Below are 243,793 nucleotides of genomic sequence, written 5' to 3' on the forward strand. Positions count from 1 at the left end.
AGATACAGCAGGATATAGAGTTCTATTCAAATGTTATTTCATTTAAAGTAGTGTTATGCATGTTCATGAACTTCATTTAAAATGCTGTTGTCGATGGAATACAGAGGGGTATGGCCACAGACCATTTTCAACCATACTGTTTTTGAAAAGCATTACTGTCATGAAAATTCCAGATTGTCTGCATAATCAAAAACATTCAGCTCAGACACCCATACATACCCTATACATACCCCATACATACCCCATACATACCCCATACACACCCTATACATACCCTATACATACCCCATACATACCCTATACATACCCTATACATACCCCATACATAGCCCATACATGCCACCAGTCACTTCACAGTCCCCAAATCCAAAACTAATTCCCGGGCAACGCACATTATTATACAGAGCCATGATCACATGAAACTCCCTTCCATCTCCATTACTCAAGCAAACATCAAAATGACCTTTAAGAAAAAGGGGACTGTGAGGACACACACACACACACACACACACACACACACACACACACACACACACACACACACACACACACACACACACACACACACACACACACACACACACACACACACACACACTCTAACACATATATATGGTTTGTACTATTATTTGTGTTGTTGTTGTTGTATTGTTTGTATAGTGTTGTTTTCTACATTTGTGTGACCATCCTTGCCTATCAGTGTTTTGTTATTTATCTTTGTTGCCCCATGAAGATTAGCTACTGCTTCTGCAAAAGCTAATGGGGATCCGAATAAACCAATAACCCATTCACACATGCTCTCCGCTGGCTGACAGTCTGTTATGTTTATTTCTAACATATTGCTTTAGGCACTGACACCCAGATAAAATGTATACAGACTTTAAAAATTAGTATTGTTATGATAAATGTTGTGGAATATATTTTTTTTTCTCCAAAAATGGCAAACAAATGAAGTGCCCAGTTAGTCTATCAATGTCAAAGTTAGAGCTAAGGTTTTACCCCTGTCCATAAACACTCCAACTGTAATCTGTACTCCAACTGTAATCTGTACTCCAACTGTAATCTGTACTCCAACTGTAATCTGTACTCCAACTGTAATCTGTACTCCAACTGTAATCTGTACTCCAACTGTAATCTGTACTCCAACTGTAATCTGTACTCCAACTGTAAAATAAGGCAAATACCTGCATATGCTTCTACAACTGTTGTATTTACAGAAACAAAGCTGCACTTGTCCAAACCTTGCATAAACCCTCAAAGGGAAAAACTTACTAGAAAGGCAGGAATTTAGGAAGAAACCTAGAGAGGAACCCACTGAAAAACGGCTTCTATCTCCAAGCCATCAGACTGTTAAATAGTCATCACTAGCCGGCCCCCACCCAGTACTCTGCCCTGGACTTAGTCACTGTTACTAGCCAGCTATCACCCGGTACTCTACCCTGCACCTTAGAGACTGCTGCCCTATGTATAGTACATACAGTATATATATATATTTATATTCCGGACTCTGACATTGCTCGTTATGATATTTTTTTATTTGGGGGATTTGTGTGTATTGTTAGGTATCCTGCACTGTTAGAGCTAGAAGCATAACCATTTTGCTGCACCTGAGATAACATCCACAAAATATGTGTACGCGACCAATAAATGCTGATTTGATTTTGACAAATGTGAAAATCAGCAGTGACGTGTTTCATTTTGAGCCTTTCTTGCTGTCTGTCATTTAAAATTCAACTGTTTTTGCTAGGGCTCGTTCAGCTGAGGAAAAACTAATGAAAAATCAACACGCACTGAGAAACAGCCAGAATGGGTTCATTTGAGTAATCCAAATCACAGAAGCCTCTGTATACAGTTTATTTCCCTAGGCAGTGACAGATTAATTAGCCCTAGAACTGTGGATTTGAGTACCAAGTGAAACTTTGTGGTAAGAATATGACACGCATTTTATGCCACACAGTTGTTTGATAGGTTTATAGCTTGGGACCTCCCTCATTGGAATTGTAGAAAGGTTTCATTACGTGACATTAAATCCATAAAGAGATATGGGCATGGACAACTTACAGGAATATCATAAGAAGAAGTTCATTAAAAGTTTGTTCCGCACAGATACACTACCGTTCAAAAATTTGGGGTCACTTGGAAATGTCCTATTTTTTAAAAGAAATGCACATATTTTTGCTCATTAAAATAACATCAAATTGATCAGAAACACAATGTAGACATTGTTAATGTTGTAAATGACTATTCTAGCTGGAAACGGCTGATTTTTAATGGAATATCTACATAGGCGTACAGAGGCCCATTATCAGCAACCATCACTCCTGTGTTCCATGACACATTGTGTTAGCTAATCCAAGTTTATAATTTTAAAACGCTAATTGATCATAGGAAAACTCTTTTGCAATTATGTTAGCACAGCTGAAAACTGTTGTTCTGATTAAAGAAGCAATACAACTGGCCTTCTTTAGACTAGTTGAGTATCTGTAGAATCATCATTTGTGGGTTCGATGACAGGCTGAAAATGTCCAGAAACAAAGTACTTTCTTCTGAAACTCATCAGTCTATTCTTGTTCTGAGAAATGAAGGCTATTACATGTGAGAAATTGGCAGCTTCATTAAATAGTACTCGCAAAACACTAGTCTCAACATCAACAGTGAAGAGGCAACTACGGGATGCTGGCATTCTAGGCTGGCATTCGAGTTACAAAGAAAAAGCCATATCTCAGCTTGGCCAATAAAAATAAAAGATTAAGATGGGCAAAAGAACACAGACACCGAACAGAGGAACTCTTCCTAGAAAGGCTAGCATCCCGGAGTCACCTCTTCACTGTTGATGTTGAGACTGGTGTTTTGCGGGTACTATTTAATGAAGCTGCCAGTTGAGGACTTGTGAGGCGTCTGTTTCTCAAACTAGACACTCTAATGTACTTGTTCTCTTGCTCAGTTGTGCACCGGGGCCTCCAGCTCCTCTTTCTATTCTGGTTAGAGCCAGATTGTGCTGTTCTGTGAAGGGAGTAGGACACAGCATTGTATGAGATCTTCAGTTTCTTGGCAATTTCTCACATGGAATAGCCTTCATTTCACAGAACAAGAATAGACTGACGAGTTTCAGAGGAAAGGTCTTTGTTTCTAACCATTTTGAGCCTGTAATTGAACCCACAAATGCTGATGCTCCAGATAATCAGCTAGTCTAAAGAAGGCCAGTTTTATTTGTCTGCGTTGTCCTGTGGATTTCTGAACATAACGCGCCAAACAAACGGAGGTATATTGGATATAAAAATAATCTTTATGGAATGAAATGAACATTTATTGTGTAACTGGGAGTCTTATGAGTGAAAATATCTGAAGATCATCAAAGGTAAACTATTAATTTGATTGCTTTTCTGATTTTCGTGACCAAGCTACTTGATGCTAGGTGTTCATAATGTTTTGTCGAGCGATCGATAAACTTACACAAATGCTTGGATTGCTTTCGCTGTAAAGTAGATTTTCAAAATCTGACACGACAGGTGAATTAACAAAAGGCTAAGCTGTGTTTTGTTATATTTTGCACTCCTGATTTAATGAATATAAATATTTTTAGTAATATTATTTGAATGTGCAATTTAGCGGTTGTTGATGACAATTATCCCGCTAAAGGGATGGGTAGCGTCAAGAAGCTAATGATCGATTAGCCTTTTAAAATTATAAACGTGGCCTTCAACTGCTTTTAAATGCTAGTAAAACTAAGTGCATGCTACTCTGGATGGTTCTAACCTAGAATATGTGGACAACTACAAATACCCAGGTGTCTGGTTAGACTGTAAACTCTCCTTCCAGACTCACATTAAGCATCTCCAATCCAAAATTAAATCTAGAATCGGCTTCCTATTTCACAACAAAGCCTCCTTCACTCATGCCGCCAAACATACCCTCGTAAAACTGACTATCCTATCGATCCTTGACTTCTGCGATGTCATTTACAAAATAGCCCCCAACACTCTACTCAGCAAATTGGATGTAGTCTATCACAGTGCCATCTGTTTTATCACCAAAGCCCCATACACTACCCACCACTGCAACATGTATGCTCTCGTTGGCTGGCCCTCACTACATATCCGTCGCCAAACCCACTGGCTCCAGGTCATATATAAGTCTTTGCTAGGTAAAGCCCCACCTTATCTCAGCTCACTGGTCACCATAGCAACACCCACCCGTAGCATGCGCTCCAGCAGGTATATTGCACTGGTTATGCCCAAAGCCAACACTTCATTTGGCCGTCTTTCCTTCCAGTTCTCTGCTGCCAATGATCGGAACGAATTGCAAAAATCTCTGAAGCTGGAGTCTTATATCTCCCTCTCTAACTTTAAGCATCAGCTGTCAGAGCAGCTTACCGATCACTGTACCTGTACACAGACAATCTGTAAATAGCATACCCGACTACCTCATCCCCATATTATTATTTACCCTCTTGATCTTTTGCACCCCAGTATCTCTACTTGCACATTCATCATCTGCATCTATCACTCCAGTATTAATGCTAAATTGTAATTATTTTCACCGCTAGGGCCTATTTATTGCCTACCTCCCTAATCTTCTACATTTGCACACACAATACAGATTTTTCTGTTTTTCTTTTCTTTTTAGTTATTGACTGTACATTTGTTCATGTGTAACTCTGTGTTGTTGTTTTTGTCGCACTGCTTTGCTTTATCTTGGCCAGGTCGCAGTTGTAAATGAGAACTTGTTCTCAATTGACCTACCTGGTTAAATTAAATTAAGGTGAAATATATATATATTTTTTAAATAAAAGCAATTTGCTAACACAACGTGCCATTGGAACACAGGAGTCACGGTTGCTGATAATGAGCCTCTGTACGTCTATGTAGATGGACGCCTATGTAGATATAGGGTCTCCATCCATCTGTTTCCAGCTACAATAGTCATTTGCAACAAGAACAATGTGTGCACTGTATTTCTGATCAATTTTATGTTATTTTAATAGACAAAAAATAGCTTTTCTTTAAAAAACAAGAAAAGTGACCCCAAACTTTTGAATGGTAGTGTCAAGCCTTAGTTATCTTTGTTTTCTTTATTATTTTGGTTAGGTCAGGGTGTGACAAGGGGTGGTTTGTTGTGTTTTTGTCCTATCTAGGGTTTTTGTATGTTTATGGGGTTGTCACTAGTCTAGGTGTTTTGTATGTCCATGGTCACCTAGATTGGTTCTCAATTAGAGGCAGCTGTTTATCGTTGTCTCTGATTGGGAACCATATTTAGGCAGGCATATTCCTTGGGTAATTTGTGGGTGAGTGTCTATGTATTAGCTGCATGTGTCTGCACTTATTTGATATAGCTTCACGTTCGTTTTGTAAGTTTGTTGAAGTGTTCTACGTTTCATTAAAATAGATATATTCACATTACGCTGCGCCTTGGTCTCATCCATACAAAGAACGTGACAGGTAGTGTAAGTGCTTTGTAACATAAAACATGTATTTGTGTCAGGAGTGCAACTTTCACTGCATCAGATGACCTGGCCTCCACAACCTCAGCCAAATTGCGATGGTTTGGGAAGAGTCGGATCGCAGAGTGAAGGAAAAGCAGCCAACAAGTGCTCAGCATGTGTGGGAAGTCCTTCAAGACTGTTGGAAAAGCATTCCAGGTGAAGCTGGTTGAGAGAATGCCAAGAGTGTGCAAAGCTGTCATCAAGGCAAACGGTGGCTATTTGAAGAAACTCAAATATAAAATATGTTTTTATTTAACACTTTTTTGGTTACTACATGATTCCATATGTGCTATGTCATTGTTTTGATGTCTTCACTATTATTCTACAATGTAGAAAACAGTAAAAATAAAGAAAAACCCTTGAATGAGTAGGTGTTCTAAAACTCTGGACCGGTAGTGTAGGTAAAAGTGACTAGGCAATCAGGATAGATAATAAACAGAGTAGCAGCAGCATATGTGAAGAGTGTCAAAGTGTGTGTGTGGCGTCAATATATACATGTCAATATGCATGTTTGTGTGTGTTTTGTGTGTTTGAGAGTATGTAGTATGTGTGTTGGAGTGTCATTGTAAGTATGTGTGTGTGTGTGGGGGGGGGGGGGGGGTAGAGTCCAGTGAGTCAGTGTAAAACATTTTTTTTTTAAAGGATCAATGTAAATAGTCCGGGTAGCCATTTGATTAACTGTTCAGCAGTTGGCTTGAGGGTAGAAGCTGTTCAGGAGACTTTTGGTCCCAGACTATGCTCTCCGGTACCACTTTCTGTGCAGTTGGAGGGCAGGGAGCTTGACCCCAGTGATTCACTCCAGTGGCTAGCCGTGTTTGTAACCTCCATTATTCAGTTCACTTCAGCTGTACTATTGATTAAGAGGGTGGGAAGCTGAGTACAGCTGCATGCCTTTAATTGTTTTCATTGCCTGTGTGTTTCTCGCCGTACCCTGACACTTCTTTCATATTGATCGCCATCTCTGTCTCAAATGGATGTCGGACAGTGAAGCTGACCTTTCCGTGCCAGCTCCTAGTAGCTCAGCAGACAGTGTATTTAGTTCTAGCCTTTCCAGGGCCACTTAAGGTTAAAGGGGACATGGCTGTTGTGTGTGTTTCAAGGAACGTGTAATGAGGAAATATAGCAGAATATATGATAGTCTGCTACTGTACTTTTCAGGGCCCCATTGTATAACCAGTTCAGTACAGTAATGGATGTTATAGGGTACATTGTTGTAGGGGCAATCTGGGACTCCAACAACAACAAAGCGGCCACCCCACCACTTGTTTTAGTAGAGCAATGGTTGCTTATAAAACATTTTTGGGGTTTGGATTTTTTAACAGTGCACAATTTAAACAATCTGCCTCTGAACATATGTAGTTGTATATTTAGTTGTGTGTACATCGTGTAACATGTTATTCTTGGGAACAAGGACTGATATGTGGTTTAGCAAATAAACACAACATTTCTGCACTCTCATCCAGCACTTTGATTCACTCATCAGTCCCTCTGGCTAGGATTGATAAAGCCTGTATTTCGACTATTTTAATAGCATTAATAGCTCTGTTTCTTGGGGGAAAGTGACATAGAAATTCTCAGACTTGTTCTTGTGAAGTATAGTATTATTGTTTGAGTTCATAGTCTTCTATTGATTTCCAGGTTCTCATCTAATGAACAATTATTGCGCTGCCGCATGCTTTTGTAGAAATCTCAAAACGCTTGTTAGAGTGTTTCTCTCAGGAAATGGGTTCTTACATTTTTCACATTTCAATTTCGCTGTTTCTGTGTACATGGTAACCTAACTTTTAAATAAGAATTGAGACCAGGGTGTGTTTTCTTGATCGATTAAATCTTCTGGATACCTTTGTATAAGCAGTATTCATCACCTCAATAACAATTCCAACCATATATATATATATATATATATATTATCTGTACATTTTAAAATATGGTTAACACTTCATTTGAAGAACTTTAAAACACATTCATAATCCATTCACAATGCATTCATAAGCAGTACATAATCATTTCATAAACGCTTCTTTCACTGACTACAAAACAAGTGTTTTCGTTCAAGGGGAACCTAGCTGCAGCTATGAGTTGATCAATAAAACATACTTACCAACAACTTATTCTGCAGAGTGCTAAACGTTTGCAACACTTGTAAGTTGACGAGCGCAAGAGCACCAAGTCCTTGGAGCAGCCCACAGTGGCATTATAATGCAGGTCCTTGAGGACTGTGTGGGGCTAGTCCATCATGATAGGAATAGTGTGCTCTGCCTACAGGGCTGAAGTGGGACCAAGGGAAATTGCATTGGCGCTTTTTACAGCCTGCTACGATAGTTCAATTTGCCCCATCACCTGCTGTGGGGGAATGAATTCCGTTGGGATAACAAGTTCTGAAAAGAGCCATTTAGGTTGGAGTTTATTTTATTTGGCTCTCCCAAAGAAACCACGCACCTTGAAGAGACCTTGATAAAGCTCTCTCTCTCTCTCTCTTTTTTCTCTCTCTCTCTCTCTCTCTCTCTCTCGCTCAGAACTGATAAGGAATCCAAATACCAACTGATCTTCTCTTCTTTTAGGCAAAAGATGAAACAGACTGTAGGGTTGGGCAAAAGCTCAATGCCGGGGTTTGTTTGAGGTGTGGTTTGCATATTGAATTTCCATTTTTGCATTCTTGGTGTACACTTTGAATCACAGATGCCAGATCTCAAAAGTGATATTTTTTTTAGCTTGTTGTCTAAGAAAGGGGATGGGCAGTGTGTGCAAAGACATGGAGGAGGAGTAACCAAATGATTCATAGTGAGAGCTTGTCAGTGAATAATGCATCTTGTCCTACTGCACACCCGAGAGGAAATATATATTAACAGTACACAACATGAATGTCCATCTTAAAGCCACAATCTGTAATTCCAACAGCCTGACCCTACACCACCTTGTTTGGCAAGATGAGGAATGGGGATGGGAAAATGTAACTATGTGTAACGTGTCTGCTGGGAATTGGAAAGCAAGTACAAGGAGTGCAAATTTGATAATAAATAGAACATAGTACAAAACAAGAAACACGATAAGTGTACAGACATGAAACAGAAACAGAGTCAATAACTCCTTAGGAATGAACCAAGGAGAGTGACATATATAGGGGAGGTAATCAGGAAGGTGATGGAGTCCAGGTGAGTGTCATGAGGCGCAGGTGCGTGTAATGATTGTGTCAGGTGTGCGTAATTATGAAACAACTGGCGGTGTCGAGCGCCGGAGAGCGGGAGCGTGAGTATACATGACACTATGAGATTGGGGAAAAATGGTCTACAGAAGTATAGAGCTGGCCAGGGGTCTATTTCTGTGTGAGCACTCTTCTGAAAACACGTACTGCTGGTTCCAGCCTCGAACCCACCACCTTCATCTTTCAACTCACATACTTGATGAGTCAAGACTAAAGCTGATGGTGTGAGCTTGTATGCTGTTAAACAATAAAACCCACCATAGAAATAAAGAAAAATGACCAGCAACATTTCCAAATAAATGGGGGAACCAAACGTAAATATCCATGTCAAATTATGTGGACATTTCTTTAGAAAATCTATTTAATATGTAAAAGCACAAGGTCAGGAACTCAGGATGATAAGCAACCTTGCAGTAGACTTATTTATCTCTATCTGTAATGATAATGTCTTTGATTTCAGTTCGTTCTCCATTTGGCTGTAAGGGCTCTAAGGGCCTACTTGGTTGTTAGTTGCCAAAACAGAGAGGGTGATAACATCGATGGACTGGAACTTAATCGGGTGAACTGCACATGGAATGGCAGGGGATGTGAAGATGACTGTATGAATCAGAAGTATTAGAATACCAGTGTCATATAATGCTACATGTATAAAGCTACATCTTATATAATGCTACCTGTTGTCACGTTCTGACCTTTATTTCCTTTGTTTTGTCTTTATTTAGTATGGTCAGGGCGTGAGTTGGGATGGGCAGTCTATGTGTGTTTTTCTATGTTGGGGTTTTGAGTTCAGCCTAGTATGGTTCTCAATCAGAGGCAGGTGTCGTTAGTTGTCTCTGATTGAGAATCATACTTAGGTAGCCTGGGTTTCACTTTTGAGTTGTGGGTGTTTGTTTCCGCGTGAGTGTTTGGGCCACACGGTACTGTTTCGGTTTTGTATAGTTCATCGCTTAATGTTTTGTATTTCAGTGTTCAGTTCGTTTTGAATAAATCATCATGAACACTTCCCACGCTGCGCTTTGGTCCTCCGATCCTTCTCGCTACTCCTCCTCAGAGGAGGAAGAATGCCGTTACACAGGTATAATGCTACATTTAATATAATGCTACATGTATAATGTACAGTAACAGTCAAAAGATTGGACACACCTACCCATTCATGAGTTTTTCTTTATATTTTACTATTTTCTAGATTGTAGAATAATAGTGAATACATCAAAACTATGAAATAATGCATGAAATCATGTAGTAACCAAAATTAATTAAAATATATTTTAGATTTTAGATTCTTCAAAGTAGCCACACTTTGCATTGATGACAGCTTTGCACACTATTGGCATTCTCTCAACCAGCTTCACCTGGAATGCTTCTCCAACAGTCTTGAAGGAATCCCAAACCATCTTGATTGGGTTAACGTCAGGTGATTGTGGAGGCCAGGTCATCTCATGCAGCACTCCATCACTCTCCTTCTTGGTCAAATAGCCCCTACACAGCCTGGAGGTGTGTTGGAACATTTTCCTGTTGAAAAACAAATGATAGTCCCACGAAGATGGGATGGCGTATCACTGCATAATGCTGTGGTAGCCATGCTGGTTAAGTGTGCCTTGAATTCTAAATAAATCACAGACAGTGTCACCATTAAAGCACCCCCACACCATCATACCTCCTTCCCCACACATGTGGAGATCATCCGTTCACCTACTTTGAGTCTCACAAACACATAGCGGTTGGAACCAAAAATCTCAAAGTTAGACTCATCAGACCAAAGGACAGATTTCCACCGGTCTAATGTCCATTGCTCATGTTTCTTGACCCAAGCAAGACTCTTCTTCTTATTGGTGTCCTTTAGTAGTTGTTTCTTTGCAGCAATACGACCATGAAGGCGTGATTCACGCAGTCTCCTCTGAACAGTTGATGTTGAGATGTGTCTGTTAAACTCTGTGAAGCATTTATTTGGGCTGCATTCTGAGGCTGGTAACTCTAATGAACTTGTGCAGCAGAGGTAACTCTGGTTCTTCCTTTCCTGTGGTGGTCCTCATTTGAGACAGTTTCATCAACGCGCTGGATGGCTTTGAAGACTGCACCTGAAGCAACTTTGAAAGTTCTTGAAGTTTTCCGGATTGACTGACCTTCATGTCTTAAAGTAATGATGGACTGTCGTTTCTCTTTGCTTATTTGAGATGCTCTTGCCATAATATGGACTTGGTCTTTTACCAAATAGGGCTACCTTCTGTATACCACCCCTACCTTGTCACAACACAACTGATTGGCTCAAACGCATTAAGAAGGAAAGAAATTCACTTTTAACAAGGCACACCTGTTAATTAAAATGCATTCCATTCCTCACGAAGCTGGTTGAGAGAATGCCAAGAGTGTGCAAAGCTGTCATCAAGGCAAAGGGTGGCTACTTTGAACCATCTCAAATATAAAATATATTGAACACTTTTTTGCTTACTAACTGATTCAATATGTGTTATTTCATAGTTTTGATGTCTTCACTATTATTCTACAATGTAGAAAATTGTAAAATAAAGAAAATCCCTGGAATGAGTAGGTGTGTCCAAACTTTTGTCTGGTACTGTACATCTGAAACTCATATCAGACGCGTCTTCAGGTTGATGATCATTAGCCACATTAGCGCACCCATCATAATGTTTCAGGTGTCGAGTTGTTCTACTGATGTGGGTCACAGTAAGAAACTACATTAGCTCTACATTATGTTACCTCCACAGTGAGTTCTTCAAAGCTTGTAATTACATACCTCAAAGGTCTAACTGCTTTGTCTTTCTGTGGTAACTAAAGGTGACATGCAAATTACATTTCTCAATTCTTGCACTCGGTCTCAATTATGTTGAACGCTCTCAAGTCCCACGGCATGGTTTATATAAGATATATCCTACTACTGTATGTAAACCCTGCACAAAACACCCATCAATATGGCTATAACATGGTTATACTGTAAGAAATTAATGGGAATCTCAACATTGTTATTGAAATGTTGATGTTGTATGCATTATTCCCCATTTGATAGTTAACAAATAACTTAATATGAGCTGACAACATTTTTTATAATAATAATGTCAGCCAAAAAGATCAGATCTTTTAACTTTAGTGCGATTTACAATTAGTGCATTCATCTTAATTAAGATAGCTGGATGCGACAACCACATATTACAGCCGTAGAAAGTACAGTGCCTTGCGAAAGTATCCGGCCCCCTTGAACTTTGCGACCTTTTGCATCATTTCAGGCTTCAAACATAAAGATATAAAACTGTATTTTTTTGTGAAGAATCAACAACAAGTGGGACACAGTCATGAAGTGGAACGACATTTATTGGATATTTCAAACTTTTTTAACAAATCAAAAACTGAAAAATTGGGCGTGCAAAATTATTCAGCCCCTTTACTTTCAGTGCAGCAAACTCTCTCCAGAAGTTCAGTGAGGATCTCTGAATGATCCAATGTTGACCTAAATGACTAATGATGATAAATACAATCCACCTGTGTGTAATCAAGTCTCCGTATAAATGCACCTGCACTGTGATAGTCTCAGAGGTCCGTTAAAAGCGCAGAGAGCATCATGAAGAACAAGGAACACACCAGGCAGGTCCGAGATACTGTTGTGAAGAAGTTTAAAGCCGGATTTGGATACAAAATATTTCCCAAGCTTTAAACACCCCAAGGAGCACTGTGCAAGCAATAATATTGAAATGGAAGGAGTATCAGACCACTGCAAATGTACCAAGACCTGGCCGTCCCTCTAAACTTTCAGCTCATACAAGGAGAAGACTGATCAGAGATGCAGCCAAGAGGCCCATGATCACTCTGGATGAACTGCAGAGATCTACAGCTGAGGTGGGAGACTCTGTCCATAGGACAACAATCAGTCGTATATTGCACAAATCTGGCCTTTATGGAAGAGTGGCAAGAAGAAAGCCATTTCTTAAAGATATCCATAAAAAGTGTCGGTTAAAGTTTGCCACAAGCCACCTGGGAGACACACTAAACATGTGGATGAAGGTGCTCTGGTCAGATGAAACCAAAATGGAACTTTTTGGCAACAATGCAAAACGTTACGTTTGGCGTAAAAACAACACAGCTCATCACCCTGAACACAACATCCCCACTGTTAAACATGGTGGTGGCAGCATCATGGTTTGGGCCTGCTTTTCTTCAGCAGGGACAGGGAAGATGGTTAAAATTGATGGGAAGATGGATGGAGCCAAATACAGGACCATTCTGGAAGAAAACCTGATAGAGTCTGCAAAAGACCTGAGACTGGGACGGAGATTTGTCTTCCAACAAGACAATGATCCAAAACATAAAGCAAAATCTACGATGGAATGGTTCAAAAATAAACATATCCAGGTGTTAGAATGGCCAAGTCAAAGTCCAGACCTGAATCCAATCGAGAATCTGTGGAAAGAACTGAAAACTGCTGTTCACAAATGCTCTCCATCCAACCTCACTGAGCTCGAGCTGTTTTGCAAGGAGGAATGGGAAAAAATGTCAGTCTCTCGATGTGCAAAACTGATAGAGACATACCCCAAGCGACTTACAGCTGTAATCGCAGCAAATGGTGGCGCTACAAAGTATTAACTTAATGGGGGCTGAATAATTTTTCAGTTTTTGAATTGTTAAAAAAGTTTGAAATATCCAATAAATGTCGTTCCACTTCATGATTGTGTCCCAAGGGTGTTGATTCTTCACAAAAAATACAGTTTTATATCTTTATGTTTGAAGCCTGAAATGTGGCAAAAGGTCGCAAAGTTCAAGGTGGCCGAATACTTTCGCAAGGCACTGTACATTTTCCCTCAATAAAGTAGTTATCAGCAACGAAGATACCATTTAAGGAATCATTTAAGATACTCTTTGAAGAGGTAGGTTTTCAGATGTTTTCGGAAGATGGGCAGGGACTCTGCTGTCCTAGCTTCAGGGGGAAGCTGGTTCCACCATTGGGGTGCCAGGACAGAGAAGAGCTTTGACTGGGTTGAGCGGGAGGTGGCAGAATGGAGTGCTGGTGTTGGGGTGTAGGGTTTGAGCATAGCCTGAAGGTAGGTAGGGGCAGTTCCCCTTGCTATTTTGACTGCAATCACCATGGTCTTGTAATGGATGTGAGCTTCGACTGGAAGACAAGCAGGGAGCCTAGCATGTGGTCCAGACGGGAGATGACAAGTGCCTAGATTAGGGCCTGCGCCGCTTCCTGTGTGAGGAAGAGTCGCACTCTACGGATGTTGTAGAGCGTGACCCTGAAGGAGCGTGTCACTGCTTTGATGTTTGCAGAGAATTACAGCGTGTTGTCCGAGGTCACGGCAATAGTCTTTGCACTCTGGGAGGGGGACACCGTAGACTTGTCAACTGTGATGAAGAGATCTTAGAGCGGGCAGGCTTCCCCGGGAGGAAAAGCAGCTCTGTCTTGTCGAGGTTGAGCTTGAGGTGGTGGGCCGACATCTAAGCTTAGATGTCTGCCATGCATGCAGAATTGTGGGTCACCACCTGCGTGTCCGAAGAGGTGGGGAAGGAGAAAAGTAGCAAAAGTCCTAAAAGGAAAAAAGGGGGAGATGGTCTTGATTCAATCGTCAGGATTCAAAGGGCAGTCACTCAGTGACATCAGTATGATACCTGGGTGATATGAAAACCCCTTGTCCAAATCAAGCCAAATGTTTTACTGAGCTGTGAGCATCTATTATTCATGGTCTCATAATCAGCTTCACCAAATGTGCCTGATGACCTGCATATCGATGAGGAAGGATGCATTTAAGGAGCCCACTCATCAATTCCTCTATAAGTCTTCCCTTGCTTACAAATTTCCAATCTATTCCAAATGGACACTTGGCGTCTGTTCATGTTTTATTCATTTAAAGTATTTATTCTACCTTTACCAGGCGAGTTGATCGAGAGCCTTCTCATTTAGAGCAACCAAGGGACGGTTGAGGCTGGTCAGGGGAGATTTGATGGGTTGCCTGAGACAGTTTGAGGCAGGGTATGATTAGTTGAACATGATAGCTTGACGGGGCAGGTGGGGAATGGCCCAGATCAACGAGGTTAACACCACTACTGTTATGTTGCTGTGGAAGGTGCCATGGGAGCTTATTAAATGACCATAAAGAGTCAGAACCTCTGATTAGTCTCATCAGAAGGATGGCACCCTGTGCTCCTATCATTACCCAGGGGCATGAGGATTATCTAGAGATGTTCACACTACGGATGTTCAGGAAAGATGTTCACACTACTGACAGCACAAGTCCTCTAACACCAACCGGATTCTACCCAGAAAGTTTTTAGTCGAACACCTACCATGTCTGACCCTCCTCAGCTTCAAGAGCTAGCCAACGTTAATGCCACAGATCGGAAAAAAACATCCACTGTATTTGGCTTTAGCTTATTTCTCCAACAACACAATGATACATGGCAGGTACCTCTATAGGCACGGTGTGTCAATGCAGTAGTATAAAACCCAGTGAGGCAAACACAATAACCAACATTTCTAGAACATAGTGGTTGAGGTTAGTCTCATGTTCATATGTCTAAGCCTCAATGGGTCTCGCTGTCATTTGATCTTTACAAAAACAGACTACATTTGTTCTCGCTGACAACTAGGACAAGTTAACGGCGTTCATGTTGAGGGCACAAGTCTTTTTCATCTAACGCTATGAGAAGTAATGCACCCTCCTTCTGTTAAAATGTTAAACCTATATCTTACCTTGATGTCTTGTTTACCTTTGTCTTCATTGTATCGTCTTTCTAGCTATTTCATTATCAGAGTTATTACTGTCTTTTACCAGATACTGTATGAATTTATTTAATATTCATTAACCTCCATGTAGAAGAGATCTTATGGTGTGTCCTACTACATCATAATATGTGATGTGTGATTTCCTGGAGCAGCCAGATTCATAACGCCTCGTCTTGTTCATGGAAATGTACTCCTGCAACCTCTCTGAAAGGCTAAAATAAGTAGGCAGTGAAAATAGACCCGGACCGTTCCCTCGGTGCCCATCTCAGCCAAGGCCTCTAAATTATACACAACCGAAGTGAACATTTAATTTAAGTATTTTATCTTTTTTTGCTGAATGGGGAGTGAGAATCTGGCAATGTTCCAGTCTGTGCATAACCTTATTCACAACGTACTGTAAAAAATTACATTTACATCCAGTCATTCTCATAGGATAATAAAAGACTAAACCACAGCAGGTTGTGTCATTATATGAAAACAATGACCAATCAGAATGAATTATTCCATAAAGCCATGTACACAAAAACATAGATTTGTATTTCAAGAACTTCTGTGATGTTATCAGTTACACAAATAAAGCATGTGGAAAAACATTGGAGGCATGCCCAGTCATATTAGGTATGGGAATAAGAGGCTTACAAAATATATCACACCAGCCCTGGGTTCAAATATTATTTGAAATAATTTCAAATACTTTATCTGGGCAGTGAACCAATAGAATTGCACATTTGTAATCTCTGTCCATCTGGCATTCCAGGCAATCTAAAGCAAATGCAAAAAGTAAGGTCTGTGTCACACCACCCTAGCTGTGCTATGTGCCCATCTGTCTCCATGCCACATGGGGAACCATACATTCCCGATTGATAATCCTGCGCCTGTAGGTACCACCCTGTCATCTGGCCTGTCTGTCTCACACAGGCTAGAGAGAGAGAGAGAGATCCAACAGTGTCAGTGGGGTTTCAGGTGGCTTGATCAGCTTTTCTCAGAAAGCAGAAGGCCATGTATTAAAAAAATAGAAAAGTGGATGAGAGTACAGAGAAGAAATGGCTAGCAAAGAAATAATAGGCATCCATTGGCAGTTGGAGGAATGGCCAAAGCAATGGATTAAATGAGTGTTTTTGTCCTTCTTTTAGGGACATTTAGGTAAGTAGTTAGGTAGGCAGTTAGGCAGGTAGGTAGGTAGAATGTTTCCGACCCCCAAACAGTACAGCCGCAGAGATTTCTGGAGTGACACTGTTTCAATTAACTGCCAAACAGTTTGCTGCAACAAAGCTGCCTATTGCTGAGGACATCTCACAGTACCACATGGACAATTAATGGTTTAAATGACATAGCATTCAGGGACAGACAACACTTTTCTGCCATTCAATGTCACTTCATTCAATCAAACTCTCGCTGAGACCTTAAAACATTTTACTGCAGTGGGCTAAATCATGGTCACACAGAGTGTTTCTTGGTAGTCTTAAACAAATCTACTTTGAAACAATGTCATTTTTTTCAAATGTAAGAATTTTTCAACCTTGAGATTAAAAGTATTTTGTGTAGATCATTGACAAAAAAAATCACTGTGTGCAATAATTGTGTTTAACATGATTTTTGAATGACTACCTCATCTCTGTACCCCACACATACAATTATCTGTAAGGCCCCTTAGTCGAGCAGTGAATTTTAAACACAGATTCAACCACAAAGACCAAGGTTTTCCAATGTCTCGCAAAGAAGGTCATTGGTATTCAAAAAAAGCAGACACTCAATATTTCTTTGAGCATGCTGAAGTTATTAACTACACTTTCAATGGTGTAAATACACCCAGCCACTACAAACATACAGGTGTCATTCACCATGAGGCCAAAGGTGCAGAGGAATGCTCCTGCCATGTAGCCTTCCTCTGCACAATCGTTTGTTGAACCGGACCAAGGCGCAGCGAATGTTGAGTTCCACATAATTTATTAATAGTGAAAATTAGCATAAACTAACAACAAACCGTGACTACAGTGGTGCTACATACACTAACTCAAAATACAAAATTCAATATCCCACAAAATACAGGTGGAAAAAGGCTAGCTAACTATGATCCCCAATTAGAAACAACGATTACCAGCTACCTCTAATCGGGAACTATATGAGAACACCACATAGAAATGATAAACTAGAACACCACATAGAAATAATCAACTAGAACACCCCAGTCACACCCTAACCTACCACACCATAGAGAAACAATGGCTCTCTATGGTCAGGGCTTGACAGAGTTACGGAGATTAAAATGGCTGTGATAGTAGAAAACTGAGGATGGATCAACAACATTATTCCACAATACTAACCTAATACTAGTTCTTTTGGACACATATTTAACCCCTTATTTTAGTAGGCACAAAACTACCTCCAGACATCCATTGACTGTATTTGTATGGGTTTATTTCAGACGAGTCCCGTGACACTTGTTAAGAACAAAACTGAGAACACCATCGTGTTCGTGAGAGTCTCACCTTTCCACAGGGTTATTAGTTTGTAGCCCAAACGTTTTGGACGCTACAGATGTTTTCGTTAGAAGACCGATTTTCGGGATGTCTCACAGACCGACAAAAATCATGGTAGCTCGAACACCTTCCACAATCGAACACCTGCCACTATAGACGCAGGAAGATGTTTGAGGTGGCGGATGCTGTGATATATCGGTTTACTATAAAAGACTAGTAAAGGCCCAGTGCACTAATTTTGTGAGATATTTTGTATTTTAATTGTATTAACACAATAATCATTTTGACTGCTCTTGATAAAAACCATTTTATTACTCTGCCATTTTTTAAGTCATGCCCATCTGTCCTTGACTTTTCCTAAATAAGTCTATATAACATTCTAACTATTGTTAGAATCTTAATATCACAAACAGAACCAGTTTTAGGAAGGCATGTCATTTTTAGTATTTTTTTATTTTCCCCCATTGCCCCTCCTTCTTAAATCAAATCAAATCAAATTTTATTTGTCACATGCACATGATTAGCATGTTCACTAATGCGAGTGTAGCGAAATGCTTGTGCTTCTAGTTCCGACAATGCAGTAATAACCAACAAGTAATCTAGCTAACAATTCCAAAACGACTACCTTACAAGTGTAAGGGGATAAAGAATATGTACATAAAGATGTATGAATGAGTGATGGTACAGAGCGGCATAGGCAAGATACAGTAGATGGTATTGAGTACAGTATATACATATGAGATGAGTATGTAAACAAAGTGGCATAGTTAAAGTGGCTAGTGATACATGTATTACATAAAGATGCAGTAGATGATATTGAGTACAGTATATACGTATACATATGATATGAATAATGTAGGGTATGTAAACATTATATTAGGTAGCATTGTTTAAAGTGGCTAGTGATATATTTTACATACTTTCCCATCAATTCCCATTATTAAAGTGGCTGGAGTTAGTGTGTTGGCAGCAGCCACTCAATGTTAGTGGTGGCTGTTTAACAGTCTGATGGTCTTGAGATAGAAGCTGTTTTTCAGTCTCTCGGTCCCAGCTTTGATGCACCTGTACTGACCTCGCCTTCTGGATGATAGCGGGGTGAACAGGCAGTGGCTCGGGTGGTTGTTGTCCTTGATGATCTTTATGGCCTTCCTGTGACATCGGGTGGTGTAGATGTCCTGGAGGGCAGGTAGTTTGCCCCCGGTGATGCGTTGTGCAGACCTCACTACCCTCTGGAGAGCCTTATGGTTGTGGGCAGAGCAGTTGCCGTACCAGGCGGTGATACAGCCCGACAGGATGCTCCCGATTGTGCATCTGTAGAAGTTTGTGAGTGCTTTTGGTGACAAACCAAATTTCTTCAGCCTCCTGAGGTTGAAGAGGCGCTGCTGCGCCTTCTTCACGATGCTGTCTGTGTGGGTGGACCAATTCAGTTTGTCTGTGATGTGTACGCCGAGGAACTTAAAACTTACTACCCTCTCCACTACTGTTCCATCGATGTGGATAGGGGGGTGTTCCCTCTGCTGTTTCCTGAAGTCCACAATCATCTCCTTAGTTTTGTTGACGTTGAGTGTGAGGTTATTTTCCTGACACCACACTCCGAGGGCCCTCACCTCCTCCCTGTAGGCCGTCTCATCGTTGTTGGTAATCAAGCCTACCACTGTTGTGTCGTCCGCAAACTTGATTATTGAGTTGGAGGCGTGCGTGGCCACACAGTCGTGGGTGAACAGGGAGTACAGGAGAGGGCTCAGAACGCACCCTTGTGGGGCCCCAGTGTTGAGGATCAGCGGGGTGGAGATGTTGTTGCCTACCCTCACCACCTGGGGGCGGCCCGTCAGGAAGTCCAGTACCCAGTTGCACAGGGCGGGGTCGAGACCCAGGGTCTCGAGCTTGATGACGAGCTTGGAGGGCACTATGGTGTTAAATGCCGAGCTATAGTCGATGAACAGCATTCTCACATAGGTATTCCTCTTGTCCAGATGGGTTAGGGCAGTGTGCAGTGTGGTTGAGATTGCATCGTCTGTGGACCTATTTGGGCGGTAAGCAAATTGGAGTGGGTCTATGGTGTCAGGTAGGGTGGAGGTGATATGGTCCTTGACTAGTCTCTCAAAGCACTTTATGATGACGGGGCGGTAGTCATTTAGCTCAGTTACCTTAGCTTTCTTGGGAACAGGAACAATGGTGGCCCTCTTGAAGCATGTGGGAACAACAGACTGGGATAGGGATTGATTGAATATGTCCGTAAACACACCAGCCAGCTGGTCTGCGCATGCTCTGAGGGCGCGGCTGGGGATGCCGTCTGGGCCTGCAGCCTTGCGAGGGTTAACGCGTTTAAATGTTTTCCTCACGTCGGCTGCAGTGAAGGAGAGTCTGCATGTTTTGGTTGCAGGCCGTGTCAGTGGCACTGTATTGTCCTCAAAGCGGGCAAAAAAGTTATTTAGTCTGCCTGGGAGCAAGACATCCTGGTCCGTGACGGGGCTGGTTTTCTTTTTGTAATCCGTGATTGACTGTAGACCCTGCCACATACCTCTTGTGTCTGAGCCGTTGAATTGAGATTCTACTTTGTCTCTATACTGACTCTTAGCTTGTTTGATTGCCTTGCGGAGGGAATAGCTACACTGTTTGTATTCGGTCATGTTTCCGGTCACCTTGCCCTGATTAAAAGCAGTGGTTCGCGCTTTCAGTTTCACGCGAATGCTGCCATCAATCCACGGTTTCTGGTTTGGGAATGTTTTAATCGTTGCTATGGGAATGACATCTTCAACGCACGTTCTAATGAACTCGCTCACCGAATCAGCGTATTCGTCAATGTTGTTGTTTGATGCAATACGAAACATATCCCAGTCCACGTGATGGAAGCAGTCTTGGAGTGTGGAATCAGATTGGTCGGACCAGCGTTGAACAGACCTCAGCGCGGGAGCTTCTTGTTTTAGTTTCTGTTTGTAGGCAGGGATCAACAAAATGGAGTCGTGGTCAGCTTTTCCGAAAGGAAAGCGGGGCAGGGCCTTATATGCGTCGCAGAAGTTAGAATAGCAATGATCCAAGGTTTTTCCAGCCCTGGTTGCGCAATCGATATGCTGATACAATTTAGGGAGTCTTGTTTTCAGATTAGCCTTGTTAAAATCCCCAGCTACAATGAATGCAGCCACAGGAGATATGGATTCCAGTTTGCAAAGAGTCAAATAAAGTTAGTTCAGAGCCATCGATGTGTCTGCTTGGGGGGGAATATATACGGCTGTGATTATAATCGAAGAGAATTCCCTTGGTAGATAATGCGGTCGACATTTGATTGTGAGGAATTCTAAATCAGGTGAACAGAAGGACTTGAGTTCCTGTATGTTCTTGTGGCCACACCACGTCTCGTTAACCATGAAGCATACGCCCCCGCCCCTCTTCTACCAGAAAGATGTTTGTTTCTGTCGGCGCGATGCGTGGAGAAACCAGCTGGCTGCACCGACTCCGATAGCGTCTCTCCAGTGAGCCATGTTTCCGTGAAGCAAAGAACGTTACAGTCTCTGATGTCCCTCTGGAATGCTACCCTTGCTCGGATTTCATCAACCTTGTTGTCAAGAGACTGGACATTGGTGAGTAGAATGCTAGGGAGTGGCGCGCGATGTGCCCGTCTCCGAAGCCTGACCAGAAGACCGCTTAGTTTCCCCCTTTTACGAAGTCGTTATTTTTCGGTCGCCGGCTGGGATCCATTCCGTTGTCCTGGGTGAAAGGCAGAACACAGGATCCGCTTCGCGAAAGTCATATTCTTGGTCGTACTGATGGTGAGTTGACGCTGCTCTTATATTCAGTAGTTCTTCTCGACTGTATGTAATGAAACCTAAGATGACCTGGGGTACCAATGTAAGAAATTACACGTAAAAAAAACAACAAACTGCATAGTTTCTTGGAACGCGAAGCGAGGCGGCCATCTCTGTCGGCGCTACAACAGTAGGGCCTGCTCCGCACCTTCTTCAGACAGCTGAAAATGCAGTGCCCGGCTGATAATCATCCCGACAATTGCCTCGAAACTGAACCTAAACTATACCGAAACTAATTTCTCACATACTATAACAATAGATTAAATTAATCAAGTAAAGTATGATGGGGTGAAAGGGGGAGAACGGATGAATTGATGAGCGAGGAGAAGCGAACGATGCCTAATTATGTAATCACCAATTGTAAATGAAGGACAGGGCGGGCCATTCTATTGTATTGATCCAGTCTAATTGTAATCTTAAAATGGTACAGTATGAACCCTATATCAGTCCACCTACTGTAATCAAATCAGTCTTATCAGTCTACCCTGGCCTACTTGGAGTAAGCTACACAGCGAGTGTGTGTAATTGTACATGCTGAACGGCTTTCAATATCTGGTAAAATAGCCACATTGGGCAGCAGGTGCGAGTGTTGGAGAATGTGGTGATGAGACTTGAGGAACCTTACGTTGGCAAGGGGAGAAATGTCATCATGGACAATTTCTTCACTTCACTGTCATTGACGAACAAGTTGCTTGCAAAGAAAACAAGTCTGAAAAATTGTGTCAACTGTTAGGACAAGGATAACAGCTAAATGAAATCCAACTGATGCCATTGCGTGAAGATCAACACAACCACGAGCTGACAATAGTTTATTATTTTTGACTGCTATCATACAGCATCTACAAGTACTGTATATTCATTATAAGAGTTTCACTATTTATCAAGGCCACTTGGTGCTTCTTTTTTTTTAAATACATTTTTTTTAACCTTTATTTAGACTACTGATGTTTTCATCATTTGACTGCAAGTCTTTGAACTGTGTGTCTTGGTGTTTGGGGTATTTTTAAAATTTAGTTGTTAGAAATAAGCTATTACCATGTTCCAAAGCATACTTGAATTTTGCAGTTTTTTATGTTTTTACATTTAGCCTAAACTAATGAAAATGCTATTGTATTACTTGACATAAAATACAAATCTAATTGTATTCAAATGTTACTCAAGGCCTCCATAAACACATCCAAATGATTATTGTTGCAATAGCATATATGAAGTATATTAATTACACTGTTAAAATGTTGCTGCTCTTTAGCTCGAAGGGGGTGGGGGGGGGGGGGGGGGGGTCCATCGAGGCTCAGCTGTTCTAGTATTAATATATATTTTTATTTCCTTTTTTCAGGGGCTGCTGCAGCACCCTCAGCACCCATACTTCCTGTGGCTATGTCTTCCACCTCAGATGTGGAAGGCCGATATAGGCGGATGAAGCCCATGCAGATCACTATAGCTTAAATTGACAGCATCTTTATTATGTTACTTAGATTGCCTCACGGGTGTGTCGATAGATCTTTGTGATGTCAAAATGGGAAAGTGACTCACACATCCCAAAGGGATACCCTGTACAACCATTTAAAACCTATCTCCAAACCATGCCCCTCGATGTTCAACCTATTAGAATCCTAATTAAACTCGGTAATTAGGATTTTAAATGGGTTCACCTTTAATCCGAATTGTACACTTCTGAATCGGAAAATCCCTAATCCACTCATTACAACGTCAGCAGATAATACGCTAAATCCTAATTTCCTCACATCTTTACTATTCCTATTGAGGGTCTCTTTGAGGACGGAGAATGAACAGGACATTTCGCTTGGACAAAAGGACCTTTCTGGCTACTGTTGTAAGGTTCACATGATTATACGGACATTGCACCAACGCTTCGTATGAATGCTTTACATTCAACAGGTTCTCTGTAGGACAGGAGAATCAAATGTCTCTCAAAAATGTGACATTCGTCGATCAGCAATAAAATCTAACTCACATACAAACTAATACTTGATTGCTGGCTTTGCATAAGCATGAGTTCTTCAATCTCCTATTACTAAATCTCCACTGCATGGATGGTGAGTGGTATACCCATCTGGTTCAGTGGGTGCACAGATTGGGGTCACTGGCTGCAATGAAAGCAATGCCCACACACTAGGTCAGCCTCTTCTATCAGTGTGGGTGGCTTTGATAAAATGTACAAATATTCCATTCACATACTATTTTCAGATAGCTTTGAATGGGCAGCTGATCTGTACTATTGGTGTATAACTCATAAACTTGGGCAAAATATTAAAAGTGTCAAAAGGTCCTAAGCTCAGTGTAATTGAGTTTAAACATCTGCTGAGATTTGATCAGTAGTTCAAATCAAATGTAATTTGTCACACGCTTCGTAAACAACATGTGTAGACTGACAGTGAAAAGCTTACTGACGGGTCCTTTCCCAACAATGCAGAGAGACAAATAGAAACATAATAGAAAGATAACAACACAAGGAATGAAAACACAATGAGTAACGATAACTTTGCTATATACACAGTGTACTAGTAGTGATTCAATGTCCAGCAGTACGAGGTGATTGAGGTAGATATGTACATATAGGTATGGATAAAGTTACTAGGCAAATGGATTAATAATAAACAGTAGCAGCAGGCAGCGTATGTGATGAGTCAAAATAGTTAGTGCAGTAAGGGTCAATGCAGATAGTCTGGAGGGCTTTTTGGTTAACTATTTAAATAACTATTTAGCAGTCTTATGGCTTGGGGGTAGAAGCTGTTCAGGGTCCTGTTGGTTCCAGTCTTGGTGCAACGTACCACTTGCTGTGTAGTAGCAGTCTGACTTGGGTGGCTGGAGTCTTTGACCATTTTTATGGCCTTCCTCTCACACCGCCTTGTATAGAGGTCCTGGATGGCAGCGAACTCGGCCCCAGTGATGTACTGGGCCGGACGCACGACCCTCTGTAGCGCCTTGCGGTTGGATGCCAAGCAGTTGCCATACCAATCGGAGATGCAGCCATTCAGGATGCTGTCAATGGTGTAGCTGTATAGCTTTTTGAGGATCTGAGAGCCCATGCAGAATCTTTTCAAACTCCTGGGGGGTGGAAGAGGCATTGTTTTTACATTTACAATTTAGTCATTTAGCAAACGCTCTTATCCAGAGCGACTTACAGTAGTGAGTGCATACATTTTCATACTTTTTATTTCATTGTTGTGCCTTCTTCATGACTGTGTTGGTGTGTGTGGGCCATGTTAATTCCTTATACTACTGACCACTGCGACCTGTATGATCTCGTTGGCTGGCCCTCGCTTCATACTCGTCGCCAAACCCACTGGATCCAGGTCATCTACAAGTCTCTGCTAGGTAAAGCCCCACCCTATCTCAGCTCACTGGTCACCATCGCAGCACCAACCTGTAGCACGCGCTCCAGCAGGTATATCTCACTGGTCACCCCCAAAGCCAATTCTTCCTTTGGCCACCTCTCCTTCCAGTTCTCTGCTGCCAATGACTGGAACGAACTGCAAAAATCTCTGAAGCTGGAGACTCTTACCTCCCTCACTAGCTTTAAGCACCAGCTGTCAGAGCAGCTCACAGATCACTGCACCTGTACATAGCTCATATGTAAATAGCCCATCCATTCTACCTCATCCCCATACTGTATTTATTTATTTATTTATCTTGCTCCTTTGCATCCCAGTATCTCAACTTACACATTCATCTTCTGCACATCCTACCATTCAAGTGTTTAACTGCTATATTGTAATTACTTTGCTACCATGGCGTATGTATTGCCTTACCTCTCTTATCCTACCTTTGCACATGCTGTATATAGATTTTCCTACTGTATTATTGATTGTATGTTTGTTTATTCCATGTGTAACTCCATGTGTGTTGTTGTATGTGTCGAACTGCTTTGCTGTATCTGGGCCAGGTCGCAGTTGCAAATGAGAACTTGTTCTCAAATAGCCTACCTGGTTAAATAAAGGGGAAAAAAGGGAGATGTAGACACCGAGGACCTTGAAGCTCTCGATCCACCACTACAGCCCGAACGTCGGTGCTCGGCCCTCAGTTTCCTATAGTCCACGATCAACACCTTTGTCTTGCTAACACTGAGGCAAAGCTTGTTGGCACCACACTACCAGGTCACTGGCCTCTTCCCTATAGGCTGTCCTATCGTCATCGGTGATCAGGTCTACCACCTTTCGTGTCGTCAAAAAACGTAATGATGGTGTTGGAGTCATGCACGGCCACGCAGTCATGGGTGAACAGAGTACAGGAGGGGATTAAGCACGCACCCCAGAGGGGCCCCCGTGTTGAGGGTCAGCGTGTTATTGTGTTATTGTCTAACCTTACCACCTGGGGACGGCCTGTCAGAAACTCCAGGATCCAGTTGCAGAAGGAGGGGTTCAGTCCCAGGGTCTTGCGCTTAGTGATGAGCTTTGAGGGTACTATGGTGTTGAAAGCTGAGCTGTAGTCAGTGAACAACATTCTCACATTGGTGTTCCTCTTATCCAGGTGGAAAAGGCCAGTGTGGAGTACAATAGATTGTGTCATCTGTGAATCTGCTGGAGTGGTATGCAAGGTCCAAGGTGTCTGGGATGATGGTGTTGATGTGTGTCATGACCAGCCTTTCAAAGAATTTCATGGCAACAGTTATGAATGCTACAGGTTACCTTGGCATCCTTGGGCACAGGGACTATGTACTGAAACATGTACTGTAGGTATTACAGTAGAGTAAACCGACTTAAAGTCTCAGTTCAATCATGTGTTTTTACCAATGTAGTGTTTGTTGAAGTGTTAACATTTGTATTCATGGTTACTTTGATGGTTAATTACTTGTTTTTCCTGATAAACAGAAGTCTACTTGTCCTGTCATCCTTCACGCAGTAGTAAATGTCCACATGGTAACCTAGCAATACAGGTAAATGTCTGGCATGTCAGGGACTTAATTAGTGCAGTCAAGGATAATACCCATGTTCTAATTGTTTATCTTGTAAACCAGTGTCAAAGCTGCCACTGCGATGTGTGTCAGTCCACATAAATACCTGCTGAAGACCTCTTCTCTTGTCTTCAAGCCATGTCATAAAGAAGAGACTCCATTAGTGGTTCACTTAAAAATAGATATAAAAATAAAAACCAAAAATTTCAATAGCAACTCCATTCAGGTCTGGGATGACATTAAAGTCAATGAGCTATCAGGGAAAAGCTTTCTCTGAATAAAAGAAGGGGGGGAAATAGGAAAAAGGCCTTCTTTACCCTCTAATCACAGTCTGCAAATGACCTCATCCTGCCTCCACTTTCCAGATCAATCTCCATTCTCCCTTGTATTATCTCTGCTTCTCTTGGACAATGAGCCCTGTCACTCTGCCAGTCAAGCCGTACCTTGGTATTACGGTGGGTACCTATCTTTTTAATGGATCCCATCAGGAGCCAAATGGTGCTGATAAATAAAAAATAAAAAGCCCAGACACAGTGTAGAGATGGAGAACTGCTCTAGATCTATACTCTTATATTATTGTCCGACCTGATTGCTACAGTCATCCATTGACCATTACAACCATGGCATCAGTCTCTTCATATCATTTGAACAGTGATGTCTGAGCAGATCTGACAATAGTGGCCCATTAGCGTAGAAAGTCATAAGAGCAATTGAAGTAATTGAGGTCTGATATGTTTTACTTTGCAATATTTTCTATACAATTATGTGGCCCTGATCTGTGGTCTTTATCTGATGAATACACTTTAAATGAAACATAACGTCTCAAGCTTAATGAAGGATCACAAACCCTTTATAAAGCCCATATATTTCCTATATCATTAATAAGCAAATGTCATGCTACTGTATATAAAGAGGGGTAAAACAAAGGTTATGCCACATCTTTTATAACACCCTTTATGTTGTATGACTTCACAAATAAAGTATTTATGAAGTATCTATCTAAGGTGATACACTTGAAGACTTAATGAATGCTTCAAAGTTGTTAGTATCAGTTGGGGCCATTGTATCGAAAACAATAGAACATCTGGGTGATAAATGGCAAGTACTGCCTATTGACTAACTTGTTAGAATGTACATACAGTGGGGCAAAAAAGTATTTAGTCAGCCACCAATTGTGCATGTTCTCCCACTTAAAAAGATGAGAGAGGCCTGTAATGTTCACCATAGGTACACTTCAACTATGACGGACAAAATGAGAAAAAAAATCCTGAAAATCACATTGTAGGATTTTTAATGAATTTATTTGCAAATTATGGTGGAAAATAAGTATTTGGTCACCTACAAACAAGAAATATTTCTGGCTCTCACAGACCTGTAACTTCTTCTTTAAGAGGCTCCTCTGTCCTCCACTCGTTACCTGTATTAATGGCACCTGTTTGAACTTCTTATCAATATAAAAGACACCTGTCCACAACCTCAAACAGTCACACTCCAAATTCCACTATGGCCAAGACCAAAGAGCTGTCAAAGGACACCAGAAACAAAATTGTAGACCTGCACCAAGCTGGGAAGACTGAATCTGCAATAGGTAAGCAGCTTGGTTTGAAGAAATCAACTGTGGGAGCAATTATTAGGAAATGGAAGACATTCAAGACCACTGATAATCTCCCTCGATCTGGGGCTCCTCGCAAGATCTCACCCTGTGGGGTCAAAATGATCACAAGAACGGTGAGCAAAAATCCCAGAACCAAACGGGGGGACCTAGTGAATGACCTGCAGAGAGCTGGGACCAAAGTAACAAAGCCTACCATCAGTAACACACTACGCCGCCAGGGACTCAAATCCTGCAGTGCCAGACGTGTCCCCCTGCTTAAGCCAGTACATGTCCAGGCCCGTCTGAAGTTTGCTAGAGAGCATTTGAATGATCCAGAAGAAGATTGGGAGAATGTCATATGGTCAGATGAAACCAAAATATAACTTTTTGGTAAAAACTCAACTCGTTGTGTTTGGAGGACAAAGAATGCTGAGTTGCATCCAAAGAATGCCATGCCTACTGTGAAGCATGGGGGTGGAAACATCATGCTTTGGGGCTGTTTTTCTGCAAAGGGACCAGGACGACTGATCCGTGTAAAGGAAACAATGAATGGGGCCATGTATTGTGAGATATTGAGTGAAAACCTCCATCCATCAGCAAGGGCATTGAAGACGTGGCTGGGTCTTGGCTGGGTCTTTCAGCATGACAATGATCCCAAACACACCACCCGGGCAACGAAGGAGTGGCTTCGTAAGAAGCATTTCAAGGTCCTGGAGTGGCCTAGATCTCAACCACATAGAAAATCTTTGGAGGGAGTTGAAAGTCCGTGTTTCCCAGCAACAGCCCCAAAACATCACTGCTCTAGAGGAGATCTGCATGGAGGAATGGGCCAAAATACCAGCAACAGTGTGTGCAAACCTTGTGAAGACTTACAGAAAACGTTTGACCTCTGTCATTGCCAACAAAGGGTATATAACAAAGTATTGAGATAAACTTTTGTTATTGACCAAATACTTATTTTCCACCATAATTTGCAAATAAATTCATTAAAAATCCTACAATGTGATTTTCTGGATTTTCTTTTCTCATTTTGTCTGTCATAGTTGAAGTGTACCTATGATGAAGATTACAGGCCTCTCTCATCTTTTTAAGTGGGAGAACATGCACAATTGGTGGCTGACAAATACTTTTTTGCCCCACTGTCCATGTAGTTACTTTAGTAGGCCTAACTTACAATGAAGTTCCTGTAGTAAGTCATATGTAATCTGTATGATGAGCCTGTATTACTGCCTACTCATCACTCAGATTAAGAACTCTATGTTGTGTGAAGGTCATTGGGAAAATGTGAACTCACTCTAAAATGGAAGATTTTATGAGTAGTGAGCCTACATACTCAGCTCCATAAGCACTCAGTCACATCCTTGCTTTAATTCAGCGAGGATTCCTTCCTTTCATCGGAGAGAATGCAGATCGTTGCCATAGGACATGGCGTCTGATGGTACTGGAGAAGTATTCTGACAGAACCATATGAAAAACAGAAGGAGCAGGGAAAGGCAGAGAACAGAGACTGGTGAAGAGGTGGAAGATAATTGCTGCCATGGGTACAGACAGCCAGTGTGTGTGTGTGTCTGTCTGTCTGTCTGTTCCAGTCTGCCCTTCTGCACACACATTCAATCCATTTTGTACAAAGCAGTGATTTGCTCTTTTGTCAAAATAACTTAACTACAGGTCAGGGTGAAGGCATGATTGAAAGAGGAGGAGAGGATCGTCCATGAGGTCACTGTCCATCACTGCTGTTAATCAGACCCAATTATTGCCATTGGTGGCTATGGTTCCAATAGGGAAGAAAATAATATGTTGGATAGAGGCCATCAATAATCTTAGTTTAAAGGGATAGTTTACCCAAATTACAAATATATATTTAGAGAGCTTGGGCATATAAGGTTCTATCTGCAAAAAAATGACTGTGAGATAATTGGCTTCAAAGTTCCAAACCTTCATTAGTTTTAATGGTTATCAGCAATGTTTATCTTGTATTATTTTGCACTGGGGTATTTTGAGTACTATATAGGTAGATAACATTAAATACAACAACACTATGTCAATAACTCAATCTTTAAAGAGAGTCGCACACTGTATTAATCAACTCCTAACCAATTGTGCTAGTATGTGTGTTTAATGGTGTTATTTGTAACTTATTTTGTACATAATGTTTCTGCCACACTGTTTTATGACCAAAAAGAGCTTCTAGATATCAGGACAGCGATTACTCACCTTGCACTGAACGAAGATGTTTTCTTTAACGAGTTGAACATGAAGGATTTACTTCAGACACCCGACAAGGCCCAAATCCCTGTGATTCGCATGAGAAAGAGACGGAGATATCGGGGACGTAGGTAGGGTGTCTTTCATCTGCCTCTACCATGAGTCCTATTAGCCAACGTACAATCATTGGATAGCAAAATAGACAAACTACGATCACGAATATCATACCAACGGGACATTAAAAACTGTAAAATCTTATGTTTCACAGTCGTGGCTGAACGACAACATGAATAACATACAGCTGGTGGGGTTTACACTGCATTGGCAAGATAGAACAGCTGCCTCCGGTAAGATAAGGGGTGGCGGCCTGTGTATATTTGTAAACAACAGCTGGTGCACAAAATCTAATAGTAAGGAAGTCTTGAGGTTTTGCTCGCCTGAGGTAGACTATCTCATGATAAGCTGTAGAACACATTATTTACCAAGAGAGTTTTAATCAAAATTTCTCATAGCTGTCTATTTACCACCACAAACCAATGCGGCACTAAGACCGCAGTCAATGAGCTGTATACGTCCATAAGCAGAAAGCTGCCGCTTTCAAGGAGCGGGTCTCTAACCCGGAAGCTTATAAGAAATCCTGCTATGCCCTCCGACAAACCATCAAAAAGGAAAAGCGTCAATACAAGACTAAGATTGACTCGTACTACACCGGCTCCGATGCTCGTCGAATGTGGCAGGGCTTGCAAACTATTACAGACTGCAAAGGGACACTAGCCTACCAGACAAGCTACTTTGATGCTCGCTTCAAGGCAAGCAACACTGAAGCATGCATGAGAGCACCAGCTGTTCCGTGTGATCACGCTCTCCGCAGCCGATGTAAGTAAGACCTTTAAACAGGTCAACATTCCCAAGGCCGCAGGGCCAGACAGATTACCAGGACGTGTACTCTGAGCATGCGCTAACCAACTGGCAAGTGTCTTCACTGACATTTTCAACCTGTCCCTGACTGAGTCTGTAACACCAACATGTTTCAAGCAGACCACAATAGATCTTGTCCTCCAGAACACTAAGGTAATCTGCCTAAATGACTACCGACCCGTAGCACTCACTCACTAAAGCAATGAAGTGCTTTTAAAGGCTGGTCATCAACACCATTATCCCAGAAACCCTAGACCCACTCCAATTTGAAAACCGCCCCAACTGATCCACAGAGGATGCAATCTCTATTGTATTCAACACTGCCCTTTCACAACTGGAACACCTAACACCTAAGGAACACCTATGGGAGAAAGCAACAACACAACTGTGGTAGACCTGATCACCGACAACGATGAGACAGCCTATAGTGAGGAGGTCAGAGACCTGGCTGTGTGGTGCCAGGATAACAACCTCTCCCTCAACATGATCAAGACAAAGGAGAGAATTGTGGACTATAGGAAAAGGAGGACCGAGCACGCCCCCATTCTCATTGATGGGGATGTAGTGGAGCAGGTCGAGAGCGTCAAGTTCCTTGGTGTCCACATCACCAACAAATGTTCTACAGCTGCACCATTGAGAGCATGGTTGCATCACTGCCTGATATGGCAACTGCTTGGCCTCTGACAGCAAGGCACGACAGAGGGCAGTGTGTACAACCCAGTACATCACTGGGGCCAAGCTTCCTGCCATCCAGGAACTCTATAACAGGCAGTGTCAGAGGAAGGCCCTAAAAATTGTCAAAGACTCCAGCTACCCAAGTCATAGACTGTTCTCTCTGCTACCACATGGCAAGCAGTACCGGAGCACCAAGTCTTGGTCCAAAAGGCTTCTTAACAGCTTTTACCCCCAAGCCATAAAACTCCTGGACAGCTAATCAAATGGCTACCCAGACTATTTGCACCCCCCTCCCCCTTTTACACAGCTGCTACTCTCTGTTTATTATCTGTGCATAGTTACTTTAACTCTACCTACATGCACATATTACCTCAATTACCTCGACTAACCGGGGCCCCAGCACATTGACTCTGTACCGGTAGCCCCTGTTGTTATTCTTCTGCTGCTCTTTAATTAGTTGTTATTTTTTGCTTATCTATTTTTTACTTAACACTTATTTTTCTTAAAACTGCATTGTTGGTTAAGGGCTTGTAAGTAAGCATTTCACTGTATGGTCTACACCTGTTGTATTCAGCGCACGTGACAAATACATTTGATATTATTTGATTTGATTCAGGCACCCTGAAGAAGGCACAGTGATGCCGAAACGTTGGTGGCTTACCCAATAAATTACTGGGAGTTTATACACAGAGTGTGCGACTCTCTTTGTTTTTATAGCTTACAGTTTATTCACCATTACTCAGAACCTCTACACTAAATAAATGTATTTAGTTGTGCGCAAGCTCATGCATTTTAATAACTATATCTTGACAGAAATGCAGGGGTGACAAGTGGCCTAGCTGTTAAGAGTGTTGGGCCAGTAACCTTAAGGTTGCTGGTTAGAATCCGAGAGCCGACTAGATGAAAAACCTGTTGATGTGCCTTTGAGCAAGGCTCTTAACCCTAATTGCTACTGTAAGTTGCTCTGCATAAGAGTGTCCGCTAACTGACCCAACAAATGTAGATAGAACCTTACAGTACCAAGCTTTAAATTTGTCCTATTGTCTGATTTCAGGGTACGCAAACAAATTAGGACACTGAACAATGCTCATAATTTGGTGGAATTACAGTAGCCTGTCAAACTGGGTGAACGTTTACAGTAAGACAAAGTACCTTTCCTGTGATCTTTAACCTTTTATGACAGAGGCCAATGCCCTCCATATCGCCTTTCATTCTGAAAAAGTATTTTTGTTTGATGGTGAATGGACAGAAATGTGTAGAGAGAAGTGGAAAAAATGAAATGTTTCTCTGATGATGAACACATACAACATGTTTGGAGCAGTGCCTACTGCATACTCATAATTATTACATACTCCTTTTGTTCAAGAGTGCACTCTTTAACAATCCTTCATAGACCCATCAGATTCCAATTGACGGGTTAGCTACACGTGTTCATTTCACAGAGAAACAGGCATTATATTACTTGAATTACTGCTCTTCAGAGAGTTGATATCAGTTGAATTTGCATTTAGTCTACTGTTGTTATCGAGCGGGTACTTACACGCATGCTGTGACTGTGATGTTAGCACCCACTTGTTACACAACACCAAGATGTATGTCAATGTGAGTCAGCCCACAACGCTGGTTCAAAGAAGTTGATGAAAATCAGTTCCAGAGAGAACAAATAGGGCTTTTTATCGAGAAAGAAATAACGGCCCACACATTGCGAAAGTAGGATGTGTTGCATAATTGTCTAGCGTGCATCGCTTCTGCAAATTGCTCCATTTCATATTCTAATCATTCCATGTGAAGATGGAATTGGCAATCAGTGAGATGTCAGGTATTGAAGTTTATTTTGGAAAACACTTCATCTCAGACTATTCCAAGAGAAAAAATGTTTTCCTGTGTCCTGCCTGCTATGATACCGGAGAGTTGTGTAAAAAATGCATAGGGTATCATCATAAAAACCAAGCCTGAATTATTCATTTTAAGAAGGCAGTGTTTCAGCCTGTGGGGAATGAGACACAACATAAATGAGCCTTTACTGTCAGCCCACAGAACAGTCCTGTTTCAGCCAGAGACAGAAGCTCAATTTCTATTCCTAATTGTTCTGTCAGATAAATGGGTTTTAGTAGTGTCCCTTGGTTACTGACCCATTTCTTGTCCATTTGATCAGCACAAAAGCTCCCAGATTTTTCCTGTGCGGCTACGAGACAAATTGGACAGTAAACTAAGCAGGATTGGGATATGATGGACAAGCTTAATTTTTTCCCTTCCATTCTCTATCGTGTCAGAGAGATGAGCTCAGATCCTCTGAGTCATTTCTGGAGATAAGGCCGCAGGCCAGGGCCAGGCTTATACAGTGAGCCTGAATCTCTCAAGCCCCGTGTTCACCTTCCCACACTGCCACAGTGTAATCACTCTTTTAAAACAATACCGTTCATGAACCTGTGAATTGGATACTCAGTAATCCCACCTCAATGTCAATGGATGCATACAGTAAACCCAAGTGTGCGCCTGAATACATATAACTTTTGTTGAAATGTTACTTTTTTTAGATACCTACAGATGTAGGATCTTAATTTGACCTGTATTGTTGCAGCAAATTAGTTGGTCAAATTGAGGCTGCATGAAAAGTGTAATACTGTTTATATAACCTTGCATTAGTGCAGGTTTTCAGTGAATGTATGTAAATCACGAAGCTCATCTGCATTTCTCAGCAACAAAAGAGCGATCAAATTAAGATCCCACACCTGTAAATGCATTCTGTAAACAAGAATTTTACAAAGTCAAAGTACACAGAATATACTGTATATCCTGAATAAGTGAGCCCTCCAATTATTTATGATCATAGAATGTCATAGTTTCAGTAGTTGGCAGCAATAAAAAAAACAAAGTTCACTCTGCAGAAACCCTTAAAAATAGGCAATCAGTGCTCCACAGAGGGTGGTGCGGTCAGCCCAAAGCATCACTGGGGGCACACTGCCTGACCGCCAGAACATCTACAGCACCAGGTATCAAGGGAAGGCCAAGAAGATCATCAAGGAACTCAGCCACCTGAGCCACCGACTGTTCACTCGGTTAACATTGGACAGACGGAGACAGTACAGCTGCATCAAAGCCAAGACAGAGAGACTAGACCATCATACTGTTGAACAGCTTCTATTACCAGACCATCATACTGTTGAACAGCTTCTATTACCAGGCCATCATACTGTTGAACAGCTTCTATTACCAGGCCATCATACTGTTGAACAGCTTCTATTACCATCAGACTGTTGAACAGCTTCTATTATCATCATACTGTTGAACAGCTTCTATAACCATCACACTGCTGAACAGTTTCTATCACCATCAGACTGTTGAACAGCTTCTATCACCACCAGACTGTTGAACAGCTTCTATCACCATCAGACTGTTGAACAGCTTCTATTACAATCAGACTGTTGAACAGCTTCTATTACCAGACCATCAGACTGTTGAACAGTTTCGATTACCATCAGACTGTTGAGCAGCTTCTATCACCATCAGACTGTTGAGCGGCTTCTATCACCATCAGACTGTTGAACAGCTTCTATCACCATCAGACTGTTGAACAGCTTCTATTACCTGTCACACCCTGACCATAGTTTGCTTTGTATGTTTCTATGTTTTGTTTGGTCAGGTTGTGATCTGAGTGGGCATTCTATGTCTAGTTTGTCTATTTCTATGTTTGGCCTGATATGGTTCTCAATCAGAGGCAGGTGTTAGTCATTGTCTCTGATTGGGAACCATATTTAGGTAGCCTGGTTTGTATTGGGTTTCGTGGGTGGTTGTCTCCTGTGTCAGTGTTTGTACTACACGGGACTGTTTCGGGTTTTCACGGTTCTAGTTTTTGTAGTTTATTCATGTATGGTTCCATTATTAAAGAACCTTGAATTATAACCACGCTGCATTTTGGTCCGCCTCTCCTTCACCAGAAGAAAACCGTTACATTACCAGACCATCAGACTGTTGACCAGCTTCTATTACCATCAGACTGTTGACCAGCTTCTATTACCATCTGACTGTTGACCAGCTTCTATTACCATCAGACTGTTGACCAGCTTCTATTACCATCAGGCTGTTGAACAGCTTCTATTACCATCAGACTGTTGACCAGCTTCTATTACCATCAGACTGTTGAACAGCTTCTATTACCATCAGACTGTTGAACAGCTTCTATTACCAGGCAATCAGAATGCCAAGAGTGTGCAAAGCTGCTACTTGTAAGAATCTAAAATCTAAACATAGTTTTGATGTCTTCGCCATTATTATACAATTTAGAAAATAGTAAAAATAAAGAAAAACCTTTGAAATAGTAGGTGTGTCCAAACTTTTGACTGGTACTGTACCTCATACTCACAAACACAAACACAAGCACACACGCACACACACACACGCGCACACACACACAAGAACAAGCACACACGCACACACACACACGCGCGCACACACACACAAGAACAAGCACACACGCATGCATACACACACACACACACACACACACAAGCACAAATTGTATTGGTCACATACATGTGTTTTGCAGATGTTATTGCGGGAGTAGCGAAATGCTTAGATGTTGGAACATTGCTGCGGGGTCTTGTTTTCATTCAGCCACAAGAGCATTCGTGAGGTCAGGCACTGATGTTGGGAGATTAGGCCTGGCTCGCAGTCGGCATTCCAATTCATCCCAAATTTGTTCGATGGCGTTGAGGTCAGGGCTCTGGGCAGGCCAGTCAAGTTCTTCTACACCGATCTTGACATTTCTGTATGGACCTCGCTTTGTGCACGGGGCATTGTCATGCTGAAACAGGAACGGGCCTTCCCCAAACTGTTGCCACAAAGTTGGAAGCACAGAATCATCTGTCAATGTATGCTGTAGCGTTAAGATTTCCCTTCACTGGAACTAAGGGGCATTGGCCGAACCCTGAAAAACATCCCCAGACTATAGTTCCTCCTCCACCAACATGTACAGTTGGAACTGTGCATTCGGGGAGGTAGCATTCTCCTGGCATCCGCCAAACCCATATTCATCCGTCAGACTGCCAGATAGTGAAGCGTGATACATCACTCCAGAGAACGCGTTTCCACTGTTCCAGAGTCCAATGGCTGCGAGCTTTACAACACTCCAGCCGATGCTTGGTAATCTTAGGCTTGTGTGGCTGCTCGGCCATGGAAACCCATTTCATGAAGCTCCCAACGAGCAGTTTTTGTGCTGACATTGCTTCCAGAGGCATTTTGGAACTCAGTAATGAGTGTTGTAACTGAGGACAGACGATTTTTACACGCTACGCTCTTCAGCACTCAGTGATCCCATTCTGTGAGCTTGTGTGGCCTACCAGTTCGCAGCTGAGCCGTTGTTGCTCCAAGACATTTCCATTTCACAATAACAGCACTTACAATTTAAGGGAGCAGCTTTAGCAGGGCAGAAATTTGACAAACTCACTTGTTGGAAAGGTGAGATCCTATGATGGTGCCAGGTTGAAAGTCATTGAGCTCTTCAGTAAGGCCACTGTACTGCCAATGTTTGTCTATGGAGATTGCATGGCTGTGTGCTCGATTGTATACACATCAGCAATGGGTGTGGCTGAAATAGATGAATCCAGTCATTTGAAGGGGTGTCCACATACTTTGGTATATATACAGTATTGTACCTTATTCTAATAGTTCTACTACTGTGCATTGTATTTTAGTTACATTGTTTATACACACTGCATATTTATTTATATACTGAACTCGTCAGACAGAGTCAGGGTATATGCAACAGTTTGGGCCGCCTGGTTCATTGCGAATTAATTTGCCAGAATGTTAAGTAATTATGACATAACATTGAAGGTTGTGCAATGTAATTTAGATTTAAAATAAGCGCCGGAGAGAAGGGCGACTCTGGCAGCTCCGGAGTGAAGGGCGGCTCTGGCAGCTCCGGAGTGACGGGTGGCTCTGGCAGCTCCGGAGTGACGGGTGGCTCTGGCAGCTCCGGAGTGACGGGCGGCTCTGACCACTCCTGACTGACGGGTGGCTCTGGCAGCTCTTGACTGACGGGCGCTCTGGCAGCTCCTGACTGACGGGCGGCTCTGGCAGCTCCTGACTGACGTGCAGCTCTGGCAGCTCCTGACTGACGGGCGGCTCTGGCAGCTCCGGACAGGAGGGCGGCTCTGGCAGCTCGGACAGGAGGGCGGCTCTGGCAGCTCCAGACAGGAGGGCGGCCCTGGCAGCTCCGGACAGGCGGGAGAACCTGGAGGGAGAAGACGGAGAGACAGCCTGGTGCGTGGGGCTGCCACAGTACCCACCAGGCTGGGGAGACCTACAGGAGGCCTGGTGCGTGGCGGAGGCACTGGATGGGCTGTGGAGGAGCACTGGAGCTCTGGTGCGCAGCCTTGGCACCACTCCTCCAGGCTGGATGACCACTTTAGCCCGGACCCTCCAGAGTGCAGGCACAGGTTGAACCGGGCTGTGGGTGAGCACTGGAGATCTGGTGCATACCACTCACACCTCTCCCTTAGGCTCAATGCCCACATTCACCCAGCACGAGCGGAGCTCAGGCATAGGGTGCACTGCACCCTCCCAGCGCCCCGGAGACACAGCACACAGAGCCGGCGCAGAATACCCTGGGCCGAAACGGCTTACCAGAGACCAAACACGCTGAGCCTGGCACAATACGCCCTGCCATTCTCGCATGGCACTTGCGGGGTGCTGGCCTATAGCTCACCGGGCTATGAGCGCGTACTGGCTAAACCGTGCACTTGACAGCATAACACGGTGCCTGACCAGTACTGCGCTTCTTCCGGTAAGCACAGGGAGTTGGCTCAGGTCGCCTGACAATCTCCCCGTGTGCCGCCCCCCAAAATGTTTTGGGGATGCCTCTCATGCCTGTTGCGCTGCCGTACTTCATATCGCCGCCGCTCAGCTTTCGCTGCCTCCAGTTCTTCCTTGGGGCGGCGATTTTCCCCAGCCTGTGCACAGGGTCCCTTGCCGTCCAATATCTCCTCCCAAGTCCAGGAGTCCAGAACCCTCTGCTCCTGGTTACCACGCTGCTTGGTCCATTTGTGGTGGGTAGTTCTGTAACGGTTTTCTTCCTCTTCTGACGAGGAGTATGAAGGATCGGACCAATGCGCAGCGTGGTAAGTGTTGATGTTATTTATTAGGAACAGAAACACTAATCAAAATAAAAGGTATGTAAAATACACATGATATAGAGAGAAATAGTCCTATAATAACTACAACCTAAAACTTCTTACCTGGGAATATTGAAGACTCATGTTAAAAGGAACCACCAGCTTTCATATGTTCTCATGTTCTGAGCAAGGAACTTAAACGTTAGCTTTTTTACATGGCACATATTGCACTTTTACTTTCTTCTCCAACACTTTGTTTTTGCATTGTTTAAACCAAATTGAGCATGTTTCATTATTTATTTGAGACTAGATGTATTTTATTGATGTATTATATTAAGTTAAAATAAGTGTTCATTGTTAATTCAGTATTGTTGTAATTGTCATTATTACAAATATATATATAAAAATCGGCAGATTAATCGTTATCGGCTTTTTTGGTCCTCCAATAATCGGTATCAGTATCGGCGTTGAAAAATCATAATCGGTAGACCTCTACTATATTGTAATTACTTTGCCACCATGGTGTATTTATTGCCTTACCTCTCTTATCCTACCTCATTTGCACATGCTGTATATAGATACTTCTACTGTATTATTGATTGTATGTTTGTTTATTCCATGTGTAACTCTGTGTTGTTGTATGTGTCGAACTGCTTTGCTTTATCTTGGCCAGGTCGCAAATGAGAACTTGTTCTCAACTAGCCTACCTGGTTAAATAAAGGTGAAATAAAACAAAAAATAAAATAAATAAATATGTATAGATTGCATTTTGATACTGCTACAGTGCTATTTGGGTTGTTAATTGGATTTGTCCCGCCATTCTTGATTTCTTGCTATTTGACATTTGACTGCATTGTTAGGAGCTAGTGTCATGACGTTGGCCTCTTTGGGTATAGCAAGCCCATCCTCCTCTCCCTGCCTCCCCCTTGCCTCCTTCAACTAGGCTGCTGTGGTCAGAGGTCGTAAATTCCTGAGAAGACCTCATAGACACACAGTTATAGAGGGTAAACTTTCATAGAGGACAAAGGAAATCCTTCCACCTCACAGAACTTGAGGTACGAACAAATTTCATGTTCCGGTGAAAGTGTAAAAGATCGGTGAAGAATCCAGCTACAAACTGGTCCGTTTGTCACAACTTGGGAAGCTCATGGGAGACGGTGTGGCCAAATTACCATAACGCTGTTTATATAATAGCCTCAGATATGAGGTTTACATCTAATTGTTGTATAAGATGAATGAGTGAGTATGATACTGTTTACACAATTTTACAATGTGATTTTGGACTGTTTAATGAAGGAAAACTCAAAAAGGGAATTGGATTTGAACTAAATCAGAGGACCGCCCCTGAGCCCAGTTAGGGTCAGACATCCTGGGACAGCCCTTTTCTGCCATTCCGAATAAAACCAAACTTTGAGAAATTATCACCACACCGAGCTTACCTAAATTACGAGATGGCTAAAGGTTGTAGAATCTTTTAACCATACCATGTGGTTAAACTCTTAGACTATCGATACCGACAGAATGAGAACAAGTCTTTGATATTAATTACTAGTCTACAGCTAGGAATTCGGTATCATTGAACGCGAAGAACGACAACCACAGAAACATCCATTCTATAACGAATGTCACTTTGAACTATCCCCTCTAACCAAGACAGAGAGAGAGAGATGGAGAGAGACGGACAATTCTACAAAAGAAAGACTTTTCACCAGCGATCAAGACGACACACTGAGCGTAAATATATATATTGATTGCAATTGTTCCTGAATGAGTGAGCGTTCATGTGTAAAGGATTAGCATTTCAATTGTTAGAATTATTAACTCTGTAGTGACTCTGTTAGTCGACCCCCACTTCTCCTTTGTCTAACAATCCGCCATGCCGGTTTAGCCCACTTGGGCACATCCTCCTATCACTACATTTACCTTTGTTTGTTTGTTTATGCATTTCTGTTAATTACTTAGTTAGTAATAAATAAATGATTTAAGACAATTGATGTATGGATGACTCATATTGAAGACTGGGTTCGTGCAGATAACCAACAATTTACGATGTTTGGAATGAGACTAACGTGAGGTAAAATAAATAAATCATTAATCAGAAGACTATTGATAAGATATGAAAATATCTGAAAGGTTATATTGGGAAATTATAACTTTGTAATCTGAATACTTTCCTTGGTGCCCCAACTTCCTAGTTAATTACAGTTACATGATTATTCAGTTTAATCGCGTAATACTAATTACAGGAATCTTTGATAAAAACTAAGTCTTCAATTTAATGATAGTAAAGACACGACACTAGTAACAAAAGCATTTTGCTTTTAGCCGTGCTAATGTCCCGGACGTTTGGAAGCAGACCAAAGTGCAGCGTGGTGAGCGTACATTTCTCTTTTTATTTAATATGTCGCCAACAAAACAAGAAACGAAAAACAACCGTGAAGCTAACATGGCTATAGTGCCACTAACAAAGATAACTACCCAACATGAAGGAGGGAAAAAGGGCTACCTACGTATGATTCCCAATCAGAGACAACGATAGACAGCTGTCCCTGATTGAGAACCATACCCTGCCAAAACATAGAAATAAAGAAACATAGAAAACAAAACATAGAATGCCCACCCCACATCACACCCTGACCTAAACAAATAGAGAAATAAAACGGCTCTCTAAGGTCAGGCCGTGACAGCTAAACTGTGTATGCAACCAATAAGCTTTGATTTGAATCAGAACCAACATCCAGTTTTTTGGGGGGGATATGTCAAAAAGCCATTTATTTAATTAATGCACTCTCAAAGCGTGGGAAGCCTTATTAGTTCCGTTTTGGATTGAATTGGGCCCTAAAGTCCCTATGTGTAATCTGAATCAGGGCTCTGTGCTTAGTCTACAGCTACTGTAGCCCACTGTGGCCAGAATCCCATGTGAGACACATTCATAGTTTGCTTCTCTATACCTTTGTTCATATTCCTGGCACATCATAAGACTATCGATTTGGTAGGCAACAGACACAGGGTTTGCTGAGACAAAGGGGGAAGAAACGTTCCTTTTGCGCTCAATCATTCCTTTTCCATTTGGCAACACTCAGGATGCCTTGATTGCCTTTAAATGCCAGCGTCAGAGTGAGGCCCATGGTCATTAGATCTGTATTGATCAGAAGTGCTGACGCAGGCGTGTTGATCCATCGCCACAAATATTACTGGGGCCTTTACAGAGCAACACAACGCGGCTCCATCTTATGACAAACTGTCTAGAAAATTAGAATGTTGTGCTCTACATACCGTATGTATAGTTTTAAATGCCAAACGCATGGAAAATGTAGCCATAATTTGTGCTCTAGTTTGACCTCTGTTTTTGCTGTTGAAAGAACTTACATTTCCATTGCCTCTTTCAAATCATTTTTTTCTTGAATGTCAATGTCTACGCAAACAATTCAATGACTGTGTAAACACAATCAAAATACTCATCTTTCCATATCGCAAGTCACCCACATGACTCATGCTTACACATTTCAGTTTGAAAGATTCCTACTGTATACATTGTGGAGCCGTTGTGAACCCATTATTGTGTCCAGTGCTTATGTAAGGCACTTTCACAGTGTTAATCACAATCGATATGTGGAGGTATCAGCTAGTCATTGTTAGCCAAAGAACATCTCATGTTTGATTCACAGATAGCTGTCCTTATTAAAACAAATGTTCTTATTGAGCACAACGTTGATAGCAATGCAATGTATCTTATCAATACATTATACATCTGCTTTTTTTTTTACCATCTTTGAATACATTGGGAAACATTTAAGTATTGCAGATGGACACTAGTATGTTCATATCAAATGTGCAAGAAGAAAGATGGTTAACAGAATTGAATTTGGTCAGCTGTATTGGTGATGTCTGACAAACCAAGTTGGTCAACTCCCTACATCTTTAGTTAGCCATGTAATTAGCCTCTGTATACCCTCAGTATACCAGCAGCTTGATGTTATCTAAAGATACAGGAAAAAATATCCCAGTTAGTAAGATCCCCCATGCTCACTAGTTTGATACATTTCAGTTTCAGGTAGAGTAGCCCTAACATGTTCCTTCATCAAGACTAGAAGATAGTCCTTTGTTGTTTTTGTTCAATTGGCTGACAAGCCCCCCACTAAAGCTCAGGAATGGCTGCTTACCGGCATCTGTCTGAAATGTGTCTTTCGCATTTAACCCAACAACTCTGAATCAGAGAGTTGCAGAGGGGCTGCCTTGATGACATCATCGGCGTCCGGGGGACAGTGGGTTAACAGATTTTTACCTTCTCAGCACGGGGATTCGATCCAGCAACCTTTCAGGTACTGTCACATCGCTCCTACCCTCCAGGCTCCTACCCTCCAACTGTAACTCAGTAAATTCATTGAAATTGTTGCATGTTGCATTTCTATTGTTGTTCAGTATATTTATTTGACAATGGCTCTTTTCAAAGGCATTTCTTACAGAATAATCAATAACATTAACCTTGCTCGTATGCATTGGGTGTTTTGTTTGTCAAATATTTAAGCAACTTGACATTTAACATGGAAACCCAGACGGTTGGAATCGCTATGTTTGTCGAGAAGGGAGACTAAAAATATTTGTCTCTTCAGACCCAAAGTATACACCAGCCTCATCCATGTATGCAGCTCACACCTCCATTACAATGTCAACATATTAGCCACTGCCACTTTACCTATCGTCAAGATGAAAGTGAATTTCTCTGCAAAATCAATGGTATTATATTACCATCTCCATGGTCTGTGTGTATGTATGTAGAATAGAAGTAACATTTTGTAGTGAGCGAGATGCTCTTGATTTTTAACCCTATGTTGAGAGAGGTGAAAAGCTTCAAGTTCCTAGCCGTACACATCACTGACTATCTGAAATGGTCCACCCACACAGACCGCGTGTTGAAGAAAGCTCAGCAGCGCCTCTTCAACCTCAGGAGGCTGGAGAAATGTGGCTTTGCTCCTAAGACGCTCACAAACTTTTACAGATGAACCATTGAGAGCATCCTGTCAGGCTGTATCACCACCTGGTATGGCAACTGCACCGTCCGCAACTGCAGGGCTCTCCAAAGAGGGATGCTGTCTGCCCAACGCATCACTGGGATCACACTGCCTGCCTGCCTTTCAGGACATCTACAGCACCCGGTGTCACAGGAAGGCCAAGAAGATCATCATGGACCTTTGACACCCAAGCCACGGCCTGTTCACCCCGCTATCATCCAGAAGACGAGGTCAGTACAGGTGCATCAAAGCTGGGACAGAGAGACTGAAAAACAGCTTCTATCTCAAGGCCATCATAATGTTGAACATCCATCAATAGCTGGCCTACACCCAGCACCCTGCCCTGAACTTAGTCACTGTCACTAGCCAGCTACCACCCGGTTACTCAATCCTGCACCTTAGAAGCTGCTGCCCTATGTGCATAGACATGGAACAATGATCACTATAATAATGTTTACATACTGTTTTACCCATTTACTGTTTTCTAGTCAAGGCCATCCTGTTCAACTATTGCTATACATATGCTATTCTATCCTACGTATTCTTCAGATATACTATCTATTCAATACACATAGTGTCCATAATGTCTCGACATCCCATCACATGTATGGGGCAGATCATGGACTACAGGAAAAGGCATAATGGAGTGGGTCGAGAGTTTCAAGTTCCTCATCACCAATGAACTATAATGATCCAAACACAACAAGACAGTTGTGGAGAGGACACGACAACACCTTTTCTCCCTCAGCAGACTGAAAAGATTTGGCATGGGACTCCAGATCCTCAAAATGTTCTACAGCTGCACCATCGAGAGCATCCTGACCGGTTGCATCACCGCCGTATGGCAACTGCTCGGCATCTTACCGTAAGGCGCTACAGAGGGTAGGTCCAATACATCACTGGGGCCAAGCTTCCTGCCACCCAGGACCTATATAATAGGCGGTGTCAGAGGAAAGCCCATAAAATTGTCAAGGACTCCAGTAACCCAAGTCATAGACTGTTTTCTCTACTACTGCATGGCAAGCAGTACCGGAACACCAAGTCTAGGACCAAAAGTCTCTATAACAGCTTCTACCCCCAAGCCATAAGACTGCTGAATAATTAGTCAAATGGCCATCGGACTATTACATTGACCCCTCCCCCATTTGTTTTGTACACTGCTGCTACTCGCTGTTTATTATCTGTGCATAGTCACTTCACCCTACCTACATGTACAAATTACCTCAACTAACCTGTACCCCCGCACACTGACTCGGTACCGGTACCCCCTGTATATAGCCTCATTACTAACCTGTACCCCCACACACTGACTCGGTACCGGTACCCCCTGTATATAGCCTCATTACTAACCTGTACCCCCGCACACTGACTCGGTACTGGTACTCCCTGTATATAGCCTCGTTACTAACCTGTACCCCCACACACTGACTCGGTACCGGTACCCCCTGTATATAGCCTCATTACTAACCTGTACCCCCGCACACTGACTCGGTACCGGTACCCCCTGTATATAGCCTCATTACTAACCTGTACCCCCGCACACTGACTCGGTACCGGTACCCCCTGTATATAGCCTCATTACTAACCTGTACCCCCGCACACTGACTCGGTACCGGTACCCCCTGTATATAGCCTCAATACTAACCTGTACCCCCACACACTGACTCGGTACCGGTACCCCCTGTATATAGCCTCATTACTAACCTGTACCCCCGCACACTGACTTGGTACTGGTACTCCCTGTATATAGCCTCATTACTAACCTGTACCCCCACACACTGACTCGGTACCGGTACCCCCTGTATATAGCCTCGTTATTGTTATATTATTGTGTTACTTTTTATTACTATTATTACTTGAGTTTATTTGGTAAATATCTTCTTAAGTCTTCTTGAACTGCACTGTTGGTTAAGGGCTTGTAAGTAAGCATTTCACGGTAAGGGCTACACTTGTTGTATTTGGCTCATGTGACAAATAAAGTTGATTTGATGATATCTATACTCCGGACTCCGGCATTGCTCTTCCTAATATTTATATATTTCTTAATAAAAAAAAAAAACTTTTAGATGTGTGTGTATTGTTGTCTATGGTTAGATATAAGTGCACTGTTGGAGCTAGGCAATGGCCGATTTAGATATGGACAAAGGGGCAGCTGCCCAACGCCCGCCCCAAAAAATTGGAATGGTGATATTTGCTCGATCAGTTTTCTATCTATCATTCATTTGCACATCAGGTCAATGATATCATGTCACCGTGTGGGACTATGGGTCAATTAACTTTGTCAGAGTGGAACCCCTGATGCTAGTTTGTGAGCTAGGCAGGCTACTGCCTGGGAAGGTCTCGCACGCAGAAGTACGAGGTGGGGAGGGGTGCGGGGGTAGGTTGACCTCAGGTCTCCCCACTGGATGCCTGATGTAGTGGGAGTGGGGGGAATCTATCAAATAGTGCACCTCTAACTTTGTAAAGAACTAATGCAATTAGTAAAATCAGTCACACTACGAAATGCTACCAAATAAACCACCATTTATTCATAATACTGTGAATATATGGTTTCACAGACATATTGTTGCATTTTTTTCTGGTTTGTGCTAAATCGTTAAGAATAACATTAAACCAGTCTGCACACCATCAAGGTGAATTGGTTTAGTCCTGACTCTTGGCTGACAGTGTTGGGGGATGGGTAATGTATTGATGCTCGAGTGCCAAATCAACACAACTGGATAAGAAAAGGTCTAGGTTCCCAGTTTAGGGGGAAAAAAAGAAAAAAAGAGGAAAGAAGAAGAGGAGAAACGCGCAGGTATGCAGGTATATCATCTCTTTATGAGTATAATATTATGCATGTAATGAAATAGGCTAGTATAACACTTATGTTTGCTAGCCCATGTTGCTATGTTGCTTGATTTGGTTAATACACATAGGGCGACAATATTCCGTTTCCTGTCCAACTAGCTTACATAACATTGGATATCATTTCACAAAGTTTCATCATGATAATGTGTGTAGCCTGCAGCAAAACGATTACAACCTAACTAGCACATTATTGATTTGGTTCACTTTCACTGAGGTGACATCATAAAGGTTTTCTGTGATTGTGTTGACGTCTATATTATGATGATATTTGTATCTTGGTGATATATTGAGTCTTTTGGGGTGTCATATGCCTAGAATTAGCCAAGGAGGTTGTATCGTTAATTTGGTTCCTATTCTGAAAGTTTGATCAATTGTGCATAATGACATGTATATTTAATTGCGCAACAAATGTATTTAGGGTGTCAGACTCATGTCTTGTATTTCAATGCAAATTCAGGGGCACTTCTGAAATATTTTGGAGCACACTCTGGCACTGGTCAGGATGAGGAGCCATCTATCTCCTCAGCCACACAGGCCTCTTCAGAAATGATCTCGGAGCCTCAGGATGAAGAGCCATCCACCTCCTCAGCCACACAGGTGTCTTCACAAATGTTGTCTGAGCCTGAGGATGAAGAACCATTTGCTTCCACTTTTCCACAGCAGAATTCTTCAGGTGTGTTTGTGCGCACGTGCACACATGTGTGTGTGTGTGTGTGTACATGCACATGTTGTTTATGTGTGGATCCCTGCACAACATAAACAAAATAAATAATTTCCCTTTTGCAAAGTTTAAAGTTTCCATATTGTAGGTAACAATGATGATTTTATTATTACTGGGTAGGTATGTGGGATGTTCCACTTTTCATACGAAAAAGAAGATTTTGCCCTTCAAGAAAGATTTTCCACATTGGAAAATGTGGAGTGCTGTCAACCTTCCAAAGACTCTCAAATGAGGAGCTGACAGAACAATGTGAGGCCCTTAGTATGACACCACTTACCACGTTCATCTGTACAAACGCAAGTATAAACACCATGGGACCACACAGCCGTCATACCGCTCAGGATGGAGACGTGTTCTGTCTCCTAGAGATGAACGTACGAAAAGTGCAAATCAATCAACACAATCCCAACCATGAAACACGGGGGTGGCAGCATCATGTTGTGGGGGTGCTTTTCTGCAGGAAAGACTGGTGCACTTCACAAAATAGATGGCATCATGAGGTAGGAAAATTATGTGGATATATTGAAGCAACTTCTCAAGACATCAGTCAGGAAGTTAAAGCTTGGTCACAAATGGGTCTTCCAAATAGACAATGATCCCAAGCATACTTCCATAGTTGTGGCAGATGGCTTATGGACAACAAAGTCAAGGTATTGGAGTGGCCATCACAAAGCCCTGACCTCAACCCTATAGAAAATGTGTGGGCGGAACAGAAAAAGCATGTGCGAGCATGGAGGCCAACAAACCTGACTGAGTTACACCAGCTCTGTAAGGAGGAATGGGCCAAAATTCACCCAACTTATTGTGGGAAGCTAGTGGAAGGCTACCCAAAACGTTTGACTCAAGTTCAACAATTTAAAGGCAATGCAACCAAATACTAATTTAAGGTATGTAAACTTCTGACCCACTGGGAATGTGGTGAAAGAAATAAAAGCTGAAGCCAATAATTCTCTCTTCTATAATTCTGACATTTCACATTCTTAAAATAAAGTGGTGATCCTGACAGACCTAAGACAGGGAATTTCTACTAGGATTAAATGTCAGGATTTGTGAAAAACGGAGTTTAAATGTACTTGTCTAAGGTGTATGTAAACTTCAGACTTCAACTGTAGATGTAGGAATGTTCAGTATGAATTTTTTAACCATATTGTTCACGTTATTTGTGCCTGTTAAATTATTTTTCATTATTTGGTTAACTGTAGTGATATACAGCATGTTTGCATCAGGTCGTTACTGTGCATTCAGTTATTCTGCAGCACAGTTATGCTGTATTGATGACATTTGATTGCAGCTACTGTCTGGTAAAATTGCCCTGCAATGTAAATATGACCAATAACCAATAACATTAAATCTAAGCCCTAACAAGTTAAACTCATAGATGCCCTAACAAGTTAAACTCATAGTTGTAATTGTATTGAAAGTAGCATAGTGTTAATGTGATTGTGCATGGACTATTGCACATTTTTTGGATGGTTCCTCTGCCTAATTTAATTTAGAGATGTAATTACTAAACTGCATGGTTGTCAGGCATCCCAAATGTCTCTACTTGCTTGTTCAGTGCTGAACTCCACTCGATAAATACATCACAACAATAAAATACATTTTATGTTAATAATATGGGCAAAAATGTCTTCAAACTGGTAGTGTAGTAAAAATGGTCATCTCTTTGTAAGGCCAATGGTTAACGTTTCTTCTTCTTCTGTTTAGGTTTAACCAGACCAGATTAGGAAGATTTGACACTTTGCATCAGCGTCACTTGAGAACATGATTGTTCTCTCAAATATCTGTTTAACTTCAATCATAAACATGTTTTCCTGTGGGGCAATGTCAAGTAATTTACATAAATGTAGGCTTCTATTTTCTACATTACAATTTGCTAACATATTCAAAAGAACCTGACAACAAACTGATCTTTCATATAACAGTTTCTTCTTCTCGTTATAGATGTTTCATACAACACAGTTTCTTCTTCTCGTTTTAGATCCTTCATACAACACAGTTTCTTCTTCTCGTTATAGATCCTTCATACAACACAGTTTCTTCTTCTCGTTATAGATGTTTCATACAACACAGTTTCTTCTTCTCATTATAGATGTTTCATACAACACAGTTTCTTCTTCTCATTATAGATGTTTCATACAACACAGTTTCTTCTTCTCGTTATAGATCCTTCATACAACACAGTTTCTTCTTCTCGTTATAGATCCTTCATACAACACAGTTTCTTCTTCTCATTATATATGTTTCATACAACACAGTTTCTTCTTCTCATTATAGATGTTTCATACAACACAGTTTCTTCTTCTCTTTATAGATCCTTCATACAACACAGTTTCTTCTTCTCGTTATAGATCCTTCATACAACACAGTTTCTTCTTCTCGTTATAGATCCTTCATACAACACAGTTTCTTCTTCTCGTTATAGATCCTTCATACAACACAGTTTCTTCTTGTCGTTATAGATCCTTTATACAACACAGTTTCTTCTTGTCGTTATAGATCCTTCATGCAACACAGTTTCTTCTTCTCGTTATAGATCCTTCATACAACACAGTTTCTTCTTCTCGTTATAGATCCTTCATGCAACACAGTTTCTTCTTCTCATTATATATGTTTCATACAACACAGTTTCTTCTTCTCATTATAGATGTTTCATACAACACAGTTTCTTCTTCTCGTTATAGATCCTTTATACAACACAGTTTCTTCTTGTCGTTATAGATCCTTCATACAACACAGTTTCTTCTTCTCGTTATAGATCCTTCATGCAACACAGTTTCTTCTTCTCATTATATATGTTTCATACAACACAGTTTCTTCTTCTCATTATAGATGTTTCATACAACACAGTTTCTTCTTCTCGTTATAGATCCTTCATACAACACAGTTTCTTCTTCTCGTTATAGATCCTTCATGCAACACAGTTTCTTCTTGTCGTTATAGATCCTTCATACAACACAGTTTCTTCTTCTCGTTATAGATCCTTCATGCAACACAGTTTCTTCTTCTCGTTATAGATCCTTCATACAACACAGTTTCTTCTTCTCGTTATAGATCCTTCATGCAACACAGTTTCTTCTTGTCGTTATAGATCCTTCATACAACACAGTTTCTTCTTCTCGTTATAGATCCTTCATGCAACACAGTTTCTTCTTCTCGTTATAGATCCTTCATACAACACAGTTTCTTCTTCTCATTATAGATCTTTCATCAAACTTGAAAAGGATACATCTTTCATGGCACTGCATTTTTTTATATTTCAATCTTGGCACATCCACCAAACCCCCTGATCATCACCTCGTTTTCTTTTCTTCATATTTATCATGAACCAGAGTTCCTTCTCCTTTTCCACCTTTACTTTCCTACATCTTTTCATGAAAAAACGTGTTTTTTCTCTCGTCTTCATCACGTTGTTCTGAGTCGTTCTCATTAAGGACGCAGTGGGGAACCAGCGGGAGGGGAGCGGCCGAACATTAAACGCATGATCAAACCGGAGAGGAGTTAATGGGGAAGAGCAGAATCGTCCTGCGGCTTTTCCCATGGGGGGGCCGTGGAACGGAAAGAGCCTGAGCGCCAGCCCTTCCACACACACACACACACCACTCCAAGGTTACTGCTGTCACCTCACCCGGAGCCAAGGCAGATGGGACAAAGCGTTCCTAGCGTTCCGAAGCCACAGACAGCCATCTGCTTTCCCACTGTGGAGACATTTTACACGCCTTTCATCCCCTTTGAGCGGACTGTCAATCCCTATCCCAGTATTAATCTGTAGCCTCTGGATGGAGGAACGCCACAAGGTTGACCGTTTGCCTCTTTCACTTTTATTAAACCCTTCTCATCACCTAACATGCCTTGGATACATGTTGGATTAGTTGTACATTCATGGCAGGCCTAAGTAATGCATATCATCTTAGATCACAGTGGATATGGGACAAAAATGGGACTTTAATGGCCATATTGCTGAACTCTAAAAAGAGTGTTTTGACACTCCACAGAGTTCAACAAGTTCAACTAATTTCAGCTTTTTAGGCAGGTAAGTATGACAGGGAAATGACGGATGGTCGTCCTTCATCTACCTCATCAATCAACACATGAGCCCCATAGTGAAAGCATTGCCTCAATTCGGTTTTTTGACAGATACTGTACGAACCATCACAAACCATCACAAGTCTAGAAGTTGTGTAACATCAATATTTTAGAGGGTCCGACCCAAGTGCCCCTGAAGCATCTCTATTCAGTAAAGGCAGTGAGAATGGAGACATGTGCAATACACAGAGTGCAGTAGATGAACAGACTAGTAGCAGGCTCCTTAACAGGTAGAGGAATATTGTCTCTGTATTCTGATACCGTGTGTGCCCCTTCCCTTTAGGAAATAAAATCTCCCATGGAAAAAAACTCCTGTTCCTCAATCAATCCATACATCGAGAAAATCATTGAGTATCGACCCACCACCTGGAAGCACTTATGAAGATAGATGTAACACGTAGGCCAGCATGCAGGAAAATAAAGGCACAGACACTCCCAAACCCATCAGCAGTAATGTTGACTGATGGTGAGGGCCCAGTCGGCTCCATGCACAGAACTGCTTGGCAACTGCTTGGCACTCGTGTCAGGGAGTTTCATTCCATGTGTCATGATTTAATATGACTGTTATCAATGGAGGGAGCGGAAGAAGGCAGATCTGCATATGTTGGAGAGAGAGAGAGAGAGAGAGAGAGAGAGAGAGAGAGAGAGAGAGAGAGAGAGAGACAGAGCAGTGGTAATAATAGCCTTAATGAGCCACCAGGGTTGGGTAGGTTACTTTAGAAATGTAATCCATTACAGTTAGTATTTACCTGTCCAAAATTGTAACCACTTGCGTAACTTTTGGATTACCTAAACTCAGTAACGTAATCTGACTACATTCCATTACTTTTAGATTACTTTCACCTTAAGAGGCATTAGTAGGAGACTAAAATGTATGTTACCAATTGAGAAACATCTATTGCAGTGGCGTGTCTTTGGCTATGCCGGATTAAGTGATATGACATGCAATTCTATAAAATAATTTCTCTGTAATTCATATTACCTGATTTAAGCTAATCAGGTGAATGTAATTAACTAGAAAGTTGGGGCACCACGAGAGAACGTTTATAGAGCTGTTATCTTCCGAATTGTGACGGTTTTCCTACTCTTCTGAGGAGGAGTAGGAAAGATCGGACCAATGCGCAGCGTGGTAAGTGTCCATATTTTAATGAAATAACCAAACACTGAATGCAAAAGAACAAGAGAAATAAATGAAAACCGAAACAGTTCTGTATGGTAGAACACAGACACAGAAAACAACTACCCACAATCATAGTGGGAAAACAGGCTGCCTAAGTATGGTTCTCAATCAGAGACAACGATCGACAGCTGCCTCTGATTGGGAACCATACCAGGCCAAACACAGAAATACAAAACCTAGAATATACAACATAGAATGTCCACCCCAACTCACGCCCTGACCAAACTAAAATAGAGACATAAAAAAGGAACTAAGGTCAGGACGTTACATGAATAAACTCTTAAAGACCTAGTAATATTTTACATCAATAGCAGTCAATATTTAATTGTCACCTTGTTTAGTCTCATCTGAGAGTTGTAAAGTCTTCACAAACCCTGGTTAACAAATTGAATCAGAAATACAACATTTTGTTTAGAAATTTGCATTTCTTTAGTGAATAAGAGATCAAAGTTCATACCAAGTTCCACCTCCACTGTGAACGCCAAAGAGGGATCCGGATGGGCCAACATGGGAGCCGAGGTAAACAGAGCCCTCAGGTGACTAAAAGCCCTGTCGTCCTCAGCTGACCACTGCAAGCGCACCAGGCCCCCCTTTAGCAGTGAGGTAATGGGAACCACTACCTGACCAAAACCCCAAATAAACCTCCGGTAGTAGTTGGCAAACCCTAAGAACCGCTGCACCTCCTTTACCGTGGTGGGAGTCTGCCAATTACGCAAAGCTGCAATGCGGTCACTCTCCATCTCCACCCCTGAAGTGGAAATGCAATACCCTAGGAAGGACATGGACTGTTGGAAGAACAGGCATTTCTCACCCTTGACATACAGGTCATGCTCCAACAGGCGACCAAGCACTCTGCGCACCAGGGACACATGCGCAGTGCGTGTAGCGGAGTATATCAAAATGTCATCAATATACTCCACTACACCCTGCACGTGCCGGTCCCTGATAATCTCATCTACAAAGGCTTGGAAGAGTGTGGATTCATCAACCCATACGGCATGATGAGGTACTCATAGTGCCCAGAGGTGGTGCTGAAAGCCGTCTTACACTCGTCTCCCTCCCGGATACGCACCAGGTTGTATGAGCTCCTGAGATCTAGTTTGGTGAAGAAGCGCCCCGTGCATTGACTCTATCGCTTTGGCTATGAGCGGTAGCAGGTCACAGTGATCTGATTCAGACCCCGATAGTCAATACACGGGCGCAGACCTCCCTCCTTCTCCTTCACAAAAAAAAACTTGAGGAGGCGGGTGAAGTGGAGGACCGAATGTACCCCTGACGCAGGGATTTGGAGACATATGTTTTCATAGCCTCCGTCTCCGCCTGTGAGAGGGGATACAGGTGACTCCTGGGAAGTGCAGCATCTACCAGGAGATCTATCGCACAATCGCCCTGTCGATGAGGTGGTAATTGAGTCACCTTTTTTTTTTTAGAAGGCGAGATTCAAATCGGCATATTAAGGGGAATGCACATGGTGGAGACCTGGTCTGGACTCTCCACCGTAGTAGCACCAACGGAAACCCCTAAACACCTACCTGAGCACTCTCGCGACCACCCCGTGAGAGCCCTCTGTGGCCAAGAAACAGTGGGGTTATGACAACCTAACCAGGGTAGGCCCAGCACCACGGGAAATGCAGGAGAGTCAATAAGGAAGAAACTAATTCTCTCCGTATGACCTCCCTAATCAACCCTGACCCTAATGGTTGACTATCTAAGGCGTGAACGTGTAAGGGTACATCCACGGGAACGATGGGGTCCCTAAACTATGGGCTAAGGCTCTATCAATGAAATTCCCAGCCGCGCCTGAATCGACGAGCGCCTTATGCTGGGAATGCGGGGAAAACTCAGGGAACGTGACAAACACAAACATCTGTGCAACAGAGGACTCTGGGTGAGAATGGTGCCGGCTCACCTGGGGTGACGCCAGAGCGCACTCCCTGCTGCCTCGATTCCCAGTGGAAACAACCCGGCACAAACCGGCAGTGTGACCTCTGCGGCCACAGATGGTGCACGAGCGGGAACCCCCACCGGTCTCCCTGCTCACCGCCCTTCCCAGCTCCATGGGTATCGGAGAGGGGGTTCGGAAGGATGGAACCACCAGACCCCGATCTGAACATCCGCGTGTAGCCAGCAGGTTGTCCAGCCGGATAGACAGGTCCACCAGCTGGTCAAACGTGAGGGTGGTGTCTCTACAGGCCAGCTCCCGACGGACGTCCTCGCGCAGACTGCAGCGGTAATGGTCGATCAGGGCCTTGTTGTTCCATCCTGTGCCCGCACCTAGGGTCCTAAACTCCAGGGCAAACTCCTGGGCGCTCCTCGTCTCCTGTCTAAGATGGTAGAGGCGCTCACCCGCTGCTCTACCCTCGGGCGGGTGGTCGAAGACTGCCCAGAAACGGCGGGTGAACTCGTCAAACTGGTCCAATACCGCATCTCCCACTCTCCACACGGCGTTGGCCAACTCCAGGGCTCTCCCGGTGAGGCATGAGATGAGGGCGGACACCCTCTCACGGTCCGATGGAGCCGGGTGGACGGTGGCCAGATAGAGGTCTAATTGTAATAAGAACACCTGGCAGTTCGCAGCCCTCCCGTCGTACTCCTGGGGCAAGGAGAGACGGATCCCACTGGGTTCAGGCCGGAAAGGGGCGCTCAAGAGAGACTCGGGTTGTGCTGGTGGCGGCGCTGGAAGAACTCCCTGTCTCTCCCAGCAGTCCATTGTCTGGACAATGCGATCCATGGCGGTGCTACGATGGTGAAGTATTACAGCATGCTCCTGGACGCGCTACTCCACCTCAATGGCCAGGGTACCTTCTCCTGCTGACTTCATAGTTATGGTCGGTGATTCTGTAATGGGTGCGTCCTTGTGGCAGGGAAGTCAGGCGCAGAAGAGTGAACTTGGTATAAACGGAGCAGTTTAATGAATATACAAAAACTCCAAAAACCAAAATATACAAAATAAAATAAGAGGGTGCAAAACCCGTCGCACACCAGAACATAACTTGCACCAATACATACAACAAACAATCACTGACAAGGACATGAGGGGAAACAGAGGGTTAAATACACAACATGTAATTGATGGGATTGGAACCAGGTGTGATGGAAGACAAGACAGAACCAATGGAAAATAAAAAATGGATCAGTAATGGCTAGAAGGTCGGCGACGTCGACCGCCGAACACCGCCCGAACACCGCCCGAACAAGGAGAGGGAACAACTTTGGCGGAAGTCGTGACAGTACCCCTCCCCGACGTGCGGCTCTAGCAGTGCGTCGACACCGACCTCGGGGATGACCCGGAGGGCGAGGCGCAGGGCGATCCGGATGGAGACAGTGGAACTCTTGCAGCATTGAAGGATCCAACACGTCCTCCACCGGAACCCAGCATCTCTCCTCCGGACCATACCCCTCCCAGTCCACGAGGTACTGAAGGCCCCTCGCCCGGCATCTCGAATTCAGTATGGAACGAAGGAGTACACCGGGGCCCCATCGATGTCTAGAGGGGGCGGAGGAACCTCCCGCACCTCAGACTCCTGGAGCGGGCCAGCCACCACTGGCCTGAGGAGAGACACATGGAACGAGGGGTTAATGCGGTAATCGGGGGGAAGCTGTAACCTGTAACGAACCTCGTTCACTCTCCTCAGGACTTTAAATGGCCCCACAAACCGCGGACCCAGCTTCCGACAGGGCAGGGTTCGGGTCGAGAGCCAGACCAGGTTCCCCGGTGCGAACACCGGGGCCTCACTGCGGTGACGGTCTGCGCCAACTTTCTGGCGCAGCATGGCGCGCTAAAGGTGGACATGGGCGGCGACCGCCGCACACCGCCCGAACAAGGAGCTGGACCGACTTCGACGGAAGTCGTGACACCGTGTTTCATAGTTTACAAACACTGTCTGTTCACATGGGCGGAGCCAATGACTTGACAGAGTTTACTCTATGACAAACCGTTCTCTCATTAAGAAGCTAAATTACTTTTAATTTTTTCACAAATAGTTTCATATTTAAACATTTAAATTGCACAACAATTCCATGTGAATCTGATAACTATAATGTGTAGACTTTCCAAGATACAGTTTGTCATCCTATAATCAGTAATCATGTCTCATATTCATTAAGTCCCAATGCATATTTTCAACTGGTTGGATTACCAAAATATGGTTCCGTTTCCCATCTTTTGATGTGACCAGAATCTCTATGTTAACAAAGGGCTTTTTCAAGAGTCAACTCTATAGAGTAAAGAGAGAGAAACAGTGGGGGGGAGGTATTTATGGGGGTCATAAACCTCCCCCATCAAGCCGACGTCATGACAGCAGGATAAATCAATGTTTGAAGTTGACATAGCTGGCCATATATGGATGTTAAGTTTTACTTTATGGGTTGGTTATGTAGGCTTCTTCTAACCCATGGCTTTCTACTACATATATAAAAATACTATTAAATTCCGTCTTTACATTAAAAACCAAAGTCTGTCAGAATTCCAGTCATTCCAAGAAATGTTATACCCCTTGATCTTCAAGGAAAGGACTTGGAAATATGGAAGTATAGATTAGCCAAATTGTTTAACCTGAGCATAACCCCAAAAGTAAGGATTTATCAGCCAGCCCTCCTTTGTTGTTTATGATTTTGTTGTCATGGAGGACTGATTGGGCGTATTGTTTTGAAAAATAAATGCTGCACTCATGGAATGGCATGCTTTGAGCACTACTGAAAAGTGCTATTTACATGTGAAAAATGAATGCCATACGCTGCATTTGATATATGCCTATTGTTGACCTTTTTGTTGTTGACACTTGGATATCTTGATAATATGCAGCTTTCTAAAGGGCAAATCCACAGATGAAACATTAACAAAACGGCTGCCCAGCCTCTGTTTTGGGTAAAAAGCTGAGGGAGGGGCCTGGAGAAATGTAACCACTCTCAGATTAATAGACAGAGCTATGGATGCAAGGACTGACCATCCATAATATCAAAATTATAGTTTTAACCATGTTATGAGGCTATGAAATAACACATAAGGAATCATGAAGTAACCAAAAAAGTGTACTCTTGTATTCTTCAAAATTTGACTTGATATCAGCTTTGCACAATCTTGGCATTCTCTCAACCAGCTTTATGAGGAATGCTTTTCCAACAGTCTTGATGGAGTTCCCACATATGCTGAGCACTTGTTGGCAGCTTTTCCTTCACTCTGAGGTCCAACTCATCCCAAATCATCTCAATTGGGTTGTGGAGGCCAGGTCATCTGATGCAGCATTCCATCACTCTCCTTCTTGGTCAAATAGCCCTTACACAGCCTAAAGGTGTGTTCTGGGTCATTGTCCAGTTGAAAAACAAATGATATTCCCACTAAGCGCAAACCAGATGCGATGGCGTATCGCTGTGGTAGCCATTCTGGATAAGTGTGCCTTGAATTCTAAATACATCACTGACAATGTCACCAGCAAAGCACCCTCACACCACCATACCTCCTCCTCCATGCTTCACATGCGGAGATCACCCGTTCACCTACTCTGCATCTCACAATGACAGTGGTTTGAAATCTCAAATTTGGACTCATCAGACCAAAGGACAGATTTCCAGCACTCTAATGTCCATGACTGATTCACGCAGTCTCCTCTTAACAGTTGATGTTCAGATGTGCCTGTTACTTGAACTCTGTGAAGCATTTATTTGGGCTGCAATTTCTGAGGCTGGGAACTCTAATGAACGTATCCTCTGCATCAGAGGTAACTCTGGGTCTTCATTTCCATTGGCGTTCCTAGTGAGAGCCAGTTTCATCAAAGCAAGTGTCGGTTTTTGAGACTGCTCTTGAAGAAACTTTTAAAGTTTTTGAAATTTTCCATATTGACTGACCTTCATGTCTTAAAGTAATGATGGACTGTCGTTTCTTTATGATTATTTGATCTGTTCTTGCCATAATATGGACTTGGTATTTTACCAAATAGGGCTATCTTCTGTATACCATCACTACCTTGTCACAAGACAACTGATAGGCTCAAACACATTAAGAAGGAAAGAAATTCCACAATTAACTTTTAACAAGGCACACCTGTTAATTGAAATGCATTCCAGGTGATTACCTCATGAAGCTGGTTGAGAGAATGTGCAAAGCTGTCATCAAGGCAAAGGGTGGCTACTTTGAAGAATCTCAAATATAAAATATATTTTTTATTTGTTAAACACTTTTTTGGTTACTACATGATTCCATATGTGTTATGTAATAGTTTTGATGTCTTCACTAAGTTGGTCACTTAAAAATGCCTTTGATTTTGAAAGAAAAGCACATTTTTTGTCCATTAAAATAACATCAAATTGATCAGAAATACAGTGTAGACATTGTTAATGTTGTAAATGACTATTGCAGCTGGAAACGGCAGGTTTTTTTATGGAATATCTACATAGGCGTACAGAGGCCCATTATCAGCAACCATCACTCCTGTGTTCCAATGGCACGTTGTGTTAGCTAATCCAAGTTTATTAATTTAAAAGGCTAATTGATTACTAGAAAAATATTTGAACAATAAAACTGGCATTCTTTAGACTAGTTTGAGTAACTGGAGCATCAGCATTTGTGGGTTCATTTACAGACTCTAAATGACCAGAAACTAAGCTCTTTCTTCTGAAACTTGTCACTATATTCTTGTTCTGAGAAATGAAGGCTATTCCATGCGAGAAATTGCTAAGAACCTGAAGATCTCATACAACGCTGTGTACTACTCCCTTCACAGAACAGCTCAAACTGTCTCTAATCAGAATTGGAAGAGGATTGGGAGGCCCCGGTGCACAACTGAGCAAGAGGACAAGTACATTAGAGTGTCTAGTTTGAGAAACTGACACCTCACAAGTTCTCAAGGGGCAGTACCCGCAAAACACGCATCTCAACATCAACAGTGAAGCGGTGACTCTGGAATGCTGACCTTCTAGGCAGAGTTCCTCTGTCCAGTGTCTGTGTTATTTTGCCCATCTTAATCTTTTATTTTTATTGGCCAGTCTGAGATATGGCTTTTTCTTTGGAACTCTGCCTAGAAGTCCAGCATCCTGGAGTCACCTTTCACTGTTAACGTTGAGACCTGTATTTTCACTGGCTGTCCACTGGTTTCAAAAACAATGATTGATAAACACTTTAAACTTCTTGAATTCAACCATTATTGGGCTCAAATACACATTTAGATTTGTGAACAGCCATCCACAACACCCACAATCCGTGAAGGCCAAATAGCTAAATGAAAGAGCAGCAGTGTGATTCACATCAATGATGTCTATGTAGATATCAATAATAAGTCCGTATCACCGTAGACTACACCACTGCTGTCATCCTTACCTCCAAGCGTTTATTCAAGTTGGATAATCTATGGATGCCGACAGCAGTCGCACCAATGGAAGACATAGCTTGGACAGTAGCCTACAAAAACCTATTCCTGTTCTTTTCCCACGATCCATCAAACACATTTGGTGTGTCATCATAGTGGTCTCTGACTTGTGGTAAGACTCGCTCAGGTGGAACAAATTTAAACTTGCGCAATTTTTCAATGCTGATTTGAATGTCATTGAGAAAACATAGAAGTTTCAAAGAATTTGTTCCGCAAACATCCTTTCTGAATTTCTAAGTAATCCTCGAAGTAATCATCTAGTTTTTCAAAAGCATCTGTAATCTGATTAAAATATTTTTGTTGGCAACGTAACGGATTACAGTTACCGTTTTTTATAATCCCTTACATGTAACGGATTAATCTGTGTGAGCCACTCCGTGCTTCATCGAAGTCTCGTCTTACAAGCATACTAAACACTTCTATTTAACTACCACAATCACACACTTCCCTTCTCATCAGTATTTTTTTACCAGCTGCATCATTTTTATTTTTTATTTATTTTACCAGGTAAATTGACTGAGAACACATTCTCATTTACAGTAACAACCTGGGGAATAGTTACAGGGGAGAGGAGGGGGGTGAATGAGCCAATTGTAAGCTGGGGAAGATTAGGTGACCATGATGGTATGAGGGACAGCTTGGAAATTTAGCCAGGACACCGGGGTTAACACCCCTACTCTTACGATAAGTGCCATGGGGTCTTTAATGTCCTCAGAGAGTCAGGACACCCGTTTAACATCCCATCCAAAAGACGGCACCCTACACAGAGCAGTGCCCCCAATCATTGGGGCATTGGAATATGTTTTAGACCAGAGGAAAGAGTGCCTCCTACTGGCCCTCCAACACCACTTCCAGCAGCATCTGTCTCCCATCCAGGGACCAACCAGGACCAACCCTGTTTAGCTTCAGAACCAAGCCAGTGGTGGGATGCAGGGTGGTATGCATGACCTATATGACCCTGATTGTTTGTGTTCCACGTTTCCTGGAGATGTAGACTGTATAGATGAATATCCTCATTTAAATAGACTTTGTGAAGGTGAGTCCTACGATTCTCTTTAGGGATGGATTAATTATTATTCTCACGTTCTTTAATCCATTGCTCTTCCTTATAATAATATTTATTTCAATATCCTATACTGATATTAGGGAACCAAAGTATTTACGGGTTGCATGAATCGGATGTGACGCAATTCGTACCCAAGCATTATTACAGTACCAATAATGACATAATATGCAATAATATCTCTCTATTAGATGTGGGAACCTACATTTTCTGATCACTTCTCCATAAAAGTTGTATTTTTACAAGACCTACAGTACATGGAGGCAAAATGTACCACAAATACAAATATATAGACCAAAAATGGTAGAGCGGGTGATAGAGGGGGAAGGACTCGAGGGATAGAGATATAAACACATTTAGACTCAACGTTCACAGAGTGGAGTTCCATGCATCAAGGTTAGCCCATCTAATATAAAGGTCAAACACATGACATCAGAGGTATGGGATGCAGTAAACATGAACTGTAAGCCCCTTAGAGTAGGATCTCTGACCTTTTTATATCCACCTGAGACTTTAGGACTTGCACTGAAAATGTATCTTAGAGAGAGCGAGAGAGAGAGGCAAAGAGAGGCAGAAAGAGAGAGGCAGAGAGAGAGGGAGAGAGAGAATATTATTAATCATTGGAAAAACAAGTCATAACATTGGTCTGGTGTTTACATGTCTCTTCAGAAACCCAGATTGAAATGACTGTTGCCAAATTACTGTTTGTCTGCATCACTTAATCCCACCACTTCTCTCTCAAATTACATTCTCAAAGTCGTGCCCCAAAAGTCATAAATCAGCATTTAGTCATTAGTGTTAGTTATCCCTAAGGAGGCTCTACGCCTTGCTAATTATTCATCTTTACAACCAGTGAAGCATTTCCTTGTCCTCACATTCTCAAGTGCATGACCATGCACATCAAACAGGAAATATTAGAGCACCTAAAAAAAACTATCAATATCTTACATGTGTTTTTCTGGCTTGGCAGAGGAAGGTGGATACTGCCATGGGTCTCTGGTTCTCCCAAGGTTTATTGTCTTTCTTTCTTGCGTGACAGTGCCTCAATCTAAAATGAATTGAAAAGATTAGCACCAAATACATTCAGGAAATTACATGATGCTTATCTTTCCCATTTATTTTGGATTGAGACATACACAGATGGAGGATTTTAATTTGATCACGCTTTTGTTGCTGAAAATTTCACAGGAAATGCAGATTATCTTTGTGATTTACATACACTACCGTACAAAAGTTTTGGGTCAGTTAGAAATGTCCTTGTTTTTGAAAGAAAAGCAACTTTTTTGTCCATTAACATAACATCAAATTGATCAGAAATACAGTGTAGACATTGTTAATGTTGTAAATGACTATTGTAGCTGGAAATGGCTGTTTTTTTATGGAACATCTACATTGGCGTACAGAGGCCCATTATCAGCAACCATCCCTCCTGTGTTCCAATGGCACGTTGTGTTAGCTAATCCAAGTTAATAATTTTAAAAGGCTAATTGATCACTAGAAAACCCTTTTGCAATTATGTTAGCACAGCTGAAAACTATTGTTCTGATTAAAGAAGCAATAAAACTGGCCTTCTTTAGACTAGTTGAGTATCTGGAGCATCAGCATTTGTGGGTTTGATTACAGGCTCTAAATGGCCAGACACAAATAACTTTCTCCTGAAACAAATCACTTTTTCCTGAAACTTGTCAGTCTACTCGTGTTCTGAGAAATGAAGGCTATTCCATGCGAAAAATTGCCAAAAAATTGAAGATCTCATACAACGCTGTGTACTACTCCCTTCACAGAACAGCGCAAACTGGCTTAAACCAGAATTGAAAGAGTAGTGGGAGGCCCCAGTGCACAACTGAGCAAGAGGACAAGTATATTAGAGTGTCTAGTTTGAGAAACAGACGCATCACACGTCCTCAACTGGCAGATTCATTAAATAGTACCCCAGTGACTGCCTGCAGGGAGAAACTTTGTAGCGGGCCATTGGAAAAGAGGGAGAAGCATTAGGGATAGTCACATTATAAGGGTGAGAGATGAGGAAATGTTGGACTGGCAAGGAAGCATGGCTGAGTCAAATAGGAATCCTGACTTAATGAAGTGATGAACCATGTGCTTCTTGTCATTAACAACCACATCATCAACGTTAAAGGACATGAGCAGTGACAACCGAGCACTGAAGGTGATCCTCTGTAATATTACCCGCTCCTCTTTTCAGTTCCCTGCAGCTAGTGGCTGGAACAAGCTGCATCAAACACTCAAACTGGACAGTTTTAGCTCAATCTCTTCATCGAGGACTCAATCACGGACGCTCTTACTGACAGTTTGGGCTGCTTTGTGTGATGTATTGTTGTCTCTACCTTCTTGCCCATTGTGCTGTTGTCTGTGCACAATAACGATTGTACCATGTTTTGTGCTGCTACCATGTTGTGTTGCTACCATGTTGTTGTTATGTTGTGTTGATAACATGCTGTGTTGTCATGTGTTGCTGCCTTGCTATGTTATTGTCTAAGGGCTCTCTTTATGTAGTGTTGTCTCTCTTGTTGTGATGTGTGTTTTGTCCTATATTTATTTTTTATTTTTTTATCCCAGCCCCTGCCTTTGGTAGGCCGTCATTGTAAATAATAATTACTCTTAACTAACTTCCCTAGTTAAATAAAGGTTAAATAAAAAATAAAATAAAAAATAAAAACACCCGTCTCAACGTCAACAGTGACGAGGCAACTCTGGGATAATGAGAAAAAGCCACGTCTCAGACTGGCCAATAAAAATAAAATATTAAGAACACAGACACTGAACAGAGGAACTCTACCTAGACGGCATCCCGGAGTCGTACCTTCACTGTTGACGTTGAGACTGGTGTTTTGCGGGTACTATTCAATGAAGCTGCTAGTTGAGGACTTGTGAGGCGTCTAATGTACTTGTCCTCTTGCTCAGTTGTGCACCGGGGCCTTCCACTCCTCTTTCTATTCTGGTTAGTGCTAGTTTGCGCTGTTCTGTTCTGTGAGTTGTACACAGCGTTGTATGAGTTTCCAGTTTATTGGCAATTTCTCGCATGATATAGCCTTCATTTCTCATAACAAGAATAGACTGACGAGTTTCAGAAGAAAGATCTTTGTTTCTGGCCATTTAGATCCTGTAATCAAACCCACAAATGCTGATGCTCCAGATACTCAACTAGTCTCAAGAAGGCCAGTTTTATTGCTTCTTTAATAAGAACAACAGTTTTCAGCTGTGCTAACATAATTGCAAAATAGTTTTCTAATGATTTTTTAGCCTTTAAAATGATCAACTTAGACTAGCTAACACAACGTCAGCCGTTGTGTTAGCAAAATCAGCCGTTTCCAGCTACAATAGTAATTTACAACATTAACAATGTCTACACTGTATTTCTGATCAATTTGATGTTATTTTAATGGACAAAAAATGTGTTTTTCTTTCAAAAACAAGGACATTTCTAAGTGACCCCAAACTTTTGAACGGTAGTGTAATTTAACTGAAAACCTCAACTTTTGGTCAGCAAAAAGCCAAACAACAAATAAAACAACATTATGGGCTAAACATTCAAATCCTGTTGCTGCAGGATTATTTTGCTGTGACAATATATGGCAAATTAAGATCCTAACATCTGTAGCTGGTTCTACACAACAAATGGCCCGAGACATGGACATACACTACATGACCAAAAGAATACGAACACCTGCTCGTCTCCCCTTTGCTGCTATAACAGCTTCCCCTCTTCTGGGAAGGCTTTCCACTAGATGTTGGAACATTGCTGGGGGGAGTTGCATTCATTCAACCACAAGAGCATTAGTGAGGTCATGCACTGATGTTGGGAGATTAGGCCTGGCTCGCAGTTGGAGTTCCAATTTATCACAAAGGTGTTCGATGGGGTTGAGGTCAGGGCTCTGTGCAGGCCAGTCAGTTTCTTCCTCACCGATCTTGACAAACCATTTCTGTATGGACCTCGCTTTGTGCTTTGGGCATTGTCATGCTGAAACATGAAAGGGTGTTCCCCAAACTGTTGCCACAAAGTTGGAAGCACAGAATTGTCTAGAATATCATTGTATGCTGTGGCGTTAAGACTTCCCTTCACTGAAACTGAGGGGTCGAGCCAGAACCATGAAAAACAGCCCCAGACCATTATTCCTCATCCACCAAACGTTACAGTACATTTGGCACTATGCGTTGGGGAAGGTAGACTTCTCCTGGCATCTGCTAAATCCAGAGTCATCCGTCTGACTGCCAGTCCAAAAGCGGCAAGCTTTACACCACTCCAGCCTTCGCTTGCATTACGCATGGTAGTCTTAGGCCTGTGTGTGGCTGCTCGGCCATGGAAACCCATTTCATGAAGCTCCCCCCCAAAGAAATATTGTGCTGATGTTGCTTCCAGAGGCAGTTTTGAACTCGGTAGTGTGAGTGTTCCAGAACAGATGATTTTTACGCACTACGACCTTCAGACCTCGGCGGTCCCGTTCTGTGTTCGCGGCTGAGCTGTTGTCACTCCTAGATGTTTCCATTTCACAATAACAGCACTTACAGTTGACCTTGGTAGATCTAACAGGGCAGAAATTTGACGAACTCTCTTGTTGTTAAGGTGGCATCCTAGGACGGTGCCACGTTGAAAGTCACTAAGGTCTTCGGTGTGGCCATTCTTTTGCCAATGTTTGTCCATGGAGATTGCATGGCGGAGATTGCATGGCGGTTATACACCTGTCAGAATTCGGTGTGGCTGAAATATCCGAATCCACTAATTTTAAGGGGAGTCCACATACTTTTGTATTTATATTATATCTCGATACAAGACCCCTTTTGAAGCTTGGAAACTTGCTTGGATGCTTGGATGCTTAGAGTGTAATGTCCCTTTAACTGTCAAGCAACAGTGTTTTTTTGGCGTGATCGCGGTGTCGCTCATTATTACAACCAAAATAAAGTACCCCAAAGTACACTACCTGTGCTCTTGTAACAAAACCTAACAACCTTATGGGGGAAAGGATGTGTATTTACTGTTGTCAATAAAACACAGAGTGCTAGTCTTTTATCAGGTGGTGAAACATTGACTGGTCTACGACTCGATTTGAAGCTAAATAACAGAAATGACGACCTTGCGAAGGCTGGGATCCCAGTGATAAGGCAGTGTTTGGCTCACTCTGACTGGAGTGAGGCTTTTCATTCCACCCCAAGTAATAAGGCTAGAGGGACCATGTTAGCCTCCTCATTTCTTACCACTATGACTGTCAGCCAGGCTGGCAATTACTCTGTTGGAGCGGTTTGGATGGCTTTCCTAAAGGGTGACCTGACACCTGTCTGTTAGCTGCAGGATTCCCCCAGCAAACCTATTTTTATTTTTTAATACGGTGAACTTTTGATTGAGGAAATTGTGCCATTACATGCTATGCTATGTGTGAATCTCAAAAAGGTGAATGAAAGATCATAAAAAAACTAACAAAATGATGTATAACTTAAAATAGAGAAATCATATGATGTTCAGTTTCACATACAATCACTTAAATCTGCAATCTGCAAAAGCTACATCCATTTTGAAACTATAATATCTTTGATTGATAAATGCCTCATAAGCTTAGCTCAATTGTCTTACCTCATCAGAACCCGAAATATAAGCTTGTTTAAACCCTTTGTTTGTAAACAAAGTGATTGTAAACAAACACTGTATAGCCTCAAAACATGGTTAACACTATCATGTTAGTATCATGGATGGTCAGTCCATGGATCCATAGCTCTGTCTATAAATTTTAACACGGTCACATTTCTCCAGGTTTGTTATTCTTTGAACTGCCGATTGCAGACTGACATCACAAATTAAAGGTTTTTCTTTAGAATTTCATAGCAATTGGAACATTACATTTCAGATTGTCACGGAGGGTTGGAGAGAAGGCTGGGGGGGGGGGGGGGTGGGGGGGTGGGAGCCCAGTTCATTCCAGCGGCCCTGCGGACCGTGGCGATCTTTTAAAAGCTCATCATTCCCGCTAATGCTCATTAGGTTGGCTGAACAAAGCCTTTAAGAAAGATAGAACTCCTAACTGAGGCACTGATCCCCCCAGATGCACCTTATTGTCTATCGCCTCTTCTTTCCTCTTCTTCCCCGACACACTTTCTCAAAGAGATTAACGGTTGAGACGGAAACACTCTTGAGCGGACTGAACTTCAGAAGTTTTTCGCTCATTGAAACATCACTGCAGCAGTGTGTCAATGTGACCTTCCGTCCCTTTAAAGTCTACGGTGTAAAAGTCATTTCTCATTTATCTCTGTAATCACCTCTTTAAGTACGGTGCCTTGCGAAAGTATTCGGCCCCCTTGAACTTTGCGACCTTTTGCCACATTTCAGGCTTCAAACATAAAGATATAAAACTGTATTTTTTTGTGAAGAATCAACAACAAGTGGGACACAATCATGAAGTGGAACGACATTTATTGGATATTTCAAACTTTTTTAACAAATCAAAAACTGAAAAATTGGGCGTGCAAAATTATTCAGCCCCCTTAAGTTAATACTTTGTAGCGCCACCTTTTGCTGAGATTACAGCTGTAAGTCGCTTGGGGTATGTCTCTATCAGTTTTGCACATCGAGAGACTGACATTTTTTCCCATTCCTCCTTGCAAAACAGCTCGAGCTCAGTGAGGTTGGATGGAGAGCATTTGTGAACAGCTGTTTTCAGTTCTTTCCACAGATTCTCGATTGGATTCAGGTCTGGACTTTGACTTGGCCATTCTAACACCTGGATATGTTTATTTTTGAACCATTCCATTGTAGATTTTGCTTTATGTTTTGGATCATTGTCTTGTTGGAAGACAAATCTCCGTCCCAGTCTCAGGTCTTTTGCAGACTCCATCAGGTTTTCTTCCAGAATGGTCCTGTATTTGGCTCCATCCATCTTCCCATCAATTTTAACCATCTTCCCTGTCCCTGCTGAAGAAAAGCAGGCCCAAACCATGATGCTGCCACCACCATGTTTGACAGTGGGGATGGTGTGTTCAGCTGTGTTGCTTTTACGCCAAACATAACGTTTTGCATTGTTGCCAAAAAGTTTAATTTTGGTTTCATCTGACCAGAGCACCTTCTTCCACATGTTTGGTGTGTCTCCCAGGTGGCTTGTGGCAAACTTTAAACAACACTTTTTATGGATATCTTTAAGAAATGGCTTTCTTCTTGCCACTCTTCCATAAAGGCCAGATTTGTGCAATATACAACTGATTGTTGTCCTATGGACAGAGTCTCCCACCTCAGCTGTAGATCTCTGCAGTTCATCCAGAGTGATCATGGGCCTCTTGGCTGCATCTCTGATCAGTCTTCTCCTTGTATGAGCTGAAAGTTGAGGGACGGCCAGGTCTTGGTAGATTTGCAGTGGTCTGATACTCCTTCCATTTCAATATTATCGCTTGCACAGTGCTCCTTGGGATGTTTAAAGCTTGGGAAATCTTTTTGTATCCAAATCCGGCTTTAAACTTCTTCACAACAGTATCTCGGACCTGCCTGGTGTGTTCCTTGTTCTTCATGATGCTCTCTGCGCTTTTAACGGACCTCTGAGACTATCACAGTGCAGGTGCATTTATACGGAGTCTTGATTACACACAGGTGGATTGTATTTATCATCATTAGTCATTTAGGTCAACATTGGATCATTCAGAGATCCTCACTGAACTTCTGGAGAGAGTTTGCTGCACTGAAAGTAAAGGGGCTGAATAATTTTGCACGCCCAATTTTTCAGTTTTTGATTTGTTAAAAAAGTTTGAAATATCCAATAAATGTCGTTCCACTTCATGATTGTGTCCCACTTGTTGTTGATTCTTCACAAAAAAATACAGTTTTATATCTTTATGTTTGAAGCCTGAAATGTGGCAAAAGGTCACAAAGTTCAAGGGGGCCGAATACTTTCGCAAGGCACTGTAGTTATTCTATCGTTCATATCTTTTCCTCCATCTGATCATTCATCTGTGGTCACACTACACTCTTTAATAAACACATCATCTGAGAAGGTAATGCTTGTAACACAAGCATCTCGCTACACCCGCAATAACATCTGCTAAATCCGTGTACGCGACCAGTAAAATTAGATTTGATTTGATGACGTTATTATAAATCTCTTGTATATCGCACCTTACAAAGTCAGGAGTGATAAGACTTCATTTTATTTTCTTAAAGGGCTCGTTTGAGAGGGATTTAATCATATATGTGCATAATCAAGTATTTTAATTATATTCATGCAGCCAAATCAAATCAAATTGTATTAGTCAAATGCACCGAATACAACAGGTGTGATGCTTACTTATGCGCCCCTAACCAACAATGCAGTTAAAATATGGATACGAATAAGAGACAAACGTAACCAGTAATTAAAGAGCAGCAGTAAAATAACAAGAGCGAGACTATATACAGGGGCGTACCGATACAGAGTCAATGTGCAGGTGCACCGGTTAGTTGAGGTAGTATGTACATGTAGGTAGAGTTATTAAATTGACTGTGCATAGATGACAAGAGAGAGTAGCAGTGGTGTAAAGAGGGGGTGGGGGTGGGGGGGCACTGCATATTTGACTAGATGTTCAGGAGTCTTATGGCTTGTGGGTAGAAGCTGTTTTAGAAGCCTCTTGGACCTAGAATTGGTGCTCCGGTACCGCTTGCCGTGCGGTAGCAGAGAGAACATTCTATTATTATGGTGGGTGGAGTCTTTGACAATTTTTAGGGACTTCCTTTGACACCGCCTGGTATAAAGGTCCTGGATGGCAGGAAGCTTTGTACCAGTGATGTACTGGGCAGTTCGCATTACCCTTTGTAGTGCCTTGCGGTTGGAGGCCGAGCAGTTGCCATACCAGGCAGTGATGCAACCAGGCAGTGATGCTCTCGATGGTGCAGCTGTTGAACCTTTTGAGGATCTGAGGACCCATGCCAAATCTTTTCAGTCTCCTGAGGTGGAATAGGTTTTGTTGTGCCCTCTTTATGACTGTCTCGGTGTGCTTGGACCATGTTAGTTTGTTGGTGATGTGGACACCAAGGAACTTGAAGCTCTCAACCTGCTCCACTGCACCCCCATCAATGAGAATGGGGGCGTGCTCGGTCCCCCTTTTCCTGTAGTCCACAATCGTCTTGCTCACATTGACGGAGAGGCTATTGTCTCAAGTCACTAGTGCTTCCTGCTTTAATTGTTGCCAAATGGAGGGCGAGGGAGAGCTTTGTATGCGTCCCTGTGTGTGGAGTATAGGTGGTCCAGAGTTATTTTTCCTCTGGAAATTTGGTGAATACGGATTTAAGTTTCCCCCCATTAAAGTCCCCAGCTACTAGGAGCGTCGCCTCTGGGTGAGCGTTTATTTGTTTGCTTATGGCGAGTATACAGCTCATTCAATGCTGTCTTAGTGCCAACCTCTGACTGTGATGGTAACAGCTACGAAGAATACAAATGAAAACTCTCTCTGTAGGTAGTGTGGCCTACAACTTATCATGAGATGCTCTACCTTAGGTGAGCAATAGCTCGAGACTTCCTTAGATATCGTGCACCAGCTGTTATTTACAAAAATACATAGTCCACTGCCCCTTGTCTTACCAGATGCCACTGTTCTATCCTGCCGGTACATCGTATGAATATTCTTCAGGCTAGGGTCTATTTTTCTCCATTGCTGCCTGACTGACGTGCCCAAGGTAAACTGCCTGTTGCTCAGGCCCTGAAGCCAGAATATGCATATAATTGGTACCATTGGAAAGAAAACACTCTGAAGTTTGAAGAAATGTTAAAATAATGTAGTAGACTATAACACAATAGATATGGTAGAAGACAATCCAAAGAAAAACCAACCATATTTTTTTTTGTTTGAGAGCCCATGCTCTTCCAATAGTATACTTATAGGGAAAATATTAAGTCTCACTCCCAGTATGCAATTCCTATGGCTTCCACTGGATGTCAGTAGTCTTTGTTCAAGGTTTCAGGCTTGTTTCTTCCCAAGCGAGGAAGAATTATGAGTTTTAGTACTGAGACTCAGAGGACGCGCACCTGCTAATATCGTTTCCCTATTGAACATACTTCTTTCTGTATTAAATATTATAGTTTAATGACATTTTAGGGTATCTGAGGATTAAATAGAAATGTATTTTGACTTGTTTTAACAAAGTTTAGCAGTAGATTTTTGGATTCCTTTCTCTGCAAGTTGAACGAGTGGATTACTCAAATCGATGGCGCCAACTAAACTGATTTTGGGATATAAAGATGTTGTAGCTGGGACCCTTTGGATGACAAATCAGAGGAAGATTTTCAAAAAGTAAGTCAATATTTAATTTGTGAATTAATGTAATTTATGAAACCTGTGCCGGTGGAAAATTATTTTGACATGGGGCACTGTCCAAACAATCGCATGGCATGCTTTCGCTGTAAAGCCTACTGTAAATTGGACAGTGCAGTTAGATTAACAAGAATTTAAGCTTTTAATTGATATAAGACACTTGTATATACATAAAAGTTTAATATCCATAATTTTTATGATTATTTATTTGAATTGCGTGCCCTCCAGCTTCACCGGACGTGGTTCCGCTAGCGGGACGCCTATGGCTTGTCAACGTATTTTGATATTGTCATCGTTCAGCCACGACTCTATGAAGCACAAGATGTTACCGTTTTTAATGTCCTGTTGGTAGATTAGTCTTCCTCATAACTCGTCAATTTTATTCTCCAAAGCTTGCACGTTTGCTAGCAGAATGGAGGGAAGCGGGGGTTTATTCGATCGCCTACGAATTCTCAGAAGGCGCAGATCACGAGGATCGGGGCCTGTTCCCGAGGAAGTAGTATCTCCTTCGCATCGGGCTCGTCAGGAAAAAATGATAAAAAAGGATTCTGCTAGTCTGTGGTGAGTAATCCCAGTCCTGATGTCTTTTTCATAATCAACTAAAAAGTGTTCTTCTACAGCACCTGAGACCCGTGTGACAAATAAAAAGATGCATCAGAACCGACATTACCTTTTAATAACAGCTGCCTTCCTTCTGCAACAACACCTTTTTGCCACGTCAATTAACTACAAGCTAATTATAGTTTCAAAAGAAAAGTATTAGCCTCCTCATGTTTTTTGGGGTGGATGAATCCACCAGACCTTACTTAAGAACAGCTTAACTGATTATCTCAAAGTGTTCCCTCACTATATCATCATATAGATGAACTGAGTGTCATGACAAACCATCTGAGTTGGACCATCCTTTTGTGTCATGTGGCAGACAGCTGGGCCTAAGTGGTTTCCGCTGCTTTGGGCCCATACTCCATGTGGATCCCGGTCACATGTTCCCTCTCTATCAGGAACAGGGTGTTCACATCAGACATCAGACAGATCTGATCGCTGTCTGTGTCGTTGACCAGGAAATTATTAAATGCTAGATTCTATCAGATCCACGCTAGCCGACACCTGCATTGCGGTTGTTTTGGCGGTATCGGAGGTGGAACTGCGTTAGAGCTGTCAAATCCACAAGGCAGACATTGCCATTGGCTGCATGGAGTCGCATTAAGATAAATCCCACTCAGCTTTGTTTACAAGTTGGAGCACTGGAATGTGAGATGTAATCTATACCTCAATTAGGCTGACAGAAACTCTAATCATTTTATTATCAGCATCATTATTTCTATATAGCCTGTTCTTTATTGTTCTTAATTTCTAACGCGATTGGGATGGGTGTGGCTTCATGACAATGTTCATAAGAGCAGCTGCTCACCGATTTGACAGCTCCAACGCAGTTCCACCTCCTACTCTGCCAAAACATCAGCTATGCGGGTGTCGACTATCGCCAGTTAACGCTTGATCTGATTGAATCTAGGCCTAAGACTGCAAGTCTCCAGGGGGAGATGCTTTTCTTTTCCAAGCACATTGACTTTCCATAAAGATATTTATTTATTGTACACACACACACACACACACACACACACACACACACACACACACACACACACACACACACACACACACACACACGCACACACACACACACACACACACGCACACACACAGGCACACACACAGGCACACACACACACTCACGCACGCACACACACTCACGCACGCACACACACAGGCACACACACTCACGCACACACACACACACACACAAACACACACACACACACACACACACACACACACACACACACACACACACACACACACACACACACACACACACACACACACACATGCAAGGGGAGGGGGAGTGGAGCTGTGCACAGAACAGGAACAATGCAGGGGAGAAGGGGGGTGGGACTGTGGCCCCTCTATCTGGTGGCAGTGCAGGGGGAATTACACTATGTCCCTGTGTTGCACCTTTATCTCCGGCTACAGGGCTTGGAGCAGATCCCCTTTGAGTGTTAGCGGTTGCAGCATGGTGATAACCTGCAGGAGCTACATATATCACATGCCCACCATATGAGGCCTGTCTGCTCGCATTTATTATTTCTGTATAAGAGTTGTACTGATTATAGATCCGATCCTGCCTCACTGTTCATATCTGTGTGTCTCTGCTCTTCAGGTGTTGACAGACTATGTATGACAGACAAATACATATGCCACAGGAGCTTTATAAGCTGTGGTGGAAAATGTACCCAATTGGCATACTTAAAGATACCTTAACAGAAAATGACTCAAGTAAAAGTGAATGTAACCCAGTAAAATCCAACTTGAGTAAAAGTCTAAACGTATTTGGTTTTAAATATATATAAGTATGAAAAGTTAATGTAATTATTCAAATATACTTTTGTATGAAATTCCTTCCATAATGCAACCAGACGGCATCGTTTTCTTGTTTTTTTTTTAGCCAGGGCACACCAACATTCAGACATCATTTATAAACCAAGCATTTGTGTTTAGTGAATCCTAGTGAATCTGACAAATCAAAGGCAGTATGGATGACCAGGGATGTTCTCTTGATAAGTGTTTGAATTGGACAATTTTTCTGTCCTGCTAAGCATTCAAAATGTAATTACTAATGAGTAAAATGTAATGTAGCTGAATCAACTTTAGGAGACGGTCCTGGCGCTTACTGGACTTTCTTGGGCGCCCTGAAGCCTTCTACACAACAATTGAACCGCTCTCCTTGAAGTTCTTGATGAATCTATAAATGGTTGATTTAAGTGCAATCTTACTGGCAGCATTATCCTTGCCTGTGAAGCCCTTTTTGTGCAAAGCAATGATGACGGCACGTGTTTCCTTGCAGGTAACCATGGATGATAGAGGAAGAACAATGATTCCAAGCACCACCCTCTTTTTGAAGCTTCCAGTCTGTTATTCGAACTCAATCAGCATGACAGAGTGATCTCCAGCCTTGTCCTCATCAACACTCACACCTGTGTTAACGAGAGAATCAATGACATGATGTCAGCTGGTCCTTTTGTGGCAGGGCTGAAATGCAGTGGAAATGTTTTTGGGGAATTCAGTTCATTTGCATCGCAAAGAGGTACTTTGCAATTAATTGCAATTCATCTGATCACTTTTCTTAACATTCTGGAGTATATGCAAATTTCCATCATACAAACTGAGGCAGCAGACTTTGTGAAAATTAATATTTGTTTAATTCTCAAAACTTTTGGCCATGACTGTAGTTTTGGCAAGTCGGTTAGGACATTCACTTTGTGCATGACACAAGTAATTTTTCCAACAATTGTTTACAGACAGATTACAGTGCCTTGCGAAAGTATTCGGCCCCCTTGAACTTTGCAACCTTTTGCCACATTTCAGGCTTCAAACATAAAGATATAAAACTGTATTTTTGTGTGAAGAATCAACAACAAGTGGGACACAATCATGAAGTGGAACGACATTTATTGGATATTTCAAACTTTTTTAACAAATCAAAAACTGACAAATTGGGCGTGCAAAATTATTCAGCCCCTTTACTTTCAGTGCAGCAAACTCTCTCCAGAAGTTCAGTGAGGATCTCTGAATGATCCAATGTTGACCTAAATGACTAATGATGATAAATACAATCCACCTGTGTGTAATCAAGTCTCCGTATAAATGCACCTGCACTGTGATAGTCTCAGAGGTCCGTTAAAAGCGCAGAGAGCATCAGGAAGAACAAGGAACACACCAGGCAGGTCCGAGATACTGTTGTGAAGAAGTTTAAAGCCGGATTTGGATACAAAAATATTTCCCAAGCTTTAAACATCCCAAGGAGCACTGTGCAAGCGATAATATTGAAATGGAAGGAGTATCAGACCACTGCAAATCGACCAAGACCTGGCCGTCCCTCTAAACTTTCAGCTCATACAAGGAGAAGACTGATCAGAGATGCAGCCAAGAGGCCCATGATCATTCTGGATGAACTGCAGAGATCTACAGCTGAGGTGGGAGACTCTGTCCATAGGACAACAATCAGTCGTATATTGCACAAATCTGGCCTTTATGGAACAGTGGCAAGAAGAAAGCCATTTCTTAAAGATATCCATAAAAAGTGTTGTTTAAAGTTTGCCACAAGCCACCTGGGAGACACACCAAACATGTGGAAGAAGGTGCTCTGGTCAGATGAAACCAAAATTGAACTTTTTGGCAACAATGCAAAACGTTATGTTTGGCGTAAAAGCAACACAGCTCACACCATCCCCACTGTCAAGCATGGTGGTGGCAGCATCATGGTTTGGGCCTGCTTTTCTTCAGCAGGGACAGGGAAGATGGTTAAAATTGATGGGAAGATGGATGGAGCCAAATACAGGACCATTCTGGAAGAAAACCTGATGGAGTCTGCAAAAGACCTGAGACTGGGACGGAGATTTGTCTTCCAACAAGACAATGATCCAAAACATAAAGCAAAATCTACAATGGAATGGTTCAAAAATAAACATATCCAGGTGTTAGAATGGCCAAGTCAAAGTCCAGACCTGAATCCAATCGAGAATCTGTGGAAAGAACTGAAAACTGCTGTTCACAAATGCTCTCCATCCAACCTCACTGAGCTCGAGCTGTTTTGCAAGGAGGAATGGGAAAAAGTTTCAGTCTCTCGATGTGCAAAACTGATAGAGACATACCCCAAGCGACTTACAGCTGTAATCGCAGCAAAAGGTGGCGCTACAAAGTATTAACTTAAGGGGGCTGAATAATTTTGCACGCCCAATTTTTCAGTTTTTGATTTGTTAAAAAAGTTTGAAATATCCAATAAATGTCGTTCCACTTCATGATTGTGTCCCACTTGTTGTTGATTCTTCACAAAAAAATACAGTTTTATATCTTTATGTTTGAAGCCTGAAATGTGGCAAAAGGTCGCAAAGTTCAAGGGGGCCGAATACTTTCGCAAGGCACTGTATGTATACTTCCAACTTCAACTGTATATATGTGTGTGTGTGTGTGTGTGTGTGTGTGTGTGTGTGTGTGTGTGTGTGTGTGTGTGTGTGTATACATATATTTACCCCTTTTCTTGGGTAGCTACAAAACTACCTTCATACTTCCATTCATTTTTTTCATCAGCACTGGTTACCTTCAGCCGAGTCCCGTTAGACTTGTGGGGGTCGTAGAGCAAAAAGGAGAACGCCATCGTTGTGTTTGTGAGAATCTCCCTTTTCTACAGCAGTTTGTAGCCCAAACGGTTCAGACGCTACCAAACAGAAGTTGGCACATCGACGACACAGACTTCAGATGAGTCTCCTGACACTTGTGAGTGGTCATAATAGTTTGTAGGTCAAACCATTCGAACGCTACAGACGTTTTTGTGAGAAGACCAATTTTTGGGATGTCTTCTGGTCTGACAAACACCGCTCTAGCTCTTCCACCTTTCACCGCAGATGTCTCATGGTCTGAAAAACACTGCTCTATCTCTTCCACCTTCCACCGCAGATGTCTCATGGTCTGAAAAACACTGCTCTAGCTCTTCCACCTTTCACCGCAGATGTCTCATGGTCTGAAAAACACCGCTCTAGCTCTTCCACCTTTCACCGCAGATTTCTCATGGTCTGAAAAACACCGCTCTATCTCTTCCACCTTTCACCGCAGATGTCTCATGGTCTGAAAAACACTGCTCTAGCTCTTCCACCTTTCACCGCAGATGCGGAAGTGTGACATGCGGTGGATTGAGACACATCCAAAACAGATATCTCTGTCTTAAACCAACATATTTTGGTTGAGGTTTCTTGAGTAGACATCACTAGTCATTGCTGTCAACTTCCAAGGATCCTGCTCAATGTTTTGACTGAGCTGTTAACATCACAGCTACTGTACAAGCTAGCGGTGACAAGTGCCACCAAACCCTGCATGCCACACACACCTAACACACAAACAGTGTGTGACAACAATGTGTATGATACAAATATGTGCATTTTACATAATATGTGTGTTCGCCAGCAGGTGTGTATGTTCGGACTGACATGTTTAGGTAATGTTTGAGCCGTACCTCTAAAGTGTCACCGGGTCCTCAGAGACCAACCCTCCGGATGGAAGCGATTCGGCAAAGCCAATGAAAAAAACAGCTGGGAAGTGTCAGCTGTCAGTGTGAACGCGGTGTCGTATTTCCCCTCAGATGTAATTGTTGCTGTTTGTGATCGGTGGATTCGGCACCCACCTTTGTCATCAATCCGGGCCTAGCGTTCGCTTGCCTGACAAGCCACCTCTTTGATAACTCTGAAAACTCTTTGAAAATCCACTCATTAGGGACCTTCCCAGTGACAGCTTGCAGGAAACCGAGTTGCACAGCACTAGGATGAGAAAATCATCCCTCTATTTGCTCTAGTTCCTATGTCTAGTTCAGTCACTGATGACTTGCAGTGACAAAGATGTTATTTCTATAACAAAGTCCCCATTTCAGTTAAATTAGATTTATGGGTGTCTTATATCTCTAATACACTTGGACAAAATGTTTGCGCTTGCAGACTTCCATTTTGTTTTGATTTATCATGTTAAGTTAGAGGCAGGTTTTTCTATGGCTGTTAAGTTTGGCCTTTCCGGTACAGAATAGATTATACATTTTAAGAAGCAGGTAAATGAACAGAATCCTCTCTACCTGACCTGAACTGATGCTTTTAAGGTCAGTGTCGATTGAAGATAGTCTCTTTCATTTCTGCCAGTCCATCTCCTGTGAAGAGAGGAAATGAAGGTGTTTTCAGTCTCTCAGATGAGCAGAAAGCCAGACAAGTGTGTAAGGTGTTGAATGTGTGTGATGAAGGAAAGGGTAAGAGATTTTAGAAAGGGAATAGAGAATACAAAAATTATGGTAATATCTGTAAGTACTCGAGTGTTGACAACAGCAAACAAGCTGCAAAGAGGTCTAAATTGTTAGCTATGTCTTGTAGATCAGTCGGGTGTAATATATACAGATTTGGCACACTGAATTGGGCGACACAGAACATTACACATGTTGAATTACCAAATTAAATCTCTTTGAAGAACAGTATATAATGTAGGGACTATGAATCTGATTTGACAGCAAAATGGGACAGCAATTGAGCTTTAAAATGAAGTGCCGTCTGGCTGACTTGTTTTGTGCTCAATTGAGCAACTATTGAGATGTACAGTATTTGTATTTTGCATCTGCACTACTGTCTGTCTTTAGTCGTTTCATGATTTCAAGGAGCATAACTCTTTTTAGGGGTACAAAAGAGGAGATGAATGGTTACTTTCAAGAAACGTTCAAGATTATTATGGTGATATTATATTTGTTGTGTGTTTATCTCAACCTGTATGGTTGATCTGTTACAAACCTCCAATTAAGGTACAGTCCTCCCAAGTAGTCCTTCGATTGGTTGAATATGTTATGCAGTTAAAGAATCTCAATTTGGGCCAGTTTGCTACAGCAGGAAAATAATCATGCAGCAACAGGAAATGTGAATTATGATGTGGATTATAATTACTGGTATAGAATAAGAAGGCCCGCACACAGCTCCCAATTCACAGCTTATTGACAACCTTTTGATCTGAAACGGATCTTCGTCATGTCCAAAAATGTATGGACATTTTTGTAGTGGTTGATACATTTAGAGAAAAGCAAGTCTGGTATATCAAAGTGGAAATTACAAACTTCAGAAACCTTTTTAAATGTCAAATACACAACAAGTTTTATATTTCCTTCATTGCAGGATAACTTTCCTGCAACAGGGGGATCAAATTAAGATCCTACATCTGCCTACTTGGCTTCTGAAAGCAATGCATTGCTATTCACTATTCTATTTCATTCAAAACAAACTCATTTCCATAAACACTGACAAACACACACAGACAAACCCTTTCAGCCCAGTTATAATGATTTATTTCTGTATTGTAATTGTGATGACTTAGTCCCACATGGTTCAGTAATTGGCCCTATCACAATTCAACCCTTCAGGGGCTGAGCAGCCATTAACAAGAAGCAAAAAAAAATAAATCCTGACAATTACACACTAAATCAATCAGGAAGTGAAAATGGAGCGTTTATAAAAACCAATGACAAAAGAGACCACCACCACAATGTCTTCTGGAGAACCCATGTTAATAACAAAGTCTACTGCTTTTGTAGCCAACATTGAGAACACTTTTTTTTTAAAGGACCACCTCTGTTCTTTTGGACTATTCATCTCATGTCCATTATGATGCTCTTTCACTGCAGATTGACAACAAAGGTAGAAAAACAAGAGATGATTGCCACAACCAATCAAACCGAGTACATTCAATGTGTGTATTCATATAATTTCCCTTTGCAGTGTGGGCCAGTGCAGTGATTAGGTTCCAATGCTGTAGGGTCCAGACACACACACACACACACACACGCACAGACACGCACACACACACATATTAATGTATACTGTCCTTCCCTCCGCTTACTCACTCCCACCTCTGTTTACATTAGGAAAAAAATACATTTTAGTCATTTAGTTGTTGTCACACATCATCCATACACTCTCTTTTCACACGTGTACACACAGGAAGAGAAAACAATCACACGCACGCACACACGTACACGCGCCCACACACACACAGACGCACACACACACACACACACACACACACACACACACGTACACACAGGAAGAGAAAACAATCACATGAAAACACACACACACACAAACAAACACACACACACACACACACACACACACACATAAATACTATCACAAAAACATATATTAACACACACATAGTGCTTAGGGTTTGTCCTTACCTGTTGTCCCTGTAGTAGTGTTCTGGTGTCAAGGGCCATTATGGGGACAATTCATCATCTCCGTCTACCTCTTCACCTGCAGTCAAACACCCTCTCCCCTCTCTCTACTTTGATGAGGTGGTGCTTGGGGACATACACAGTTTGTGTGTGGACGTGTTTAACTATTATTGTGTGGACCAGAAGTCCCCACAAGAACAGTAAACAAACAAAACATTTACCAACTGGGGACATTTTGTTAGTCCTCACAAGGTCAAATGCTATTTCTAGGGGGTTTAGGGTTAAGGTCAGAATTAGTTTTAGGTTTAGAATTAGGTTTACGGCTAGGGTTAGTTTTAGGGTTAAGGTTAGGAGCTAGGGTTAAGTTTAGGGTTAGGGTAAGAGTACGGGTTAGGGTTAGGTTTAGGAAAAATAGGATTTTGAATGGGACTGAATTGTGTGTCCCCCACAAGGTTAGCTGTACAAGACTGTGTGTGTGAGGGTGTGTGTGTGCACGTGCGTGTTCATGCGCATGAGTGTGTGCATGTATCTCTTGAATAGCACAAACACACATCGGTCTCGAAAGTAACTTAATGAACAAGTGAATTATTTCAGTCTCCACTGGTTAAGATGAAAATATACGGGGTCTGATACTTCAACCGCTGTGATTTGTAGAAAGAAAACAATCAATGAGGTGGAATTGGATTGTACGGTTTACGTGTTTATCTGTTTTCAGGTAAATGCTTCAACTTGGTGTCTATATTTGAAATGCGTTGATAACTACAACAGCCACTTTATTGCTCTACTGTATGAGATCAATGAATGCTTCCCTAATTTAAAGAACCTTAACAAACCATAAAACTCTATTCACAATGACAACGTTTCTCAATTTCCATTGAACATTTTTCAAAAACACATTTAAAGGAAGAGCTGTGCAGATACAAAGTTTGGTAACAGAATCAAAGGGAGATTTTACTGTAATTCTGTTACCAGAATTGCAGAGTTTTTCCCGTAAACGTTTTTTTTTGTTTTGTTTTTATTTACTGTGTAAATTGTTCAAATTAGTTATTGTGCATAGAGTTGTATGCTTTGTTAAACTTTAAAATCAAATTATTTTTGTTTGGCATACATTTTAAAGTGAAGAAATGGAGTCTCAGTGTAATTACCGTAACCATGGAATTGTCCATAGACAAAGCAATGGGAGTTTCAGTGTGAGAGGATCAACAGTGTCTCTGACAGGTTTCTTATCAAAGTGTGTTGTGCCCTGAAATTGAATAGGAATGTTAGCCAGAACATCTAAGTTAGAGGTCCTATACAGTTATTGATATAAATCAGACCCGTTGTGGTTTGAATTGACTGAATTTGAGCCTAATTAGTTTTACAATACTGCTGTAGGGAGAAACACTTATTTCATCTATGCATGTATTAGGTAACTCTTTTCTTTACAGACTCCCTATTACAGTGTGCAGAGTACCACGTATTTTCATTGCACGTTGTGCACATTGTGTTACCCTTTATTTAAATGTGATTACAATGCATTGCAATGTGCTTTGTGGGTGCATAATGTTGTAATACGCAGTTTTTTAAATGTATTAATGTAGTGCTTAATCAAAGTAACCCGACCCCATCACTGAAATTTGACCGGTCTCGCTTCTCCTCTCTGATCCCTTCTGATCTGAGCTGTAGAGTGTGTCGTAGCACATAGTCCATCACCGTCCACCACATTTCCACCCCCATTCGTCATGGAAAACCCTGTAGGAAACTAGGGAAACACAATGACACACATTCTCAGCCAATGAGCTCCAAGACTCACCAATTAACTCTTATGGGAGCCCAGCCCTCATATAGTATCTTAAGTCTTGCATATTTTATGAAGACGCCACAAGCGATTGGTTTGTTAACGCATACAGAATGCAATCCATCTATCTTTAGTGGGAGAAATTTGAAAATGAGAACCAGCACTGGCTCAAACTATGGCTGATAGTCTGGACACCAAAGAGCTAATGAATGGGATTTGAATTCGTTCTTTTGTGTTGCTGGGGTTGGTAATAAAAACCATAGAGACTGGTAAATGATAGCAAGGGGAACGCAGGGATGCCATTTTGTTAGCCAGGCTCATTGCGATGGGAATTCATGAGGATTTAGAGGGGTGTGTTCCCTAGCAGATAAGCCCATTCTGCCCCTCCCTCTACATATTTGGACAACTGCAGTTTCAGATTATAAAGGCTGAGGGCAGTGGTTTGGTGTGAGGAGAGGAACAGGTCACAGACACACAGACACACACAGACAGACAGACAGACAGACAGACAGACAGACAGACAGACAGACAGACAGACAGACAGACAGACAGACAGGTAACTGCCAAAATAATGGAAACACTTGAGGAAATGAGGGATACAAGGTATATTGAAAGCAGGTGCTTCCACACAGGTGTGGGTCCTGAGTTAATTAAGCAATTAACATCCCATCATGCTTAAGGACCGGGTCATGTATAAAAATGCTGGGCAGGCCATATTTTGGCTACCATGGCTATGGTAGGATGACAATGCCCCCATCCACAGGGCACGAGGGGTCACTGAATTATTTTATGAGCATCAAAATGATGTAAACCATATACCATGGACATCTCAGTCACCAGATCGCAACCCAAATGAAAACGTATAGGATATTCTGGAGCGGCGCCTGAGCCAGTGTTTTCCTCCACTTTTAACTTAACACCAAATTATGCAATTTAGCGTGAAAGAACGGTGTCACATCCCTCCAATAGAGTTCCAGACACTTGTAGAATCTATGTCAATGTGGATTGAAGCTGTTCTGGCTCGTGGGGGTCCAACACCCTATTAAGACACTTTATGTTGGTGTTTCTATTATTTTGGCAGTTACCTGTGCATACACATAAACACAACAACAAGTAGGTGATAACACACACACACGCATACACACTAACACTAACACACACACACACGCATACACACTAACACTAACACTAACACTAACACACACACTAACACACACACTAACACACACACACACACACACACACACACACACACACACACACACACACACACACACATTCACACCCTGATGTTCCACACCCTGATGAGCTAACTCGCCACTCATTATTTGTATTTACAGTTTTTAACAATCCCTTTGGCACTAATTTCAGAACCTTGTGGTCATTTTTCAAAACTCTGGACACAAAACTCAAAATGGTCATCACTTGTAACACAGGCTGTCCAATGTTCAAAACATTGCATTGTGCATTCATATCTTTAAAGAAACCTTGCACTTGCAGAATCATTGGTTCAAATAACTCATTTATCATGAAATACCATAGGAACATTCATCGACATCAGCCACACACAAGATACCGATAGTTTCACTGTGTAGTTGTTCGTACAATCATTACATATTGTAGTACAAAATATGTGATGCATGTTTCATTATGTTACTACAGATAAATACATCCCTGTAAAAGGACTAGTAGAGAGAATACTACAGACACAGTGGAATCATTGAACAAAATATGACATTTATTGATGAAATGCAAAAAAAATCACAACATAGGTTTCTCTGAATCAAAGCAAAAATAATTAGCTACAAAAAAAGAAAAAAACTACAGTAAAACGTCAGCTGCAGTGTTCCTCACCTGGCTTACTGTAAAACATAACTGCAGTGTTCCTCACCTGGCTTACTGTAAAACATAACTGCAGTGTTCCTCACCTGGCTTACTGTAAAACATAACTGCAGTGTTCCTCACCTGGCTTACTGTAAAACATAACTGCAGTGTTCCTCACCTGGCTTACTGTAAAACATAATTGCAGTGTTCCTCACCTGGCTTACTGTAAAACATCACTGCAGTGTTCCTCACCTGGCTTACTGTAAAACATCACTGCAGTGTTCCTCACCTGGTTTACTGTAAAGGGCAAAACAAAGGATTGATTACTGTACTTCTATATTTCCATCAAACCTGTCTTGTGGATTTGGCCACAGGTTCTCATCCACATCACAATGGATGTTTTCATTAGCCAAACATTTTGGGAACAATCTTTGGGCATGGCGAATCCAGGCCTGACACTGGTCTGCCGTGATGTCATTGCATGCATCCTGCATGGCCTGGCAAAGGGCGGCTTGTTCATGAGGGCGCCTACAATATACCTTCCACCTCCATGTGGAGAAAAATTCCTATCGGGTTAAAGAAAGGAGAGTATGGGGTTAAGTACAGGGTGGTAATTTGTGGTTGGGCCTGAAACCATGCTTGCACCATTTGAGAATGGTGTAACCTGACATTATCCCACACAATGACATAGGTCATGCCATCAGCTCTACAGACCTGATTTAGCTCATCAAGGAAGGTTACATTCGAACAGCGAATCATGTGGCTGCCTGCAACTCAATATATAGAGTATATAGAGTAGAGAGCTTCAGATGTTGTTCGACCAAACATTAGAACAGGCAAGATGAGTAGTCTAAGCAACTTTGACAGTGGTATGATTGTTGATGCCACACATGGTGATTCCAGCATCTCAGAAACAGCTGCACTCCAGGGATTTTTACGCACTACAGTCTCCAGAGTTTACAGAGAATGGTGCGATAAACAAAACACATTCAGTGAGCGGCATTTCTGTGGGCAAAAACACCTTGTTCATGAGAGAGGTCAGAGGGGAATGTCCAGACTCATTTAAGCTAACAGAAAGGCCACAAATGCTCAAATAACAGCTGTTTAAAACAGTGGTGTGCAGAATGGCATCTCTTAACATACAACACCATGAATAATTCAGGCTGTTGTGGAAGCAAAAGGGGGTCCGACCCAGTACTAGATAGGTGTACCTAATAAAGTGGCCGGTGAGTGTACAGTAATGTCAAATCTGAAAACATGGTCTGGAAAAGTGGTACATGGGACCACAGAAACAGTGTCTGATAAAGAATGATGATGAAATATTACATCCATAGATAATGTAGTCCAATTGGTTCATAATTGATGTCAATGGATCTTGTTATCCTGAAACTTTCATGATCTAAACATGGAATATTGTTTGTCAGTGTCACACCCTGACCATAGTTTGCTTTGTATGTTTCTATGTTTTGGTTGGTCAGGGTGTGATCTGAGTGGGCATTCTATGTTGGATGTCTTGTTTGTCTATTTCTATGTCTGGCCTGATATGGTTCTCAATCAGAGGCAGGTGTTAGTCATTGTCTCTGATTGGGAACCATATTTAGGTAGCCTGGGTTTCACTGTGTGTTTGTGGGTGATTGTTCCTGTCTCTGTGTACTGCACCAGATAGGGCTGTTTTTGGTTTTCAACGTTTATTGTTTTGTAGTGTTCGTGTTTATCATTTTTGTTATTAAACATGAATCAAAGAAACCGCGCTGCATTTTGGTCCGCCTCTACTTCACCACAGGAAAACCGTTACAGTCAGTTTCCATAAAACTATGTATTAAGAGTAATGCAACAGTTACTTATCATTTTGAGCAGTTGTATCAATTGATAGTTAGATCATTGTAATGAAATGAGTAGACAGTCATCTCAGATCTAATGTGTGAATTGCATTTTGAAATGGTAATACTTTGATGTCAAGTTGTGTCATTTTGAACAGGTGATTTTAGTTCAATGAACAAATTATCTTAGCTTTATGTGTATTGTATCCAAGCAATTGGAAAAAGTGAAAAAATGTTTCATTTTGATCATTGGTTGTGAGTTTTGTGTCTAGAGTTTTGAAAAATTACATCAGGGTTTCAAAATTAGTGCTGAAGTGATTGTAAAAAACTGTGTTAAGGAATCCCATTAGTGCCTACCAAGGCAGCAGCTACTCTTCCTGAGGTCCAGCAAAATTAAAGCAGTTATACAATTTACAAACATTACAATACATTCACAACAGATTTCACAACACATTACATTTTTGGCCTCAGGCCTCAGGCCACTACTCTACTACTACAAGACTACAAGACTGTTTCAAGGACGGCTTTTTTCCATCTACGTGACATTGCAAAAATCAGAAACTTTCTGTCCAAAAATGATGCAGAAAAATGAATCCATGCTTTTGTCACTTCTAGGTTAGACTACTGCAATGCTCTACTTTCCGGCACTAAATAAACTTCAGTTAGTGCTAAATATGGCTGCTAGAATCCTGACTAGAACCAAAAAATGTGATCATATTACTCCAGTGCTAGCCTCCCTACACTGGCTTCCTGTTATGGCAAGGGCTGATTCCAAGGTTTTACTGATAACCTACAAAGCATTACATACATGGGCTTGCTCCTACCTGTCATTTGGATTTGGTCCTGCCGTACATACCTACACGTACACTACGGTCACAAGATGCAGGCCTCCTAATTGTCCCTAGAATTTCTAAGCAAACAGCTGTAGGCAGGGCTTTCTCCTATAGAGCTCCATTTTTATGGAATGGTCTGCCTACCCATGTGAAAGACGCAGACTCGGTCTCAACCTTTAAGTCTTTAGTGAAGACTCATCTCTTCAGTGGGTCATATGATTGAGTGTAGTCTGGCCCAGGAGTGTGAAGGTGAACGGAAAAGCTCTGGAGCAAGAACCACCCTTTGCCTGGCCGGTTCCCCTCTCTCCACTGGGATTCTCTGCCTCTAACCCTATTACAGGGGCTTTGTCACTGGCTTACTGGTGCTCTTCCATGCCGTCACTAGGAGGGGTGCGTCACTTGTGTGGGTTGAGTCACTGACGTGATCTTCCTGTCTGGGTTGGCGCCCCCCCTTGGGTTCTGCCATGGCAGAGATCTTTGTGGGCTATACTCGGCCTTGTCTCAGGATGGTAAGTTGGTGGTTGAAGATATCCCTCTAATGGTGTGGGAGCTGTGCTTTGGCAACGTGTGTGGGATCTGTTTGGCCCTTTCCGGGGATATCATCAGATGGGGCCACAGTGTTTCCTGACCCCTCCTGTCTCAGCCGCCAGTATTTATGCTGCAGTAGTTTATGTGTCGGGGGGCTAAGGTCAGTCTGTTATATCTGGAGTACTTCTCCTGTCTTATCCGGTGTCTTGTGTGAATTTAAGTATGCTCTCTCTAATTCTCTCTTTCTTTCTTTCTTTCTTTCTTTCTCTCTCTCTCTCGGAGGACCTGAGCCCTAGGACCATGCCTCAGGACTACCTGGCATGATGACCCCTTGCTGTCCCCAGTCCACCTGGCCATGCTGCTGCTCCAGTTTCAACTGTTCTGCCTGCGGCTTTGGAACCCTGACCTGTTCACTGGACGTGCTACCTGTCCCAGACCTGCTGTTTTCAACTCTCTACAGACAGCAGGACCGGTAGAGATACTCTCAATGATCGGCTATGAAAAGCCAACTGACATTTACTCCTGAGGTGCTGACTTGTTGCACCCCCAACAACTACTGATATTATTATTATTTGACTATACTGGTCATTTATGAACATTTGAACATCTTGGCCATGTTCTGTTATAATCTCCACCCGGCATAGTCAGAAGAGGACTGGCCACCCCTCATAGCCTGGTTCCTCTCTAGGTTTCTTCCTAGGTTTTGGCCTTTCTAGGGAGTTTTTCCTACGCACCGTGCTTCTACACCTGCATTGCTTGCTGTTTGGGGTTTTAGGCTGGGTTTTTGTACAGCACTTTGAGATATCAGCTGATGTAAGAAGGGCTATATAAATAAATTTGATTTGATTTGAAATTTGATTTGATATATCTACAATACAAAATCCATGTGTATGTGTGTATAGTGTGTATGTTATAGTGTGTGCATGCATGTGTCTGTGCCTGTGTTTGTCTCTTCACAGTCTCTGCTGTTCCATAAGGTTTATTTTTGTCTGTTTTTAGATACTGCTTGCATTAGTTACTTGATATGGAATAGAGTTCCATGTAGTCATGGCTCTAGGTAGTACTGTGAGACTTCCATAGTCTGTTCTGGACTTGGGGACTGTGAAGAGACCTCTGGTGGCCTGTCTTGTGGTATGCATGGGTGTCCGAGCTGTGTGCTAGTAGTTTAAACAGACAGCTCAGTGCATTCAACATGTGAATACCTCTCAAAAATACAAGTAGTGATGAAGTCAATCTCTCCTCAAATGTTAGGTCTCTGTGTACATCCAAGGGCCAGCCGTGCTGCCCTGTCCTGAGCCAATTGCAATTTTCTTAAGTCTCCCTTTGTGCCACCTGACTACACAACTGAACAGTAGTCCAGGTGAGACAAAACTAGGACAGACTTCTCCCCATAATAGCTACTGTTGTATCAACATGTTTTGACCATGACAGTTTACAATCCAGGGTTACTCCAAGCAGTTTAGTCACCTCAACTTGCTCAATTTCCATATTATTCATAATAATATTTAGATGAGGTTTAGGGTTCAATGAATGATTTGTCCCAAATACAATGCTTTAGTTATGTACATATTTAGGACTAACTTATTCCTTGCCACCCATTCTGAAACTAAGTGTTGAAGTTATTTCAGTTGTTGTAGTAGCTGACGTGTACAGTGCTGAGTCATCTACATACATAGACATGCTGGCTTTACTCAAAGAGTAGAGTAGAGTGCTGTTTACACCACTGATGTCAAAAGAACGTAAGGACTTCAGGGGCTGATACCGGGCAGACGGCCAATAGGAAATCAGTTCAGGAATATTGAACAGTTGAGGGATAGAAAAGGGCACTTTGGCCAATAAGACCATTCTGTTTTGTCTCGTGGTGCTCTAGACGCACTGCCAGGAAAAAGCAACAAAAGACGGAGATGGCCTGCAATACAATAAGATGTCAGTTAAATCAATTCCATTTTTTCCTCACCGTTCCATTTGGTCTGTGTGTGTGCTTGGCAGTTGGCCCGAATTATCAAGTAAAAACAAGAGAGAGAAGAAGCTCACATCTTACTGTAAAGTGACTAGTTATAATAACAAAATTCTTCACTGCTATCCTAAATAAAGATATTTTTTACTTACAAGTTACAATAGGTAGATTATGTCGAACACTTTACAACCAGTAACTTATTACTTCAGGTTACCTGCACTTGTCTACAGTACTCAATCATAACTCAATAAGCAAAATTCACAGTCCCCACGTGTGTATACTTGCAGTTTTCCCATTCGATCAGTTCTGTTAGCATCTGAATGGCAGTGAAGGACTGAAATAGAACGAGCCTTCAGGGTTTATGGATTCGGTTGTACAGAGCCATGTTGCTCGAGAGAAACAGACAGGCTCTCTGTAATGTTTTTATGCCTTGCTCACTGTTGTATTGGCACAGTATCTGTTATTCCATTAATGAGTTCATTTAGTCCAACCTGCTTGCAATGGTAATTAAGATGTGGAGACGTTGATAATGGATTTCCAGTGCGCCACAACATAGTGTTGCTGGAGTCAATTCATCATTAGTGACACCTGATCATTTGTTTTTCTTTCATCTCAGAGTAATGTCAACACCAAGTATAGAACAAGGTCTTCAAATTAAAACAGGACCTCGTTCCTTTACAATGACACAAAATCGCGTGGTGGACTTAGAAAATGGCCACTTTGTCAATGTCGTTTTCGTTAAAGACAAACCTTAGATCTGTTGCAAGTCATTGGTTTTAAAATGTTTTCATGAATGTTCGTGCATTCCTTCATCTCTTTTTTGGCTTCAATTGCACTGCCATAGCACATCAACATTGCCTCATTGCAGCTGACACCGTGGCTCTCATGATAGGTTATTACAAAAGGTAGCGGGAGGTAGCCTAGTGGTAAGAGTGTTGGACTAGTAACCGAAAGGTTGCAAGATTGAATCCCCGAGCTGACACGGTAAAAATCTGTCATTTTGCCCCTGAACAAGGCAGTTAACCCACTGTTCCTAGGCCGTCTTTGAAAATAAGAATTTGTTCTTAACTGACTTGCTTAGTTAAATAAAGGTCAAATTACAGGTCACAACTGACCTGACAGGAAGTTATACAATTCCTAGGACATCTTCTACCAGTGTTTTCCTGTTGGACCAGACATCCAACATTCCTGTAAAACAACAAGAGGAGAGATATGAGCTGCGAAACACGTGTTGACAAAATCCACAAACTCCAAACTGAAAGGAAATAGGTACTTGTAATGCATTTGAGTGGCATGGACATTGCCCTATCAAGAGTTGCTGAATATCTCTTCATCTTCAAACAAAATACGAACAACGCTAATTTGACATAATAGCCGGGGAACCAAACGCTATACTCAAAATGTGTTACCCTCCTCGACAACCTTATTCACTACCACACCTTGTTTCCTCTAGTACCGCAATAGGTGTGTCAGCTCTCTGTCCTCCGGGTGAGGTGATCAATACGGTCATCTCTCCAAACAGTGATAGAAGTGTCAAATTGTAGGGGGAAAAAAGTCAAAGCTAGTTTTAGTCATTGACTTGGCCAGGGTTGACTGACCTACCAATGCCCTGTCATTGATCAGCAATCTCCTTTGAGGAGAATGAGCAGCATGCTGAGTGTTGGACATGTGGCAGAGTGAAGCTCATGGCTGCCTTATGGATTTCTCCACTAGCCTGCTGATGAAGTGGTGGTCATGCAGACAATGTAGGTTGTGCCCTTCATTGTCCTTGCTTTCAGTTATTTAGCAGACACTCTTATCTAGAGGAATTAGGGTTAAGTACCTTGCTCAAGGGCACACCGACAGATTGTTCACCTAGTCATCTTGGGAAATTGAACCAACAACCTTTTTGGTTGCTAGTCTAACGCTCTTAACCTCCAGGCTACCTGACACCCCCTGTGTTTCTCTGTAATTTGTACTCTCTCTCTCTCTCTGCTTTTCCCCTCTATTGCTCTTTCTCTCCCTGTCTGATGTGCTGTCATCTCTTCTCTGTGATTGTCTTGATCATCCTCACTTTCCTTGTGACACCACTTTCCTTGTGATGCAACCATATAAAATATAATTTGTCTATTTACAGTATGCCATATGAACAAGCATCTGAAATATTATTTATGGTATAATTGTAATCAATGACTTCAACGTGTGAAACGTTTACAATTTCCCCCTGACCGTGAACAGCATGTCATGATATCGTCAAGTCAGCATACTCTGTGTTTCAGCCTCCAGAGAAGGGATAGTGTCAGTACATTTCAATGGTATCAAATGTATTTAGACTAGCAATGAGTGACAGGTAGCCTAGTGTATAAGAGTGTTGGGGCAGTAACTGAAGGGTTGCTGGTTCAAACCCCAGAGATGACAAGGTGAAAAAATCTGGCAATGTTCCTTTGAGCAAAGCACTTAACCCTAGTTCCTCCAGGTGAGAGTGTCTGCTTAAATGTAAGGATATTCCTCTTATGTAAATAATCACACTCGTTTTAGATGGTCATACCATGGATAATTGACGTATATAAAAAATACATCATCAACTGTTTTGATAAAATATTGAATTTGGCTTTTACTGCTATAGCCCATAGAAACACATTGAATAACACATTCATAAATTACAGAGCACACAGTCAAAAAATAAATCATAAGGAATAAGGGTTTGAAGTGTCTGTCCTATATCTAGGAGATATAAGAAAGCTCAAGAATATAAAAAAAAAAAAATTGCACACATAATTTAACCTATTTTTTTGGGGGGCACAAAACTACTTACTTACTTCCATTGATTATTGAAACCGGTACTAGGTTACTTTCAGACGAGTCCTGTGACACTTGTGTAGAGGTCACCATCGTGTTCATGAGGGTCTCATCTTTCCATAGAGTGGTCATATTAGTTCGTAGGCAAAACTGTTTTTTTTGGATGTCTTCTGATCTGACAAACAACGCTGTTGCTCGGCCACCCTCTACCGAGATGCAGCCATACAAAAAAACTGATATCTCTATCTGAAACTGACTCATTTAATGGGGATTGTTTTATTATGTCAATTGGATTGATGCAAGGGTGCGTCAATCGACTCTTGGTTCTCTTAAATATGCTCTTAAAGAAAGACAATGGATAATTGTTACTGAATGTGGCACACCAATAGGTATTACAGTAAACAGTGTTTTCAGGGGGTAGTGGAGGATCAACAACACTCTACAGTCTTCAACATTTGATCTGATTCTGAGGTAGACTAGATGGGGAAACCTTTGATGAGGAAGCAGAGGCAGAGGATCAGGAAGGAGATGGAGGAGAGGACTGATGCTGGGTGCAGGTACAGTATATTTATAGTCGAGGTATTGCTGTGGGGAAGCCGCTGGCATTTTGAGGTGCATATGAGTTATATCTGCTACGCTATTGATCATCAGTACAAGCGAGAAATAGACTGCTCCACCGTTAGTCTCTCTTATTTGAAGTGCATCCCCATAAAGAACATGTGCACGCAGGAAGGAACACACACACACGCGCACAAACACACACACACACACACACACACACACACACACACACACACACACACACACACACACACACACACACACACACACACACACACACACACACACACACACTGTATGCAGGTAAACACATAGAGTGAATATTTAATGAATTTTCACAACTCTTAGTACAACACTCCAAACAGGTAACACTCTTATATTCAGAAACCTTTTCCTGTGCACTCATTTTGTTTGGAGACTTGTTTCACCACACAACCATTGATCAAAAATATACAGCGAAATACCATGAGAACAGTAATATAATCATCAAAACACAATATAATGATATCGTCTCAATTGAGTCGGTCTTTAGTCTGCAAATTCACTACAGTGAATACAATAGTATTTATATCATAGTATACTGTAGTCTTTTTTTCATTTGGGCATTGCATTGTGAAAAGCTATTCCTTTATATGATCATCTAGTGGGAAACATGTATTTCTTGATGAGACACTGATTAACTATGGTGAAAAGGTGACTGTATGATTTAATGTCTTGTACTTAGTCAATTGAAAATGTACTTAGAGTTTTGAAAAGTCTGCCTGTTTGATGATCTGTTTTGAGTTTTGTACTTGTTTTACCCAGGGGGAATTTCTCTCCTCCTTTTAGGTGTTGTTCGTACTACTTATTATTACATTGTTGAAAGGGATTTTCCCTGTCCTCCAACTCCTCATCCAATCACTCCTTTTGTCACATTTTACAATTCCTTTGTTTTGTATTATCAGTTTAATGACATCTCTGCATGATACCATTCTCCCTCCTAGCATAGAATAGGGATTTTCCTTGATCTCTCTACTTTTTTTTATCCTACAGACCAATTAAGGATCGGTGCATGCCGAGAGTCTGAATAAAACAATGGAGATGAAGATGTATTGTGGTGCAACAAAGTCATGAGAGCGATTGCACCGACACGAGGTAATGGAAGATAGCATTCGTCAGGAGAACGATAGATAAATGACTTACGTTTACCTAAAACACTCGAACACAAGCCATCTCTACCTTCTACTGTCGTTTAGTTCTCTCTGAGCGACGCAATTATCTTTCCATTAATTTCAGACTTGGTTCAATTCGTCTCCTTGGGCTATGTTGTGCCACACAAAGGTAGCAATACATCGTGATCATAGAGAACGCTGTAGGGGATGCTGAAACTGGAAAACACAATCTACCATGATAAGCCAGAGGATACACAGTACAGCAAATTATTAGTGGTACAGAAAATAAAATCTAGAAATGTGTTCATTGCGAATATCATAGATGGCTTCATTTTTTAAAATAGAATGATACAACAGTCCCAACGATGATTAGAGGTCTTCAACGTGAGTTTCTGAGTCACAGCTGAAACAAGTATCCTTATTTATTTTTTCATTTTCATATTTTTTTTCAAGCGATCACATTTGATTTCTTTGGAGGATTTTCAAATCCAATTGAAATGGACAGACGTTGAAATATAATTCACCCAATGCATTTTAAAACATATGTATATCATACATAGAACATACAACAGATGGCTACAGAACTACTCATACAGTAATAACAGTTGGTGAAATTGTGAAATGTCCTACGTAGGAAACCGTTTGTATCAAACAAACACGTGGCTGCTAACACCTCTAAGGCCGTATTTACACAGGTATCCCAACAGGTATCCCAACAGGTATCCCAACAGGTATCCCAACACTGATCATGAGCATGAGCATCCTTCTTGGCACATTAACGTATTCATAAGAAAACAATCTTTATTCATCTTAATCCTCAGTTTAATGGCCTATTATATCTAGTGATGAATAATAAGTCATGTTCTGGAATGTACCTCTGCTTCTAAAACGGGAAATTAATGGTGTATTTACACTGAACAAAAATATAAAGCAATGTGAAAAGTGCTGGTCCTATGTGTCAACTGAAATAAAAGATCCCAGATATGTTCCATACGCTTATTTCTCATGTTGTGCCAAATTTGTTTACATCCCTATTAGTGAGCATTTCTCCTTTGCCAAGATAATCCAACCACCTGACAGGTGTGGGATATTAAGAAGCTGATTAAACAGCATGATCATTATACAGGTACACCTTGTGCTGGGGACAATAAAAGGCCACTCTAAAATGTGCAGTTTTGTCACACAACACAATGCCACAGATGTCTCAAGGCTTAAGTGAGCGTGCAATTAGCATCCTGACTGCAGGGATGTCCACCAGAGCTGTTGACAGAGTATTGAATGTTAATTTCTCTACCATAAGCTACCTCCAACGCCGTTTTAGAGAATTTGGCAGTAGGTCTAACTGGTCTCATAACCACAGACCACGTATATGGCATTGTGTGGGAAAGCGGTTTGCTGATGTCAATGTTGTGAACAGAGTGCCACATGATGGAGGTGGGGTACCGTGATGAGCGACGGCCCCATGTTGCAAGTATCTGTTCACAATTCCCGGAAGCTGAAAATGTCTCAGTTCTTCCATGACCTTCATACTCACCAGACATGTCACTCATTGAGCATGTTTGGGATGCTTTGGATTGATGTGTACGATAACTTATTTCAGTTCCCGACAATATCCAGCAACTTCACACAGCCATTGAAGAGGAGTGGGACAACATTCCACAGTCCATGATCAACAGCCTGATCAACTCTATGCGAAGGAGTGTTGTGCTGCATGAGGCAAATGATGGTCACAACAGATACTGACTGTTTTTCTGATCCACGCCTCTACCTTTTTTTAAGTTATCTGTAACCAACAACCATCTGTATTCCAGTCATGTGAAAACAGTATATTAGGGCCTAATGAATTTATTTCAATTGACTGATTTCCTCATATGAACTGTAACTCTGAAAAATTTTTGACATTGTTGCATGTTGCGTTTATATTTTTGTGTGCACTCTAAGATAACATAACATCATGTCAAACACACATACGTGTGGTTTGTGTGTAAGTACGTGATTGAGAATATACTGCATTTGTGTGCATAGACATGTGTGTGTGTGTGTGTGTGTGTGTGTGTGTGTGTAAACACTTTGTTGTCAAGCAATGCTTGACCGCTCTTGCCCTTCTCACAACAGTCCAAAACACCCTGCCCCGCCCGCCAGCCTGCCTGCCTGCCTGCCCGACCCCCCCATCTCCCCTCACTATTCCTGAACACTACATGTGTAAAAAAGGACAAATGTAAGCACCCACACTCTGTAGACTCAGTATTAGCAACATTAATACTCCAGTCACACCCTCCCTCTCTCTCTGATTGTTTAAGTGCACTATCAACTCCAGCTGGAGACAAGAAGAGGCAGAATGCAGACAGAGGGAAGTTTGGGTACCAAGACAGAAAAGAGAGAGGGGTAAGGGAGCGAGAGAAGGAGGGGAGGATAGTGGAGTTAGAGCGAGAGAGAGAAAAATAAAAACAGAAGAAATAGAAAAGGAGAGAGGGGGAGCGAGAGAGGGAAATTAAGTGGGAGTGAGAGAGATCAAACTCCTGTCGAAGATGAGACAAAGGGTCGCCAAGTGGATGAATGGTAAACACCTGCATTGCCTGCAGCTATGTGGAGTGGGGGACAGTGTCCTGCAGCTATGTGGGATGAGGGGAGGTGTGGGACAGTGTCCTGCAGCTATGTGGAGTGGGGGACAGTGTCCTGCAGCTATGTAGAGTGAGGGATGGTATCCTGCATCTATGTGGAGTGAGGGATGGTATCCTGAAGCTATGTGGAATGAGGGGTAGTTAGGAAAAGTGCCCTACAGCTATGTGGGATGAGGGGTAGTAAGGAACAGATACAGATATGTGGAGTGAGGGACAGTGTCCTGCAGCTATGTGGAGTGAGGTATAGTGTCTAGCAGCTATTTGGAGTGGGGGCGGTGTCCTGCAGCTATGTGGACTGAGGGGAAGTGAGGGACAGTGTCATGCAGCTATGTGGACTGAGGGGAAGTGAGGGACGGTGTCTTGCAGCTATTTGGAGTGGGGGACGGTGTCCTGCAGCTGTGTAGAGTTAGGGACGGTGTCCTGCAGCTATTTGGAGTGGGGGACGGTGTCTTGTAGCTATGTGGAAAGAGGGGTCATGAGGGACGGTGTCCTGCAGCTATGTGGACTGAGTGGTAGTGACGGAGAGTGTCCTGCAGCTATGTGGAGTGGGGGATGGTGCCCTGCAGCTATTTGGAGTGGGGGACGGTGTCCTGCAGCTGTGTAGAGTTAGTGACGGTGTCCTGCAGCTATGTGGACTGAGTGGAAGTGACGGACAGTGTCCTGCAGCTATGTGGAGTGGGGGACGGTGTCCTGCAGCTATGTGGAGTGAGGGGTAGTGAGGGATGGTGTCCTGCAACTATGTGGAGTGGGGGACGGTGTCCTGCAGCTATGTGGAGTGAGGGACGGTGTCCTGCAGCTATTTTGGAGTGCGGGACGGTGCCCTGCAGCTATTTGGAGTGGGGGACGGTGTCTTGTAGCTATGTGGAAAGAGGGGAAGTGAGGGACAGTGTCCTGCAGCTGTGTAGAGTTAGGGACGGTGTCCTGCAGCTATGTGGACTGAGTGGTAGTGACGGACAGTGTCCTGCAGCTATGTGGAGTGGGGGATGCTGCCCTGCAACTATGTGGATTGGGGGACGGTGTCCTGCAGCTATGTGGAGTGGGGGAAGGTGTCCTGCAGCTATGTGGAGTAGGGAGTGATGAGGGATGATGTTCTGCAGCTATGTGGAGTGAGGGGTAGTGAGGGATGGTGTCCTGCAACTATGTGGAGTGAGGGACGGTGTCCTGCAGCTATTTTGGAGTGGGGGAAGGTGTCCTGCAGCTATGTGGAGTAGGGAGTGATGAGGGATGATGTTCTGCAGCTATGTGGAGTGAGGGGTAGTGAGGGATGGTGTCCTGCAACTATGTGGAGTGGGGGACGGTGTCCTGCAGCTATGTGGAGTGAGGGACGGTGTCCTGCAGCTATTTTGGAGTGCGGGACGGTGCCCTGCAGCTACTTGGAGTGGGGTACAGGGTCCTCCCTACAGCTATGTGGGATGAGGGGTAGTGCGGGACGGCACCCTACCTACAGTATATGTGGAGTGAGGGACAGTGTCCTGCAGCTATGTGGAGTGGGGGGGGGGGGGGTATCTTGCAGGTATATGTAGTGAAGTACAGTGTCCTGCAGCTATGTGGAGTGAGTGGTAGTGATGGACAGTGTCCTGCAACTATGTGGATTGGGGGACGGTGTCCTGCAGCTATGTGGAGTGGGGGAAGGTGTCCTGCAGCTATGTGGAGTAGGGAGTAATGAGGGATGGTGTTCTGCAGCTATGTGGAGTGAGGGGTAGGGAGGGATAGTGTCCTGCTGCTATTCGGAGTGGGGGACGGTGTCCTGCAGCTATGCGGAGATAGGGATGATGCCCTGCAGCTATTTTGAGTGGGGTACCGTGTCCTGCAGCTATGTGTAGTGAGCGGTAGTGAGGGACAGCGCCCTACAGCTAGGTAGATTGAGGGAGAGTGTCCTGCAGATATGTGGAGTGATATATAGACTCCTGCAGCTCTGAGGATTGAGGGATGGTGTCCTGCAGCTATGTGGAGTGGGGGTGTGGTATCTTGCAGGTATGTGGAGTGAAGGGCGGTGTCCTGAAGCTATGTTGAGTTCGGATCGGTGTCCTGCAGCTATTTGGAGTGGGGGGCGGTGTCCTGCAGCTATGTGGAGTGATGAGTAGTGAGGGACAGTGTCCTGCAGGTGTGTGGACTGAGGGGTAGTGAGGGACAGTGTCCTGCAGCTATGTGGAGTAGGGGATGGTGTCCTGCAGCTACATGGAGTGAGGGGTAGTGAGGGCCGGTGCACTACAGCTATGTGGAGTGAGGGGTAGTGAGAGATGGTGCCCTACAGCTATGTGGAGTGAGTGACAGTGTCCTGCACCTATGTGGAGTGAGGGATGGTGTCCTGCAGCTCTGAGGAGTGGGGGACTGCGTCATGCAGCTATTTAGAGTGAGGGGCCATGTCCTGCAGCTATTTAGAGTGAGGGGCCATGTCCTGCAGCTATGTGGAGTGAGGGACGGTGTCCTGCAACTATGTGGAGTGAGGGGTAGTGAGGGACGGTGTCCTGCAACTATGTGGAGTGAGGGACGGTGCCCTACAGCTGTGTGGCGTGTGGGGTAGTAAGGGACGGTGCACTACAGCTGTATTGAGTGAGTGGTAATGAGTGACTGTGCCCTACAGCTATTGGGAGTGAGGGATGGTGTCCTGCAACTATGTGGAGTGAGGGACTGTGTCCTGCCGCTATGTGGAGTGAGGGACAATGTCCTGCAACTCTGAGGAGGGGGGCCCTCTAAATGTCTTCAGGCCGCCCACCCAAGGCTCTCCATCTTGTGCCTGTCCCACCAACCTCATCTATCCATCAATATCCCCCTCCAGCCCACCCCATACACTCACCCATGACATTCTACCACTACTCATTACCCACTCATTACCAACTCAATAATCATTCAATACCCACTCATTACACACTCATTATCCAGTCAACACCCACCTCTTACACGCTCATTACCCTCGCATTACCCACTCATTTCCCACCCGATACCCACTCAATACCCACTTATTACCCACTCAATTACTGCTCATTACCTGCTCATTATCCACTAATTACCCATGCATTACACACTCAATACCCACTCAAAACCTACACATTACCCACTCATTAACCATTCCCATTCAATACCCACTCATTATCCACTCATTTCCCACTCATTACCCATACACACTCATTACCCACTCATTACCCACACAATACCCACTTAATACCCACTCATAATCTATACCCACTCATTACCAAATAGCCATTCAATACCCACTCATTTCCTACTCAAAACCCACTCAATACCTGCTCAATACCTGCTCATTACCCACTAATTACCCACGCATTACACACTCATTAACTATACAAATTAAATTCCCACTCATTACCCACCTTTTACCCGCTCATTACCAATACACACTCATTACGCACTCCATACACTCACCCATGACCTTCTACCCCCGCTTATTACCCACTCATTACCCACTCATTACCAACTCAATATCCACTCAGTACCCACTCAATACACACTCATACCCAATCAATACCCACCTATTACCCACTCATTACCCGCTCATTACACACTAATTTCTCACCCAATACCCACTCAATACCCACACATTACCCGCTCATTACACACTCATTTCCAACCCAATACCCACTCAATACCCACTCATTACCCAATCAATACTTGCTCATGACCTGCTCATTACCCGCTAATTACCCACACATTACACACTCATTCATTACCCATTCATTAACCGTACCCATTCAATAACCACTCATTACCCACTCATTACCTGCTCATTACCCATAGACACTCATTATCCACTCAATACGCACTCAATACCCACGCATTATCTATGCCCACTCATTACCCATAGCCAATCATTACCCACTCATTTCCCACTCAATACCCACTCATTACCAACTCAATATCCAATCAATACCCACTCATTTTCCACTCAATACTCACTCATTACACACTCAATACCTGCTCATTACCTGCTCTTTACCCACTAATTACCCACGCGTTACACATTCATTACCCATTCATTACCCACTCATTAACCATACCCATTCAATTCCCACTCATTACCCACTCATTACCCCCTCATTACCCATACTCACTCATTACCCTCTCAAAACACACTCATTATCCATACCCACTTATTACCCACTCATTACCCACTCATTACCCACTTAATACCTACTCATTACACACCCATTACCCACTCAATACCCATACCCACTCAATACAAACTCATTACTCACTCATTACTCACTGAAACACATCCTTACCCTACTCTCCTGGCTTGCCCATCCTCACCTCTTGGTCCCCATCCTTGTTATTCCCTCCTTAAGCCGTATTAGCCTGACCACACTTCCCTAACCACCAACTCCCATCCCGTTCTCCCGCGACTTGTCTCCCATCTGGCATCTTTTCAACCCACCTCCTGGCCTGCCTGTCACCATTCCTGGATGGCTCTCTGCAGGTCATGTCAGCAATAATGTTCATAGGCAGCTCCTTCTAGAACCACTCTGACTCTGCTGCATCATAAACAGTATGGCTATCAGAGGGGGTGAAAACACACTATCTCACCAAGCAGACACAATGAGTCCCACCCGCCAGTCACCAACAACTAAAATAAAATCAAACGTTATTGGTCACATGCGACGAACAACAGGTGTACACCTTTCAGGGAAATCCTGAAGCTCTTTCCCAACGAGTTAAATAAGAAAAATTAAAAACACATGAGAAATAGCACACAGAAAAACAAGCTAAATACAGAGAGTACCAATAACATATCATGTGTGCAGTGGCGGTTCTAGCTTGTAAGGCTCCCTGGGCGAACCCCCACTTCAGCGACCCCCCCCCCCCAAAAAAAACCCCACCATTCTGCACTATCTGTCATTTCTAGTCAGACATTTGGAACAACACAAATAAATAATCATAACAATTAAAACTATATAAATATACAAATATATACAAAAATAAAACTTTGAAATATCAAAAAGAAGTAACAAAGACAAATAGAAACAAATTGTAGTATATAAATACAAATAAAAAGATAATTAAATTATTACACTATTACCTTATTGCTAACAAAAAATTCACAAATAAAAACTAAATTGCACAAATCCTATTTCACACAAATACACAAATAGAATAACAGACTTATAAAGAAGAGACGCTGATTATTACACTATTGCACTTCAAACAAGAAAGACACCAACTAAATTGCACAACTAATTGCATTAGTACTGTACGAAGTTAGAGGTGCGCTATTTGAGAGATTCCCCCACTTCCCTACCTCGGGCTTCCAGTGGGGAGACCTGAGGTCAACCTACCCCCGCTCCCCTACCTCAGGCTTCCAGTGGGGAGACCTGAGGTCAACCTACCCCCGCTCCCCTACCTCGGGCTTCCAGTGGGGAGACCTGAGGTCAACCTAACCCCGCTCCCCTACCTCAGGCTTCCAGTGGGGAGACCTGAGGTCAACCTACCCCCGCTCCCCTACCTCGGGCTTCCAGTGGGGAGACCTGAGGTTACCCTACCCTCGCCCCCATCCCCACCTCGTACTTCTGAGTGCCTGCCTAGCTCACAAACTAGCATCAGGGGTTCCACTCTGACAAAGTTAATTGACCCATAGTCCCACACGGTGACATGATATCATTGACCTGACGTGCAAATGAGTGATAAAAAAAAAACGATTGCGCAAATGTCACCATTCTGAATCTTTTTTTAAATATACATATACAGTGCCTTGCGAAAGTATTCGGCCCCCTTGAACTTTGCGACCTTTTGCCACATTTCAGGCTTCAAACATAAAGATATAAAACTGTATTTTTTTGTGAAGAATCAACAACAAGTGGGACACAATCATGAAGTGGAACGACATTTATTGGATTTTTCAAACTTTTTTAACAAATCAAAAACTGAAAAATTGGGCGTGCAAAATTATTCAGCCCCCTTAAGTTAATACTTTGTAGCGCCACCTTTTGCTGCGATTACAGCTGTAAGTCGCTTGGGGTATGTCTCTATCAGTTTTGCACATCGAGAGACTGAAAGTTTTTCCCATTCCTCCTTGCAAAACAGCTCGAGCTCAGTGAGGTTGGATGGAGAGCATTTGTGAACAGCAGTTTTCAGTTCTTTCCACAGATTCTCGATTGGATTCAGGTCTGGACTTTGACTTGGCCATTCTAACACCTGGATATGTTTATTTTTGAACCATTCCATTGTAGATTTTGCTTTATGTTTTGGATCATTGTCTTTTTGGAAGACAAATCTCCGTCCCAGTCTCAGGTCTTTTGCAGACTCCATCAGGTTTTCTTCCAGAATGGTCCTGTATTTGGCTCCATCCATCTTCCCATCAATTTTAACCATCTTCCCTGTCCCTGCTGAAGAAAAGCAGGCCCAAACCATGATGCTGCCACCACCATGTTTGACAGTGGGGATGGTGTGTTCAAGGTGATGAGCTGTGTTGCTTTTACGCCAAACGTTATGTTTTGCATTGTTGCCAAAAAGTTCAATTTTGGTTTCATCTGACCAGAGCACCTTCTTCCACATGTTTGGTGTGTCTCCCAGGTGGCTTGTGGCAAACTTTAAACAACACTTTTTATGGATATCTTTAAGAAATGGCTTTCTTCTTGCCACTCTTCCATAAAGGCCAGATTTGTGCAATATACGACTGATTGTTGTCCTATGGACAGAGTCTCCCACCTCAGCTGTAGATCTCTGCAGTTCATCCAGAGTGATCATTGGCCTCTTGGCTGCATCTCTGATCAGTCTTCTCCTTGTATGAGCTGAAAGTTTAGAGGGACGGACAGGTCTTGGTAGATTTGCTGTGATCTTATACTCCTTCCATTTCAATATTATCGCTTGCACAGTGCTCCTTGGGATGTTTAAAGCTTGGGAAATATTTTTGTATCCAAATCCAGCTTTAAACTTCTTCACAACAGTATCTCGGACCTGCCTGGTGTGTTCCTTGTTCTTCCTGATGCTCTCTGCGCTTTTAACGGACCTCTGAGACTATCACAGTGCAGGTGCATTTATACGGAGACTTGATTACACACAGGTGGATTGTATTTATCATCATTAGTCATTTAGGTCAACATTGGATCATTCAGAGATCCTCACTGAACTTCTGGAGAGAGTTTGCTGCACTGAAAGTAAAGGGGCTGAATAATTTTGCACACCCAATTTTTCAGTTTTTGATTTGTTAAAAAAGTTTGAAATATCCAATAAATGTCGTTCCACTTCATGATTGTGCACCACTTGTTGTTGATTCTTCACAAAAAAACACAGTTTTATATCTTTATGTTTGAAGCCTGAAATGTGGCAAAAGGTCGCAAAGTTCAAGGGGGCCGAATACTTTCGCAAGGCACTGTATATATATATATATAGTTGAATTCAGAAGTTTACATACACCTTAGCCAAATACATTTAAACTCAATTTTTCACAATTCCTGACATTTAATCCTAGTAAAACTTCCCTGTCTTAGGTCAGTTAGGATCGCAACTTTATTTTGTGTATGTGAAATGTCAGAATAATAGCAGAGAGAATGATTTATTTCAGCTTTTATTTATTTCACCACATGCGTCAGGAGTTTACATACACTCAATTAGTATTTGGTAGCATTGCCTTTAAATTGTTTAACTTGGTTCAAATGTTTTGGGTAGCCTTCCACAAGCTTCCCACAATAAGTTGGGTCAATTTTGGCCCATTCCTCCTGACAGAGCTGGTGTAACTGAGTCAGGTGTGTAGACCTCCTTGCTCGCACATGCTTTTTCAGTTCTGCCCACACATTTTCTATAGGATTGAGGTCAGGGCTTTGTGATGGGCACTCCAATACTTTGACTTTCTTGTCCTTAAGCCATTTTGCCACAACTTTGGAAGTATGCTTGGGGTCATTGTCCATTTGGAAGATCCATTTGCGACTGAGCTTTAACTTCCTGACTGATGTCTGGAGATGTTGCTTCAATATATCCACATAAATGTCCTATCTCATGACGCCATCTATTTTGTGAAGTGCACCAGTCCCTCCTGCAGCAAAGCACCAACACAACATGATGCTGCCACTCCAGTGCTTCACGGTTGGGATGGTGTTCTTCGGCTTGCAAGCCTCCCCCTTTTTCCTCCAAACATAATGATGGTCCTTATGGCCAAACAGTTCTATTTTTGTTTCATCAGACCAGAGGGTATTTCTCCAAAAACTACAATCTTTGTCCCCATGTGCAGTTTCAAACCGTAGTCTGGTTTTTGTCTGGCGGTTTTGAAGCAGTGGCTTCTTCCTTGCTGAGCGGTCTTTCAGGTTGTTTTTATTTTTTAAAATTTTATTTCACCTTTATTTAACCAGGTAGACTAGTTGAGAACAAGTTCTCATTTGCAACTGTGACCTGGCCAAGATAAAGCATAGCAGTGTGAACAGACAACAACACAGTTACACATGGAGTAAACAATAAACAATAAACAAGTCAATAACATAGGAAAAAAAAGAATCTATATACATTGTGTGCAAAAGGCATGAGGAGGTAGGCAATAAATAGGCCATAGAAGTGAATAATTACAATTTAGCAGATTAACACTGGAGTGATAAATGATCAGATGAACATGTGCAGGTAGAGATACTGGTGTGCAAAAGAGCAGAAAAGTAAATAAAATAAAAACAGTATGGGGATGAGGTAGGTTATGTCGATATAGGACTCATTTTACTGTTGATATAGATACTTTTGTACCGATTTCCTCCAGGATCTTCACAAGGTCCTTTGCTGTTGTTCTGGGATTGATCTGCACTTTTCGCACCAAAGTACGTTCATCTCTAGGAGACAGAACGCGTCTCCTTCCTGAGCGGTATGATGGCTGTGTGGTCCAATGGTGTTTATACTTGTGTACTGTTGTTTGTACAGATGAACATGGTGCCTTCAGCCGTTTGGTTCTTCCTTGGGAGCAATTTCCAGACTTATGGAGGTCTACAAAATAAATTCTCAGGTCTTGGCTGATTTCTTTAGATTTTCCCATAATGTCAAGCAAAGAGGCACTGAGTTTGAAGGTAGGCCTTGAAATACATCCACAGCTACACCTCCAATTGACTCAAATGGTGTCAATTAGCCTATCAGAAGCTTCTAAATCATTTTTTGAATTTTCCTAGCTGTTTAAAGGCAGGGTCAACTTAGTGTATTTTAACTTCTGACCCACTGGAATTGTGATACAGTGAATTATAAGTGAAATAATCTGTCTGTAAACAATTGTTGGAAAAATTACTTGTGTCATGCACAAAGTAGATGTCCTAACCGACTTGCCAGAACTATAGTTTGTTAACAAGAAATTTGTGGAGTGGTTGAAAATTAGTTTTAATGACTCCAACTTAACTGTACGTACACTTCCGACTTCAACTGTATATATTTTTTGGTGCAGACGTCCCATGCTGCCCCCGGCAAGATGGGCGGCTGCACATGTCGTCTATACCTAAATCCGCCACTGCATGTGTGTATACTGAACATTGGCTCCGTACAGACACTGCAGACATTAACATTTAATGCTCTTGTTGAAAACAGACTGACGTGTAATGTACAGGAGTTGTTAATAATACATAGGTGTTTTGTAAGATACAGTAGGTCACCTGTCTGTCTGTTTTCTCTTGACAGTTCTACAAATAGGAACTTTCTGGGTTTTGTCAAACAGATGCAGGATCTTAATGTGATCGAGAATTTTCCTTTGTGATTTACATAAATTTACTGAAAACCCACACTAACACATGGTTATATTAACAGTATAATAGCCTAACCACTGTTCAAGCAACATTATGGACTAAATACTCAAATCCATTTGCTGCAGGATTATTTTCCGGTGACAACATTGGTCAAATTATTAACCAACATCTGTAGGCATGAACAAAATGTTTATGTACCCCTTATGGATTCAGTATTGGTTAAGAAGTCCTTATGTAGGTGCTCTTAAGTAACATGTAACAGAGAAATAGTTGCGGTAAAGATATTGATATTTTGACTCCAAACTGAAGACAGTCCCAACAGATTGCTACTTGGACTATAACATACCAATACGCAAATAAAACAATATCTGACTCATTGATCGCAGCATCTCAAATCACAACAGGGCCATAAAGACAATGCATAAAGACCGAGCTAATCACACACATATACTGTACATAGACATACCATTTGATAGCGTCTTCAACATGCAGTGTGTCTCTACATACTAAGGCAGTTGGGAAGCATGTCCTCAATTGGTTAACAGGCGATATGCATAAACATACAATATGCATGAAGAAACACCCTCGCACACACACACAAACGCGCACATACACATACACACACACACACACACACACATAGTGGTGATATTACACCCTAGAGGCACTTTCTTGATGCATGAGGGAGCCTAAATAACCTGTAATCCCTCAATAACAAGATATTTCTCACACACACACACACACACGCACGCACACTCTGTTTCAACAGATACACAAACACACACACTCCTCTCTCTTTCAATTTCTCTCTCTCTTTCTCTTGCACACCCAAGTCATCATTGCTCATAATCGTCCCAGCGCACCTGTAAACTTTTCAAAGCCTGAGGGAGTGTAGGCCATAGCAGCAACATCGTTTCAGGGCGTAGACATGTTCACCAATCCACCACGGATCATTATTCACCTCAGGTATCTCTCTTTGGGGCCAAGCAATCGATGTGGCTGTTGTAGCCACATCCCCAGGACAAGGCCTGTAAAAAGAGGGTTATATGTGGGGCTCGGTAAGGGCTAGATTACAATGGATAGAATCTTATCCTCCAAGGCACTGTGCCTGTGGCTTGGCTGTACTGCATTCTCGTTGTTGTACACAAACACACACACGGTCCTAGAGGGTCCAATTCCAACCCCAGAAACGATTTCTCTTTTTTCTTCAGTCCATTGTTTCTGAGAGCAAAATCCAATAAGAGACAGAAAAGCTGCTGCGAACATGAAAAGCATCTACTGACATTCCCACCTCGCTTTGGGAGAGCGAGATGGAGGGCTGGAGCGAGGGAAACCTCGAGAAAAGATGGAAGGAAGAGGGAAAGAAGAGGAGGCTTTTTGTATTCTTGTATTCTCTTTCTGTCTTTAGACAAGCCCTTAGGGGAGCTCGCCCAATCCGGTTGTCTAACGTAGCACATCAAATTCAACCCCAGTAATGCAAGCTAAGCAGAAACCATTGATCCCCAAAGTAATGTAGTTTCTCTCTCAATGTCAGTGGGGGGGCAGAGAAAAAAAAACAAATAAAAAAAATCAAAGATGATTTTGGTTGGAAGCAAATGTACAGTAGGGGTCCGGCCGCGTTGCCCACTGAGAGACAGAGACATAAAAACAGAAGAAATAGAAAAGGAGAGAGGGGGAGCGAGAGATGGAAATGAAGTGGGAGGGAGAGAGATCAAACTCCTGTCGAAGATGAGACAAAGGGTCGCCAAGTGGATGAATGGTAAACACCTGCATTGCCTGCAGCTATGTGGAGTGGGGGACAGTGTCCTGCAGCTATGTGGGATGAGGGGAGGTGTGGGACGGTGCCCTACAGCTATGTGGAGTGAGGGACAGTGTCCTGCGGCTATGTGGAGTGGGGGACGGTGTCCTGCAGCTATGTAGAGTGAGGGATGGTATCCTGCATCTATGTAGAGTGAGGGACGGTGTCCTGCAGCTATGTGGAGTGAGGGACGGTGTCCTGCAGCTATGTGGAGTGAGGGATGGTGTCCTGCAGATATGTGGAGTTAGGGGGAGTGTGGGACAGTGCCCTACAGCTATGTGGAGTGAGGGATGGTGTCCTGCAGATATGTGGGGTTAGGGGGAGTGAGGGACGGTGCGCTACAGCTATGTGGCGTGTGGGATGGTGTCTTGCAGCTATGTGGAGTATCCACAATACCTAAAATGGAATCTGTGACTGGGAGTTTATTCCTAAGTGTAAACAGTTCAGTTATTTTTGTCTAACTTTTCTCTGGACAGAAGTGAAACCATATCTTTAACTACAAATAGGGCCCTGGTCTGTCTAACTGCTATTGTACCTGTGTAGGTAGGCAGGAAGCTTAGCGGTTAGAGCATTGGGCAGTAACCGGAAAGGTTGCTGGTTTGAGTACCAGAGCCGACAAGGTGAAAAATCTGCCAATGTGCCCTTGAGCAAGGCACTTAATAATGAATTCGGAAAGTATTCAGACCCCTTCATATTTTGTTACTTTCGAGCCTTATTCTAAAATTTCTTAAATACATTTTCTTCCTCGTCAATCCACACACAATACCTCATAACAACAAAGCGAAAACTGTTTTTATTTTTTTTATTTGAGCAAATGTACAAAACATTTAAAACTTAAATACCTTCTTTACATAAGTGTTCAGACCCTTTGCTATTAGACTCACAATTGAGCTCAGATGGATTTTGTTTCTATTGATCATCCTTGAGATGTTTCTACAACTTGATTGGAGGCCACCTGTGGTCAATTCAATTGATTGGACATGATTTGGAAAGGCACACACCTGTCTACACACAATAAGGCCCCACAGTTGACAGTGCATGTCAAAGCAAAAACCAAGCCATGAGGTTGATGAAATTGACCGTAGAGCTCAGAGACAGGATTGTGTCGAGGCACAGACCTGGGGAAGGGTATCAAAACATTTCTGCAGCACTGAAGGTCCCCAAGAACACAGTGACCTCCATTATTCTTCAATGGAAGACGTTTGGAACCACTAAGACTCTTCCTAGAGCTGTCGCCCGGCCAAACTGAGCAAACGAGGGAGAAGGGCCATGGTCAGGGAGGTGACCAAGAACCCGATGGTCACTCTGACAGAGCTCCAGAGTTCCTCTGTGGAGATGGGAGAATCTTCAAAAAGGACAACCAAATCTGCAGCATTCCACCAATCAGGCCTTTACTGTATGGTAGAGTGGCCAGACAGAAGCCACTCATTAGACTTTGCCAAAAGGCACCTAAAGGGCTCTCAAACCATGAGAAACAAGATTCTCTGGTCTGATGAAACCAAGATTGAACTCTTTGGCCTGAATGCCAAGCGTCACATCTCGGGGAGGAAATTCCTACAGTGAAGTATGGTGGTGGCAGCATCATGCTGTGGGGATGTTTTTCAGTGGTAGTGCAAGGACCGACGCCGGGGATGAGAAGCAAGTACGGGGAGTCAAACATTTAATCAGGAACAGACATAAGACAAGACAGAAACAGCGTCAGCACACGGGTATACAAGGACATAAGATAATCAATGCAGAAACAGGGAACAGAGCGGGGAACCAGGCAGATATAGGGAAGGTAATGACAGAGGTGATTGAGTCCAGGTCCAATAATCGCTGATTCGCCTGACGGAGGAAAGGCAGGTGTGCGTAATGATGATGGCATGAGGGCGCAATGCTCGGGAGTCTGGAGCCCTCAAACGCCGGGGAGAAGAACTGGAGCAGGCATGACAGGTAGTGACTGGGAGACTAGTCAGGATTGAGGGAAAGATGAACAGAGCAAAGTACAGAGAGTTCCTTGATGAAAACCTGCTCCAGAGTGCTCAGGACCTCAGAATGGGCTGAAGGTTCACCTTCCAACAGGACAACTACACTAAGCACACAGCCAAGACAACACAGGAGTGGCTTCTGGACAAGTCTCTGAATGTCCTTAACCCAGACTTGAACTCGATTGAACATCTCTGGAGAGACCTGAAAATAGCTGTGCAGCGACGCTCCCCATACAACTTGGCAGAGCTTGAGAGGATCTGCAGAGAAGAATGGGAGAAGCTACCCAAATACAGGTGGGCCAAGCTTGTAACGTCATGCCCAAGAAGACTCGAGGCTGTAATTTCTGCCAAAGTTGCATCAACAAAGTACTGTGTAAAGGGTCTGAATACTTATGTAAATGTGATATTTAAGTTTTTTATATTTTCTACATTTGCAAAAATGTTTAAAAACCTGTTTTTGCTTTGTCATTATGGGGTATTGTGTGTAGATTGATGAGGGGGGAAAAACTGTTTAATCCATTTTAGAATAAGGCTGTAACGTAACAAAATGTGGAAAAATTCATGGAGTCTGAATACTTTCCGAATGCACTGTAACCCTAATTCGCTCCAGGGCCACTGTACTACTATGGCTGACCCTGTAAAACAACACATTTACCTGTTCCAGGGCCACTGTACTACTATGGCTGACCCTGTAAAACAACACATTTACCTGTTCAGGGCCACTGCACTACTATGGCTGACCCTGTAAAACAACACATTTACCTGTTCAGGGGCCACTGTACTACTATGGCTGACCCTGTAAAACAACACATTTACCTGTTCCAGGGCCACTGTACTACTATGGCTGACCCTGTAAAACAACACATTTACCTGTTCAGGGGCCACTGTACTACTATGGCTGACCCTGTAAAACAACACATTTACCTGTTCAGGGGCCACTGTGCTGCTATGGCTGACCCTGTAAAACAACACATTTACCTGTTCAGGGGCCACTGTACTACTATGGCTGACCCTGTAAAACAACACATTTACCTGTTCAGGGGCCACTGTACTACTATGGCTGACCCTGTAAAACAACACATTTACCTGTTCAGGGGCCACTGTGCTGCTATGGCTGACCCTGTAAAACAACACATTTACCTGTTCAGGGGCCACTGTACTACTATGGCTGACCCTGTAAAACAACACATTTACCTGTTCAGGGGCCACTGTACTACTATGGCTGACCCTGTAAAACAACACATTTACCTGTTCAGGGGCCACTGTGCTGCTATGGCTGACCCTGTAAAACAACACATTTACCTGTTCAGGGGCCACTGTACTACTATGGCTGACCCTGTAAAACAACACATTTACCTGTTCAGGGGCCACTGTGCTGCTATGGCTGACCCTGTAAAACAACACATTTACCTGTTCAGGGGCCACTGTGCTGCTATGGCTGACCCTGTAAAACAACACATTTACCTGTTCAGGGGCCACTGTACTACTATGGCTGACCCTGTAAAACAACACATTTACCTGTTCAGGGGCCACTGTGCTGCTATGGCTGACCCTGTAAAACAACACATTTACCTGTTCAGGGGCCACTGTGCTGCTATGGCTGACCCTGTAAAACAACACATTTACCTGTTCAGGGGCCACTGTGCTGCTATGGCTGACCCTGTAAAACAACACATTTACCTGTTCAGGGGCCACTGTGCTACTATGGCTGACCCTGTAAAACAACACATTTACCTGTTCAGGGGCCACTGTACTACTATGGCTGACCCTGTAAAACAACACATTTACCTGTTCAGGGGCCACTGTACTGCTATGGCTGACCCTGTAAAACAACACATTTACCTGTTCAGGGGCCACTGTACTGCTATGGCTGACCCTGTAAAACAACACATTTACCTGTTCAGGGGCCACTGTACTGCTATGGCTGACCCTGTAAAACAACACATTTACCTGTTCAGGGGCCACTGTACTACTATGGCTGACCCTGTAAAACAACACATTTACCTGTTCCAGGGCCACTGTACTACTATGGCTGACCCTGTAAAACAACACATTTACCTGTTCAGGGGCCACTGTACTGCTATGGCTGACCCTGTAAAACAACACATTTACCTGTTCAGGGGCCACTGTGCTGCTATGGCTGACCCTGTAAAACAACACATTTACCTGTTCAGGGGCCACTGTACTACTATGGCTGACCCTGTAAAACAACACATTTACCTGTTCAGGGGCCACTGTACTACTATGGCTGACCCTGTAAAACAACACATTTACCTGTTCAGGGGCCACTGTGCTGCTATGGCTGACCCTGTAAAACAACACATTTACCTGTTCAGGGGCCACTGTGCTGCTATGGCTGACCCTGTAAAACAACACATTTACCTGTTCAGGGGCCACTGTGCTGCTATGGCTGACCCTGTAAAACAACACATTTACCTGTTCAGGGGCCACTGTGCTGCTATGGCTGACCCTGTAAAACAACACATTTACCTGTTCAGGGGCCACTGTGCTGCTATGGCTGACCCTGTAAAACAACACATTTACCTGTTCAGGCGCCACTGTACTACTATGGCTGACCCTGTAAAACAACACATTTACCTGTTCAGGGGCCACTGTACTGCTATGGCTGACCCTGTAAAACAACACATTTACCTGTTCAGGGGCCACTGTGCTGCTATGGCTGACCCTGTAAAACAACACATTTACCTGTTCAGGGGCCACTGTACTACTATGGCTGACCCTGTAAAACAATACATTTACCTGTTCAGGGCCACTGTACTACTATGGCTGACCCTGTAAAACAGCACATTTACCTGTTCAGGGGCCACTGTACTACTATGGCTGACCCTGTAAAACAACACATTTACCTGTTCAGGGGCCACTGTACTGCTATGGCTGACCCTGTAAAACAACACATTTACCTGTTCAGGGGCCACTGTACTACTATGGCTGACCCTGTAAAACAACACATTTAATAACTGCATGTGTAACTGCAAGTAAGTCACTTGCATTTGAATTCAAGCATGGTTTAATATCATTGGGGGTAATATCTGCATTCTGCATCACACTATGCATATCTCTTTCGTAGGATGAGAAGTGTGCCAATCAATTTGCAAAAGGCATGGAGCCGCAGTGTGTGTGAAGAAGACGTGAAGGGAAAGATTGGAGTTTGGTCTCGTTCGTGTACTGTACTCGTCTCCCACACCAGACTCCCAGTTGAGTGGACATCTGCATGGAGTATCATTTATGACATAGAATATTATTCAAGGATGTCAACAACTGCTGTGTGCCATGCTCCAGTTGGCATTATGACAGGCTTATTACTCCTGTTCTACTGTATGTCCCAGCACTTCCAGACTGGAGGGTTAGCTTCTGCCTCCTGTCAATGTAGAGACACAGCTGCCTAGAGGTGACAGGGTTCTGAGCTCTCCCATGGGACTCTGCCCTGCTCTAACCCTGTATCTCCCTTCTATCCATGTGGATGTGTCGCGTTCAATGGCTTTCCCTGTCGCCTTTGATGCTGTCACAGCCTATCAGAGCAATGAGTTCCAGTGAATGTGGCAGGCTGTTAAGTTGGACTTAATACTGAATGATAGCCAGACTCGTTTGAAGAGATTCAAGATTATTCCCCTCAGCCAACACTGTGGCTTCAGCTTACATTTTTCTGTCGTTCACACCCTGAGAAGGAGTGGTTTTGTCATTTGGCAGGCTCTGCAAATTACACCGACTTTGCTACAGCGAGAATATCCAGACATTCGCCAACCTTGAACGCAATAACACATATTACATTTGTAATTCCTGAGCACATTGTGTAATACGTCTCTAAAAAGTTCAACTTCTTAAGCAAAGGCAGTTTTTTGTCATCCTTATCCCCCAAGGGTAACATCTATCAAATCTTTCTATCTTTTGTGTGAGACTTATTAGATTTCTCTCCCACAGTCCTGGACCAACAAGGCCTTATAATCCATGTTAATTCCCCCACTATTCCAAGGAATACAGATTATTACTGTGCCTAAAAAAATATCCAAAGCCTATGTGGTGCCCCCAATAGTGGAGAGAACAGGGCAATAGGCCTGGGATGTGGAGGGAGAGGGGACCTATCAACCAGAATAAAAGGGTTTTCCTATGTAGGTCGAGTCTCAGGCACTTTTATGATTTATAATTGCAGATCCTTCACATATAAAGCGGCAATCAGCAGTTGAAACAATAACAAAGCGGTTTCCCCACCACTGTTTTGGTAAAAAAGCAGCGAGATGGGACTGGAGAAATGTAGCCACTCTCAAATTCACAGACAGAGCAATGGATGCAAGGACGGACCATCCATGATATCACACTCATAGTGTTTGAGGCTATACAGTGTTTGTTTACATTTATATTTTGGGTTCTGATGGGATTTTTAACAGTCGAACTAAGCTCATGAGGCATTCCTGAAGTATATTCTTCAATAATCAATGTGTACATATAACTAACTATACCTTTTTAAGGCATCCACTCAGTGAATGGCGGTGTGTGAGAGACACAATTAAGGGTTGGCTCTTAGTTTTTTTCACTAATACATGTTTTATAATGATTGCATCAAATTTCATTCTCGTTAATCTGCAGACTCAGTGGGTATCGTCTATTAACTTCCCACAGCCAGAGGCTGGGAGGATTGCAGTGAGAGAGGTGTCTTTGAAGGGTGGAACTCGTGTTAAAGGTCCAATACAGCCGTTTTTATCTCAATATCAAATCATTTCTGGGTAACAACGTAATACCTTACTGAGATTGTTTTTCGATTAAAATGGTCAAAAATGTACAAAAATAGCTTCTTAGCATAGAGCAATTTCTCAAGCAAGAATTTTGCTAGGACTGTCTGGGAGTGGTCTGAGTGGGGGAGGGGGGGGGGGGGAGACTAAAAACTAGCTGTTAGAGGTTTGGATCTCACTTTCTTATTAGTCTATTAACTGATTTACTGCCTGATGATGTCACCAGGCAGGTCAAAACTATTCCACCAAAACAGACTGAAATTTCAGGTTGTCTTTTCAAACAGCTCTTACACTAATAGGGCATTATCATAATTTTCACATGTATAAAACACAGGAATATCACATTTTGGACCATACTGGGCCTTTCAATATATTTGCCCTTTCAGAGTGTGATGACTCATCGAGTGGTCTTCTACCTTGTCTGATAGATACCCTATATGTGTACGCAATGTTTCTTATTATATAGCTTAATAATTATTCAGACATTTTATCTGAGCGTAATACCCCCTTTTAATGGAGAGGCACGTGGAAAAATGTTATAAAACAAATACACTTCAATGCTAAGAAAAGTTTATCAGATTATTCACGAAAGAAAGCTTTTTCATTCTTCTTATCAATATTCATCAATTGTCAATAGACATTAGTCCTTGCATAGAATCACATGCATTAAATGTATCTTGGCCAGGTCGCAGTTGCAAATGAGAACTTGTTCTCAACTAGCCTACCTGGTTAAATAAAGGTGAAATATATATATATATATATTTTTAATTAAATCATATTTACATGTAATAAATTGGGTTAAAATTTCTTAAGGCTGCAATCCCATTAACGGGATGATATGACAACAGCCAGTGAAAGTGCAGGGCTCCAAATTCAAACAACAGAAATCTCATAATTAAAATTCCTTAAATATACATGTATCTTATACCATTTTAAATGTAATCTTGTGGTTAATCCCACCACAGTGTCCAATTTCAAATAGACTTTACAGCGAAAGCACCACAAACGATTATGTTAGGTGACCACCAACTCACAGAAAAACCCAGCCATTTTTCCAGCCAAAGAGAGGAGTCACAAAAAGCACAAATAGAGATAAAATTCATCACTAACCTTTGATGATCTTCATCAGTGTCACGTTCTGACCTTTATTTCCTTTGTTTTGTCTTTATTCAGTATGGTCAGGGCGTGAGTTGGGGTGGGCAGTCTATGTGTGTTTTTCTATGTTGGGGTTTTGAGTTCAGCCTAGTATGGTTCTCAATCAGGCAGGTGTCGTTAGTTGTCTCTGATTGAAAATCATACTTAAATAGCCTGGGTTTCACTTTTGAGTTGTGGGTGTTTGTTTCCGTGTGAGTGTTTGTTGCCACACGGTACTGTTTCGGTTTTGTTCATGTTCACGTTTATTGTTTTGTATTTCATAGTGTTCAGTTTATGTCTTAAAATAAACGTTATGGACACTTACCACGCTGCGCATTGGTCCTCCGATCCTTCTCGCTACTCCTCTTCAGAAGAGGAGGAAGAATGCCGTTACAATCAGATGACACTCATATGACTTCATGTTACACAATACATGTATGTTTTGTTTGATAAAGTTCATATTTATATAAAAAAATCTCAGTATACATTGGCGCTTTACGTTCACTAGTTCCAAAAACATCCGTTGATATTGCAGAGAGCCACATCATTTTACAGAAATACTCATTATAAATGTCGATAAATACAATTGTTAGACATGGAAATATCGATATACCTCTTCTTAATGCAACCGCTGTGTCAGATTTCAAAAAAACTTAACGGAAAAAGCAAACCATGCAATAATCTGAGACGGCGCTCAGAAAATAAATAAAATTATCCGCCATGTTGGAGTCAACAGAAATCAGAAATCACATTAGAATTATTCCCTTACCTTTGACGATCTTCATCAGAATGCACTCCCAGGAATCCTAGTTCCACAATAAATGCTTGATTTGTTTGATAATGTCCATTATTTATGTCCAAGTAGCTTCTTTTGTTAGAGAGTTTAGTACACAAATCCAAACGCTCGTGCAAGTCCATCCGAACGTTGGACGAAAACTTCAAAAAGTTATATTACAGATCGAAGAAACTTGTCAAACTAAGTATAGAATCAATCTTTAGGATGTTGTTATCATAAATCTTCAATAAAGTTCCAACCGGAGAATTCCTATGCTTGTAGAGAAGGCAGGTCGCTATCATGTGAAATGTGCATGACCAGGACCTGGCTCTCTGCCAGACCACTGACTCAAAGAGCTCCCATCTGGCTCCACAACACAGTAGAAGCGTCATTCAAGTTTCTAAAGACGGTTGACATCTAGTGGAAGCCCTAGGAAGTGCAACTTCATCCATATCCCACTGTGTATTCAATAGGGGCTGGGTTGAAAATCGACCAACCTCAGATTTCCCACTTCCTGTTTGGAGTTCTTCTCAGGTTTTTGCCTGCCATATGAGTTATGTTATACTCACAGACATCATTCAAACAGTTTTAGAAACTTCAGAGTGTTTTCTATCCAATACTAATAATAATATGCATATATTAGCAACTGGGACTGAGGAGCAGGCCATTTACTCAGGGCACCTCTGGGCACCTTTCATCCAAGCTACTCAATACTTCCCCTGCAGTTAACCTTTTACTGCAGTGGGCTAAGTCAGGGTCACACAGAGTGTTTCTTGGTAGTCTTAAACAAATCTAATATCAATGAAACAGCAGTATACACACATAGTTATGGACTTTAAAAAAGAAAACAGCTGTACAATGTCAGATATAGAGTTGACATGTATTTTTGAGTTTACATCCCAATATTACACTTTATATGCATCACAGATGACTGAAATATAACAAAACCGTTTGACATAGAAACACATTCAGCAACAACAACAAAAAAGTGTACTAATTCTGAAATTATAAAAAATATGATTTAATAACTTTCCACCCATGAGGCCACTAGAGGGCGCTTTGGTCATTAGACAGCAGGAAAGGGCTACCACATCACTTTTGCCTGAGGCTTTGTAAACAACAGAAATGAGATCCAATTATAAATACTCTATATCTGGCATGGGAATTAACTCATTTCTGTGGTAGATCAAAGTATCAGGGCTTACCTTGCATTAGAATCTGGACATCATAGAAAAAAGATAGGTACTAAAAAACCTAATGATTTGGTCTTCCATTTAATTGATTCATTACCTCACCTCTACATGACCATAAATTAAGATGTAGCAGGCCCATGTTACCTGCCCAATAAGCGTGCATACCGACTCAAACGCTTAGGTCGACTGATTATAGGAATTGAGAGAATCTTAACTACTCTTTGCTTTTGCTGAATATTCCAAAGCCAATGAAACTTCACAGCTGGTTTCCTTCCCATATCTTCTCTCCTTCATAGGCTTGCTAGATCTGATGGAAATGGATAGGCCAGCAAAATGGTTTGTGAGGTCTTCAGAGAGAGAGAGAGGAGATATACGTTAGGATGTAACCTTACCTCTTATGTGAATGTTCATCAAAAATGGCCTCATCTCTACTGTACTGTGTGAGTGAAGGCCATGCTGTAGAGGACTGTGGAAACTACCATTACTATATCAATCAGTTCAATAATGGAACACCTGCGCTGTTCAGAAAGTGTGTGTGTGTGTGTGTGTGTGTGTGTGTGTGCGTGTGTGTGTGTGTGTGTGAGCGTGTGTGTGTGTGTGTGTGAGCGCGCATGTGTGTGAGCATGTGTGCGTGCCCCACAAGCATGGAAGTAATCTTCCCATGCACCTGATTCCACGAATGTATTGACTTTCGTGTTTGTTTTCCAATGTTTTCCAATGGCTAATTGATGGTATGACGAACTGTGAAATAATAACAACAAGAATGAAAGACACCTACTTGCTGCTCAGATAGAACTGACAGAATGTCTCAACTGCCATTTTGTCTTGGCCAAATATGCAATGGTTGTGTAATGAAGAAGGATGACAACACAATAACAAATGACAACTTTTCTGTCTGCCGTCCTGTCTGCTTTTTTACTTCTCAAAGCGGGCGGTAAAAAAAGTTTGATAGTTGGGATGAAAAATTATCTGAAAAATAGTCTAGTTGGTCCTTTTTTAAGTGATTCAATGATTTTGTTGCAGTATATAGATGCGTAATGACGTTGGCAAATTAGTACAATTAATCAGGAGTGCAATGCGTTTCAAAAGGAAAGCATTACATTCTGGCGTTCTAGTGAGACGGCCATGAATCATGACGAAATGACCACATTGTTTACTTTACATTCCATTACTAATTCAGAATCAATTAACCATTATGTAATCATTTATTCATACATAACTGATCATAGCATGCCTCACCGAGAAAAAGTCAATTCTCGATTACGAATGTTTGCTTCAATGAAGACAAATGTGCTTTGCTTTATTGAATGTTAATATATCACGGTCACATAACCCACATAATAACGTCCATATTAAAATATCATGGCAATATGCACAGGTTCACGTATGAGATTTGCTTTTCCCATCATGGTTTCTATATAAGCACATTCTAGGAGGAGAGGAAATCTGAAATCTGTTTTATATTACGTTTAGAATGTTATGCAAGTGATCAACATCAAGGGACTGACACCCATAACTGTGAGAGAGGCATTACCACTGATGAGTTATGGACAACCACTGGGCGTTGATGATCTCAGTGCTGCAGAATATATATTTTTTATAAAAAATGTTAGATAGTTACAAACACAGGATAGTTGTAGTGAATTGTGTTGTTTTACAGGGTCAGCCATAGTAGTACGGCACCCCTTGAGCAAATTAGGGTTAAGTGCCTTGCTCAAGGGCACATAGACAGATTTTTTACCTCGGGTACTGGTCTAACACTCTAACCATGATATGCTCCATCAAAGTACTGAAGGGTAAAACAGACACTAGAAATGCTTTAGTGCCATCTACTGGTAGATCTGGGAGGCACAGATTAAATTAATCAATATACTGTACTGTACCAATTAACAAACTGTTACAAAATTCAGGGGCCATGGATCCTAAAATTTGTATGAAATCTTCATGTATATAATGTTGTTATACTGGATTTTATACTTTGTTATACATACTGTACTTTATTTGGATGGAAGTGATAGTTAATGCAGAGAAAAATCATTGAACTTGCAGTAATAGATGGTTTGTGTCCTCACTTGTCTGGGGATCATTATCAAATATGAAAACACTTGAATAAATTCAATCATGACATTGAGGTCTAGATTTTTCTTCCTAAATCCAATCACATTCTTACCCTCTCCTCTTTCACCTACTGAATAGATGATTGTGACAGACATGTGCATGAATGAGCCTTAAGACTGCAAGGGTGGGCCAGAATTGCTCACCAGGAACAGAATAAAAATGCATGTCCTGGTTCGATATAGGGGGCGCTCTTTTAATTTTTGGATGAAAAACGTTCCCGTTTTAAACAAGATATTTTGTCACGAAAAGATGCTCGACTATGCATATAATTGACATATTTGGAAAGAAAACACTCTGACGTTTCCAAAACTGCAAAGATATTGTCTGTGAGTGCCACAGAAGTGATGTTACAGGCAAAACCAAGATAAATATCCAATCAGGAAGTGCTGCATTTTTTGAAACCGCCTCATACCAATGACTCCTTATATGGCTGTGAAGGAGCTAGGAGTCAGCTTACGTTTTCCACGTTTTCCCCAAGGTGTCTACAGCATTGTGACGTATTTGTAGGTATATCATTGGAAGATTGACCATAAGAGACTACATCTACCAGGTGGTCGCTTGGTGTCCTCCGTTGCAATTATTGCGTAATCTCCAGCTGCAGTATTTTTCCGTTTGCTTTTGATGAGAAGCCAACTGCCACCACTGATAGATTATTGAATAGATATGTGAAAAACACCTTGAGGATTGATTCTAAACAACGTTTGCCATGTTTCTGTCGATATTATGGAGCTAATTTGGAAAAAAGTTTGGCGTTGTAAGTCTTAGCCAAACGTGATGAACAAAACAGAGCTATTTCGTCTACACAAATAATCTTTTTGGAAAAAATGAACATTTGCTATCTAACTAAGAGTCTCGTCAATGAAAACATCCGAAGTTCTTCAAAGGTAAATGATTTTTGCCTGCTGAATGCTAGGCTTAATGCTATGCTAGGCTATCAATACTCTTACACAAATGCTTGAGTAGCTTTGGTTGAAAAGCATATTTTGAAAATCTGAGATGACAGTGTTGTTAACAAAAGGCTAAGCTTGTGTTTGAATATATTTATTTCATTTCATTTGCGATTTTCATGAATAGGAAATGTTGCGTTATGGTAATGAGCTTGAGGCTATGATTACGCTCCCGGATACGGGATTGCTCGACGCTAAAGGTTAAGGGAGTCTGTTGTCCTCTAGCCACCAAGCTCATCATCTCTGTTAGGTTATGACAACCACATAATTATGCATACTACTGGAATTATGTACAGACTGGTTTAATGTTATATATGCCTACTATATACTGGCTGGTTTAATGTTATATATGCCTACTTTATATACAGACTGGTTTAATGTTATATATGCCTACTATATACAGGCTGGTTTAATGTTATATATGCCTACTATATACAGGCTGGTTTAATGTTATATATGCCTACTATATACAGGCTGGTTTAACCTCTCTGACCTCCCAAACCCGGATCCGGTATCGTGACTACAGCCTCAAGCTCATTACCATAACGCAACGTTAACTATTCATGAAAATCGCAAATGAAATGAAATAAATATGCCATCTCTCAAGCTTAGCCTTTTGTAAACAACACTGTCATCTCAGATTTTCAAAATATGCTTCTCAACCATAGGAAAACAATAATTTGTGTAAAAGTAGCTAGCTAGCATAGCATTTAGCGTTAGCATTAGCGTTAGCATCCAGCACGCAACATTTCAACAAAAACATAAAAGCCTTCAAATAAAATCATTTACCTTTGAAGAACTTCTGATGTTTTCAATGAGGATACTCTCAGTTAGATAGCAGATGCTCAGTTTTTCCAAAAAGATTCTTTGTGTATTAGAAATAGCTCCGTTTTATACATCACATTTGGCTACCAAAAAAACCAGAAAATTCAGTCCTCAAAACGCGAACTTTTTTCCAAATTAACTCCATAATATCGACTGAAAACATGGCAAACGTTGTTTAGAATCAATCCTCAAGGTGTTTTTCACATATCTCTTCAATGATATATCGTTCATGGAAGCATGGTTTCTCCCCTCAATCAAATGGAAAAGTACAAGCAGCTGGCAATTGCGCACCGAATTCCACGCAGGACACCAGGCGGACACTTGGAAAATGTAGTCTCTTATGGTCAATCTTCCAATGATATGCCTACAAATACGTCACAATGCTGCTAACGCCTTGGGGGAACGACAGAAAGTGTAGGCTCATTCCTTGCGCAATCACAGCCATATAAGGAGACAATGGAAAACAGAGCTTCAGAAATTCTGCTCATTTCCTGGTTGACGCATCATCTTGGTTTCGCCTGTAGAATGAGTTCTGGGGCACTTACAGACAATATCTTTGCAGATTCTGAAACTTCAGAGTGTTTTCTTTCATATTCAAGAATATGCATAGTCGAGCATCTTTTCGTGACAAAATATCGCGCTTAAAACGGGAACGTTTTTTATCCAAAAATGAAATAGCGCCCCTAGAGATCAAAGAGGTTAATGTTATATATGCCTACTATATACAGACTGGTTTAATGTTATATATGCCTACTATATACAGACTGGTTTAATGTTATATATGCCTACTATATACAGGCCAACACTGGAATTTCAATCAACCCTGCTGCCAGTGAACCAAGTCAGGCAAATGCCTGTGAATCTTAAGTGTGGCACAGACAGCTCCAGTGAACATGATGAATGGCCCTGTGCTGAGCTGCGTTCCACTGCTGTCACAGTTTGCCAGTTGGATGGCTGACCTGATGGACTAATAGGAACAGACAAAGTCTGGATTGTGGCTGTTAGCTACACTACAGCACAGCACAAATGTTGGTTAGGAGTTATAAAATATTCTACTCACATGTTCATCTCTTCAGGGGTACTGAATGGAGGGTAAACACAGAATTGATTACACCATGCACTACTTACTGCCTACTGTCAATGCTGGTGAGCATCAATCAATTTTTTTTAAGGGTATCAATCAGGTATTAAGACGATCTTGCTATGTTTTCAAGGAGGAAGATAAAAAAAGATGGACACTGTCCTTATGCGACCACCAGTAGACCACTTTCTACGATGAGATTGTTTGCTCTGCTGTGCTTCTCTCGTGATCAGCTGCTGTGTTCACATACAGTAGTGCGTCTCTTCAGAAATATGTACAACCCTTCCCTTCACATAAAGTCTACACGTAATGGCTTGTTCCCATCTTTTGGCCACTGTGCTTCTCAGTTTGTTCAAAGCTCTGAAAAGACATCTGTGAAATTCAACACTGCTCCAGCCTTTACACTTTTTTACCAGCTGTACTACCCTCATGAAAAAGTAATACTGAATTACTACACGAAGCCTATTGGTGCAGTAGTGACTATGTAGAGACTTGTAGGGACTGTGTAGTGAATATGTAGTTTATGCCCTACTCAAGACACACAAGTAGAGTTGTGTAGTGCTCAGCAGGAAAACAGTAGTGTTTCCATTAGTAATCAGGTAGAGATTTTTATTACTTGATGTTGATAGTAAATAAGTAGCCACAACACTACAGCCAGACAACACTACAGCCACTCATCACTACAGCCAGACAACACTACAGCCACTCATCACTACAGCCAGATAACACTACAGCCACTCATCACTACAGCCAGACAACACTACAGCCACTCATCACTACAGCCAGAGAACAACAGAAGAAGTTGGTCGTTGTTAGCTAGCTACTGTTTTTGACCATCAGGAATGTAATCATGGTGATCTTCCGTCCATCATCAGGCGTTTCATAGCCCTTATGATGGCACCATCTATACGTTTAACTTTCCTTAATGTTTCATGAATATACTGTAAGTACTTTCATATTGTTCAGCCATGTAACCTCGGCAAAAAAAGAAACGCCCCTTTTTCAGGACTGTCTTTCAAAGATCATTTGTAAAAATCCAAATAACTACACAGATCTTCATTGTAAAGGGTCTAAACACTGTTTCCCATGCTTGTTCCATGAACCATAAACAATTAATGACCATGCACCTGTGGAACGGTCGTTAAGACACTAACATCTTACAGACTGTAGGCAATTAATGTCACAGTTATGAAAACTTAGGACACTAAAGAGGCCGTTCTACTGACTCTGAAAAACACCAAAAGAAAGAAGCCCGGGTCCCTGCTCATCTGCGTGAACGTACCTTAGGTATGCTGCAAGGAGGCATGAGGAATGCAGATGTGGCCTAGGCAATTAATTGCTATGTCCGTACTGTGAGACGCCTAAGACAGCGCTACAGGGAGACAGGACGGACAGCTGATCGTCCTCGCAGTGGCAGACCACGTGTAACAACACCTGCACAGGATCGGTACATCCAAACATCACACCTGCGGGACAGGTACAGGATGGCAACAACAACTGCCCGAGTTACACAAGGAACGCACAATCCCTCCATCAGTACTCAGACTGTCCGCAATAGGCTGAGAGAGGCTGGACTGAAGGCTTGTAGGCCTGTTGTAAGGCAGGTCCTCACCAGACATCACCGGCAACAACATTGCCTATTGGCACAAACCCACCGTCGCTGGACCAGACAGGACAGGCAATAAGTGCTCTTCACTGACGAGTCGCGATTTTGTCTCACCAGGGGTGATGGTCGGATTCGCGTTTATTTTTCGAAGGAATGAGCATTACACCAAGGCCTGTAATCTGGAGCGGGATCGATTTAGAGTTGGAGGGTCCATCATGGTCTGGGGCAGTGTGTCACAGCATCATCGGACTGAGCTTGTTGTCATTGCAGGCAATCTCAACGCTGTGCGTTACAGGGAAGACATCCTCCTCCCTCATGTGGTACCCTTCCTACAGGCTCATCCTAACATGACCCTCCAGCATGACAATGCCACCAGCCAGACTTCTCATTCTGTGCGTACTTTCCTGCAAGACAGGAATGTCAGTGTTCTGCCATGGCCAGCGAAGAACCTCGATCTCAATCCCATTGAGAACGTCTGGGACCTGTTGGATCGGAGGATGAGGGCCAGGGCCATTCCCCCCAGAAATGTCTGTGAACTTGCCTTTGGTGGAAGAGTGGGGTAACATCTTACAGCAAGAACTGGCAAATCTGGTGCAGTCCATGAGGAGGAGATGCACTGCGGTACTTAATGCAACTAGTGGCCACACCAGATACTGACTGTTACTTTTGATTTTGACCCCCCCTTTGTTCAGGGACACATTATTCAATTTCTGTTAGTCACATGTGGGTGGCAGGGTAGCCTAGTGGTTAGAGGGTTGGACTAGTAACCGCAAGGTTGCGAGTTCAAACCCCTGAGCTGACAAATCTGTCGTTCCGCCCCTGCACAGGCAGTTAACCCACTGTTCCTAGGCAGTCATTGAAAATAAGAATTTGTTCTTAACTGGTTAAATAAAGGTAAAATAAATAAAAATTCCTGTGGAACTTGTTCAGTTTATGTCTCAGTTGTTGAATCTTGTTACGTTCATACAAATATTTCAACGTTAAGTTTGCCGAAAATAAACGCAGTAGATAGTGAGAGGAAGTTTATTTTTTTGCTGAGTATATAAGACAAAATAGTCTTGGGTTAAGCCTAGCTGTTTTCTAACCCCATTGAAATGTAGCTATGTAGCCTTTGTTTTCCTCATGCTAGCTACTACTGTAAGTATCTGTGTTTGTATGCAAATATACAGTACAGTAGGTTCATATTGGTATACTTACCCATTCTCTTTTGACCTGTAGTCAAGGAGGCCCTCGACGTATGAAGATTGGAGGATTAACGTTGTTAATCAAATATTTTTCAGCACCCAAAGAATATTCTGCAGTTACACACAACAGCTGAAATAGAGGGAATAGGCAGTTAAGTGCATTTCACACTGCAGCAAAACGCAATCCCCTATGGAGAGGAGTGCATCACTGAGGAACTGCTGATTCATGGCCATTGGTTTGTAAGAGAACAACCTGAATGTTTGCAGACATATCTGCACCTCATCAGATATGTTGTTATGTGCCCAAGTCAATAGGCTTTTCATAACTTTCCCACACAATATTTGTTTGTTATAATGTTGTCAAAGTGTTGTGTTGGTAACAATCATAATACAAAAATAATGACCTGTGTGTTCTACAGTATATACAAACCTCCCTCCCTCCACTCTCTACCCTCTATCTTCTAAACTAAAGAGCGACTGAACGCATCGATTCCTCATCTGTTTCTCTGTTGCTCATTAAAGATGCACTTTGCAGAAATCGCTCCGCCATTTTCTGGTTGCTATAATTCTAATAGTTTGCCTAATTTCATGTTATGTGACAAAACAAGCAAGTATAGAGTAGATAATCATTGTACCATATAAACCTATGTGAAACATATTTTCCATAACTAAAAATATTGTATTTTCAGCTGTTCGAAGCTGGTGTACAAAACTGAAAATAAAAGACGGGGAAGCATAGAAATAGCGCATATGCTGTAGAATAGATCTACTGGTTCTTAGACTTGCTTTCAATGAGAATAACATATGAATAAGAATAACACATCTTACATTCCTATGTGACTTTGGTCAGGTTGCTGAAAAAGTAGCAAATTGCAGATTTAAGAAAAACGAGATTTCAGTCTTGGGGGTGTGATTCAAATTGGGAATTATTGATGTTTGTCCCCCATGAGACGGCATAGTTAAAAGATAGTATTAATTCCTCAAAATTGTCAGAATGAATCTAAGATAAATTCATTTTGATATTTTTGCAGAGGTTTTAGTTGTGAAATTTTACATATTGTTAAGGTATTTGGTGCAGTATTTCTCAAGTAAAAAAATATGTTGGACCGAATCAAATCAAATTCGAACAGTGAAATGTTTACAGTTGAAGTCAGAAGTTTACATACACTTAGGTTGGAGTCATTAAAACTCATTAAACCACTCCACAAATTTCTTGTTAACAAACTATAGTTTTGGCAAGTCGGTTAGGACATCTACTTTGTGCACGAAACAAGGCATTTTTCCAACAATTGTTTACAGACAGATTATTTCACTTACAATTCCAGTGGGTCAGAAGTTTACATACACTAAGTTGACTGTGCCTTTAAACAACTTATACAATTCCAGAAGATGATGTCATGGCTTTAGAAGCTTCTGATAGGCTTACTGACATAATTTGAGTCAATTGGAAGTGTAACTGTGGATGTATTTCAAGGCCTACTTCCAAACTCAGTGCCTCTTTGCTTGACATCATGGGAAAATCCAAATAAATCAGCCAAGACCTCAGAAAGAAAATTGTAGACCTCCACAAGTCTGGTTCATCCTTGGGAGCAATTTCCAAATGCCTGAAGGTACCATGTTGATCTGTACAAACAATGTTACGCAAGTATAAACACCATGGGAACACACAGCCATCATACCGCTCAGGAAGGAGACGCGTTCTGTCTCCTAGAGATGAACGTACGTATCAATCCCAGAACAACAGCAAAGGACCTTGTGAAGATCCTGGAGGAAACTGGTAAAAATAACTATATCCACAGTTAAACGGGTCCTATATCGACATAACCTGAAAGGCCACTCAGCAAGGAAGAAGCCACTGCTCCAAAACCGTCATAAAAAAAAGCCAGACTACGATTTGAAACTGCACATGGGGACAAAGATCATCCTTTTTTTATCCTCTGGTCTGATGAAACAAAAATAGAACTGTTTGGCCGTAATGACCATCATTATGTTTGGAGGAAAAAGGGGGAGGCTTGCAAGCCGAAGAACACCATCCCAACCGTGAAGCACGGGGGTGGCAGCATCATGTTGTGGGGGTGCTTTGCTGCAGGAGGGACTGATGCACTTCACAAAATAGATGACGTCATGAGATAGGAAAATTATGTGGATATATTGAAGCAACATCTCAAGACTTCAGTCAGGAAGTCGCACATGGGTACTCCAAATGAACAATGACCCCAAGCATACTTCCAAAGTTGAGGCAAAATGGCTTAAGGACAAGAAAGTCAAGGTATTGGAGTGGCCATCACAAAGCCCTGACCTCAATCCTATAGAACGTATGTGGGCAGAACTGAAAAAGTGTGTGCGAGCAAGGAGGTCTACAAACCTGATTCAGTTACACCAACTCTGTCAGGAGGAATGGGCCAAAATGCACCCAACTTATTGAGGGAAGTTTGTGGAAGGCTACCCGAGACATTTGGCACAAGTTAAACAATTTAAAGGCAATGCTACCAAATACTAATTGAGTGTACATAAACTTCTTACCCACTGGAAATGTGATGAAAGAAATAAAAGCTGAAATAAATAATTCTCTCTACTATTATTCTGACATTTCACATTCTTAAAATAAAGTGGTGATCCTAACTGACCTAAGACAAGGAATTTTTACTAGGATTAAGTGTCAGTAATTGGGCCCTTCCCAATAATGCAGAGAGAAAGAAAATAGAAAATGTATAGAAAAGCAATAACACGTAATAATAAATACACAATGAGTAACAGTAACTTGGCTATATACACAGGGTACCAGTACTGAGTCGATGTGCAGGGACACAAGGTAATTGAAGTCAGTGGAGTAAAGTAATTAAGTCAAAACACTTGAAAGTACTATTTATTTTGTGGGTGGTATCTGTGTTTTACTTTACTAGTAATATTTTTGACAACGTTTACTTCATGACATTCCTAAAGAATATAATGTACTTTCTACTCATACATTTTCCCTGACACCCAAAAGAACTTGTTACATTTTGAATGTTTAGCAGGACAGGAAAATTGTCAAATTCACGCACTTATCAAGAGAACACATGGTCATCCGTACTGCATCTAATCTGGTGGACTCACTAAACACAAGTGTATTGTTTGTAAATGTTGGAGTGCGCTCCTGGCTATCCATAAATGTTCAAAACAAGACAATGGTCCCCATCTGCTTAGCTTAATATAAGGAATTTGAAATTATTTATACTGTTACTTTGATACTTAAGTATATTGAAAACCAAATACTTTTAGGCTTTTACTCAATTAGAATTTTACTGGGTGACTTTCACTTTTACTTGAGTCATTTTCTATGAAGAGAACAGTCTATAACTTGAGTGGCTCTAGTCTTCGAAAAAAAAACATGTTTTGTCTAAAAGACTCGTACATACCATAAATGGAACTTCTACAAGCACCTCTGTCCAACCACAAACCTCTTCCTGCAATACACAAAAAATCGGAAGCACAACATTTTTTAGAGAAACAAAAGTGATTTTCAGTCTGTGTGCAGCTAAATGGCAACAGCCATGGAATCAATCAGTTGTTCAATATGTCTGGATCTACTGAAGGATCCAGTGACTCTTCCCTGTGGACACAGTTACTGTATGGGCTGTATTATTAAAGACTGCCGGGATCAGGATGATCAGAAGGGTGTCCTGATCAGCTGTCCCCAGTGCAGATAGACCTTCATCCCGAGGCCTGTTCTGAAGAAAAGCACCATGCTAGCAGAATTGGTGGAGAATCTGAAGAAGACAGGACTCCAAGCTGCTCCTCCTGCTCACTATTATGCTGGACCTGGAGATGTGGCGTGTGATGTCTACACCGAGAGAAAACTCAAAGCTGCCAAGTCCTGTCTGGTGTGTCTGGCCTCTTAATGTGAGTCTCACCTCCAGCCTCACCATGAATCTCCTGCCTTTAAGAAGCACAACCTGGTCAAAGTCTCCACACAACTAGAGGAGAAGATCTGATCTCGTCATGACAAAATACTGGAGATGTACTACAGTACTGATCAGCAGTTTATCTGTCTGCTGTGTGTGGTGTGTGAACATAAAGGTCACGATACAGTCTCAGCTGAATCAGAAAGGACTGAGAGACAGGTAAGGACAATATGTAATTGCTGCTCACTTTGAAAATACCATTCATTACTGAATATTAGTGACTACTGTACAACATAGCTTGGAAGTCAGCCAACACCCAATCATCTAGCTGTGCTAATATACACACTCACGTGATGTAACATTTACTGAGACCTAAAGAGTTGCATTGGCTCATTCAGTTAATACCTAGGCTTTGGGTTAGCAGGCTAATGCACTTTTCTGGCATGCAGGAGACCCTGGATCGAACCTGATCAGTCACATTCATACAGACACCTGCATACCTTTTCCTCCATAATGCATAGACGATGACCTATCATAAGGTTTGATATGTTTTCACTAAGACAATCACTTGTACAAAGGAACCATGGAAAGACATTTGCTTATCTGCAGAGCCAGCTGGGGGAGGAACAGCAGAAATCCAAACAGAGAATCCAGAGGAGAGAGAAAGAGATACAGGAGGTGAGACAAGCTGTGAAGTCACTCAAGGTGAGTGTTGACCATTTATATGTATTCACTTAGCAGATAGTCCTTTCTAAATTTACTTACTCTTCCTAAACTAAACTGAGGTAAAACTGGAAGTTTTGGGATGTGCTGGGCCATGTTCCTTTCTGTTTGTCTTAACAGAACTCTGCACAAGCAGCAGTGGAGGACAGTGAGAAGATCTTTACTGAGCTGATCTGCTCCATTGAGAGAAGGTGCTCTGAGGTGAAGGAGCAGATCAGAGCTCAGGAGAAGGTGAAGGACTCCTGAAGCAGGAGATGTATGAGCTCAGGAGGAGAAAAATTGAGCTGGAGCAGCTCTCACACACACACAACATCCAATACCTCCAGGTGACATCACTGGTTCTTTGTCCACAGCCTCAGGTGTACTGTTGAATGTGAGATTTTAGTTTTTCTCAACAATAATCTTGTCTGATCTGTCTCTGTAGAGTTTCCAGTCTTTTTGTGTCTCTCCTGGAACTGAAGCCTTACCCTGCATCACTGTTATGTTCAGAAAGCAGTCTCTGGACTGAAAAGTCAAGTTGAAAACATCTGATCTGGGGAAATTATCAACATCTCTGTAAAAGGTTGGTAACATAAACTATTTGGACTGTGGAGCTACAATTTGTACATTTGGCTCTATACTTGAGCATTTTGGGGTTGAGATCAAATGTTTAATTAGGCGACAGTTCAGAATGTCACATATTATTTGAGGATATTTTTTATACATACGTTTTAGAAATTAAAGGACTTGATTTATGTTGTCCCCCATTTGAATAACGTTTTTTCATAAGTATTTGGACAAATTCACTTAGAGAGTGTTCAAGTAGTTCCAAGTTTAGCTTTTGGTCCCATATTCCAAGTACGCAATGACTACATCAAGCTTGTGACTCGACAAACTTTTTGGATGCATTTGCAGTTTGTTTTGGTTGTGTTTCAGATTATGTTACGCCCAAAATAAATGAATGGTGAATAATTTATTGCGTCATTTTGGAGTCACTTATTGTAAATAAAGAATACTTGATGTTTCTGTTTTCACTTCTACATTCATATGGATGCTACCATGATTATGGATAATCATGAATGAATAGTGAATAATGATGAGTGAGAAGGTTACAGAGGAACAAATATCATGCACCCCAAAAAAAATGCACGTTAATTTAGAAGTGTTCAGAAACAAGTGACTCCAAAATAGAACGAGACATTATTGTCCATTGAGTTCCTATTGGGCATAACATAATCTGAAATACAACCAAAACAAACTGCAAATGCATCCAACAAGTTTGTAGAGTTACTAGCTTGATGTAGTCATTGCGTGCTAGGAATATGTGACCAAATACTTAACTTTTGACTACTCTAATAGACAATAAGTAAATGTGTCCAAATACTTAAGAAAGAAAAATGTATTCAAATGCATGGACTACATACATAAAGTGCTTTAATTTCTTGATCTCAAATCCAAAGAGCCAAATTCATACACTTTAGCTTCAGAGGGGAGCATATCTGGTCACTGATATAACTAATTACTAAAACTAATGACCTAAACCTCTTTCAACCACTGACCCCTTTGACTTTTTGTAATGTTTATGTCATGATCAGTATTGAACAGTGATATTTGATTTCCTGTGTCTGCATAGTGACAAAAGTTCACATTGTTACACCTGAGCCCCATTATCCACCGTCATTTGGGAGGACTCAGTCTGGACTGTCATTTGGAGGACTAGCATCACGTAGGAATGACATCACCTGTCAGGAGACAAGGCCTGAACCCAAGACCAGAGAGGAGTTCTTAGAATGTGAGTAAAGGACACACTGTGCATCTGCATGAACACAGACACAAGCACGCACACACACACACACACACACACACACACACACACACACACACACACACACACCTAGATGCACAAATACATTTCACCAGTTGTATATTTATCCTCAGATTCCTGCCAGCTCACATTGGATCCCAACACAGCATAGAAAGAGCTGTGTCTGTCTGAGGGGAACAGAAAGGTGACATGGAGTAATAAGTTCCAGTCCTATCCTGACCATCCAGACAGATTTACCAACTGCCACCAGGTGTTGTGTAGATAGGGTCTGTCTTGAGTCTGCTACTGGGAGGTAGAGTGGAGTGGGAAATGGGTTAATATAGCTGTCTCATATAAAGGCATCCGTAGGAGGGGACCTGATGAGTGGTTTAGAAAAAGTCCTCAGGCCTGGTGTTTGAGGTGTGGTATCTCTAGATCCTTCTTCTATCACAATAGTAAACAGTCATAACTGTCCCCTGCTCCAGCAGAGTAGGAGTGTACCTGGACCACAGGACAGGAACTCTGTCTTTCTACAGTGTTTCTGACACAATGCCCCTCCTCCACAGAGTCCAGACCACATTCAATAAGCCCCTCTATCCTGTTTTTATATATTTCATGGATTTGTGAAGATACTGACACCGACACAGTGATTCAATTTGATAAGAATACAGACAGGCTATACATGTTCAAGTAAGATTTTAAAATCACTAATCCATATTTAACATCCCAGTCCTCCTAAAATGTGGACCATAGACTCTGAGATTAGTCATGCAAGACATACTAGTAGGATTAACGTTTTGATTCTGATTTTGTCACTAAACATACACTACCGTTCAAAAGATTGGGGTCACTTAAAAATGACATAATGCAATTATGTTAGCACAGCTGAAAAATGTTGTTCTGATTAAAGAAGCAATACAACTGGCCTTCTTTAGACTAGTTGGGTATCTGGAGCATCAGCATTTGTGGGTTCGATTACAGGCGGGTTCGATTGTCAGTCTATTATTGTTCTGAGAAATGGAGGCTATTCTATGTGAGAAATTGCCAAGAAACTGAAGATCTCTTACGACGCTGTGAACTACTCCCTTCACAGAACAGCGCAAACTGGCTCTAACCAGAATTAAAAGAGGAGTGGGAGGCCCCAGTGCACAACTGAGCAAAAGGATATTAGTATATTAGAGTGTCTAGTTTGAGAAACAGACGCCTCACAAGTCCAACTGGCAGCTTCATTAAATAGTACCCACAAAACACCAGTCTCAACGGCAATAGTGAAGAGGTGACTCCAGGATGCTGGCCTTCTAGGCAGAGGAGTGGGAGGCTTCAGGGGGTGTAGCCGTGGGGCTAGCGGAGAGGTCCAGGGCAATTTCAAAGCCCCCAGGAAAACTTCCCGGGGCAGGCAAAGCTGACTACAGGCAATAAGTGTGGCAGAATGATTTCGAGCCCACAATGGCACCAGTAGACCAGTCAATCGAGGGATTGTGTTGCTGGAGCCAAGAGAATCCCAATACCACGGGAACCTGCGGAGACTCAATTAACAGGAATTGGATCGTCTCGCTGTGGTTCCCTGACACTCGTAGGTTGATGGGGGTGGTATGGTGGGTGACCCGGCCTATAGAGCGCCCGTCCAGCACTCTAACATTCATGGGAATGGGGAGAGGTTGAGTGGGGATTCCCAGCTCGGACGCCAGGGTAATGTCCATAAGACTCACATCGGCTCAGAGTTGATTAGTATCTGGAGAGACTTGGACTGGTCCCCCCACAGCAGGGTGGCATGGAGAGGGGGGCGAGTAAGGGGAGAAGCAAAATTGTCCTTAAGACCCACCAGAGTACTCATCAACTCAGAGCCGATGTGAGTCCTGAAGGGACAGGTAGACACATAACGACTGGCAGCACCGCAATACAGACAACTCTGGGTCTGGGTGTTAAGTCTGCGTACGCGTTTGGCTGTAGACCGCCTAGCCCTGCCGAGCTGCATCGGCTCGGGAAGAGGTAAATCGACAGTCTTCGGAGGTTCTTGGAGGAACTTGGGTAAGCTCGAATCCTCTCGGGGTCTTCCGAAGTTCATTAGATGCAGGGTGGGATCGTTGAGTGAGCGATTGGGACATCTTCTCCCTCCTACATTCCCGTAGACGTCCATTGATCTGGATGGTTAAGGCAATGAATGATTCGAGATCCGTCGGTAGTTCCAGGACTGCAAGCGCGTCCTTTACTTCCTCCGATAATCATTGCAGGAGCGTGTTGAACAGCGCTTCCAGGATCCAGGCACCCTACGCTGCTAGTGTGCGGAACTCCACCGCATAGTCTGCCACACTGAGGGAGTCCTGCCGAAGCTGGAGTAACTTCCGGGCAGCCTCTCTCCCTGACACCGGAGCCTCAAACTTTATTCACCTCCACCACGAAACCCTCCAGACTGAAGCATACGGCTGATTATTGTTCCCAAACAGCCACAGCCCAGGCGATGGCCCTCCTGGACATGGGAGGGCCCTCGCCTGGGCTGTGGCTGTTTGGGAAGCGTGATGAGGTACGCTATCTTAGATAGCCTTCCCCTTCCTTCCGAGGGGAAGGAAGAAGGCTGCAGCTCCATAACGAGGGAACACTGAGCGAGAAACGCCCGACAGGTGCACGACTCAAAGCGCTCCAGGGGAGGTAAGTGGGGTTCCCAGGAAACCGGGGTGACGACTCTGCTACCAGCCTGGTTACTGAGGGGCTGGGAGGTTACCGTCGTGGTAGGCTGCCTAGTACACAGCCCACGGATTTGCTCCCGCAATGTTTCCAATGCTAGTTTGTGACGTTAGGCCACGTCCTGGAACCCTTCCATCAGTCCATGAAGCAACTCCTTGTGCTAACCAATGGTGGCTCCTTGGGAGGAGATGGCATTGCGGAGCTGGTCCAAGTCTGCTGGGTCAAGCATGGCGAGTTCATACTATCATGTTTTAATGTATGACCCAGGTGCAGACAGTGTTAAAGAAATAAAAGTTTATACTTTAAACGGGGGCAGGCAAAAGACGGGTCAAGGCTGGCAGAGGTCAATAATTCAGAGATGGTATTATTATTTAGGCACCGGAACAGCAGGCGGGCTCAGGGTCAGGTCAGACAGAGGTGTGTAATCCAGATTAGAGGCAAAGGTACAGGACGGCAGCAGGGCTCAGGGTCAGGGCAGGCAGGAAAGGTAAAACATTGGAAACTAGAAAACAGGGACAATAGCAAAGACAGGAGCAAGGGAAACCACTGGTAGATTTGACAAAGAAAATGAACTTGCAAAGCAACTCCTTGTTTCTTCAAGTAGAAAACACAGGTATAAGTACTCGGGGGGATAATGGGTAAGATGGGCAACACCTGTAGGGGGGTGGAGACAAGCACAAGGACAGGTGGGACAGATCAGGGCGTGACAAATGGCACATACATTAAAAAGCTCACCCCCACTACCCCATTTGACATATAGCAACAAAAGTCTCTACTGTGTTTGTGAAAAGCTAAGAATTTCGTCAAAAGATGACAGAGAAAATGTACATTTTGTAAAGACCAAAGTAAATGTTCCCACACCACACCACACCCAACTAAACCCAAACTACTTAACTTCTCTGTTATCCATCAAATTGATACTGATTGTGGAGCTGAAGGAAGGTTTACTCTGAAACATGTTGATATTTTCAAAAACATGGAAATAGGATGCAATTCTGTTAACAGTTATTTTAATTTCTGCTAATATTTTCGGGCCAATGCCTCATGGGTCCAATAAAAAATATTTGATTTCTAAGTTAGAAGCCATTGTTGCTGCTTGCACATATATTTCAGTTCAGATTTGTGTTGAATGTTTAGTCCACCAGATGGCAAACTATACCTAGTTTACAACAATATAGTAAGAAAGGCAGAGCACTCCAGTTACAATGTTTTTGTGTCGATCAAGGATTTAAACCTAATCTCATCTCTCATAATTTAAAGGTAATGATATACATTTACATTGGATTTTCAGTTAGGGACATGCATACAACATGCAGAGTAGAGTGCTACTATAATTTGAGGACAGTAAAATACAGCAGATACTGTAGCCTAATTTAAAAAAGATTAGTGGTTTAAACTCATACAAGTATTGGGGAGTATGGCTAGATGGTACACTGTCCTTCTCTCAGCACATATCAAAACTGCAGGCTAAAGTTAAATCTAGACTTGGTTTCCTCTATCGTAATTGCTCCTCTTTCAAGCCCAGCTGCCAAATGAACCCTGATTCAGATGACCCTCCTACCCATGCTAGATTACGGAGAGGTAATTTATAGATCGACAGGTAAGGGGGCTCCCGAGCGTCTAGATGTTTTTTTACCATTCGGCCATAAGGTTTGCCACCAATACTCCTTATAGGATACATCACTGCACTCTATATTCTATAAACTGCTCATCTCTGTAATACCAGTTGCAAAACCCACTGTTTGATGCTAATTTATAAACCCCTCTTAGGCCTCACCCCCCCTATCTGAGATATCTACTGCAGCCCTCATCCTCCACATACAACACCCGTTCTGCCAGTCACATTCTGTTAAAGGTCCCCAAAGCTCACACATCCCTGAGTCGCTTCGCTGCAGCTAACGACTGGAACGAGCTACAACAAACCCTCAAACTGGACAGTTTTATTTTAATCTCTTCATTCGAAGACTCAATCATGGACACTCTTACTGACAGTTATGGCTGCTTTGCGTGATGTATTGTTGTCTCTACCTTCTTGTCCTTTGTGCTGCTGTCCAATAATTGCCCAATAATGTTTATACCCTGTTTTGTGCTGCTACTCTGTTTTGTGCTGCTGCCATGCTGTGTTGCTATCATGTTGTTGTCATGTTGTGTTGTTACCATGCTGTGGTGTTGTCATGTGTTGCTGCCTTGCTATGTTGTTGTCTTAGGTGTCTCTTTATGTAGTGTTGTGTCTCAAATCGTGATGTGTGTTTTATCCTATATTTATTGGCGAATGTGTTTTTAATCCCAGCAGGAGGCCTTTTGCCTTTTGGTAGGCCGTCATTGTAAATAAGAATGTGTTTTTAATCCCAGCAGGAGGCCTTTTGCCTTTTGGTAGGCCGTCATTGTAAATAAGAATGTGTTTTTAATCCCAGCAGGAGGCCTTTTGCCTTTTGGTAGGCCGTCATTGTAAATAAGAATGTGTTTTTAATCCCAGCAGGAGGCCTTTTGCCTTTTGGTAGGCCGTCATTGTAAATAAGAATGTGTTTTTAATCCCAGCAGGAGGCCTTTTGCCTTTTGGTAGGCCGTCATTGTAAATAAGAATGTGTTTTTAATCCCAGCAGGAGGCCTTTTGCCTTTTGGTAGGCCGTCATTGTAAATAAGAATGTGTTTTTAATCCCAGCAGGAGGCCTTTTGCCTTTTGGTAGGCCGTCATTGTAAATAAGAATGTGTTTTTAATCCCAGCAGGAGGCCTTTTGCCTTTTGGTAGGCCGTCATTGTAAATAAGAATGTGTTTTTAATCCCAGCAGGAGGCCTTTTGCCTTTTGGTAGGCCGTCATTGTAAATAAGAATGTGTTTTTAATCCCAGCAGGAGGCCTTTTGCCTTTTGGTAGGCCGTCATTGTAAATAAGAATGTGTTCTTAACTGACTTGCTTAATTAAATTAAATAAAAAAACGGATTAGGATGTGTAAGTGATTCTTGGAAAAATATATATAATGGTAGCTGTTCTTTTTATGAACTTGAAGGTACTATTATTGACACCTGTGAAGATAATAGAGTGTTTTCAAATGGATGTTTAGAAGAGACAATTGTCCACTTGTCAATGTTATGAAATGGCTCTCCAATGTACAGATGGCTGAAAAACTTTAAAGATGTCTACTGATTTGCAAGCACCCACTGACACTTAATGGGTTAAATCTTTATACGACATCCTTCTGAACTTACTAACTGCATGGCTTGGTCTCTTGGTCTCCTATGTGAATAAGTCCCATTAATTAAATGTGAGGTACAACGCTGGAGATGAGAAGCAGGTACAGGGAGTGAACATTTAATTAACCACGGACATGGAACAGGACAGGACAGCATCTGGACAGGAACACACAACGACATGTATGCTGACACAGGGATCTAACCAAAGAAACAGACAGACATAGGATGGGCAACAAACAAATTAAAGTTGTCCAGATGAGTCCAAAGATGCCCTGCTGTGCATGATGGTGACCAGTGATGAAGCGCAGAGGCACATAATGATGGTGACAGGTGTGTGCAGTGAAGGCAGTCTGGCGCCCTCGAGTGCCAGAGAGGGAGAGCAGAAGTAGGCGTGACATTAAACTAATCAAACCAGCATTTCAGAAATGCACCATGGTGAAAAATAATAATAATTTTAATTGAACGGTGCATTCCATGTTGGGACGATATGATTGTATCTGAAGTGAAATAGTGAAATAATGAGTGAAAAGGCAATCCTGAAGGATAGGTGAGGGGCTAGGTGGGGGCTAGGTGAGGGGCTAGGTGGGGGGCTAGGTGAGGGGCTAGGTGAGGGGCTAGGTGGGGGCTAGGTGAGGGGCTAGGTGGAGGCTAGGTGGAGGCTAGTTGAGGGGCTAGGTGGAGGCTAGGTGAGGGGCTAGGTGATCAATGCGTAAAAAGCTTGTTGGATATTATACCCCCATGATGGCAAACGAGAATCCTTGTGACAGTCACTTTGTTGTCGATGGGAATTTCAAGCAGACAACATTTCTCCAACTAATGGTTTTAAGGACCCCTCCACACCCAACATACCCAAAGTATTTGCACGGAGGTCCCAACCTACCGACGTGGGCGAGGACACCCACTCTCCTTTCTCACACAGGATTCCGCAACCGGATCCACATGCCAGGCACCACAGGGTCCTGCGTGAGGCGGGGGACGAGACTGAAAGAATGTATCAGCGGGACTTTGCAGAGATGTCGGGGCAGTTGCATTATATGCCCAGCACGGCACAGAGAAGGTTTACTGCTGTAATAGATGTTGGGGTCTGATTGTGGCTTTCTTTGAGTTTGGAGGGACAATGTGCGTGGAGACCCGTCAACTGGGAGATGATGTCCCAGGTGGACAACATCGCTCATTGCAGAACTTGATCCAGGAGAATGGTGGTGGGGTATGTCTGTTAATAAATCATTCTACATTTCGTCAGCCTCTATCGACCTATCAAACCTTTGCATCAATTGCAAATCTCTGCCATTTGACCACTGTGTTCCTAAATGTACCACGTTCGTTCAAACTGTGAAAATACATTCCTGTGATATTCACCACCTCTCCAGCCTGGGATTTGCAGGTACTTTCTTACCAGTTTAAATAAAGGGAATAGGCAGTTACTGTATGTGCATTGCCCAGTGTAGCAAAATGTAATCCCCTATGGAGAGGGGTGCATCACTGAGGAACTGCTGATTCATGGCAATTGGTTTGTAAAGAGAAGAGTTTGAATGTTTTCAGACATATCTGCACGTCATTAGATATGTGGTTATGTGCCCAAGTCAATAGGCTTTTAAGAACTTTCCCACACAATATTTGTATGTTAAATTGTTGCCAAAGACTCGATCGTAATTCAACAAATAAATGCAAAAAAGAAGTCTCCCTCCCTTCTCCAACCTCTATCTTCTAATCTAATCTGTATCTCTGTTGCTCATTATGAAAAACAATATTTCAGTCTTGGGGTTGTGGTTCGATGTAGGTGATGTACTGATGTTTGTCCCTCATGCGACACCATAGGAACGAAACTTCCTCAAAATGGTCAGAATTCATCTAAGACAACTTTAAAAAATCTGTCATTAATTGACATTTTTGCAGAGAAGGTTTGTGCAAATGTACATCTAGCTAAGATGTTTGGTGCAGTATTTCTCACATGAAAAAATATGCTATGTGTTGTCTTATGTAAGCAGTCAGATCCACTGCGGCTGATGGGCAGGTCTGTCTCACTGTCTGTGTTCTGCGGTAGGATTGGACAGCGCTCCATCACAGCAGCTGTGTATATATTCTGTGTTATTGGGCAAGTAAGCATTGTCATAATCAAAACCCAAACCACAAGTTAATAATGACAAACAGTTTTGGACAAAATTTACATTATTAACAAAATTATCCTAGTACACTTTTTGACACTAGAATAAATGTTTCGGACAAATATCGATGACGCATAGGCCGTTTTCAGAGAAGTTGTTTATTGCCTTCAGTTGCACTTTAAATGTAACAGCACACTTGACACGATGAGCTGAGTAAGGCACTCTACTAATCTTGGCCTTTTGCATACTCATTATGTTCTCAGGACTCCGGTTCACATACTCCAGAGTCTCCCACTGTTCATCCATTCTGTACTATGTACTTGGAGGTGTGGTATGTGTCCATTGGGGAGTGTTGTATCGAATCAAATAAAATACAATTTTAGTCGTGCAACAGGTTTAGACTAACAGTGAAATGCAACAATGGTGTGGGAGTGGGAGAAGGCGTGACACCAACAATGCAGAGTGAAAGAAAATAGAGAAATAATAGAAAAGTAATAACACGTAATAATTAAAGTAATAGTAAATACACAATGAGTACCGATGACTTGGCTATATACACGGGGTACCAGTACTGAGTTGATGGGCAGGGGTACTAGGTAATTGAGGTAGATATGTACACTACTGTTCAAAAGTTGGGGGTCACATAGAAATGTCCTTGTTTTTGAAAGAAAAACAACTATTTTGTCCATTAAAATAACATCAAATTGATCATAAATACAGTGTCGACATTGTTAATGTTGTAAATGACTTTTGTAGCTGGAAATGGCAGATTTTTAATGGAATATCTACAAAAAAATCTGCCGTTTTCGGCTACAATAGACATTTGCAACATGAACAATGTGTACAATGTATTTCTGATCAATTTTATGTTATTTTAATGGACAAAAAATGTGCTTTTCTTTCAATAACAAGAACATTTCTAAGTGACCGCAAACTTTTGAACGGTAGTGTACATGTAACTAGGAATAAAGTGACTAGGCAACAGGATAGATAGCATCGGCGTAAGTGATGAGTCACAAAAAGGGTCAATGCAGATAGTTAAATAGTTAACCAATAGCTACCTAGACTAACTATTTAGCTGTCGTATGGTTTGGGGGTGGAAGCTGTTAAGGGTCCTTTTGGTTTCAGACTTGGTGCATTGGTACCGCTTGCTGTGCGGTAGCAGAGAGGACAGTCTGTGACTTGGATGTATCCAGTGCATGGCACACATGCCATAAATGGAACTTCTACAAGCACCTCTGTCCAACCACAATGCTCTTCCTGCAATACACACACAAACAGGAAATGTATCCACATGTACCCACTCAATGTAGGCCTACATTCCATGAGACTTTGTAAAGAACATGAACCTGGATGAACATGAACCTGTTCATCCACTTGTCCTTCAGACAAGGAGGTGCCTGAACATGGTATTGTGTTGTTTGATGCAAAAAAACATTTACAAAATAAAATGCATTATTAATCCCATACCATTATTACAGAGAATCAGACAAATTATGCTATGCTCTGCCTATTGGCTACTTAGTGTATTCAAGACCGTCTCAAAATACAACACGGCCCCTTTAAGACATAAAAAAGCTCATTACCTTACTCACTTTTCAAAAAAGGCTAGGAATGTTCACGCTCAAGGACAGAAATACATAAAATGTTTAAAAAGGCACACGTAGCCTGCATATCAATGCATAGACACAAACGATCTAGGTCAAATAGAGGAGAGGCATTGTGCTGTGAGCTGTTGCTTTATCTATTTTTTGAAACCAGGTTTGCTGTTTATTTGAGCAATATGTGATGGAAGGAAGTTCATGCAATAAGGGCTCTACATAATACTGTACGCCTGTGTTCATTCCCACATTCCTGACTACAATAAGCTATAACTGGGCTAATAGTACCTAGCAAAGAATATGAAAACATTTGAACAAGGGGCTACATTCAGCTCTCTCTTTGATCTCAAAACAAGCACTTAATAATCATGACCACTAAGTCTTGCATAGTTATATTTGTTTTGGTATGTTGCATTGAAAGTGTCTAATATGGTGTTGATTCGGTCACAATTCCCACAGCAAAGGGAAACGTTGATAGTGTTAACTAACGGGGAAATGTCTAGAAAGTTGAGTGAAATTCCATGTCATGCTTCTCTGAGCAGACTGATATTTCTTCTGCGTGGCAGTGCTTGGGCTTAGAGGGAACTTTGGTGATGAGTCAAAAAAGTGCAAAAAGGGTCCATGTCTGGGTAGCTATTTAGTTAACTATTTAACAGTCTTATGGCTAGGGGGTAGAAGCTGTTCAGCTGTTCAGGGTCCTGAGGCGATGTTGAAGCGACTTGTTGCGTCGGTACCACTTTCCGTAGCTGGAGTCTTTGACACATTTTTTGTTGTTGTCCAAGACTCCAGTGCATGTGTGCATGGAAAACATACCATTAATTGAACTTTTACAAGCACCTCTGTCCAATCACAACCCTCATCCTGCAAAACACACACAACCAGGAAATGTACCGACTCAGAAGGACAAACAATTCTAGAGGAACTACAGTGAGAAACTACTATATTCTGCACCAAAATGGCAGCAGCCATGGATTCAATCAGTTGTTCAATATGTCTGGATCTACTGAAGGATCCAGTGACTCTTCCCTGTGGACACAGTTACTGTATGGGCTGTATTATTAAAGACTGCCAGGATCAGGATGATCAGAAGGGGTGACCTGATCAGCTGTCCCCAGTGCAGACAGACTTTCACCCAATGGCCTGTTCTGAACAGAAACATTATGTTTGCTGAATTGGTGGAGAATCAGAAAAAGACAGGACTCCAAGTTGCTACTCCTGCTCACTATTATGCTGGACCTGGAGATGTGGCGTGTGATGTCTACACCGAGAGAAAACTCAAAGCTGTCAAGTCCTGTCTGGTGTGTCTGGCCTCTTAATGTGAGACTCACCCCCAGCCTCACTATGAATCTCCTGCCTTTAAGAAGCACAACCTGGTCAAAGTCTCCACACAACTAGAGGAGAAGATCTGCTCTCGTCATGACAAACTACTGGAGATGTACTGCCGTACTGATCAGCAGTTTATCTGTCTGCTGTGTGTGGTGTGTGAACATAAAGGTCACGATACAGTCTCAGCTGAATCAGAAAGGACTGAGAGACAGGTAAGGACAATCTGTAATTGCTGCTCACTTCGAAAATACCATTCATTACTGAATATTAGTGACTACTGTACAACATAGCTTGGAAGTCAGCCAACATCCAATCATCTAGCTGCGCTAATATACACACTCACGTGATGTAACATTTACTGAGACCTAAAGAGTTGCATTGGTTCCTTCAGTTAATACCTATGTTACGGTGCGTGAATGAGGACCCAAAAGCGAATCAACTTAAACAGAGCTTCTTTAATTACCAAACATAGGTAGGCTCAGATGGACCGGCAGATTCCGACAGGACAGGACAAGGTTACAGCAAACATGACGGCAGTCTGGTTCAGGCATGAATGACACAAACAAACAAGAATCCGACAAGGACAGGAGCAGAAACAGAGAGAGATATAGGGACCTAATCAGAGGGAAAAAGGGAACAGGTGGGGAACGGGGTGAATGGGTAGTTAGAGGAGACAAGGGACAGCTGGGGGAAAGCGGGGGAGAAAAGGTAACCTAACACGACCAGCAGAGGGAGACAGGGTGAAGGGAAAGGACAGAGACAAGACAACATGACAGTACATGACAGTACCCCCCCACTCACCGAGCGCCTCCTGGCGCACTCGAGGAGGAAACCTGGCGGCAACGGAGGAAATCATCAATCAGCGCACGGTCCAGCACGTCCCGAGAGGGAACCCAACTCCTCTCCTCAGGACCGTACCCCTCCCAGTCAACTAGGTACTGATGACCACGGCCCCGAGGACGCATGTCCAAGATTTTACGGACCCTGTAGATAGGTGCGCCCTCGACAAGGATGGGGGGGGGGGGGGGGGAGACGAGCGGGGGCGCGAAGAACGGGCTTAACACAGGAGACATGGAAGACCGGGTGGACGCGACGAAGATATCGCGGAAGAAGAAGTCGCACTGCGACAGGATTAATGACCTGAGAGATACGGAATGGACCAATGAACCGCGGGGTCAACTTGCGAGAAGCCGTCTTAAGGGGAAGGTTCTGAGTGGAGAGCCAAACTCTCTGACCGCGACAATATCTAGGGCTCTTCGTTCTACGCTTATTAGCAGCTCTCACAGTCTGCGCCCTATAACGGCAAAGTGCAGACCTGACCCTCTTCCAGGTGCGCTCGCAACGTTGGACAAAAGCCTGAGCGGAGGGGACGCTGGACTCGGCGAACTGAGATGAGAACAACGGAGGCTGGTACCCGAGGCTACTCTGAAAAGGAGATAGCCCGGTCGCAGACGAAGGAAGCGAGTTGTGGGCGTATTCTGCCCAGGGGAGCTGTTCTGACCAAGACGCAGGGTTGCGAAAAGAAAGACTGCGTAAGATGCGACCAATAGTCTGATTGGCCCGTTCTGCTTGACCGTTAGACTGGGGGTGAAAGCCGGAAGAGAGACTGACGGAAGCCCCAATCAAACGGCAAAACTCCCTCCAAAATTGAGACGTGAATTGCGGACCTCTGTCCGAAACGACGTCTGACGGAAGGCCATGAATTCTGAAAACATTCTCGATGATGATTTGTGCCGTCTCTTTAGCAGAAGGAAGCTTAGCAAGGGGAATGAAATGAGCCGCCTTAGAGAACCTATCGACAACCGTAAGAATAACAGTCTTCCCCGCTGACGAAGGCAGTCCGGTGACAAAATCTAAGGCGATGTGAGACCACGGTCGAGAGGGAATAGGAAGCGGCCTGAGACGGCCGGCAGGAGGAGAGTTACCGGACTTAGTCTGCGCGCAGACCGAACAAGCAGCCACGAAACGACGCGTGTCATGCTCCCGGGTGGGCCACCAGAAACGCTGGCGAATGGAAGCAAGCGTACCCCGAACGCCAGGGTGGCCGGCTAACTTGGCAGAGTGAGCCCACTGAAGAACGGCCAGACGAGTAGGAACGGGAACGAAAAGAAGGTTCCTAGGACAAGCGCGCGGCGACGGAGTTTGAGTGAGTGCTTGCTTTACCTGCCTCTCAATTCCCCAGACAGTCAACCCGACAACACGCCCCTCAGGGAGAATCCCCTCGGGGTCAGTGGAGGCTACTGAAGAACTGAAGAGACGAGACAAAGCATCAGGCTTGGTGTTCTTAGAGCCCGGACGATAAGAAATCACGAACTCGAAACGAGCGAAAAACAGCGCCCAACGCGCCTGACGCGCATTAAGTCGTTTGGCAGAACGGATGTACTCAAGGTTCCTATGGTCAGTCCAAACGACAAAAGGAACGGTCGCCCCCTCCAACCACTGTCGCCATTCGCCTAGGGCTAACCGGATGGCGAGCAGTTCGCGGTTACCCACATCATAGTTACGTTCCGACGGCGACAGGCGATGAGAAAAATACGCGCATGGGTGGACCTTGTCAGAGAGGGAGCGCTGAGAAAGGATGGCTCCCACTCCCACCTCTGACGCGTCAACCTCGACAACGAACTGTCTAGAGACGTCAGGTGTAACAAGGATAGGAGCGGATGTAAAACGATTCTTGAGGAGATCAAAAGCTCCCTGGGCGGAAACGGACCACTTAAAGCACGTCTTGACAGAAGTAAGGGCTGTGAGAGGAGCTGCCACCTGACCGAAATTACGGATGAAACGACGATAGAAGTTCGCGAAGCCGAGAAAGCGCTGCAGCTCGACGCGTGACTTAGGGACGGGCCAATCAATGACAGCTTGGACCTTAGCGGGATCCATCTTAATGCCTTCAGCGGAAATAACAGAACCGAGAAATGTGACGGAGGAGGCATGAAAAGTGCACTTCTCAGCCTTCACAAAAAGACAATTCTCTAAAAGGCGCTGGAGGACACGTCGAACGTGCTGAACATGAATCTGGAGTGACGGTGAAAAAATCAGGATATCGTCAAGGTAAACGAAAACAAAGATGTTCAGCATGTCTCTCAGGACATCATTGACTAATGCCTGAAAGACAGCTGGAGCGTTAGCGAGGCCGAAAGGAAGAACCCGGTATTCAAAGTGCCCTAACGGAGTGTTAAACGCCGTCTTCCACTCGTCCCCCTCCCTGATGCGCACGAGATGGTAAGCGTTACGAAGGTCCAACTTAGTGAAAAACCTGGCTCCCTGCAGGATCTCGAAGGCTGAAGACATAAGAGGAAGCGGATAACGATTCTTCACTGTTATGTCATTCAGCCCTCGATAATCTATGCAGGGGCGCAGAGACCCGTCCTTCTTCTTGACAAAAAAAAACCCCGCTCCGGCGGGAGAGGAGGAGGGGACTATGGTACCGGCGTCAAGAGCTACAGACAAATAATCCTCGAGAGCCTTACGTTCGGGAGCCGACAGAGAGTATAGTCTACCCCGGGGGGGGGTGGTTCCCGGAAGGAGATCAATACTACAATCATACGACCGGTGTGGAGGAAGAGAGGTGGCCCTGGACCGACTGAACACCGTGCGCAGATCGTGATATTCCTCCGGCACCCCTGTCAAATCACCAGGCTCCTCCTGTGAAGAAGAGACAGAGGAAACAGGAGGGATAGCAGACATTAAACATTTCACATGACAAGAGACGTTCCAGGAGAGGATAGAATTACTAGACCAATTAATGGAAGGATTATGACAAACTAGCCAGGGATGGCCCAAAACAACAGGTGTAAAAGGTGAACGAAAAATTAAAAAAGAAATGGTTTCACTATGATTACCAGAAACAGTGAGGGTTAAAGGTAGCGTCTCACGCTGAATCCTGGGGAGAGGACTACCATCCAGGGCGAACAAGGCCGTGGGCTCCTTTAACTGTCTGAGAGGAATGTCATGTTCCCGAGCCCAGGTCTCGTCCATAAAACAGCCCTCCGCCCCAGAGTCTATTAAGGCACTGCAGGAAGCTGACGAACCGGTCCAGCGTAGATGGACCGACAAGGTAGTGCAGGATCTTGAAGGAGAGACAGGAGTAGTAGCGCTCACCAGTAGCCCTCCGCTTACTGACGAGCTCTGGCCTTTTACTGGACATGAAGTGACAAAATGACCAGCGGCACCGCAATAGAGACAGAGGCGGTTGGTGATTCTCCGTTCCCTCTCCTTAGTCGAGATGCGGATACCTCCCAGCTGCATGGGCTCAGCACCCGAGCCGGCAGAGGAAGATGGTAGTGATGCGGAGAGGGAGGCGACGGAGAGCGCGAGCTCCTTTCCACGAGCTCGGTGACGAAGATCAACCCGTCGCTCAATGCGAATAGCGAGTTCAATCAAGGAATCCACGCTGGAAGGAACCTCCCGGGAGAGAATCTCATCCTTTACCTCTGCGCGGAAACCCTCCAGAAGACGAGCGAGCAAGGCCGGCTCGTTCCAGCCACTGGAGACAGCAAGAGTGCGAAACTCAATAGAGTAGTCTGTTATGGATCGATTGCCTTGACATAGGGAAGACAGGGCCCTGGAAGCCTCCTCCCCAAAAACAGATCGATCAAAAACCCGTATCATCTCCTCCTTAAAGTCTTGATACTGGTTAGTACACTCAGCCCTTGCCTCCCAGATTGCCGTGCCCCACTCACGAGCCCGTCCAATAAGGAGAGATATGACGTAGGCGACACGAGCAGTGCTCCTGGAGTAAGTGTTGGGCTGGAGAGAAAACACAATATCACACTGGGTGAGGAACGAGCGGCATTCAGTGGGCTCCCCAGAGTAACACGGCGGGTTATTGATTCTGGGCTCCGGAGATTCGAAAGCCCTGGAAGTGGCCGGTGGATCGAGGCGGAGATGGTGAACCTGTTCTGTGAGGTTGGAGACTTGGGTGGCCAGGGTCTCAACGGCATGTCGAGCAGCAGACAATTCCTGCTTGTGTCTGCCTAGCATCGCTCCCTGGATCTCGACGGCTGAGTGGAGAGGATCCGAAGTCGCTGGGTCCATTCTTGGTCGGATTCTTCTGTTACGGTGCGTGAATGAGGACCCAAAAGCGAATCAACTTAAACAGAGCTTCTTTAATTACCAAACATAGGTAGGCTCAGATGGACCGGCAGATTCCGACAGGACAGGACAAGGTTACAGCAAACATGACGGCAGTCTGGTTCAGGCATGAATGACACAAACAAACAAGAATCCGACAAGGACAGGAGCAGAAACAGAGAGAGATATAGGGACCTAATCAGAGGGAAAAAGGGAACAGGTGGGGAACGGGGTGAATGGGTAGTTAGAGGAGACAAGGGACAGCTGGGGGAAAGCGGGGGAGAAAAGGTAACCTAACACGACCAGCAGAGGGAGACAGGGTGAAGGGAAAGGACAGAGACAAGACAACATGACAGTACATGACAACCTAGGCTTTGGGTTAGCAGGCTAATGCACTTTTCTGACATGCAGGAGACCCTGGATCGAACCCGATCTGTTACATTCATACAGACGCACACAGACACCTGCATACCTTTTCCTCCATTATGTGTAGACTCTGACCTATCATAAGGTTTCATCTGTTTTCACTTAGATAGAATCACTTGAACAAAGGAGCCATGGATTGACATTTATATTTCATATAAAACACCCTAGTTCTCCTAAATGTGGACCATAGTCTCCGAGACAAACCCAGAACGGAATGGCCCATAGGTGACACTACAATAAGCTGTCCCGTTTGTATTCGAGCAATGCAAGTCTATGCTTTGTTTGTAAAAAAAAAATGAATTTCGTCAGAAGATGGCAAAATGTACATTTTGTCAAAACAAAATAAAATTCTCCCACCCCCATCCCAACTAAACCCAAACTACTCAACTTCTCTTTGATTTATCAAATTGACACTGATTGTGGGGCTTAAGGACACTACAAGGAAGGTTTATACTCAAAACATTATATTTTCAAAAACATGGAAACTAGATGCAATTCTGTTGTTAACCTAAACTGTTAGCATTTATGCTAATTCATGCTATTATTTTTGTATTATGAAATGGCTTTCCAATCTACAAATGGCTGGAAATCTGAAAAGACTACAACTACAGTAGATTCAGGGCCGGGCCTGGCTGTTCTGCCGCCCTAGGTGAAACAAAACCAATAGAACTGACAGAATGTCTCAACTGCCATTATGTCTTGGTCAAATATGCAATGGTTGTGCAATGTATAACGATGACAACACTCAATGACAAATGACAACTTTTCTGCCAGTTGTCCTGTCTGCTTATGCACTTCCCAAAGTGGGCAACAAAAAAAGTTTGATAGTTGGGATGAAAAATGATCTGGAATAGAGTCTAGTTGGTCGTTTTTAAAGTGATTCAATGGTTTTGTTGGAGTACATAGATGCGTAATGACGTTGGCAAATTAATCAGGAGTGCAAACGACTTTCAAAAAGTAAACATTTCATTCCGGTGTGAATTAAGTGAGATGGCCATGAATCATGACAAAATTACCACCTTGTGACACCCCTTGAGCAAATTAGGGTTAAGTGCCTTGCTCAAGGGCACATCGACATATTTTTCATCTTGGGTACCGGCACAACGCTCAAACCATGATATGCTCCATCAATATAAATACTTTAGTGTCATCTAGTGGTAGATCTGGGATACACATTAAATTCATCAATACACTGTACCGTACAAACTAAGAAACTGTTACAAAATTCAAAAATCATTGGACTTGCAGTAAACAACATAGATGGTTTGTGTCCTCACTTGTCTGGGGATAATTATCAAATATGTAAATATTTGAATAAATTCAATCATGTCATTGATGTCTAGATTTGTCTTCCTAAATCCAATCACATTCTTACTCTCTCCTCTTTCCCCTACTGAATAGATGATTGTGACAGACATGTGCATGAATGAGCCTCAAGATGGCGAGGGTGGGCCAGAATGAATTGAATTGCTCACCAGGAACAGAAGAAAAATGCATGTCCTGGTTTAATAAAAAAATGGTTTAACAAAAAAATACAGTTTTATATCTTTATGTTTGAAGCCTGAAATGTGGCAAAAGGTCGCAAAGTTCAAGGGGGCCGAATACTTTCGCAAGGCACTGTATATACAGGCCAACACTGGAATTTCAATCAACTCTGCTGCCAGTGAACCAAGTCAGGCAAATGCCTGTGAATCTTAAGTGTGGCACAGACAGCTCCAGTGAACATGATGAATGGCCCTGTGCTGCGCTGCATTTCACTGCTGTCACAGTTTGCCAGTTGGATGGCTGACCTGATGGACTAATAGGAACAGACAAAGTCTGGATTGTGGCTGTGTGTTTTCAAGGAGGAAGATTTTAAAAAAGATAGACACTGTCCTTATGTGAACACCAATAGACTTGCTACGATGAGATTGTTTGCTCTGCTGTGATTCTCTCCTGATCAGCTGCTGTGTTCACGTACAGTAGTGCATCTCTTCAGAAATATTTACAACCCTTCCCTTCACATTAAAAGTCCACACGGAATGGCTTGTTCCCATCTTTTGGCCACTGTGCTTCTAAGTTTGTTCAAAGCTGTGAAAATACATGCCTGTGATATTCACCATTACTCCAGCCGTGACACTTTCTGACCAGCTAGACTACTGTGGTGGAATTATTGTAATCTAAAGGAGAGACTTTTAGATTTCTTAAAACAATCAAACCTTTATTATTTAATAACTGCAGTAATGGAGGTGGTCAGTAATCAACCCCTGGAGGTGACCCCTGAGAACTCAACCAGCTGGTTTGAGCCACAGCATTTTATTGCAAAGTACATCCTCCTTCAGTCTACATAACAAACAACAGATGTATGGAATAGGTCACAAGGTTAAGATTTGTATGAAAGATACTTATAATTCACAGCAGACAGTATCTGCTGTAAAAACAGTTTTCATTGTGTAGCGACCAGTGCCTGGCGACCCAACTACATACTGGAGCCATCTCCTCCTCGTACAACAGTACAGAAACATTTACTCATGCTCTGGACATCACAAAGACATCGTAAATCTCCTTTCAGTGTTATCTCCCAAAGGCCCACTTTCAGTTCACACAGACACAATAAAAAGTTATAAGAACTCTCTATTTTGTTCCATAAAACAACCATTTTATGCAATAAAAGTATTTTAACATAATTTTATAATTTCCACCATACTACCCACATGAAAAGGTACTACTGAATTACTACACAAAACCTATTGGTGCAGTAGTGACTATGTAGAGACTTGTAGGGACTGTGTAGTGAATATGTAGTTTATGCCCTACTCAAGACACACAAGTAGAGTTGTGTAGTACTCAGCAGGAAAACAGTAGTGTTTCCATTAGTAATCAGGTAGAGATTTTTACTACTTGATGTTGGTAGTAAATAAGTAGCCACAACACTACAGTCAGACTACACTGGTTTTTGAATCCACAGAAGAAGACAAAGCAGGAACAGGGTGGCAGGAAGCCTAGTGGTTAGAGCGTTGGACTAGTAACTGAAAGGTTGCAAGATTGAATCCCCGAGCTGACAAGATAAATATCTGTCATTCTGCCCCTGAACAAGGCAGTTAACCCACTGTTCCTAGGCTGTCATTGAAAATAAGAGTTTGTTCTTAACTGACTTGCCTAGCTAAATAAAGGTAAACAATAAAAAGGAAGTAGTTGGTTGTTAGCTAGCTACTGTTTCTGACAATCCCTAATGTGATCTGCCATCCATCGTCATCCTGTCTTTCATAACACTTATGCTGGCATCATCTGTAAGTTTAATGTTCCTTTATGTTGCATACATACTATCATGTCGTTGTTTCGACGTTTATATAACTCTTTACCAGATCAAGAAGATTGCAAGCCAAAACGGTATTGTGTTTAGCCTAGCTGTTTGCTAGCCCCATTGAAATGTACCTATGTAGTCTTTGTTTTGGTATGCTAACTAATACTGTAAGTATGACTGAAGGCCATTGTTGGAAAGATTTAACATTTTATAAACAATGTTTTTCAGCACCTAAAGAATATTCCGCAATTTCACACAACAGCTGAACTAGAGGGAATAGGCAGTTAAGTGCATTGCCAAGTGCAGCAAAATGTAATCCTCTATGGAGAGGAGTGCATCACTGAGGAACTGCTGATTCATGGCTTTATAAAAGAAGAGCTTGAATATTTGCACCTCATCAGATACAGTGCCTTGCGAAAGTATTCGGCCCCCTTGAACTTTGCGACCTTTTGCCACATTTCAGGCGTCAAACATAAAGATATAAAACTGATTTTTTTTTGTGAAGAATCAACAACAAGTGGGACACAATCATGAAGTGGAACGACATTTATTGGATATTTCAATCTTTTTTAACAAATCAAAAACTGAAAAATTGGGCGTGCAAAATTATTCAGCCCACTTACTTTCAGTGCAGCAAACTCTCTCCAGAAGTTCAGTGAGGATCTCTGAATGATCCAATGTTGACCTAAATGACTAATGATGATAAATACAATCCACCTGTGTGTAATCAAGTCTCCGTATAAATGCACCTGCACTGTGATAGTCTCAGAGGTCCGTTAAAAGCGCAGAGAGCATCATGAAGAACAAGGAACACACCAGGCAGGTCCGAGATACAGTTGTGAAGAAGTTTAAAGCCGGATTTGGATACAAAAAGATTTCCCAAGCTTTAAACATCCCAAGGAGCACTGTGCAAGCGATAATATTGAAATGGAAGGAGTATCAGACCACTGCAAATCTACCAAGACCTGGCCGTCCCTCTAAACTTTCAGCTCATACAAGGAGAAGACTGATCAGAGATGCAGCCAAGAGGCCCATGATCACTCTGAATGAACTGCAGAGATCTACAGCTGAGGTTGGAGACTCTGTCCATAGGACAACAATCAGTTGTATATTGCACAAATCTGGCCTTTATGGAAGAGTGGCAAGAAGAAAGCCATTTCTTAAAGATATCCATAAAAGTGTTGTTTAAAGTTTGCCACAAGCCACCTGGGAGACACACCAAACATGTGGAAGAAGTGCTCTGGTCAGATGAAACCAAAATTGAACTTTTTGGCAACAATGCAAAACGTTATGTTTGGCGTAAAAGCAACACCGCTCATCACCCTGAACACACCATCCCCACTGTCAAACATGGTGGTGGCAGCATCATGGTTTGGGCCTGCTTTTCTTCAGCAGGGACAGGGAAGATGGTTAAAATTGATGGGAAGATGGATGGAGCCAAATACAGGACCATTCTGGAAGAAAACCTGATGGAGTCTGCAAAAGACCTGAGACTGGGACGGAGATTTGTCTTCCAACAAGACAATGATCCAAAACATAAAGCAAAATCTACAATGGAATGGTTCAAAAATAAACATATCCAGGTGTTAAAATGGCCAAGTCAAAGTCCAGACCTGAATCCAATCGAGAATCTGTGGAAAGAACTAAAAACTGCTGTTCACAAATGCTCTCCATCCAACCTCACTGGGCTCGAGCTGTTTTGCAAGGAGGAATGGGAAAAAATGTCAGTCTCTCGATGTGCAAAACTGATAGAGACATACCCCAAGCGACTTACAGCTGTAATCGCAGCAAAAGGTGGCGCTACAAAGTATTAACTTAAGGGGGCTGAATAATTTTGCACGCCCAATTTTTCAGTTTTTGATTTGTTAAAAAAGTTTGAAATATCCAATAAATGTCGTTCCACTTCATGATTGTGTCCCACTTGTTGTTGATTCTTCACAAAAAAATACAGTTTTATATCTTTATGTTTGAAGCCTGAAATGTGGCAAAAGGTCGCAAAGTTCAAGGGGGCCGAATACTTTCGCAAGGCACTGTATGTGATAAGTAATGTTCCCTATAATTATTTTATTATTTTTATCTGCAAACTTGAATGTTGTGAAAATTCTGTGCAACTTCCGCCACGCATTTACTGTGAATACTGAGTCTGTACACTCTTTAATTGACTGTTTTAACAGTGGCCAAGTAAGCTACTGTAGCTATTTGATCGTAATATAGGCCTACCAGAGTGACCTACCATCGAAAACAATGGAGAAAATGCATCCCATAACATTTTAACATTTAAATAGCGGTTCTATCATTCAGCCTACAGTAGCAGCCAAAGTGTGGTGTTCAATGTAGGCCTACATTCCATGAGACTTTTGAAAAGAACATACAGGCCTTTGCATTAAGCTGTTTATCCACTTGTCCTTCAGACAAGGTGACTGAACATTTTGTTGCGTTGTTTGATCCAAGAAACCACTTTACAAAATAAAATACATTATTATTCCCATACAGTTTGATTGGGTTCAAATCCGGGCTCTGGCTGGGCCACTCAAGGACATTCAGATACATATCCCGAAGCCACTCCTGTGTTGTATTGGCCATGTGCTGAGGGTAGTTGTCCTGTTGGAAGGTGAACCTTCGCTACAGTCTGAAGTCCTGAGCAGATTTTCATCAAGGATCTCTCCGTATTTTGCTCTGTTCAACTTTCACTTGATCCTGACTAGTCTCCCAGTCCCTGCCGCTGAAAAACATCCCCACAGCATGATTCTGCCACCACCATGCTTCCCCGTAGAGATGGTGCCAGTGTCATGACTGTCCACAAGAATCCAAATAGGTCAGATCAGGTTTGCAATGAATAACTTCAATCAGACCCCTCTCCACCTAGAGGGGAAAGGAAAGAACAGCTTGGGGTTAACAACTCCAACCTTGTTGTAAATCAAGGGAGAAGATTCAGGCCTGTGCTCTCAAGAGTCACCAAAGGAATGTTCTTAGTTTTGAAAGTGAATTTAAGTAGGACCATCATGTTACTCTACTCTAACCATCGATACAGCTGGCTAGCCTATCTTCAAATAAGCCTCTTCAAGAGTGAATTGAAGGAAAGTGAACTCTGTAGTTCTGTTTAGGACTGCACAACAAGTCACTGGATACAGGACAACTACAGAGAAGGACAACAGTAGAAGACTTGTTGGAACCATTTTGGACAATCAGAGCCTTATAAGCGTGCTGTGAAAAGGCCCAACCCCCTTTCCAAGGCTGCCCTGTTCACAGAGAGATCCCCGGCGAACCCAGGCATTTCACCTAAATACATTCATGATTTCTATATGGTTACTGTAGGTGAGAGTAGTTTCTGAATGTACCAATGTTAAGTGTTTCTGTCCCTCTCTCTCTCCCTCTCCATCTTTTCTTTAACAAGCAGCCATGTTCTAGTCGCTAGGGACCTGTTTTCAGCATATTAAATCTCCAGTCAATAACCAGTGTAAAGTGTGTATGTTTATCCTGTGTTCCCATTTAACTAGCTAGTAAATACTTAATGAAACCAATAAGTGTAGTACTGAATCACAAGTAAGGCTCTGGTTTTTGCAGATGCAAGGAGGTTATGACTGTTCAGAATGGTGATATGATACGAGGTTATGATTAATAAGTTGACTGTTTATAGATGTGATATGTAAAGACCTTTTAGAGTTTAATTAGGGAGATGGTAACTCTTTAAATAATCTCTCTCGTGGTGCCCCAGATCCTAATGAGTTAATTGTTACATGATTCATTTAATTGGGTAACAATTAAACACAGTTAATTAATTAGATAAATAACAGCTTTCAGATGAATGTTAAAGTTAAGTCACAACACTAGGTTTCCTCCATACATGACCAGTGGGAACCCACCTGTTTTGAGCCCCACATCCTAGGCAAAAAAATAACAAATTATTTACATATTTTAGATTTTTTGGGCTTGCCTGTTTTGTATGTTAGTTTGGCATTAATGCGTGTCACATATCAGTTTGCAAACAATGTAAATATATATATATATATATATATATATATATATATATTTATATATATATATATATCATTCAGTTAATAAAGCTGCGTATACACATGGTCTCTTTTTTGTTTTCTTGAGTAAGGCAGCTCCAAAATGCAGGTGTTTCAGCCTAGCTCAGTGCTCTCTGTGGTAGTGGGGCAAGCCAGCAGAAAACATGGAGCACAGTGCCGTGATTGGCTCAGTGTTCTGTCACTCATGGGGACAGTACGTCATCGCCAAGTTTAAGTGCTTAGTAAAGGTAGACATCCCAAATGTCAGCCCTTTGGGTCCTGCCATAGCGTTATATTACAAGTGCCCTTCTAAGAAGGCTCGAGGTCATTGGCCAAAGATAAAATGACGTCAAATCACGTTATATCTACAGTAGCTTTGATTGGACTGATCATGTCAAAATCTTACTTTCAAAGTCTTAGCTAGCAGTCATCACCATGAATCAAGTTGACAATCTACTTCCAAATCATTTTTTAATTATTGTCATATGAAGAAAAATAATGAAGAGAAATGATGGATAAAACGTATCGGTGCTCATCGGCCATTGGACATAAAGATTACACAACAAATTGCAAATCGCAAATTCAACAATTAGTTATTTGGAAGGAATCAGTGGATAATTGCAAGTGTTGCAAAGAAACCACTAACGTTAGCCTGCTGTTCAATGGAGTGACTGTGTTTTCTTTTTTTGAGTTCCCACCATAAATCCAAAGAATACGAGACTACAAGATTACAAAGTTTGATGACAAAATTTGCCCACAAATGACCCCTGCGTCACCTTCACAAAGTGAGTCCAACAATGTCTTGTATGCTGCTACATAAATGTAATATGCAAGGGAGATATGTATACTGTAGCTAAGAAAGTAATACTAAGTGTATGGTGTGTAGTAAGCTGTTAGTAGCCCATGTGCATCATCCTAATAATTTGGTCTATTTTCACCAACACGGTATTGTAAACACATTGTTCGTGGCCCGGTGTGTGCTTGTTTGCAACTTTTGTTGTACAGCTTTGACAGTGCTACCGATAGTAGTGGTGGCGCTTGGCTTGCACGTGCAAATTCAGCACGCACAAACTCTATAATAGAATTGTGTAAGGGTTTTCCTGTGGTGAAGGAGAGGCGGACCAAAATGCAGCGCGGTTTCTTTGATTCATGTTTAATAACAAAATGATAAACACGAACACAACAAAACAATAACCGTGGAAAACCAAAAACAGCCCTATCTGGTGCAGTACACAGAGACAGGAACAATCACCCACAAACACACAGTGAAACCCAGGCTACCTAAATATGGTTCCCAATCAGAGACAATGACTAACACCTGCCTCTGATTGAGAACCATTTCAGGCCAGACATAGAAATAGACAAACAAGACATCCAACATAGAATGCCCACTCAGCTCACACCCTGACCAACCAAAACATAGAAACATACAAAGCAAACTATGGTCAGGGTGTGACAAATTGTATCATTTGACGTGTTAAATTAAAAGTTGATTTAACGCTTCAAATAGTGTTATATGACGTGTATCTTTTTTGACACGCAAAGACACAAATGGCGTTCAATGTGCCTCACCCTAATAATTTGGTCTATTATAAAGTCTTCTTGATATAATTACATGTTATGGAGCTTTAGTACTCCCTTCTAAGTCATTGCCTGTAATCTAGCTTGATTAATCCTGGCCGTTTTAATAGTCCAAATTCATCCTTTAGTCTACAGATCATATTCTTTGTTGTTTAATTAGTTAAAACCTGCATTTCAAGAACAGATCCAGCCTAAATTACTAGAAATTTGCATTTTAAAGCTGATATTATTTTATTAATTTTTATCCCCCCTCGCAGGGATTTTTCAGTGCAAAAAAAGTGTCCCCTTTTTGGGCCCTCACCAGTTTGGATCCCTGCTTATGGATTAATAGTAGTAGCTAACTGTGTTGTGAGATTCTAACTGGAACAATAAGAAACTATTACTGCATATAGTCAATGGGATAGTTGACAATAGCTTTGCATTGGAAGTGCCTGGGAGATCCCAATTACTTTTTAATCATTTTGGATTGTCTTCGGATTTTCGCCTGCCATATCAATTCTGTTATACTCACAGACATTATTTTAACAGTTTTAGAAACTTCAAAGTGTTTTTATCCAATGCCATCAATTATATGCATATCCTAGCTTCTGGACCTGTGTAACAGGCAGTTTACTTTGGGCATGTCAGACAGGCGGGAATTCTGAAAAAGGGACCCTAGCCCAGAGAGGTTTATCTAGGCTTTGGGTTAGGAGTCTAATGCACTTTTCTGCCATGCAGGAGAGCTTTTATCATAAAGTTATATCTGTTTTCATTAAGACAGAATCACTTGCACAAATGAACCATGGAATTACATGTGTTTAACTACAGAGCCAGCTGGAGGAGAACAGCAGAAATCCAAACAGAGAATCCAGAGAATCCAGAGGAGAGAGAAAGAGATACAGGGGGTGAGACAAGTCACTCAAGGTGAGTGTTGACCATTTATATGTATTCACTTAGCAGATAGTCCTTTCTAAATTGACTTACTCTTCCTAAACTAAACTTCAGTAAAACTGGAACCAGTGAGGAGTCCACTGCTGGGCCATGTTTCTATCACACCGAGCCCCACTTTGAGTAACAGGATGTATGGGGTTCTGATATTGAATTGGAATCCCTCCTCTCTTTCTGATTGTTTCAACAGTACTCAGCACAAGCAGCAGTGGAAGAAGATCTTTACTGAGCTGATCCGCTCCATTGAGAGAAGGTACTCTGAGGTGAAGGAGCAGATCAGAGCCCAGGAGAAGGCTGAAGTGAGTCGAGCTGAAGTACTCCTGAAGCAATTGGAGCAGGAGATGTCTGAGCTGAGGAGGAGAGAAGCTGAGCTGGAGCAGCTCTCACACACAGATGACAACATCACATTCCTCCAGGTGACATCACTGGTGTGTCTGATGAAAGTGAAATGTGTTTCTTTCTCAACAATAATATTTTCCCTGTTTTCTGATCTGTTACTGTAGAGTTTCCAGTCTCTCTGTGTCTCTCCTGGATCTGAGGCCTTACACTGCATCACTGTCAACCAGCACATCTCATTTGAGGATGTTAAGAAATCAGTCTCTAGGCTGAAAAGTCAAGTTGAAAAGATCTGCTCTGGGGAAATTGCCAAAATCTCTGTAAAAGGTTGGTAACATACACTATTTGGACCATGAAGCTCAAATGTGTCCATTTGGCTCTATTCTCCAGCGTTTTGACTTTGAGATGCAATGTTTTATGTATGATTTTCACCATTTATTTTTGGATGTATTCATACATACCTCTTTTAGAAATGAAAGCACTTTATGTATATAGTTTTTATTTATTTATTTAGTTTATTTCACCTTTATTTAACCTGGTAGGCATGTTGAGAACAAGTTCTCATTTACAATTGCGACCTGGCCAAGATAAAGCAAAGCAGTTCGACACAAACAACGACACAGAGTTACACATGAGGTAAAACAAGCATACAGTCAATAATCCAGTAGAAACAAGTCTATATACGATGTGAGCAAATGAGGTGAGATAAGGGAGGTAAAGGCAAAAAAAGGCCATGGTGGCAAAGTAAGTACAATATAGCAAGTAAAACACTGGAATGGCAGATTTGCAGTGGAAGAATGTGCAAAGTAGAAATAAAAATAATGGGGTGCAAAGGAGCAAACTAAATAAATAAAATAAATACAGTAGGGAAAGAGGTAATTGTTTGGGCTAAATTATAGGTGGGCTATGTACAGGTGCAGTAATATGTGAGCTGCTCTGACAGCTGGTGCTTAAAGCTAGTGAGGGAGATAAGTGTTTCCAGTTTCAGAGATTTTTGTAGTTCGTTCCAGTCATTGGCAGCAGAGAACTGGAAGGAGAGGCGGCCAAAGAAAGAATTGGTTCTGGGGGTGACCAGAGAGATATACCTGCTGGAGCGTGTGCTACAGGTGGGTGATGCTATGGTGACCAGCGAGTTGAGATAAGGGGGGACTTACCTAGCAGGGTCTTGTAGATGACATGGAGCCAGTGGGTTTGGCGACAAGTATGAAGCGAGGGCCAGCCAACGGGAGCGTACAGGTCGCAATGGTGGGTAGTATATGGAGCTTTGGTGACAAAACGGATGGCACTGTGATAGACTGCATCCAATTTGTTGAGTAGGGTATTGGAGGCTATTTTGTAAATTACATCGCCGAAGTCGAGGATTGGTAGGATTGTCAGTTTTACAAGGGAATGTTTGGCTGCATGAGTGAAGGATGCTTTGTTGCGAAATAGGAAGCCAATTCTAGATTTAACTTTGGATTGGAGATGTTTGATGTGGGTCTGGAAGGAGAGTTTACAGTCTAACCAGACATCTATGTATTTGTAGTTGTCCACGTATTCTAAATCAGAGCCGTCCAGAGTAGAGATGTTGGACAGGCGGGCAGGTGCAGGCAGCGATCGGTTGAAGAGCATGCATTTAGTTTTACTTGTATTTAAGAGCAATTGGAGGCCACGGAAGGAGAGTTGTATGGCATTGAAGCTTGCCTGGAGGGTTGTTAACACAGTGTCCAAAGAAGGGCCGGAAGTATACAGAATGGTGTCGTCTGCGTATAGGTGGATCAGAGACTCACCAGCAGCAAGAGCGACCTCATTGATGTATACAGAGAAGAGAGTCGGTCCAAGAATTGAACCCTGTGGCACCCCCATAGAGACTGCCAGAGGTCCGGACAACAGACCCTCCAATTTGACACACGGAACTCTATCAGAGAAGTAGTTGGTGAACCAGGCGAGGCAATCATTTGAGAAACCAAGGCTGTCGAGTCTGCCGATGAGGATGTGGTGATTGACAGAGTCAAAAGCCTTGGCCAGATCAATGAATACAGCTGCACTGTAATGTTTCTTATCGATGACGGTTAAGATATCGTTCAGGACCTTGAGCGTGGCTGAGGTGCACCCATGACCAGCTCTGAAACCAGATTGCATAGCAGAGAGGGTATGGTGAGATTCGAAATGGTCGATAATCTGTTTGTTGACTTGGCTTTCGAAGACCTTAGAAACGCAGGGTAGGATAGATATAGGTCTGTAGCAGTGTGAATCAAGAGTATCCCCCCCTTTGAAGAGGGGGATGACCGCAGCTGCTTTCCAATCTTTGGGAATCTCAGACGACACGAAAGAGAGGTTGAACAGGCTAGTAATAGGGGTGGCAACAATTTTGGCAGATAATGTTAGAAAGAAAGGGTCCAGATTGTCTAGCCCGGCTGATTTGTAGGGGTTCAGATTTTGCAGCTCTTTCAGAACATCAGCTGACTGGATTTGGGAGAAGGAGAAATGGAGAAGGCTTGGGCGAGTTGCTGTGGGGGGGGCAGTGCTGTTGACCGGGGTAGAGGTAGCCAGGTGGAAAGCATGGCCAGCCGTAGAAAAATGCTTATTGAAATTCTCAATTATAGTGGATTTATCAGTGGTGACAGTGTTTCCTATCTTCAGTGCAGTGGGCAGCTGGGAGGAGGTGTTCTTATTCTCCATGGACTTTACAGTTTCCCAGGACTTTTTTGAGTTAGTGTTGCAGGAAGCAAATTTCTGCTTGAAAAAGATAGCCTTGGCTTTTCTAACTGCCTGTGTATAATGGTTTCTAGCTTCCCTGAATATAGTAGTCGCCCATTTGAAAAAAAACAATTCCATAAGTATTCGGACAAATTCACACATCAAGCTTGTGACTCGACAAACTTGTTGGATGTATTTGCAGTTTGTTTTGTTTGTGTTTCAGATTATGTTACGCCCAATATAAATCAATGGTAAATAATGTATTGTGTCAATTTGGAGTCACTTATTGTAAATACGAACAGAATAGGTTTCTGTTTTCACTTCTACATTAATGTGGATGCTACCATGATTATGGATAATCATGAATGAATAGTGAATAATGATGAGTGAGAAGGTTACAAAGGAACAAAGATCATGCTCCCACAAAAAATGCACATTAATTTAGAAGTGTTCAGAAACAAGCGTCTCCAAAATAGAACGAGACATTATTGTCCATTGAGTTCCTATTGGGCATAACATAATCTGAAATACAACCAAAACAAACTGAAAATGCATTCAAAACATTTGTAGAATCACAAGCTTGATGTAGTCTTTGCGAGCTAAAAATATACAACCAAATACAACATATTTAACTATTTGGATACACTATAAGTGAATTTGTCCAAATACTTGTAAAAATATATATGTATTCAATTGGGGGGACTAGATACATGAAGGGCTTTCATTTCTAAACGGCAAAACAGATATGTATGAAAATACCCTCAAATGAAAGGTGGCATTATATACTGTCACCTTATACGAAACAGTTGATCTCAAATCCAAAATGCTGGAGTATAGAGACAAATGTATACATTTTAGCTTCACTTCACTTTCCATCTGGTCATTGACATAATTTACTACTAAAACAAATGATCTGAACCTCTTTCAACCACTGACCCCTTTGATTTTCTGTTATGTTTATGTCATGAACAGTATTGAACAGTAATATTTGGTTTCCTGTGTCTCCATAGTAACAAAGTCAACATTGTTCAACCTTCTGAGCCCCATTATCTTCCGTCGTTTGGGAGGACTCAGTCTGGACTGTCAGTTGGAGGACTGGCATCACTTAGGAATGACGTCACCTGTCAGGAGACAAGGCCAGAACCCAAGACCAGAGAGGAGTTCTTAGAATGTGAGTAAAGAACACACTGTGCATCTGCATGTACACGGACAAACACACACACACACACACACACACACACACACACACACACACACACACACACACACACACACACACACACCTGGATGCACAAATACATTTCACCAGTTGTTGTTTTTTCTTCATCTTCAGATTCCTGCCAGCTCACATTGGATCCCAACACAGCACATAAATACAGTGGGGCAAAAAAGTATTTAGTCAGCCACCAATTGTGCAAGTTCTCCCACTTAAAAAGATGAGAGAGGCCTGTAAATTTTCATCATAGGTACAATTCAACTATGACAGACAAAATGAGAAAAAAAATCCAGAAAATCACATTGTAGGATTTTTAATGAATTTATTTGCAAATTATGGTGGAAAAAAAGTATTTGGTCAATAACAAAAGTTTATCTCAATACTTTGTTATATACCCTTTGTTGGCAATGACAGAGGTCAAAAGTTTCTGTAAGTCTTCACAAGGTTTTCACACACTGTTGCTGGTATTTTGGCCCATTCCTCCATGCAGATCTCCTCTAGAGCAGTGGTGTTTTGGGGCTGTTGCTGGGCAATACGGACTTTCAACTCCCTCCAAAGATTTTCTATGGGGTTGAGATCTGGAGACTGGCTAGGCCACTCCAGGAGCTTGAAATGCTTCTTACGAAGCCACTCTTTCGTTGCCCGGGCGGTGTGTTTGGGATCATTGTCATGCTGAAAGACCCAGCCACGATTCATCTTCAATGCCCTTGCTGATGGAAGCTGATGGTTTTCACTCAAAATCTCACGATACATGGCCCCATTCATTCTTTCCTTTACACGGATCAGTCGTCTTGGTCCCTTTGCAAAAAAACAGCCCCAAAGCATGATGTTTCCACCCCCATGCTTCATAGTAGGTATGGTGTTCTTTGGATGCAACTCAGCATTATTTTCCTCCAAACACGACGAGTTGAGTTTTTACCAAAAAGTTATATTTTGGTTTCATCTGACCATATGACATTCTCCCAATCTTCTTCTGGATCATCCAAATGCTCTCTAGCAAACTTCAGACGGGCCTAGACATGTACTGGCTTAAGCAGGGGGACACGTCTGACACTGCATGATTTGAGGCCCTGGCGGCGTAGTGTGTTACTGATGGTAGGCTTTGTTACTTTGGTCCCAGCTCTCTGCAGGTCATTCACTAGGTCCCCCCGTGTGGTTCTGGGATTTTTGCTCACCGTTCTTGTGATCATTTTGACCCCACGGGGTGAGATCTTGCGTGGAGCCCCAGATCGAGGGAGATTATCAGTGGTCTTGTATGTCTTCCATTTCCTAAAAATTCCCCCACAGTTGATTTCTTCAAACCAAGCTGCTTACCTATTGCAGATTCAGTCTTCCCAGTCTGGTGCAGGTCTACAATTTTGTTTCTGGTGTCCTTTGACAGCTCTTTGGTCTTGGCCATAGTGGAGTTGGGAGTGTGACTGTTTGAGGTTGTGGACAGGTGTCTTTTATACTGATAACAAGTTCAAACAGGTGCCATTAATACAGGTAACGAGTGGAGGACAGAGGAGCCTCTTAAAGAAGAAGTTACAGGTCTATGAGAGCCAGAAATCGTGCTTGTTTGTAGGTGACCAAATACTTATTTTCCACCATAATTTGCAAATAAATTCATTTAAAAATCCTACAATGTGATTTTCTGGATTATTTTGTCTGTCATAGTTGAAGTGTACCTATGATGAAAATTACAGGCCTCTCTCATCGTTTTAAGTGGAAGAACTTGCACAATTGGTGGCTGACTAAATACTTTTTTGCCCCACTGTATGTGTATCTTACCCCTCCCTTCCATTGGGTAACAAGTTGTCATATCGGGTTAGTCCACTAGGGAATGTTCATTGCATTATGTTAGTAATCAATTCAACGTGTACCGTGTGTGTGTTTATGTATTTCTGTGTTTTTAATTTCTGTATTGCTGAGTCATCATTTAGACTAGCGTTGTGCAGATATCTAAGAATTTTGCGACGTTTATTAATAAATAATAAATTGTAATAAATGTAAATAATAATAATAACAAATAATAAATTGCAGCTGCCTGGATAATGTCTTCCATAGCACCCTTCGCTTTGTCACAGGTGACAATTTTAATACTCACCACTGCCTCCTGTATCAAAAGGTTGGCTGGACCTCTTTAAAGTCATGTATATCACATCATTACACTCTTTTTGTTTACAGAACTCTGCTCCATAAGCTTCCAATTTACCTAACTTTACTGTTAAGATTTAAAATGACATCAAACCCGTTCACCCGTGGTTAACTCTGGAGATGTCTTTAGTAAGTACAGATTTAGGTAAATCAGCTTTTAACTTCCTTGCACCGTAAGTTTGAAATAATTTCCAAAATACATTACGATTGGAAGCTTTGGTGTCCCAAAGAGCAATTAGACAGTTAACAGAGGATTTTTATAATGAAGGATGTGTTTGTTTTAATTGAATGTGTTTTGCATCTTAATGTGTATTTAATGTGTATAGTGTGTATATTTATGTTAATTCATGTGGGTTTTTTTGTATTGTGCAGGGCTCATTTGCAAAAGAGACTCTAGTCTCAATATGACATTCCCTTTTGAAATTAAGGTAAATTATGTTGATTATGCCTAGAACTGGCCCTGGTTGTATGTGACCAAGTCAATAGGCTTTTCAAAACTTTGCCATGTTGTAATGTTGCCACAGTGTTTAATCTTAGGGATAGGCGTCCCGCTTCCGGTGAAACTGGAGGGCGTGCAATTCAAATAAATAATCATAAATATTATGGATATTAAACATTTAGGTACATATAAGTGTCTTATATCGTTTGAAAGCTTAAATTCTTGTTAATCTAACTGCACTATCCGTTTTACAGTAGCTATTACAGCGAAAACATGCCATGCTATTGTTTGATGACGGCACCCCACATCAAAATATTTTTCCACTGGCACAGGTTTCAAACATTCACAAATAACGATTAAATATTCACGTACTTTTTGAAAATCTTCCTCTGATTGATTTGGCATCCAAAGGGGCCCAGCTATAACATGCCGTGTCGTTTTGTTAGATAAAATCCTTCTTTATATCTCAAAAAGTCCGTTTAGTTGGCGCCATCACTTTGAGTAATCCACTCATTCAACTGGCAGAGAACGGAATCCGAAAATCGTTGTTTCAGCAAGTCAAAATACTTTTCTACTCACTCCTCAGATACCCTAAAATGTAATAAAACTATAATATTTCTGATGGGAAAGAAGTATGTTCAATAGGAAACTGATTTTAGCAGGTGCGCCTTGCAAACTCAAATTTCCAAGACTGGGTCCCTGTACTAAAACTGAATTTCTTATTACTTTTTTAAGTTACAAGCCTAAAACCTTGAACATAGACTGCTGCCACCCAGTGGACGACATAGGAATTGCTAATTTTCTAAATGTTTTACTTGCCTTTGTAAGAGGATGGTCTATCTAAAAACAAAATATTTCAGATGGTTTTCCTTTGGATTTTCTCCTACCATATATATTGTGTTATATTCTCCTACATTATTTTAACATTTCTACGTACGTCAATGTGTTTTCTTTCCAATGGTACCAATTATATGCATATCCTGTCTTCAGGGTCTGAGCAACAGGCAGTTTACTTTGGACATGTCATTCAGGCGGAAATTGAGAAAAAAGGGGCCTAGCCCTAAGAAGTTTGTACTCATTGCATACTAAAAATATGGGACCAAATACAAAACTTTTGAAGACTTGAATACACTATAAGTGAATTTGTCCCAAAAATATATGTATTCAATTGGGGGGACTAGATGCCATTGAGAAATGAAAGCACTTTATGTAAAACAGATATTTATGAAAATGCCCTCAAATGAAATGTGACATTATATACTGTGCCAGTAAACCAAACATTTGATCTCAAATCCAAACTGCTGGTGTATTGAACATGATGGGAGACAGAGAGCTGGTTTCAAGCGCAGGGCGCAGCAGGTGTTTATTGTAAAGGACCACATGAGGAGGCAGGTAGCTGGGTCCAATAGCAGACAGAAGGTCATACACAGGAAGTCCAAAAAAGGCAACAGTACAGGCAGGGAAAAGGCTAGTAACGTCATTCGGGAGATCAGGCAATAGGTTAATAAGAAGAAATATGATAGGCTAAAGTACAGGCAGGGAATAGGTAAAAGGCATTGTTAGTGAGGCAGGGAAAAACTATCATACACGGGAGGATAAACTGTATGTGAAACTGAGCGCTTCAAATAGACGTTTGTCACAAAACAAACAATACCTCACAATGATAGGGTGCAAAGAACTGAACCAAATAGGTGTGATAATGACATACAGGTGTGTGAACAGGTGATCAGAATTCGGGTGATTGGGATCTGGAGAGTGAGCTGTGTTCAGGGGATCTATGTGTTTGAGAGTGTGAGCTGGAAAGTGGGCTGGAAAGTGAGCTGTGTTCAGGGGATCTACGTGTTTGAGAGTGTGAGCTGGAAAGTGGGCTGGAAAGTGAGCTGCGTTCAGGGGATCTACGTGTTTGAGAGTGTGAGTTGGAAGCAGACGTTACAGCTGGAGTATAGAGACACATTTATACATAGCTTTACTGTCCAAATAAATAAAGTCGGAGTCCATCTGGTGATTGATATAACTAATTACTTAAACAAATGACCTAAACCTCTTTCAATCACTGACCCATTTGACTTTCTGCTATGTTTATGTCATGATCAGTATTGTGATATTTGATGTCATGTGTCTCCATAGTGACAAAAGTCCACATTGTTACACCTTCTGAGCCCCATTATCATCCGTCATTTGGGAGGACTCAGTCTGGACTGTCAGTTGGAGGACTAGCATCACGTAGGAATGACGTCACCTGTCAGGAGACAAGGCCTGAACCCAAGACCAGAGAGGAGTTCTTAGAATGTGAGTAGAGGACACACTGTGCATCTGCATGTACACAGACAAACACACACACACCTGGATGCACACATATATTTCACCAGTTGTTTATTATTTCTCTTTAGATTCCTGTCAGCTCACATTGGACACCACCATAGCACATACACATTTGTGTCTGTCTGAGGGTAACAGAAAGGTGACATGTATTAACAAGGTCCAGTCCTATCATGACCATCCAGACAGATTTACCACCAGGTGTTGTGTAGAGAGGGTCTGTCTGGATCCTGTTACTGGGAGGTAGAGTAGAGTGGAGTGGGTGGGGGGTTAACATAGCTGTCTCATATAAAGGGACAGGCAGGAGAGGTTTTGATGAGTGGTTTATCATCAGTAATCAGGCCAAGTGTTTGATGTGTAGTGTCTTTGGCTGCTCCTTCTATCACAATAGTAAACAGACTGACATATCTGCCCCCTGCTCCAGAAGAGTAGGAGTGTACCTGGACCACAGGACAGGAACTCGGTCTTTCTACAGTGTCTCTGACACAATGACCCTCCTACACAGAGTCCAGACCACATTCACTCAGCCCCTCTATCCTGGGTTTTTTGTCTGTAGTGGATCTGTAAAGATACTGACACCAATACAATAATGAACTTTGTTTAGAATACCAAAACATTTTTATTTGACCTTTATTTAACTAGGCAAGTCAGTTAAGAACAAATTCTTATTTACAATGACGGCCTAGGAACAGTGGGTTAACTGCCTTGTTCGGGGGCAGAATGACAGATTTTTACCTTGTCAGTTTGGGGATTCAATCTCGCAACCTTTTGGTCACTGGCCCAACGCTCTAACCACTAGGCTACCTGCCGCTATATATATAACATCTTCAAGTAAGATTTTAAAATACTTGCAGCACATAGTTAGAAAATATTACCAAGTTTAAATAAAGGTGCACATGAATGTTCCTTACTGTCTAGTCCTTTCTTTAAAAATGATTTCATATAAAACACCCTAGTTCTCCTAAATGTGGACCATAGACTCTGAGACTAGTCACGCAAGACATAGTGGTAAATTTACATTTTGATTCTGGTTTTGTTACTAAACATACATTACAATATATTACTGTTGTATATTTAACTAATATAGATTTTCTTTCTCACAATTCTGTATTTAAACAAGCAACAATGAATCTGAGCTGTAGAATTAAGGCTCCTAGACACATAGTGGCTGGTAACCTTATGGTTTGGGTTACAGTCTCCTTGCATAGGGCCAATATCTCAAGCCCAGATTGTCAAAAAGTTGTACAAATATGCATACAAGCAGAACACCAATAGAGTAATTTTAGGGCTAAACCCTGAACTGAGTGGCCCATAGGTGGCGCTATAATAAGCACTTAAATTCAAAAGCTCAGCCCAGCCACAGCATTTGACATTTAGCAACTCAAGTCTATACTGTGTTTGTAAAAAGCTAAGAATTTTGTAAAAAGATGAGAGAAAATGTCAATTTTGTAAAAACGAAAGTTAATGTTCCCACCCCAAACCTAACTAAACCCAAACTACTCAACTTCTTGTTATCCATCCAATTGATACTGACTGTGGGGCTTAAGGGCACTGCAAATTAGGTTTATTCTGAAACATGTTGATATTTTCAAAAACATGGAAACAGGATGCAATTGTGGGGTGGCAGGTAGCCTGGCGGGTAGGAGCGTTGGGCCAGTAACCGAAAGGTTTCTAGATTGAATCCCAGAGTTGACAAGGTAAAAAATCTGTCGTTCTGCCCCTGAGCAAGGGAGTAAACCAACTGTTCCCCGTTGCAGAAGTTGTGGACAACGATTAAGGCTGCCCTCCGCACCTCTCTGATTCAGAGCGGTTGGGTTAAATGCGAAAGACACATTTCAATTGAATGCATTCAGTTGTACAACTGACTAGGTATCCTCCTGTCTGTTGTGAACCTAAACTGTTAGCATATTTTGGGCCGATACCTCATGGGGCAATAACAAGTTATTAGAAATGTAATATATGTAGAACTCCCAGTGATTTTGTCATTCAAATTCAAATTATGTGGTGGCTAAGAGCCTTTGTTGTTGCTTGCAGCTACATTTCAGTTCAGATGTGTGTTGAATGTTTAGTCCACCAGATGGCAAACTATACCGAGTTTGCAACAATATAGTAAGGCAGGCAGAGCACTCCAGTTACAATGTTTTTGAAGTGCAGATCTTGGATTTAAACCTAATCCCAATCTCATCCCTCATCATTTTAAAGTTAATGATATACATTTACATTGGATTATCAGTTAGGGACATGCATACAACATGCAGAGTGGAGTGCTGCTATAAATTCTGAGCAGTAAGATACAGTAGATAGCTGTAGCTTAATTTAAAAAAGATAAGTGGTTGAAACTGTGATTAGAATTTATAAGTGATTATTTGAAGAAAATATTATATAATGGTAGCTAGTTTTTTTATGAACTTGAACTATTGACACTTGTTGACACTTGTGAAGATAATAGTGTAATGAGGTGTGTGTGTAGCTTGTGTAGAGGAGTCAGGCGCAGGACAGCAGATATGAGTAAATAAATGTAATTTACTCAAAATAGACAAATACAATACAATGAAGCGTTCCCACATAACGGACCGTATTACATACAAACAATCACTCCCAAACAAACATGGGGGAACAGAGGTTTAAATAATGAACGAGTAATTGGGAAATTGAAACCAGGTGTGTAAGACAAAGACAAAACAAATGGAAAATGAAAAGTGGATCGGCGATGGCTAGAAGGCCAGTGACGTCGACCGCTGAACGCCGCCCAAACAAGGAGAGGGACCAATTTCGGCGGAAGTCGTGACAAATAGTGTGTTTTCAAAATGATGTTTAGAAGAGACAATTGTCCACTCATCAATGTTATGAAATGGCTCTCCAATGTACAAATGGCTACTGATTTGCACCCACTGACCCTTTATAAGTTCAAACTTTGTATGACATCCTTCTGTACATACTAACTGCATGGCTTGGTCTCTTGGTCTCCTATATGAATAAGTCACATTAATTTAATTAATAAAACCAGAATTTCAGAAATGCACTATGGTGAAAAAGACTAAAATGAAAAATCATAATAATTTGAATTAAGAGGTGCATTCCATGTTGGCACGATATGATTTTATCTGAACTGATATAATGAGTGAAAAGGAAATGTTGAAGGGTCTATAATCCATAATCATATAATTTTAGGGGCAACTTGATTGATCAACGTTTCATAATAACTGATCAGAGATTCACATACAAGTGTCAGTACGACAAATCTAACATATCCAAACCTGCTTAGAGTATCTTCTTTCACTGAGTACTTCATCACATTACTACATCACATTCCCTTACCTGACTACAGGAAACACAGGGAACAACGCAGGCAACATAGTGGTTAATAGCATTGAGCCAGAAATCAAAAGGTTGCTTGTTTGAATCCCCAAGCCGACAAGTTGAAAAAACTATTTATGTGCCCTTGAGCAAGGCACTTATCTCCAGTTGCTCTGGATAAGATTGACTGAAATGTAAATATATTGTAAAGCATGACAAGTTAACACAACAATGACTACAAACCATATGGTATGTAGTAGCAGCAGCCATGCTTGCCTCAATTCCATAGGACCCCAAATGTTGTCACTTGTCTCTCTGGACACATTCAGTACATTCCTTTCCACTATGCCAGTTGCCTATTAAAGTAACTGCCAGTGCAGAGAAGGCTTGGGGACAGAAGAGGATTACATCACTATTGCAATGGCGCACCCCAATGCTTCATGTAATTGCGTTCATGTTTTCAAGTGAGACAGGGGTTCTCATTCAGTCGATGTTAGATTATTTTTTTATTTTTTATTTAACCTTTATTTAACTAGGCAAGTCAGTTAAGAACAAATTCTTATTTCCAATGACGGCCTACACCGGCCAAACCCGGACAACACTGGGCGTATTGTGCGCCGCCCTATGGGACTCCCAATCACGGCCGGTTGTGATACAACCAGGGTGTCTGTAGTGATGCCTCTAGCACTAAGATGTAGTGCCTTAGACCGCTGGGCCGCTCGAGAGCACACAATAGCTTTGTTGTGTCATGTTATTTAGTATTCTGAAACATGACTCTTTCTGTTAGGTTTCTTTTAGGCTTTCTAAGTCACCATCCACTACTAGCGCACGTGCACACACACATACACACACATCCATCTCAACAGTGTAGAAAAATTATGAACATGTGTGGTGTAAGACAGAAAAAAATATGTTTGAAGGATTCTCTTCATGTGAGGAGCTATAGCCCAAACCAAGAGGTCAGGAGAGGACAGTAGTGAGGGTCTGTCGTTTGATATGGGTCAGTGAACTGGAGGTACAGTAGGGGATTTTATAGTATCAGTTCTGATTTTGTTCTGGAAATATGAGTTCTTTGTAACCATCATATTGATAATACATCTACCATATGAGAGTAAGGGCAGTACACCCTTACTTTAACATTGTTACCATACATTTTGATGTCTATTTGTTCTAAACATTTTGATGTTTATAATGTCTTATCATAGGCTTATCCTGTAACTACATGGTAATAATGTAGTATGTAGGCCTACTGTCCCTAGTTATTCCACTTTATGGGCTAGCTACTCTGTTATCACATATGTAATGTGTTAAATTGTGCAACATAAACAGATGACCATCATATCATCCTATGGCCATATGCCTTCACTTAATTAACATAATACACGAAAAGCTTGAATGAGAGTGACGTAGCTAGAAGGAAGTACCTCCCTGAGTGGGAGTGAGTGGCTCGCCTACGAGGGAGTGGACGAGGGGAAAGCTGGGGGCTACTGTAACTCACTGCATGAGAAGAGCGTCGCTGAAATCGTCTGAATACAATACACAAGTAACCTGCGCTTTTCTATCCTTATAAATATTGGACCTTCTGTCTGGTGCTTCTGTTTGAGTTTTTTGTGCATTTCTCTGTGAAATAAGAGTAGACTATTTCGAGAGCTGCCTTGCAAATAATTTCTCTTCCGTCTTTCTGGGACTTTGTAGTTAATGTCTGAGGATTCAACCCCAGAACGCAATAATGTAACTGAATCAAAGACTTCTTTTTTTTCGGGACAAATAGGCCTAGCTACACAGTGTTGATTGAAGCAACCGATTGAGACAGTCATACGCTCGTGTTCCAAGTGAGGATCAGCTCAAAGCATATCCAAAACGCATTACTGTTCCAATGGATTCCTGAAAAGGGGCGTACCATATGCAAGAACCAGACATTGCGGGCAGATCATTCTACTACATTCTGTACTGTAAAGTTGACTGGCTGCTGGAACTAGAAATGTATGTTAGAATAGTACCATTTCTTTGACCCGATTAAATATTTGAATGCGCATGTTTTTAAAAGAAAACAGTGTTTCCACACGCTCTTATTGGAATAGGCTATGTCATTTGGAAATACGATTTGATTACTTTGTATTATTTTCTACCACGGCTGGAACAAGCGTTGCTATGCAGATCATGCACTGTTGGCCAATGTTAGCGATACATTTGATCGTCTGACACCATATCTCATTTTAGGGGATATCTTTTAGGCTGTCTCAACCAACTATTGGAAATGTATTTTGCGTAAACAGCTTTTTGGATATTACAAAACCATGATGGCAAACGAGAATCCTTATAACAGTCGCTTTATTGTCGAAAAATACATCCATCACAAACTGTTGAAAATGGGATTTGTATGGAAATTTCAAGGAGAAAACGATTCTCCAAATAATGGCTTTGGGGACCCCTCTACACCCAACTCCCCCGAAGTTTTTGCACGGAGGTCCCAGCCCACTGCCGCGGGAGAGGACACCGACTCTCCTTACCAAAACAGGAGTCCGCAACCTGACCCACATGCCAGGCTCCACAGGGTCCTGCGCGATGCGGGTGGCGAGATTGAAAGAATGTATCAGCGGGACTTTGCAGAGATGTCGGGGCAGTTGCATTTTACACCCAGCACGGCACAGAGAAGGTTTACCGCTGTAATAGATGAGCTCTTCAGCGACGGGGTAAACTGGGGTCGGATTGTGGCTTTCTTTGAGTTTGGAGGGACAATGTGCGTGGAGAGCGTCAACCGGGAGATGACGTCCCAGGTAGACAACATCGCTCGTTGGATGACGGAGTACTTGAACGGACCCCTACAGAACTGGATCCAGGAGAATGGTGGCTGGGTATGTTTGTTAATAAATCATTCCGCATTTGCTCAGCCTCTATTACACCTATAGGCATATATGCATCAGTTGCAAATGCATCAGTAGTAAGCACATAAACTTACAGTGGATCAATTCCTTCAGGGGAGCATGCACCTGACCCTACCATTACCTCTGTCACGTCAACAAATCAGACTACTACCATTGTCTAACATTTGGGTTCCAATGTCAGCCAACCCTGTTATCACGATGGGGACAGTATAGGCCTACATGGATTGATAATTGTCTGTTTTTGCTGTCCCTATTCTCCTGGCTGATATTTCAGTCAGTCAAGGGAAACCCTACACCTAGTCTGACTGAAGGTCAATCACACACTGAATGAGCTTGACTGCATTTTACTCTGTAATTTGTTTGCCAGATGTTTGGAAACGGCTGACATAATTTCTCTCCCCCAACATGTGTGCTTTGAGTTGAACTACTACACAGCATGATGTCTTCAAAGAGAAACTTGGCGTGTTTCCACCATTCCAGTTTGAATGAATGAACAGAGCGTTTCCCTATTTAGCTTCCACATCAAATGGAGAAAAAAAGCCTCCTCTGTTTCAGTCTCTCCTCTTAGTTCTTTACATCCTGTCCGTCTGTTTTACTGCACCGCTCAAGCATTGAATAATTTATGGCTGAAATTAGAACAGGCACACCATGCTTTCATACACTCCCATCTTGGTGTAGTAGAATCTATGTCTAGGTTACCATAATCACGAATGCACTCATTTGGTAGTTAATTCACCCTCTTTTTCTTTGATTGATAATTTGCATAATCACGGATGAGCAAATGAACTGCTCAAATAGAGAAGCAATGGTTACAGGGACATGATGACCAAATCAGTTCCATGGCTGCGTCCGCGTGCGCCATCATGCGCATGCTGATTTTATCTATCCTCACCAGACGCATTCATGACACGCAGATTAAAATACCAAGACCAACTATGAACCAACGATATTAATTAAGGGAGAGGTCAAAACACATATGAAACATCCATGTACATTTTGCTAACATTTAGCTAGCTTGCTGTTGCTAGCTAATTTGTTTCGGGGTTGTTATTTTACCTGAAATGCATATGGTCCTTTTTTTTCCTGGATCTTTGTAGAATGTTGACCAATTTTGAGTCACACAAAATGTGTGTTTTCTACTCCAACAATTAATCCACGTATACAAGTGCAAACCTAGTTAGTTTTTATTTAGTTTTCTTTGATTAATATTGCCTTGTACATTCTTATTCTATGGATTTTATATGGGGGTTGGCAACCAACTTTAAGGTGCATAACCGCCACCAACTGGACTAGAGTGGGGACCTCAGTTCATCTTTCAATCACCCACGTGTGTATATGCTGGTTTAAACCAATGAGTAGATGGGAGAGGTGGGACATGCAGTGCGTCTAAAATATAACTCTATTTTAGCGTCTGGCTGTGCAGTCGCCTGTTGGCGCGCGCTTGTTTCAATTAATTTATTGAATAACATGTATGTGTACATTTAGTTTGGTCAGCATGTTTACATTTGATTGAGAACTACGTTTATTTAAATGTCATCATATTGATGAGGCAATATCTTTCATGACCTCTTTACTTGACCCGTCGTCATGATTAATGTGGCATGTGTGGTTCCCAACACACAGGCAGATACTGTATGCATAGACTGCTGTGGAAAAGGAGAGTGGAGGTGGTAGCTGTCTGGACAGAGCAACAACTGGAGTAGAATAAATGGCAGGGGCCACACAATACAACCACCATCACCAGGGCTACTAGGGAAATCACATTTTCATTATAAAGTTGCGTGTTATTTTGGCAGTTTCTTGGCGTTATTGAAGATGTCTTTGCACCGCAAAACAATAACTGTTTCCCTGTGTGTGTGTGGTGTGGTGTGGTGTGGTGTGTGTGCGTGTGCCTGTGTTTATATAATATTTTTGCATAGCAGTGATCATTTCTACTTGTTCCATCAAAATTAGGAAGCAATCAACACTGAGGTACTTTTCATTGGTTTGTATTATTCAGAAGGTTCCAGCACTCCCATCTCGAGCCAATCAATGATTAATTTATTTAATTTTGTCATCGAAATAACCATTTTGCATTTGTATTAAGACTATGTTCACAGAGGAAGACAAGTTCCAGTTAAAATAGCATTTACACTCTTTGAATTTTATCCATGAATTACTCTTTCCAGTAACGTAAACTCACTCACTTTTGTACATCGCCTTGGTCCATACAATTGACCTTATTTTAGCGCCCCAAAAACGTAATACTTCCAGATCAACTGTAATGTCAATACCATTGTAAAGCACACTTTCTCCCCTTTCCAACAAAATAAATGACATGACCTAAACGCTGCCTGTTTCTGCATAATTCAAGCAGGCAATGAGCTCCGTCGGGTCTTTTTAAAAATGGCGGGTGGGGAAGCGAAACTAATGCGTGATAGTAAGAAGGAGAGATGTTGTGTGGGAAAACTGCATTTTTTCACTTGATCTGTCCAACTTATCACCTTATCGCCTCTAAAATGTAAATAAAACACTATAACGAGTTTATATAATGTGTGATTGCGTTCCTATTTGAAGGTTTGTGTCGAATTTGAATCAAGTTTTTAGGACGGTGCTAAAGTGATTTTCAGAAGTAAACAGTTTTTTTGAGAGTCGTGATCGCTTGCAGTGACAAAGCAAAATATGACTAGGTATCCCCCCCTTACCCTCATCACTGTCCATTTCTTGTTTTTAAACGATGAGAGAAGTGCTACAACTGGTAGAGAGAGATTGTAAGACGGAAATAGTTGCTTTATGCGTGCTGTACGTTATGGCATGACATGTCACGATGTAACGGAGGGTCCATTTTTTTCAACTTTTCTCCAACACTATAGAGCCCTTACCATGTCGATCAACGCTTGAATAGAAACGTAGTTCACACCCCCGGAATCGGTGCAGCCAGCTGGTTTCTTCACGCATCACGCCGACAAACATCTTTCTGGTAAGAAGAGGGACGGAGGCGTATGCCTTATGATTAACGAGACGTGGTGTGGTCACAACAACATACAGGAACTCAAGTCCTTCTGATCACCTGATTTAGAATTCCTCACAATCAAAGGTCGACCGCATTATCTACCAAGGGAATTCTCTTCGATTATAATCACAGCCGTATATATTCCCCCCCAAGCAGACACATCGATGGCTCTGAACGAACTTTATTTGACTCTATGTAAACTGGAAACCACATATCCTGAGGCTGCATTCATTGTAGCTGGGGATTTTAACAAGGCTAATCTGAAAACAAGACTCCCTAAATTGTATCAGCATATCGATTGCGCAACCAGGGCTGGTAAAACCTTGGATCATTGCTATTCTAACTTCCGCGACGCATATAAGGCCCTCCCCCACCCTTCTTTCGGAAAAGCTGACCACGACTCCATTTTGTTGCTCCCTGCCTACAGACAGAAGCTAAAACAAGAAGCTCCCGCGCTCAGGTCTGTTCAACGCTGGTCCGACCAATCTGATTCCACGCTCCAAGACTGCTTCCATCATGTGGACTGGGGTATGTTCCGCACTGCGTCCAACAACAACATTGACGAATACGCTGATTCGGTGAGTGAGTTCATTAGAAAGTGCATTGAAGATGTCGTTCCCATAGCAATGATTCCCAAACCAGAAACCGTGGATTGATGGCAGCATTCGCGTGAAACTGAACTCGCGAACCACTGCTTTTAACCAGGGCAAGGTGACCGGAAACATGACCGAATACAAACAGTGTAGCTATTCCCTCCGCAAGGCAATCAAACAAGCTAAGAGTCAGTATAGAGACAAAGTAGAATCGCAATTCAACGGCTCAGACACAAGAGGTATGTGGCAGGGTCTACAGTCAATCACGGATTACAAAAAGAAAACCAGCCCCATCACGGACCAGGATGTCTTGCTCCCAGGCAGACTAAATAACTTTTTGGCCCGCTTTGAGGACAATACAGTGCCACTAACACGGCCCGCAACCAAAACATGCGGACTCTCCTTCACTGCAGCCGACGTGAGTAAAACATTTAAACGTGTTAACCCTCGCAAGGCTGCAGGCCCAGACGGCATCCCCAGCCGCGTGCGCAGACCAGCTGGCTGGTGTGTTTAGGGACATATTCAATCAATCCTTATCCCAGTCTGCTGTTCCCACATGCTTCAAGAGGGCCACCATTGTTCCTGTTCCCAAGAAAGCTAATGTAACTGAGCTAAACGACTACCGCCCCGTAGCACTCACTTCCATCATCATGAAGTGCTTTGAGAGACTAGTCAAGGACCATATCACCTCCACCCTACCTGACATCCTAGACCCACTCCAATTTGCTTACCGCCCAAATAGGTCCACAGACGATGCAATCTCCACCACACTGCACACTGCCCTAACCCATCTGGACAAGAGGAATACCTATGTGAGAATGCTGTTCATCGACTACAGCTCAGCATTTAACACCATAGTACCCTCCAAACTCGTCATCAAGTTCGAGACCTTGGGTCTCGACCCCGCCCTGTGCAACTGGGTACTGGACTTCCTGACGTGCCTCCCCCAGGTGGTGAGGGTAGGTAACAACATCTCCACCCCGCTGATCCTCAACACTGGGGCCCCACAAGGGTGCGTTCTGAGCCCTCTCCTGTACTCCCTGTTCACCCATGACTGCGTGGCCATGCACGCCTCCAACTCGATCATCAAGTTTGCGGACGACACTACAGTGGTAGGCTTGATTACAAACAACGACGAGACGGCCTACAGGTAGGAGGTGAGGGCCCTCGGAGTGTGGTGTCAGGAAAATAACCTGACACTCAACGTCAACAAAACTAAGGAGATGATTGTGGACTTCAGGAAACAGCAGAGGGAGCACCCCCCTATCCACATCGATGGGACAGTAGTGGAGAGGGTAGTAAGTTTTAAATTCCTTGGCGTACACATCACAGACAAACTGAATTGGTCCACCCACACAGACAGCATCGTGAAGATGGCGCAGCAGCGCCTCTTCAACCTCAGGAGGCTGAAGAAATTCGGCTTGTCACCAAAAGTACTCACAAACTTCTATAGATGCACAATCGAGAGCATCCTGTCGGGCTGTATCCCCGCCTGGTACGGCAACTGCTTCGCCCACAACCGTAAGGCTCTCCAGAGGGTAGTGAGGTCTGCACAATGCATCACCGGGGGCAAACTACCTGCCCTCCAGGACACCTACACCACCCGATGTCACAGGAAGGCCATAAAGATCATCAAGGACAACAACCACCCGAGCCACTGCCTGTTCACCCCGCTATCATCCAGAAGGCGAGGTCAGTACAGGTGCATCAAAGCAGGGACAGAGAGACTGAAAAACAGCTTCTATCTCAAGGCCATCAGACTGTTAAACAGCCACCACGAACATTGAGTGGCTGCTGCCAACACAGTGACTCAACTCCAGCCACTTTTATAATGGGAATTGATGGAAATTGATGTAAAATATATCACTAGCCACTGTAAACAATGGTACTTAATATAATGTTTACATACCCTACATTATTCATCTCCTATGTATATGTATATACTGTACTCTATATCATCTACTGCATCTTTATGTAATACATGTATCACTAGCCATTTTAAACTATGCCACTTTGTTTACATACCCTACATTACTCATCTCATATGTATATACTGTACTCGATACCTTCTACTGCATCTTGCCTATGCCGTTTTTGACCATCACTCATTCATATATCTTTATGTACATATGCTTTATCCCTTTACACTTGTGTGTATAAGGTAGTAGTTTTGGAATTGTTAGGTTAGATTACTCATTGGTTATTACTGCATTGTCGGAACTAGAAGCACAAGCATTTCGCTACACTCACATTTAACATCTGCTAACAATGTGTATGTGACAAATACATTTTATTTGATTTTGAAGTCAACACAGTCGCTACAGTCCCATTCTTTTCTTTGTAGCCTCGTTTGAATGTCACGGTTGCGCACATTTGTACGGAATGGGGTGAGTTTACGTTAGCTATTCATTATCATTAGCATTGTTCCAGCAAGACCAGATTTTATAAGTAGATTTATTATAGTTATTACTAATGCCTGTATACAATATACTGTATATTGTATTGCTGAGAGAGCTGGTTGTTAAATTTCGTTTTCTATATTCAAATATGTTGGGTGAGTCTTGTCTCAGTCTGGTTGGTAAATCAGTACATTGGCGATGAAGGAGATTTGTCCAAATGGGCATCTGGCCACTGGCCGTCTATTCATAGATTTTGCCTGTGTGGTGTCAGTTACATCAGATTCTGCACACAACGTACAGGTACAGCTTGTTGTCAGGCGAAGACAGGCTTGCATCATTCCACTAGCGTATGTATGGATGTGACAGTAAATGAGACAACTGAGTTTTTCTATGCTCTTGCACGGTCACCGTTGAAGCTTTAATAGTCCAATGCAGTTGTTTTTATCTCAATATCAAATCATTTCTGGGTAACAATTAAGTACCTTACTGTGATGGTTTTCAAATTAAAATGGTCAAAAATAAACAAAGAGCAATTTCTCAAGCAATATTTTTGCTTGAACTGTCTGAGTGGGGAATCTGAAAACTAGCTGTTATTGGCAGAGAGGTTTGGAACTCTCTTTCTTATTGGTCTATGAACTTATTTACCGCCTGGTGATATCACCGGGCAGGCCAAAACTCCATCCCACCACAACAGGTTCAAATTTCAGGTGGTCTTTTCAAACAGCTCTTATACTAAAAAGGCCTTAACATCACAGGAGGTTGGTGGCACCTTAATTGGGGAGGACGGGCTCATGGTAATGGCTGGAGAAGAATAAGTGGAACGGTATGAAATACATGGTTTCTATGTTTGATGCCATTCCATTTGCTCCGTTCCAGCCATTATTATGAGCCATCCTCCCCTCAGCAGCCTCTACTGATTAACATAATTTTCACAATTTCACAGTAGTATCCCAACCTCATAGTGTGGTAATATACTTTTTATTTTTTACTTTAGTTTATTAAGTAAATGTTTTCTTAACTCTAATTCTTGAACTGCATTGTTGGTTTTAAAGGCTTGTAATTAAGCATTTCACAGTAACCTGTTGTATTCGGCGCACGTGACATACAATTTGTTTTGATATATACAAAACCCAGGCAAATTACATGTTTGACTACACTGGACCTTTAAATCTTGTTATCCAATTGCGAGGACGAGGAACGTACTGTCTTGGGGGTGTTCCTTATATCTTGTCTGTTTCACTGTATGTACAGCACAGGAGGTTGGTGGCACCTTCATTGGGGAGAACGGGCTTGTGGTAAGGACTGGAACGGAGTCAGTGGTATGGTATCAAATACATCAAACACATGGTTTCCAGGTGTTTGATGCCATTCTGTTTGCTCCGTTCTCGCCATCGATGTACAGGTCAGGTAATAGAGAAAGGTTGTTCACTATCACATTTTGAGCTGATCATGGTCTTTCCCACAATTCCTCTGATGTGTCCTCCTGGCACAAAGAAATCTTGAAACGATGCGTTACAACCAAAGAATGTCGATGTCAGTCAGATGCATCCTCTAAATTGGTCAGATGGCTTAGCTTATTTGTCAAGAAGAATTGCCCTTTCCCCCTTATGGTTAAGCTGTACTTATTATCCTTTCTTTTGAATCCATGTGATTCATTAATCCTCGGATGAAGCCTGCCGAATAATTGCGCCGTCTGTGGAGAATACATGATTCAGCTGCGCTACCCTGTGCCTTTTCAGTACTACTGTTATTTCAGATCCCCTGCTGGGACAACCCTAGTTTACCAGCCTGTGATCAAGACCCTTTGTCTTGTATTAGCCCAATTCAATTTCAGTTTTATTTTGAGTTTCTGAAGAATTGCCCATATCTTTTTTTGTATTTCGTCCACAGGTAACTGTTTGTGGTGACTTATTTTGTTGTTTATTCTGCAGGTTGACGTTTAGTCCCATGAGTCTTGGCCTGGAGGCAGAACTGAGCGATTAGATAGGGCAAATGCAAAGTCAGAATTGGCTAAATATGATTTTTTTATGAAAAAAATGTGCATTTTGGTCTTAATTTAAGGCTAGGGTTAGGCATTACGGTTAGCAGTGTGGTTAGGGTGAAAGTTAGGTTTAAAATGTGTCAGCTCGTGACCACCCTGCAGAGCTGCCTCCAGAACAAGATTCATGATGAAAAACGCTAACCTGCATTTATTGTTTATTACCCCAAGAAGAGTTTGACTTTGAATGCTATTTTTGTTTTTGTTTTGAGAGCCTTTTTGTCTGGGGGATTCCAGCCCAAACAAGTCCGTGCTGATGACATCCTTAGTAAATAAGGTGGGGAAAGGATGGGAATGTTTACAGACAGGAAAAGGTCACTTGACACCATGGTAAAGGGGGCATGCTTTGCCTTGTGGGTGGCTTGCGGTCCAGTTTGTTCCTTTCTATGACCCCCTTTACAAAAAATTGTCCAGAGTTACATTCTAGTTATAATAACAACATATGTTTTATACTGTAAGTAAGGCCTAGTATGGGCCACAATTATGAACTTCGATTCCCTTTCTCTGTTATTGCAGAATAGCCAGAGTATGCTCTGGGGGCCCATTACTGTCTCTTTTTGACCAACTTCTTCTATGCTGGGAAGATTTTCCACTTCTGCTTTGTGTGTCAGGAAAACTTTTAATCACAATAAGAGCTGCATATAGTTGCCTCCAATTAATTGGAAGACTTTGACATTCTTTAGGTCTTGGATTCAAGCTTTGTTCTTTGTTGACGTGAGGGTGTAGGGAGCCGACGTTGCTCTTTCATGTCGAAATGTTTCTTTTTTAAACGAACAAAAGCCTTCTCAAATTTAAAGTCACTCACTCTTTCGTACTCTGTAGTTAGGATTGTGTCAAGGTAGGACATGCCTGGCATGAAGATGATCACTATACCACATCATACTGTAGTTTACCCCAAATGGTCCAATGGTTAAAATCAGCAAACTGGAAATTTCAGTATCACCAACTTGATTTTTACACTTTTTTAGGGTGTGCACTTTTTTAGGGTATGCAAATGAGGACAGGTGAAGTGTGTCGTTTGCAATTGCCGGATTGCAGCTTGCCTAACGAGGTTTTCATTGTCTGCTTACTGCTAATCTCTAACTAATTTAATGTGTTTTTGTCATGCTACAAATTATAGTTGTTGGTTATCATAGTCACTGTACATGTTCCTAACTGCCTATCATGTGGAGGAGGGAGGAATTACATGAATTTAGGGGATTGAGCTGCTTGTTAATGTACTCCGCAGCTCATCCCTTTTGGCTCAGTTTGAGATGATTGCGGTTAGCCTGTTGCTATTAAAAACATTTGAAATAATGTCCATTCGTTTGTCTGGACAGGGCATTTGAGCTCAATCAAATATAACGAGTGATAACAAATGACTGTGTTCGCAGGGCACAAATGTCTCTGCAAATTTAACAGCAAATGTATTTTGTATTCTCATTTAATCACTCTGGGTTACATTCTCTGTATCAATAAGTTACCAACCTTTCATCATTTTGCTCTTTAGTTTGTGTGAGTAGGCTAGAGTCATTCAGGTGCTCAACCCACGCAGTGCATACCTGTGGCTCTTGGCATTTGTTTGTCTCGATGAAGGACGCTGATTGGCTATGTTTACTGTCAGGTGGAGCTCAATGAGGCATGTTTGACCTGCTTGGTATTACTGTGGTGGTAGTAGAGGAAGGGGCGTTGAAAGAAAAAGAAAAGTGCTTCAATCAGTGGAACGTCACTCAGGTATTCATTTCCCTGTATATGTGCCTCTTACCAAGAGCTTTCAACTGATATTGTTTATATAAGCGAACTCGACACAGAGCAGTATGTGAAAATCCCCAGAGATAAAGACAAGAAAGACCAAGCAGGAGCTTTTCTCTTTCTGATGTTTCCTACGAAATAATGGCTTCAAACGAACCCACTGCATGTTGTGCAGTTGGCGTATCTACCCTCACCCCTCAGGCTATCAGGGCAGAGGAGAGAGAAGAGAGGAGAGAACAGAGGGACGACGGCAGTGGTAAGAAAGGGGTGTGGGCCGAAGAGAAGAGAACCAGGAGCAGTTTGAAAGGAGAAGAGAGCAAAGCTGATTGCAGAGGTAGAGGGAGACGAGGAAAGTATGAGAAAGGGAAGTGTAGACGGATGGAGGAGATCCGTGGGTCAGCCGTCGCTGTGTGTCCTGCTTACGATGCAGACTGCAATGTACGGGACCCATTAACCTAGATAATACCAGGATTTTAATGGAATACAAGGAACAGACACCTTTATAATATTTTGGGGAATTGTATCTGCATGACATCGTTATGGAGATGAGAGAAAAAAAAAAGATGAAAAGCACAAATCACAAACATCTGACAGAATTAATCACAGAGAAGCTCTGATATTTATTTTAAAGAAAGCATTTCTAAAAGAATTCAGAGTACCTACTTTTCAAGATCACAGAGAGGGAGGAACTGTGGAACTGTGCGCTACAGTAGGAGGTCTCAGTAGAAAGTTAAAACCGTAGGGGAAATACCAGAGTAACCTTGAACACACATCTAGAGATTAACAGAACATTTCACTTTTTAGCTTTGAGTCAGAAAATACCCTAAAAACCTTATTGTTGCCACCAAGTTCTTTGTGTTTTTATTAATCGGTCGTTCTGCAGAGCCGCCCTTTTCTGCTAAATGTAAATGTGGTCACATTTTGTTTAAGAAAGTTTTGTGTCTGGGTAAGCCCCTAACACATACAAATACACAATGATCTGCACACACCCCAAATTACTATTGATGTAAAAGGCCAAGCAGATCTTGGTTCAAATACTATTTCAGCATTTGTTAAAGCCTGCCTGAAGTGCAAGATGGGTGGTGCTTACACTTTTGGGACGATTGTATTAGTTCCATTTTGCCAGGCAAGCTGAATCAAATCCAGCTAAAGTATTTGCAATGATTTCAAATAGTATTTGAACCCAGATACGATTCCAAGTCCAATAAAGGTCTGTATACTGTAGTATACAGCAGGTTGGGCCCCTGTCACAGCTCCAGACTGGCTCAGGGATCCTTTGTTGGCCAAAGCAGATTTGCCTTTTGTGAGGACTGTGGATATCTGTAATCTGGTCAGAATTGATTTATATCCCATTTTAAAGTAATGGGCTAGTCGTATGGGTGTTACAAGACTTTTGTCCATCTGCTGTGGCTCCACACCAGCTTACAATTGGTTGGTTTTCTTCCTCAGTTGGTTATCTGCCTGGTTGTGTCAGCTGGTAAACTCTTCGGAAAAAGGTTTCCAAAAGGGTTCTTCGGCTTTCCCCATATGAGAACCCTTTTTGTTTCCAGGTAGAACCCTTTTTGTTTGGGTTCCATGTAGAACTCTTTCCACAGAGGATTCTACGTGGAATTCTATTCTAGATTCTATTCTATGTGTTAGGTTCATACCAAAATTGAAAATGTAGTGAATGGGAAAGAGACTAAAAGTGAGAGATTAAGAGAGAGGATATGTACAACAACATACCACACAAGGGTTGTCAACATACTGTACAAAGCCATAATTACAGTTGCTGGGACTGTTAGGATTCAGAAAATGTTTACGAAAACATTAGTTTTTTCAAACTCTACACATTTCCAGACTCATTAGATTAATGACAAACCATCATCCACCTTGCCATTGGGGACCAAACTAGAAGTCTTTGCTCCGGTTTAACCCATGCTAAATGGGACATCAACATCAAACCCTTTGCCCATCATCAACTATTGTTTGGAATGTAGCCTGAAGATAAACAGGGGTACATTTTGACCACAAGGGTTAAATAATGTCATAATTTTGAAACCTATTTTTAAATGAAAAATAATCTATATTTTGTATACTAGTTGTATACTAAACTGAAAACGTGGACTCAATAGTAAACTTTGTGATAAAGGACCAAATTTTGGTATGTACCCTGAAAAAATATAGATATGGAGCCACCCCAGATTTGGCCATTGGGGGGGGGCATGGCAGCCACTATAACTGAAAAATACAAGTTGTAAATACATATTTAGCTTCCAGTCAATGTCTTTATACCAAGTTGAGTGTCATATTTCAGATGCAATTGGAACTGAGTTGATATCCCATAGCGTTCCGGAGTTCGAGCTAAAAGTCTGATGGCACCGGTGCCCATATCGCGCATATCGATCAAATTTGACTAAAATGTGTGAATTTGTTTAAAAATATGTTTATTTTAGGGTAATTTAAACAATTGACTTGTGTTACAAAAGGTTAATAAAATAAAGTGATGCTTGACAGACAGTGTCTCTTTGCAATCATTAATTAATAGAAAAATTACCCCTATTGGCGTTTTTAGGGTTAACTGAAGATGTCAGTTTCATTTCGTAGAGTGTTATGTATTTCGGCAGCACTAAGGTATTCAACAACTGTCTCCATCTTGCATGGAGATAGGGACAAAGCACCCTGTCAAGTACATGTTTTCTTCCTCCTGTAGCTGTGGAGTCGTCTGTCCCCTGCACAAAGGGAAATCCGTTTCTGTTTGACAAAAAAACCCATGCCAGTACCATGCAATCCACCCCGCTTCCCGTCAAAACACGGTTCATTCAACCACCCACACAAAAGTTGTCAACGCTGACAGTTGGCACATAGGAGCATTTAACTGTAAATCCATGTCTCCCGCTCAAAGAGGGACAGATGCAGACGGTACACACACATACATATAAACAAACAAGTACAAAGACTCAACCGACTGGTATTTACACAAAAGGACATACACACATGAAAAGTACACAGACTTGCATAAGAACAGGGATTTAACATCGAATACTGAATACACACACACAGAGTTGAACAGGTCCACACATTGAAAATAGAAATGGGAAAAAGACACACTCAGATGTTCAGATGAATATAAACACTGTGTTTGGTGTGCATTCTGCACCACGGTTTTACATGTGGGAGGGTGTGTGGGCAGGTTTGTGTGGCTTGCTGTAATGGAATTAGTCTGGGAGCAGGGTACAGATTGCCTTGTTCCCTTAGATGTGTTGCTTTTAAACAGTCTCTCTCTCTCTCTCTCCCTACTGTTCTGCAATTGCCTCAGTCTCGATTCTGTGATTTGTTTATTTCCTCAAGATACAACCAATATAAAAGTCTCTCTTACTTGTTCATGTAAATACTGGTTATCCACCACATTTGTTGTTTTTTTTTGTGCTTGTTTTCATTTTGTGCTATAGGCTACAGTATTGTGTGCTTCCTTTGTCTCTCTGTTTCTCTCTGGGCAGAAGCACTCATTTGATTTATTATCCATGTCAATGTTATCTTGTCTTTGGATCTTTTTAAACACAAGGAGGTGTGCTAGTTGCTGGAAATGGAATGCACCTGTATATTGCAATTATGGAAAATATAATAGGATTTCTCAACTTTGCTCTGCACCAGTCAGGAAGAAACAAGAAACTCTCCTTATAAATCTAACTACCTACTGTTTTCATGAACATGTCATTACAGACCAATTTGTCACAGTGGAAGTCTTGTCAAAAGTGTGGTGGAGCACAAGCACCCATTCCAAGTCCGTTATTCCCTTGGCTTATGTTGTCTAAAGGAAACAGATTCTGGGTGCCCTTAAAACAGTGTAGAGGGGCTGAAGCCACGTGTTCCTCCTCTCCGGTACCGCCGGGTTGGGTTCTGGCTCTGTCGCTCGCCATCTGGTGTACCGTTTGCACCCGCCACCGCAGGGCCTGTGATCCCAAAAAAAGCATGCACACAAAAAATGACATTTCCTACAGGCGGTCCAACTGGAGCTCAGTACAGTCCTCAAAACATGAATCCCCCTCTTTCATATGTCCACAGTAAGCTTCTCCCTCTGGACTAGAGATAGCCAGAAGACCAGAAACTCGGCTCCCATTCACAACTGAAATTATTTTGGACAATAATAGGTCTGTTTCCTCATTGTGGTTTTGACGTAATTTTGTGTGCGCTACACTGTTGTACCCTCTGTAAAACGCAGAGGGCAATACTCCAAAAAAACAATATTCTACCCAGGAGCCATTGCTCACTGCCCCTGTTGAATGCTAATAAGCCGTTATTAAAAAGATACGGCAAAGTTTAAGCAGCACTGATGTCAGATATGGCAGAATCAAAGCTTAGATAAGTCAACCAGTAATTATGTATTTTAGGTTCCCTCCGATGTGCAATGAATTATTCATCATGCCTGCGAAGGAGGCAGTCTTTTCCTGTTAACATTAAACATACTGTCTTTTGAAATTTGAAGTCGCTCATTAACTAGCAATGATTACAATTCTTTTCCCCCTTGATCAAGTCTCTCTTGACTGGGTAATGCCTCTGGTCCGTCAATAGGGCTGAGATATTACTCGGTGCTTCAATGGTGTTTTATTTTTTGGGGGGGATAAAAGAAAGTGGTGCTTTGAGTTTGAGCGATTTAAAGCACACATTTAGGTTGTGTCCCAAACTCGAAGACATCTCTTAGAACATTCCAGTAAAAGCTCCACAAATCAACAGGTGCATTTGAAACACAGCCTTGGAGTTTTTACTCATCTACCCTCCACTGACCTGCTCTTCGGCACATGGATGCATCATGATGAATCTATTAGCTGCATGTAATCAGTAATTGATTTAAATGAATGATACTAAAGTTTCCATGAAAGCTGGGGGAAGTACAAGATCACTTGCAGGCTTCGGTCTTGTAAATATTGCATCACTACTCTCTTGCACTGTCTGTCCTGTCTGTCCTGTCTGTCCTGTCTGTCCTGTCTGTCTGTCTGTCTGTCTGTCTGTCTGTCTGTCTGTGTGTCTGTGTGTCTGTGTGTCTGTGTGTCTGTGTGTCTGTGTGTCTGTGTGTCTGTGTGTCTGTGTGTCTGTGTGTCTGTGTGTCTGTGTGTCTGTGTGTCTGTGTGTCTGTGTGTCTGTGTCTCTGTGTGTGTGTCTGTCTGGTTCTCTCCTCCCTTTTTACTTCCCTCAACCCTTTCCTGTAAATTAATAATTCATAGTGATGCTAACATCCAACCCTAAACGGGCCACCCTCACAACAAGAGGGCCATGTCCTACTCTCTGCCACACGGTCATGTTCTTGCATGAGGACGCAGCTGGAGCGAGGATGTGTCCACTCCTCACAGATACGTGTCATCACAAGACGTCATGCAGAGGGTTGATAGCAAGCATGCTGGGATTTTTTTTGGCGGGGCACGCGAAAACCCCAGCAGTGCAGTGTACACATCACGCAGGTCCCATTCATGAATGTATTAACATGCAATGTACAGAAGGCCTCCTGCTTTGCTCTTATTGTCTGTCTGTAAATATAGGCTAATGAGGAAGCATCTGGTAATGCTCCGTTGATGTGGTAATGTTACAGAGCTTTAGGGGAAATGTTGAATACTTTGACTTAATGGACTCAATTGTATCTTCCATAGGAATCGGAAGTGAAAATACACTATTTTAAATCCTGGCTTAAAACTTTGTTACTCAACCTCAGCGACCACCAAGCTCTATCACACATGTGAAACTCAAGGCCCGCAGGGTTTTAAGAATTTAATTTGAGTTGTTTTTGGGGGGGTGAGCTCAATCGACAGTGACGTTACTAAAATCAAATTGGAAACTGGGTAGAAATTATAATGAACCTACATTTATAGTCTCTTCACTCTGTCCAGCTTGCTGAGCATCGAACATTTTCGAAAGCACATTTTGACAAAGTAGACATTTTAAGTGCAGCCCTACGGACCTTGGTGAAGACCGAATTCGGCCCACAGGGAAATTTGTTTGACACCTCTGGTCTATAAGTAGTGTCCACTCGTAAGACTGAGGACATGCCAACCCAACCTCACCCTACCCTCAATCTTCATTGTGTCAGGGGATTATAGAGGGATTTCCTGGATCATGCTGAAGCCATGGTTATTGCCGTCTGCTGGATTAGTGAGAGGCGCTCGCCAGGGTCGTTAGTTGGCCCAGGCTGCATTCGCGTACCACCATGGGTATTATCCCAACAATTTGGAAACTGTGTCGTAATGGGGTCAAGCCTTGGCCACAAGTAGAATGTAATAGGAAGAGGCTGTATGGGGCGCCACTATGTCTTCCTCCTATAGCCTCCAGGTTACCCCCGCCTTGGGCAACACATTTTCACCATCCATGCCACAGCTGAGGCTTCAGAAAGGCTACAGTAGGCCGTCTAAAAATAGACATGACTAGTGTCGGCAGCTTCAATTAAAGTGTTTCCCCCGTCCTGTTTGGTATATTTTTTTAAGCAATGACATCATCACCAAGAGACAAGTGACTTCATAAAGATGCTGGTATGATCAAATAAAAATGATGATCAAGATTCATTATGGCTACTAAAAAAGACCATTCTCATTCAATGCCTCTGTCAAATACACTACTGTATATATACAAAAGTATGTGGACACCCCTTCAAATTAGTGGATTCAGCCATTTCAGCCACACACGTTGCTGACAGGTGTATAAAATCGAACACACGGCCATACAATCTCCATAGACAAATTTTGGCAGTAGAATGGCCTTACTGAAGAGCTCAGTGGCATTCAACGTGGCACCGTCATAGGATGCCACCTTTCCAACAAGTCAGTACGTCAAATTTCTGCCCTGCTAGTGCTGCCCCCGTCAACTGTAGTGTAAGTGCTGTTATTGCAAATCGGAAATTTCTAGGAGCAACAACAGCTCAGCCACACAAGCTCACACAACGGGGCCGCCGAGTGCTAAAGCGCATAGTGTGTAAATATTGTCTGTCCTCGGTTGTAACATTCACTAACCGAGTTCCAAACTGCCTCTGGAAGGAACGTCAGCACAATAACTGTTCGTCGGGAGCTTCATGAAATGGGTTTCCATGGCCGAGCAGCCGTACACAAGCATAAGATCACCATGTGCAATGCCAATGCCTACCTGCCCCAATGCATAGCGTCAACTGTAAAGTTTGGTGGATGAGGAATAATGGTCTGTGGCTGTTTTTCATGGTTCCGGCTAGGCACCTTAGTTCCATTGAAGGGAAAACTTTCTCGTTTCTGTGCTTCCAACTTTGTGGCAACAGTTTGGGGGAGGCCATTTCCTGTTTCAGCATGACAATGCCCCAGTGCACAAAGTGAGGTCCATACAGACATTTTTTGCTGAGATTGGTGTGGAAGAACTTGACTGGCCTGAACAGAGCCCTGACCTCAATCCCATCAAACAACTTTGGGAAGAATTGGGACACCGACTGTGACAGCAGCAAAGGATGGACCAACTCCATATTAACGCCCATGATTTTGGAGTGAGATGTTCAACGATCAGGTGTCCACATACTTTTGGTCATGTACTGGAAGAGCGTGAAGCATAACATTGTCCATGCCATATTTATTCTGCAGCGGGCATCTTTGAGAGTAGAGGTATTACAGTCAGTATTCAGTCAGACAAGAGCTTTCTAGAGAGAGAGGAGGAAGGCAGGATCTACCTTCTGATTCCTGGGCAGCATCATGATTGATAAGCATCTAATCTCCTTTTAAGTTGGCTAATAGTGCAGGTGGTGGTGATGCTGATGGCAGTGGAGGTGGTGGTGATGCTGGCAGCAGTGGTGCTGGTGGTGATGCTGATGGCAGTGGTGCTGGTGGTGATACTGATGGCAGTGGAGGTGGTGGTGATGCTGATGGCAGCAGTGGTGCTGGTGGTGATGCTGGCAGCAGTGGTGCTGGTGGTGATGCTGATGGCAGTGGAGGTGGTGGTGATGCTGATGGCAGTGGAGGTGGTGGTGATGCTGGCAGCAGTGGTGCTGGTGGTGATGCTGATGGCAGTGGAGGTGGTGGTGATGCTGATGGCAGTGGAGGTGGTGGTGATGCTGGCAGCAGTGGTGCTGGTGGTGATGCTGATGGCAGTGGAGGTGGTGGTGATGCTGATGGCAGTGGAGGTGGTGGTGATGCTGATGGCAGTGGTGCTGGTGGTGATGCTGATGGCAGTGGAGGTGGTGGCAGCAGATTGGAGTTCTCTCAGAGGCTGACTTGGGCTCCCCCCACGGCTTTTGTTGGAAGCTGATGGGGTTTGAAGTGCCGGGGGGGGGGGGGGATGGGGATGGGGAGAAGGGGGTATACCAGAGTGATGAAGAGAGATGAAAGCAAGGGAACTGTCACATTCCAATGTATTGGGATGTAGTTGAGGGAAGACAAACTTTCTCACAGGCTTGCAAACATAAACACACACAATGATGGAGCATGTATCATTAACATGACACACATCCTTGCATGCACCCAAATACACGTATAGGTGCGTATAACAAGATACAAGAACATGTACAGTTCAATTCGGAAGTTTACATACACTTAGGTTGGACTCATTAAAACTTGTTTTTCAACCACTCCACACATTTCTTGTTAACCTGTCTACGATACTGGTTCCCAATTGGGGATCAACCCTCCCACGTGCAGCTGGAACGGTGGCGCATGGAACGCAAAAATATTCTTAAAAATATTTAACCTCCACACATTAACAAGTCCAATAGCTCAAATGAAAGATAAACATCTTGTTCATTTAGCCAGCAAGTCAGATTTCTAAAATGTTTTACGGCGAAAACATAGCACATATATATGTAAAACCACCACCAGACACAGCTCATTTCAATAGCCAAAACATGCAATCAACAAACGCAGGATTAAAAAATAAATCGCTCACTAACCTTTTGAAAATCTTCATCAGATGACAGTAATATGACATATTACACAGTACATATTTTTTTTTTTCAATAATATGCCATTTATATCCATAAATGTCCATTTACAGTGAGTTCACCTTCAGAAATTACTCAAAAACGCCCGCAGGAAATCTATGTAGCGCGGCAAGATAACGTAAAATAGACATCATAAACTTTGACTAAATATACATGTTCTACATATAGTTAGAAAGATACACTGCTTCTTTATGCAACCGCTGTGTTAGATTTATTTTTAACGTTACAGAAATCGCACACTATTCCATATTGTGAGACAGCGCTCAGTTCCAAGCTACATTTCCACGTAATGTTGGAGTCAACAGAAACACAGATTTAAGCATAAATATTCCCTTACCTTCGATGGTCTTCGTTCAGAATGTTCTGGAAGGCTTCATACTTACCCAATACATCGTTTGGTTTCAAGTCTTGCGTCTTTGTATTAGCTACTGCTAATAACATCAGCTGAAATGCACCCAAAACGTCCTCTGGTCCGGATAAGTTGCGCATCAAAACTTCAAAATTACACATTATATGTCGACTAAACAGGTCAAACTAAGTGCAGAAGCAAGCTTTATGATGTTTTAGACGTGCAAAACAAACTTCAATTCAATCGCCCATCGTCTGCCCTTCTCTTCAGTGCTGGAAACAAAGGAATGACTGTGACCAATTCGCGCCCATACGCACAGCCTATTCTCTCGTGGCACGCACTAATTTCACTCCCATAGGGTCAATTCTCGCGCGATTTGAACGGTTTGAAGCTCTAATGAAAGAGGACATCTAGCGGAAGAGATAGAAAGTGTCCCCAGAATCATAGCTGGTTGGGAGGGGTGGGGGCATGACGTCAAAGTTGCTCCAACTTTCATGGCCACAGAAACTAGTTTGGAAGAATGCCTGCCCTGTGAGTTCTGCTATACTTACAGACATAATTCCAACGGTTTTAGAATCTTTAGAGTGTTTTCTATCCAATAATAATTTTTATTTGCATATATTAACAATTTTTGAAAGATTTTTTTTCCAGTTTACTAGGGGTACCCAATCTCTCCAAAGGGGGCGTTTGTCTGCCATATCCTCAACAGGTTCTATAGTCTTGGCACGTCACTTAGGACATCTACTTTGTGCATGACACAATTCAGTTTTCCAACAATTGTTTACAAACATATTATTTCACTTATAATTCACTGTATCACAAACCCAGTAGGTCAGAAGTTTACATTCACTAAGTTGACTGTGCCTTTAAACCAAATCAAATCAAATGTATTTATATAGCCCTTCGTACATCAGCTGACATCTCAAAGTGCTGTACAGAAACCCAGCCTAAAACCCCAAACAGCAAGCAATGCAGGTGTAGAAGCACGGCTTAGAAAATTCCAGAAAATGATGTCATGGCTTTAGAAGCTTCCGATAGGCTCATTGACATAATTTGAGTCAATTGGAGGTGTACATGTGGATGTATTTCAAGGCCAATCTTCAAACTCAGTGCCTCTTTGCTTGGCATCATGGGAAAATCAAAATAAATCAGCCAAGACCTCAGAATTTTTTTTGTAGAACTCCACAAGTCTGGTTCATCATTTCTAAATGCCTGAAGGTACCACGTTCATCTGTACAAACAATAGTACGCAAGTATAAACACCATGGGAACACACAGCCGTCATACCGCTCAGGAAGGAGACACGTTCTGTCTCCTGGAGATTAATGTAATTTGGTGCGAAAAGTGCAAATCAATCCCAGAACAACAGCAAAGGACCTTGTGAAGATGCTGGAGGAAACAGGTACAAAAGTATATATATTCACAGTAAAACGAGTCCTATATCTACATAACCTGAAAGGCCGCTCAGCAAGGAAGAAGCCACTACTCCAAAACCGCCATAAAAAGGCCAGACTATGGTTTGCAACTGCACATGGGAACAAAGATCGTACTTTTTGGAGAAATGTCCTCTGGTCTGATGTAAAAAAAAAAAAAAAAATAGAACTGTTTGGCCATAATTACCATTGTTATGTTTGGAGGAAAAACGGGGAGGCTTGCAAGCTGAAGAACACCATCCCAACCGTGAATCACGGGGCTGGCAGCATCATGTTGTGGGGATGCTTTACTGCAGGAGGGACTGGTGCACTTCACAAAATAGATGGCCTCATGAGGGAGGAAAATTATGTGGATATATTGAAGCAACATCTCAAGACATCAGTCAGGAAGTTAAAGCTTGGTCGCAAATGGGTCTTCCAAATGGACAATGACCCCAAGCATACTTCCAAAGTTGTGGCAAAATGGCTTAAGGACAACAAAGTCAAGGTATTGGAGTGGCCATCACAAAGCCCTGACCTCAATCCTATAGAAAATGTGTGGGCAGAACTGAAAAAGCGTGTGTGAGCAAAGAGGCCTTACAAACCTGACTCAGTTACATCAGCTCTGTCAGGAGGAGTGGGCCAAAATTTACCCAACTTATTGTGGAAGGCTACACAAAACGTTTGACCCAAATTAAACAATTTAAAGGCAATGCTATCAAATACTAATTGAGTGTGTGTAAACTTCTGACCCACTGGGAATGTGATGAAAGAAATAAAAGCTTAAATAAATCATTCTCTCTATTATTATTCTGACATTTCACATTCTTAAAATAAAGTGGTGATCCTAACTGACCTAAGACAGGGCATTTTTACTAGGATTAAATGTCAGGATTTGTGAAAAACTGAGTTTAAATGTATTTGGCTAAGGTGTATGTAAACTTCAACTGTATGTACTCACACATACACTCATACACATTTGTACTTTGCTGTCAAGCGGACACCTCACACTCATCCTTGTGATTGTTTGGAATCGTTGAGAAATCAATTCCTCCCACTAGCTGCTTTCTGGTTGTTCTCCCCAGCTTAGCTTCAGAAACAAAATCTGTCTGGATAAACTTCACCATCCCTGATGCTATTGGCTTCTAGTGAGCTGGCTCTACCCTAGGCCTAATTGCACTAATGCATTATGAATGTAGCGATAGCTTTTATGTTTTTCATGGACTGGGGCCATGAGGGCCTGAATCCTTACTGGAAATGTGCGCATTTAACTCATGCAGTGATTTCAATGGAAGATGTGTGTACACATTTCAAGTTATGATTCAGGCCCAACAGTATGTAATAAAATGCTGTATACTGGTCCCCAGGAGTTGCTCCCGAGTGGCGCGGCGTTCGAAGGCACTGCATCTCTGTGCTAGAAGTGTCACTAAAGACCCTGGTTTGATCCTGGGCTGTATCACAACCGGCTGTGATTGGGAGTCCCATAGGGCGGCCTACAATTGGCCCAACGTCGTACGGGTTAGTGGAGGGTTTGGCTGGGGTAGGACATCATTGTAAATAAGAATTTGTCCTTAACTTACTTGCCTAATTAAATGAAGGTTAAATTTAAAAAACATATATTTCTTGTTTGAATGCCATTCTACTTGAGCTGAAAAGTATACAGTGAATACCAACAGCGAGCGTGAGCCAAACTACAGGGGTTAGGTCGACATATTAAAGTATCAGCATTTTTATGGAGGGGCACGCCTTCAATCTGAAGATTTAACTCATGTGGTGTGTTTCGGGTTCACTTCCTGGGATTTTCCTCGAGCGAGTGCATTCTGGGAAAATGAAGCATAGAGTTGTCGAGACATGGTTCCATGGTATAATAAAGACCAGGGCAAGGTGGAATTAAAAATGTATCCATGGTGTTTTAAATGGGACCTATAACGTTTTGTCATTGGGTGACATTATAGCATTAACTTCAACGTGTAGGATGGATCGGTGGAGGCAAATGTCTGCGTTTTAACCACAGACTGTGTGGTGGAGACATTTTGTGTGCAAGTGTTTCTGTTTGTTTTGATAGTCTATTAATTTCACTGGCATACACTCTTAGAAAAAGATTATTCTATAAGGACAGCCGAAGAACCCTTTAAGGTTCTAGATAGCACCTTTTTTTTCTAAGAGTGAAGCACACAGTCATCTCACACATGAAGGCAGTTCAACACCTCTGTGAGAGTGATGGAAAGTAACAGTCAATCACAAGTGGCTAGAACTATTGATGCTGTTGACAACGGCACAATACAAGCTGGGCATAATATGCCGACACACACACACAAAATACCAGTGCACACATACACCTAGTGTACAAAACATTAAGGACACCTGCTCTTTCCATGACATAGACCGACGAAGTGAATCCAGGTGAAAGCTATTGATCCCTTATTGATGTCACTTGTTAAATCCACTTGAATCAGTGTAGATAAGAAGGTTAAAGAAGTATTTTTAAGCCTTGAGACAGTTGAGACATGGATGTGTGCCATTCCGAGGGTGAATGGGCAAGACAAAAGATTTAAGTGCTTTTGAACGGGGTATAGTAGTAGGTGCCAGGCGCACCGGTTTGTGTCAAGAACTGCAACGCTGCTGGGTTTTTCACACGCAACGGTTTCCCATGTGTATCAAGAATGATCCACCACCCAAAGGACTGTGGGAAGCATTGGAGTCAACATGGGTCAGCATCCCTGTGGAACGCTTTCGACACCTTGTAGAGTCAATGCCCTGATTAATTGAGGCTGTTCTGAGGGCAAAAGGGGGTGCAACTCAATATTAGGAAGATGTTCTTAATGTTTCGTTTTGTATGCTGCTTACACATCCTCTCTCATGCAAACTGACTTGTTTTATTCACACTCAAACACACACACACACACACACACATATTCTGTAGAGGAGATTGTACAGGTACAGTGCCTTGCGAAAGTATTCGGCCCCCTTGAACTTTGCGACCTTTTGCCACATTTCAGGCTTCAAACATAAAGATATAAAATTGTATTTTTTTGTGAAGAATCAACAACGAGTGGGACACAATCATGAAGTGGAACGACATTTATTGGATATTTCAAACTTTTTTAACAAATCAAAAACTGAAAAATTGGGTGTACAAAATTATTCAGCCCCTTTACTTTCAGTGCAGCAAACTCTCTCCAGAAGTTCAGTGAGGATCTCTGAATGATCCAATGTTGACCTAAATGACTAATGATGATAAATACAATCCACCTGTGTGTAATCAAGTCTCCGTATAAATGCACCTGCACTGTGATAGTCTCAGAGGTCCGTTAAAAGTGCAGAGAGCATCATGAAGCACAAGGAACACATCAGGCAGGTCCAAGATACTGTTGTGAAGAAGTTTAAAGCCGGATTTGGATACAAAAAGATTTCCCAAGCTTTAAACATCCCAAGGAGCCCTGTGCAAGCGATAATATTGAAATGGAAGGAGTATCAGACCACTGCAAATCTACCAAGACCTGGCCGTCCCTCTAAACTTTCAGCTCATACAAGGAGAAGACTGATCAGAGATGCAGCCAAGAGGCCCATGATCACTCTGGATGAACTGCAGAGATCTACAGCTGAGGTGGGAGACTCTGTCCATAGGACAACAATCAGTTGTATATTGCACAGATCTGGCCTTTATGGAAGAGTGGCAAGAAGAAAGCCATTTCTTAAAGATATCCATAAAAAGTGTTGTTTAAAGTTTGCCACAAGCCACCTGGGAGACACACCAAACATGTGGAAGAAGGTGCTCTGGTCAGATGAAACCAAAATTGAACTTTTTGGCAACAATGCAAAACGTTATGTTTGGCGTAAAAGCAACACAGCTGAACACACCATCCCCACTGTCAAACATGGTGGTGGCAGCATCATGGTTTGGGCCTGCTTTTCTTCAGCAGGGATTAAAATTAAAATTGATGGGAAGATGGATGGAGCCAAATACAGGACCATTCTGGAAGAAAAACTGATGGAGTCTGCAAAAGACCTGAGACTGGGACGGAGATTTGTCTTCCAACAAGACAATGATCCAAAACATAAAGCAAAATCTACAATGGCATGGTTCAAAAATAAACATATCCAGGTGTTAGAATGGCCAAGTCAAAGTCCAGACCTGAATCCAATCGAGAATCTGTGGAAAGAACTGAAAACTGCTGTTCACAAATGCTCTCCATCCAACCTCACTGAGCTCGAGCTGTTTTGTAAGGAGGAATGGGAAAAAAATTCAGTCTCTCGATGTGCAAAACTGATAGACATACCCCAAGCGACTTACAGCTGTAATCGCAGCAAAAGGTGGCGCTACAAAGTATTAACTTAAGGGGGCTGAATAATTTTGCACGCCCAATTTTTCAGTTTTTGATTTGTTAAAAAAGTTTGAAATATCCAATAAATGTCGTTCCACTTCATGATTGTGTCCCACTTGTTGTTGATTCTTCACAAAAAAATACAGTTTTATATCTTTATGTTTGAAGCCTGAAATGTGGCAAAAGGTCGCAAAGTTCAAGGGGGCCGAATACTTTCGCAAGGCACTGTAGCTGCCTAAATAAAGGAAACACCAACATAAAGTGTCTTAATAGGGTGTTGGACAACCACGAGCCAGAACAGCTTCAATGCACCTTGACATAGATTCTACAAGTGTCTGGAAATCTATTGCAGGGATGCGACACCATTCTTCATCAAGAAATTTCCATAATTTTGTGTTTTGCTGATGGTGGTAGAAAACACTGTTTCAGGCATCGCACCAGAATCTCCCATGAGTGTTCAATTGGGTTGAGATCTGGTGACTGAGACACGCACACGCACACACACACACACACACACACACCCTTTTGGCCCCCTCTGCTCCTTTGAAACCTCTCTGTCAAAACCACTGAGATCTCTTCTTCTAGCCATGGTAGCCAAAATAATGGGTAACTGGGCGATTTATACATGACCCTAAGCATGATGGGATGTTAATTGCTTAATTAAGTCAGGAACCACACCTGTGTGGAAGCCACTGCTTTCAATATACTTTGTATCCCTCATTTACTCAAGCGTTTCCTTTATTCTGGCAGTTACCTGTAGCTCCACAGGGGCAAGGGGACGGACATAAGGGGAACACAGTGGCAGATGGGTGATTTAGCATTCACGGAGCCCAGAGGGGCGCCCTACAACCTAAGACTGGATACAGACGAGATGCATAGAAACACACTCTCTCCTCTCTGCTTAATACACCATCGTCTGTGTTTTTGTTTGTATTCCTTTCAAGGGTTGTTGTTTTCATCACATTGCTCTGTGATCCCCCTCATCAGACCCTGGAGGTCCAATCTGTCATACTACGCTTTGGAATATGTGCTTTTCTGAGGTTGGTTTACAAAGCGCTTTGGGAGCTCCAATAGATAACTGGTTAGTTGGGGGGGTGATGGGTAGTTTGGGGGTGCTGGGTAGTTTGGGGGTGATTATATGGTTCAGAGAGGGGAGAGAGTGTGGAGTGTGGGTGTCTAAGTAATGAGCGTCAGCGCCGTGACTTGATGCCCCCAGTGCTGCCACTGAAGAAGACCAGACTAAAAGGCTAACAACGCAATGGATATTGGATATTTGACGGCAGGATAGCGGTTGCATTAGCACTATGGCTTCAGTGACAGTGCTATACACACAGATGGAGAGAGAGACCTTGAGAATGGAGAGCTGACATCAGTTTGGAGACCTTGACCCCTCAGACGTTAACGGTACCTGTGGTTCCACCCTGATTCCTTGTGTTAAACACACCAGACGGACTATTGTGGCTTTGGCAGGATATCTGCGGGCATCACATTGCTTTGGCTGGACCACATTGTCCATGTCAACCTTTCCTAGCAGATGTACAATGCATTGTGAAGGATTATTAGCACGGTACAATTTGTTTTACCTTTATTTAACGAGGCAAGTCAGTTAAGAACAAATTCTTATTTACAGTGACGGCCTACCCCGGCCAAACCTGGATGACATTGGGCCAATTGTGCGCCGCCCTATGGGACCCCCAATCCCAATCACAGCATTGTGAATGAGAGGTCATCAGATGCTAACCAAATATTAAGCACGGTACAATGCATTGTGAATGAGAGGTCATCAAATGCTAACCAAATATTAGCACGGTACAATGCATTGTGAATGAGAGGTCATCAAATGCTAACCAAATATTAGCACGGTACAATGCATTGTGAATGAGAGGTCATCAGATGCTAACCAAATATTAGCACGGTACAATGCATTGTGAATGAGAGGTCATCAAATGCTAACCAAATATTAGCACGGTACAATGCATTGTGAATGAGAGGTCATCAGATGCTAACCAAATATTAGCACGGTACAATGCATTGTGAATGAGAGGTCATCAGATGCTAACCAAATATTAGCACGGTACAATGCATTGTGAATGAGAGGTCATCAGATGCTAACCAAATATTAGCACGGTACAATGCGACAGAGATGATTTTGATTTTTTTTTTTTTCTTGTTTTTTTTTCTTTAATTGCCTCCGTTTGAAAGAACCAGTTGACTCTTGCGGTGATTCGAAAACAAGTTTTGAGTCTCAAAACTGTATTTCATATTGAAACAAAGAGAAAGGGCCCAACTATCCTGTTTTGACGCAAATGCAAATATATGCAAAGGTGGAAAATCCCCATTTTATCAGGCATTATCTCTGTTCTGTTTACCATCTTGTTCACCTGACAGAAATTGAAAGTCCCCTTGGTATTCCCCCCTGCAAAAGGAGAACAAACTCAAACATCATAATAGAAACCCTGGGGGTTAAGATGCTCAGTTCTAAGTGCCATAAAGCTGGCAATAGGTCATTAAGCCGCTATAAAGCTATAAGACATGTGTGAAGAAGCTTTAATATTATTTTGAATATGAATTAAAAATGTTATGACACCACTAATAAGTGTTAAAGTGTTACAATATTTTCACATTTCAAATGGACATTCTCATTGTTGCAAATGGTACATGTCAGTAAACGCTGAAATATTATGCACAAAAAAAGACAGAATTATATTGTGAAATGTATTTTTTTATTGGATCTTAATACAATGCGTGTTTTTGAATGCAGCCTTTGAACAGAAATATCTCTTCAACAAGCAACAGTCATTCAAACCAACAGTATACACCAATCCTACATCCAAGATATGATAGTCCCATTTGACTCTCAGGTGAAGTCATGTTTTCACAGCACTCATCGCATGGAAAAACCTCTCCCTGATATAACACCAGACAGTTTGCCTCATAGGGGGAAATAGTTTGTTCCACACTTTTATCTGGTGATGAGGTCCCTGGCTCCAGCATTGCTCTTTGTGTTTGTAAAAAGCTGCTTTCTCAAGGATTACGCTCACACAAACTGGGCCTCGCAGCAGAAACATGTAACCGGAGCGTGGGTCGGCCTGAACCGCTGATCCTCATTGTTCTGTTTGGAGAGCGATAACTGGGGAGAAAATAACATAATTCTGTGCTAATTGGCAACTCTGGCTTTCTGTCAACTTTTGTTTGAAGGTCCAGATGGAGGTGGAGCCCATGCTGGCCATGTTTTCTCAACGCTTGATACAGTATTGATAGAGAAGATCTTGCCTCTGAGGACAATAGAAGAGGAGTTAAGGTGAAGACTAATTAAATGCAAAGTTGTGATTCACCTTGCATTTCAAGTAGAAGATAAACTTCTCTGAAGCATTGAAGATCAAGGGATCCTCAAAAGTTATTTCACATACTCAAGAATCCCAAAGTTCTACATTTCGTAGAGTTTGAAGCAATTGTTCAGGTGTCTGAAAAAGCTCAACGGTCGACAGTGACAGCATCTTGGTGTCTGATTTGAGAGTTGTGGTATCCCAGTCGGTATTCAGTCTGTACTGTTGATTGAGTAGTGTTGCTCTTTTGGTTCAATAATGGACGGCCCCTGTTTTGGGTATCCATTGTTCCGTTGATCAGGGAAGCCTCTTATGTACGCTAGAAGAGATTTGGTGCTGAAGAGCTTGAGGAGAGGATGATGTAGTGGGTGAGGATCATCTCAGATTCTCTTCTTGCGCTCACTTTCTTCATCTCTCTATGTGCTACCCAAGCCTATTAGCCTGAGTACCAGTCATTCCACTCCTTGCCACTCCTGTCATGTCATAATGAAACAGAGTACAAGGAGTGTTAGTTAAGCAGACTGGTACTCAGCTACAAGCTTATTGCACAGAAAGCAAAACAAAGACAGATTGTCTCACTCACCCTTACATCAATGCTTTCCTCTCATTCCTTTACATGGCCAGAATGAGCTCAGCTGATACCCAAAAACACGCAGAACGAATAAGAGAGAGTTAAGAGAGAGTTAAGAGAGGTCATTGAACTTTTCCTTGGTTTCCAGCCCCAGACAAAGAGGGAGGAAGGAGTGGGTGTTGACGGAGTGGTGGAGTCAGTCAGGGGGAGGTGTGCGTGGGTGTCAGGGGAAGTTGGGGGTGGCGGGGGTGGATGACTCCAGTCTGGTTGTGAGCTCTGCTTACATCGTGGTGTGGTTCATAGGTGGCGCGTCCATAAAGCTTCCCTTAAAGTAAATTGAATTAAATTGCCAAAATTATATAGCCTCATTAGCCTACTCAATCTATACACAAAAAAATCATTCAAAATAGGCACCTACACCAGAAAGCATGATTTGGCCACAACGGATCATGAGCTTCTTAAAAAAAGTCATCTGTGGATTGTTTTCCATCACATTGCCTAAAGATGGCCATTTGAGCAGCGCTCACTGCAAATACCAAATAGATGGTTGTTCAGATGCGACTGTCAGTGAAAAGTAGAGGCCAAGCCAGGCATATCGCAATATTTCAAAATTCAATCGAGGGAAAACATAGTTTGGAAAGAAAATGGCTATTGCTGTAAGGAGAAGACAATGAAAAGACTCTCATCTGTCTTTTTAGTTATCCAAATTCTCAACTTAATTGTAGGTCTATAGCCTTATGGAGAGCAACAATGGAGAGAGCATCGGTAATATCCCCGGTGAGTGCGCATAGTCACTCTTTATCATTTTTAGGTCAGTGCCACTTGGAAGTTTGTTTTTGGACAATCATTTCCTCCTCCAGGTTAGAAGGATATCATATTGTAATTGTGTCTCCACTTCTCGTAGGCCTAATATATGCACCAGACAACGTTATTTTCATTTGATCTGCTTGTCAGTGTCAGCAGAGTAGGCTACCCTGTAATTTGTCGTATTAAAAAAGATTCTGCTAATGTCTCCAGTCATAAACTAAGCAAAAAAAGAAACGTCCCTTTTTCAGGACCCTGTCTTTCAAAGATCATTCGTAAAAATCCAAATAACTTCACATATCTTCATTGTAAATGGTTTAGTGTTTCCCATGCTTGTTCAATGAACCATAAACAATTAATGAACATGCACCTGTGGAATGGTCGTTAAGACACTAACAGCGTACAGACGGTAGGCAATTAAGGCCCAGGGTCCCTGCTCATCTGCGTGAACGTGCCTTAGGCATGCAGCAAGGAGGCATGGGGACTGCAGATGTGGCCAAAGCAATAAATTGCAATTTCCGTACTGTGAGACACCTAAGACAGCGCTACAGGGAGACAGAACGGACAGCTGATCATCCTCGCAGTGGCAGACCACGTGTAACAACACCTGCATAGGATCGGTACCCTCGAACATCACACCTGCGGGACAGGTACAGGATGGCAACAACAACTGCCCGAGTTACACCAGGAATGCACAATCCCTCCATCAGTGCTCAGACTGTCCACAATAGGCTGAGAGAGGCTGGACTGAAGGCTTGTAGGCTTATGTTCATAAAAATATTTACACATGTTAAGTTTGCTGAAAATAAACGCAGTTGACAGTGAGAGGACTATTCTTTTTTTTCTAAGTTTATAAAGTGTAGTAGAATTGCAGGAAATGTGTTTATAAAAGGCCAAATTCTTCCCGTGCAAAGAAAGGAGAAGAAACAAATTATTTGTAATTATGTTGCAGCCCCCTGACCATCCATTCAAGAAAGAATCGGACTGTGGCTGAATGTAGTTGATCCCTGGCCTTTGGCTTATAGCCAAGGTCTACTCTACGCTATACGCGCTCAGCCATGCATTGAACAGTCTTTTTTTGCGAACAGTCATTGAGTTACATTATTAGCTTAAATTAGGACTATCCAATCAACTCATCACATAGTACAGTAGGCTCACATAAATTGTATCACGACCGGCTGTGATTGGGCGTCCCATAGGGCGTCGCACAATTGGCCCAGCGTCGTCCGGGTTTGGACGATGTAGGCCATCATTGTAAATAAGAATTTGTTCTTAACTGACTTGCCTTGTTACATAAAGGTTACATAAAGGTTACATACATTTTTTTATAATAAGTCTGCACATGCGATGATGGTGTGTTTTTATGGTGAAAATGAGCTTCCCCAAACTTGAAACTCACGCACAGCCTATGGTTGGGGGATACCATGAGATGATGTCCCAGATTGAAGCATTTCCAGCAGCAGCCCCCTAACAATCCCTCTTTACCGAGCTAATGCCGGAAAAATGTTTTCTCTTTCTACTGGCTAGGGGAATCTTTCCATCCTATCTGGGCCTCCACGTGGTCTGGTCATCACGACCACAGTCTTTCTCTCTTTCCATCCTATCTGGGCCTCCACGTGGTCTGGTCACCGCCCCCACAGTCTTTCTCTCTTTCCATCCTATCTGGGCCTCCACGTGGTCTGGTCACCGCCCCCACACAGTCTTTCTCTCTTTCCATCCTATCTGGGCCTCCACGTGGTCTGGTCATCACGACCACAGTCTTTCTCTCTTTCCATCCTATCTGGGCCTCCACGCGGTCTGGTCACCGCCCCCACAGTCTTTCTCTCTTTCCATCCTATCTGGGCCTCCACGTGGTCTGGTCACCGCCCCCACAGAGTCTTTCTCTCTTTCCATCCTATCTGGGCCTCCACGTGGTCTGGTCACCTCCCCCACAGAGTCTTTCTCTCGCTTTCATAATTGTTCTTTCTAGTTGTCTCTTTCCATCTCTCGTTCTGTCTTCCGTTCTTCTTCTTCCGTTTGCTCTCCTCTTTCTTTTTTCTTTATTTTCTCTCTTTCCTTCTCCCTCTCTTTCTTTCTCTCTTTCTTTCATTTTTTTATTTTCTTTCTCTCTTTCTTTGTTTTCTCTCTCGCACTTTCTTTCTTTCTTTTCTTTCTCTCTCTCTTCCTTCCTCTCTTTTTTTTTTTTTTTCTTTCTTTCTTTCTTTCTTTCTTTCTTTTTTCTTTATTTTCTCTCTTTCCTTCTCCCTCTCTCTTTCTTTCTCTCTTTCTTTCATTTTTTTATTTTCTTTCTCTCTTTCTTTGTTTTCTCTCTCGCACTTTCTTTCTTTTTTTTTTTCTTTTTTTTTTTCTTTTTTTTTTCTTTCTTTCTTTCTTTCTTTCTTTCTTTCTTTCTTTCTTTCTTTCTTTCTTTCTTTCTTTCTTTCTTTCTTTCTTTCCTATCCTCCATGTATTTTTGTCTATTCCGCAGTTGGAAGTTGACGTTCACCACAGAGATGTATAAAATCAGATGAATGTGAAACAACATGAAAGAATGTAACCCTGTGCAGGCGTGTGTATTCCCAGGCTTGAGGAAAAGGCTATGGTGGTGAGCGTAGGCAGGAAGTGGACTTCCCTGGTGGTAAAAGCAAAAGTTCCTTTTTTGTTTTCAACATAACAGTCTGTCTTCGTTTATTTTTTGGGTGATTATTTGTATCCTTGATCCTATGGAATAGAGTAGACTCTGCTGAGAGAAAATGCCTTTTTCTGTGCATTTGGGATCATCTTCACTAATTGAAATGCCTGCAAAGTAAGGTCTACAGAAGTTGATTATATTATCATAGCTGTTGTTAATTGAAGATGTACGAGGCACATGTATTAAGGCAAATGTATTTAAATATTGGTCCTTGTTAAATTTTTCCTGTACTGTCCAATTCGAGCCTCCGATGTCTCATCTGAAGTCCATTAACCTTGAAAAGCACAACAGCATTCCCCTGCATTGTTTTCATTATCAGTGATGTAAACCCCTCCCTTTCCCCTACAACAAATGGGACAGAAATATGCTCATTCTACATTGCTGGCTATTACATAAATCTCTATATAATGAAAATATGTAACACAGCATTTCGCAATAGTCTGCCCACGCGCTTGTGTGTGTGTGTGTGCTGGAGCAGATCCCCACCAGCTGCAATCTGTTCCATAATCAAGACCTCTACATATACTCAGTCCTGCCAGATCGTAATCTCTGCTCAGTGTGTGTGAGCGCATGTCTGCGTAGAAACATAACCATAGATGGATGCATTAGTGGGTAACATGGTATGAAACTGGACGTCCCTGCACTGCAACGTGTTCAAGCACCAAGATAACATCAACATCCACTTAAGGACACTTCCATTCTTAGAATGAACTGGTTGAATTCTTGGAATTACCTGGGGCCTCACGATACGATATTATCATGATACTTAGGTGCCGATACGACATGTATTGCGATACTCATGATTCTCACAATTCTATATGTATTGCAATTCGATACACCAATTTGTTTTGTGATTTGACGTTCCAAACATATTGCTCACTACATGTCTGCTGCAGAGAGACGTGTGATCCTGCGAAAATGTGTTTTGATCAGTCATGGAAATAAAAGTGCTGAAAACATGTTGGCTCACTATTTAAAAAGAAGATGGAGAACAAGCTATAGGATGAACAATACCGGCATTTTGGCGCAAGTACAGCCGTCTAGCGCTAGCTAACGCTACCTACTTTTTCATTTAATTGTTACTTGGAGTCAAAGTATCGATATAATATCTTCCAAAATAATTTTGCGATATGTAACTGTATCGATGTTTTCCCCTATCACTAGTGGTTATTCATTACTACTCATGCTCTCCTGTTTAAGATGAAAAGACATGTCTCTATTTATGTGGCTCGGTGAAGGGGACATTCCCCTTATTTGCACTGGCTGACTCATAGCAACACACTAGGGGATAAGGTTGCCATTTCTGGAGCATATGATTTAAAAGGAAGGGGAAAGCGGAAAACATATGTTTTGAAGCGTGTGTTTGTGTTTTTGTATTCTTTTCCCCTAAGCATTATGGTCTATCGGTATGACGCAGTCTTCTCGTCGCTGTGGGTTCACTGTGAACTTTACATGATACCACAATGCTAACTCTGAGTTTCACTCAGTGGGGTTTGCCATTATAGTGAATATGAAACTGGTTTATTCGAGCCAAATTACTTGAATGAGAAAATACCCCCTTTGAAGCCAAGGTGTTAAAAGTGATGATAATGTATCTTAGCTGAGCTGGCGCAACACGCATCGCTTTATTGGTCAAAGTCTGGGCGGATCCAGAATGCTTTGTTCACCTGCTGCTCACGCTGTGAAAATATGTATTTTGGAGTGAATCAGTCTACCCACTTCAAAGCCAGGCCCATAGTTCTCCTGAAACACACAATTGTTACCGTTTCACAAACTACTCAACCACAGTGTATTAAACTGCTCGGCCCCTCCATTTGTGGCTTTTTAATTAGCTAAAATCTCAATGTGAGCAAATCAAACGTCAAAAGGTTGTGGAGATAATGCGTTCTATATCATGAAGACTTGAATGCGAGGGCGAAGACTGCTTTGAAGTCATTAGATGTTTTAAAGTAGCAGGAAGGGAATCCGGTCTGCTTAGGTAGATATTACATAAGTGTCATGGTTAGGGAAGTGTCATGGTTAGGTTTTTTATATTATTGCAGACTAACATGAGGGAAAAGTTAAGTATTTTCAGATTGATTTGTACTGTACTGTCTTAACACCTTTTATTGCAGCGGGCTAAATCAGTCACACAGAGTGCTTCTTGGTAGTCTGAAACAGATCTACTTTGAAACAAAGTATACACCTCACACACATGGTTATGGGCTTAAAAAAAGAAGACACCTGTACCATGTCAGATTAGGAGTTTAAATGTATTAAAGTTTGAGTTTGCATCCCAATATTATGCTTTATATACATCACAGAAGACATATAAAAAAAAACATCAGTTTTTCAGCAGTTTAAAAAATAATAATATTTATTTATAATGAAATTATAAAAAATAAAAAAAGAATAACCTTCCACCCATGAGGCCACTAGAGGGAGATTTGGGCTTTTGACTGCTGGAAATAGCTCCTTACTATTCAACACTTTGGTCGACCAGCGACTGAAACCTGATTACATGTATTGTGATGGAACGTCCATCTTCAACTGAATGATTAAACACATGTATTATGAAGCTACATAGGCCTACAACAGATCATATTGATATTGTTTTGAAATTATTTTATTTCTTGGCATGGATGTGTCACATTTCAATAAATAGCCATTTAGCTAAGTAGTAGTTGACTTAGCGACCAGAAACTATAAAACTGTATAGACCAAATCGAATTAAAAGGAAGTCAAAAACTTTTGCTTTCTTTTCTCATTCTTTTTTTCTCTCTCTCTCTCTTGGTTTGTGGTTCAGCCCAGTTTTATCTTAATTAGAACTCTGTGTGTATTTGGTAATACCCAGAAAACCCTTTCCAGGTAAGCGCTGAGCTTCCATTTCCGGCTTCGAGCTTCAATCAGCTGAGCTGTGGTGTGAACGGCTCTTCAAAAGGTCAAGTCACAGGATTGCTGATACAATGATTCCCGAGTTTCTACCTGCTTAGTTCTGTTGAAATCACGTGCTTGTATGTCTTTGCTATTGAGCACATAAACAAAGGTTGAGTGAATTCTGAAAGATTAAAGTGTTAATGTAGGGGTCGTTTAAGTGTGTATCATATGTTGTGTTTGAATAAATTAAATGTGTTTGTCAGTATGAGTTTGAAAATGAACATGTTTTGACCACTTGATTTAAGTAGTGCAGGCCATTCACAAAACAATGTAAACGCCATTTTAGGAAATTATTACTGGACAACTGGCACCAGGGGAATAGAAAAAAGCTGAATGGCGGATGGATATGAATCAACAAGAATGTCAAAGGCCGTAGCATATCAGCAGCCTAAATACTTGTATGTAAATGTGTGTGTGTGCGTGCGTGCGTGCGTGCGAGCGAGTGCTTGAGAGAGAGAAGGAACCAGTTGATTCACGACTTTATACTCCCCCAACCTCAAACACCTCTATCAGAGAATTTCTTGAGAAATGATTACGACACTTTAGCTGTATGTATGTCTACATCTGCTTGGCTTGTAGGGCATCAAAGCCACAGCCTTTAGGGTACATGGTATGAAATGCATCTCTGCATCTTTCTGCTACACTATAAAAAGACCTAGCAGAAAGAAATTAGTGCACAGAGCTTGCACTGCATTCCAAATTTATACCAAGCGATATATTCAGTCCATAGGGCCTGGTATTTGCCCTAACTCTAAGAATACCGGTTGTGGTGAATCTCTTCCATTCTCAGAACTGGGGTGAGGCTTGCTACAGAATAGAGGAGGGTGACTTTTGTGAAGATAAAGACAGATCCAAACCAAAGGGAGTTGACGTGTTAATGGTGTGGTGTCAAAAAACCTCCCAGGCTCACAGAAATGGTAGCCTCTGTACATTGCAGCTCACTGTTCTATTAATTAAATGTGACTTATTTTATAGATTTAACCTTAGCGCTAAATTTAATTTTGAGTATTGTGCAGGCATTGGCAGTTTTGGTTCAAATCAAATTTAGGTCATGTACAGCTATTCCGAATGATAGTAACATAAATTACTATGTCATGTAGATATGGCCACCTCGCTTACAGTGTACTACCATTAACATGGCAACACTTGTGACAAGGCTCTGATGATTATTTCATGGTTTTCAGGTGAACAGACTTTTTTTATCTGGAGAGAAAAAGGACACAAGTGTCAGGAGCAGTATTGCATCCGCCCACCTTTCTTTAATATGATAGAGTAATCCCCTGAGATCTGCAGGGCGACTGCACAAAGATGACACGGAATGCCCCTGTATGGTTTTTGAGAAAATGAATCTGATGGGAACGAATTCCATGTTTGGTGTTTAGATATTCCAGAAAGGACCTTTTAAGACCTATAATAACATGCAATTATGATCTAAAGATATGACTAGACCACATTTTTCCATATCCTTTCATCCAAGGTCTATACATTTGTTTGTTGGTTACCATAGTTACTTGGACTCAGAAAAAGGGGGAAAGCACCATAAAACTTAACCACAACAGTGCAATTACGGTACTTACAACTGCAATGTGGGCCCCAGCATTGAGTCGGCAGCCTTGGTAAAGCATGGAATGCTACCATAACAGCAATGTGTTATTTTGTACCGTTTACCTAGATTAAAGTGCACTCTGCTGAATATGCACGAGTGCTGAAATCATTCATGGGACCTTATGTAGTTACATTCAGGTTCCCTCTCTCTCTCTCCCCTCTCTCTCCCCTCTCTCTCTCTCTCTATATATATATATATATATATATATATATATATATATATACAGTGGGTAAAAAAAGTATTTAGTCAGCCACCAAATGTGCAAGTTCTCCCACTTAAAAATATGAGAGGCCTGTAATTTTCATCATAGGTACACTTAAACTATGACAGACAAATTGAGAAAAAAAATCCAGAAAATCACATTGTAGGATTTTTTATGAATTTATTTGCAAATTATGGTGGAAAATAAGTATTTGGTCACCTACAAACAAGCAAGATTTCTGACTCTCACAGACCTGTAACTTCTTTTTTAAGAGGCTCCTCTGTCCTCCACTCGTTACCTGTATTAATGGCACCTGTTTGAACTTGTTATCAGTATAAAATACACCTGTCCACAACCTCAAACAGTTATACACCAAACTCCACTATGGCCGAGACCAAAGAGCTGTCAAAGGACACCAGAAACAAAATTGTAGACCTGCACCAGGCTGGGGAGACTGAATCTGCAATAGGTAAGCAGCTTGGTTTGAAGAAATCCACTGTGGGAGCAATTATTAGGAAATGGAAGACATACAAGACCATTGATAATCTCCCTCGATCTGGGGCTCCACGCAAGATCTCACCCCGTGGGGTCAAAATGATCACAAGAAAGGTGAGCAAAAATCCCAGAACCACACGGGGGGATCTAGTGAATGACCTGCAGAGAGCTGGGACCAAAGTAACATAGCCTACCATCAATAACACACTACGCCGCCAGGGACTCAAATCCTGCAGTGCCAGACGTGTCCCCCTGCTTAAGCCAGTACATGTCCAGACCCGTCTGAAGTTTGCTAGAGAGCATTTGGATGATCCAGAAGAAGATTGGGAGAATGTCATATGGTCAGATGAAACCAAAATATAACTTTTTGGTAAAAACTCAACTCGTCGTGTTTGGAGGACAAAGAATGCTGAGTTGCATCCAAAGACCACCATACCTACTGTGAAGCATGGGGGTGGAAACATCATGCTTTGGGGCTGTTTTTCTGCAAAGGGACCAGGACAACTGATCCATGTAAAGGAAAGAATGAATGGGGCCATGTATCGTGAGATTTTGAGTTAAAACCTCCTTCAGCAAGGGCATTGAAGATGAAACGTGGCTGGGTCTTTTAGCATGACAATGACCTCAAACACACCGCCCGGGCAACAAAGGAGTGGCTTTGTAAGAAGCATTTCAAGGTCCTGGAGTGGCCTAGCCAGTCTCCAGATCTCAACCCCATAGAAAATCTTTGGAGGGAGTTGAAAGTCCGTGTTTCCCAGCAACAGCCCCAAAACATCACTGCTCTAGAGCTTAAATGCTCCCTGAAGGGCCTCCTCATTTCAGCCATTCTCAGCGGCAAGGGTGCGAAACTCGATCGCCATCTAAGCGACACTATGGGAGCCTTGACGGAGGGCCAGGAGTCCCTTGGCGGCATCCTTACCGCAGACAGGGTGGTCAAAGACTCTCCTCCTCTCCTCCGTGAATCTGGAGAAGGAGGAGCAGACAGGGGACTGTTTCTCCCACACAGCCGTGGCCCAAGAAAGCGCTGCTCCACAGAGGCTGCCAATCAGGAAGGAAATCTTGGCCCGTTCGCTAGCATAAGCGTAGGGCTTTTGCTCGTTTACCAGTGAACATTGTAACAAAAAGGCTCTGCAAGCTCCGAGGTTGCCGTCATAACTCTCAGGGGCTGGAACAAACGGCTCACGGAGCAGAGGAGGCGAACTATGGGCTGGTTGCAAGCTCTGGGCGACGATTCGGCCCTGTAGGTCAGACAGGCTCCGTGACAACTCCTTGATGTGCACCAGAAGGGTTTTCAGGGCTTGGTCATGTTGCTCGAGCAGGGCGCATTGGCCAGCGAGGGTTTGGTGGAGAGGATCTGAGTCTGCTGGGTTCATGTCTTTGGCCAGATCACGCGGAGCAGAACAGCTGAACCCAAGAGCAAACTCAGACAAGGAGACTGGGAAGTTTGGGCGGGTTGCCAGAAACCAGGTGTTGGGACAGGGTAAGCAAGTCTGGAGGGGAATCCAAGGGAGCGTAGAGTGGGGAATCCAGGACAGAGTAGCAGGACTGACAAGAAGTAAGACTGGACACAGGGACCAGAGTCATAGCGGGCAGAATTGTAGGGGAGAGGAAAACGGCGTCAGGCAAGGGAAAACAGGCACAACGGGAACAAACGGCTAGAAACATGGTCTGACTGAGCAGAGATTACGATCTGGCAGGACTGAGTATATGTAGAGGTCTTGATTATGGAACAGATTTCAGCTGGTGGGGATCTGCTCTGACTCCAGCACACACACACACACACACACACACACACACACACACACACACACACACAAAAAAAAAACACACACACACACACACACACACACACACACACACAGAGAGAGAGAGATAGAGCGAGCACTGGGGGAGTGGTAGGCACTTGTTGGCAGGCACTTAGAGTACCTTAGAAAACACACACAATTGCTTCCATGTTATGGTCTCAGAGACTACTTCAAGAGTTATCCTGGTCACCAAATGTAATGTTTTTTAATTGCCTGCAAGCCTTTGTTCCATCAGGATAGTTTTAAAGCAATCTACCTCTTACCTATACGGGTTAAATGCAACAGTCAATCTTTCACAGATTAAACTCAGTCTCCCATTTCAATAAAAGCATCTTGATCTATAAAGAGAGATGCAGAAAATGTGAACTTACATACTTCTGTCATACTGGTAAATACTGGTAAATCTCATGAGCAACCCAACTCATCTTTCACAAAGAAGCATCTCAATAAATGTGTTAGAAAATTGATAGATTTAGACTTCCATGTGTCATGACAAAGGAAGCAGTAATATTGTACCATAGTATTTGATACGGAGTGACTGCGGTTCCGGATTTTCTGGAAACCCGATTTGTTAATAAGATACAGAGATTTCTGTGCATGTGCTGCATTTTTTTTGACACAGCTGCTGCCCAGTGCTCCAATGCCACTTCCCACTCCTTGATCAGCGATGAACACCATTGTCTAGGGTAGCCTACAAACGGCATGTTGTACACAAAGGACATGGTTGACATGTTTTAACTACTGCATTGCATGCCTCAGAAGGTTATTAAGCATAAGCACGATTTCATGTTCTTTTTTCAGGAGGAGAGTTAGGCTACATGCAGCTATTTACATGTTGTACACTAAAGACATGATCAATACAAGCAAGACACAGACACACAGTCTTATTCACAATTGAATGTTATTTTTTACTCATCATTGCAAACATTGACTAAGCAGGAGCCAGACAGTAGTAGGGCAGTTGCAAACATTGACTAAGCAGGAGCCAGACAGTAGTAGGGCAGTGACGATACCAGTATTTTTTCAATGGCAAAAATAAAAACGCAAACAAGACCTACTTCTATGGGTCCTTTAAAAACCTGCTGTTTGTAAAATGTTGTGTGCTATAGCTTGGAAAATAAATACATGTGACTCTGGAGGACAACCTAATGATGTTTGTTTCCAACATCAGGGCTGTTTACCTAAAGAAGTTAAATCCGCTTCATGTTTTGTTTCCTTGCCACAATAATCACGATACTGGTATCACGTCTCTAGCAGACAGGCAATCAAAGTAGTAGTGTTCTTTTTCAGCAACTCTGACTAGTGGCTAAGATATGGCAACAACAGACAGAGAAGTGCAGAGAAGGATTGTAGCCTTCAGAAAGGCCTTGAATGTTCATTCAAATCGCTGCTGGGTTTTTATTTCAGCTATTCGGAAATATGAGGCAGAGACGTAGGCTACATCATCATGGTTCAGAAGAGGGTGAGCAACAGCTACTTAGAACCAAATGTGTGCGTAAAATTACATGTGCAGAACGTGATCAGAATCCGTAGCTTTGTGAAAGACTTTCCAGAGGGGCGGGGCCGGGTGGTGTTTCTACTTTTATAACAATTGTTATTACAAATCTCAATGTTGTGAGAGATAGAATAGTTGTATGTTAAGTGTCATCACCCTTTCTTGCTATTGAAACATGTAGCCTCGTAACCCTTGGGGATAAGCCTGATACCCTGACTACACCGCTCGCGTCGCGTGCGCCAACGAACGTCTGCGTTGCCAAGGGCTAAAATAGAAGTCATTCCTATTTCTGACGCAGATCGCGCGGCAAGTCCTGCCTCTCCTATCTCCTCACTGGTTTATAGAAGCAGGTACCCAAGTGCCATCTCTTCATTGGTTATACCCACGTGGGTGATTGAAAGATTAACTGTTTTGCCGGCTGTCGTGGTAATACTATGAATGTGTAGATGCCAATCAGCATATACGTTCAAAGATGAAAAAGTCTGGAAGGAGACGAGATGACTAGAAACGATTCGGTTGACCGTTTTATGTCTGGATTAATTTTCGGAGTGGAGGACCTTGTGCATTTCAGGTAAAATAACAACTCAATGTAGCAACAGCAAGCTAGCTAAATAGGACAAATTAGCTAGTAAGTGCAAGCTAACTAGCTAAATTGCCATACATGTTTAATGCTTTTCGACCTGTCCCCAAATGAATGTCATTGGTTCAGAGTTTGTTTTGATATTTTAACCTGCATGTCGTAATCGCGTTTGGTGTAGGGGGACAAAATACATTTATGCATGATAGCGCACGATGGCGCACGCAGCCGGTTTGGGTTCCGTGTGAGAACTCTCACCAAATGCCACACCTAAGGGCTTTTTAAAAGATTCAGTCTGCTGACTATGACCCTGCGGCCTGAGCTAGTTGGAGGTTGTTAAACCCACAGCAACGCTGTGCATCCTTGGGTCAATGGCTTCTCCCCTTTGAATGCTTGGAATCTTCAGTCGCCCACTGGTTCCCCCTCTTCTCCTTAAGAAATGGTTTCTTCCAAGCCTGGGTTGGCTCCCGAGATTCTGAGCTAAAGTAATGCAAACGCTTTCACTGGTTTCAGAGGCTAAATGGTTAGCGTAGCCCTTAGCCTGCAGGGTCCTTACATTGCATTATTTATGAATTACAGTACTCAGCCATCCGGATTCCTCATCCATTATTACATATTCTCACTTGAAAGTGGACATTTTGCCCATCAATTAGTTGTTGAATTCAATATATTTGACTTGGGATTCAGATGGATCAAGATCAATGGCAGAGAGACCAGTGAAAGTGTGGTAGAACTTTCTGTCGTAGAGACTTTTCGGTCCTAGCAGGTCTTAACAGATCTCAGGGGGGGAATGAGTTGAGTTAAACTGGTTTATACCAACCTTTAAAGCAATGAGAAGGAACACCAACAGAAACTCCGTATGTTGACTACTACTGGGAGATTTGGAAGGGCACATCGTGACTCTCAGGATGGAGGCAAAGCACTTGTTTCCTTTCCACTGTACGTGAGAGATATGTATATGTGCCAATCCCAGAGAGACTGCAGCCAAAATCGCCTTCGCACCACCGCTTCTTACCGCCATCACGACTCTCTCTCATGCATTCCAATGTCACACATTGACTGCACATTCAAAACAGCTCTACTGCCAGTGAAAGAGGCCATGTAGCCGAAGCAGAGACAGCATTATTATAGACTAAATGTTTCTGCAGTATGTTTGTATTTTGGGTATATTACTTCTTCAATGCTAACGTAACATCTCCCTGTCTTTAGACGTCACTCAACTTTGTTGTCCAACTGTAGCCTGAATGTTCCGGAACAATAGTCATTGTTTGAAGTTCTATCGTGAAGTGAATTATTTGTTTGTTAGAAGCACATTTTCCAGTCTGATCTGATGTTTTCTTGTGTGTATTTAAGAGCAATAATGAGAGTCCAGGAAAAAATTACAAATATTGACTTAATTAAATTAACAACTTTTATTTGTATTTTTTAAACGCAATATACTCATAGATTCTTGAAGAATATAACTTACAAATGCCTCATGATCTTAGTTCAACTGTCATAGCCCAACAGAACCCCAAAAATAAAACTTGTTTTAATCCATTTTGTGAACAACGTCATTGTAAACAAATGCTGTATAGCCTCAACACATGGTTCAAACTATCATATTGATCTCCTGGATGGCCAGTCCTTACATCAATACCTTTGTTTATGATTTTGAGAGTGGTTACACTTCTCAAGCCCTGTCCCTCAGCTGTTCACTGAAACAGTGTCGGGGTGTAGTATTTTATATAGTTTGAACCGCAGATTTCTCCTTTTGAGAGAGGATAACACATTATCGATGGGGATATTCTGTTCCTCAGAAGAAGTACAAACTGTTAAACTGGAGGTGGATGAAGTCCGGCTGGAAATGTCATACTGAAGATTGTGTGTCATGTACAGTCAACCAGCTGCGGCTGTTTTTGTCTCTTTTAGCCCTTTTAACTGTCTATGGGGAAGTGTATCTGTATGTAACTGTATGCCCCTCTGTGTTCGGTCCCCCCTAGCCTCTTTGTTCCAGTGAGAGATTCTCTTCTCCTCGCTCTCATTTCTGGGCAGTCCACACATAGGCTATCGCTGATTTCAGGGAAATGCGAACAAGAGATTAATTGCTATTTTCGGCAGTTTTATGGTGTTATTTGTTGCAATAGAAAGACATTTGTTTGGCATTGTTGGGGAATGAGTTGATGCTAGAGAGGTTAGTCATTGACATGTCAAATTGATACCGTTGTCGTGCTCTAGCAAGCACATCTAACTAGAAATGACTGTAATTACAATAAATAGTCCATTAGATCAAAAAGCCCTTGTCTGTTGTTGAGCAAAAATGTCAACATGCTGATTACTGATGTCCTCTACCATTCTGATCAAGGATCAGTCATGTCATAATCAAGGATGGCAAAGGCTTCTATACTGTTCAGTTTTCTGTATGGTATAGCAGTGGAGGTTATAAGCAGCCAGCTAGCTTCATCTGGCTTGTGAGGCTCGACAGGACCGGGTTGTGTGTGTGTGAAGCTAGCCACAATAAGGATAAGGCACAATAGTGGAATTTGTGGTTTGCCTTCAAAATAAAAGTATGTCAATGACAGTGATGCAAATGAATACAATTAGTAGAATTATGCCAAAATTTTTATTTTGAAGGCTAACCGCAAAGTCCGCTGTTGTGGCTAACTTCACATAGATGGGTCCGGTCACCATTAATCAAATAAGAACTGTGTTATAAATTAGGGTTATTTAAGATGATGACACCTAGCTGTAAAGTTAGCTAGCTAACTATAGCTACTGAAACAGGTTATGTTGTTTTGCTATGTTTTTGGGGAAGAACATTGTTTGCATCCATGAGCTAGCTAGCTTTTTTTATGACCAGCACACCAAGGAACTTGAAGCTCTCAACCTGCTCTACTGCAGCCCCGTCAATGAGAATGTGACCTTACTCGGTCCTCTTTTTCCTGTAGTCCACAATCATCTCCTTTGTCTTGATCACGTTGAGGGAGAGGTTGTTGTCCTGGCACCACATGGCCAGGTTTCTGACATCCTCCCTATAGGCTGTCTCGTTGTTCTTTGTGATCAGGCCTGCCACTGTTGTGTCATTAGCAAATTTAATGATGGTGTTGGAGTCGTGCCTGGCCGTGCAGTCATGAGTGAACAGGGAGTTCAGGAGGGGACTGAGCACGCACACCTGAGGGGCCCCTGTGTTGAGGATCAGCGTGGCGGATGTGTTGTTACCTACACTTACCACCTGGGGGCGGCCCGTCAGAAAGTCCAGGATCCAGTTGCAGAGGGAGGTGTTTAGATCCAGGGTCCTTAGATTATTGATGAGCTTTGAGGGCACTATGATGTTGAATGCTGAGCTGTAGTCAATGAATAGCATTCATACATAGGTGTTCCTTTTGTCCATGTGGGAAAGGGCAGTGTGGAGTGCAATAGAGATTGCATCATTTGTGGATCTGTTGGGGCGGTATGCAAATTGGAGTGGGTCTAGTGTTTCTGGGATGATGGTGTTGATGCCTTTCAAAGCACTTCATGGCTACAGATTTGAGTGCTACGCGTCGGTAGTCATTTAGGCAGGTTACCTTAGTGTTCTTGGGTACATGCACTATGGTGGTCTGTTTAAAACATGTTGGTATTACAGACTCGGACAGGGAGAGGTTGAAAATGTCAGTAAAGACACTTGCCGGCTGGTCAGCACATGCTCGCAGTACACATCCTGGTAATACGTCTGGCCCTATGGTCTTGTGAATGTTGACCTGTTTAAAGGTCTTACTCATATCGGCTGCGGAGAGCATGATCACAGTCTTCCTGCAACAGCTGGTGGTCTCATGCATGTTTCAGTGTTATTTTCCTCGAAGTGAGTATAAAAGTAGTTTTGCTCATCTGGTAGGCTTGTCACTGGGCAGCTCTCGCCTGTGCTTCCCTTTGAGGTCTGTAATGGTTTGCAAGCCCTGCCACATCTGACGAGCGTCAGAGCCGGTGTAGTACGATTCGATCTTAGTCCTGTATTGAAGCTTTGCCTGTTTGAAGCTTTGCCTGTACGGTCACTGTGGAGACGACGTCATCAATGCACTTATTGATGAAGTCAATGACTTATGTGGTGTACTCCTCAATTCCATCGGAGGAATCCCGGAACTTATTCCAGTCTGTGCTAGCAAAATAGTCCTGTAGCTTAGCATCTGTTTCATCTGACCAATTTTTGATCTAGTCACAGGTGCTTCCTGCTTTTATTTTAGCTTGTAAGCAGGAATCGGGAAGATAGAATTATGGTCAGATTTGCCAAATGGGGGGCGAGGGAGAGCTTTGTATGCATCTCTGTGTGTGGAGTATAGGTGGTCCAGAGTTCTTTATCCTCTGGTTGCACATTTAACATGCTGATAGAAATTTGGTAAAACCGATGTAAGTTTCACTGCATTAAAGTCCCTGGCTACTAGGAGTGCTGCCTCTGGGTGAGCATTTTCTTGTTTGCTTATGGCAGAATACAGCTCATTCAATGCTGTCTTAGTGCCAGCCTCTGACTGTGGTGGTATGTAAACAGCTACGAAGAATAGAAATTAAAACTCTCTCGTAGGTAGAGTGGTCTACAGCTTATCATGAGATACTCTACCTCAGGCGAGCAATAGATCGAGATTTCCTTAGATATCTTGCATCAGCTGTTATTTACAAAAATACATAGTCCGCTGCCCATTGTCTTACCTGCCGGTACATTGTATAACCAGAAAGGTGTATGTTGATATTGCATGTTTGTTAGCAGAATGGAGGGAAGTGGGGGTTTATTTGATCGCCTACCAATTCTCAAAAGGCAGCCCGCCCTTCGGCCCCTCTTTCTCCGCCAACTCTTCACGCAGATCATGGGGATCAGGGCCTGTTCCCGAAGAAGCAGTATATCCTTTGCGTCGGGCCCATCAGAGTCATGAAAGGATTCTGCTAGTCCGTGATGAGTACTCACAGTCCTGATGTCTAGAAGCTATTTTTGGTCACAAGAGACAATAGCGGCAACATTATGTATGAAATAAGTACAAAAATAAGTTACAAACAACGCAAAGTAACGAACCAAAAACACAATTGACTGGAGGCACGTAAAACATCTGCCTTCTTCTCCGTTACCATCGGTTATCGGTATCTTTTTTTGGGGCACGGAAATATCAGATATCGGTATCGGACATAAATGTCATATTGGTGTATCACTAGTATGTACTGTAAAAATACCACTGGTCTCGTAGGCCTTGGGCCCCTTAAACATGTAAGCAATGCTAAGCCATTAGATCTATTGCATTACCAATTTCCTTGAAATTAGCATTAGCAATGCTAATAACACAATAATGTATTTTGCTCTCTAAAGCCCCTACCCTCCATGCCTGCTGGGATGTCTCTACCGACTGGCAAACCAACATGTAGAAACTTCCGAAGATGACGGCAGTCAAATGCAACCGCCGGATGGTTGAACCGACGAACGATAGATGAACGCGCCGAATGAACAGCAGATGAACAGAAGATGAACGGCAGATGAATGGTTAACAGACAGTCCGTGTGGTGTGTGTGTTCTCTTAGCATGAGATGGGTGGGTGGTATGGGGAAGGATGGTGGTTACTGATCGTAACCCTGAGCAAGGCGGCCCAGGTGGGCTGCTGGGGTGGAACTTACTAGCTAGCACATCCTGTCTGCTGGTGCCAGTCATTCAGTGATGACTCAGTGTGCCAGTTACTCTACAGTGTCACCCCCTTTTCCCCTTAATGGGCCATCTTTGTTTAAAGATTAAGTACTTTTATAGAGCGTCCCACACTCTGCTATGGGTCTGTTTATTTTTTTAGCATTAGCAGCACCTATTGTACACTAGAGGTCTTTGATACCGTTGAAGACCAGGACTCAAAGACTCTTTCTTTGACACCTTATATAAACAATTGTTCAATAATTGTACTGTGTAATAATTGTACTTTCCATGACATAGACTGGCCAGGTGAATCCAGGAAAAACTATGATCCCTTATTGATGTCACTTGTTAAATCGACTTCAATCAGTGTAGATGAAGGGGAGGAGACAGGTTAAATAAGGAATTTTAAGCCTTGAGACAATTGAGACATGGATTATGTGTGTGTCATTCAGAGGGTGAATGGGCAAGACAAAAGATTGAGGTGCCGGTTTGTGTCAAGAACTGCAACACTGCTGGGTTTTTACGCTCAACAGTTTCCCGTGTGCATCAACAATGGTCCCCCAACCAAAGGACATCCAGCCAACTTGACACAACTGTGAGAAGCATTGGAGTCAACATTGGCCAGCATCCCTGTGGAACACTTTCGACCATTGAGGCTCTTCTTAGCGCACAAGGGGGTGCAACTCTCCCACCTATTTCTTTTCCCAAAATCAGAGAGTCATTATCTATGCATAGATGTGCAATTTCCACATTATGGATCGCTGTCTGGAAAAAGAGTCATTTTTGTTATGTCCAGGAGTATCATTAATTCAGTAAGTGTGCATTCTGCCTTACCGGAAGACGAGCCTTGAGTGGGTTCTGCCTGATACATATGATGTATTGCATGTAACACCATCTTAATCCCTTGTTGGATGAATATTTGATGCCCCAGTCATAATAAAGGACTATGTATTTACAACAGGCATCGAGCTGCTAAATTATGCATGAACATTGAGTTGATAGACATCAGGTATGGTTTCGTGAATGGACAGTCAGGGCTTTTAGAGAGACCAATAATCTTCCAGGGAAAACTTTAGAGGATGATTCTTTCTCAGCTTCTCTGCAGGATGGAAGTTACTTTATGGCAGATTATTGAATTGGATGCTTTGATTATTCCTCCCAAACCATCAAGGTTATGGTACCGTGGAGCATCTGGAAAGAGTGAGCCAGGATACTGCAATGTCTATTCTAATGTGGAAACAGAATCAATGTGTAAGTCTCATTGTGTGTGTGTGTGTGTGTGGGTGTGTGTGTGTGGGTGTGTGGGTGTGTGGGGGTGGGTGTGTGTGGGTGTTCGGGATAATGTTCCCTTGGATACTCTCAAATTGTAATAATGAAGAGCGATGAGACAAAAAGTTTAAAAGCCTTAAATAAAGACTTCTGGGTGAATGTCTCCTCATACCTGATAGGCCCACCTCTCTATCCCAAATTACCTAGTTTCACTCTCTGTAATAAACTACTAATACCAGTAATGCTCATGTTAACAGATGGTAATAAACTGTTGTTTATAATGGGATAACAGAAACCAAGGAGATAAAAATCCTGATATTCAATCATTTAATCAAGTCCTGGTTTGGAGTACTGAGCGATTAGTGATTTTTGAGGTCGGTTCAGTTCCAGTTAGATTATTAAAAAATAATCACGGTTTTTGATTTTGAGAATTTTTGTAACCATTAAATGCAATATGCATTATGTGGGTGGAATGCTGTAACAACACCTAATAAAACAATGAATAAAAGTCCCATGATGGTAGTGATTGCCCATTACTGCTTATCACTTATTAACCATCATTTATACACATTACTTTAATAAAATATTTCACTTGTTGTGTATATTACATTTGTTTTATTTGATGACTAAATTATTTAATTCCAAGTCATCACCTCATCTCTATACAACTGCTGCCTATGTTTTCTGACAAAATCACTATTTTAGTAGTTCTTCAAAGTAAATAAGGCATACTTTTATGACTGCTGAATACCAACGATCAATCACTTAGATCAGGTATTGTCAGGTAGTGATACCTTAGGAATAAACTTCTCTCTATCCCTCTTGATCACACATTCTTGTCTCTTTTTCCACTAGACATGTCTGCCTCACACTAACCTAATATAACAGGCGTAAGAGAAACACACAGACCGCACAAGTAGGCACACAATGGATTATGGTCATTGTAGTTAATTACCACGTTTTCTGTGCTAAACTATGTTGAATAGTTGGAAGTTATAACTCCCTACTGCATTGCACAGTTATCTCTAGAAAAACTGCATTGAGCATCAAGCTCACAAAAAAAAAAAAAAATGAAATTAAAATATTTGAACAAACATACACTACCGGTCAAAAGTTTTAGAACACCTACTCATTCAAGAGTTTTTCATTATTTTTACTATTTTCTACATTGTAGAACAGTAGTGAAGACATCAAAACTATGAAATAACAATAATAATGTAATCATGTAGTAACCAAAAAAGTGTTAAACAAATCAAAATATATTTTATATTTGAGATTCTTCAAATAGCCACCATTTGCTTTGATGACAGCTTTGCACAGTCTTGGCATTCTCTCAACCAGCTTCGTGAGGTAGTCACCTGGAATGCATTTTAATTAACAGGTCTGCCTTCTTAAAAGTACATTTCTGGAATGTATTTTCTTAATGTGTTTGAGCCAATCAGTTGTGCTGTGACAAGGTTGGGGGAGGGTGGGGGGGTATACAGAAGATAGCCCTATCTGGTAAAAGACCAAGTACATATTATGGCAAGAACAGCTCAAATAATCAAATAGAAATGACAGTCCATCATCACTTTAAGACATGAAGGTTAGTCAATACAGAACATTTCAAGACCATTAAAAGTTTCTTCAAGTGCAGTCGCAAAAACCATCAAGCGCTATAATGAAACTGGCTCTCTTGAGGACAACCACAGGAATGTAAGACCCAGAGTTACCACTGCTGCAGAGGATAAGTTCATTAGTTACCAGCCTCAGAAATTGCAGCCCAAATAAATGCTTCACAGAGTTCAAGTCAAAGACACATCTCAACATCAACTGTTCAGAGGAGACTGTGTGAATCAGGCCTTCATGATCGAATTTCTGCAAAGAAACCACTACTAAAGGACATAAATAATAAGAAGAGACCTTGTTGGGCCAAGAAACACGAGCAATGGACATTAGACCGGTGGAAATGTATCCTTTGGTCTGGAGTCCAAATTGGAGATTTTTGACTCCAACCGCGGTGTCTTTGTGAGACAGTGTGGGTGAATGGATGATCTCTGAAAGTATATTTCTCACCGTAAAGCATGGAGGAGGTGTGTTATGGTGTGGGGGTGCTTTGCTGGTGAGACTGTCTGTGATTTATTTAGAATTCAAGGCACGCTTAATCAGCATGGCTACCACAGCATTCTGCAGCGATATGCCATCCCATCTGGTTTGTGCTTAGTGGGACTATCATTTGTTTTTCAACAGGACAATGACTCAACACACCTCCAGGCTGTGTAAGGGCTATTTTACAAAGAAGGAGCGTGATGGAGTGTTGCATCAGATGACCTGGACTCCACAATCCCCCGACTTCAACCAAACTGAGATGGTATGGGATGAGTCGGACCACAGATTGAAGGAAAAGCAGCCAACAAGTGCTCAGCATATGTGGAAACTCCATCAAGACTGTTGGGAATGCATTCCAGGTGAAGCTGGTTGAGAGAATGCCAAGAGTGTGCAAAGCTGTCATCATGGTAAAGGGTGGCTATTTGAAGAATCTTAGGATTCCATATTTGTTATTTCATAGTTTTGATGTCTTCACTATTATTCTACAATGTAGAAAATAGTAAAATAAAGAAAAACCCTTGAATGAGTAGGTGTGTCCAAACTTTTGACCGGTAGTGTAGATCAATTTTTTGTTTCGTAACTAACCGAAAAATAACCAACATTTTGGTTAATCGCTCCTCTGTGTTGTGCTTTCTCTTTGCCCATTTTGTCGCTTTGTCATTTCGATGCTAATACTGAGTGTTTGTTAGCACTTTTCTTGTTAAGATACTTAAGTGTGCAACAGGGTTATTCTTCAGTTAAGGCAGTCTTGCTGAAGAAAATATTTATTGTTGCTTCTGATAACATTTCGGAAGAACCTTGAACATCCTCTGACATTGACCTATGAATCCGAAGGATTTACATGATATCAGTGCTTCAACAATCCAACCACTACAATCAATCTGTAGATGCCTCATCGAGCAACACTATGATGTCATGTGACGTAATGCTATAGTCTCTGTCATGCAATAAGGCAGTGTCAATTTGTACATTATACCTCACCAAATAGTTTGGGGTTTAGTTTTAGGTTCTTTTAATCTCTTTTTGCCTCTACTTTTGGGTAGAGATCGAGTTGCTGCTCTCACAGCGAACTTGAGCTGCCATGGGAACGCAGGGCACTGGTGGGGGGACTAGATTCTGTGGCTCCAACATCAAACAACCTCAGTGCCATTGTATGACCAGCCACACACACACACACACACATTCCCCCCTGTGATGGTGTCTTGCTGTTCAGAAAGCTGATACAAAATCCTACCCCTGTTTAAAGCCAGCAAGCTGGATGTGTGTGGTTGAAATGTGAAGGAGAGGTTGAAGAGAGAATGGACTGAGGAAGGGATATATAATGTACCACACATCCTCAGTGGAACAGAAAGGGCAGGTTGAGTGATACGGTACGTACCCCACATCATCAGGGGAACAGAAAGGGCAGGTTGAGTGATACGGTACGTACCCCACATCATCAGGGGAACAGAAAGGGCAGGTTGAGTGATACGGTACGTACCCCACATCATCAGGGGAACAGAAAGGGCAGGTTGAGGGATACGGGACGTTACACACATCATCAGGGGAACAGAAAGGGCAGGTTGAGGGATACGGGACGTTACACACATCATCAGGGGAACAGAAAGGGTAGGTTGAGGGATACGGTATGTACCCCACAACATCAGTGGAACAGGAAGGGCAGGTTGAGGGATACAATACGTACCCCACATCATCAGGGGAACAGGAAGGGCAGGTTGAGGGATACGGTACGTACCCCACATCATCAGGGGAACAGGAAGGGCAGGTTGAGGGATACGGTACTTACCCCACATCATCAGGGGAACAGGAAGGGCAGGTTGAGGGATACGGTACGTACCCCACATCATCAGGGGAACAGGAAGGGCAGGTTGAGGGATACGGTACGTACCCCACATCATCAGGGGAACAGGAAGGGCAGGTTGAGGGATACGGTACGTACCCCACATCATCAGGGGAACAGAAAGGGCAGGTTGAGGGATACGGTACGTACCCCACATCATCAGGGGAACAGAAAGGGCAGGTTGAGGGATACGGTAAGTACCCCACATCATCAGGGGAACAGAAAGGGCAGGTTGAGAGATACGGTACGGAAGGAGGATGGTGAGGTTGAGAATGTCTCGCCTTCCAAAGACCCAACTGAAAGTTAGCAGCTGAGTTATGAAAATCAATTTTTATTGTATTTATCCTGTATTTGGAACCCTTTCACTAATACAAGGTTTTAAGTAGCACCTTTTTCACCACCAAAGGGTTCTACCTGGAACCAAAAAGGGTTATCCTATGGGGACATGACCTTGGCCGTGTGTATCAGAGTCAGCACTTTACACCTCGCCCCATGACAAAGAAAATGGGTGCGTCAACCTTTGCCATCCCGTTGATAGATTCTTCTTGGAACGCCATGTTTTTTCACAGGTTTGCAGGTACTGGGCGGGCGGTAGAGTCTGTCTCACTTCTAGACACTGCAGGGATTTCACCTCATGCTAATGAATAGCGAGCTTTAAATGTGAGTCAGATTCTCTATTGCTGCGGCCCTTTACACACACAAACAAACACATACACACACACATATACAAGAACATTTTTTTTAAAAATGGTTTTCCTAAATACTAAAGCTTCCTAATCATAGTCAGCTTCTTATGACTTCCTGTGATTTAGTGTACTGCAACTGTTCATTCTGAAAAATATAATGCCTAAGTTACCAAGCCAAGGCAGCCTCAAGTCTGTATCCAAGCTCATGGACTGTTTTGCAAGGCTTTTCCATCCCAATCATGAGGAAACATGCCTATAGATCAGTTTCTTTCCCCTGACATGTTTTAAACAGTCAGAGCAGATTAATTATCAGGCCACATTAACAACAGCTAACTGCACTTACCACAGACGCTAAAGGCCAAGCAGGTCTTCACTGCTCTCTGGTGTAGTGGTGTCAAACATACAGAACAGCCTGTAAACCTGGGATGGCTCTGTGGTGGAAGGGGCCAACGGTTCCTTCAGCCATTAATACATCAGATTCTAAATAACCTCCAGCACCTTTTAGAGAAGAAAGAAAGAGTCCTGGTGAAGGGGGAGACTCAATGCCTCCACAGACTGAATGGCCTCCTGACTCTGTGGTCAGTGTGTTCCATCCTAATAAGGACGGTGACAGTTGTCAGTGACAGAGGGTTGGATTTCAGAGTGACAGATTCATCGTTTCCTCGGATGTCCTGGGCGGCCTTGCTTGGCGCTAAGCCAAGAGATGACCTCACCTAACCTCCCCCTCAGAGTTAACAGTATGAACACAGCAACTCTAGACTAGGAACTGAGACACTCTTCGTCCTTAGTCATATTTAAAATCTTTGTCTAAAAGAGAACGGGGTTGATGTTGAGGATGGGACATGTCTGTTCACGCTAAAGGTTCATTTTTAATATGTGTTGATTTGTTTCATCAAAGTACACCGGTGACATGCTTTCTCTGATCTTAATCAACGCCTTGTTTCATACATTTTAGATGTGCCCCCAACCCCCTCTGTCTTTGCTTCCTCCCTCATACATCATTCACTTTGACTAGCGTACACACAGAACACACCCACGCCCACTCATTACCATACAGTAATGTTCCAACAATGGTGGAGATTTAACAAACTAAAGGTTACTTAAGGTTCTAACAGCTTTGAACTATTATTCAATGTGTTCATTCTCACTTCATCTGCCTCTGTTCAAGAACAAGCATTTCGTCACTAAATAATAAACTTTTTTTTTTCATTAGCTAATATAAGTTTCTGCGTGTGACACAATTTATACTCTTCCTGGGAGGGATTTTTTGCGTAAATCCCTGTTGCCTTACATTTTGGGCATTGGATATGGGGACAGAGAGACAAGGGGAAGGGGAGACAGCTGGACGGGGGGGACGGGGGGTAATTCTATTTCTTTTCCCCCACTCTTCTTGTACCCTAATTGGCTCTCTAGGATCCTTTGGCAGAATGGTGAATGAAACCAGATCGGTGGACCCCATTGGCCGGGAGTAGTTTCACCCCCTCCATCCCTCTATTTCCACTTTCTGTCCAGTGCATCTGTTGAAGATAGCTATGCTCAGCCATGAACAGGACATGCACTAGGGTTGAATGGCGGGAACCCGGTTACCAAGATTGGCCGGGATTTGCCAACCAAAAACACTCCCCTTTCCCGTGAAAAATAACTGAGAAAAATGTAAATTATAATAAATTATTTATATGAATAGCATGGCGTGAAATGGAACTGCTAAATTATATGTGATTAAATCTGGCTAAATCTAGCTTCTCTACAGCCTCTGTATGATGAATCAACGCTCAGGGTGGGGACAGACAGCCCATCTCAATATGGAGTGCAGTTCACAATGCATGTAGACATATCATCTCATCATGGTAACTTTTTTTCTTGTGACAGGTAGGTCTTCACTTGCTGCAGCATAGCCTCTGCTACAGGAATATAAAGAACGAATGCGCGTCTAATTCACCCATCTCCATCTGGCTTTCGTGGGTCAGGTTTTTTTATTGTAAATATTATTGCACACTCAAATGACCATTGTGACGGTCAATTTAGACCAAACCCAAAAGCAGGCGTTGAGGAATAACACATTCAACATGGCTGTTTTTAGCAGAAACAAACAAACATGCATAGTGACAGATGAAAGATACAGTATCTCTATGTCTTCCTTACAAATTAGGACATAGGTTACTAGGGATGTGTGTGATACCATGATCATGCACTGTCAATCTCCCCTAAGATGCCATTCTAAGCAGATCTAAGCTTTATTCCCTATTACAACAACATACAATGGGGGAGAGTGGGGTAAGTTGAGCCACCCTTGTTTCTAGGAAACCATGCACAAAATGAATAATTTGACCAAATATTTAGGTAGAGGTCATCATTTCATGGAGTCTGTGAAGGAAGAAAAAATGGAAAGCAAGTTAGATCCTAAAAACAGATTTTCACCAGGTCAAATTTGTTTATTGTGTTAGAGGTTTCATGATGCTTGTATCTAAACCAAAGTAGATAATTTAAAGATTGTTATATACATCAGTTGGGGTCTCTATAAGCTTCAATATGAAGTCTGAAACCTAGCATAAGTTAAGCTAATAGTTGAGCCAATGGCAAGTTGAGCACAATTAAGTGTTTTCTTCCCAGGCTTAATGCAAGGCATTATCGCTGGGATATGAGGTAACAACAGGGCCTGACCTATGTTACTAGAATTTGATTTGAAAGTCTTTAAAACAGTACAAAGTGTTTGTTAGGTGTTAAGCCTGTGTTAAAATATGAATAAAATGATTAAAAGACAGAAAAAGTGATTGTGATTGTGTTTGGGAAATGAAGATACATGGTTTTGAAAAGGTAGTGGTAATATTTCATTCAGTATAGACGTTTGTAGGTGGCTAAACTCACCATGTCCCGCGGCTCAACATACCCCATTGCTGGCCCATGTTGACTCCAATGCTTCCCACAGTAGTGTCAAGTTGGCTGGATGAACTGTTGATTGTGAAAAACGCAGCAGCATTGCAGTTCTTGACACGAACTGGCAACTACTACCATAACCCGTTCAAAGGCACTTACATTTTTTGTCTAGCCCATTTCTCTCTGAATGGCACACATACACAGTCGTTGACTCAGTTATCTCAAGGCTTAAAAATCCTTCTTTAACCTGTCTCCTCCCCTTCATCTACACTGATTGAAGTGGATTTATCAAGTGATGTCAATAAGTGATCATAGTTTTCACCTGGATTCACCTGGTCAGTCTGTGTCATGGAAAGAGCAGGTGTTTTAAATGTTTTGTAGATATCTTTGTTAGAAAGAATACTACATTTCCCTTGAAGGAGTGATATTGAATGTAAAAAAATGGCTCAACTTACCCTACTGTCCCCTAGAGAATTATTCCAAACCAAAATACGGTCAAGGGGATGAGAGGACAAAGGGACTAAATAAAACCCCATTAAGTAAAGTGGAGATGGGGTGGGGGGACATGCCCCAACCCTCCAAGAAAGAGGACTTTCCAAGGTGGCCAATCTCATTACCCATAAGGCTCTCCCGAAAGAGCAACAGTGTGACCCTCCTCTTGGTTCAGTTTCTGGTGCCATGTTACACACTTCGAACCCGCCTAAACCTCAATCCTCTCATGTCAGTGTGGCGCTGCCCGCCATGGGTCACAGGGGTCAATGCCATAAAAGAAGAAATAGAAGCAGAGTGGGGAAGCACAGAAGGGGGGGGGGGGGATTGAACCTTGACCTCGTAATCCAATGCATCCTAAAAAATAAAAAGAAAATTGTTTTCAGTTTAAACTCCTGACTCTGGTACAGAGCAACAGACAAAATATAAATCTCTCTCCAGGCTTCGTACATTTAACAACATTATCCATGTCTCATGCCTCTTACTCTTGCCAAAAGTATTGTTAGGCCTTAAAGCACAACACTGAAATTGTGTTTCATCATTCAATTAAGGATATTCTCAGAGGTATAAAGTGTGAGAAAATAATGATATTAGGTCTTGACTAAGCTGCAGATTTCTATGTGCTACCGCAAGTTAGTTACCGCTTCATGAGAATGTCACCGTATATTTTTTGCATTAAACACACGATAACATAACAAAATAAAATATATGAAACTGGGTCGACAAGACGCTAAGAGCAAAGACATTTTCTAGACAAGTTAATGTTTCCTCTATGGAAAATAAAAAACATCACAAAGGGACAACATCTGCCCCAAGCTACTTCATCTAAACAAAATTATTTCCTGCTTTCTGCGTTACGCTTGCCCGGCCGTGGGGTGCATACAGTGGAAGGTGCATCTGGAGCTAACGTTCAGGCCCTGTGGTTACTACATCAAAGCGGACACAATCCCCTTTCCCCACCGCTACTCTCTCTCTCTACCACACACACATTCACATGCTCACACACACACCCTGGTCTACACACTGATTGGATAGAACTGGGAGGATGTGTGCTTTTTAATTTCCGTTTTTATCTGTGATGCTGACCCCCTGATGGAAGGTACCCTGGGAAGGGCCACAGGGGCCCCTGAAGTCAGGGATGTGTCAACCTGTGCACAGTAGGGGGTCTGTCTTCACCTCCACTGCATTGCCTTAATGACTGGAATCTCGTTATCTCAAGGAGAAAAAAAATGCTTGTAAGACCTCATTAGTCCCCAGCGGGTCCATGATAGTGAGCTGTAAGAAGAGGAAGTGTTGCTAGGGTAACTGCTAAAAGGAAAGTTCTGAAAAATAAACACATTTCGTTTTAGTGTCGTGGTCTGGGGCACTAGGGGCATAGTATTTTTGTGTCAGATATCAATTTCCCCCGGTTAGTCACTCTACGTTGTTTGAATTTAAAGTCGACGTGATACACTGAACAGTACATGTATAACACAACACTGGTGTAGTTATTTCTGTGTTTGATGTGTATGAATCGTTCTAAAACATTGAAACGTTGTTGTTTGTAAATCCCAGCATGCATCTGTTCCAACAGTAACACATTACCATGACCTAGTTACCGAGTCATGATTGCAATCAAATTCCACTTGACCGTTTAGTCATGGTAACTAGTCTTCTCCAAGACTGTACTCTGATGCCACTGATGGTCATTAGTAGCCTACGAAAGTGGCTAACTGACAGTCACTAATGGCTTGGTACTCAGTGCTCTATTGTCCCTCTAATCACTCTGACATCAATGCAAATATACCCCTGTACCGACAGGGGTATATTTGATTTGATTTGATTTGACAGGTGTATGATAATGGCCATTCTCAATCAAAACTAATTTCACACGTATGTTATTTAGTATATGTAAAAACAAGATTGAGAATTGAGAATAGTCTAATGGGTGACAATATTGTCACATGTGACTGATGCATTATTACCACCTGTGAATGATGTCCAGCGTGTGCAGTCTAAGGCAAGAAACAGCACATGCCTTTATTTTGACTTTTTCAAATCATAGTCACACCCATCATGTAGCCTTGTCCATAGGCCTATATGTTTTGATAAGGTTTGGAACACAACTAAAGTGTCCAAATAACTCCAAACTGAGCCTATAATCCTCGGACCCCTGGAACATAGTTGGAGAGCACATAGCCTACAGAGCCTAGTGAAACGTGTTCTTATAAGCCCAGTCATTGCGCAATCATGTATGAAAACAGAGTTTTGACTGGCCCAGTTTGTTTCGTGCTACGATATTTCTTGCTTAATTCTTAAAATGAAGCACATTAATTCGCTTTACAACCAGTGTAGCATACATAGGTGGCACGTGTGTTTCAGGTTTGTGGAAGCTAATTTTCTCCATAAAAATTCAGCTTTATAATTTTTTTTTTTTTTTTAACTAGGCAAGTCAGTTAATTAAGAACAAATTCTTATTTACAGAAACACACACACACAGTCAATTTTGTTCTGTGTACAATCCCAGTTTCGTCCAAAAGCTCCAAGGCAATACGATTTACTATCTTTCCTTGAATTTACAATAACAAATCAAAGGGCCTGGCTTTTGATGCAAATAACAGGTCAACTCTCATCTGTCAATATACAATAAAGAATTCCATGCATCATTGCATTTACAGACATGTAAAATACCATACTATACCTTATGTGATGATTGGATAGTCGTAATTTTGGCTGATAATTTAACTGCAAAATGGCTGTTCAGTGGCTGAGCGCATATAACGTAGTGTCCAAAACCCTTTTAAGTGGTACTGACCCAACAATGATAAATAGTGAATATGCAAAGTGCGCACTCACCGGAGATATTGCCGATGCTCTCCGCTGGTGCCAATAAAATAGGTTATAGGCCTACTGTTGTCCGCTCAATTAAGTTTAGAATTTGGATAACTAAAAGACACAGACATTTGGCATAGCCAGATCAGGGCCTAACATAAGGACAACTCAGAATATGCTATTCTGTACTTCTGAGGCAACATTTTCTTCATGTCATGTTTCTTTAGACCTGTCTAAAATAAATAATGGAGTTATCGTGATGGTGTAGGCTATTACGCTGATTTATTCAACCTTTTTAGAATGTAGATGTTCCAAGGGTCCGCATCAGTGGCTTGTAGGCTATGCGTGGAAGCCACAAGATGCTAAATGTGTTTTATGTTAATTAACGGTCAATTAAAGTGAGACTGGCAGATATTTGCATGAAGATCGCCGCCACAGCTCTACACACCCCTCTTCTTAGGCAGTGCAGTGTTAATCGTGCCTTGTTCCCTTTCCCATGGTGCATTTATATCTGTGGCCAGCTAATTAATCCGCTCTGATGGCTGAAAACATGACGGGAAAAAACCTTACCCAGAGTCATGCTTCCACGTGATTGGATGGATGGAGACATTCGTGTTCAGCTCTGGGGTTATGTGAGACCTGAGGCCTTCTTAGCTGTATGGTACAGTTGTCAGTTGGGACGGGTTGACTCAGGTTAAATGGCTGTGTGAAAGGATGTCATAATGTGTTAGGGTAAGGTTCATAGGAGGCCTGTGAGCCAAACACACGGTGCATCATGGGATAGGCAGCAAGTAGATCAGCAAATAATTGCATTCTTGAATTCAGGAGTGTGTGATTGTCTGAGCTCATAATTGTCCAGGACTGACTACACTTGACATGTGACGTGACAAAGCCAAAGACCTGGAGGCCATGACATGAACTAAGGCCTTGTTTTCTCTGTAAGAGACTCAAATGAACAGAAACACACACACACACAGTCAATGTTATTATGTGTACAATCCCAGCATTGTCAATTGAGGCCACAACCAAAGGCTCCAAGGCAATACGATTTACATTCTTTCCTTGAACTTACAACAATGAATCAAAGGGTCTGGCTTTTGACGCAAATAACAGGTCAACTGTCATCTGACACAGTGGGTAGGCCTGAATCGGAAGCCTCCCCATTTTCAGAGAGTTTTGCTTCCTTTCTCCTCTATTGCGACATCCTTCTGGCAATCTAAAACCGTTAAACTATTTTCTTTATGCCTGCCAGAAAAGAGGCCCTCTTAATAAAATCTGTGTGAGGGGTTGAGGGGAGGAGTTGAGGGGAGGTGGTTGGGGTCAGTGGAGGTTTTTCAGCACAAATGAGAGGCGGGGGGGATGTGTTGTTGCCAACATGTGACAGGTGCCTGAGCAGGGCAAAGCCCTCAACATTCCTATTCTCATTCTCAACTCCCTGCCTGACAAGAATCCAAGAGGTAGTCCTTTGTTGGAGCTTTGGGAATAACCAATCTCTTTTTGTTTTACACTAAGAACAACAAGGGATTTTTCTGAGTCCTTCCACATTAAGAAGACTACCTCACCTGGAATTGGAGCACCTACGTCATTTGATCAAAGACGATTACCTGGTATACACTACCGGTCAAAAGTTTTAGAACTCATTCAAGGGTTTTTCTTTATTTTGACTATTTTATACATTACAGAATAATAGTGAAGACATCAAAACTATGAAATAAAACATATGGAATCGTGGTAACCAAAACAAGTCAAAATAATTTGCCTTGATGACAGCTTTGCACACTCTTGCTATTCTCTCAACCAGCTTCATGAGCTAGTCACCTGGAATGCATTTCAATTAACAGGTGTTCTTTGTTAAAAGTTAATTTGTGGAATTTCTTTCCTTCTTAATGAGTTAGAGCCAATCAGTTGTGTTGTGACAAGGTAGGGGTGGAATAAAGAAGATAGCCCTATTTGGAATAAGGATGTAACGTAACAAAATGTGGTAAAAGTTAAGGGGTCTGAATACTTTCTGAATGCACTGTAAATATATGTGTATATTTATATGTCCTAGTTAGTGTATGTAAGTAGAGAGAGGTGGAGTGAGAGACAGAGGGCTCAATTAAATCCATAGCGCTGAAGATCTGTACTACAACGCAATAAATGTAAAAGCAATGTTCCCGCCGAGACTGCATTCACACTAAATGTATGTTGGCTCAATTGGAAATTCACTTTAAATTTCAACCGCGCTGCAACGCAGAACTTCAGCGCTATGGATTGAATCAAGCCCAGAGACAGAGATAAAGAACAAACAGAGTGTATGTGTATGATAGAGGTGAGAGACCCAGGGATATGGTTATGAGAGAGAGGAATGGGATATGAGAGAGATGAAAGAGACCCAGGGATAAGGAAATGAGAGAGGAAAGAGACCCAGGGATAAGGAAATGAGAGAGAAAAGAGACCCGGGAATAAGGAAATGAGAGAGAGGATAGAGACCCAGGGATAAGGAAATGAGAGAGAGGAAAGAGACCCAGGGATAAGGAAATGAGAGAGAAAAGAGACCCGGGAATAAGGAAATGAGAGAGAGGAAAGAGAAAGAGAGCACTTATGAGTTTGATCGTCTCTCCACAGTGAGCCATCCCATCATGCTGAACCCCCAGTGAACCGGCAGAGGAAACTCCCCAGATGAAGCATTCCTCCATTACCCAGTCTGATGCCCTAATCAGCATCTCATGCAAATCCGTCTGAATCCCATCCATTTGGCTAATCCCCCTGGATTAAACGACCTCAAACCCTAATAACCCATGTGTGGGTACAGTGGGAGCCAGTCACATTTGGCTGGCTTTGTTACATTACCTGGGCTCTGATCCAATCCATTAGGGAAAACTCTGGGAAAGGGCTTGGTTGGCTGTTTTTAGGTAGTATTGCTATTGATATTCCAAGGAAGTCAGTTATCATTGCGCTAATCAGGTTGTTGAAGAATAGGTATACTGATGGGTCAAATCAAAATAATTATTGGTCACATACAGGTGTTTGGCAGATGTTATTGCGGGTGCAGCGAAATGCTTGTGCTTCTAGCTCTGACAGTGCAGTAATATCTAACAAGTAATATCTAACAATTACTCAACATATACCCAATAAACACAAATCTAGTAACTGAATGGAATTAAGAATATAAAAATATATGGACGAGCAATGTCAGAGCAGCATAGAATAAGATACAGTAGAATAGTATAGGAAACAGTTTATACATATGAGATGTGTAATGCAAGATATGTAGACATTATTAAAGTGACTAGTGTTCCATTTATTAAAGTGGCCAGGGATTTCATGTCTAGGCAGCAGCCTTTATGTGCTTGTGATGGCTATTTAACAGTCTGATGGCCTTGAGATAAAAGCTGTTTTTCAGTCTCTCGGTCCCAGCTTTGATGCTCTTGTACTGACCTCGCCTTCTGGATGATAACAGGCAGGGGCTCGGGTGGTGAGGGTAGATAACAACATCTACACCCCGCTGATCCTCAACACTGGGGTCCCACAAGGGTGCGTTCTGAGCCTGTACTCCCTGTTCACCCACGACTGCGTGGCCATGCACACCTCCAACTCAATCATCAAGTTTGCAGACGACACTACAGTGGTAGGCTTGTTTACCAATAACGACGAGACGGCCTGCAGGGAGGAGTTGCAGTGTATTCGTCAATGTTATTCTCGGAAGCTACCCGGAACATATCCCATATCAACTTTATTATCCAGAGACTGAACATTAGCGAGTAATATACTCGGAAGCGGTGGGTGCTGTGTGCGTCTCCTAAATCGGACTAGAAGACCACTCCGAGTACCTCTCCTTCACCGCCATTGTTTTGGGTCGGCTTCTGGAATCAGTTCAATTGCCCTGGGGGGTGCGAAAAAATAATTTGCTTCGGGAAAGTTTTATTCCTGGTCATGATGCTGGTAGTGCTGGTGAGTTACTGTCTCTCTGATATCCAATAATTCTTCCCGAGTGTATGTAATAACACAAAAACAATTCTGGGCTAACAATGTAAGAAATAATACATTAACAAAAAAAAATTGTAAAAGTTTCCTAAGAGCAAGAAGCGAGGCAGCCCTCCCTGTTGGCGCCATTTTCAGGTTGAGTAAATGTCATCGTTTTGTTTGTAAAGAGATGTCAGTAACACTACTTCTTAGGATGCATATAAAACTTCTGCAAAGTCTGCATAACCAAGAATGACATCTGTTTATATAGCAATGGTCAGATGTGACATTCGGAAGATTCACAACTTACCCTTTACTAATATTTACTGACATCTTTACACTGACACTTTTTTCATTCACCTCGCTGTTAGCATTAACTTTACGTAAGCCCAAACAAGTAGGCTAGTATATCCTGGTGGCCATGACAGCACTGGTGAAGCAAGTGGGTTTACTCTGCCCCAAAATCTGTCCACAAAATAAGACCAGGAAGTGAGGAATTTTTGTATGGAGGTCAATGAGAGAATGTCAAATTTGGTCAACATAAAATGTAATTATTAATTTGCTACATTAGGCTTGTTTGATTGAATATAAGTTTTGTAATGGCTAGGTTGTTACAAATGCACTGATAATAAGTGGACACGTGGCATTTCTGCAAAAAAATTTCACACGCGTATCTGCCCTTTCATTGGCTAGAATGGTCCCACCTGATCTCGCCTGCTCTCGCGTTCCATCTTTGAGAACATGTATTTCCATTGTTTAGACCGGTCACTGGTCCATCTTGTCAATATAACAGATCATCTTTGACTCAGCTAGCTAGCTCAGCTGCTCCATCTAAAAGTCAGAGCTGCGTTCAGAGGCTATTAGTACTGGCCTTGGGCAAACAGAGCCGGTCTGTTCAAACACACGCCGGAAGCTTGCCGAGTGACAATGTTTGCTGAGGTGGGGGGAAAACGTAGAGCAAACAGGGATGGAGGTACCCAACCTGTCAACATGTTGGAAATCCAAGGGGCCCTGTCTGTCACCGACCCTCTGGCTTGCAAACAGGATAGCTGCTAAGAAAGGTTTACTCCAAATTAAAGTCATTGCATTCCTTGGGGACCTGCTCTTGTATTTGTGAGAGCAAAACATTAGACGAGGAGGAATGGAAGCCATTGGAGAGGACAGCACCATAAAGTAACCTGAAGGGAAAGAGAGATAGAGGAGGAGAGAGAGGGGACAGTGTGTGTGTGTATCAGGTGATCAACAAAGCAGCTGTTGTTGCAGGTGTAAACACCTAATAGCCCTTGCTTGTGTGTCATAATGAAATACACACTGCACGTCTGCTCTATCTGGCCAGAGGGGGAACAAACGATTCGAGAGAATGGAATAAACCATGACATCAAACCAGCGTTGGTATCTTTGGACTGACGTATGTCTATGTTTTGTACCGCTCATCTTGTCAGTGCTAGTGTATATCCCCATACTGTGGAAGCACGACAGTGGAAACAACTGTGAAAACAGGGAACCAGTGTGATATCTACTCTTTACAGTACATGCACAAGGTTGCTTTGTTAACGCTGGATATGCATGATCAACTGTACTCATCTGGACAACTGTTCCCCCAGCTGGAATGGATTCATGTAATTAGCCGTGATAGGACACGTTTAGGAATAAGCTAATGAGACAAGTAGACGCAGTTCCTATTGGGATGCTGTCATGCCTCTGTATGACCAGACTGAGCAATCAAGGAATTTCCCATGATGTCATCAATCTCTTTTTTTGCTGAGTGGTGGAAATGTAGAGAAATTGTTCTCGTAATTGAACACTTTGAATGAAGCACTTTTCGATTGATCACCTTTACTACAGTAAGCACCGTGGGTGAATATTGGAAGTGGGAAGGATGGCTATAAACATGATATTTCTGGAAGAGAGGGGATTAAGTACATGATATGATCATACAAGACACAGGATATTGACCCGTGGCTGTCAGAGAAAAGATCCATGACGTGCTTTTTCCTCAGTGACATTTAGTGTAGAATGAGGGAAGGTATGTGTGTATGGGAAATTGTGATTACTCCAAGACTTAAATCCAACTTCATTGGCCTATCCATTCTAACTAGAGGATGATTCTGGACTATGAAGAACGACATGTGTGAGCTACACCTCTGGATAAATGGTACTGAATATTGCATCCGCACTCTGACTTGAGCTAGCCCTTCTTTGCTCTCTGTCTCTCCTCTTCCCTCCACGTCTCGTCTACTCTGACTGGTTTTGATGTGCAGCTGTGGGTTAACATCCCAGCACGAGAGCACGCCCCCCCCCCCCCCCCTTCTCTCTCTTTCCCCAGCACCAGAGCACGCCCCCCCCTTCTCTCTCTTTCCCAGCACCAGAGCACCCCCCCTTTCTCTCTCTTTCCCAGCACCAGAGCACGCCCCCCCCCTTCTCTCTCTTTCCCAGCACCAGAGCACCCCCCCCCCTTCTCTCTCTTTCCCAGCACCAGAGCAAGCCCCCCCCCCCCCCCCCCCCCCCTTCTCTCTCTTTCCTCCCCTTCACGTCTTGTCATCTGCTCTAACTGGTTTTGATGTGCGGTGGTTGTGGGTTAACCTTCTCCCATGCAGCACGTTGGGGAAGCATCCTTTTTGCAGTCTATTACCCTCCTCCCAGGCAGCACGTTGTGGAACGCTGAACTCAGATGACGGGTTTGAGCTGCAGATGAGAGTCTGTGCCAAGTGTAATATGGTTCAAGTACGCTGCAATAAAAACAATGTGGCTTTACTTATTAAGCAGACTACTCCTCTGCGTATGGGGAGGAGGGGAAGAAATCGAAGGCATACTAGTATTCAATCTAGTTTCAAGTTTCAAGTTTGAATGTCACATGCACAAGTACAGTGAAATGCCTTACAATCTACCAACCAACCACACACACACACACGCGCGCACGCACGCACGCACGCACACACTAGGATCTAGGGTTCTGGCCATAGAGTTCTGGCTGTAAAAAAGAAACACACACATTTGTGAATACAGTGTTACATACCCAGCTCTTACTGCACCGCCTGGGGTCACAGGTCACAGGTCACAACCACACACAGTAACAGTGTTTACAGTGATAAAACAGCCTTCGATGTCGACCAAAATACCTCAAACACTGGAGGCAGTCTAGCACCTGAGGCAGTATTACATCCTCTTAAACTAACTTTGGAAAGATTCCATCTAGAGGAGCTGCAGTGGGATTATATTGCATAAAATTACATTTTTTCCAACTAGTTATAAAAAGCTAAGTATTACCAGGAACAGAGATTAATGTCCCCTTGCTTATCATATTACAATTACACTACACTGAACAAGCAGGGGGAAGAACCTGAACATTTCCTTGTAACCGGTCCAGTGAACACATTTGGGGAAGAACCTGTTGCAAACCAAGATATGCTGAGATACATTTACATGTGGTTCATAGTCTTGTGGAATTTAATGTTTTGGTCTTACTATGCCTGGTATGCAAAGAAGGAGCGTAAATGTGTGTGTGTGTGTGTGTGTGTGTGTGTGTGAGAGGCATTAAACTGAGTCTCATTCTTACTGAGAGGTTGGCTGTGAGACATGGTCGTCTGTTCCTGTCTTTTGTCCCTATGTGTACCACAGACAGAGGAGGCTCAGGAGTAGAGCCACAGAGATCTGGGCCACATGCAGCCATTGTCATTGAGACCTTGCTGGACCAAGGCCCAGGGGGGTTTGGGTTTCCTGATGCCTAGTGCCTATACATACACTGAGTGGACAAAACATTTCCATGACATAGACTGACCAGGTGAATCAGGTGAAAGCTATGATCCCTTATTGATGTCACTTGTGAAATCCACTTCAATCAGTGTAGATGAAGGGAAGGAGACAAGTTAGAGAAGGATTTTTAAGCCTTGAGACAATTGAGACATGGATTGTGTATGTCTGCCATTCAGAGGGTGAATGGGCAAGACAAAATATTTAAGTGCATTTAAATGGGGTATAGTAGAAGTTGCCGGGCGCACCGGTTTGTGTCAAGAACTGCAATGCTGCTGGGTTTTTCACGCTCAACAGTTTCCCGTGTGTATCAAGAATGATCCCCCACCCAAAGGACATTCAGCCAACTTGATACAACTGTGGCGAGCATTGGAGACGAATTGAGGCTATTCTGAGGGCAAAATGGGTTGCAACACAATATTAGGAAGGTGTTCCTAATGTCTTGTACACTCGGGGCTTGATGGGACAAACTGATAATGTAACAAAGACGCATACACAGCAGGTGAATGTTCAGTAACCAGAAAAAATAACAGATGTAATGTTAAAGGGTGGCTTTGATGATGGTGATACTAACCTCTCTCTCTCCCAATCTCTCTCCCCGTCTCTCTCTCTCTCTCAGGACGCCTTTGTGGAGATCTATGAGCAGCAGAGGATCTCTCACTCCTGGCCGTACTTAAAGACAGTGTTCGGCCTGGCCGCCCTGGGAGCCGCCGGAGTCACCATCGGAGCCTTGTTCACCCAGAAGTGATACAAAAGGCCCCAGAAGACCCTCCCCCTCGTCAATCGCCTGCTACCAGATGAAGGCTCCTTACCTAGTAGCCCCCCCCCCCCCCCCCCCCAAAAAAAGGCCCACAGCAAGTTTTCTTTCCAAAAAACTGGCAGCCTATAACTCTGCTGTGCACAGACTACAATATTTCGTCTCTCGTTCCCATCACCTTCTTTTTTCCTCATGTATCTTTGAAAGCACCTCACAGCTTAGCACTGCCCAGCCTGGGCCTGTAGCCCGGTTCTATCCCAGAGCTCCCGGCTCTTCAAATGAAACTGCACAACTCTGTTACTCCCCAACTGCCAACGGAACAGTTCTTTCATACTCTATGCCCCATCCTCCTGCGAAATGAAAAGTACAGCCTTGTATATGCACACACACACAGATAGATGCACCCATGCATATTCTATACTAGTGTAGGAGCTTAACAACAAGGAATATCTATGGAAAGATTGCATACATACTTGTTGGATAATTATACACTCATACATAGACACACACCAACAGACACAATGAATATTGCATTTTGGAGGTGAACATTTTCACGCAAACTCAAGCGTGCGTTCTCACAACCAAATTATTTGTATGATGTATGGGTAATGAACATAACACAACAAGTGATTGTTTATCCATAAACTGAAAAACAAACTGTTTTTTTTAGATAACTGTTTTCAGCATGATTCTGTAGGACATGTAACATTGTAACATTGACACTGACCGAAAAGTAAAACAAAAACAAACAAAAAACATCCCAAATGTACAGTACACACCCAGCTTCCATCGCCAGCATGTGTGGTGAAGGTGGCCATTTTTGCCAGTGTCCATGTATGCATGATGACTTTTGATGACATGGAGCACGTTTGGCAGAATGATTGGTTCGGACAAAGTCAGGGTTGTGTTCAGTGGGCCCGAAATGGAAGAGAACCGCCCAAAACCAGGAGTTACAATCCAAACTTGTCCAATAAGAAATGCTCCTTTTTGTTTTTCGGCATATTAAACACAGCCTAGGTGTTTTTCTCTGTGTTTGGTTGGTGAAAGCTCACTGTACACAAACCCCCCAAGGGAACTTCAATCAACAGATGAATTCCTTATTAAAGCGCTGATTCATCCTCCCTGTTTCTCTCTTTGTGGGACTAATGTTGACAAGGAATGAAAGAATATTCTCCAGAGTTTCTCTCACTTATGTTCTGAGGGTAGGAGGCCCTTTTCAAGCACGCCTGAATGTATTTAGCCGGTCCCTACCCCTTGACCCAAACCCTTCAATGGGCCGTGCATCCTGTTTCTGTGTGAGCAGAGGGTGTTGAGAGAACCTAGATAAGCGTCATGTGGAGCATCATGACTTTCGCTGACCCACCTGGGAAAGGCCTTTCTCCCATTGGATGCTCCACAGAGAAAAGACTGTTAATCCCAAGCAGCTGTGTGTGTGTGTGTGTGTGTGTGTGTGTGTGTGTGTGTGTGTGTGTGTGTGTGTGTGTGTGTGTGTGTGTGTGTGTGTGTGTGTGTGTGTGTGTGTGTGTGTGTGTGTGTGTGTGTGTGTGTGTGCGCGCTAACAGAGGAGTTACTGAAGCTGCTATGGGAAAACAAGGTTGATAGGGCTTTGGTTTAGTGATGGTCCAGAATCCCCTCCACCTCCCAACCAAGGTCACATATTGGTGCATTCCACAGGTGTGCTTCTGCTGTTACTATTCTGCTATTACACTCACCCTCTTAGCTACAGCATCTGCTCTTCTCTCTCAACTTATTGTCTTTTTATCGCCCTCTTTTCTTCACTTTTTCTCTGTCTCTCACACACACGCACACGCGCACGCACGCAGACAGACAGACAGACACACGCGCGCACGCACTCACGCAGACAGACAGACAGACAGACAGACACACACACACACGCACACACGACTCATTCTCTCCCTTCTCTCTCACACACATACGGCTCATTCTCTCTGTCTCTTGCTCTCTCTCTCACACACGCGCATACGACTCATTCTCTCTCTTTCTCTCTCTCACACACACAGCTCATTCTCTCTCTCTCATTCTCTCTCTCTCTCTCTCTCACATATGCTCATTCTCTCTCTCATACACACACACGACTCATTCTCTCTCTCACACACACACACTGCTCATTCTCTCTGTCTCTCTCTCTCTCTCATTCTATCTCTCTCCCATTCTCTCTCATACATACACACAACTCATTATTTCTCTCTCTCACACTCACGGCTCATTCTCTCTCTCTGACACACACACTCACGGCTCATTCTCTCTCTCTCACACGCACACACACACACACACACACACAACTCATTCTCTCTCTCTCTCTCTCTCTCTCTCTCTCTCTCTCTCACACATATGCTCATTCTCTCTTTCATACACACACACACGACTCATTCTCTCTCTCACACACACACACGGCTCATTCTCTCTCCATCTCTTTGTCACTATCTCTATCCCACTCTCTCACCCCCTCGTTTCCTGGCTTGTAATTCTTAATTGGCTAAAGCTAAGCCCAGACAAACAAACATATGGTACAGTGATAAGGTTTTTTTTTTTAATGTTTTTTTTTAACCAAATCTGTCTGCTGCCACTTCCACCCAAGAGAGAGACGCATCGATCACCTGGTATCATATAACAACCCAATGATGGGAGGGTTGATTTCCCATCAGTGGAGGCAAAGACACTGAGGCACCACTCTTCCCATCAGGGAGACATTTAATTTTTAAAGCCTCTTATTGGACAGAGCTGGTGTTCCATGGCCTCTGGTTGGTTACTTCCGATGTCTACTGTAACTGCTGTCATTGGACCTTCTGAATTGCAATGTCCTGAAAAGCAGGGGTCGGTTCAGAAGGGTACAAGGCTAGGATTAAGATGGAAATGTATCGTGTATCTTGAGTTGAGATGAATTAGACTGCAACCCTGAAAGTCCAGTTGCAATGTCATTACAAATAATGCTGTGTAGTTTGCATATAGTATATTAACTAAAGGTTGTAGGATACACCATAGGGTAAATCTTTTGACTGTTTCTGACGATTGTGTGATAAGACTGTTGAAGCTGAACATACAAAGGACGCTCCAAAAAGGTCTTGTTTGGCAGCTTTTTGTTTTCCCACTGCTCCCTCTCTTATCTGGCCAGACAGATCAGGTCATTCATTTTCCCACTGCTCCCTCTCTTATCTGGCCAGACAGATCAGGTCATTCATTTTCCCACTGCTCCCTC

At 42.4% G+C, this 243,793-nt stretch overlaps 1 protein-coding gene and 1 pseudogene across 1 annotated transcript; both read left to right on the top strand.

Annotated features, from left to right (window-relative positions):
* The first annotated feature begins 128,855 nt into the window (after positions 1–128,855).
* Positions 128,856–158,602, top strand: LOC110536550 (annotated as a pseudogene).
* Positions 158,603–171,805: 13,203 nt separating this feature from the next.
* On the top strand, positions 171,806–241,731 carry LOC110535287 (apoptosis regulator Bcl-2-like). The gene is made up of 2 exons (XM_036934900.1): positions 171,806–173,208; positions 240,439–241,731. The coding sequence occupies exons 1-2, from the start codon at positions 172,651–172,653 to the stop codon at positions 240,565–240,567; spliced, it is 687 nt and encodes a 228-aa protein (XP_036790795.1). The 5' UTR covers positions 171,806–172,650; the 3' UTR covers positions 240,568–241,731.
* Positions 241,732–243,793: the final 2,062 nt, after the last annotated feature.

The sequence above is a fragment of the Oncorhynchus mykiss genome, chromosome 11 (assembly GCF_013265735.2).
Source record: "Oncorhynchus mykiss isolate Arlee chromosome 11, USDA_OmykA_1.1, whole genome shotgun sequence".
NCBI lineage: Eukaryota > Metazoa > Chordata > Actinopteri > Salmoniformes > Salmonidae > Oncorhynchus > Oncorhynchus mykiss.

Bases quoted from the DNA above. Each gene is read 5' to 3' on its own strand.
- LOC110535287 (XM_036934900.1), top strand. From the start codon at position 172,651: ATGATGGCAAACGAGAATCCTTATAACAGTCGCTTTATTGTCGAAAAA. The intron at 173,209-240,438 runs GTATGTTTGTTA...TCTCTCTCTCAG, and splicing joins TCCAGGAGAATGGTGGCTGG to GACGCCTTTGTGGAGATCTA.